Source organism: Dermacentor silvarum, chromosome 1 (genome assembly GCF_013339745.2).
Source record: "Dermacentor silvarum isolate Dsil-2018 chromosome 1, BIME_Dsil_1.4, whole genome shotgun sequence".
In the NCBI taxonomy this organism is placed as follows: domain Eukaryota; kingdom Metazoa; phylum Arthropoda; class Arachnida; order Ixodida; family Ixodidae; genus Dermacentor; species Dermacentor silvarum.
In genome coordinates this window covers 286,282,253-286,570,610 of record NC_051154.1, presented here as the reverse complement: position 1 = coordinate 286,570,610, position 288,358 = coordinate 286,282,253, and the positions used below count along the sequence as shown (strand labels likewise).

The 288,358-nt window shown below is 46.2% G+C and overlaps 3 protein-coding genes, 1 non-coding gene and 1 pseudogene across 6 annotated transcripts; 3 read left to right on the top strand and 2 right to left on the bottom strand.

Annotated features, from left to right (window-relative positions):
* The first annotated feature begins 757 nt into the window (after positions 1-757).
* LOC119441361 (uncharacterized) lies at positions 758-22,355 on the top strand (annotated as a pseudogene).
* Positions 22,356-51,819: 29,464 nt separating this feature from the next.
* On the bottom strand, positions 51,820-53,064 carry LOC125942839 (uncharacterized protein DDB_G0271670-like; the record flags this gene model as incomplete). The annotated part of the gene is given in 4 exon segments (XM_049661084.1): positions 51,820-52,098; positions 52,100-52,490; positions 52,522-52,562; positions 53,041-53,064. Coding segments are annotated over 4 exon segments (735 nt in total), but the record flags the coding sequence as incomplete, so codon positions are not given.
* A 7,600-nt stretch (positions 53,065-60,664) lies between these two features.
* LOC119452812 (uncharacterized) lies at positions 60,665-61,192 on the bottom strand. Its single transcript, XM_037714766.2, has 3 exons — positions 61,007-61,192; positions 60,850-60,931; positions 60,665-60,785 (listed from the first exon to the last, which is right to left on the bottom strand). Exons 1-3 carry the CDS (start codon positions 61,190-61,192, stop codon positions 60,718-60,720), a joined length of 336 nt encoding a protein of 111 aa, XP_037570694.1. The 3' UTR covers positions 60,665-60,717.
* Positions 61,193-81,615: 20,423 nt separating this feature from the next.
* On the top strand, positions 81,616-81,755 carry LOC119437954 (U4 spliceosomal RNA). Its single transcript, XR_007465379.1, has one exon. It is a non-coding gene; the product is annotated as a U4 spliceosomal RNA (small nuclear RNA).
* Positions 81,756-94,744: 12,989 nt separating this feature from the next.
* On the top strand, positions 94,745-230,518 carry LOC119437191 (uncharacterized). 3 transcript variants are annotated; one of them, XM_037704249.2, is made up of 17 exons: positions 94,745-94,850; positions 100,015-100,191; positions 104,842-105,054; positions 107,419-109,312; positions 111,519-111,748; positions 127,874-127,963; positions 133,273-133,450; positions 135,399-135,593; positions 159,002-159,184; positions 167,299-167,442; positions 172,860-172,989; positions 179,323-179,390; positions 186,920-187,165; positions 191,488-191,619; positions 204,501-204,609; positions 210,365-210,903; positions 214,944-230,518. In XM_037704249.2, the coding sequence occupies exons 2-17, from the start codon at positions 100,067-100,069 to the stop codon at positions 215,409-215,411; spliced, it is 4,944 nt and encodes a 1,647-aa protein (XP_037560177.1). In that variant the 5' UTR covers positions 94,745-94,850; positions 100,015-100,066; the 3' UTR covers positions 215,412-230,518. The 3 variants fall into 3 exon arrangements, with proteins under 3 accessions (XP_037560177.1, XP_049516309.1, XP_049516310.1); XM_049660352.1 differs by lacking the exon at positions 94,745-94,850 and adding an exon at positions 98,612-98,756; XM_049660353.1 differs by lacking the exon at positions 94,745-94,850 and having other exon boundaries at positions 100,171-100,191; positions 104,842-104,941.
* Positions 230,519-288,358: the final 57,840 nt, after the last annotated feature.

Below are 288,358 nucleotides of genomic sequence, written 5' to 3'. Positions count from 1 at the left end.
CACAGAAATCACGAAGAGCTGGCTGGATTATCGACGCTAGTTGAGCAGAAGCATGCAGCAGAAAGAAGTAAGCAAGTTGCGACAGCGCTTTCAAGTACGGTCAACATGTGCATAAACACGGACGGTAGACAGCAACACACTACCGTAGAGATAACAGCATGAAGCTACGGATGGCACTCAGAAACGCACTGTCACCATAATAGCGCGAAAGTACGAACGGCACACAGCCCCCCTCCCAACAGTGCCACATAAATCACGAAGCTGTGTAGCGCTTTTCAACTGACTAGATTGTCACGGCAGTTAGGCAGCAGCAGCAAGAAGTCAATCATGACAGAGCTTTACGGTACCGTGGACACGCGAATAAACAGCTTGATTTGACTGCCGCAATTGAAGCACTCCCTTGCAGTAGTGGTTTAGCCGAGGCACCGATAGGTACTAGCAGACACTATCCGCACTGGTTTCGGATAGCCACATCGTCTGCTACAGCGAGCACGGCTTACTCCCACTGCTGCAGCCATGGTTTCGTAGCAAAAGAAAGATGCATAACAGCTGTATTAATACCGTTGTCCCTTCCTTCGCTTCTTCGGGTGTAAACTTTTTTATGTTTATTTCAATAAATGTTTTTAACAACAACAAGCGTAGTACGATGCGAGACCACCCACTCACTAGCAGACGGCGCGGCTGGCGCAAAGCGGACAAGTAGGCGCGCCAAGGTTCTGCTCGTTTATCCTGCGTTTTGCTGCTGTACCGCTTTGAAATGTTCAGGTGCATGGCATTTTTCAGCCAATTCTGCCATCCTTTACTCATTCCTGAGGACCACACTCTGGAAACTGTCAAGAGTGCGTTTTTGCTGAAGTTCCCGGAAGCGAAAACAACGGAGAGTGTTCTCTTCCAGGCACGGTGGAAGAATATTTAGGTGTTGACACTGCGCGCGAGCGAGCGTCCAGATTATGTTCGGCCGCGCGCGGGCGCACCGAGTAGCTCCGCGGTGAGCAGATAGATGGCGCCGCGGCCAGCGGTCCCACTCACGATCGGCTTCACTCGTGAGAGTGAAGCCGACGGGAGCGGACGTGTCGAGTCAAGGTGCCATTTCAGCGCAGCAGGAGCAGCGTGCCAAAGAGATAAGTTTTGTTATTTTATATTTCACTTTTTGGTTTTTTTAGGAGGGTTAGCTTAGCCAAGCAAGCTTTATAAATTATTTTAAGGCTTTCTCACTTTCTTGGTCTTCTCGCTTAGATAAAAGTAGGTAAAGAATTTTTTTTTCCCACATCTACGCCTTGTTAGTACGAGATGTGGGTGGTACTAGGGGGAACCCATGCGTGCGTTGTTCTGAGTGCGAGCGTTCCTACGCGCTGGAAGAAACGCGGTTTAAGTCAGCACGCGAAGCGAATGGTGCAGATTTTATCTGTAGGATGTGTGTGCTAGGGTCGCGGCTAGACCGCCTAGAGCAAGACAAAGATAAGTTAGCTAAGCGGGTTGGAAAGCTAGAAAAGGAACTTGAAATTGAGCAGAAGCAGAGGAAGGAGGCAGAAGAAAAGCTAGCTAACGCAGAAATCCAGCTGAGCGCCACCATTCTGCAAAGCAATGATGAACGCATCGAGGCGAGCACCGCGAACGGAGCTGGCTCCGATGCGAGTGCAGAGACAGCCGAACCCGCCACGCCGGGAAGCAGTGGCGGAAACGTCAGTGATAATCACGAAGGGGATACCACTGACGCGGCCGGGGAAGAAAACAAAGCCAAGGGCAAGGATAAGAAAGGAGGGGAGGGCATTGTGACTTTGGGGGCAGCTTTCGGCGGTGAGGGGGAAGGAAAGCGTCGAGTTGTCTTTGTTAGGGATTCCAACATGCGTAAAGTAGAACCGGCGATAGCAGAGAGGGTAGGGGCAGACGAACGAGTCCAGGTTAGCGCGCTTCCCGGAAAGCCGATTAGAGAGGTGATAGCGAAGGCCAAGGAACGCATGTGGGACACAATGGAGGAGAGACACCTAGTGGTGATAATGGGCGGAGTGATTGACGTACTGAACGGACGAGGAGCAGGAATCACAAAGCAAATAGCCAAAGGGGTCACCGACCTGCGGAATGTTTCAAAAGAAGTACAAATCACGGTGTGCACGGTGCCAGAGGTTGAAAGGCAGGGTTATAAAATTGAAAGGGCAGTTCTTGCAGTAAACAGGGAAATTTGGACTCTAGCTAAAGCAATGAATTTTACGGTCATTGACATCAACCGAGAAGTGCACCGAGCAGGCCGCGAAGGCGCTTTTGTGAGTGACGGGATACATTTTAGTGAAAGTGTAGCAATACCGGTCGGAAGTTGATTCGCGGCACGAGCTGTAGCTTTTTTAGGCGGGCCCCAGGCAATCAGGAAGCAGGATTGAGTATTGAACATAGCGAAACACCAGTAAAGGGCAGAATTAGGCGACCAGGAGTCAGGAAAAGACGCAGAAAGGATAAGAATAGAGAAGGTAAAATTTGCTACATTAACATGCAGGGTGGTCGTAAGCAGGAAAAATGGCTGGAAATTCAAACGCAACTGAATGATGAAGCGATTAGCGTGTACGCCTTGACCGAAACGCATCTACGAGATTTGGAGCAGCCGCCTGTTATTGACAACTTTGTATGGGAAGGGTGCAACAGAATGACCGGGTCAAGGAAAGGCGGAGGCGTAGGCGTACTAATTAGGCGAGGTCTGAAGTGGCGAAGGGTAAACGAGACATGTAAAGAGCATTTATGGATTAGTGGTACATGGCAAGGTAAAAAGACGTGGCTGGGAGTAGCTTACCTATGGACAGGTAGTGATAGCAGGGAAAAAAATAAGGAATTGGTCGATTGCATTAAAGCGATATTAATGAGTTCAGTAACTCGGGCCAGGTGATATTAGTGGGAGATATGAACGCGCACATGGACGATTTAGACGGATATACTGATTACAACGGCTCTCTAGTGCTGAATTTGTGTGATGAACAGAACCTTATAGTAGTTAACAGGGAGAATAAGTGTCATGGACAGGTAACGTGGCAATGCAGAAACAGGCAGTCATGTATCGACTACGCCTTAGTCTCAGAAATGGTCTACGAACAACTGGAACAAATGATAATAGACGAAAATGGAAAAAATAGCCTGGGAAGCGATCATAGACGTTTAATATTAACGTTTGGGAGAGATACCAGCGCAGAACATGAACCAATAGCCTCAGAGTTTTTAAAAATGAATGACGAGCAAATAACAGAGATCGCAAACAACATAGAGAAGAAAATTGAGGCTTTTCCTACAGCAGTCTGGGAATATAAGGAACTGGTGGAGGTTATGCAGCATGAAATAAGGCGGACACGGCAATACAATTGTTGGATTGGAAAGAGGAAACCACGTAAGTGGTGGAACAAGGAAATTAAACAAGCTATAGAAGAGCGTAAAGAGGCATCTAGGGTTCATCGAGAAGCCAAAAAGTTGGGATTACAAGAAGAAGAGGTGCTCCTTAGATGGAATACATACAGAGAAAAGAAAAGGGTTGCGAGTGAGCTCGTGCAAGAGAAAATTAAATGCGCAAGTGAATGTTGGGTGCATAACATTCACAAAAGAGACAAAGGCGCCCCAAAAAGATTCTGGAACCATATAAAAGCACTCGGAGCTCCAACTAGAAACTCGCAAACGGCTATAAGGGATGAAGACGGTAACATCTATGAAGGCGATGATGCGCTGCGGTACATCACAGACGTTATCAGGCATAACTTCGGTACAAGAAAAAGTGTAGTTCAGACAACAGATCCAGCAACAACAGAGAGGCTTGAGAGATCAAAATTCAGCATAGAAAGCTTCTATTGGAAAAAGGCAGCAGAAAATGTCCCTAACAACACGGCAGCAGGACCCGATGAAATCCCAATACAGCTAATCAAAAACCTCGGTCCAAAAAGCAAGGCACTGCTGACTAATGCCATAGAGCAAGTGATTAGAACAAAGAATATTCCCGTTGGATGGCGTGAAAGCAAGATGAATCTCATCTACAAAGGCAAAGGAGATAAGGATAAGACGAGCTCGTACAGGCCAGTTACAGTAACGTCGGTGATATATAGAATGGCAATGCAAGCCATAAAATTAGAACTGTCAAAGTGGGTGGAGGAAAACGTTGTATTGGGGGAACTACAGAATGGGTTCAGGCCAGGCAGACGTTTAGAAGACAATATGTTTGTACTAACTCAGTGCATAGAGATTTCAGTAGCTCAGAAAAGACCTTTATGGGTAGCATTTCTAGATATTAAAGGAGCTTATGACAACGTAGACAGGGAATTGTTGTGGGATATTCTTCAATACGAAGGCATAGATGACGATTTCGTGGAGCTGCTGAGGGAGATATATCGAGACAACCAAGTACAAGTGGCATGGGAAGGCCGAAAAGGAAATGAAATGGTGGGAATTCACCAAGGATTGAAGCAAGGATGCCCGCTGTCACCATTGTTGTTCACGCTTTACGTCAAGGGCATAGAAAGACGACTGGAAAACAGCGAATTAGGTTTTGATTTATCCTACATGCGTAATGGACAAATGGTGCAACAGAAGGTCCCTGGATTGATGTACGCAGACGACATTGTGCTACTAGCGGACAATAAAAAAGATTTACAGATACTTGCGAATATATGTGGGAACGCAGCGACAAATCTAGGCCTTAAGTTTAGCACAGAGAAATCAGGGATTATGATCTTTAATGAACACACGAGTAACTTCGTGGTGTCAATTCAACAGCAAGTAATACCCATAGTGAAGCAATATAAGTACCTCGGCGTACACATAAACGAAGGAAAGAATTACTCAAGCAACCACCAAGATAATCTGAAAATAAAGGGGAAGCGGAATGCAGCATTAATGAAACACAGAGCACTGTGGGGCCACAATAAGTATGAGGTGGTGCGTGGAATCTGGAAAGGAGTAATGGTGCCAGCGCTAACATTCGCAAATGCCATTATATGCTTAAAATCGGATATATTGGCGGGTTTAGAAGTTAACCAAAGATCAGTAGGCCGGTTGGCTTTGGGAGCACACGATAATACGACAAATGAGGCAGTGCATGGAGACATGGGTTGGGCCTCTTTTGAAGTCAGAGAAGCACAAAGCAAAATTAGTTTTGAAGAAAGGCTCAGGAACATGGATGAAAATAAATGGGCGGCTAAAGTGCACAAGTATCTCTACATGAAAAGCGTGGACACAAAATGGAGGAAGAGGTCAAGGAAGTTGGCAACCAAGTACAGGATAATCGAAACTGTAAATAGACAACCAGGGGTCATCAGAAAGAAAGTGAGAGAAATAGAGACCGTGAATTGGATGCAAAGAATGGAAACGAAAAGGACAATGGAGATTTACAAGAATGAGAAGAAAGAAATTAGAAGGGAAAATCTGTACGATAACACAAAGGGCAGTGCCTTGCTATTTGAGGCTCGAGCCGGTTGCCTAAGGACGAAAACATATCGGAACAAATATTCGGAACTAGATGAGACATGTGTATGCTGCAGTAAAGATCCAGAGACCACTCAGCACATCCTAATGGAATGCGACGGGATCCACCCAGCGAGAACCGTAGGTAACGTGCAACTCCCAGAAGCGCTTGGGTTTAAAGTGGAAGGAAACATAAACAGATCAGCCGTAGAGATCAGCAAGAGACGATTAGAGTACTGGTGGAAAAAAAGCAGGGAAAAGATGGATACGACCTGATGTCTTAAAATCATAGGCAGCGGTACAAGCTAAATTTTTGAAAAAGGTATACAAAAATGCGAGATAAAGAACATGTGTAGTATACCTGATTAAATCAAGCAGGCTAGGTGACTATTTGTCGCCACCCCGTTTCAAAGGGGATGCCAATAAATCATCATCATCATCATCATCCAGCTTAGCGGCGCCGGCGGCTTGGCATTCCTCTGCCTCCGCTAAATTTTCGTTCATAGTGGCGCCAGTAAAACTCAAAGCGCGAAGGAAATTCGTTATTTCAGATTAAGGTGATAAATGTACCAGGCTGAATGCTTTGCTAACATGAATGTATATTGTGCAGGGTGTGAATGACGTGAACACGGATCGATCGGGCAGCACTCAACGCTCACTCACATTCCGCTCGCGCGCACATTTTGTTGCGGCCGATCTAGTCATGCATACAAGCATAAAAAAATTAAAGCGTAAGCCCGCGTGCTACCCCTCGATCAGAAGAAAATAGTGACTGCACCGGAAAATTCAAACTCAGAAAACCGTTCAAGCATCGTCACGCAAATTCAGTGTGGGCGCGATATAATTTAAGAAATGAAACGGCGCAAGCTTGCGATATGCAACGCACTAGAGCAAAGTGGGTGTTCATGGCTAGAACCTATGATGAGAAAGCACATAGCTATGTAAAGAAATCTTTCAAAAGATAATTTATCAAGCGGGACGAGGACAGGCGTTTTATCTTGGATTACAATATCACTAATACAGGTTACTTGTGAAAATCTTTTTTACTTCAATTCCACTTAACATAGACTGTGTATATTCTTCATTTGGCTTTCGTCGTTTGGGGAGCGAGTGACTCTTGCAGGATCTAACAGGTGACTTTGTTTTTTCTTAAATTGCATATGATAATGTGCAAATGTGAGCGTATTTGACAATGCATGCTACAGCCTGTCCACAAATACACTTATACCCAGCACACAATAATCTCATAGACTTTTTATTTTTTATTTTGCAAAGACAGAATAATAAAAAAATTGTGCATGAAGCAGTTCGATAATTTTAATAGAGGATAGCCTTCCCAGAAGCTTACGCTCTCATACACTCCCACAATGCAAAAATGTTGAATAAAAACATGCAAGCGTGTAATATACACCGCACGCGCATTGTAATAAACAATCAGTAAACAGGATGGCACAAATTTGAAAATCAGGCACACATCTGCACAGAAAACAGTATTATACAGGGTGCACAAAGATTTAAAAACATGTAAATATCACGTAGCTTAACAGAACCAAGGTAATGTTGTTTTCCGTCCCTTGGAGATTTGGCGCAGCCGACAGGATGTGGATAGAAGTACGAGTTGGTACTACTACAGCGGGACAACCATACGTCACGTCATACCAAGCCGAAGATGAAGAACAAGTCGAAGTCCAAGAGACAGCGACGTCACTGAACCTGCTCCAGTTCATCGCAAGTAAGGCTAAAGTCACCGAAGCAGATCTCGTCAGCTGAGGTACGTGGAAGATTAATATCAATATGTCCGACTATGAAAAGCACTTCAGACAGTTATCAAGTAGCAAGCCCTTTCAAAATGATAATAGCCAGGACATTGCTATGCTTATGGAGCGGATGTTGAAAGTGCAGGCGTCTCAAATTGAGTAACATGGACAATTGCTTGCTATGCTAACAGAGACTCTGCGCGCTAACAATGGTCCCAAAGCTGAATTAGTGAAGCCGGACATGTTCGATGGGACGACGGCGTCGGCAACCACTTGGTTGAAGTTCTTTGAATATGCTTGTGAAAAGAACTGCTGGTTGACGTCACAGGATAAAGTGCAAAATATGAGACTATTTCTTGTACACAATGCCAAGAAATGGTATGAGCTCCGCATAACAGACCATCCGGACGACGCCTGGGATCAGTGGAGAGCAAGTTTTATCTCGGCTTTTGATCAGAACCCGGTCGACCGATGGGACAAAGCTATATTTTTCAAACAACGCTCAAGTTCACTAATTGACTATTTCTACGAGAAGAGACGGCTGTTGCTGTTAGCAGATCCTACTTTGCCTGAGTCATCTATTGTACCGTTAGTCATCCACGGTATGACAAAGGAATGCCAAAGGCAAGTGCAAATAAGGTCGCCTAAGACAGTTGAAGACCTACTGGGGTGTCTTAAGGACGTTTACCATGAAGCCCCTGGGCCCGTTGCGCAGCACAATTGGATCCATCCAGCCAGGGTTCATCCCGATAATACAGCGACAGCAATGACAGCATCTACCAGAAGCGCAGCTTCTGACTATTTCCCTAGCAACCGAGACGTCAAGGAGACAAAAAACGAATAAACGTGGGTGCACAGCCCCACCCGTGTAACCAAAACGAGGCTGTCTACTTGATTCGATCAAACGTTTTACAAACGGCACTGCTTATTAACGGAAAAGAAGTGAGTGCCCTAGTCGACACAGGAGCTTCAGTAAGTCTGATTAATCAAACCATGGTAAAAGCAGATGACACGCGACAAGGTAAAGTGGTAACGGTTAAGAGCTACGATGGATCATCTCGAACACTGCACACTTGGACAAGAGTCAGTATACATTTGGCTGGGGAGGACTTCACAGTAGAAGCGCTGGTTATGCGTGATGTCGAATTGTTTATACTGTCAAGACCCGACATGAAGAAGCTACGAATGAACATTTCTTGGAAAGATGAAGTGACTTTAGACTCCCTGGTTTCAAATGTCCAGACACCGCCACAGATGAGGACTGCCAAATGCGCTAATGACATATGGACAATTTTTCCCGAACTTATATGCCTTGATACATATCCACCTGCAGCTTCTGTACCCGAAGTGCCTTTTGAACTCCGCGACACGACTATTGTACGGAAGAGAGCCTACAGGATTTCTCATGAAAAGAAAGTATGGCTGAAACAAGAACTGCAACAAATGCTGAACGCTGGAATAATAAGGCCCTCAACGTCCCCTTTTGCGTCTCCTATAACTATTGTTCCCAAAGAAGATGGTTCACTGCGACTTTGTACTGATTATCGGCAAATCAACACCCAAACAGAACTGTATCCATTCCCTATGCCTTTGATTGACGACATCATTAATGATACTGGAGGATGCCAATGGTTCTCACGAATCGATTTGTGCAAAGGCTACTGGCAGGTACCTCTCCAGGAAAAATCAAAGAAGTACACGGCATTTATAACACCATTTGATATATATGAATACAACCGTCTGCCATTTGGTTGGAAGAACTCGGGTGCTTGGTTTCAGCGCATGATGAACGGGGTACTTAAAGATTTCATCGGAGATTTCTGCAATGTTTATGTCGATGACATCATTATTTACTCCCGTACCGAGGAAGAGCACTGTTCCCACGTCTCTCAAATACTAGAAGCGTTGAGCAAATCACAACTAAAAATAAACAAGAAGGAAAGTGAATTCTTTCAGAGAAAGGTGGTGTTCCTTGGCAGAGTCCTGGACGGCTTCACGAAGACGACAAAGGAACAGTCCGTCCAATGAATCAAGGAAATGCGTAAGCCCTACGATGTTCACTCCCTGCGTGTATTCTTGGCAATGATTGGCAGGACATTTTCGGGCGTTCATTAAAGACTTTGCGGCGATATCCAGGTGTCTTACAAGGCTCACTCAAAAGGAAGTTCCCTTTGTGTGGAGCGACGAGTGCGACCGTGCATATGAAGAACTGGTGCGCGCAATATCTTCAGATCCAATCTTGATATTACCTGATTTCGCCAAACCCTTCGAACTCTGCACTGACGCGTCCAATTATGGCACAGGAGCAGTGTTATACCAACGAGATTCCAGCCAAGACAGAAGCCACCAGTTAAAGGTCATTGGCTATTACTCCTACACCTTTTCAAAAGCGGAAGTAAATTACACCACCACGGAAAAGGAGGCCCTAGCAGTAGTGCTAGCGTTACGATACTTCAGGAGTTATTTGGAGGGCCGTCGGTTCAAGCTTTTCACGGACAATCAGGCTTTGACATACCTTCTGAGCCTTACACAACCGAAGGGAAGAGTGGCAAGATGGATTAGCGAAATTCAGCAGTTCACGTTTGATGTTAGCCACAGACCTGGTGAAAAGCTACCTGACGCGGCCGCGTTATCAAGGTTGCACATACCACCAATAAACAACGACCAAGGGGCACACGTCGCAAGTGTATGAGAAGATACTGAAGAACTAAAATTAATCGACGGAAAGTTTGTTGTACCTCAAAGCTGCATATCCAAAATATTGCGGCTCTATCATGACAGTCCACACTCAGGGGGGCATGATGGCTTTTGGCGGACTTACTGGAAGATTCAGAAACGTTTTACGTGGAAGAACATGAAAGCCGATGTAGAGAATTATGTCAAGACCTGTCATCAATGTCAGACTATCAAAGCCAAGTTCCGCCCAAAAGGAAACCAAATGGTCATTCCTTTGTATTCAGATGTCCCCTTCGAAGTCGTCCATCTCGATTTCGCTGAAATCAAAAAGAAAGGGGAGGGTGTGCGCCGGACTCAGTCTTTTATAGTGGCTGTTGACCAGTGCACATGTATGGCGGCGGCCAAGCCCGGAAAAGAAGATGCAAACAGTGTGATTGCACTGATGGAAAGAGAGGCATTTAGACACACCAAGGTGATTGTGTCTGATAATGGACCTGCATTCCGCAGCGAGAGGCTCCGTCGGTGGGCAGCAGAAAAGGGTATCACTTTGAGATTTTCAACACCATATCACCCGGAAGGAAATGCTCTAGCAGAACGACTCATACGTGACTTGAAGACCTTCATTTCTATATACGCAGAATTTCGTGGAGGATGGAAGTGTGCTCTTGAGGCAGCAGTTAGGCATCACAATCAATCCCACACAGCTGGACTTGGCTGTAGCCCTCAGTTTGCTGCCTTTCAGAAGACAACGTGGTTACCAGCAGATCACGAACTTGGCATAGTAGGGAAGATCCATATTCCAGAACGCAAGAAGACGTCAGAAGAATACCATATGTATAAACGTACCATGAAGAAATATTATGACTGACTCGCGCCACGCAACGCATATGCCCAACGTACAACCTGGAGACATGGTGCTAGTACGAAAAGGTCTTGATCGTTCGAAGACTGCTTTCACGGGCCCTTATGTCGTCCTCAAAACGGTAAAGCAGCAAGGTATACTCAAGTCTGTGCACTTTGAAGGACCAGCAGGCAAGACAGAAGTTACAACTGTAGGTAACCTAGTGCCTTACCATCCGCAGAAGGATGGCAATAAGAGACCCGGAGAATGTAACGTCCTGGTCAAAAGAAGAAGAGAAAGTGAAGAGAGAGAAGAAGAGGATCGAATGAAATCAGTAAACAGTTGATCAGTCTCGGATCCTTTATTTTACAATACTGAGCTTATTTTTTACATTCGGTCTAATTACATGATTAGTCTTAATTCATTAATCAACTTCTCAAATATTATAATTATATTAAAAGTTTCAATCAGAAAATTGGAGAGCAACATGAAAGACTCCCGATACAGCTTTCTATTACTCAATACACGCTACGTAGAAGTATTTTTCCGAGCGTGAAAGAAGCCCACGAATACACGCAAAGTGCCTCGAGGCAATTTTGAGTCTATTCGCGGGTTTCTTTCACGCTCGGAAAACACTTTTATGTATCACGTCTTGAGCACCAGAAAGCTGTATCGGGAACTTTCATGTTGCTGTGCAATTCTCTCGTTCACACTTTTTTATCTAAATATTGCATTAGTAAAGTTGATTAATCAGTTATGAAAATAATTATCTAATAAGGCGGAATGCAAAAAATAATCGGAGTATCTCCAAGAGACGACAGACAACATTGCCTTGCTTCTGTCCAGCTATGTGACATTTTCATATTTTTAAATCTTGGTGCATGATAGTTAAGACACCCAGTATATATCTTATACAAGCAGCAAAATTTGCACAGACTGTTGTGGCACACAGCAGTTTTTGTGGCACACAGGAGGTTCTCTCTTCGAGGTTTATTTGACCGTGTGAGGTTCCTTGGACAGTTCGGAGATAAGGTGGGAACTGTATTTGCAGACAGAACAGGACTCTTTGGCGCGTCAAGTAGCACCATTTTATCGAGCTCCGCGTAAATGCCGTCGATATCATATCCTCTGAAAAATGCTTGGTGTAGAAATGGTCAGTAGGCATTAGAGTTCGGTCTGCCCTCAGATTTACATGGTGCCACTGCTCTAGACGACCGCTGTCGGACGGCGCTTTGAATAGAGGCACACGCTCCGCACAGGTTCGGTATCCAGAATTGCAGTTCGTGACGAAGCACTTTCTACCCATTTCAAACTCTCAGAAGGCCGCTTCAACCTTGGTTGAGGGCCCGTGGTGACAATACACAAGCACAAGATGATGAAAGGCGCGTGAACAAAAAGTTTGCCTTCAAAACAGCACGGCCGCACATGCAAACACAAAGCGCACAAAGACAGCGAAGCACGCGCCTTCCCGCCGAGGCTGGGACCGCATACCGCAGCGCCCTCTACGACGGCGCCGAACCAGCTGCAACCAAGCCGAACATAATCTGGACGCGAGCGAGCTGCGCTTTCGCGCGCGTTGGGGGGAGAGTGTCAGCACCTCTCCTTATTCTTACACCGTGCTTCCAGGTGAGTTATATCCTCCTTTTCACTTAGTAGTGAGGTCGCAAAGTTGTGTCGTGTTTTTTTAATAATAATATACAAGAATTTCCACGTATTTTTGATGAGTTAGCAGAACAATTCCAACTCTATCCCGTCCCATTTCGAGGTACCGCCTCCATGAGTGATGTGCGAAAGTTTTTAATTGTGTCAGTACTACAGCCATGGCAGGGCTGACGGCGCTCATTACTGTTCAGCTTCGGTAATCAAAGTGACAGCACATCCGTATAGCGATTGCAACTTGATTAACCTCTTCAATGACGCTACGATCGTAGCGATCGAAACGTTGGTGCGTATAGGGACACTAAATGAAAACATTATTACACCCGTGTTAGTGAATTACTCCTCTATAATAACCAAAAAGGTAAAAAAAAGCCGGTCTTCGAGCGCGAAGACGCCTTGGTTGGCCACAAAGGCGCAAAAGCGAAATACGGGTGGAGACGCCGCTTTGAACTTCCCGCACCAGCTTGCCGCGAGGTTCGGGCCTAGTTAAGTTTTCATTGGTAAAACTGACCTATATTGTATTCTAAACAAACCCCAATACTGAACTTAGGATGCTTCAAGAGGTTGTACTGTGCTGCACCTGCAACAATGGAAATTTAAAAAATACCTTGAAATTCGTGACGTCACTGATTGCTTCGACTTTGGTTAAATGGCGCCAAATTTTAAAACTAAAGGTTAGACCTTTTTCTCTTTTAATATTAACATATCACTGCATAATAAGCAAATGTTCAATTATTCATAGATTCCTTGTCAATCTAAACCGATCAGTATTTTTCTTTAGTGTTCTTTTAACACGGGTTCGCACTGACGATCAAATATTTGCATTTCACCAGCTGTTCCAGCCCAGTGGCTATGGCGTACTATTGCTCCGCTCGATGCCGCAGCAACCGCGTTTTGATGGATGCAAGCTTCCAAAATGCTCAAGTACTCAGGTGCCCGTCCAAGAACCCCAGATGGTCAAAATTAATCCGAAGTCCCCCCCCACTGATGCATGCCTAATAATCAGACCATGGTTTTAGCATATGTGTACCCCAGAATTTAAATGTAATGTAAAAATTTTGCATTCCCGCTTTTGGCGCAATTTTTGTCTGACTTGTACATGCACTTTTTTGGTCACGTGCAGGTGTATGACACCGACGTCGGGGAATACCTGGACTGGGACAATGACACAACTTTAACTGCAGGCTCAAAGTTGAAAGCTGTTCAGCTGGGGCCCCCAGAGCCACCACAACAACATGTGACAGCTGTACAAGTGTAGGTGTTTAAATGTAAAAGGATTCAGCTGCAATTAGTGCATGTATATATATGTGTGTGTGTGTGTGTGTGTGTGTGTGTGTGTGATACAATGCTTCATACTACTAATACTAAAGTTTTGTTCGTTCCTTTTTTATCCTATATGGGCGGCTGCAATGTGGTTCTCGCAGTTATTATCAAATTTTGTCACATGCTACAGAAAATTGCAGCCTCTAGTTCATTACTTGCGAATTTAGCTCTTATACAGCATATGGAATGTAACGGTGCCATAGTGGCTGTTCATTTTACTGAGGTCTCCTAGAGACATGGCTTGTTATTGCATATCACAAATCACTGACATCTTACATTTGCAAATACGATGTTGAGTAATGAGGACATGGGGAAGGAGATCGCTGTGTGCTTTCAGCCTATAATACCCCAGTCGTAATATGGACAAATTTATTGACACATTAAATGAGTGTACTTTGTTGCTGCAAGTGCCAATTTGGCAGCACGCTACTAGGCAGTGAAGCAGGGTGTCATTTAGAATTGACGGCAGTGTCGATTGGTAAATCAGCAGGGACATTATATAATTGTTATTTTATGAAATATTCACAAAAAAATATTACTATGATCAAGCATCATAAGCAAAGAGAAGACGACACTGCATCCAACACCTTAGTGACACTGTGCAATTGAAAGTGCTGAGAGTGCTGAAGCTTAATTCAATGGTTTAAGGACCAGACAGCTTTCACTAGCAGAGGAAAAATGGTTGTGTTCATATGGAGGCTCATAACATTTGAAATCATAAAAAATGTGGATTCAGACGTGATGTAAATGTCGTGCTGAGTATTATTCAGTATATTTTTAAAGCACTGCTGTCAATGGTTACACACTTTGATGCAGCAGTGTGTTTAAATTTAACTGCCTCACTTACTAGCAATTGCGTTCTACGGTGTCATTGAACCTTTTTGTCTGACAGCCTGTGAATTACAGCAACAGTGAAATCCACTCATCCAACATGACACTAAATTTGCCCATATGTCAGGGGTGTAATTTCAAAAAAGTAGCATATATTTATATGCTACCATGTAGCTTTATATGCTACTTACTATGCCTTGTTTGTTCCTATTCTGGAGGTATGCAGCTTCTCCATAGTCATAACATTGGTGGTGCCTCCTAATGTCAGTTCGCAGGAGGGAGGTTGGCACGCTTACTGTGCGTGAGGTGGCTCTGTGCTCCAGACTTTCTACTTATGCTTAAAACATTCAGCCTTTGGTGGCATGGTCCTGATCAACAAGTCATTTGACTGTCATGCTATCTACCAAAGTGACTTTGCACACGGACACAAAGCCAAGACAAAAATATGCGTGGCTCGATTATTTTGACCTTGTTGTGTGTAAGGATATTACTACCCTGTAAGGCTTCAAGGAGAAATAAGACAGGTGTAAGCTTTGTCAGAAGATCAAGGATAAGCTTGAATGGAAGGAAAACAAAGGCAATGAAATATTGCAGTTATTCGTAACTCAGAATTGCTTTGACCTTAGTTATTTTTTTGAAATCACTGTCAACCAGTCAGGTTGCTCACACAATTCACCTAAACATTTCCAGGTGTGAAGTTCCACAACTAGTGGAAGGATTGGCGCCCACACTGGACCCCAAGAATTACGTCTTCCCCGCCGCACCAAAGGATATATTGTATAACCTTTCAAAGGCTAAGACAAAGGTTGAGGTCACATCCACTCTCCGTCGCCGCATTGTTGAGTGGCTCAGCTTTGATCTGTTCCGCTACACAATGTGAGTATATGTACAACTAAACTCACTGTGGGCTGTGTAGCCTAGTGTTTTAAAGTGCACTTCTCACTTCACAGAAATGCATCCCGGCATTGTTGTGTTGCAAAACTATCACATTTCTTATCTATATGAACATCAGAAAATAATTATTTATTCATATTCATGATGTTGGCCACTGCACTAAAAAATAAGTTTTCCAGTAAAATACTTAGTTAAGAAACAGAAAGTAGTCATACTACCGTAATAAGGGAATAGCAACAAATGTTCGAATGTCCGACATTGAACTAGACAGTCCAGCTTCAAAGCATCCACAGATCAGTGGCACTGGAAGATTTCTCACATACTGTATATGCTTGACTAAGGGCTTCACTCAAGTAAAACCACCATCCCCAGTTCAGCAGCACAAATTGTAAAGGTAAACGTTTAGAAAAATAATTAAAAATGCCAACCAGATGACTGAAGAGAGTGTAGCTGCTGCTTGTGCGCATACTCTTGCATTCTGAGCTCATGGTATGCACTGTCTCCAGACCATGGTTGTGAAAAGCATTGACATCAGAGGACGATAGCACTGACGGCTGAACGCACGAGTGTGCTGCCAAACCGAACCTGAGCAGTGGTGGCAGTGACAGCAGCGAAGACTAGATGGGTAACATCAGCTTGGTGGGCACGTGAACAAATTGATGCATTATGAATACATTAGCAATCGCACCTTTTGCACAATGAAATCAGGAGTATCACATGTGGCTGGAACAATTTTACCGAAATAGCTCACCCCTTAATAAGGGCATCAGTTCATCAAGATTGGGAAAAGAAAAGGCAGCTCTTTCATTTTATGTACGGTACTGTGCTTACCATGATGACACATTCTTATTTCTTCTCACTTTGTGCCTTCTGGCTATTTGTGTAGGTATCCAGGAAAGCTCTATGAAGAAGCTGCACGGCAGCTTGTTTTGCACCATACCATTTTGAGAGACTCACTGGGGTCTGGTTATGTAAGTGCAAAATTTACTGTGTTCATTTTCACTCCTTAAGTTATGCTTTTTATGAAGAAATACTGTGCTGGCATGTAGATTGGCATGTTGAAAGGAAAGTTACCATTGTAACAATGTTGTAACAGTTTGACACAAATATTTAGAAGTGTTGTTGCTTAGAGCCCCGAGATGATGTTGAACCTGAAAATGCATGTGTATTGCTTAGTGGTGATCTCAATGCTTTGACTAGTTAACAGAAGCACATTTGCTCTGTTCTGTTTTGAGAGCCAACATTTCATCACTTCTGTATTATTACCTAATTTGCTATGTTAAACATTATGTATGGGTTGTTCCACAAGAGTTGACACGTGTATAGTTTTTTGTTTTATACTTTTATTTATAACTAATGCATGATTAAAAAATCCATTTTATTTCCCACGAATGCAAATATATTTTTCGTAATAGGTTACATAGCGTTCTTCCAGCACAGCTGGGAATTTAGAAGAAATGCTGTGGCACGAGAATGAGGCTTCCACTGCTCGTAGTTCAGTTTTTATTTCTCATAAAATATTAGCATCTATGGGAAGTAAAATTCAGTTGCATCTCGCTGAACCTTCTGTGCATTACATATGAGATTACAAAAATGAACAATAGGAAATATACAATGCATAGTACCTCTCATGGAATCTCCTGTATTTAAGAACAACGCTAAGTGTTGTAGTGCCTGAAAAAAACGTTTAAGTTTATGGCATTACAGGTTCAATACTGATGTACTGTCTATGGGTTTGCTTACTGAAAGGTTTTGGTAGTCTTATTGAGTGTAGAGGACTATTACGCTGTCTAGCTGACCACCAGAATGTTTATAAATCATGCTTAAATCATGAGCTGTGTGTGTGGCATTCTGGAACCTTCCATTGGTTGTGGTATGCTTGAGCTTTCACTGGTACAAGTTGGTAAATGCTACTTAAAATTATCATGGTTGCTGGTGTGTGCACATGATTACGATGCACTCCTGCAGTAGTTCTAATGACAATATCTGAAAAAAAATTGTCTGCGTTGGCCTACCTTACAGTGCCTGGAGCAGAATTTAATTTTCCAAGGATAATTGCACTAGTATCATGAAATGTGCCCTCAGAATAAGTCTGTCACGATGTGCTCAACTCAAGAATTTATACTAAGTTTCACTGATATAGCATATGGCTGTACTACAAATGTTGGCTGTGGAAAAAAAAAGTAAGCCTTATCTAAGAAGCTCGGGTGCTGCACAGCATTAGAATGACAGCCAGTAGGATGAATGTTAAAAAAATTTCAAGGATGGTCCAATTTTCATTAAGTATTGCTTTAGAGCAAGTTCTTCAGGATTACTGGAAAGACAATTATATATCTGAACGTTTACTAGGGTATAATTACGACTGTTCAGTCAGTCATTGACCTGAAGAGGCAGCTACGCTTGGTCATGGCAGGTCACAATTTCTCTGTGAAAATACTGCACCAGGGACCGACATGTTTCAGAAAAACAGAAATTAAGGGAATAAACAGTTAACAAAATGCTTGCCCTTGTGTGCTTCCTGTCATGTCCTACCTTTCGAGCTGTTTTCTGAAGTGTGTTATCTCACTTCCTAGTGCAACTTCAAATCCCCATCAAGAGGAGTCTGTGTTCAGCTTGAATTGGGTGAAATTGCTCTGGAACATTTGACAGTGTCCAAGTTACAAGTATTTTGCACATCCTCTTTACAACTGTTTCAATGGCCAATACGCATGATTCGTGGCACCATGCCTTGAAATTCAAGTGCAAATTCGAGAGAAAGAAGTTCCTGAATGATGGAGAGGTGGCAAAAATGCGGCAACGATACGGCAAACACAGTTGTTCAGCATCACCTTCAGCAGCTTCATCGAAGCGACTGTGCAGTGAAGTGAGTATATTCGATTTTACAGCACCGGTTGTATTAATTTAATGAACACAGACAACACTGTAGGTTTAATGTTTTCATATCTAACCAACTTGTCGGAGTTGCCTTGTAGTTTTCTCGATGCTCCCATCGAGGCATCACTACTTCATCAACCTGAAGTGTATGTCTTCCAAGCAAGTTTTTTTATCTTAAGTATTCCTTCTATCTTTCCTAGACATCTAACGTGCTTGCTCAGCTCTCATGCTGTGATAACTGATATTCGCACCTTGCTTCTTCAGTTCATGCACATGGTTGCTTCATCACTGCAAATTTTTCCGGCTTCTGAATGCACTGAAAACATTACGTTCTGCCCTTCTCTACTGTTACATGCAAAGTCTCTTCCACCTCCACTCAGACTGGCGAGCTGTTAAACAAAAACAGAACTCAAGAGTTTCACACCTAACAAATGCACCTGATGGATGACAAAGGAAGCTTCAATGGAAGTCAACGTTATCAAAAGAATGCCAGACCACATACTCCTTTCACTCTGGCTAAGTGTTCAAATATGAAAGTCAACTGTTTCCCCTTTGCATATTTCCATTTCTACTTTTTCATGTTTCCATTACTAGTATGAATTGCAGGACAGTATGTGTACGCACTATGTGTATGAAGCCTGCCTTCCTCCTCTTCATGTCACAAGCGAGAACAATCGGGGTCCGAGGAGATGCATTTTTGTTCATAACAACCATATCAAGTCAAACCATCCGTAAGGATAATTACATATGTTTTATTGACCACAATGTTGAAATCGACCTGTACTAAATCTGAATTCGCCCGATTCTAATAGTATGTACTGTGTGATGCCTACATTTGAAAGCATGTTCCACATGTGCCACAATGGCTGCGAGTGGCCCTGGCACTCCCAGGGCTACGTTCAGTACACCTGCATAATTTCCAAAGAAAGTAGATGGGGACAGCTGCTGCCATAGCTTGAATGTAGTACCTCAGCACTACTTTCATCCCTGCTACCTGAAGTATAACAGTAATAAAGGAGTATATCAATTGCTTGGTTGCTGTCTGCTTCCACACTATGTAATTTGCAATGAAAACAGATGAGAATGCTGCACTGTAAGTGTAAACCAGAAGGGGAAATGCATAATTGCTTTGTGAAGTTACATGCAAAAGTGAGTGTCACGAGCATAATCTATAACGTCGCAATTAGTAAGTGCTTTATTTGTTGCAGGAACTCCTAAAAAACATGACGCAGATGGAGGATCAACGAAGTGTAGAGGGCCACATCCGATCAATGAAAAATGAAATGCAAAATGCCACACCCAACATTGAAAAATTACACGATTCCATGGAACGCACATTTTCTGCACGCCGGCAGTGGATTAGAGATGCACATCCGTCCATGCATGACATACTGGAACAGTACCCAGCACTTGAGAAACCAGAACTCGTAAGTTTTCGGTGCTCACTGTGTCTTACAGTGTTATTATATTCTCCTGCATCTCTTTCAGATTTTCCGTGAGTTTGAACTTATTGGTGGCAAGTCACCGTTGGCGACTATCACTGAGGCAGCACTATGTCATATTGACAGTCTTGCAGTTGGCAAAAAACAAAGTGGAACCACCCACACTGGAAATACTTCAAATGTCGCAGAGCTTGAATGAGGCTGACAAGAAATGTAAGAGCACAACCCCTTTTTCAGAATTGAACTCATATATCACAGTGTTATGTAACTTATTTTTATTGCAGTGCTGACCACACTCGCCTTCCTCATGATTCTGCCTCGCACTATGAAAGAAAAATCATCAGCATTTGTCAAGGCCACAGTAAGTGAGCTTGTGAGACGTCAAAATGCATTGGTGTTTTTCCACAGTGCTTTAGTTCTTTAATACAACAGCAATACTGGGCCCCTTTAATTTGGAGTGTTTTTGCAGGCCACTGTCTTTTGGAAGGCAGCCACAAACGTTGGGTTTATGTGAAACTGTTTAGGAATTTTCTTCCCCTTCGTGGATGTGTTCAAGGTGATTAAATCACGTGATTACAGCTACATGCTCTTGTAATTGCATAGATAGCTCGAGCTATTCACTTCAAGTTACATTCCTGTTTGGCTTGTTCTTAATGCAATTTGCTTGATGACAATTGCATTGTCAACGGATTCGTTTTTGCAGCTCAAAACAGGAGTTAAGCCGCTAATGTTAAAGTAAGAGCTCGGGGTGACAAGACCATACCAAAATCATAATACTGCATGCACAGTCTTTACATACATTGACTGGCAGCCTGTGTGTAGTCAGAAATGGAAAATCGAAGAGGCATACTGTTCTTACAGGATGTGAAGTTTCACCACATCAGAAGCAAGCTTGCAATATGCCAGGCTGCATGAAATAAAGTTGGTTTGCACAAATCGGTTAAAAGCAAACATTGCACCGGCTTGTTCAAAATTTCTTCAGTTCCTTCATATTGCAATAAAAATCACTGAAGTATTAAAGGTATTATCAGCTATTTGTAGAACTGGTTCTTGTGGCTATTGGGCAATGTTGTCACCTATTTACCAGTTTGCGGAGCCATGTCAAGGACCTCCTCAACTATCCTTATAATATGGTGCGAGCCCTGATTGTTCCTACATCATTGTTGACACACGCACAGCTTTTACGTCCACACTAACACCATCTGCTTTGTGTGTAGCCAGCAGAGTCGCCTCCTCCAAGTCTGCCAGTCTAGTGTTCTTACTAAGTCATGTAGAGGTCAGGAATAGATGCTGTATTTCAGCTTAACCAAACCAGTAGTTTGTGCTAAGCAAATAAGTTTTACACAGCGGCAATAAAACGCACGGGCAAGAGAGAACAAGGGATGAGCGATAAATACCAACAGCGCATTTGCAATCGCATATATATATACTTTTTGCAGTGGGCTGAAAAAGAGAAAAAGAAGGGAAGGCGTCATCGTCAAACAACTCTTGCTGCGCATGCGTCAAGAACACTTTTATGTTTTTGGCGCATTCACAGCAAGAGTTGTTTGCCGATGATTCACCTTCCCTTTCTTCTTTTTCTCTCTTTCAGTCCACTGAAAATAGTATATATATTTGCGCTGGCTTCAATAAAGATGTGTTGGCAGTTAGCGCTCGTCCAGTGTTCTCATTCATCTGTTTTTTGGCGCTGTGTAAAAATTATAGATCCGTACGAACTAGCTCGCACCCAAACCCTTCCGAGCTAAGCAAATGTTTTTTTTATTGTACCTACAGTAAATCAATATATTCACGCGTTGTTCCCAATATAAAGAAAAAGGGCTCAAATAGGTTTGTCTTGACAAGAGCCTGCTGAACAGGTAGTCTCCAAACTATAACTTAGAAGCTGGAATGTTCAATAAAGCGATACCTACACTTCATTTTAAATGTCTCACAATGCCAAATGTTATGAACACTTAACTATTTTAAAGGCAATTGAAGCTTGCTTGGGGTTTTACTCTCTGGTCATGTGCTGTGTCCTGAAGTTGATATCAAAGCAAGGAACTGCTAGTAAGCATAATTGAGCTGGTATATATGTAGGTGTAAAAGCCTTTAGTAATATTTACTACGGTATCTGAAATGTAAGATAACTTACAGTGAGATGTTAGTAATATTATCAAATATGTAAATAGTTACCCTAATTTTCAAAGCTGTGCAACAGAAGGCGAATGAGAAGACGACATTGTTTTCATATTCAGCTTGTAGATGTTAATATTTGAATAAACGGCACCCAGCCAAATTTTCTTTCAACAGATGTTACCTGTGAAGATTATCTGGGAGAGCTATTTACAGTGCACTGCAATTACATATTAAATTTTTTTTACAGGCACCGTAGTTCAGCTCACATCCTTGCGCCATCTGGGAAACTTCAACGTTAACGGCAGAATGCGTGGTGATGGCGGAAAATCAGATTTTGAAGATGGCAGACCCAGTACAAGCCATCCCCTCTGCTTCTGCCTCCACTGGGTGGTCAACATGTGCTACCAGCCCGAAGCCAAGGGCTTCTTTTCAATCCTTGAGAACTTGCTAGGGCTGAGCAGCACAAAGCTGTCACCAACAGCCATCTGTGTGCTGTCGGCCATCAAAAATGAGCAATCATAATCATAAGAAGGCTATGAAAAAAGGCTAAGACAAGCACCATGAAATAACAAACTATTAACACGTTCACTGCGGCATGCTTTTTTTAGGGATGGTTTTAGGTGCGGAGTGACCCACCGGTGGGACACGCAGCTATGCCTCTTTCTTTTGGCTCCAACGAGATGGCGCTGCCACCTTTACAGCGGGCGTTTATTTGAAAGATGCAAAGCTGTTTTCCACCTTTATTGCATGAATATATGCTGAAATACAAAGTGCTTGCCATCGGGAAACACATGTAGTCAGTTTCTGTGATAGAAACATTTATTAGGTAGATAAAAGTTAAAATTTAGTAGGAATATTAACTATGTTTAGAAGTTAATATCATACTCGTATTGTAGTTGAAGGTAGCTATCATGGCAACTTACTTATGCTTAGAATTAAAGCACGACAAACACATGAATGGCTTGCCAGGGCATTCTCCACAGTGCGCTCATTGTTAGAGTACGCATGTGTTTGCTGGGTTCCGTATACCAAAGAGCTGGCCGATACGCTTGAAAAAACACTGAATAGGGCAGTGCGATTCGTTTTAGGTAATTAGGATCGTCAAATTAGTACGAGAGAAATCGAAAGTAAACTTAAATGGGAAGACTTGACAGACTGCAGATGAAACCTCAGGTTGAAATTTTTTAATATTTACCATTCCAAAACAGGAATTGATAAGAAGTACACTCGGCCACAAAATATTGCGGGGGGCGCGAGCGCGTGGTCCTCCTCTCCTTCTAGCGGTGCACCCCTGGTGTCGAGACCGACGCTTGCGCGCATGGGCGTGCTTCCGTGACTGCAAGCGTGCATGTTTCCGCGCTTGTATCTTGCGCGCCGGCGATATCCGAGTGTAGCCGCGAGGTGCGCTGTGGCAACTTCGACAGCCCGCGCAGGTGCGGCCGCTTTTTGTCAAAACACGACAGGGATCACCATTTTTTTTTGTCGCCTGTCATTTAAAGGCATACATATGGGCGAGAAGCCAGCACAGTCTTTTCTAGCCCGTATACTAGGTTCATTACTCTGCCCCGCTGTTCTGCGCGAGAACGTCCCATTCTTAAAAAAAAAAAGAACGAAGATTGGCCACGTAAAGGCGCATCGTAGAAAAAAAGAAATGACTTGTTGCGTTTGCGACCGGGCGAGATATATCTGTGCATCGTGTTCCGACAAAAAGTGGCCGCAGCGGTGCGGGCTGTCGAACTCACCACAGAGCCAATCGCAAAAGGTGCACCTCGCGGCTACACTCGGATATTGCCGGCGCGCAAGAAACAAGCGCGGAAACATGCACGCTTGCAGTCACGGAAGGATGCGCATGCGCGCAAGCGTCGGTCTCGACACCAGGGGTGCGCCACCAGAATGAGAGAAGGAGCGCTTCGCCACGCGCTCGCGCCCCCCACAATATTTTGTGGCCGACTGTACATCCTGGCGCCATCTTATACATCCAAAAGAAGGGGCCACAGTCGCTAAGTAAATGAATTTTCCTTTAAAGGTTACGTCTTGCACTATTAATTTTTTGTTAGATCTATACGAGAGTGGAATGTTCTTCCGCCTATGATTGTATCCATTGTCTCTAATGATGATTGTTACCGTGCTTTGTGTAATTTGTTTCTTTGTTACAGGTCTCAAATATGATGCTTCTTTTTATGTATCCCTCTACTGCAATGCCTGCAAAGGCAAAGCAGGTATCAAATAAAATAAATAAAGAAAGTGGTCACTTTTTCGTTCTCAACCTAGCGTCGTTTGGGCTGCTGCTGGTTCTGATGGCCCCATAGCAGCCTGTGCAGCGCCGTTGAGTGTTGCGTGCTGACCCACCATTTTCTTTTTAGAGTGTTGCCGCGCTTCCTCCCAGGACTTTCTTCGATCTTGTCTTGACGAGGGCCACACAGTTAACGGCCAGTCCTTCTCGGAATTTAATATTTGGCGTAGTCTTTCTTTCAGGCATGCCACGAATGTTCCACGCATTTACGATGGCACTTCCGACAAGCTACTTAACCGCTACCTTCATGTACCATTTAAATCCTTTTCTAAGGCAGCTGTAGTAAGACGCCATTTCGTTGCTACAGACCACGCCTTTTTTTGCTGCGTTGTAATCGAGAACGACCTAAGGTTTCGTGATTGGTGTTGCTTCATGTTCGGCGACAGATGTCAGCATCAGAACGGGCCTCTTGTCCATCCACTTCAGTAGATTCACTCCATCTTTAGACTAAAGTTCTGTCACACTGCCTTTGGCTTCGGTGACTTCTTATGGCAGCCCTTTCCTTGTTGAGCGAACTGCGCCGCAAATGAAACTGTCTTCTTTTAGATGGCGAAGAGCGAGCGGCAAGCTCGTGTAGAAGTTGTTTACGTACAGCGTGCGCCCGACTCCCTTAAAATTTTGCATGAGTTTCAAACATACATCTTCAGCGTGTCCGACGACAACTTGTCAATGAGACTTTTCGGCATAAACGTCAATATTTAGTTAGTAACCGTCATTTGTACATGCCCGGAAGCACTTGACTCATCAGCGGGGGATCGCGAAGTTGCCGGCGCATTCTTCCCGCCAAAACTAAATTCGTTGGTTTCATCTGTGCTGCGCTTTCTTTTGCGTCCATAAAAAGCACGAAGTTCCAGTACACACGCTGAAAAGTTTTGGAGTAGCAGGAAAAACGCACAAACATAGCTGAACAGCACGTATTTCTAAAAACTGCGCAAAGTGTTCGCGCAACACAATCGAGGAATGTGCCGCCACTCAGCTCCTTAGAAACAATCGCGCCACGTCACGTCCAATACAATAGACAATATATATTCGTTGCAATTTCAAACTTCACACGGCAGCACAAGATGGAGAGCTCTCGCATGTGGTTCACCGGTAAGTCATAGCCTTTTACATCAGACAAGTATTCTTCTGGGTGCGTGCATCATCATGCAACAAACATCATACCTCTGCGTTCAAGTGTCATAAAGTTATCACAGCCGTAAGCAGATAAATGCATGTAAGTGGGCAGCCGCATAGGTGCAGCACAGGCCGTGACCCACGACGCAGTGAATGTGTTAAGTTACAAACTGTCTGCGCTGCAAATTAAGGTCAGTTTGTTCGTGCTTTGCCCAGTTTCTCAGAAAGAATGTGCTAGTTTTCAAGTTTGTGCTGTTATGAGCTACTTTATAAAACTGTATTGTATCCTTTCCTTGCTTTTTAGAAGCACAGGAAGTGAATTCGTTAGTCATTGCTTTTCTGTGCTTACACAACTAAGCCTTTTTACATCATTATTGCAAGTAACGTTCAAGACTACATAAAGTGTAGTAAGTAAGGTACCTTTGATGAGCATTTGTGATGAATAAGATGTTATTCCTGCACTTGTGCAATATTTTTCATATTGCTAATCCCTTTTGGCACCCCTTCCATTCTAAACCTTTACACTGTGACCTGTCTGTTGAATAAGTGGCGTCAAAGAAGATGTCAGGGAAACGCTTCAGAGCAATTTATATTGAACTCCCCAAGACTAGTGCATATTTCATACTTTGTTAGCTGTATATCATTAAACGACTTTATGTGCAATCTAAATTGCATTCATTTTTGCAGACTGAAGCCTGTTCAAATACGCAAAATATTAATGATTGTATAGCTCTTCATTGTTGCTACATAAAGCACATTCTCCAAGCCCTAGCAACAGTGAAACTTTGTGCTTCATGGCAGTAGTGCACCCAGGATGTCTGCCTGAAAGGGGGGTTACATTTTCGTGTGGGGGGGGGGAGCAAGCATTTTGCATAATATGCAATTTCCTTGCTTTAGCCAGAGGAATCCAACAGCAAATGAAATGCCTAATAATTATAATAATAATGACACCAAGGACGATGTTTATGTCTTCAGTGTTTTACTCAAAGTAATCGAAGAGTGGATGAATAAATACAAGACAATGATGAGTGTTTTTGTTAATCATTCGACCTCAGGCGACCTCCTGAATGTTAATGACAATGTGAACAGAGCACTGAAAGTACACGTTGGACTGGTGGCTGGGGCAGGACGCGTGGGGGGGGGGGGTTAACTCAGCCTCAGGAAGGGGTTACTTAACAACACCCCCCCCCCCCCGTCAGTGCGCCACTGCTTCATAGAGGATGCATGTGCGAGTATTGGGGCCGTCAGTGTTAGCACCACCTTGTGCACTGGGTTTTTGTACATTATAACCCTGCCGTTCCCTCAAGCACGTACATCCCGTGAATTTCAGTTTTGCTGCTGATATCTGCACAATGAGGGAGGATGACGAAAAGAAATTTTCAAAAGCAATTGTTAGGATAGATAAACAGCATGTGAAGGGCTAGAGGATGCACTGTAAGAGCAGACCCAGCTTGTCCCATTTACCGTATTTGTGCAGTGATAACAAAGGTTGAGTGAAAAGCCACAAAAAAGTAACAAATTATGTTTTAATCATTGCTTAAATAATTTCAGGAGGCAGTTATTGGTCACTGATTAATCACACTGTTCAAAGAAGTAGCTATAATTGTAGCTATACTTTTTTTCTGTAATATGTACAAGTCGGCGCATGATATTCTATGTGACACCATGACAAGTGTCCCATTGTTAGGTCAGTGTCTTATTAAATAAGTACACTATTATTGAGTGGATGGAGGTTTTTTTTGAAAAGAAAGATGGCTTTCAGACGTCCTGATAAACATCGCTGTAGATGAAGTGCCTAGCGTGACCATTAAGTCACAATTCATTCTACAATCACGAACAATGCAACCGGTGTTACATTTCGTGATCATCTATTGTCAGGAAAGTAGCACACATGCAATTATAACAATTTGTACTTAAAACAATCTGAAAAACAAGGAACTGCATGGTCTTTAGTTGGTTAAATGTATGGGCTTGCTGTGTAGACAGAAGGCATGTGAAAGCACATGCATTCTGTCTAGAACATGATGGCTCGTATTATTGGGAGCACTTGAGAATCTGTCTAGCACTGACACCAACATTTACAACTATGATCTATTGAAAAATCTTGTATGTATGTGCTATACATGGCTTGTATATATGAGATTATTGGATATGTGCCCTCGTATACCACGAATACGCTGCCATGTGAGGGCCTTGTATTTCTTGCATGTACTGCCGTACGCTACTGTTGGGCTTTGTGTGCTGCACAACTAATATAGGCTTGACATCTCATGTACCAGCTGCACCATGAGGTCCTGTTGTGATGGGTCTGTATTAACTTTGCCTATGTGGAACTCTTTATTAAGGAGATACATAGTAACCAGTTAAGTATATCTGCTCAATAAAGAGCACATATACATTCCAGAAGGCCTTGTAGAAATGTTTCTCTGCATTTGACTAGGCTAGGCACATACCTCGTCATGCCCTCTAAAACTTAATTCCTTTAGAGATGCAATGTACCTGTGGTAATGTGTGCCTGCATTTAAAGGTACGAGCCATTATTCACTGAAAACACTTTATTTACAAATCTATATACACACGTTGAATAGCTGGTACACACTTTATTTACACAACTACATGCAGTAAAACCTCAATAATTCAAACCTTCCGCTGTGGCCCCGGATACTTGTTGTCTACTATGCCCTGTTTCAAGACACGGTGCATCTAATGTCACCATTACGAGAAATAATGCAGGACAGCACTATATTCCTGCTTGTCTGCCAAAATCACGATTGCTGAGCTCAAGCGCACACTCAAAAGCTTTCATAATGACATACGTGTAACTTGCACATATCGGTGCATAGCAAAACAGCATAAAGCAATTGTAACCATTTGAAGGCAGATTTTTTTCACTAATTGCGCCCTTCAAGAGTATTTTTATACATGTTCATGAATTCTTCAGAGAGATCCATTTGGAAAAAAAATTTAGCGTAATTTTTTCAGAGCAACCATAAATTGGGAAAATTCTTTTATCGTTTTTACAGCATAATTCGTCAATAGTGTAATCAAACTGCGTAGGTGAACGCACTCAGGATAACTAGTTCATACGCTCGTCAGAAAACGAAGAGTGAGAAACCACCGCTAATCCTTCATCTTATTGGCACCAATAAGCAATGATTTTGCGAGTCTTCATAAAAACAAAGAAGGTAATGCAGGCACGGCAGCATAATTTTTTTGTACCAGTGCCCAGCTGGGAAAGGATGTAATCGAACAGCTGTGAGCATTAAATCAGCAGGTATCATGCGGTCACCCTTTCTGAAAATGGAAACCAGTTATCCATCAGTTGTGCGAGTGCAAGAAGCAGGAACTGCCTGTGGGACGAAACTGGAACTACCCACCACGCGCCCAGATGTGCCAGCGGTAGCAGACGCACCGGCGAGGAAAAAAAAAGACAAACTGTCGACGCAAAAAAAAGAAAAAATCCCTGTATTCCTGCACAGTGCCAGCACATGCAGGACAAAAAACGTTACAGCATAAGCACATTTTTAAATATGCAGCCGGCATCGTAAATGTATGACCTCGAACATTGTGGATTTGTTCCCGGAGAAGTATATTCACATCTTTGACCACGAAAGGGTTGAAGCGTGATGTGCATGGACACCTTGCAAAGTAGCGAACATGTGTCATTAATGCTGTCATCATTTGCTGCAACAGTACGTATGGAGTGCCGTCACTGCATGAAGGGGGAAATAAACTTTTATGCCACCCAGTTGAGGGGTGCAGTGATTATGCGATTAAAGTGGTAGTTGTTCTACTGGAAAACAGTATCCTTGGAGCCACGAACTACGGGACGCGACAAACCAGGATCGCTGATTACTTTCAGTAATCAAAAATTCGTCATTTAAAAGTGGCATGTTGTTGCAAAGAAAAGTAACAAAAAGTTGTAATGAAATTTTTTGCCTGGATCGTGTTATTGTGTTTGGATAACTCTGAGATTTTCCATGGCGCCTACGAATTCAAATTAACGAGGTTTGCTGCATGTACACATGTTTACAATTACACGCTTACTTAATGTCTCTCAGCATATCTCTAGGCATCCATTCATTTTTGAGCACCACAATTTCTTCTCCTCCTCAGGGGCACCACACCTCGAAAGATATAACTCAAATGCATCTACAAAATAATCATTTCAGTGTAATACATGTATTCTTACAAACATCACACAAACAAAGCTGAAAGAATGTGAATAATACTTACTATCCACAGCTACCAATTTATGGGGGCTCAATGCCGGCTTCTCAACGGCATTGCCGTCCTTCAGGAAGCACCAACAGAGTCCCTGTGACACCAGTTTTGCTGATTCTTTGCAGAACAGGCAGTCACGGCCATTGAGCTGGAGCAGGTCCCACCTCTCCTTGTCAATGTATACATTTCCTAGGTGTACCTGTAATAAAAGACGGCACACACACAGCGAGACTGCTTACGTGTGGGAATGCGTAAGGACCTTTAGTCAACCAGATGGCTGCAAAGTGGCATGTGCAATATGCCACATTCACTAGGGATACCTTTAGTCAGTCAGAACTGAAGAGGTGCTGTGTCATTGGGAAGCGTGCTTATTTACACCCAAGGTTTTATTTCCCCCTAGTCCACCAAATTTTCTTATAAAAGCAATTAATTTTTTTGTTTAGAGGCACATACGTCAGAAATGTGCCATCAATCCAAGCATTCTGACATGTTTTAATTGTTTGTGCAATCGGCCAGTGGTTTTACGTCATTAAGTGCTGGTAGCAAAAAAAGAAGCAAGCCTAACTGTGCAATAAATGCAACCGGAAAGATCAGGGATGTCCAATGGCATTAGTGTAGGGGCTGCATACAAAATTATAAGGCTTATCTCTTTTTGAAAGTAACTTTTAAAGAGACGATACAAGCAACACATAAGCAGTTTCAATGAGCCCAACCCTTTCAGCTTTGTGGAGTGCAGAAATTGGTACAAGTTGTGCCAGCGAACAAGAAGAGTTCTCCTAGTATCCGCTGTTACGATCGGCCAGCGGGGGGCAGCAAGTTTCAAGCCACTTCTAATTGCCTGCGACAAATCGCCTCTTAAAACTAAAAATACATCCCCCGGGAACGATTAGCGGCTACACCATGGTGAGACAGGGTTCTACGAATACATGGTGGTGAACACTAAGATGCTCACAGTATTGACAACTTGAAGGTCGGCATAAGAACGTGACGACAGAGGTTTTCCCACAACTTCGACAAAAGACGCCGGGACTGGGAGAAGCTTTACATTATGGCAAGCTTGGGCCATTGACCTCTTTCTGGTCGTCAGTGAAACACGCGCCCTGGTATGCTTGCTTCCCCCTTTCCAGGAGCAGCTTCGGGGCAGCGCATGGGCTTTGTGTCGGCCTTCTCCTCCTCAGAGGAGGTGTGCTGTGCCGATACGAACCACATGACTGGTTAATTGGAATATTACCGTTTTCCCTAGCGAGTGGCCTAGGGAAGACGGAAGGTATTTAAGAGACACCCTGAGTGTGTGGGGAGTGCTCTCACACACATGTAGATGGTGCTCTCCGAGAACGATGTAGTCTGCTGTGACATGTAACTCACGTAAGGAGAATGATGTACTGCGCTCCGTACTCTGGCCAGTATGAGTATGCCCTTATCTTGTACTTAAGTTTGCTTATTCCTATGTAAATGAACCCACCTGTTCCGTTTCAGCTACATCTCGACCTCGTAATCTTCACGAAAGTAGCAACCCTCGTCAACTCAGCTCGGAACGTGGCATGGGCACGGTAAGCCTCCATGTGACGTCCTGGTAGCGTAGGCTAGAGTGCGACTGTCTGTGTATTGCCATACTCCAAAACCACGATTCCCAACTACTACACTGCCTCTGATCCCCCTCTGAGCAATTAGTGATAGTCAACATACAGCTTGTATCTCTACAACTATTGGCTTGTGGTATGAGGCTATCATTGCATAAACCATAAATTCAGAAGTACATATTCACATGCTTTTTGAAAAGCCAGAGGAATAGACTACACTGCCTAAAAGTGACATAAATGGTAAGAATGTTCCGGCGCAAAGCATGTTGAGTTTTTCAACACTGACAAGTAACTGAGAAAGTTGGTGCATGTTTATGTTGAACTTTTGAGTGCGACACAACAAGGGACAGAAGGGAGACCACAGGGCACGAAAGCTATCAATGCAATGTTTATATTGATGGAAAGATTAAAAAAAACTTTTACACTGCTTGTCCACTCGTACTGGACAGAAGTTATTTCAGAAACAGGACACTACTTGCAATACAAATGTACAAAAATAAGCAGTACTTGTATAAAAAATACAATAAAAAAGCACAGAGTGATTGCTATTCCACGACATTTATCGAGCATTCCTCTTTGTCATGCAATCATAATGAGCGCTCCCTGACACATGTTCTCCCATTCTTTTATGTGATGTTTGTCACTGTTTTTGTTGGTCATTCGGTTACCGTAGATGAACAAAACAATCTAAATCTGATGGGCAGCACCAGTCGTGTCAATGCAGTGGGATAAGCATACTTGTCCCTTGAGTGAATTATGGTGCTCTCCTGGATGCATCTTGTGGCACTGGCCGGCCAGTCTGCCCCATGTACATTTGACCAAATATACAGATGATCAAAGGAATAGACTACACTACCCCTTACGGACACAAGACAAATTCCCTCTCTGTGTCAATTCTGTCATCAAAGGTTACGTGAACTGACCGGCAAACTCTTAAGGATACTACAAATTGCACCTAACCAACACAGCTGGTTCTCAGAAAACGCGCAAATATGGTGATAGGTATCTGTTGGCATACTGTAGCAATAGTAGGTGCAAGCTAGTTTAGACATTGTGCAATACTTCAGCTGTCACACGGCTACAATGCTTAAGACACCACAGCAGTAAGTGTAAGTGCACAACAAAAACAAGCAGGCACATCAATCATAAATTTGACTTCAGCAGTCACAACATATGCTGTTTTATGTAGCTAAAGTACTAGCTAATATGTAGAAAGTATATGCACAAGTATACTTAGCAAAGATACTTGCTCTAGACACCGATATTTTTGTCAAAAATATTTTTACAATTAGATAGAGCACTTTCAATTCATCCACCCAGTAATAGAAGTCTTACCGATAGCATTATAATTTGGACTTGCTGGTTAACATTTTCTACCTGAACAGCATCAAGCAGAATGAATAAAAGACTGCCCACTGTGCTGACGAAATACACAGGATGATACAGAACACATGGAAAGGGACCCAAAGTATTAGAAATAATTCTTGCAAGCTACAGAATTAAGCCTTGTTGGTTGAGTATCACTATTAAAATTACACTAGTGCCAATCAGAATTTTCTGTGTGGTGCTGTTGAAATGAAATGCATTTGATGAGCAACATCGCAATAACCAGCAAATGCCATAAGAGCTAGCAGACATTTTAGCACTATGTGCGAAGTAGTGAGCTTCTTTAATGACACAGTATCAATACATTGAACTATCTACCAGCTAACTATGTGGTCTATGCTGTATTGACTTCAAGTGAAAAACAATGTAACTGGACAGACTCGTAAACCGCTACAATGCCTACTTGCAGCATCGGAATAGCTTGCCTGAAATGTATATATATATATATATATATATATATATATATATAAAATGCAAGCTTACTAGAAAACACTTCACTACTGTAGTAGCTGCAGCACAGTGAATACTGGCCTTCATGTATCATTTCAAGAAGTTCCAAGCTTGTCAAAGGTGCATTTGCCAATGGCATTTATTTTGGGAACAAGAAAAATAATTGTGAATATGTGAAACAATGCTAAGCACGCCATGTGCTTAGACCTGTGACATATTTGGCCCACTACACTTTGAATTCTTACATGCGCAGATACTGCACAAGCGTGTAGCATAAACAGATAAAAATCGGAAATAAAAGGTACAGCATAAGAAACAGTTTCAAAACAACGAAACCAAAATAAAAAGTAATAAATACACTGTGTACTTAGCACTAAAATGTTAATCGCAGCCAACAGATTGTTGAAAGAAAAAATACTCATCACAACATGTTGGATCTAGTTTTCTTATAGAACATGATAATGTGTGCAAAACAGCTATGAACACAAATAAGCAGCAAGTTGCATAAATATTTAGTCGATTTAGTAACCTGTGTTGAGTAATATGTCGACTAACTTATCTACAAATGATACTGAGATCCTACTATTTGGAATACGTACACTTCATACATACCTGACTCGACCATCCAGATTACATGTTGCACCATGGCAGCCATAGCCAAGGAGTCCCCTCCGTTATGTGGTCACAGCCTCGCCCCTACAAAATAAGTTCTGTGTTAACTTATAGCAGTAGGCCATTAAAGCTGTCACATGGTGAACACCCCATGCGAGGAGCACTTAAAAATAGTCACGAAAACAATGTTTGCACTAGTGCAGGGTGGCAACAGAGCACATGATAATAGGGCCCCTTCATCTGAGTAATATTTTCAAAACACGCAGCAGCAGCACATCACAAACAAATGTTTTTTTGCATAACAAATCATTTCTTTTTTCTTTCATAAGCTACTTTCCCGTCATGTTTAGTTATGTCATTTAGTTATGTTTATGTTTAGAAGTTATGTCAACAGACCTTGTCTTAAAAAAGTATGCCGTGATTTTCTTCTCATAAACTACTCGCACACCGAAAACCTCGTAAGCAGAGATTGTTTACGACGTCGAAGCATTTATAAGCGAGGAAACGGGATTGCAGTAAGAATCGGTGAAGAAGCACATGGGTCGCTATTATGCAACTTCAGCAGAAAAGGAGCCTCATAAACTACTCGCACACCGAAAACCTCGTAAGCAGAGATTGTTTACGACGTCGAAGCATTTATAAGCGAGGAAACGGGATTGCAGTAAGAATCGGTGAAGAAGCACATGGGTCGCTATTATGCAACTTCAGCAGAAAAGGGGGAGCTCACGCACAGGCACACATGATGATCACGATTATCCAGATTTTCAATTTCGCATTGAGGCAATAAATTGCATAACTAAATTCTGCCAACCAGAGCTCAGCAAGCATCAGCACAGGTATTATTACTGTTGTCGTGGGAGTTCCATTTCCTACATTCACGCACTTCGTACACACACGAGGAGCACGCACAAGGCGCGTGTAGTTAGCAAGCACAGTTACTAATACCCGTGCCACACGGGCAAAGTAAAGTGCACTTTGAGCGAGTGCACTTCAGCGCGCTGAGTGTCACTTTGTCGGCGCGCTGCTACACGAGAAAGAAAAGTGTTCTTTCAAATTGATGGCCATGGCCATCGGGAGTCAGACAGGAAAGCATATATTTGTTAATTAAAAATGTGTGCACGAAAACAGTTTATTATTGTTAGAAACAACATTTACAATCCACCTTTACAAGCGCCGGCAACAACGGCAACTTGACCAGCCACAGTGAAAACGGCTCGATCCGCCAAACAACTGCGCAGTCATTACCCAGCGTGGTCGTGAACATCCCGATAGCGAGAGTAGTTTCTTGCTGTTCTTGTTTTTCTTTTGCGGTGTGGCACATTTTATTATCTTGTAACGTTAGCAATTTAAAACAATGTTATTAAAAATTACTCCTCACTCTTCTTTCAATAATACTTTATTTTTCCTCATTGGTAACGAGGCTACACACTTCGCCGCCGCGAAGTGTGTTCGCCGAACACACTCACCGGCGAGTGCACTCTGCAGTGAGTGTCACTAAGCGTTCCCGTGTAGCAGCCTGCGAATGACACTAGCCGCGAAGTGCACTCGCTCAAAGTGCACTTTACTTTGCCCGTGTGGCACGGGTATTACCTTTCCAATGGTACGATGCGGTCGAAAAGCGCTCTCCAAGTTGCCGGTGCTGCGTCGACGATGTTACTCCCAGCCAGCGCCTCGTCTATTTTTCTAAAAATAAAGGAGCCGCTGTCCCAGCATACATGCCGCTGCGTAGTGGACCCCCCCCCGAGCTCAGGCACGCTAATAATTCAGATGCTTTCTTTTGTTGAATTCCAATGGTAGATCCAGATCAAGTATTTCTGCTCTGTGTGGAGCAAGTATATTCCAATGGCAGAATGGGAGCGTGAGTTGTGTGTTCCAATGGCAGATTAGGACCAGCCGCTGATTCCGGATCGCTCTGTGGATCAAAAATATCTGCTCCGCCGAAATTGGCAGATTTCACCGGAAGTCCACGTGACGTATTTCCTTCACCCGCCTCTGCTTCCTGTCATGGTCGCCGGTTTCCGGTCGCGGGCAGTAGACATGGAAAACATGGACCGCATGGATGCTGCGACGCGCCGTGCGCTTTTGTTCATGCTACTAGATAGTGACAGCTCCGACTCGGACACAAGTTCCAAGTCCAGTGATGATTCTACCGACACCGACAGTGAATGCGACGCTGCTGTGTGTCAACGGGCGTTTGATGTGATGTTTCGCCTGCCTGCAAAGAGGCCTAAAGTGATTGGGTTCGTCGAGGATGTCGTTCGGCGATACTCGGACGACGAGGTACCGTACAGCCCAAGGTGGTACAAGCGCACCAACACGTGCGATGCTCGCGCGAAATACCAGAAGGAAAACAAACCCAGAGAATGCTGGGACGATGCACATGAATGGATGGATGCATCTCCTTTGAAGCGGTGTGGTGGGCTGCGCCACCAAGTTGTTGTTCTCCTCTCTATTTTACCTCTAGTTCAGCACCCTCTCAATTCATTTCCGTGTACTAAGTGCCCCCGCGGGAGCGCATGCATTCCATTCGCAGATTTGGTGCGAGCTGGTGGGAGCGATCCGAGTCGGAGCGACGCGCTCCGTTCGTGATCTGGCCGAGCGCTCGCGATCTGCCATTGGAATTCAACATTTGTAACGTGCACGCCCCCCCCCCTTCCCCCGCGTATTTCTATTTGCGCCCCCGTACAGCGCTCGACCGCTGGCGCCGCGCTGCGCCGCTCGCGCGTACCATGTTTCTAGCCGCCGCCGTTGGAACGGAGGAGGCGTTGACGGAGAACACGCTGGGTTGGGGGTGACTAGCCTGCTGTTAGGGGATCGGTGGTATTCCTAAATAAACGCATCACTGTTTTGATGATCCAAATATAATCTCACTATCAGGGAGGGAGCAGTCTACCTGACTGGAGCAGTATTTTTTTTATTTGGGGTGTTGCTACGCTGCGCTCCGCAACACCCCAACGACCGCCGCTTCGCATCGGCGCCCGGCGCCACGGCGGAAGCCGGGGTTCAAACAACCGCGCTGGCAAACAGAGAGGAAAAGAAAAGGAAAAGCGTGATATTAAGAAAAAAAAATCGAGCGAGAGCGGGATTCGAACCCGCGTACACATGATCCTGAAGCGAGTGCCGTAACCACTCCGCCAACCACTCCGCCATACAATGGCTGCCCAATGGCTGCCCAAGTGTTGACACACTTGCAAGGCCGGCAAGCATGCGAACCATATAATTGCGTTCGAGCACCCTCGGCGAAAGCAACCACCTAGAAGCGCTGTACGGAGGCGCAAATAGAAATACGCCCCCCCCCCCCAACTATCCACAACCACAAACCAAGGCAAAGCACTGCACGGCACGAACATCGTTGGTCCACATTTGCCTGGCGCGCCACGCATAAGGCGAGTTTGCAGCAAGACACAAGCTATCTTCTCGCACTATTATGCAAGCCAACTACGTGACATTTCATTACAGCAAACACAAAAACACACGATCAAACTCATCGTAGTAGCACAGGTGGTGGTGGTGAAAACTTTATTGAGTCGTTTGAGCCTTATGCGGTTACACCTTAGGAATGGGTTGGCTCTTGGCTGCGTGCAGTGGCTGGGAGCTGGTGCTTCTCAGCGACGACTAAAGCCCAGTCCGTTAGCTGTTTTTGCACAGCCGGATCAGAGCTGGACACCGCAGCCTCCCATCGCTCAAGGTCAGTGAGTTGCCAATCGGCAGGTGGTTGGAGCTCAGAGCATAAATATAGAATGTGGTGGAAATCCGCTTTAGGCGCACCGCAGAGTGTGCACTCAGGCGAGAAAAGTCCCGGGTGTATTAGTGCTAGATGGGCGGGGGAGAGGAAAATGCGGGATTGTAGCTGGCGCCACGTCACCTGCTGCAGTTTGGCGAGAGATTTGTGAGGTGGGGGGTAACGGAGTCTTTCCTCTCTGTAATGAAGGGAAATTTCATGATATGAGACCATGCGCTCGTGAGCGTCTCCCCAGTTGGTGGCCTGCCCTGCTCGGCTGACGAATCCTCGAGCTAGAGAATGGGCGGCCTCGTTTCCGGGGTGACCCGCGTGAGCAGGGACCCATAAAATTTGGATCGGCCTCATAAGGGGGGGGGGGATCCGAGCTAGAAGTCGTGAAGCCGCGCCCGATATGCGTCCGCGGGTGAAGTTGCGGACCGCGGTCTTGGAATCACTAAAGATGTGAGTGGCAGAGGTGGAGGAGATAGCCAGGGCAATGGCTGCCTCCTCGGCCTCCATAGAGGAGGTGGCGAAGACCGAGCCAATGACCTGCGGGATCAGGGAGTTGGAGACGACGCTTATGGCGAAGGCTGGGGATGAGGAGTAAGAGGCGGCGTCGACATAGACGGTATCTGTTCGCGTGCCGTAATGCTTGTGAAGAGCCTCCGCACAGGCCGCTCTGCGAGCCGTGTGGTGCTCCGGGTGCATGTTTTTGGGGGAGGGGATGTACCGTGAGTAGACGGTGGATGTGGGGTGGGAGAGTGTTCTGCGAGAGGCAGTATCCAGGGGCGTTGAGGCCAATGCGGGTCAAAATGCGTCGGCCAGCAGCGGTGGAAGAGAGCCGCTCGAGTTGGGCCGAGCGGTGAGCTTCATTAAGTTCTGCGAGGGTGTTGTGGACCCCCATGTGGAGGAGCCTTTCGTTTGATGTGTATCGGGGTAGGTTGAGGGCCGCTTTGTAAGCCTGTCGAATGAGGGCGTTGTGATGTGGGCGTGTGTCCACTGCGCTGGAAGTGTGCCATTACGCCAGCATTGGTTGAAAAGGTCCTTAATTGCTTTGATTGATAGGTCATCTAGGTTACGGAGCATTTTGTTTGTAATTCGGTCAGCTCCCGGAGCCGATGTTGTTCGAAGACGGTGCATTGCCGCTCGGACCTCGGATGTGGAGATTTCCTCATCCAAGGCCGGGTTAGGAGCACCGGTGTAGGAGGGTAGGGGGATGGGCGTGCTGGTGGTAAGGTATTGGTCTTTGAGAGCCTGAAGGAGGGCGTCGTCCTCCAAAGGTAGCTGGTGTAGTATGCGGGTAACGTTCTTGCGTTGAGTGGCCTTTGTGTGACCTGGATCTAAGAGAAAACGCAGGAAGGACCAGGTGTCTTTGAGACCAAGATTGCCGCTCATGCGGTCACACACCTGCCCCCATTGCTGGTGAGCAAGATTGCTGGCATGGGCCTCAATCTCAGCAACGAGGCGGGCTATGCGCCGTTTCAGGGATCGGTTGTGTTTTTTAGCTAGCCAGCGCTTTTGAAGGCTGGCATGGGCTTCCCACATGTGAAGGAGTCGGCTATCCGCTGCCGCTACTTCTTCCGGCTTGGGAATGGAGGATGTTGCTTGTTCTACATGTTGCGTTAGCGAGGTTGCCCAAGCGTCGAGATCCGCGATTGTGTCCGGGGCCGTCTGCCGGAGTCGGCGAAACTTATCCCAGTCGACCACGCGGACTGCACGTCGCTTGGGCGGTGCGAGAGAGATACTGAACTCGGTGCAGAGGATGTAGTGATCGCTTCCGAGGGAATGCATGGTGTTGGTCCAGCGACCATCTCTGATGTGTTTCGAGAGTGTGAGGTCGGGGCTGGTGTTGTGTTGGACGCTAGATCCAATGCGGGTCGGGAAGGAAATGACATTGAGGAGTGAGAAGCCTTCATTTTGGACAAAAGTCCAAACGGCTGTGCCTTTACGACAGTTTTTGCGGTAGCCCCAACTGATGTGGTTTGCGTTGAAGTCACCCACAACAAGAAGGGGACTGCCTGAACTGAGGACAAGGGCTTTGCGCATAGCCTCAATGAGGGGGGCTGGAGGGCTTTTAGGTGGGCTGTAGAGGTTGAGAATGTAGAGGCTGGTGGTCTTGCGTGTGCGGGGGAGGAGTTCGAGTAGGATACCGTCAATGTCGGCTACCTCTAGGGGGTGCTCAATGGCGGTAAAATTACGGTGGATTAAGGTTGCTATTCTAGTTTGGGGTTGGTTGGAGGGTTCATATACGGTGTAATTCCCGAGTTTGACAGAGACCAGAGTTTCCTGTAAGGCGATGATCGTTGGGATTTCTCCGGGGGGAAGGTTTTGAAGGTGGAGTTGCAGGTTGTCCCGTTTAGCACGGAAACCCCTGCAATTCCACTGCCACACTCTAATGCTGTGATGTTTCGCAGCCATGTTGAGCGATTACGGAGGGATCGGAGGGCGTGGGGCGCTGAATGCGACCTCTGGAGAAAAGCTCTTTACCTGGGTTTGTAATTGAGAGTATGAAGCTTCTTGTGCGCATTGGCGCTTTTCAATGGCTTCGAAGCAGGTGGATATATTAGTCATCCAGCTAGCTGTGTCTGAGCGGAGAGAGTGCAGAGCACGTTCGAGCGTCTGTAGTGACGTCGTTATGAGTGCGAGCTGCTCGGCAACCGGCTGAGGCGCCAGTTCATCCTCAGTATTGGATTTCCTTTTGGCAGGAGGACTGCGTGTGGGTGACGTGGCGCGCGAGGGTGAGGCGGATGAGGATCCAGGAACGTCGGGACGTGTCCGGGGCTGCACCACTGGCGGCAACATTACCGGGGAGTGATCTCGCCTTAAATGGGCCGGTAATTGCTGTTTTAGTTCGGAAATTTCGCGGCTTTGGTGAGTTAACTGTGCTCTGAGCTCCGCGTTTTGTTTCTCGAGCGAAGAAAGTTGCGGATGCCCGCTCACCTGTTTCTCGATGTTCTGGTCTTTTTGCCCTGGGAGTGGCGGGAACGACACCGAACGGCTTCGATGGCGGCCTTGTCGGGAGCTTGTTCTCGAAAGGCTTCTGGACCTTGAAGGGGATCGGTGGTGACTTCTTGAGTTTCTGGAACTCTCGGGTGGAGACACAGGGGGTGGACTCGCTGGTGGTGTTGTCCGGGTGGTGGATTTGGCAGTGTTGTTGCTTGAGTTGCCGGAGCGGTCGAAGCGGACCTTGCAGCGCCTGGTCCCCGTGAAGTGCGCTCCACCGCAAAGTATGCACTTGGGTGTGCAGTCCGGCGTTGGCTTTACTGGATGGGCTATGCCGCAGCGTGGACAAAGACCGGTGCGCTCTTTTGGGCAGACGTCGGCACGATGTCCTGGCTTGCGACAGTTGAAGCAAGCCTCAACTTTAGCCATGAATGGGTGGCAGGAGTAGACGGCGCCGTAGAAGTTCAGCTGCCGTGGGACTTCAGTGGTGTTGATGAAAGTCACCAAGATGAACTTGGTGCGACCAAGCTGGCGTGCGTCGGCGATGGTGAAGGTGCGGCTTGGTTTAAGAGCCACTAGGTCTTCGAATATCTCCTCTTGAGACTGGTTGTACACGGCGTTGTACAGGATTCCCTTGATTGCGTTGTTCGGGGCAGCGACATATGCCTTCATCGGGTACTGTTGGTCGTTGAGTTGTAGGCCTTGGAGCTGAACGTATCCTTCATTCGGGGTTCGGAGGGCGTACTCACAGTGAGAGAGTTGTTGTGTGGGTTAACCGGAGCTTGTCTTGGCTCCTCGCTTGATTGTAGTCAATCTCTGCTCCAGCGCAGAGGATCGGGAGGAGAGCACCTCCGTTGATGGGTCGAAGATCGAGGCCCCCGCGCGGTCGGAAAACAATCTTGAAGTCCGTGGCCGGTAGCCGGGGTAGAGGAGGGTGTTTCTTCAACTTCGGCGAAGCAGACTTGCCTTGCGGCAGGCTTGCCTGGACCTGCCGGGGATCCGGATAGCGCTGACGTGTCACTCGCCGGCGCTTGCTTCAGCGCGGGGTAGATCTTGTTGCGGGCCCGAATGGCTCGGGACCAGCGTGGGTCATCCTCAAATTCTTGGGGCGAAAGCTCTTCTCCCTCGACGTGGTACGGCATCTTGCGACGCGTACCCGCAGGTGAGACGGGGCGATGAGCAGCCGGCGGCGTTCGTTAGGCCCGGCGGCCCGAGCCAGCCCGGCGTCGGAGGAAAATCGACGAAAAATAGGAAAATCTGGACGGAAATGATCCAAACACGGAGCAGACCGGTGCCGGGCACCTTCACAGACCGATTCTGGTAGAATTCAGGCCACTCGCAGTCGATTATCCGCCACGAAGAGTGAAAAATAACGGAGCCTATGTGGAGCGCTTCCGTACCCTCCGGAGGCAAGCGGCGTCTCTCTAGTAGCACAGCGCAGCTCGCACAACCATAGAGAAAAAAAAAAAAAAAAAGCCTGGGCTTGTCTATAGTGAAATAGGCTTGTCGCATGCTGGTATGGCGAGTACTCTCGGCGCGAAATCGTAGATGCTGCTTATGGCAGTGCGGCTGAACAAAAATAACCACGTAAGGTGCGTTGAATAAATTGTTTTTATGTATAAATAACATGTCAAATATAGGCGCGTAATTATTATTTTGTAAAAAATATTCTGTTTAATTGATGATAACTTTTTGTTTTTCGCACTTGCGTCCTCTGGCGTTTGGTGAGAGCACTAGTTTGTTACGTGGTCGTGACGTACTTCCTGAGGCCAGATTTCGCGGAGTGTCCTCTCTTAACATTTTTTTCTTTCTCTATGGCACAACCAACAAACACGTTGTAGATGGAGGAATGACAACGGCGCCACCTGCACACTTGTTAGGCTGTGTTGGCCTCCGTGATACATGAACTATTAACTAGCCGTGTTGCAAGACAAAAAGAACCATCAAACCGTCTATATCGTACGTTATAGTTTAGCGTAGAAACAAATACTGTAATGTATTTTCGAGGTTCTTAGCGTTTTTACTTTCTGCCTAAAAGCTGCCGTCACGTCCTCGAGCTCAGCGGCGCAACGCCGTAGCCACGGGGCTATGTTAAAACACTGTAATTAAACCGTTCAAAATTGCGCATCTTTATATTAAAAGGTCCGTGTGCTTGCCTGTACTTGTCATACCACCTAATATGTTTAGGTTTGTCATTACCAGCAAATGTTTAACTTGGCAGAAAACTGATTTGCACTTCGGCACACATGAGAGGACGCATTTCGTGCCTATATAAGATCGTACGCAAGTTCACGTACCAGGTCTAAAAAATAGAAAAAAAAAGTGAATGGTGTCGTTATATGCGAACGTGTGCGTTTATTCTGTCAGTGCTCTACGAATTTGAATGCCCTGCATCTGTTCTTGATTATGTACGTGTGTAAAATGTCTATATATGCTTGTTAATGTGACCATGTGCATTATATAAGCCGAACAGTGTGACTATACGTTGTTGATTTCCCAAGTGAATGCGTATATGTACAGTTTGTTAAATACGCCTCTAAGTGTAATCTGTCCAATGTGTGACCTCTATATTAATGAAAAGTTAATTAATAAATAGAATGTTTTATAAATAAAAGTAATTGTTATTATAAATACTTTAAACATGTGTCGCGTGTGGGAAAAGTGTATATTGTTTGTACATAATTTTTTTTAATGTTTTATTGATCGTAGCCTCCGGGATCATTGCTCAGTGCGTGCGAATCTCGAAGCCTTGTATTGGCGCCCCTAGTAGCTTCATTCCTAAAGTCCCTATTAAGAAAAGTACCGCCATCTACTCTTTCCACCGCCGCCTCCTCTCCTAAAGCGCTTGCTTTTTTCTTTACTTTTTGCTTGCGAAAGCCAAGTCGACGGCGGCGCACCTAGAAAGTCCACGTTAAAGCTTTCAGGCCGGGCGCGCGCCGCCGCCGGCGACTGCGGCTGCGCAGAGGACTTTCAACATGGCTCTGAGGCGGAAAAAAAGAAAATATAAAGAAGTGAAAAGCGCGCGCTATCATCGTCCAATCGGAGATACAGGAGAGAGAGAAGCGGCGTTTATCAAAGGATGGCGGTACTTTTCTTATATAGGGACTTTACTTCAATCCTAGTTATTAAGCCTATAATCGTATTGCTGGCTTCCATGCTGGCTTCGCTTGCCTGGAGTCGGCCATGTTGGTTTTGGAGAGGGAGGAAAGTTCCTCCATTTAAAGACGAACATAGGGGACATCGCCGTTCCTCTCCTTGAAAGTAGCAAGGGTCACTTTCTTTTTTTTTTTTTTTCTTTTTTTTTTTTTTTTTTTTTTTTTTTTTAGAGTGTGTCAGCAATACTCGCGATAGTATTCAACGTCGCGCGACCGGAGGTGCGGCAACGAAGCCTTGGCGTGACCCAACTTCTCGCGCTTTTGCAAAGCCAGGCGAACCCACCACCGCTGTTTCCGAGGTGTCCGCGTCTTCCGTTTATTCATTGTCCATTTCTAGAAAACAAGTAGGTGGAAGTATAAAAGCCATTTCTTCTTCAACTTCCACGGCAGACAATAGTTAGGCAGATTCCTCGTTGGCGCTCCATAATTCTCCTCGCACGTGTACGGTATGTTGCAGAAGTCGCGGGTGCTTTTCTCGTCGCGACGATAGATTGGGAGCGTAGGTCTCACGTAGGACGCGCAGGCTTTGGCGAGCCCCAACACAAGGGCCAGGCCGGGTTTTAGCTGTGGTGTTCCCGTTGCCCCTTTGGTGTCCTGGAGGCGCCGACAATACGAAATGATGAAATGTTATTACAACTTGTAAATAAAAGCTATTAAAGAAATATTATCCCGCCTAGGCACCAACCTGTGACTCAGCGCTACCGCGCCCGTGTGGGGAGAATTACGGAACGCCAACGAGGAATTTACCGAAGGTCGCAGATGACACGCGAAGTTGCGTAAAATGATCACTTTTGATCACGGTACGTGGGTCAAAGAATGAACATACCGCTCGAAATAATGCGATAATGAGCGCCACCACGCCGACAAACGTACGCAGACGAGATGGATCTGGACGAAAACGGCAGCGGCGGCTGCGGTGGTAGCAAAACAAATGTGAACAACTTGGACAGGCGCGGCAAAAATTTTCCTGCCGCTTTGGCCTTTCCGCCCGCTTGCCGCTTCCCAAGTGTGAACGTAGGCTTAGTCTGCGCGAGAAACGTCTCTTGTTTGCAATTGCGCCCCTACGGAAGGCTGGTAATTACTGTTGTGTTGTTGAATCCCAAACCAACAATTACGGAAGGCTGGTATAGTTGCTGTTTTGTTGTGGAATCCCAAACCAGCAATGTACACACGAAGGGGTTGATGACAGCAGTGAAATTCCTCCGACTCGCAACAGAATGCACGAAACAGACAGCCGACAAGCATGAATTACTGCTGTGCGCAGTACAGCGTAAGTAAACTGTTGTTGCAGGCGCTGACAGTTCTCGTCGGAGTTCACGCGTCCTGAGAAATTGATTATGTGCACTATGCACTGAACAAGACCGGAGTTCATTCCTGCATCACTAGTATAAGTTGAGATTCTGTGAGGTACAAGGCCGCTTCCTGTTTGCACCGGCGTAAGTGAAGCAGAAATGAACGTTGCACGTACGCACTACATGCGTACACGTGCCATATCTATGCTGTGCGGTGAAATATTCTGTACAATTATGAATCTGTTGACGTAAAGGCAAATGACGGCTGCACGTTCGCACGCAGCGGAAGACACAGCGGCCCATGCACTTGCCGCAGGAAATGCAACCCTCTCGTGTGAGGGAGCAGGGCGACGAAAGCTTCGAAAAAAAAAAAAAGCCTTACGCGTTTTTGCACGTACTTAAGTTTTCTAGCGCAAAGACGCAGCGAACTAGCTATTGCTATGGGAGTAGTTATAGCCTGGTCACACGTGCATTTTCACGCGTATAGCCGTCCTTGACTTGTGAAACGCACTTCGCCCCGACGAGGACGACGCCATCTACGCTTAACGGGAATTAACACTTAATGATGGATGTCTTCTCCGATCGCACGGGTCGTCTCAAAGATGCATTTTTGAAGACTGGTCCATTCAGTGGCGCGATGAGAGACCGTTGCTCCAAACGCCCACTGTACCTGTCGTACTTACTGTAATTACTGAGCTTAGTTTACTTTTTACTTAATTTCTTCACAAGCAAACGCACACGCGAGGGGGGGGGGGGGTCCCATGTCTTTGATATACATGTATAGAGTCTGCTTAAACTACCGATATTTATTATCGATCACGTGACGTAGAGGAAATTAAGCAGAAGCTTGCCCCCCCCCCCCCCGAAAAAAATTTCTGGCTACGCCCCTGCACGCCGGACACACTGCGCATGAGCAATGCTTCTCGTTGCCGCCGCTGAACCGCGCTGTGAGCTCAGAAGGCCTAGAGTTCCCGTGTTCACCCTCAAAAAGATTGCGACTGTACACGCTCGAGGCGCCCATCGCCGCAAGCCTTGCGTCTTGCACACTCACCGGCTAAATACGTAAATTGCAATACGTGTCGTAAAGTAATTAACTAAGAAGTTCATTATTCAATTTTCGTTAGTTGAGTATGTGTTTCGATTTTTTGTGCTACTAATGTCCACTTCGTCGAATAACCCAGCTCAACGATAAGAATTAAGCTACCTGCCACAGGCGATCTTTAAAAATTCCGTAAAACTCAAAAATGAGCACCCTGTATATTAACATACTCTTATACAGATGGTTCTATTATCGCGGGATACAGCTGTGTAGATCGACAAGTCACTTCTCTTCATCACCGAGCACGCGAGTGAATATTCAACTACGGCTTGTTGATTTACTCGCTCACGTTTTTTTAGTAGCTGCCAAGTTAAAATGAGCGTACAATTGATTACACGACGGAATATGACAGTGTCACACAGCACTCGTGTTTGTTCATTCTGTGTTAGGTCGTTGTTCCATTGATGAAAAAAGCCGGCGAAGCAGTGCCCCCGGGCCCGACCAGGTTACTTACAAACTCTTAGCTAACCTCGAAGATCAGGCCCTATAGACGCTTCTAGACCACTTCAATGATTTTTGGACATCACGCAAGCTATCGCAAGTATTAAAAACAGTTGAAGTACGCTTTATCCCCAAACCGGGTAAGTCCCCGCTCATTGACAACCTGCTGCCGATATCCCTCGCATCATGCATAGGCATGGTCATACTCAAACGCCTCCAACAACACCTGGATGAAACCCAGCAAATTCCAGACACCATGTTTGGCTTTATACGACATCTTGGGACCCAGGGCGTGCTAATTCAATTGAAGAAGGAGATCGTCGTCCCTGCCACACGCCACACACCACGGGCCATTCTCGCGCTAGACCTTATGGGGGCATTTGACAACGTGGCACACAAGGCAATCCTTCGGAATCTCAACAATACAGACTGCGCGAGAGAACATGCAATTACGTCATTGATTTTCTATCTCACCGCACAGCCATACTCAAGATCGGGCATATAGCATCTGACCCCATCACATTCGGAAACAGAGACACTCCCCAAGGCCCAGTTCTATCACCGCTTCTCTTTAACATCGCGCTCCTACGCCATGCACAATACACAGATGATGTGACCCTTTAGGGTTGGGTACGGACTCGCTCGGGGGCCTGCAAGACACCCTGCAATTGGCAGCGGACACGGTAAACAAATGTACAAAGGGGAGCATATACTTGTCTGCTCACCTGAGAAGTCAGAACTTCTTGTGGTCATCTTGTGGCGTTGCACCAAGGATGAAGATAGCATACAGGTCATCCTAGAGAGACAGGTTATAAAGCCCTGCAAAACCCTCAGAATCTTGGGACTCCTGATACAAGTTGATGCAAAATGCGACCAGATGTTCTATCGCCTCTCCAGGATGACGCAGCAGGTCTCACATATGGTTCAAAGATGCACTCTCACCTGTTGACTGGAAATGAACCTCCTTCCTGTAGCAAATGTGGCAAGACGCTGACTGTGATCCATGTTTTAATATAGTGCAAGGAATTAGAGCCTCGAAGAAAGAAATACTTCCCCTTAGCACACAAACAACACGTTCCTCTACAACCAGCAATACTTCTGGGCACAGGACCGTTCTTTGATCTCAGGTTAGTTTTAAAGTTTCTTGACGATGCCGGTACATTACGAGTCATCAGCCCACTACATTTGTAGCACATCCTCTCTTCAGAGGCTGCTGCTGCGACAGCATTATTGTAGAGCACGTGCCTCTCAGCCCTTGCGTTCAAGGGCCATTTTGAGGCACCGGTGCTACTATCACGTACACGTTTTATGACATTATCACTTCAGAACAAACCATCCATGGTCATTGCTCACATCTCTGGTCATTGTCATCATTTGAATAGTTATATGTTTTACGCATGTTACAGCAACTGATTTTAGGCCTATTTACAGCCATTTAAAATGCACCATGCACAATACATTCTTTTATTTCAAAAATAATTGATTGGAAACCCATCACCATGTGTATGGCGCTCTTTGGCCATATATGGCCCTTGCGCCAAAAAACCCCATACATCATCATCACCAGCTTTTCCCCGCATACTTGATTGTCACCTTCTAAAGAGGGGAAGCACCGATGAACTTAGCCTATATTTCAACCGACCAAAAGAGAAATATTCAAAATACCATGTTGTACACAGTGAGAACTCTGAAAAACCAGCCAGATCCATTTTTCAATTCATAGTTGCCAGATTCTTTGACTGAAGCTTAATGGTCAGGTTACAAAGTGATCAAAATGGCTAGCGGAGACCTTCTTGAGGACCCTCAGAAACGTCGGTACGAGAAACTCGGCAGTCTTGTGACGTTTGGCAACATACCAATTTCTGTATCACCACACCGATGAATGAATAGCTCACGCGGAGTCGTATCAGAAGCAGACCTAGAATTATCGGAAGCTGAACTCCTGGAAGGGTGGGAAGATCAAAATCTCATCAACGTAAAACGTATCATCATCAGACGGGACAACAAAGAAATCCCCACCAAACATCTTGTCCTTACATTTGGATCTAGCGTTCTGCCTGCAACCATCAAAACAGGTCATCGAAACTGTCCGACCATATGTCCCTATGGTCGGCCATGCGAGCCATGCGAGCCATGCCTGCGAGCCTGCGAGCCATGCCAAAGATTCGGCCATGGCTCGCAGAGCTGTCGTGGTCAAATAACTTGTGCAAGGTGTGGAGTCCAGGGCCACTCCTCCGACAACTGTGTAAGCGTGAACCGTGCACAGTCATTCGCAGCTGCGGCAGGGCTAGATGAGAAGACGCGTTCTCTCCTCCCTATGCGCACATTTTAACCCGAATATTCAGCGCGTGGGAAGATAATGTCCATCAAGCTGCCATCCTTTTCGGCTCAGCGTTACGGGCTTTTTCTCGCACCGGTGAAATCTAAAGTCTGCATGGAACAGGTTTAATAAGGTAAGAGGACGACACATATTCACTCCCTTTGGTAAACACACAGTGCGACAGCTTGGAAGACTAAGCAAACTTCCTAGGCGCACATTTTGAACATGTATCCAGCTCCTCGCACTATTCCGAAACATTTAAATGATACAAAGCCAGAATAGAAGGACGGAAGCTGGAACAAAAAAGCAAGAAATACGAGGCATATAACGAGCCATTAAGATTAGCTGAGCTACAGGCATCACTAAACTGCTGCAATAACCGTGTAATATATGAAATGTTGAAGCACCTTCCCCATGAAACACATAAAACCCTCCTTTCCCTCTACAACGCTGTATGGTTTTCCGGCGAGATCCCGTTTGCCTGGAAAGAGGCCATCATAATTCCTATCCTGAAACAGGGCAAGGATCCATCGTCTGTTTCAAGTTACCGGCCTATAGCACTAACAAGCTGTCTATGCAAAGTCTTCGAAAAAATTATAAACCGCTGCCTGCTACATTTCCTAGAATCAAACAAACTGCTTGACCCATACCAGTGCGGTTTCCGCGAGTGTCGATCCACCACTGACCATTTGATGCGTATTGAGGCGCAGATATGTGAAGCTTTTGTTCACAAACAGTTCTTTCTGTCTGTATTCCTAGACATGGAAAAGGCCTACGACACCACATGGTGGTTTGGAACACTGAGAGACCTCTCGCACTTTGGTATACATGGTAATATGTTAAATGTGATTGAACGTTATTTGCTGAATTACACATTCCGTGTTCGAGATGGCAATGTTTTATCACGACCTTTTGTGCAGGAAACCGGAGTGCCACAGGGTGGGGTGCTCAATTGCACTCTCTTTATTATAAAAATGAATTCCTTGTGTCTATGCATCCCATGCAACATGTTTTATTCAACGTACGTCGATGATGTACAGATTGGATTTAAATCGTGCAATCTGTGGGCGGTAGGTTCAACTTGGTCTGAACAAGGTGGCTGAATGGGCAGACGAGAATGGGTTCTGTCTAAATCCACTAAAGAGCACCTGCGTCCTTTGTTCTAGAAAGAGAGTACTGTACCCCGCCCGCAACATTGACCTACAGGGACGGCGTCTACCTGTAAAAACGGAACATAAATTCTTGGGCATAATTCTTGACACAAAGGTAACATACCACACGTAAAACATCAAAAAACAAGTGCATGAAAATAATGAATATTTTTTTAATGTGTTGTGACGCACTACATGGGGTAGTGACAAAAAGTGTCTGTTAAATTTGTACAAAAGCCTCATACGAACACGCCTAAACTATACGGGGCCATAATTTATCAGTCAGCCACCCCAACCGCGTATAAGATGCTGGACCCCGTCCCCCATCTAGGTATTCACTTGTCTACAAGGTGCCTTTAGGACAAGCCCTGTAGAAAGCCTTTACGTGAAATCCAATGAGTGGCCACGCCACTTGCTGTGGACCCGCACAGTTTTCATGTATTTCCTTAGAGCGAACGCAAACATTGAACATCCCTCATATTCCACCGTAAACGATTTGTCCAGCGCCCACCTCTTCAATAACCGGCCTGCAGTAAGAGAGCCCTTCTCGTTGCGTGTGATAAGTCTGGCTGAGGAAATGGGTGTCCCGCTCATTGAACATCGTCTGACACCCACTATACAGGTCTCACCGTGGCTACAGTGGCAGCATGTAGACTGTGATTTGTCTTTTTTACATGTTACGAAGCACGCCCCGGTTACACACATTCGAATGCACTTCCTTGAACTGCAGCATAAATACTCCTGTCCAGAATTTTACACCGATGCATCAAGTCTCATGCTGGCGTCTCTTATGCAGCGGTTGGCCCATAATTTTCGGATGCCGACGCCCTGCACCCCAAACGAGCATTTTCACAGCAGAGGTTTATGCAATACTGTCGGCTCTTAAACACATCAAAGAATTGAAAATACCAAAAGCAATCATATACACAGACTCACTGAGCGTAGTAAAAGCTTTAAAATCTCTTAAAGGCACAAACATCCTGTGATATATAGTATCGCTTTATTCACTTGTATGTAATATTTATGCGTCCGGGCAGCATGTTGAGGTGTGCTGGGTGCCAGGACACCGAGACATCGAGGAAAATGTACTGGCAAACCAGCTTGCCACATCCATCGAGGCAAAAGCTGGCAACACATCTATGCTAGTCCCCGTTCCCGATATGAAGCCATATCTACGCAAGAGACTTCGAGTCCACTGGCAACAATTGTTGGAAGCCCAGACGTATAACAAACTTCATTTAATTGAGCCTCGCTTAGGGAACTGGCCATCGACCACAAAATCTAGAAGAAATGATGTCCTATTCTGAGCCTAACTTATTACGGCACGCACCGTTACCTGTTGTCTGGAGGCGAACCCCCGATCTGTACTAGATGTGGGGAGGCACTTACTGCGCTTCACATCCTATAGTACAGTGTTCACTAATAGAACGTGAAAGAAAAAAAGCACTTTGCTCAAGCCTATAGAGAGAATATACCCCTTTACCCAGATATGTTTTTACATGATGACCCTGTATTTCAGCATGGTTCAGTTTTAGCCTTTTTAAAGTTCTTCGCCCTTGAGATTCGTAGCGGCATCCTCTTCTACAGGAGGCTGGTATTCATTGCGCCCCTATCACGTCATTCTCATGACCTTATTAATTTTGTCTTTAACGCCTCTACTACTACTACTACTACTACTACTACTACTACTACTACTACTACTACTACTACTACTACTACTCAGTAGCGCACCCAGGATCTCTGCCAGGGGAGGGGGGGGGGGGGGTTGACCGTTTGCCAATACCATCCAAACAGCCCTAATTTCGATTTCTTCATGCGAAATTGTCAAAAAAAGCGCTTTTTGTGTGCAGACGATTGCGCGTCTTACATCTTAGTTGCAGTACTTAAATGCGTAAGAAAAGGGGTTAAACAAAAGGGGGGTTAAGTCGGCCTCAGGGGCCGACATCCCCCCCCCCCCGCGTCGGTGCGCCACTGCTGCTGCTGCTGCTGCTGCTGCTGCTGCTGCTGCTGCTGCTGCTGCTGCTGCCTGCTGCTGCTGCTGCTGCTGCTGCTGCTGCTGCTGCTGCTGCTGCTGCTGCTGCTGCTGCTGCTGCTGCTGCTGCTGCTGCTGCTGCTGCTGCTGCTGCTGCTGCTGCTGCTGCTGCTGCTGCGCTGCTGCTGCTGCTGCTGCTGCTGCTGCTGCTGCTGCTGCTGCTGCGCTGCTGCTGCTGCTGCTGCTGCTGCTGCTGCTGCTGCTGCTGCTGCTGCTGCTGCTGCTGCTGCTGCTGCGGCTGCTGCTGCTGCTGCTGCTGCTGCTGCTGCTGCTGCTGCTGCTGCTGCTGCTGCTGCTGCTGCTGCTGCTGCTGCTGCTGCTGCTGCTGCTGCTGCTGCTGCTGCTGCTGCTGCTGCTGCTGCTGCTGCTGCTGCTGCTGCTGCTGCTGCTGCTGCTGCTGCTGCTGCTGCTGCTGCTGCTGCTGCTGCTGCTGCTGCTGCTGCTGCTGCTGCTGCTGCTGCTGCTGCTTGCTGCTGCTGCTGCTGCTGCTGCTGCTGCTGCTGCTGCTGCTGCTGCTGCTGCTGCTGCTGCTGCTGCTGCTGCTGCTGCTGCTGCTGCTGCTGCTGCTGCTGCTGCTGCTGCTGCTGCTGCTGCTGCTGCTGCTGCTGCTGCTGCTGCTGCTGCTGCTGCTGCTGCTGCTGCTGCTGCTGCTGCTGCTGCTGCTGCTGCTGCTGCTGCTGCTGCTGCTGCTGCTGCTGCTGCTGCTGCTGCTGCTGCTGCTGCTGCTGCTGCTGCTGCTGCTGCTGCTGCTGCTGCTGCTGCTGCTGCTGCTGCTGCTGCTGCTGCTGCTGCTGCTGCTGCTGCTGCTGCTGCTGCTGCTGCTGCTGCTGCTGCTGCTGCTGCTGCTGCTGCTGCTGCTGCTGCTGCTGCTGCTGCTGCTGCTGCTGCTGCTGCTGCTGCTGCTGCTGCTGCTGCTATGTGGTCAAGTATTGAGTTATCTGTAACTCAGTCTGAGACATCCTCTTCTCACTCCATGTCGTCTACAATGCCATGGACTCCCTCGAAGGCCCTAATGTTTGACATTGTTGTCCCTGCGGGGAATGATCCCGAGACTGTTGTCGACGCGACAGCCCTAAATATTTTGTCTTTCCGAGGTCTATTGCGTGCAGCACATGGGAGGCGTCAACTTCCAAGTTACCATTAAGAGCATGGCTTCCATGACTCTAATTATCGATATTGGCTACCTTGTCATCAGTGGAGAGCGTTGTCCCTTCCCCGTCGGCCCGCAGGTCACCAATTTAACCTGCCTCTTCTTGCCGTCCTTCACTCCGAATGTCACCATACGGCAAGGTTCTGTCTGTCAATGCTGGTCTTATGAGCGGATGTGGTGTGCTCACGGGCAATCGCTTCGTTCTGATGGAGATGAGTACCACAACCCCTGTCCCCAATTACCTGCGTGGCTGTTGTGGCATGCATGGCCACGAAAGCGAAGGATATGACCATTCTTGTCGACGTTGCGGGGATGGTCACCCTACTGCCGTGTGCCCTGGGCGGTGCTCATACGGCTCGTACTCGGACGCTGCTGCTGGAGCCTTTCCCCCCTTACCGCCGGCGTCAGCTGTGGTCGCGACTGCACTCGATGCCGTAACCAACGAAATTGCCTTGACACCTCGTCTTCCAGTGTCGGCGAATGAGAAAAAAATTTGGAGGACGCTCGTGAATTCCATCGCCATCAGCGTGGCACATTTGATTTTGTCTCGCAGACGCGGCAGCTTTTGCGCAGGTGCATTATTAAGGCGAAAGCCTTACCTGTCTCGTTTTGAGGTGACCTTGGAAAACTGGAGCCAAAAATCGGTAATAAAAATGTACAGAAATTCGATAGCTCAATAAGATCATTACAAACCCCATAACATTATATATCAGTCGATAGGTAATTACATAAGGAATATAAATAACGATAAATGATCAAGATAGTCATTACAATATGTGAATGAGCATGACAAAGTGGGAAACTTGGTCAAACGCCCCCAAATTGGCAAAGAATTGAGAATTAATGATGGTAATGGGTGCAAGTATGGTAAAGATATTAACAATACTGATAGTAGAATGCAATAATGACAGTAATGAGCATGACTCAGCAAAAATTACAATGACTCAGTGAAAAAAGATTGCCGCTCAAAAATCACTGGAATGGGCTCGGATGTGGGAACTAAGTGAAGGGAACACTAAAGGGAAGGTGGTAGACTAGTCATGAGCATGACTCGTCAATTAGTGAAACAAGGTGTTATGGTGTGGGGGAGTGACTTGCAAAAAATATGACATGAGGTACCAAGTGCGAGTGACTCAGCAAAAAAAGTGCCGAGTCACGGTTCGAGTTTGGTGAATCCGCCTTTTTCATTTTCCTGTGCTGCCCTCTGCCGCGCGCCGCTGGAAACGTTTTGGTAGGGGGCTGGGGCTTTCGCCGGTTGATTTGTGAACCTACGCCCGTGTTAAGTGCGCATCGGTTGTGCGTTTCGTGGATTGCGAATAATTATTAATGGCTTCTGGGGGGGGGGGGGGGGGGGCAGCATGTCTTTTGTGGCAGCTATGAGCAGGCCTGAGTGCGCTGTTTTGTTTACAGTGCGGCCGATAAAAGGCACGCTGAGTTCCCTCTACCGTAGCGGCTGCTTTGGAGTTTGTTGGCGCTGACTCCTGCAGTTGCACCTCGCTTTTTTTGTAATTCTTTTTACACATTCTTTAGACATTTCGCATAAATAAGCTGTTTTCGAGTGCGCAGCCTTCCGCGTCGGATTTAGCAAAGCGATGCACTTGTTTACATCGGCATCTACAGCCACAGATCGTTGTTAGCCTCAAAAAATAGGGGAAAGGTGCATATATGAAAATGCGCTGATATGAAAGAATGTCGAAACGTAGAATAAAACACACATATCTGCTCATATGAGCCCCGTTGTTCCATCGTGAGACGAGCCAGTATGAGCGGCTGAGCCACTTAAACAATAGCGGCTGTGATCCAGTTACAAATATTGGGCTGTTAATTTATTACTGATTCTCGCTTTTCTTTAACTTCGCGATAGTTAGTTTGCGCGTGTGATAAAACATCATTAGAGCAAACTGTGCTCGCATAAGCGCTCATTTAAAGGCCGTGTTGTTCTCCTGCAATAACGCGGATGCCATCGCTGACACCGTTGGTATATAACTGAGCGAGGCGGCTGTTTATGCTGCTGTACCGAATGTACCGTCTCTTGTGTCGGGTTTGACGCAGAGATAAAGAGTACGTCTCAGGAATTAAGAAATGTGTCAGCGTGCCAACACGTAAAAACCCACCCATCTACGTTGCGAATACGACCGGCAGCCTACGGGAACGGTGACGTACAGATGTTGGCACAGGCGTTGGGCACAGCGTTGTGTCCCCGCTTGCAGCTTATTGTGTACGCGGCGATCGACGCGAAGAGTAGTTTATTTCAAATCGCTAAAGCTAGAACTGGACTATAAAAGCACTTTCCTTCATCCCAACTTGCTTACTTTTCAGAACAGGTCCGCCGGTAGCGGGTGCGCGAACTCGACGGCGCCAGGCCTAACCTCCGCTGAACAGGATCAACATTGGCTCAAACTTATGTGCACGAATTGAGAGGGTCCAATCTTGTGCATTTCAACTTCGTAGGCATGTATTGACTCATTTTGAGCACGATTATTTATATATACCAACGAAGGCGTTGCGGCTATCGCGTTATCGGTTCGACGGCCGATCGCGCGGGGTTCGGTCGAATGATGGTCGGCACGCTGATTTTATCGGTGCCGTTGACAAGAAAGCCAGTCGCAGTACAACTCGCGCTCGTCGGTTACGTCTTGTAGGCCTGTAATGATAAAATGGTCCCCGCGACACAGTGCTGCATGGTCGGCCAATCGTAAGCGTCCACGTCTTGTCGGTATCGTATCGACCCAGTGTTACCGCGTCTTTAACGAGTACGTGAAGTCGGGCACACGCTGCCACTACCAGCAAGCGAGGACCGACGCTGCAAGATGTCTTCGTCAGCAACGTGTTTTTAAGTGTGGTCGAAGTGTAACGCAGGGGTTTATCGATAAAGTTGTTATTACAGCCATCAATGCAAGGTGGCAACTACGTGGTTCCCTGTGCAGTCTGGACGAAGCCCTCGCTGCTTTCTGTTAAAAGCGGAGTTGCAGTCTTACGCTACGCACGTTTTCGGTACCGCACCGACGTCGAGCTACCAGTGAAGTTTCAACGAGGTACACAGCACGAGTTTGCACTTGCAGTAGCGCGCGTGCGAGCGCATTTTTTTTTTTTTCGGGGGACGTTTTCCCGAGACGGGGCCGCACGGCCGCGCGCGCGACCCTTCCAAAACGTTTCGCGACTAATCCGCCAGGGCAGGGCGCATGCGCCGTAGCGCCGTGAAAAAGGCGGATTATAGGAAGGGTGACTTGCAAAAAAAAATCAATGACTTGAGAAATGTACTGAAGTGTGGTTTCAGAATGATGACTCAGTAAAAGAAAAGTACCGAGTCACGGTCCGAGTTTGGTGAATACAGGATGACTTGCAGAAATGACTTTGCAAAATGTAAAATGTGTAAAAAACGTGAATAAAGGAAATCTCAAAAGAAATTTCACAAAGCGCAAGAAGTGCTCGTCGTACCATTGAGTTAGCGGCGCTTCAGCTTTTGCCTTCAAGTGCACATGGAGGAAGAAAAATATAGGAGGGAGCATTACGTCACGCAGCCAGCCTTGGCAAGCGAACGCTTCGTGTAGCCAGCAGTGGTGGCCCAACACGTGACCTCTTGCGTCGAGATCACGGAGAATCGAGAGATCGTGATTTGCCAAAACGTTTGGTTACCAGTAGTTTTTATTCGGTGTGCGCTCGGCCGGCAGCTGCTCATATGGAGGAAGGAAAAATATTTTTCCTTGTTCTTTTCTCCCGTGGTTTTGTGTATTTCAAGAGTTTCAAATGGTTTAGAATGGGTATTGAAAAAAAATCAACTGGGAATACTAAAACCTACCGGCCGCGCGCTGTCACTATATCCTCCGTGCTCACCACGTCTTGGGCCACCACAGTCGGCGTAAATCGCGTTGCGGTAGGCCCCTCCTCTCTTTTTTCCTTTCTCCATGCCATGCGGGCTGTAGGCTGCGGTTGAAGTTCCCTGTGGCACCACCTCTTGGATGCGACGCTAACTGCGTCAGAGGAGCGGTTGAGTAAAGCCAAGGTAAAGCCCACTCTATGCACTGCCTTCTTCTCTAGGGCAATGTACCCAGGGACCACCATCGCCCATAATGCCAGTATCTCGCTACCCCATTCCCTTTTCTTTTTTTATGCAGCCATTCACTTCCACAGCCTCGGGCACTGACCCATTTCTCCACTAGACCCGCGGACGTCTTCAATTGACGCGATGTCGCTTACTTGAATTGAAGCCATTAACGTTCAGTGCGTGAAGTAAAATTTATTTTTATGCATACCACCCCTTCTTACATGCTGCTCTTCGCAAGCTTAACGGTCGTTCTGCTCCAGGCCTAGACGGGGTCACTAACAAAACCCTTCGCAATCTCGATGACGAGTCCGTGTCCCATGTAACTGACTACATCAACGATTGCTGGCACAATGGCGCCATCTCAGCTGCCTGGAAGACTGCCAACGTTATCCTAATACCAAAGCCTGGCAATTAAACCATCTAGCCTCAACAACCTAAGGCCCATCTCCCTCACTTCATGCGTAGGCAAAGTCATGGAACACGCCTTATTAGCACGCATCAACACACACCTCGAAGACAACTCTATATCTATCCTCACACCATCATTGTATTTCGCCCTCACCTTTCTACTCAAGACGTTATGTTGCAGCTCAAACATCAAGTAGTAAACGACCGTTCCGGTAACACGAAAGCCATCCTCGGACTCGACCTCACTCAAGCCTTTGACAGCATTTCCCATGAAGCTATCCTTGACCAGGTCTCCCACCTCCACCAGGAAGAGCGATCCTACAATTACATCCGTGGCTTCCTCTGCAATCGCACGGCCACCCTCTCGGCCGGGGATTTACGATCAGACCAGCTTCCCCTTGGCAGCAAAGGCACCCCGCAAGGTTCAGTTATCTCTCCCATGCTTTTTAACTTAGTCATGATTGGCCTTGCCCAGCAACTACAACGAGTCGACAATATCAGCCATACCATCTACGCCGATGACATCACCATCTGGGCGTACCGAGGCAGTGATGGTCAAGTGGAGTCAGCCCTCCAAACGGTGATTGACGCGGTTGAAGCCTATCTCCAAAGAACCGGACTGCGCTGTTAGCCGGCTAAATCGGAGCTTCTTCTCTACAAGCCCATTCAGCGGGGACGTCCTCCCAAACACCAATCTGATCACCGACCCTGAGACTCTATCACCCTACGCCTTCAAGATGGCAGTCCTATACCACACGTCCCTAGAATCCGGGTCTTCAGTCTCACCATCTCTATCAATGGCTCCAATGCCTTGGCTCTCAACATGATCTGCGCCCAATCTCAAAACACCCTACGCCTTCTTAAACGCATCTCCAACCGACGAAGGGGACTCAAAGAAGAAAGCCTTCTCCGCCTCGTGCAGTCCTGTGTCATATGCCACATTACCTACGTTGCTGCGTACCTCAACTGGTACCGGGCTGAGCAAAACAAGCTCGATACCCTCATACGTGGGGACTACAAGCAAGCACTTGGCCTCCCACGTTACACCAGTATTGAACTCTTCAACCAACAAGGAGTTCACAACATCCTTGCCGAACTCATTGAAGCACAACAACGCTCTCAGCTTGAACGGCTCACCCTTACTGAAACGGGACGCTTTATTCTATCCACGCTTGGCTTCACTTACCATCAGCAACAGGGCCCCAAACGATCGATCCCGACTGACATCTGTACCTGGATCCACACAGACCCTATCCCTAGAAATATGCACCCTGAATATAACAGGGCCCGGTGCCAAGCTCGGGCCGAAGCTATCATATAACAGCCCTTGCTCATGTACCTGGCGTCACATTTGTTGACGTAGCCCAATATTCCCATGGCACACGATTTGTGGCCGTCGCCCCACGCGATGGAGTCCTACACCACGCCTTCAGCGTCACTACCCCCACTGCCGAAACGGCCGAAGAAGTGGCCATCGCCCTGGCCACTCTAGATCCCACCTGTCACATCATCGTGTGTGACTCTCGCTCGGCCGTCACTAACTTCAGCAAAGGCCGTATTTCTCCTCAAGCTCTTCGTATCCTCCGCCAGGCACCACACTCTAAAGACAGCATGATCTCCCTGACATGGATCCCGGCCCATGCGGGCCCTGTCCACCCACACCTCCCCAACCTCAACGAGGTCACCCACTCCATTGCGCGAGGCCTAGTCAACCACGCCGGAGACACTGGAGACGAGTTGGACATCAGGGACAATCTGACTACTTATAACGATCTCGTTAAGGCATTGTCACAGCTGTCCCCGATTCGTCGTCGGCGCGAAGTCGATCGACGGGGTAGACAAGCCGGTTGGTCGTTCCGTACTCGAGCGAACATAGTGAAAAGAGTCAGAGTCGGGAGTAAAAAAAAAAAACTAGATATTTATCGGCTGATAAATACACACAAATTAATACAATAACATAAAAAGAAAACACAAGACAGACTAACACACCTGAACTTAATATACACAATGATGAAGACAAATAAATACGAGCAATTAACAGTAGATATAAAAATGAAACCGTGCGAGGATCAAATACACAAGAATGCACTAAACAGTATTTCACTAAAGCAAAGTTCAAAAGAAGTCAAAGTTCAAAAGAAAACAAATGGTGTCATACGCATGGCCGGGCAGCAGCAGCAAGTCCATAAACCGTGAAGTCGGTGCAAAAAGCTTTCCATAAGAATGCTGGCGGTCCGATCTTGTCGAGGTGGATGCGAATTGCTGGGCTGGGTTTTCCCGGGAGTCTAGATCTGACGACTTCCCTCAAGCAGGTTGAGCTAACTTGAGGCGAACTACCGTGAGCTTCGTTGCAGACGCTGGTTTGACGTCTCGTACGTCAACAAGTTCCTCGGAGTTCCGACGTGGCCAGGCGGCCCAGGCGATACTGGACGGCACTAGCCCCCCGACGGCTTCTCAGCAGCGCATGGGTTCAGCTTCTAGACTAATCAGCAGAGCCCAAAACCTTCGCTTAAATAGCCTCTTCTTTCCCTAGTTCCCTATGTAGGGAAACTGCCGGTATGTAGAGTTCTCCTAATTAATTCACGGCTCCTCCCAAAAGTCTTGGCCGCGCCCCTTTCACCATGGACGAAGAACGGCAGATTCTCCTCTCTCCCAAGGTCAAGGGCCAAGGTTGAGCCCGGCACTACCACGCGGACGTACACGCACACTTCGGGGTCCGTAATCCGCGTGTCACGTCTCGAATCGAGATGCCGCCCCGTGAGGCCACGACGCTTTTGACGCCCGTAATTCGGCGTGTCGCTAATCGAAATTATACGCCGCATAGTGAAGACCCCACGTTTTTGACGCCCGTAATTCGGCATATCGTTAATTAGCGTCAAAACCACTCGAAAACTCTGGAAAATATGTCGCTCCGTGAGAGTCGCTAATGGAAATTATACACCGCATAGTGAGTGCACCTCGTTTTTGGCGGCCGTTAATTGGCGTCAAAAACCACTCGAACTCTCGAAAATATGCCGCTCCGTGACAGGCATTTTACCTTAGTCGCCGAACCTTCGCCCCACCTCACGCCAAGTTCGGCCGGGCGCAGGCTACCAACCTGCGTCTGCTGCAAACAAATACGTACCCTTCACCCGCACGGCTCCAACTTATATTCCCTGAAGTTTACAGTACCCCCAACTGCCAGTGCTGTGGCACTCACCCGGCTACGCTTCCGCATATGCTGTGGGAGTGCCCAGCACAGTACACACAAATTAACACCACGACCCTCTCGTCGAGGTTGCGTGAGGCTCTGCGGAGCTCCACCTTCGGCGACCAAATCTGGGTGACCCAGCACGCCCGTGCGGCGGCGGCGAGGCAAGCCCTCGACGTCCCCTCATGGGAGGCTTAGGCCCGGCCATCATAAAGTGCTGATTCCACAATAAAAGTTTATTCCTGCTTTTACACGAAGTGGGCGGCAATACGCGCTCTACGTTTCATCTTCTTCATCTTCCTCTCCACTGGTATCTCGAGGTTGGCTTGAAATATCCATCGGTGCTGCGGCAGAAGAGAAGGGAAATACGTTGTAGACACGGTGCAACACCAACAGGGTTTTACTCACCGCTTAGGATGTTGTCGACTCGCAGGTCAATTTCCTCGGAATTTGTGGGCTCCTCGTTCTCTTCTGCTTGAGTCTTGCAATCCTGGAAAGTAGAGGCAAAGTGTTCAACCCAACACACGCCCCAGGCAGCTGACATTACTACCGTCAAATGACCCACCGGCAGTTTTTCGACCTGCGGAAGTGGAGCAGCGGATCTTTCTTCAGACTGCTTATTACGAATCGCGCTCATTAGGTTCAACTCCTCGACCTTGAGCTTGTTGAGCTGTTCCTGCAATTTTTTCATCGTTTTCAGGATTAATTGCTCCTCTTCTAATAAATACTGCGTCATCTTCAACTCCGCCATGATTGTTTTGTTTCTGTCTCGTTTGCTTCTCTTGGTTGCTGCAGTAGCGCCACCAACGCACCAACAAATACTTTGAAATAAGCAGAGCTGTAAGACGGCATAAGCTCTTCCATAATTTTTATTCATTTTGAAATTCTTTAATTTCTAATGCTGATGAAAAACTATACAGTGATATTTGAACGTCACACGATCATGGCCGGTGTTGGGTGATCGGAAAGTACCGCAACCGCTGGAGAGCGCGCAGGCAACACTGCGCTGTGGTTGCCAGATTTGGTCCAACGCGTCTCTACGAGTGCGGCAGCCGCTCAGTTACACTCTAGCTCAGCTATGTAGCTTCGCTTTCAGCAGTTTATATTATCGCAAATCGACAGCTTTCATCGTCCTTTACATAAAAGATGAGATGGTGCATCTTCTATGCGTACGAAGGAGTACAGATAAGTACGATCGGAAGATTTTTACAAGTGCCAAATTGCATGCAGCGCGACCAGCGAACTGGCGCTCGAGCGGCCGTTCTTTCGTTTGTTCACCTTCCCGATAAGTTTTGTGCTCTTTGGGAAGCTATCCAAGGAGGCAACATTACTCGTGCTTTGAGCATTTTATACGTCGCAGACCTACGTGAATCTCGGCCGGGTTTGTTTACATTGACTGTTTTATCCTCGTAGCTAACTCGTAGCTATTCGACGCGTTGCGGAAACGGGAGCAGCTCTTTCTCGGGTTTTCTAGGCTTGCTACAGTGAAAAACAGTATGTTGGTTGTCGGCGTGGGCCCTGTAATATCCACAAACAAAACCGTGTTTCGCTCGACTAGATACGATACTGTGCGCCACCCGTTCTAAATGCAAAACGAACCCGATGCTCGTGTGTCAGTCACACAGGATTTTTTTTTAGCTGACTAGGTGTCAAGCGCTGCCACGCATCGTTTAGAAGCAAGGATGTAATTGCTTTCGAACGTGGCTACTGATTCACTCGCGCTCGAAACGATTGATACAGATCGACTTCGACGAAGTTAAACGCTCCCTGAGTGCAGCACAAGGAAAGATATGCTAAAACAGATTTATCCAGGTCACATTCCCGTTGTTTGAAGCAGGAATAAACAACACACACGAAAATGTATATTTTAATATTTGATACTGACAGGTCGACAGATCTTTATTGCAGTGGTTTTCTCACGACATTATGTTATTTTTGACACAGTCACCCGCATTCCGACTCATCGCGCCACATTTTGCTCGGTTCTGCCTTCTGCGCATTTCTGAGCATTTCGACGCTCGCTTTGTTTGCGCAAAGCGAATCGCAGCCTTTAAAGCAAACGCGTGAAGAAGCTTCGATCTCGATGACATTATATGGCATTTAGGCAGTTCGATGATACCGCAAAGGTTCTCAACTTTGCGATATCATCAAATTCACGTTGTGGGAGTGAATTTGTCGCGCTTTATTCGGTGCAGCCAGATGTCACGGCACTTGCTGTCACTCTTTCCGCGAAAAGAGTTTTCCCGAACTCCCGGTGGTTGCTGCACGCGAAAGCGCAGTACCCGGGCATTTCGTTTCGTTTTAAGTCTAGGAAAGTTCCATATGTCCTAAATTACACAAAATGCAAATTCCGGCTCGTCGATGGCTCATACGAGCGGCCTCAACATGGCCTCGAAGCTGTCTTGGCTCGTCTCCTTAGCTGTCTACGTAGACAGTCTCCGATGCTGGCCAGAATTGCAACACACCCACAGTCGCGGGCCGAGCTGCCCCGAGGTAGAATATTCTAGTACACTCTTGCTATTCTCGACCAGAGGTTCTATTCTCGACACGCATGGCGGCTGCACGGCCGCCATTATCCGCCATCTTTGCTGTCCAGAGGCCACGTGTTTCGAAATTTGTGCCGGGAAACGGAAGTTTTGCAAGATGCAATTTTGCGTTTTCGTCATAATCACGAAACGTGACGTGCTTCTGCAATATTTATCGACTCAGTAGCGCACCCAGGATCTCAGCCAGGGGGGGGGGGGGGGGGGGTAAGCAAGCACTTAGCATAACATGCAATTTCCTTGCTTTAGCCAGAGGAATCGAACAGCAAATAAAATGCCTAATAGCTATAATAATATAATGACACCAGGGATGATGACGATGTTGATTTCTTCAGCGTTTTACTCAATGTACTTTAAGAGTGAATGAATAAATACAAGATAGTGACAGTGTTTTTGTTAATCAGGAAAATTCGACCTCAAGCCACCTCCTGAATTGCAATGACAATGTGAATAGAGCACTGAAGGTATACGTTGGAGTGGTGGGGCTGGACGGATAAGGGGGGGTGGGGTTAACTTGGCCTTAAGGGGGCGGTTACAACAGCCCCCGCCCCCCGTCGGTGCGCCACTGTTTCGACTAATACTTTTTTGTGGCTCTTGGCACCTATATTGCGACTTTAGCGCTTTAAACAGAAAGTGGACGGTAGCGTGCAGAAGCCCGTGCAATCATCTGCAATTTCGCGAATATGTGGTGGCGTTCCAACATAGCCATGGGCATGTCAGCTTGTTGACTGGCTGAAGGCATAGGCGGAAAGTTTTAATTTTTCCGGGTTGGGGGGGGGGGGGGGGGGCTGACCAGCTTTGCGAACCCCACCCATGTATGCATATATCTATATCATCATCAGCCTATATATATATATATATATATATATATATATATATATATATATATGTCCACTGCAGGACCAAGGCCTCTCCCTGCGATCTCCAATCACCCCTGTCTTGCGCTAGCTGATTCCAATTTGCGCCTGCAAATTGGAATCGGAGTAGGAGACAGTTCAGTTTTACAGCCCGAGCCCCCTTGCACTGCCAAGGGACTGGCGTCTCTTGGTTGAGCCATGCTACAAGCGGATTCAGTTACACGCGTTAGGCAGATACATGTGTTTTGTGTGTATTAAGTCGCACAAGTACACATCTATAAAAAGCAATGTAACACCTTGTAACAGTTTTAATACAAAAGATACAATCAAGAAGTATTTTCCTGACGAAAGGTCAGTTTTCGAGAGGATAAGACATAACATATATATAAAGATTAAACGATATATAACAATTTCTGAAGACAACTTATGACTAGAATTATTAGCATAAGTATAATGTGATTCCATAACGCAATAGTTTCATTACTTGTCAAAGCATGCCTTATGCCACTGGTTTCGTTAATTTTCCGGAGGCAGAATAAATGATTATAGAGTAAAAATGATCAGGTGCCAAAAGCGGGAAAGGACTCGATAGCAAATATAGGAACAGCGTGGATTGTTTAATTGAGCGGCAAATGCAGCATATGACGAATAAAAATTAATAAGGAAAATGAACAGATAGACTAGGGAGTTTTACAAATAGCACAACCAAGCGTCTTTTCTTACCCAAATGCCCTCACTCTGCTTGCGCTGTTATGTGCCCCATTTTCGTTCCTTTGTATAACTTTTTGCGTTGTTTTCTAAGCCAGGTGGTTTGCTTTGACTTGTAAGTTGGTGCCTTTCTCTCTCCTATTAAATACATCAGTTCATTGTCTGACGCGGTGATTTCACCATCATTGAAAAAGGGTTCGTTCGGGCACTTGATCTGGAAATGAAGTCGTCGGCAATCTTATTCAAATTGATTTTGTGGGGGAGTTCTTTGTGGGCGTGCAAAAGTGCCAGATGGTTCAAACGGCCTTGTCCAGTCGTCGACCTCAAGTACATTTTCAGTCGCCGAAGGCAAGAAAAGGACCTCTCGGATGTGGTCGAAGAGACCGGTATGGCCATTTCCGGGAAAAGATTTCGCAAGTGTTCGCCTTACGCGGCCCGCGTGCCGTATCCATTTGTTGGTAATCATTAGGGAGTGCAATGATCAATGGCGAGCAGGGATTGCTGCTAACTTCATGCACGCTGTCTTCCTTCTTAGGCTGTTTTTCCGCGCCCCAAGTGTTGCAGATCGCATAGTCTAAGTTAAGGTAATTGGAGATCGCTGACAGCGGCTGTCCTGTAGTGGACATTAAAATATGCAGATGATGATGTTGAATCTAATTTTTGGAGTCGCGGTGAATCGCATGGCTGTACGAACCGTTCGCCCCCGCTGCCGGCGTTCTTCATAATGTCAGCGTTGTCATAACGACGGCTCGTGGTCATCCAGCGAGATATTTATAGGTTTTCATGGTGCGTGCATTGCACGATGTTTGTTATTTTAATTAGTAAGTAAATGTTACTACAATTCATAGAGCCGATATAAACAACGTACAGACTCGTGTGAGGGCCGCATATTTTAGCCGCAATTTTGACGAGCCTTACATGGGACCGGGCCACTTTATCTAATTTTTCCAACTACGAGTATGAAATCCGCCGTAAACCTCCGCGATCGCCGCCTCTCACCATCTATAGTCGTGTACAACTTTAGAGGGCGCGCACTCTAGACTGACGTCATGAGCCGGACGGCCGGTGACCACGCCGACGGAGGACATGGCAACCCGCGCTTCGAGCTGGGCCGAACATAGGTCGGCAGTGTGGGAGAATACTCACTCACACTCACTCACCATAATTTTTTTCCAGACCCCGCACTCACTCACGTTCACACTCACCTCCACTCACACTCAAAGCACTCACTCGCACTCATCTCCACTCACACTCACTGGCACTCACTCGCACTCGCACTCACCTGCACTCACACTCACTGGCACTCACTCGCACTCACCTGCACTCACACTCACTGGCACTCACACTCACTGGCACTCACTCGCACTCGCACTCACCTGCACTCACACTCACTGGCACTCACTCGCACTCGCACTCACCTGCACTCACACTCACTGGCACTCACTCGCACTCGCACTCACGTGCACTCACACTCACTGGCACTCACTCGCACTCACCTGCACTCACATTCACTGGCTTTCACTCGCACTCACCTGCACTCACACTCACTGGCACTCACTCGCACTCACCTGCACTCACATTCACTGGCACTCACTCGCACTCGCACTCACCTGCACTCACACTCACTGGCACTCACTCGCACTCACCTGCACTCACACTCACTGGCACTCACTCGCACTCGCACTCACCTGCACTCACACTCACTGGCACTCACTCGCACTCGCACTCACCTGCACTCACACTCACTGGCACTCACTCGCACTCGCACTCACCTGCACTCACATTCACTGGCTTTCACTCGCACTCACCTGCACTCACACTCACTGGCACTGACTCGCACTCGCACTCACCTGCACTCACATTCACTGGCACTCACTCGCACTCGCACTCACCTGCACTCACACTCACTGGCACTCACTCGCACTCACCTGCACTCACACTCACTGGCACTCACTCGCACTCGCACTCACCTGCACTCACACTCACTGGCACTCACTCGCACTCGCACTCACCTGCACTCACACTCACTGGCACTCACTCGCACTCGCACTCACCTGCACTCACATTCACTGGCACTCACTCGCACTCGCACTCACCTGCACTCACACTCACTGGCACTCACTCGCACTCGCACTCACGTGCACTCACACTCACTGGCACTCACTCGCACTCACCTGCACTCACATTCACTGGCTTTCACTCGCACTCACCTGCACTCACACTCACTGGCACTCACTCGCACTCGCACTCACCTGCACTCACATTCACTGGCACTCACTCGCACTCGCACTCACCTGCACTCACACTCACTGGCACTCACTCGCACTCACCTGCACTCACACTCACTGGCACTCACTCGCACTCGCACTCACCTGCACTCACACTCACTGGCACTCACTCGCACTCGCACTCACCTGCACTCACACTCACTGGCACTCACTCGCACTCGCACTCACCTGCACTCACATTCACTGGCTTTCACTCGCACTCACCTGCACTCACACTCACTGGCACTGACTCGCACTCGCACTCACCTGCACTCACATTCACTGGCACTCACTCGCACTCGCACTCACCTGCACTCACACTCACTGGCACTCACTCGCACTCGCACTCACCTGCACTCACACTCACTGGCACTCACTCGCACTCGCACTCACCTGCACTCACACTCACTGGCACTCACTCGCACTCGCACTCACCTGCACTCACACTCACTGGCACTCACTCGCACTCGCACTCACCTGCACTCACACTCACTGGCACTCACTCGCACTCGCACTCACCTGCACTCACATTCACTGGCACTCACTCGCACTCGCACTCACCTGCACTCACACTCACTGGCACTCACTCGCACTCGCACTCACCTGCACTCACACTCACTGGCACTCACTCGCACTCGCACTCACCTGCACTCACACTCACTGGCACTCACTCGCACTCACCTGCACTCACACTCACTGGCACTCACTCGCACTCACCTGCACTCACACTCACTGGCACTCACTCGCACTCGCACTCACCTGCACTCACACTCACTGGCACTCACTCGCACTCGCACTCACCTGCACTCACACTCACTGGCACTCACTCGCACTCGCACTCACCTGCACTCACATTCACTGGCACTCACTCGCACTCGCACTCACCTGCACTCACACTCACTGGCACTCACTCGCACTCGCACTCACCTGCACTCACACTCACTGGCACTCACTCGCACTCGCACTCACCTGCACTCACACTCACTGGCACTCACTCGCACTCGCACTCACCTGCACTCACATTCACTGGCACTCACTCGCACTCGCACTCACCTGCACTCACACTCACTGGCACTCACTCGCACTCGCACTCACCTGCACTCACACTCACTGGCACTCACTCGCACTCGCACTCACCTGCACTCACACTCACTGGCACTCACTCGCACTCACCTGCACTCACACTCACTGGCACTCACTCGCACTCGCACTCACCTGCACTCACACTCACTGGCACTCACTCGCACTCGCACTCACCTGCACTCACACTCACTGGCACTCACTCGCACTCGCACTCACCTGCACTCACATTCACTGGCACTCACTCGCACTCGCACTCACCTGCACTCACACTCACTGGCACTCACTCGCACTCGCACTCACCTGCACTCACATTCACTGGCTTTCACTCGCACTCACCTGCACTCACACTCACTGGCACTCACTCGCACTCGCACTCACGCCTTTGAAATGAGTGCGAGTGAGTGTGAGTGAGTGCACTTATCAGTGAGTGCGCTGACCTATGGGGCCGAGTCGCGTCAGCGGGACTATTTCTTTAGTCGCGGAGGCAATCGGCTGCTACGCTTCATTGATCAAGGTGGTGCGCCTCTCCTTTTTTATATAATATAGTGGCGACGCGCGAAAGTATGCTGCGCGGGAAAATTCGCAGTGGAGCGCAGTCGGAATCAGCGCTGAACGCGATGGCTTCTCGGATGGATTTAATATATATATATATATATATATATATATATATTTGCTTTCAAGTTGGGGGTACGGCTCTTACACGAATTTATACGGGAAGAATCTTCCTTCGTGTAATTGTCTTATGCTTCGCTATCACTAATATTGCTTCACCTTTCCGGCGAAACTGCAGCCTCTCTTTTTTTTTTTTTGAGTCTTAGTAAAAGCTCTGCTGCGCATGACTGCTATTGATTCTGATTTCGAGTGATTCCGAGTTGGCCTCACTTCGGTTACGAAGTTATAAATTATATATATTTATAAGCTCTGCATGTACGTTGCGATGTTTCCATCCCCAATAAATGTTGTACATTATTATAAGTTTTTTTTTCCATGAGTCGCTAGCATTATCTACTGGAAAGAGAAGCAATGCTGAGACACATATAATTCACGTGAATTTCATACATCGTTGATAAAGACTCTGCCGAAGGTGTCACTGAAGTCTGCAGGTCTTTTTCGGTGTCAAAAAAGCGCGCAAAGCAATTTGTAGCGAGTTTAACATACAACAACGGATTCATTCGATAGACATAGGCTATCCATATCACTAGAAATATTTCTTAGTATGCTAGCTCCTTCTCTTTAAAAATATAATTAACTTTGTCCTGTGTACACATTGAAATATAATGTGTGTGCATGGTGTTCACACTGGAAATTAATTAATAATAGCATGTCTAAGTGAAAAAATACGGATGAGGTAGCCGCCGTTGGTCCTTCTAATGCGCTTGTGTTCCTGTTGTCAGCTCAGAAATAAAGCGAAATTATGAATAAAAGCCGTGCACGTCCGCGTCAACAATAACGATAACAACAATAAGCTCTTAGCCACAATAACATGTTAAGGGAAAAGGTAGAGGAAACTATAAAGAAACCTTAAACGATTTGGGTAACAGGAATCTGGTAATGACATTTTAGGAGCCGGGGGGAGGGGGACTTCCCCCCCCCCCGGCGATGCCGAAGTCCCCCCCCCCCCCTCCGTTGTCGGCGCCTATGGTATGGTATGGTAAACTTTATGCAGGTCCTGAAGATCAACCCTTAGGATGACGCAGACGGCTCCCACGTTGGGAGAGTAAGGTTTAACCTTACCGCCGTGTCGCGGGCCTTCTGGACGGCCTGTACTTGATCTAAAAGCACTCCACTGTGAAGCACTCGCTGCCACCAGTCTCTTTCCTTGTCGCAGTCTGTGAAAGCCACAGGACATTGCCAAACCATATGATCCAGAGTAATGATGCCATTACACTTCTCGAAATTGATCGGTACCTCTCTTTCTGGATATAGCTTGTCTGTAACAATCTAAGGATAAGTTCTTGTCTGTAACAATATCAGAGTCACCGCTTGAGCTCTATTGAGCTTAACGTGTGGCACTGGAATTAATTCCCTTCTGTTCACGTAGTAATGTTTCCTGACTTCATTATATGTAAGTAATCGGTCCCTGTTCTCATCCTGCATATTATTGGGGTCCTGGTCGCGTAGTGCACGGATAGTAAGTCCTCTGCGTTAGCCATCTCGTTCAAATTCCTCCGAGATGGATCGACAGACCCCATGTGTGCAGGAAACCAGCGGATTTCGATCCCTTGGCTGTCGATCTCACTGATCAGCTGGGCAGCCCTTTTGGTTACAAAGCCTTTGGTAAATTGTCTAATAGCCATCTTAGACTCACTGTAAATTCGCGTCCACTTATTATTCCTTAAAGCCAATGCTATCGCTACTTGTTCCGCGACTGTCGCTTCTTTAGTTATGATTGTAATAGCATCCCGAGTGAGTCCATCTGCATCTACTACTACTGCCGTAAAGGCTTTCTTTCCTCTGACCCATGCAGCATCTACAAAAGCCGCATGTTCTCTGTCCTGTTCTATCTCCTGCAGGAGAGCTTTGGCCCTTGCCTTTCTTCTTTCCAGGTTGTGCACCGGGTGCATATTTCTGGGAAAAGGAGTCGTCTTGATGATCTCTCTTATGCTATCTTTTAGTTCTACTGTGTCTTCAGAATAATTTTCGGATTCGCTTGGGTACCACCTTACCTTTTCGAGTATTGCTCTACCTGACCTTGTTTCGGAAAGCCTCTCTCTGGGCAATTTGCTGAGCTTCAATTATTTCGGCGATTGTGTTGTGGAGCCCTAGTTTCATTAATTTATCATCCGATGTGCTAACCGACAATCCCACTGTTGTTTTGACAAGCCTTTTAATTAATCTGTTCAACTTCTTTAGCTCTGTCTGTGTCCATCTAAGCATCCCTGCTACATATGAGAAGGGACTTGCACAAGGCGAAAGTGTGGACCAGTCTCATGGCACTCTCCTCTCCCAACCATCTGTGGCTTTTAGTGATTCTCCTTTGCAGTCTTATTACCTCTTCAGTCTTGCTTGTGATGTGTTGTATTGTTGTTCCGTTTGCCCCGTTTGCCTCCAGGAATAACCCTAAGACTCTAATGGATTCTACTTGCTTAATAGTTTTGTGTGTCTTCGTGGTTAGTACTATAACCTGGGTACTTCCTCGGGAACATATCCCCTCGGTTTTCTACCCCTTTTCCTGTAACTGAGTACTAGGAGTTCAGACTTCTCAGCAGAGCATTTCAGTCCCATGTCTTCTAAAATGGACTCCACCTCATAAATGCTCTCCTGAAGTCTGCTTTCCGCCTGTCCCATACTTCCTTCAGCGTTCCATGTTGTCACATCGTCTGCATAAATGGTAAAGTTAATGCCCTCTATCCCTTTTAGTCCCTTTGCCACTTTTTACATCGCCAGGTTGAAAAGCATAGGTCACAATACCGACCCTTGTGGCGTCGCTTTGTCACCGAGATCCTATGGCTGCAGGAATATCCCCCGAAGAGTGTCACAGGAAGGGCCGTTTCGTAAACGTCAATTTGACGTTGCGTGACGTTGTGCTTGGCCTCCATTGGAGAGATTTTCCGCCATAATTTGGGGTGCGACGAGCCGCGCGAATTATGGTAATGAGCGACCATATGCAATGGCGGTCGAGAGGCATGCGTATCGCCGCATTTTCCCTGTCATTTGGGGCCATGAAAATCGTTTGTTCATAACGCCTGCTCATAGCATTTGCATCGCTATCGGGTGGTGTTGGTATTTGTGTTTTGAACCATCATTTTTATAAAAACACGTTAATTTGAAATAACATAGGTTGAAACTAGCAAACTTTCTGCGACATTTTGCACTTTTCATTATTGCGTTTGTATTGTAATCAATTTTAATGGCTTTTCGCGTCATCAAAGGCTATGACAACGGCGTCTTGTTAATTTATAAAAAGATATGTACACAAGGCGGCGCCTTGAAGTTTCCTCTCGCGGTGCGAGTAAGCAGCGAAATGCACAAGAGATGGCAGTGCCGGCGCTTGCGTCGCGCAAGTGGTTACCTGTGGCACGCGCAACGCTATCGATGTAGGGGCTTTATATCGATGATATTCGGCCGCTTCACAGCCAGACGAGTCGGGCTGAGTCATTTGCGTTTCACGAGATAGCGATAACGCGGCCTAGAGCGTGCGCTGATCATCACTGGCAGGTCACGTATGTTTTCTCAAGGTAGAAAGCAAGCGCGTCGCTCAATCCGTTTCCTGACGACACGCATCCTAGCTAATGAAGCAGACGACAGCTTGTGCGCATGCAGACGACGGAAGCAAGAAACGATTTGGATGGAATAACCGTACGCTTTGAGCTAGCTGCTTTATTTTTTTACTGGGGAGGAAAACTGTTTTGCTTTATAAAGAACGCCAGGTTCAATGCCTACATTACAGTTTCTTAGGCGAAACGTCAAATTTGCGTCACGTTGCGAAAGCAAATTGGGGCTATCGGCGCCATTTTGTAAGCGCCACGCCTACGTCACGCCTCGAAGAAAATGACGGAATGTCCAGAATAGCGGCTCTGGAAAATGAATTACGCCCCCGGGTGACCTAGAATACTGGGGAGTGTCCAAAGCGCTGCGCGAATGCATGGGAGGAGCGAGGACCTTTTCTTTTGAACTCCCGCGCCGCGGCACTGCTATACCGGACCCGTTAGGGTGCCTCGATGCCCAAAGCGGCGCTGGCATCGAGGCGCCCTAGGACCCGTGGTACACAAAGTACAAAATATGTTAATAGTCACGGCTAGGTGGCGTATTCCACCACCCGATTTAAAGGGTTCAGTCTCATCCATCCATTCATCCATGGTGGCACTGCCATCTCTTGTGCACTTCGCTACAGTGGCTAGAATGGGTAAGTGTGTTGAACGCGCCGGCTGGCGCGTGCCCCTTTGGGAGGAAACCGCCAGGTGGCGCGGGCATACGCTTACTCGTAGCTCAGAAAAGTAGCTCAGAAAAGACCTTTATCGATAGCTTTTCTTGATATGAAAGGAGCTTATGACAACGTGGACAGGGAATTGTTATGGGATATTCTTCAGCGTGAAGGCATAGATGACGATTTCGTGGAGCTATTGAGGAAGATATGTAGAGACAACCAAGTACAAGTGGTATGGGAAGGTCGAAAAGGTAATGAAATGGTGGGAATTCACCAAGGATTGAAGCAAGGATGCCCTCTGTCACCATTGTTGTTAACGCTTTACGGTAAGGGTATAGAAAGATGACTGGAAAAGAGCGAATTAGGTTTTGATTTATCCTACATTCGTAATGGAAAAATGATGCAACAGAAGATCCCTGAACTGATGTACGCAGATGACATTGTGCTACTACCGGACAATAAAAACGATTTACAGATACTTGCGAATATCTGTGGGAATGCAGTGACAAATCTAGGCCTTAAGTTTAGCACAGAGAAATCAGGAATTATGATCTTTAATGAAGAGACGAGTAACTTCGTGGTGTCAATTCAACAGCAAGTAATACCAATAGTGAAGCAATATAAGTACCTCGGCGTGCTCATAAACGAAGGAAAGAATTACTCAAGCAACCACCAAGATAATCTGAAAATAAAGGGGAAGCGGAATGCAGCAATAATGAAACACAGAGCACTGTGGGGCCAGTATAAGGTGGTGCGTGGAATCTGGAAAGGAGTAATGGTGCCAGCGATAACGTTCGCAAATGCCATTCTATACTTGAAATCGGTTATGTTGTCGGGTTTGGAAGGTAACCTAAGATCTGTAGGCCGGTTGGCTTTGGGAGCCCACGGTAATACCACAAATGAGGCAGTGCAGGGTGACATGGGTTGGGCCTCTTTTGAAGTCAGGGAAGCACAGAGCAAAATCAGTTTTGAAGAAAGGCTCAGGAACATGAATGAAAATAAATAGGCGGCTAAAGTGCACAAGTATCTCTATATGAAAAGCGTGGACACAGAATGGAGGAAGAGGTCACGGAAGTTGGCAACCAAGTACAGGATAATCGAAACTGTAAATAGACAACCAGGAGTCATCAGAAAGAAAGTGAGAGAAATAGAGACCATGAATTGGATGCAAAGAATGGAAACAAAAAGGACAATGGAGATTTACAAGAATAAGAAGAAAGAAATTAGAAGGGAAAATCTGTACGATAACACAAAAGGGCAGTGCCTTGTTATTTGAGGCTCGAGCCGGTTGCCTAAGGACCAAAACATACTGGAGCAAATATTCGGAACTAGATGAGGCATGTGTATGCTGCAGTAAAGATCCAGAGACCACTCAGCACATTTTAATGGAATGCGACGGGATCCACCCAGCGAGAACCGTAGGTAACGTGCAACTCCCAGAAGCGCTTGGGTTTAAAGTGGAAGGAAACATCAACAGATCAGTCGTAGAGATAAGCAAGAGACGATTAGAGTACTGGTGGGAAAATTAAAGCAGGGAAAAGATGGATACGACCTGATCTGTCAAAACCATAGGTAGCGGTACAAGGTCATTTCTGAAAAAGAAAAAAAAAGAATAATGAGAGGTATACAAAAATGCTAGATAAAGCACATGTATAGTATATCTGATTAAATCAAGCAGGCTAGGTGACTATTTGTCGCCGCCCCGTTTCAAAGGGGATGCCAATAAACCATCAACCATCATCATCGACGTAGGGAGCCTATACATGCAAGCGCTGCCTACATGCAAGCTCCGTTTTAGGGTGGCGACAACACCAAAATTTTGACCGCTATTTACCGCCAAATTTGGTGAGTATTTCAAATTGCATTTCAATTTTATTTGAAATTTCAGCCATTTTCCAATTCAAATTTCAGCCAATTGCGGCCATTTTGATTCCAAATCTCGCTAGAAGTCGCGGCGCATTCCTGCTTTTTTTTTTTGCCACGCTCTGATGTACCCATGTTAGCACGCGATCTATTAAATTCCTTTAATTTAGTTTTGCATCAATGCGCACACGGAACCTGCAGACATCTTTGATATACTAGCTACCTTTTCCTTTTATTTTAACTCATGAAACTTGTTTTGTTTTTTATAGCATATAAAGCAACAAGTTATGAGACGCAGTGGTGTGTTCGTGGTAGTATTATCTCACACCAAGAATGTGAACTGCATTAAGCATTTTCGTTGCCTTCCACTTCTAAACACTATAAATTTTCGGTGTTTTTCGAAGTGGGCTGTAATAAAAACTGTGCTTACAAGCCTGTTTAACTAAAACGTGGACGTGCCATGTACTGTTCTCAGACACGCTATGTGTATATGGCTGCAGAGGCCAAAGGTTATAAAAGGAAGTTAATTAGTTTCACGTCACTAAGGGTTGCGGGAGACGTGGTCTGTCATGCTGGTCTTGCACCATTTTGATTCCCACATCCTATATTTGGCGGAATATTTTATCCGCCAATTTAACTGGCGACAGCCAGTACCCTTACAACGGTTGTCACCACCCTAAAACAGCGCTTGCATGTATAGCTCCCTACTTACACGTCGGCCGCGACGGCGGCTGGCAGCCGCAGTGCAAGGGCGCTGCGTGGAAGGCGATCGTCCGCGGGCGCAGCCGAATATGCAATAACAAAAAAAGAAAGCTTCGTAATATATATTCTCGCTCGTGCATGGCGGCAAATGGCGATAGAGTGGCTATGGTAGCCATTTCGTAATTGAAAGGCGCCAAGGTAACAATCTGATTGAGCGCGCGTCGATGGAAGAATGTAGCTTGCTTTAGATGATTTACTCCGGCTGACACCTTATCGAACGCAAAGCAAGAAAATTCCCAGTGGTAACTCGGAAGCGAACATATTATTTTATATTATCTGGCGCCGACTGTGCAGCTAGACGCTTACATCATGTTCTTCTTCAGGTGCTGCAAATGATGGCAGTTCTCGATGCTGCCGCGATGTCAACGTGCCTGGCGCTAAATGGTGTCGCGTCTACGGAGCAAGTTTGTCCTGCTGGTCTGGCTTTTTCAAGCGAGGCTTCTCCGCTGGACTTGACGGCGCTACCGGCGCTCGAACGCTTCATCGACTGGCAACCCTGGGATCCTCTGCACATGCGTGACCTTCATAAGCAGCTTTCTTACCCACCCACTGCGGGATATGGCGCCGACATGGCAGCTAGATGATTACATCATGTTCTTCTTTTAGGTTTGTTACTCTTACCTTTCTGTCAATGGTAAACCGTTTAGGAAGTCGGCGCCAGATCCCAACTTGGCCGTGTGCATGTTTTTACGCCTGCTATACGATGTGACCACGATCCTGTTCAGGATACAAACTTTTTTTTTTCGGGATTGCTTTTGCTGGCGGGAGACGTAGAACTAAACCCGGGGCCTTTGTCCCCGGAACAGGAAAAGCAGATGTTCGATATTATTATGAAAATACCAACAATACAGTAGCAGCAGTCCGTGATAATGGAAGAACTACGTTCCATTCGGCTTCAACAAAAGACGCTCGAAGATAAGCTAAAAAACTTACCGACGAAGTCAAGCTCGTTGAAGATAATGTGTCATTGGTGCTCCCGCTAACGCATGAGGTAGAACTATTATCGAAAACTACCGAAAAACTTGCTGCCGTGTGCACGTCACTACAGTCATCACACGATGACTTGGAGAACCAGTCACGTAGAAACAACTTAATTTTCTACGGCATCCTCGACAATGTAAACGAATCATGGGAACAGTCTGAGAGAAACATTATCTTATTTTGTTCTGAGGAGTTAAGTATATCTGTTGATGCTGCAACCATTGAAAGAGCCCATAGACTAGGCAGATATGCGCCCGACAAGAAGAGGCCCCTGATGTTGATATTCTTGTCTTTTTAGGATAAGAACCGAATCCTTTCAAATGCCGCAAAACTAAAGGATACAGACTGGGCAATTAGCGAGGACTATTCGCCCAATGTTCGGGAACAAAGAAAAAGGCTTATACAGTTTGCTAAAGAGCGCGGAGGAAAACTGAAACTGCGCTTTAATAAACTACAATTGGATAAAAAACTTTCATGTACAACACTGAAACAGACTGTATCACATGTGTAGACGATTAGCCATCACCATGCCCTTCAGCTAACCCACAAACTGTTACTAAAAGTGGCCTTGTTTGCGTTGTCATTAATTGTCGCAGTTTAAAAAACAAAACTGATCAGTTCCTCTCCCTCTTAGAAATGACAAATGCACATGTGGTAATTGGAACAGAGTCATGGCTGGACAGCAACATGACCGATAGTGAAATATTTCCTTCATCCTATACCACATACCGGAAGGATCGCAATGCGCGTGGTGGTGGTGTATTCATCCTTGTTCATAGCAGTTTGAAAAGCGTGTCTCTTAACATAGACGGCGATTCCTGTGAAGCTGTCTGGTGTAGGGTACTGCTGGGCGATGGTACGTCACTAGCAGTTGGTTCTTTTTATAGGCCTCCCGGTTCCACCAGTCCAGTATCATTTTTTCAACTTAGCAACACATTATTAACTTTACACGCAACATACATTATCCTTGCCGGAGACTTTAATATGCCTAGCGTGGAATGGTCGTCTTACCAACCAACTGCGTTCCGTGAAATGATCAATGCGCATTCATTATTCCAGTTTGTTGAAACCCCTACGAGACTGGGCGCTACCAGCGCTAATGTGCTAGACTAATTTTTTTTTGCAATAACCCCAACTTAGTGACCTCTGTAATAACACTGCCAGGCATAAGCGACCATGATGTGGTTCTAGCAAAATTATCATATAAAGTTATGAAGCGGTAGCACACGCAACCCCGTAAAGTCTATTTTTACGAAAAAGGGGATTATGCGTCGTTATCATCGGAACTTGATGCGTTTTTTTCCTGAGTTTCTTTCACACGGACCGTCTATAAATGTTGATTCCTTCTGGAACCTGTTTAAAACTAAAATCTTATCTCTGACACACACGTTCATCCCGTCCCGCTTCATTTCACCTAAGCGTCGTGACGATAAGCGTTGGATGAATAGGCAGCTCCGAGTGATGGTCAACCGACGGAAAAACCTCCTTCGTAGATACTGTGATTCGCCGGCACTAAATCTGTACTCGGAGATGAAAAAACAAACCAAAAACCTATTCATGGAAATACGCAAAGCAAAAATGGCTTACTTAAGCACACTTGGGCCGAGATTAAAGACAAACCCGAAGGAAGTCTGGAAATATGTTAAAAGCAACAGAAACACCGGTGTCACTTTACCTGAGATACTAGATGGAGTTGATTATGGCAAGGATTCAAGGGGAAAAGCGAACTGTTTCAATCTCTATTTCCAATCAGTGTATTCCAGTCAAAAAACAAGACACGCTCCCTTCCAAACTTCAAGCAACCTGACAAGAATGGATGATACAGAAATTTCTGAACGGGGAATTATGCTGTTATTACAGAAAGTTAAACTTACATCTGCTCCGGGGCCCGACAACATTTCAAATTACATTTTGAAAATTTGTGCTGCTTCTGTGGCCCCGTATCTAGTTGTGCTGTTTCAGAAATCTTTAGAGAGGGGTGAACTTCCTCATGACTGGAAAAGTGCCAATGTTGTTCCCGTACATAAGAGTGGTGATAGAGGTAAAACATGCAACTATAGGCCTATATCTTTGACGAGCGTGTCGTGCAAAATACTAGGACATGTCATCTATACTCAGTTAATCAGCCATCTACAAAACAATAATTTTTTCTGTCCAACACAACATGGATTTAGGTCAGGTTTCTCATGTGAAACACAGCTTGTAGAATTTACCCATGATATTTCCGCTTCCTTAAACTCTGCCGGTCAGGTAGATTGTATATATTTCTAGATTTTCGGAAAGCTTTCGATTTAGTTGCTCACGACCTATTTCTGCAGAAGCTTTCACTTTTGAATATTCCTACTACACTCCTAACCTGGATTGAAGCGTACCTCATGGAAAGAAAACAGTGCGTAGTTTGTGACGGTATTAGTTCAGTAAGTGTGGGTGTGACCTCTGGTGTTCCGCAAGGGTCGGTTCTAGGCCCTCTTCTTTTTTTGATATTTATAAACGATCTTAGTGACTACATTTCAAGTACCGTTCGACTTTACGCTGACGACTGCTGTGTCTACCGCACCATATCCTCTGAAACAGATGCAGTTCAAATCAAATCAAATCAGTTTATTTTCATCTCAAGGATGAGGGCAGGCTCGGGATAAAAGTGACATTAGTCACTTGAGGGGAACCCGAGCCTCCCTGATACATGGAAAGCATTGAGGACAGACGAACAAAAATTCATTCATAGCAAGAAAGGGTTAATATTTTACAACTTGTAATACACATAGATTCATCACGAACTGAAAATATAGATACATAGATTCCTTTACGGTTAAATTACACAGTACAATACATTAAGACAAATTACAATATACGCTGAAAGTTTTATTAGTGATAAATAATAATGCGTTGATTTCATGATAAAAGTGCTTCCCTCATGGGAAGCACTACAGCACTACACTACATTACACTACAGCATGACCTCAACTCCGTGTACTCTTGGTGCCAAAAATGGAATATGGCACTGAATCTCTCGAAATGTAATCTGATCCGGTTTACGAAAAAGAAACAATTCCTTCAAGCAGACTACTTCCTTGGGAGCACAGAAATATCTGCTGTCTCAACTTATAAGTACTTAGGAGTCTTTTTTTCCACTGATTTATCTTGGAATACACACTTCAACTATATCGCCGCGAAAGCCAGCCGCACATTAAACTTCCTCCGACGTAACTTTAAGGATGCTCCCGTTAAACTAAAAGAAACTTTATATATTTCAAGTGTTCGTCCTATACTCGAGTACGCTTGCGCCGCCTGGGACCCGCATGCGAAGCTCAACGTTGAAGAACTGGAGCGCGTCCAAAAACGGGCTGCCCGATTCGTATCTGGCGACTATAATTTTCAAAAGAGGTCTTCTGGTTTACGCGAAGGGTTGGGATGGCCGTTACTTGAAAACAGGCGAAAACACATCAGACTCTCTTTCTTTTATAATGTTCTAAACAATAACAGTGGTATTCAAAAAGAGAAATACATAAGGGAGCCCAGCTACATTTCCGCCCGCACTGACCACCCACTAACGGCACACGAATACAGTTGCCGAATAAACGCATTCAAATACAGCTTTTTTCCACGAACCGTGCATGACTGGAACGGTCTACCTGCGCAAATTGCTACTGCCCCTCCAACATACTGTCTAACGGCTTTACAGAACCACGTGTTAATATGAGTGCAATATTGCTTGTCCTTGTATGTTTTATCCCTTTTGTTGATTATTCCCAACGATGTTAGCCGAGATCGCTATATTTAGATGTTCTTCTTTTGTGTGTGCGTGACATGCTTGATCATCTTTGCATATTAGTTTTTGTTCTTGCTTTTTACTGAATATTAGTACTGTATAGTAGTATTTACTGTATATTAGTTTTTGTTTTTGCTTTTTACTGAAATAGTGCATAGGTATTTAGATGCTTTATATGCTGCATCATTTGCCTAACTTATAGTATATGTTTTGTTATTTATTTCTGATGTTCCCCCCTACAATAATGCCCTAGAGGGCGCTGTCGGTATTGTATATAAATAAATAAATATGGACACTTCAATTTTTTTTATTTGGGGTGTTGCTACGCTGCGCTCCCCAACATCTCAACGACTGCCGTTTCGCGTCGGCGCCCGGCACCGCGGCCACCGGGGCACAAACAGATCCGAGGCGCCGCCGTGGTTCACGTTCTCCCGTGCGGCGGCGCCACAGTCCGAGGGCCCAGCTGCCCTGTAAAAATGCAATACGCACCCCGAGTATAGTGTACTCACGGCCGCTCGATGAAACGCATGAGGTGCGGCCTGCCACGTCGCGCGGCGAAGTATGGGCGGAGCTGTGAAGCGAAAGTTGACATTTGTCGCCGCTTTTTTAGGGCTGGCGCTACTGCTGCGGGACTACTCTCCCTCCGGGAAGGCACCGCGGGAGAGATTTCGCGTCTTGCTTGCAAGCCTTTTGTGCGCACAAGTGGTAGCATAAATGTGTCGACGTTCTTGTCGGGTTGCATGTGGCACTATCTCGCGCAACAGTTGCGTGCCGCTGTGTGTTACTAACGCAAGAAAAGAAGCATTAATCCGGTACCCTGAGTTTCCGAGCGACGTAGAACGCCGTAAAGCATGGCTGAAAAACATTTCGCGACAGGGACAAGTGGCAAAGGAAGCATTTGGGAACCGAGGGACACGTTTTTAATTGGTGTGTTCGCTTCACTTCACCGGCGGTCACACCGAGGAACTGCGTAAGGTATTTCTAAGCAAATTGTTACAGCCGCTACAGGCGAAGTGGACTGGGGACCTGAATGCAACTGCGGAGTGGTTAAAACTCGCCTACAAGCCTCCGTCACGGAAGGTAGTACGATTTTAAAGCTGTTGAACGATGCACTTTTGCGTGGCTTCACATCGTGTAAATAAAGAGAGAGAGAGAGAGAGAGAAAGGTAAAAGAAAGACGGGGAGGTTATCCAGAGATTATCTCCGGTTGCCTACCCTGTACCGGGGGAGTAAATCGTGTAAATAAAGAAAATAGCAATTGCCACAGCCTCCCTCGATCTTTTTTTCTTTTCTCCACTGCAATTGCTCTGTTCACGCTGAACAACTTTTTTTCACTGCATCGTCTTTACATAAATATGCTACACGTCGGCAATGTGGCTGAATGTACAATCCGCACGTTATAAACTGCCATCTTCCCCATTTTTCTAGAAAGGTACGCGAAACTAACGAAATCTATCAGAACATAGTTATATATAGCTTTGCGCAGAGGCGGTGTCGCACGCAATGAAGTGATAACTGAGGGGCGACTATTGCTAGTTGAACATAGTTATAGAAACCTATGTCATTATGCAGGCATTTGTAAGAAGTTTTTTTTTTTTAACCAGCAAACAAGCACGTTAAGCGAGGCTAGTAAATAAGCACACTCAACAAAAGCGCCCACTGTATCAGCATTACTGCCTCTCGATAAAGAACTCGCCAGTTCTCTTGAACGATGGTCATAAGGCTCGAAACCAGCGGCAGAAGTGTGCCGTCCTGGCCTATGTGAGCCTATTAGCGGCCCAATACCGACTCATATTTATATCCTTGCAGGCAGTGTTGATACTTTATTTTATATTTTGGAAACAAAAAGCACAACTCTTGCGTCAATAAAATGTAAACGCGAAGCGCGGCCGCTGCGCGTAGTATGGGGACGCCGCCAAAGAAACGCCCCCACCCGCGCACCTGTCCCGGAGCAGTGGCGCCGCTGCGGTGACGCGGACAACAATGCGCCTCACACCGGTTTCGGGCGACGTGGCAGGCCGCACCTCGTGCGTTTCATCAAGCGACCGTGCTAGAACTCACCCTGGGAGTGTTAGGCAGCGCCACCACTCACAAGACATGGCGGCTTCTTTTGGATGTGCCAGGATTCCAAAAGAAGCCGCCGCCGGTGGTTGTTTTCTCTCTCCAAGACGACGGCGCCTTCGAGGCTAATCTTATGATCAAAAAGCTCGCAGTGTTCTGCCACAGCACTGCATTCTCTGTTTAGGTGCAGGCGAAGGTCATTCGTATGTTGACGAATTCTTTCAGGGAAGTTTTTAGTCTGGCCCAACGCCCTGCGCTTTTTCGACAGGGCATCGGTCTTTTGGACGAGGGAGGAGGCTTCCGACCGTAGAGAGAGCCTTGTGAGCGACGCCAACTGATGCTCCTCGCGGCAACTCCTGCCCCCGGACGTAAGTTATCATCGAGACACGGCGCCGTTGCTGGGGTGGGTCGACAGCCGACGCCTTCCTTTCATTATCGTTCCGTCGCTTTGTATAACCGTCCTTCCTAAGGTCTAAGATTAGTGCAGTGTGTTCTTTTTATTGCGATAGCAATTATAAGCGGATAACTGCAAGCGGATTTCTGCCGTCGCCGTGAGGGTCCCTATAAAGTCCAAGGGCGATAAAATCGTCGCCGCGCGCCGTAGGCTGTATGTGCGAGTGAAAGCATGCGACGGTGAGCCGGCAATCGCGGCTCGCGCACGCAAGGGCGCGAAGCGGGAAGGAAGCGCGCAGTCTTCCATTCGTGCCCAACACTCCGGAGCGAGGGTAGGGAGGCGGAGGGGTTGCGCTTTACTGCGGCCGCGCACTCCCGCCGGACCGGAAAGCTCAGTGGGGGTGGGGGGAGGCGTGTTCTGCTCCGCGAACGCCGGCCCACACGGCTGCATCTTGAAAGCCATCTGCGGCGGGGGCAGAGTCCATCCTCCCTGTGTTTTCGCGGCTTAGTTCGCGTTGATGCGAGACGCAGCACGAAGGTCAATTCACCCGCTGCTGCTGCTGCTGCGCTGACTCACTCCAGCGTTTTGACAGCGCGTTTCCGCGGTCATCGAGTGAGACGTGTTCATGTTTGCTTGTGCGTGCGTGGCAGCATGCTTGTTAATTTAGTTAGTATGCCTACGTTTACAAGTTTATAGAGCTGATAACACTACTATCCATACTTCGTATAGCTGTCCACTAATTTGCTATCGCATTCGATTATTCGCCTTTCGGGCGATACTTCGCCTTTTTGAAATTAAAATAAATTTTGATTGGAGTTTGCTTTTTAATTAAGTTGTTTCCAACCACCAGATATCTGCCGAATGTTCAACTTTGATTTTATCCGGTGGCCTACGCGCGCTTAGTGCGTTGAGTGCCCTCAGCAGGTTTGCTTGGCTGACAAAAGCTACATAAATTTATTTGCACCATGCATTGGTCAGTTTTTATAGTTCCCGAATCGGAGGCCAAATCCACAAAGGTTTTTGTTCGTAACTGCTGTTTGCCATTGGCCAGCCGCATTCGCTTATGATATGTCGAACATCAATATCGGCTGGAATTTGTTATTTCGAACAATTTTAGCATATAAGCTTTTTATAATTAAGGGCTCAGGGCCAGTAATAATAGAGTTCTTACGTTGGAACTATTCGTAAGAACAGGAGCCAGCCAATCGTCATAAAAACTTTCAGGAAGCTTAAGCTTCGATTTTAAGAGTGGCACGCGATAGCGTTATCCGGCCCTGTTGAAGCCGACACCGACACCGTATTTTCTGCGACAAGGGGTCCTAATAAAGCAATGGTGGGCCTATCCCGGCGGCAGTGCAGGGAAGATCAATGGCTCATACCTCCGTAAGGCAAGGGTTACAAGCAGTGACTCATAAATGGTTCATAACCCAGTAAGCAAGGAAGAAGGGGTTTATGTTTGAGTTTCCCCGTAACAGAATTATGTTTTTTTCGTGTATTCAAATTATTTTTTTGTATATTCAAATTACAATCCGACGCAGTCATGTCTGTAGGCTGTGTGTAAGTGGGACTGAGCGAATTTTCTGACGCATTTTAGTTTGATAAATTCAATTAGTTCAGTAACGCCTGTGCGCCACGCGGAGGGTCGGCCTGCGTGGTTGTGGTTGGGGATGACTTTTTTTTTGGTGGACACCGCCGGCGGCGGCGGATGCCGACACCCGATTTTCTGCGACACGGGGCTCTAAACGCTGTCGCGTTAAATATGGAACTATTATTAGCAAAAAGCGGCCAGTCAACGACGAACTGCCCTCACGAACGATACCCTTTGTGAATTGGGCCCTGCAGGACTGGAGCTCGTGTTCCGCCCAGCACTGTATAGGGACCGTAATCACTGTTTGTCGGGATTCCTTGGGTCTGAAGCCTTTGTCCCTCGCGGGGTCATTTCAAGCGCGCTATATACATGTATATATGACAGAAGGGCGGGACTGATGCAGAGCGCCGCTTGGCCTGTGGCGATAAACAATGATGCGCGCTCCCTATAGCTTTTTTCCACCATTGTACTTTCGCTAGTAATGTACTCTATGCGCGTAGAGCGCGCCGGCCGACGGACGCGCCCTGGTGGCGGCCTTGCCAAGTTTGCTCGAGAAGACGGCAGCCGTCCACCATATATACCGGGTGTTCAAAATTAAGTTTTTCAGAATTTTTAAAAATCGCCTGTCGCAGGTAGCCTAATTCTTATTGTTCAAGTGGGTTATTCGAAGAGGCGGACATTAGTAGCATGAGAAATCGAAACACATATTCAAATAATTAAGAAAAATTCACTAATTAACTTCTTAGTTAATTGCTTTACGACACAGATTGTCATTTACGAATTGTAGCCGGTGAGTTTGCAAAACGAGATCCACTTGAAATGAATTTCCAGAGTGACACCAGTTTCGAGATATCATTTCCCAAAGTGTGGGACGAAATACATGGGCGTTCCAGTTACGTTTGTGTTTCAATGTATAAACCAGCATTTTGGTAAAAAAAGTAAGTGGAACAACAGTGCATTTTTATGGCGAGTTTGATGGCGCGTATCTCCAAACTGGTGTCACTCTGGAAATTAATTCCAAGTGGATACGCCTGACGAGCTCACCGGCTACAATTCGTAAATGACAATCTATGTCGTAAAGTAATTAACTAAGAAGGTAATTGGTCATTTTTCGTTTATTAGTTGAATATGTGTTTCGATTTCTCGCGCTACTAATGTCCGCCTCATCGAATAACCCAGCTCAGCGATAAGAATTGCACTACCTGCCACGGGGAATAAGGATTATAAACAGGGATAAGGTGCCTCAGAAATGCTGGCCAACGTTTCGATAGGAGGACCTATCCACAGGCGATTTCTAAAAATTCCATCAGCGGTCAGCGAAGCCGGCAGCGCCGAAAGCCATCGCCACCAGGGCTTCTGCCAAGGTGAGAAAGGCACCAAATGAACCGCAACCCGAGGCCGATGTGAACGTCCCGTCCACCAGCAAGGGATCGACGTTCACGGAAGGCGCCAGGGGTGAGCCGCAAGGCATGATCACCGAGCTCCTCCCCGAGCGACGCTACCTCGGCCGCTGCCAAGGCTGCCAAGCGTCGGCACCGCTCGCGTAGTCACTCCCCCGGCAGCAGCAGCCACCATGCCAAGAGGGGAAAGAGCCGCGGCAGATCCAAGCGCTCGTGCCGCAGCGGCCGCGGTGGCCACAAGCGCAACGCTAGCCGCCGAGGAGAATCCACCACCGCCTCGGAGAAAAGGGGGGAAAGCGCGACCGCCAAGACTGGCGGGAAACGGCGCCACCACGCCCGTAGTAGTCGTTCGTCGTCGAGCAGTATAGAGGCAGGCGAGTCAAGTGGAAGACGACGACAAGCATTTGCTGTTCGAGAAATGTCTTCTTTCGGTGTTCCAAATTTAAGGTGTGATCCACAACCACAATTTTTATGCGCCAAAAAGTGTTCAAAACGTTCCTCCAGCTGGCTCAGCCTTTGCAAAATGTTTTCAAAAGTGGAACTGCCCACTGCAGATACGGACTTTTGAGTAATTCCACACACTTAGCTTCGCCTTGGCTGCCCAATGAAGATAAAGAAATTACTAGGCGCAGTGCCTGGGGCATTGAAGAAATCGTGGTTTGCGTGTCTGGGAAACAATTCAAAATCAATTTTGCTTTCAAGGATCTTTGCATGTGGTTCAATTATTGCCTGCACAAAAGGTTTCCAATTATGTTTTTTTTTAATTCTCTAATCGGTCAAACGTTAAGAAAATAGGCGACATTAGTATAATGAAGCACGCACAGGAAGACGGATCAAATCGAGGTAGGCTTCAAGCAGCTCCTCGTCGGCGTCTCGGCCGGCCAAGTGGCTGACAGCTGGCAACGCTGTCAAGAGGGACAGCGGATGTAAAATGAATTCAGAGCAGGCCACGGTCTCAGACGTGGAACCGCAAGTACGTAAAGTATACCTGGGTCAAGGTCATGCAAAATTTGAGCCCGTATTCACAAAGAGATCTTAACGCTAGAATTATAGTGAACTAGAATATAGCTAGAATCAACGAATATATCCATGGTGCGCTGGATGCCGCATGCAGCTGGCGCTGCACCCAAACGTCCCGAGATAGGACGTTTGGGTGCAGATAGGACGGTAGGACATATACATATCATATGCACTCCCGAGTGGAGTGCATATGCTATGTATTGAGCGCTTCAATAAATATTTTGTTTATTACTTACGCATCTTTCCGATAACTTCACTGTTCGGCGGCAGGCTGCGACGCCAGTGGTTTCGTGCCGTTACGCGATGTTCCTTTCCTTTCATTCTTGACGTGGCATTGTTTGAAATTGGAAAGTCGTTCGCGGCACGCAGTTTATTCTGGTGTTTGGGCGGGGCTCCAGTGTTCGTCACGCAAAGTGCCTCGAATACACGCAAAGTGCCTCGAGCGGCCAGTCACGCGGCAATTTTGCGTGTATTCGAGGGCTTCTTTCACGCTCGGAAAAACACTTTTGTGCAGCACGTATTGAGCAACAGAAAGCTGTATCGGCAGTTATTCATGTTGCTCTACAATTTTCTCATTGACATTTTTCATCTAACTATAATGTTTCAGAAGTTGGTTAATTAAGACCAGTTATGTAATTAGGCGTAATGCAAGAAAATAATAATCTGAGTTTCTCCAAGCGATGGCAAACAACATTAGAGAGTTTTAGATAAGTGGGGCGCAAGCGTTGGGGCCCCCTAGTGCTAGGGGATACAGTACTGCGCATGCGCAGAGGAGGCTGCGCATGCGCAGTACATGGCCCCTAGCGCTAGCGGGCCCGAACGCTTGCGTCCCCCTAATCTAAAACTCTCTATTACCTTGGTACTGTCCAGCTACGTGGCATTTGCGTATTTTTAAATCTTGCATAATAGTTGGGACACCCTATCTATGGGGCGTATAGCGCTGCTAAGCCTGAGGGCGTGGGATCAAATCCCGGCCGCACTTCGATGTGGACGAAATGAAAAAAAAGGAAAAAAAGACAGGTGGTCGCGAAATTAATCCGCAGTCCCCAACTATACGGTGTGCCTCATAATCACATTGTGTTTTTGGCACGTAAAACCGTAGAATTTAATTTTAACGAATATAAGACGCACAGGAAAGTGTCTGTGCTTGCGCGAGTGCTTGAGGAAGTTGTGGACAGGAAGTTTGAATGCTTTCACGCGTGCTATAGCTGTCACTGAGTGAACAACCGTAAGCACTCGCGGTCACAACGCTGACGTGTATTAGAAGTGCTGGCAATGGCGAACGCGCGTGCATGTCCCAAAGCGAACCCGCCGGGCTGCCCCGAGTCTTCCCCATTTCGGTTCAGATTTCAGATCGCGTGACCTGTAACACTCGATGGTTCAGTAAAGAGGACGCTTTTAGAGGAAAATGAGTTTCAGGGGTTCGTTGAGTCTATATGAGCCCATTCACTTCAGATACGACGTCGCCATATATAGCGATTGCGTCAAACGTCGTCCGCCACCGCCATCACCTTTGCGATTCGAACACGTGGCTCTGTGGCAGCATGACACGCTAACCACTCCGCTGTAGTGTATTATGTTGAGATGCATGGTCATTTTGTACGGAGTTTTGAGCGCTACACAGACTTTTCCGCAGCAGCAACGTCGCACTATCAGAATCTGCTAACGATTTCGCAGCCGTATTCCTCGTCTACCATATCAAGCATGCAGTTGAAATTCATGCAAACATTGCCGCAGATGTGGTATTCCATAAACTTAGCGGTGCCTACACGCGCACCATGCAATAAAAAAATGAGTAATAATAATAATAATAATAATAATAATAATAATAATAATAAATAGAGTCAGATTCTCCTTTCTTAATTATTGAGATCAGTTCGCTTAAATATTTCTTTAGAAACCTCAGCTTGGTGAGCGAGTTGTTCGAGAAGCTTCCTTCAAATTCTTTTCCCCGAGTGTTCAGTCACGGCACGGTTGACGCGTGAACATAAGGGCCCGAAATTCTTAGTTTATCGGATAAATCCGAATCATCGTTCTTTATATATATATATATATATATATATATATATATATATATATATTTACTTCGTTCTGCTTCCAGGTGTCGTCCTCTAAGAAAACCTAGTGCATATTGTTGCCAGTGCAGTGAAGTAGCCGCCGGTAATTTTTTTTTCGTTACTGAGATTTAATTAGGTAATTGTAGTTTATTATCTAACTCGAGACGTACTGTCTTATAATTATCTAAGTGTCAATGACAAAATTGTAGAGCAACATGAAAACTCCTGATACAGCTTTCTGTTGCTCAAAACGTGCAACATAAAAGTGCTTTTCCGAGCGTGAAAGAAGCCAGCAAATACACGCTAAGTGCCTCGAGCAGAGCAGCCAGTCGCGCGGCAATTTTGCGTGTATTCGCGGGCTTGTTTCTCGCTCGGAAAAACACTTTTATGTTTCACGTTTTGAGCAACAGAAAGCTGTACTACGTCTGCTTGAAGCCCATTCTTCGAATAATTACCGTTCGAAAGTCGCTGATTATTTGTTACACGAAATACCCAGCCTTAAGCCGCCATGAATGGATGCGAAAAAGGAATATAGACAAGACCATGCTACTGTTGAACATTTCTGATTATTATAAGGTTCACTACAACTGGGTTTTACTGGTGGCTAGCTCATCGAGGAATATACCACGAGGGTTGCGTTGGGATAAAGTACACCTGAAGATGATGTGTAATAAATTCCTTGGTGAACATTTTCATTTCGTGTGGTTGTATTTATTGTCGAGCCTCTTGATAAACGGTATTCGAAATGGTCCCACCAGAAAAGTGGCTAAGAAATAAAGCGACGGTGGCTGCCTGACATACTTGAAAGCTGCAAAAATAGCTTTCGGTTTATCATTTTCGCTTTATGCGACACAGATTGATCGTGGTTGTTCGACGCAGGAGGAACGTGACGATAAATTTATCTCAGTGGACCATTCATACTTGTCCGCGCCTTCAATCAAGCCTAAAGTTGGCAGATTATTTTACTGAGATACGCATCGTCGATGCCTCGAATCTCGACAGCTGGCCAAGCTGACGAGGTTCTGCATGGCTGGCAAGAGCGCAAAGACCATAAAAAAAGAAAGCAGAGGAAGCCGTGGCATCAGAGATCGGGTTCTGCATCAAGCTTAAATTTCAAATTGGGCTTCGCTTATTATACTCTTTGGAGACCGAGAAATGTGTGCTGTGAGAAATCTTGCCGCGTGCCTCCGCACAACACTACGAAATAAATTTCACTGTCCAGGCGCTTTGCTGATGAACGTTTACGTGCGGAAAAAAAAAGGTGACGACGCGCGCGTTAGTCTTCGTAAATGTAATAATTACCGCTTTTTTTCTCAGTCTAATATTTGTTTCCGCAAGTTCGTGTTATTTCTTGTAGGGTAATGCTGTATTGTTGTATTGCTGTATCGGGTAGAGCATTTTTTTTTCTTGGCGATGATGCAGGCGACTTTGAGTTCAACGAACATGCGTCGTATAGATGGCGCTACAAATTCAAACTTTGTAGTGTTACTGTATATGTCTCGAAATGTAGCATATGCGGTAACTTCGAATCTCGGCAAAGCGTAAAAAAAATATAGCTCTAGGTTAAGTTGCACCGGATACGCCTCTTTTCACGACAAATAAACCGAAAGCGACAAGGAACACTGAATACATGCGAACAGCACGAACACTTACAAAGTTCTGCCCACCAATCCATGGAGTCACGTACAGAAGATAGTACAAGAACACGCACTAACATGTACAAACACGCATAAACACGCACAGTTCCAGATATTAAGAAAGGTACTTGAAGTTGTCCGTGAAAAAACACACAGTATAGACAGTAACGCATGATTAGACTGTTCCCTGATGCGGTGTTAGAAAATGTATATTCAAAAAGATAACTTGTGTGCAGTCTGCTTACACACTATATGAATATCTTTCAACAAACCTGTGTTCTGTTGTTGTTGTGGTTTTTATTTTCCTGAGAATCGAAAAGTAACATTGTATTGACCCTTTTCGCGGAGCAGTTTGTTTTAGAGAGACGAGATGGCGCTCACGGCGGCGTGCCATACGTCTCCTCACCGACCGCGCACGAATACGAAACCATTCCCGCTTCTGACCTTGCTTCTGTGCGATCAGCTGTCGGAAATGCAACCGAGTTTTCGCTAACACACTGTGCTCCAATCATGCTAGATTGAATCATGCGGATTGAAGACGTGTGCAGTAGTTGGCTGCAAAAATAGTGACTGGCATCTTAAGGAATGGAATGAATCTATGTGGCCAAGTTCGCGGACCGCTGCTGCAAGTGTCCGAGCGTGTTACCGGCACTTCGAGATGTACGGCTTTCCTCGAGGATACAGAAATTTGCCCATATCGCTAACCTTCAAAGAAAGGGCTTCATCCCCAGAACGTCGGCAAGGGTGAGTACCACTCGTTAAACAATGACAAATGGAGTAGCGCGCTTCCTGTCATAGTAAGTTTCGCGCACGTTATCTATACACATCTGTCCCAAATGGCAGGAAAACTTACGCCCACTCTATCGCCGACGTATCAAGAATAAGTGAATGGGCGCACACTTGAATATATGCGCACTGTATACGCACAATAAATGACGGACTACACCAATGAAGCTGAATGTTTCGCGACGGTCCACAAGAGTAAGCAAGTTACTATAGCTGTAATATATATATTTGCTACAAGGTATTACAATGTACAAAACAGCTATACGTTTCAAGCCTTGTGCGCAGCAAGAACAAATCTATCGGAACTGAGCACACCCGCGAGCGATTAGGCAGAAAATAATCATATAGTAGCCGCCCCGAGGAACTTCACTGAGTCAGAAACTGACAAGCCACTGCTTCAAAATACGTGCCGAATAAAGAAGAAAGAGCAAAACACACTAATCCTGACTGTATTCATGAGCGGAATGTTTGGATAGCTTGGAATACATATTTAGCCCCGCTTTTAGAACAAGCACCATATACGCTGCTTGCGCCGTTTGAACATAGCTTAATCAGCTCTGAAAGCGCTTTTGCATGTTCTCTGAAGCTGTGATCAAAGCTTCGGGTCGTCCACCAAGTCGCACTCTAGGATATCTCCGAAAACAGAGGTTTTCTAAGCCGCGCCGGCGTCATACACTTGCATTGTAAACAAGGAGGCAACGGAGGCAGTTGAGGCAAGCAATGGACGCGTCACCACGTGATCAAACATGGCAGCGCCCACGGGAGCGCCGCGAAAAGGGTCAATATATGCTGACGCGGCCATGTTCTGCGTGTCCAATGCATGCGTCGAACGAGACATTTCTGTGCGGTAGAGAGCCCCAGAAACTTAAACCGTGTTAATAATCCTCTTAAACCTGCTTAATAATAATAATAATAATAATAATAATAATAATAATAATAATAATAATAATAATAAAGCACAGCATACGTATTTGTGCGACATTGCAGAATCGCAGCCCAATTTTCAGCGAATTAAGTTGCTGCTTTCGAGCAGTTGCAGTAATAATTCTGTCTGTAATTAAACCACATATATTGAAGCTACGCCCGCATATGACTCATTTGTACATGCACTCAATTTCTTGCAAACTTAAACTCGGTGTCATGTCACGTCGTCGTTCTCTCAGAACACGTAGAACATGCATATAACGCTGGTATGATGGCGTAATTATCCCACATACATAAAACTTTGCACGCACATACAGCATAGCGTGCCCCTCCCTTTTCCATCAAATATATTGTGCAGTCGATGCAACTCTCATTATTCCGAGGACAGAGCTCAAAGAGTCTACGCACTTGTTATAACACTCCAAGAAGGGAGAAACAGTCATTGTCTGCAAATCCATTATCTAACCCAGGGACATTAAACATTAAACTTTCGCGCAACCCATTACGCATATAATATGCCCCCCATGGTAACATAACATGCCCTCCCTAACCCGTTTCCATGTATGTAAACTCGGTATCACATACAGTTATCCTAGGATATGATGGGAAACATAATGCATATGTAGCGCTCTCGTGCACTTGCATAAACAATTTACTGCAAATGTCGTAATACACCCACAATCGTTAAGCTTTGGACGCACAACGGCCATACCGTTCCCACTATTTTCATTAAATCGGAACTACACGTGGTAATTATAGTTACCCGACTGCAATCTGAATTCTCCGGAGTTCGTAAAACACACTTATAACGTTCTGTAGCGTTTTATAGGTAATTTTCTGGAAAGGCTATAGTCAGCCTAGACAGTTTCGACTTCGATTGTACATCACCCACCATATATATATATATATATATATATATATATATATTCCCTCAATTATTAAATGCTCGTTTTCATACCTCTTTAGGGCGTAATATACGAAGCGCGCCATTCGTCCCCATGCAAATTGAATCTCGGTGACACGTTTAGTTCTCTCAGGAAACCGGGCAGACAAATTGCGCGCTTCGTATTATGCCCTAAAGAGGTACTATAAAACGAGCATTTAATAATTATCTGCAAAAGCCAATAATTAACCTATCCGCTTCAGACTTTCGATGCACATCACCCATAACGTAGCCTCTAATTTGATTCTCTCAGGGTATTGGGGAAATTTTGTAAGCGTTTCATATAATTAAGAGGCAGAAAACGAAAACTTGTAAATTTTCGCTTAGCCCGTAATTATAACCCACACCCTTAAGCTTCATACCCTCTAAATATAAACTCGCTACTTGACCTTATGCAGGCACGCACTGCTTTGCAATTTTTGCTTCTTTTTATCATTGTCTACTTTTCCTCGCTGATTTAGTTCTGTTCTAATCTTTCATTTTTAATTTTTGTCTGGATGCGGACGGCGCATGCATTCATTAGATGTATGCACGACACCCGAACGTGTGCGAACATTTATACAGACAAGGACGTGTGACCAGTCCATCGTGTATACGTCTTGCGGTTGCTGCGAGACACTTCAGCACCTGATATTGGAGTGTCTCGCTTTCAGTGCACAGCGCATGTCACTATAGTGAGGGACTATCATCTCCTTGCATGGCCTGCGGTGTACCACCCTAGACGAATGTTTGTACCCCAGTGGTTGTGCATCTGGACGCGATTAAGCTCATCGCGCTCTCCTTACTTTTCTGGAATTAACTAACTTAAGTTCACGTTTGTAACTTAGAGACTGTTTCTTCAATTTAACGTTTTTTAGTAGTGTGACCTGCAGTGCACCTGCTGTGACCGGCCCTACTGTGTGTGACCTGTACTGTGTGTTCTACTTTATTCTTTGAGATTTGTCATCTCGCTCTTTCTTTCCTCTTTCCTCCCCTTCTTCCTATCTTCCATTTCTATGTTTCTGTCTCCTCCTTTCTGAAGAGTACACAGGCGTTGTGCCCTTTCCGGTGGCAGTTGCCAGCCATTGCTCCTCGCTTACCCTTTCCCGTGTGTTTTCAAATCAAACAACAACAACAACAACAACAACAACAACAACAACAACAACAACAACAACAACAACAACAACAACAACAACAACAACAACAACAACAACAAGAACAACAACAACAACAACAACAACAACAACAACAACAATAATAATAATAATAATAATAATAATAATAATAATAATAATAATAATAATAATAATAATTACAGAACCACGATATCGGTTCTTTATGCAGAGCTGTTAACTTGTAAACTTCGGGCTTCTATTTTTTTCCGAACTTTCAAATATTTGAAACTTATTTAAAAAAAATTCAGACCATAAATTGAAATTCCGCTTGCAACAGTCACTAGAATTTAACTTTCTCTCTCAAATGCAACAAATTTGATTAAGATCGGTCCAGGGGTTATCTCAGAAAAGCGTTTTTGCGTTTTACATGTATTTGAATAGGCCGCGTCGGAGTTGGGCCCGAGCTAAAGCTTCAGCGATCCAGAACCTGCTAGCTCACCAACAAGCCAGCTCGAAGTACTCGACCTCTCCCGGCCTTGTTCAACTTTCTCGCATATTGCCTTGTCTTTTTCTCGTATGATCAGCAGCAGGCAAAACCGAAAATTGCGCGCTAGGTATTATTTACCCTCGTTGCTGGAAGATGGCGCTAAGGTAGAAACGCGTCTCTCCCTCACTTGTTTCTAGCGGCAGCTTTCCCTCGCGAAGTGTGGTATGGTGTGGTCTGGAAGGCTGGCTGGCCTCACAATGGGTGCATTTGTTGGATGCTAAGTCTTCGACGAGCCGCACATCATCAACGGCCGGAAAGGTGACGTACCGCTACTTTAGCTGTTCGCCTATGGACAGGGCCGGATATACGGAAAAGCGCGGAGACGCCTGCGCGAGTAGAGACGCCGCTCAAAATGCCGCGCCGTTTTTGTGTCGTGTTTGCTGCTGCGCTGTCAAGCTTTTGACGGCTCCGAGACAAACCGTCATACCCGAAGCAGAGCGCTCTCTTTCGTTCACTCGTTTGAATGCGAAGTCAAAGCTCGTGTTAGACAAGCGTTTGGCAAGCGAGGTCTCGAGAGTGTGCGAGCGTTTGTGTGAACAAGCGCGCCCGCTTGCGTGGAAGCGAAAGCGGCGTGTTCGTTCCGTTGCGTGCGTGTCCGAGGTGTTGGGTAGGCTTCGCTGCAGTGCTTTGGCGGATGCCTCGCCCCTCTCGCGCCTGGCCAGGGAGGAAATATCCTCCGCATCCTTTTTCGCAGCTATTTCCAAACAAGGCCATGACGCTGAGAGTGCCGGATTTGGAAGTGCGGTGCCGCTTCGTCCTCTCTCTGTGAAGAAAAAAAAAAAAAAATCTAAAGGCAAGGCGCGCGAACGCAGCTGTTTCGTCGGGTTTGTTGTGTCGCACCCTCGGTGTGCGCGTTTTGTGCAGTTTTAAGACGCCATACGAAAAGTCGCGACACAAACTTCTTTGTCGACTCTTCATGCAGAGATCTTTGCTCAGTGAGAGAAGAAAATAATGGCTTCTATTGAGCCGCACGGTTGGCCGTATAATTCGGGTGTCATTATATATTTTCGCTGAAATGCGAGGAATTTGAGTTGCATATATCGCTTTCGGTTCCGTTGCAATCGTGCGATGATAAAACTGTTTTGACTTTGCTTGACAAACTGCTTGTACGTACATACCTCCGCGAACTTGCAGCCTCGAACGGCTTCAAGGTTGCGGTATGTGCTAGCTGTCCGAATTCCGTTTGTGTACGTTGCCTTTGCAGCAATAAAAATAAAATCGGAAAGACCATGCTTGTTTAGAGCTGTTGTAGTTACTGTAGATATATTGATATTGTTATGAAATCCCCAAAAGCGCCAAGAATTGGTTTGTAATTCACTTTTCAGCAGCGAGCTGTGTAGTACATATATTGGTCAACTGACTACATGTTGCCTGCACGAAATGTAACATTGGTTTACTGTACGGCACTCCTAATTTTGCTTTTATAAGCTGCTGGCAGGTTTGGATAGTATAACCCGCCCATCTCGGAAGGTTCCTACGTTTTGGCCCTAGGTTGGGATTGCATGGTCAGATTCTTCTCCAGCTGTGTCTGTGTGTTTTGTGCCCTCACTTATGAAGCTGTAGTATTGATGGAACTGCAAGATTAAAAGCTTAATCTGTATACCGTATATTTTTATGTTTAGCATTATGATGTGAAATATTGTGTGCCAAGCTACACAAGGAGTCCCTATGTTATTTTTTTTATGCTTGTACACGCATCAAAAAGAAATACAGACACTGTCAAGTATGCTACATAGCATATTTGACATTGTCTGCATGTGAGATGTGAAGCTTAACAATTTCTTTAGGTGTCTTTTGTGTGTGTGTGTGTGTGTGTGTGCGCGCGCATGTGCTGAGCCATATCAGTATTTAACTCTGATTTCACTTTGTCATGCAGTAGCAGCTTCTTCGGTTTTTATACTTTATTTTGATAAAGTAACATCAATGTTTTAACACTGTTAGATGTACTAGAATATAAAACACGAGTGGTGTTTTAAACCTGACCATGCAAACATTTAAAACATATGGTCATACTTGTGGAATTGTATATGTTTCCAGAAAAAGTAAATGTAATAAAGAGAAAAAAAAAACATTACATATGCAAGGAAGCAAATGAACATATGTACATGAACAAAGAATCGTTTTTTCATGTATATGTTCAGCAACTCAATGTTATTACTCTGTTACTGAGATGTTACTGTGGCATGTTGTGAACATAACAGTATTGGAACGAATCTTGGATGATGTAAATATTCCTAGTGTTAGCGGCATTTTTTAATTCTGGGACGCAGTGAGTTTTATATAGCAGATTTTAATGCAAAAGGATTATGACAACATAATATAAAATATCCGAAAAAGAACTCAAAAGACTTGCAGGCAGGCCAATTAAAAAAAAAATTATTTCTTACCTGGCAAAAGTATCTTGAAAGTAGCTGTGAATGTTGTCTGTTGCAGCTTGATGTGAAGAGAGTAGATGTGAGGTGTGCCAAATGGTTATTGAATAATTATAAGGGCTATAGTGGTAATGTTGATAAGGAAAAAAAAATCCTAGAAAGCATGCGTAAATCTCTGTTAAATGAACTCATTGTGAGATTTTGAACAAGCAGTATGTGTAAATGCTGCAAGTGGAATTATTTGTAAATTTTTTTTTGGTGCTTGTTGATATTATGGATACCCTGCTGCCCTGCCAGATAAGAAACAATTTAAGGAATGGTCTGCATGCAAGTCTTCAGATTTTAATTTTTTTCTGGAATTTTATATTATGATGTCTTAATGCGAGGTGCTGTGGCCTCCCTTGTTCATGCTTCTAAACCAAGAGCAGTCAGTCTCGCATGTTTATAGGCTCAGCCAATCACATTTTCTTTACAATTTCTCCTAGCCCTGTAAGCCAGCAATGTGGCACATTCTATGTTGAAATGCAGTGTTTCCACCCATGCAGACCATTGTTAAAAATGGAAGAGAGTGAGCAGTTACCCCAGTCACCAGTGGTAAACACTACAGGCTTTCTTAATTTTTCTTGGTTTATAAAAAAAGTAAAAGGGAACATGTGGTGGTGTTGAGGCACATGCCAATGACTGACGTGCTCTAGGTGTAAGCCCTAGGAATTGCATCCTTTTATTTTTTGCAGAAGTAGCAAGAAAACTAATTAATTGGCTGGGCTGAAGTGTTATTTTATAATTTACTCCTGTAAAATGCATCACGTTTTACCAGTCTTCTTTGTGATATCACGCTTCTGGACAATGCACCATGTGTTTGCTACTTGATTGAACTCTGGAATGTTGGCTGTTGTGAAAAACTGCAGATTTGCAGTGTTTGCTGTGGGTGTAAATAAGTGCCTCTTGAAGCATTTGAATAGTTTGCTTTTACTCCAACTATTTCACCATCTCACTTGTCTTTACTTGCAAGGCAGCACTTATGTGCTAGTGCTGTAAACCTGGTCATGATTATAGGCTGTCCCTTTTGATTCTGAACTGTTTTCTTTACACTGAATAAGAGCATTTAATAATTTAGTATGAGCCATTGCAAGTTGCTAGAATAGTACCTAAACAAAAAGCATGCTCTCTCTGGATGATGTGGCATCAAACAGACTGGCATTAGTTTATATCACTGAGGGAATATTCCTCCCAGTAGGGATAATATGCAAAAATCACATCACAGTGGTAACCACCACACCTCCAACAAAACATGTAATCCTCGTAATGCTAAAGTGCCCGTGTACTGTGCATTGGGTGCACGTCAAAGAACCACAGGTGGGTACAATTAAGCCGGAGTCCCCCACTATGGCATGCCTCATAATCGTATCATGGTTTTGGCTCGTAAAACCCTAGAATTTAATCCTCCTTGTATTTGTTACAGTAAAGATGACAACATCTCTGATGGTTTCCCAGTGATAGTTTTCCAATGCGTTTGAAACGTCCTCACCCAAGCACAAAATTAGCAGCTTTTTTTTCTTTTCTTTTTTGGTTTCTCTTTGCAGGGTTTCTGAAGCAGGGCTGCTTGAAGCAAATGGCACGCATGTGACAGAGTGGTACCTAGGAATGTACACAATGTCTCAAGCTGCACCAGCGCTGATCATAAGATAGAATGTATCAAAGCACAATTTTCACCCGGTAACCAACATATTATGAAGCAGCTGGTCAGGTGCCTGTGGTCCATTTAGCCAGGCCTATTTATTTTCAGGCAAAGGTACATTTTCATTTCATCAACTTCATAACTTACGGTTGTAGAGGCTTTACACCTTAAGCGGGGGGAGGGGGGGGTATTCTGTAAGTGTTCACCTAGTGGACATGTCTATTTTGCCTGCTGCTGAAGTTCTGATTGGCTGGGCTGTGGTAAGTATGAAAAGAAGGCAGGCGCCCCCAGCCAATCGGCACTTTAGCAGCAGGAAACGAAATGGACACACTAGGTGGACACTTGCAGAATACCCCCCCCCCTCCACTGGTCAGTTGCACGACCTATTAATTATACATCTGCAGATAAGGCAAAACCTGTCAGTGCTTCTGTAAATTCATTTCAGGTTTGTTCTCCAAAGAAAGTGTGAGGACACTTTGCATGCCCTCAACACACACTACGTATGAGATCATAGGTGGTGGCAAGCAGAGTGGCAAGATGGGCTTGTTGGTTCATCATGAAGGCTGTATTTCAGCACTTAGTAAGGACGAGGACAAAGAAGGAGACGTATGAACACACATGCGCTAGAAACACACATGCGCATGTGTGTTCGTACGTCTCCTTCTTTGTCCTCGTCCTTACTAAGCACTGAAATAGAGCCTTCGTGGTGGCAAGGGTGCCTCTGTAGAGGGAGTCAAGCAAACATTATAGCAGTGCTCTGTCCTCCCTAGACTCTTATTCAGCTTTGCTCTGTACTGGCACCAGCTAAATGCAAAGCTTCCAGAACTCCCAAGAAGGTAGTTTATTGAACTCACACCAACACATTCTATAATTTTTTGTTTACAGTTATAACATGCCTATCTTGGTAAAAGACTGTCATACATAATCTGATTTTAGTAGTCACCATACTGCGACATTCACCATGATACATGAGTGTCATAAGTTTGTAACGAGTGCATAAGTGTCAATACTCTAAAGTCTGCCTTTGAAAGCAAAGAAAAAGCTGTCTGTGCTCATTGCCATTGTTCTTACTGGACCTTAAAAAAACTAGAAACTATTGTATAAATATATGTTTCTTGAGGTCAAAGCATGGTTGGAGCCCCTCCTATGGTAAAGACCAGCATGTTCACATAATACATTTTTTTTCCTGCAGTCCCATGAAAAATGGGAGCACTTCAATTTACCTAGCTTTTGTTTTAGTTATTTGTTCTATGAAACGTGGGACACCATGAGGCAAATTTGAGTGTCTAGTGAGCTAAACAGAGTCATTGGCCACCTCCTGTGCACATGCATACTTGCAGGATGATTTTTTTCTGTACTTTTCTTTGTACAGGAGGGCTATGGTCAAACGTTGCAGTGGGTGAGGTGCCCGCTGCGATGTTCGCATGGCGGGGGGAAGCCCAGCCTGGAGTCCCTTGCACCCGAGCCCGGGCTTCCTGCTCAAGTGCGGCAAGGAGCACGAGAAACTCAAGCTCCGCATCCGTTCGCAGCTGCAGAGCCACATGCTGAGGTAACTACCATCATTCTTTTGAACCAAGGAAAGTGCAGGGGAATTTTTGTTTCTTACTGAAATAGGATGAAAAGTTTAGTTTTGGATTGATGATAAAAAGAAGAGTGCCATGTCACCAAGCAGAGCCAAACCTGCTACCTTGGCACCCAGCATGCAATGCACTATCACTTTATCTACCAGTCTACTCATGAGTATAAATGGATGCACGGATGCATAGTCTCTCAGAACATTTGCCCTTGCCTGATTCTGCCTGCCTCCTGGAACACGGTTCTTAGTACGTTACTGACTGAAGTACCTTTTCACTCTACATCTGTACTCTGGTTAGCTCTTATTCCTAAGTGAGACTTGTGAGCATGATTTGTGTGTAAAGCACAAAAACTGTAATCAGTGGCAGCTGAAGAATGCAGCGGGAGGAATAATGTATACATGTACAATGTGCAAGCCAATTTGCCTTAATGTTTCACCCTCTTTTCATATGCTTTTAGTCCATATTATGACGTTAGCCTTGGCAAGCTGTTGTGGCAGTGTGAATAAGCTTCTCCCCCTAGTGTGAGGGAGATTGTTCTGGAGTAGCAAAATACCCTATTACGAGGGGCTTCTCAGTCCGCAGGGTAGCATTAGTCCAGTGGCCATTAGCTTGGCCAGGTTTATCAGTGGAGATGGCCCGGGCAAAGATGAGGCTATGCAGAACAAATACAAGATGTTTATTTACATTCTTACGTAAAGAGCGGTCAGCATGAAGAAGCTGCTCAAGAGCGAAAGGTGAAGACTGCTTCGCTGGCTTTCATACCCTCCGAGGAACATTCTTTCCCAGGAGGGGGAAGAAATGTCAGCCAAAGCACGGACGCTCAGTACTCTGTCATGTCTGGGCTTGCAGGAGCCTCGTCGCCATGCTGGCACCTTCTTGTGTCGAACATCGCTTGCTCACTCACATGCAGCTCGTGTCTGAGAGAAAGGGAGAAGGTTTTGCGCTGTGGCACTAACACTAACAGATGCCTACATGTGCGCGCACGCTCATTTGTGTTTGCTGCTGGAAACATGGGGCTTTCAGCATTTTGAAGCAACTGAAATGTCTTTGTTGACCAAGCAATAGTTTGAAGCACTTGAATCATTTTTGGCTGCGTAACATACTTTCATTTCACAGGCAGGCGCTAACAACCTCTAGCTGTGGAAGGATGAAATAGGTCTTCAGAGGTGCATATTGATAACAGAGTGCACCTTGCAGTTGGTTTCTTTGATGTTGGGCACAAAGTGTGAGGGGGGAAGTGTGTGTGCAAGGTGTGCTTTGTAGGCTAGGTCGAGAATCTCTCATAATCCATTTGTAACATTCTTTGTATTGCTGAATGTGCTTGTGCTGCGAGCCGCCGTCTTTGTCTCCCTGCACTTGCTCATCTTGAAAGTTTGCATGTGTGGTGCATGACCAAGGTATATTTGTTCTTCCTTGATCACTGAAGTGCCTTCTCTTCATGCCTGTATAATCCATTAAAGCGCTATCTTTTGGAGCATGGAGTGACAGAAAGCAGGTGCTGCACACGTTTGTCAGCGCAACCTTCCTTGCATTCTGGTCTGGCACTGACATTGTATAGTTAAACCTCGATATAACAAACTTCTGTATAACAAACTTTGATATAACAAAACCCTTGACATAACGAAGTTTTGAAATTTTAATAACTTCATATCCATGGAACACCATGTGTATTTAACTATATTATAACAAAGTCCGTTCATTTGTGATTTCATTGTAATTGAATTTTCAGCTCTCGCAATGGAAGACTGAGGCAATAAATTGGAACTACTGCAGGTGCCAGTGGTCAAATGGTTGGATTACATGCGGCTGTTTGCAAATGCACCTTTAAAATCGCATGCTGCGCAACAGAGTGGCCATTGAAGCGGAGCAGTGTCTTCGCAGCTGTTCATAGCCTCAAAAAGGCGCCACCAGATCTCGGCGAGTGCGATGTCGAGCAGAGGCACTAGGAAGCACATGTATTGCGCATGGAGGAAGGAATATTATGCATTCTACGTAGTATAGCATAGTTCTGCATTCCGTGTGTGTGCACCTGATTTTGTGTGTTTGGCGTTGTCAATGCTCCCTGCCTAGTGTAGCAATTGACAAGCATGAGTAGGAGTAGAGGAGGTAGTACTAAATGCAGCACCCTCTTGCTTAAGGACAAGGCTAGTATCTTGCAAGCAATCTTTATCGTGGAGAAAAAGGATGTCTCCACTCGTGTCGGAATACCACAGAGCTCGTTCTTTATGATCTTGGAAGTCAAAAGAAGCAATGCTCGACTCGCTGAAGGAAAGGACAAATTCGCAGCAAAAGAAATTGAAAGATTGAAGCTAACAGACTACATTTACTACACATGAGTGTGTTTTCAATGAGTGCTATGGCTCCTGTGACAAGTTTTGGATATAAGTATCCGACGGTGTTTAGGAGCTGCTCGCACTTACCTGGCCGCGGCCACTACTACCTACTCCATAAAACCATGTGGTTGGTCTGTGATAAAATCGACTTGTAGGACTTCTGTTGAACCAATGCATAATAGCGACCTACCTACTCCATAAAACCAAGTAGTTGTTCTGTGTTGAAACTGGCTTATAGGGCTTCTGTTGGACCAGTGCATAATGACGACTGAAATTTGCGATGCCGTATGGCTCCATTTTTCGAACATGATGCGTGCGCGATGTCACAAAACAGAAAATATGGCAGTTGTGAACAAAGTTGCCATAATTCAGGTTGTCGCCAGGCTTACATGCGATTTTAAAAAGCAAAGCTTTTTTTCAGCGTACAATGGGTTTTCATGCTGCGTTGATCAGACTGTGTGGAGAGCAGTTCGGTGAGCATAGCATTCAGTGTTGTACCACTCTGGCCAACGTCTGAGGTTCTATTGGTGAGCCGTAGTGGCAGAATGGATGTGAAAGCTTCGCACACAGATCACCACTGTGCCATGGGCCTGCATTTTATTGTTTCGGATTTCTGTGAGCCATATGGCTGCTGTGAAGAGATGACTTTGTTGGATATGCAACAAACCATAGAAGTGGTCTCCAGCTCTGAAGTTCAACAAAATTGTTCATTTATTTTGTTATGGAAACTCGTGTTTTTCGGACTGCCCGATTATTAGGACATGTTTTATGGCCCCTTCCGTGTTAAAAAGAATCTGTCAGTGAATCTGTACTTTGCATGAAAGGTCGAATGACAATGTAGTGAAATTTATATATAATAAAGTGCCAATTTCACTGACTTCGGTATAATGAGGCGTTATAATATTGTTCTTATGCCATGGCTCTCTTGTAATTGTCATTTCATTACCGTAAGGACTCCTCAAGAGTATCAAACTTATCGAGTCATAATACACAGGAAATGAGACTGCTTTTCACATAGTTGCAATGACAGATAATTGCAGTTGACAATAGCACTTGGTGGGGCAGGTCATTCTGTTATGAAACTGCACTACTATGCCATGCAATTTAACAGTGTACGGAGGAAAAAATTTCCTCTCCTTTTCTTCTTTTTTTATTTTTAGGCAGCTGTCGACTCCATAATTATGGTACAGAGCCTCAATTCCTCTATAGCGCTGTGAATAATTACAGCATCTTTTATGCTACCCGATTAAAATGCGCATCAAGCACAGTGTGGCTTCGGATGGGAAAAAGAAGACTCATCACGTTACCGAAAGTGGAATTAGCTGTCGCAGCATATCAAAAGCAACTTAACAGCCAGCCAGGTAGCTCAGTGCGGTGGATAAAGGCCATAGAATGAATGTGTCACTGAAAGCTGTCAAATTGGCTCTTCGCTTGGAAGCACAGTGGTACACACTCTCACCTCTTGTCCTGTCATGTGCGGAATGGACTCTGCTTTTGGCAACATAGCTATAGTGTGCGAGTATGCGTCAGTGGTATCCGGTACCACAAGACTGCCATAACTCTTTTATCTCCATCATAAAGTGTTTTATCATATCCGAAGTCACACTGCACTTTTGAACAGGTCAAAGGTAACACAATTATTTCTTGCACTCTGGGGGAACTCAGGCTCCCTAGCATTATTACTGGGTTGATGACTATCTAATAAAGCAATAAAAACAAAACAAATTTTCCGTTAGTACTCCATTGAGTATGGCCATGCAGACACATGTATTTTTGAAGAGGGAAACAGCATGCCAAGATGAGGACTGACTTGCAACAGGGCAACATATAAAATGAGCCCCCCCCCCCCCCCCCAAACATGCACACACACCTATCGTCAATGATAAAAGATATAAACATGAATATTAAAAAATGCAGGAAAGGTGACTCGTCAAATTGAAGAAAAAGAAATTTTTTTAGGGGGGGGGTGATGTACATTAATGTTATAGTAGTGACGTGTATGTGCTGCAGTGCAGCATGGCTTGTGCAAGATATGGTATAGCTGTAGAGGTGCTCATGACGGAAGGTTGTACAAGCAACGCTATGGCAAAAGTCAAGTCTTGACAAGCTCCATGATGAATCGCAAAGCACCTCGGATGGCTTAAATTACTCGGGAGCAGCAACAACTTTGGTGCCCGTGCTCATCTCTTGATTGCACTTCGACCATGGGAGCACTTTTTCATTGTTTCAAATGCTGCATTGATGGTGTGCTGCATGTCTAGAGTTCACTATGGGCACTTCCTTGTGCAGTCTGTTTGAAGACGGACTCTTCTCGGATGTGACCATCGAGTCATCACCAGGTGACTCCTCCGAGGGGCTGGTGCTGAAAGCGCACAAGGCAGTTCTTCTGGTGAGGGTACCTGCCTTTTGGAAGCTTCTTGTCGAGAAGTGTGCAGTCTCCGGCAAAGGCACAAATGAGTTCATTGTGCCTCTTGACAAGGACTTGTTGCGGGACTTCCTCAGGTGAGGCATTGACCAAGTGATAGAAAAAATGTTGCATGTTCTTCCCTCAGTATTATCTTCCACTTAAATGAAATTACTGCATTGTTATATGTATAAACAGTTGTGTTGCACATAGTGGTCACTGTATCAGTGAAATGTTGTTGTCCTGTATCAGATACAAAACTTTGAAATTGGTGGACATCGCAGAGACACCCTTAAAGGGTGCCTGAACCACCCCTCGGGCTTCGTGAAAAAACAGTCCGCAGATAATATACGCTGCTGTGAACAGCTCGGCCAAATTTTGCTGTCGTGCATGGCGCGTGGAGCTCGCAAGCAGAGTGAAAAGTCACCTTTCTCGCAAGGGCTCTCTGTTCAACAGAAGCCTACTCTTCACTCTTTTCTGGATGCTTCAATTCATAATACTACAGATTCCCGTACGAGGCTGCTATTTTCCGATAGCTGACATCAATGACACCACCGTGTTGGTTTCGCCCATGGGGGTTTCGTTTTGGCGCACGAAGCCCGCCTTTTCCGTTGATCGGCATGGACACTGCTTCTAGCCTTCATGATCGTGGCGCTCCCAGTTTTCATAATCGTCGATATCATCCACTGCGCGAGCTCGTACTTCCGAGTTTTGCAAAATTTGCAGCTTCGTCTCAAGAGACGCAGCTTTGCGCTTTGTCGGCGCACCTCCCGCTGCTTCCGCGGTGCATTTCCGCGCTCGCTGAGAGAGGGAGATTGTAAAGGGAGCATAGGCCGCGCAGGCGCCGCTTGCTTATCGCTTTCTCCCTCTTGCAAAATCAGTTTCGTCTCAAGGGGCGCACCTGCCGCTGCTTCCGTTGAGAGAGAGCGCGGCAGGGAGCGCAGGCGCCCCTCGCCAGAGGAGGCGTTGCCTTCGCTTATCGCCTTTCTTCCACGCTCTCCTCGCGCGACCGCCGGTGACACAGGGGCGAAGCAGCTGTCGCCATCTTGTGCACGCTGCACCAACTTGCGATGCTCTCCGTGGCTTTCGCAATCGGCGCGCTGGCGGGATGCGCTGCGCGGTAATTGCGGCAGATACGAACTCGCGTAGGCAAGCTTTTCGCTTCATCTCGGTTAAGGGCAACGTATAAACCCAATTTTCACGATTATTCTGCATGAAAAACACCGCCCAGAAACAAAATTTCAATCGTTATATCCGATATGCGGTGAATAACTTATCGTTATGTTTTTTTTTCTCATAGCCCTAATGCATAAGTTGATACTCTTAGCTCGACTCATCGTTATACCCGCCGAGGTGGCTCAGTAAGCTAAGGCGTAGCGCTGCTGAGCACGAGGTCGCGGGATCGAATCCCGGCCCCGGCGGCCGCATTTCGATGGAGGTGAAATGCAAAAACACCCGTCTGCTTGCGTTGTAGTACACGTTAAAGAAACCCAGGTGGTCAAAATTAATCCGGAGCCCTCCGCTACGGCGTGCCTCATATTCAGAACTGGTTTTGGCACGTAAATCCCCAGAAAGAAGAAAAACTCATCGTTATAACCGATATATCGTTATATGTGGTATCGTTATACGTGGACTCCACTGTTATATGTGGACTGCACTGTTTCCACTTCCACACTGATTTCTAGTGCCCACGTAATGGGGCTGGGCTAGCTGAATTAAACTTGGGCCTGTATTGATTTCGTCTTCAGGATTATATTCTCCATAACTACTTATAAAGTAGATTACGTAGCTAGCTGATGAGTTGTCTACAGGAATGTAAGAAAGCTCATCATAGCAGATGTCTAGTGTCAATTTAATGAATTAAATTTTTTCAAGTTCTTTGCTTCTCTTTCAATTGGCTGGTCAGCAAGTTGTCCATGTTACCTGCTGCAAGTTAGGAGGTAACTCTTGGTGTTGCGTAACATTCCCTAAAAGCTGTAAGAAAACGCTGTGGCTTAAGGTATGTCGGATGTATCCGAATCGTAGAAGCTAAAGGTACGCCGGAAAAATGTCGGACACTTTCTCACGCCTGTGGGGCTCGTGCTGAGTCAATCAGCCAGGCTTTTCGTATGCTGCTTTCCGTGACTTTTCAAAAGCATTTTTTAATGGTCCTCTTTGAGTTAAATAAATGTCTTTCTGCAAAAACACGGGCAAGAATTGGTAGGTGGGAGCCGCGTAGCAAGTGAAACGGAAGCAAAGCTACGTCCGACGTATCTTTAGCTTCTGGGATTTGGGTACCTCCGGCATGCCTTTAGACACTTTCATAAGAAAATGGGGTAGGTGTGAGATGTAATTATTGCAAACACTGACTCCTGATGTGGTGATTATTATCAAAGAGAGAGAGAAAGGGGAATATAGTGCCTTGTTTCGTGCTGAACCTAGTGCATATTCATATTTATTGTCCCGTTTGGTGTTCCACGCAGGAGTGTCTACTCCGATGACGACATTAGAAAAAAAGAACATGACATCCTTCGAGCCCTGTGCACTCGGGATGGCTCTCCGTCCACTGACGATGAAGGTGGTGACGAAGACTTTCAGGACATGACTGGCGAGACAAATACTGACGAAGGAACTCAAGGAACAGCCGAGAACAGTGCACCTAGTGGGCCAGGCAGAGACATTGATGGCGCACTTAGTGGTTCATTGGGTCAAATGGGTGCTGAGGACTCATTGGAGAACTTCCGTGCATGCTTTGTAAATGACAGTGATGCCAGCTGCACGGATAACCATGCTCCAACAACTAGCAATTTGGAAGAGCCCTTGGACAGCCTATGTGACAACAGCCAAGTGTATGACGAAAGTCAGGCTTGCGATGATGTGTCTGAGAACCGAGACGAGTGTTCTGTCAGCATGAGCAGCAGCATGGTGCGGAGTGGTACATTTGACCTGCAGAGCCAGATGCCACTCGAAGTGGCCATTGAAAAATGGAATGGGGATGAGACTGCAGCTCTGATTGGTACTCGGGAGTGTGAGGAGCAGCGGGCGAATGCAGAACCAAAAGCTGTGGATGACCATAAGACAGGTGCAAAAGTGTGTGTAGAGCAAGATGGAAAGTCTCTGGCTCCGATGCCGGCATTTTTCTTGCATGAGAAATCGCCTGCTCCTATGCCAGTATCGTACCAATGCCTTCCCAGGACACCCAAGGTTGCCGGGCAGTTGGGGGAAAGGGAGGGTTCAGCCGGTGCCTTTGGAATGAATGATTCAGGCTTTCTCTCCCAGAACACATCAGTTACTGAGGCGGTGGCTTATGACAGCCTCAATGACACAAGGAAAGCACCCTTGCAGAGTGCCACAGAACACGGTGAAAGTAGGGCCAACCAAGGACGCCATTCATCTGGCGCACTGTTCCCCTTCTACATTGACATGAATAAGGCAAGAGCAGAAGAAAAGCAATCTCAACAACAGAGAGAGCCCTCAAACCAGGGTTCCTCATTATATATGTACATAGACGCCAATGGAGACACTAGTGCTAGCCAGGTGCAAAAGAGGTCACCATCAAGCAAGTCCAAGGCAGATGGCGATTCATCAAAGCGGCCACAGTCCTGTTACATGTATGTTGACTTCAACACAGTTCACCATGAAGAATCTCAACCTGATGAGAGGTCATCCTCGCGCACGATGCCACGAACCTTGTCTCTTTCCATGTTCATTGACATCAATGATGACCACAGTGAGAGTGTAGTCTGTGCCCAAAAGGCATACAGTAACTACCAGGGAAACCCAGCAAAAGATGGCGAGAATTCTGTGGAGGGGCAGCGAAGCATTGTTGAGCACCGCATGTGGGAACACTTCGAGCGCGAGGAGATACTGGTCGTGTCGGAGGAGATCCCTGCAGCTCCACAGCCCACTAGGCCTTGCCCCGCTGTCAGCGGCAACGTGTCTTCTCCGAGGCGGGCTGCAACTGACTATATGATGGTCGAGCCTTCTGATGTCTGCTTGCTCCCAATGAGCCCGATTCTCCGGCGCAAGGCAAAGCCAGAGCCTGTAAAGCCAGCACCTAGGACTTTGCCTGTAAAGTCGTCTATACGGCCCCAAGATGTTGATGCCATGACCTTTCGCAGGCCTGAGCCATGTGGCGGGGAGGACAGCGATTCCCTAGAGCATGAGAGTGACAGGGAAGCTGATGTGCCAAAAAAGAATTCACTGCCAAAAGAGGAGGAGCTCGCAGCAGCAGCAATGGTCAAAGGAAGTGACAGTAGATCAGACCCATCAACGTCGCTTGCTAAAAAACCAGAACCTGATGTTCCTGTGGTCAAGGCTCAAACAAGTGCAGTCCAAGAATCTCCTGCTATCACTTCCAGGGAATCGATAAGCAGGGTGAGTACTAACTTTGAGTATTCTAGAGAATGCCAGTGTTTATGATTTGCATTGAACGCTATAGTTTTAGGTAGCAAATTGAGTAATTAACCTTTCTTGTGGTCCTTGAGGGGGCTTCACTACCTGTCACAGGGTCTCATTGTGAAAAAAGTTTGCTTTAGCCATTGTTCTCGAGAAGCTTTCGGACTCGGGCCATGTTCCTTTAATTTTTCCAAAATTCAGCTTTGCATTACACTATGTACTATCAGCATAAACTGAAATGCGAACAGAAATTAATTAATCTTTACGCCTGTTACATATAATTACATGGAGCTGCTACATGTAATTGCTCTGCAGCCGATTTCCTAAGCCTGGAGTTGTTTGAAGTGTACGTTTTGGAGTAGGAATTACGCCACTGTTATGACTGCAGGTGAACCTGTAAATGGAACAATGTACTGGAGTAGTCTCAGAATTGTTCCCATTTGAATTGGTCCTAATATAGTACACCCTTGACCAAAAGTGTGCTGTATGCAGCTTTGGGCAAAAAATATTTTGCAACGTTGACTGACAACCTGAAGCTGAGAAATGTACTGCAAAAGATAGAGACAATGCTGTGGAGAGGCAGCGAAGCATTGTTGAGCACTGCATGTGGGAACACTGAGTGTGAGGAGATACTGGTCATGTTGGAGGATAACCCCGAGACTCCACAGCCCACTACACTCGGTTTCATACTTAGCAGGCAACACTATGAAGGCTGGAGAGACTCCTCTCACTGTTCACGTCCACAACCAAAAAATAGTGCGTCACATATGAAAGAAATATAGGTATGCACCATGTAAGTCAGTAAAATAAGTCTTGTACTATTATGTCGCGAAATGTGGCTTACTTATCACATGAAAGGTGTAGGAGATCTGAGGCTATTTACCACCAAACGAGTGAAGTAACATGCTTCTGCAACCAGTGGCCAAAGTGCATTATTTGCACTCGCGACCAAAACATAGTACATCGCCTACTAGAAGCAGAAGTATGCACAAGTAATATAATTTGACATAACCTTAGGTCCACAAGTTGTAGTTATAATATATGAAGTAGTTATATTTCGTAGAAAATGTTGCAGATCAAGAACAACTGCACTGTGAAATGTGCCAAGTGAGACTTCTATGGCTGCACTACTTGCATATCCTCCACAGTGTTGCCTGCTAAGTACAAAACAGAGTATAGGCCCTGCTCTGCTGTCGAGAGCAGTCTTTAGTTTCAGGCTACATGCCAGGGCATAAAGGAAATGATTTTTTTTTCCTTCTTGCAGAATCGCTGGTTCGCCCAGTTTTGCAATAACGTGTAAAATTTCCGCATGTTGGCTGAAGTTTATTATGACACCTGGTTCATTATGACACCTGGTCAGTCATAAAAGACAGGACTAAATTTTAAAGGGATGCACTATATGTCAGTTCAGACAGATAAATTAGTCTCTGAAAAATCAATTTTTGGTAATCTCACGGTAATAGGTTGCTTATTGGAAGTGAAAACGAAGGTGAAAGGTGAAAATTTTTTTCAATATTGCATCAAATCTCCAGTGCTAGTACATCGGTGTGGCATCACAGATTTCAAGGTATTTTTCATATTTAGGCCGTGGCACCTTAGTAAAAGTTCAAGCTGAACTGTGAAGTCCAGTCTTTGGCTCTCTTATAATTCATTGTAGTCCACTTTTACTGACGAGAAATTAACTAGTCCTGTCGCCATCAAAATCCTTGACGTTGCGGTGAGCTGGTGTGGAAACGTCAAGGTAGCTTTGCCACCTGTCTTTGGTTTTTGCATCTTTTCTGGCATACCAAGCCTCTCCTTGTGGTAAGAGTGACTTTTTTTTATTGTAGATGGGGTAATTCGCTAATACAGCTTAAATATTTTTCTCTTTAGTGTCCCTTTAAAATGGCATAACACATTTTGAGTGATGTGGGGCACCACATCTGTAGTGTTGATTGTTAGAATGCTCGTATGCAGTGCCATGGCATTGCCTTGGATGGGTCGAGTAATGACAGCTGTGTAGATTTCTGAGTGATTGCACTTGATCTTTCAGTACTGCTAATAAACACCATTGAATTTGTTCATTTTTGGCGGTTTTACTACTGGTGGGACTGCCTGTGGGGCACTTCCCACCCAGTGGGCAGAAATTGGATCATAAATTTAAAAACAATACATATATTTCTGTGCACACTTTTCATACTTCCAGCCCCCCTTTTCGCCTGGAGATGGTGACGATGATTCAGAGACTGTCTACTCGGAGGTGTCTGAAGTGAGTTGCCTGTCGAGCATCGACAAGAGAATGCAGGAGTCAGGCTGCAGCCCAGAGAGGCTGGGTGCTTGCTCCAAGCTGGGAGATGACCTACTCAGGATGTTTATTGGCCAGGTGGAGACAGATGTCACAATTCGTGTGGAAGGCAAGGACATCGGTGCACACAGGTACAACACACATAAGTAATAAGAGGGGGAAAGTGGAATAGAGTGGCTTGCTAAGTGACGTAAGCAATCGAAGAGGCCACAAGTCATTGAATCCAAAGAAAGCGGGGAGTAATTGAAGGACACTATATGTAGGGGGACCTGACTTACCATAGTTCCATGAATGTAACATGACTGCAAATGTAATGCTTGAAAGGTAAACCTTTGACGACTCGAAAATGAAACGTTACAATTTTAATGTGAACTAGTGGTGCATAATGCAATCAAGCTTAAGAAATTCTGAAAGGAATGTGGGCTTGGAACATTTTAGCTTAACATGATCTGCTGCAGCAATGTGCAGCTGTGCAGGTGTCCACGTTCTGGAGCAGTATTCATGGTCGATGGCTTTTGAGGATACGATCATGTTTGTGAGATTTCATGTGACTCGGCACTGGATGTGTTGGTGTTTACGAGCAATTTGTCCAGTGCTAAATGACGCAGAAACTCTCCAAAGGGATCATAGCACACCAAAAGGGGGTCAACTGAGAAAACAGCTGCTGGTTTGCAAGTTCAATAAAAACAATTTATTCACCAAGCATTAAACTTGTCTAGGAGGCACTGGAACAACATTGTATCAACAGCAAAGCACTTCTTTAAATGTTTATTGATTAGCCATTTTGTTAATTAATCATATTTTAAAGCAACATACTGACATTTTTCTTGTTTTTCATTCAGCAGCGTGTGTACAGCAGTAAGCCAGTTTCAAGCTTTGTTTTTTTCTTTAATATATTTTTGGAAGGATTTTGTTGTTGAAAGACAGTTAAAAGTACAGTCAAACCTCGATATTGCGATCATGGATATAACAAATTATGGGATATTTGGTTAGTCATGCTTTGTTTCAATGGAGCATTCTCCTGCTATAACAAAATGGAAAATGCGAGATCTGAAAGTCTCGGTTATAGCGAACGAAATATTTGTTTGCACATTCCTCAAAATATTGTTACAGTGTGTCAAAGGTAGTGGAGCGGCAGCATCAGCAGCAACAACATTAGAAGAGCAGCGAGGAAGAGAAGGACGACGTGTAGTATCGGCGCCCTACGGCTCTCTGCAATAAACGCCTTCTACACACCCCGTAACGGAGTGGTGGAGGTGCGGGGTGTCTAAGCATCCAACGACGGAATCACTACCCCCTGAACCTCGTCGCAGCCGTCGACTGGCGGGACTTCCACCATCCTCAACAGCAGGCATGTCCCGAGAAACTGAAGCTCAGAGACCGACGGGCTCTTCGCAACTGTACAAGGAGCCACCCAGCTTTGCCGGGTGGCGGTGAGGATGTGGACGAGTGGTTGAAGCAGTACCGACGGGTGAGCAAACATAACGGCTGGGACTCCGCCTCTCAGCTGTCAAATGTTGTGTTCTCGCTCACGAACACTGCTCTCATGTGGTACGACAACCACGAGAACACGCTTACGACCTGGGATACATTTGTCCAAGAACTGAAAAGGTGCTTTGGGGACTCCGCAGCGAGGAAGAAGCGAGCTGAACATACTCTGTCCCAAAGGGCCCAACTCTCTGGCGAGACATGTACTATGTACATAGAAGAGGTCCTCAAGCTATGTAGACTCGTGGATTCAAGCATGTCTGATGAAGATAAAGTGGGTCATCTTCTCAAGGGCATAGCTGAAGATGTATATCAGTTCTTGATTGCTAAAGAAAACCTGACATCTGTGGCCGACATCATCCAACATTGTCGCACGTTTGAAGCATTGAAGATGCGTCGCGTGGCACCGAAATTTGGCCGTTTGGCTAATGTGCCGACATTGGCCTGCGTTGACGCGAGCACACCATCCGATCTGTCGTCTACAATACGACAGATAGTTCGGGAAGAGCTCCTCCGGTGCCACGAAATCGGCCGTTATGGTAGCGGCGACTCACGAGGCAACGAACCCGGACTGCCAGCTACGTCGTCGCAACCCTCTAATAATGCGGCGAACGTGGACGATTATAGAGCTGTACTTCCATCTGCACCCACCAACCGGCCACACTTCAACAACGAGCAGCAGCACCGCACTTCTTATCCGGCGCAGCGGTACCGTACCACTTATTCAGTGTACAGAGAATACGACGATCATGACCGATACCCAATGCTCGGTGGCAGCAATGAAGGCTTTGAGCAGCACCGTGAATTTCGGCCTCCTCACGTGTGCTATAGTTGCGGGGTCCCTGGCCACATCGCCAGGTTTTGCGACCGCCGCCGACCTTTCCGAGAACCTTCACGAGCGACGTACCAGTCAAATTATCAACCCTTTTCCGCGTCATGGCCTCCACGCCCGCCAACCAATCGTGGAATTCGTCAAGGTAGCTTCCGGAACCCATCACCAGCCTCCGATCGCAGCTTAACGCCACCGCCTGCTCCACGTACTCGGCGGTCTCCATCGCCGCGGCGTCGCCGGCTATTCCCACCACCGGAAAACTAGGCAGTGTGGCCGATGGGGGTGAGGTCGCTGGATACCATTCGCTGCCAACCGACGTTCCTCTGCCAGTTTTCATGCTGAAAAACAAAGTGCACATGCTTGTTGACGATATACCTACAATGGCTCTTGTGGATACTGGGGCAACAATTTACGTGATGAGCTTAAATTTTAAAGCCCTACTGGGACAAAAAGTGATGTTTTCGTGGAACAATATTTCCACGTTTCGTAGTGTTAGTGGTGACACGTTGTGCCCGATTGGTGTTTGTACTGCGGATGTGTGTTTGTGTGGCAAAGTATTTACCACTGAATTCGCCGTTATTCCTCGATCCACGCATGATGTTATTTTAGGCATCGATTTCTTGCAGGAGTGTGGTGCAACCGTTGACTGTCGAAGTGGGGAGCTTTCGGTACAACGCGAGATTATAACAGGACTCATGGAGAACTCGCCACGTGAAGAAGGTGCCTTTTGTGTTTCGGAGAACATCGTGATTCCCCCACTATGCGCTATATGCGTTCCGGTCATTTGCTCTGGTGCCAACTCCGCCACATTTGATGTCGCGACGGAGCCGCTTCATTCGGCCTGTGTAAAGAAGGTTTTGGTTCCGCATTGTTTAGTATCGGTAGTTGAAGGTCACTCTGGATTATGGGCAATGAACTATGCGGCCCAGCCCATACTTCTCCCTTCTGGCATGAAGCTCGCTCTCTTCAAAGAAGAGACACCGGCGTTACTGGCTGTACTCGGAGCTGCAGACGAGTCCCTCCATCTCTGCCCATCGGACTCGAAACTACTTCAGATGGTGAGCAAGTCGCTCAGCACGAGTGAGCGCTACACGTTACTAGATGTTCTATCCAAGCACTCGCAAGTGTTTGACTTTTCGCAGACTGACACGACGTCCCAAATTCCGACATCTCGAGTACGCCATCGTATAAATACCGGATCAGCGCACCCTAATGACAGAAGCCGTACAGAGTATCCCCGACTGAGCGCAAGATAATTGGCGAGCAAGTTCAGGAAATGTTGCACAGAGGGATAATTCAGAAGTCCGTGAGTCCCTGGGCTGCACCTGTCATCCTCGTTAAAAAAAAGATGGCAGTTGGCGATTCTGTGTTGATTATCGGCGGCTAAACAATGTTACCAAGAAAGATTACTACCCAATTCCACGTATAGATGATGCCTTAGACTGCCTTCATTCGGCTTCTTACTTTTCTTCTGTAGACTTGAGATCCGGCTACAGGCAAATCCCGATGCATGCCGAGGATAAGGAAAAAACGGCGTTCCTAACACCCGATGGACTTTTTGAATTCAATGTCATGCCGTTCGGCTTGTGCAACGCACCCGCCACCTTCGAACGATTCATGGATACTATTCTGCGAGGTCTAAAGTGGGAGATATGCATGTGCTACCTCGACGATGTTATTATTTTTGGACGCACATTTCACGAGCACAACACGCGTCTTGGTATTGCACTCAGCTGCATACAGAAGGCTTGTCTTGTGCTCAACTCTAAAAAGTGTCATTTTGGTGAGCGCCAAGCCTTGGTGTTGGGACATCTTGTGGACAAAAGACGGCGTCAGGCCTGACCCTGCGAAGACAGAGGCTGTTGAAGCATTTGAACCACCTCAGTCTGTCAAACAACTTCGCAGCTTTTTAGGACTCTGCTCCTATTTTCGGCGGTTCATTCCTCGATTTGCTGACGTCGCTTATCCCTTGACCAGCCTCCTGCACAAGAACGCCGCTTTCGAGTGGACGCCTGATTGTTCTGCTTCCTTTCGACAGCTGAAGTTTCTGCTGACGTCGCGACCGATCCTCCGACACTTCAATCCTTCTGCGCCAACAGAAGTCCACACAGATGCGAGTGGTGTAGGTCTTGGTGCTGTTCTGATTCAGCGCGTGGATGACAAAGAGCACATCATCGCCTACGCAAGTTGGTCATTAAGCAAACCCGAGTGTAACTACACGGTGACTGAGCAGGAATGTCTTGCTGTCATTTTTGCGGTGCAGCGATTTCGGTCGTACCTGTATGGGCGTCACTTTACGATCGTCACAGACCATCATTCTTTTTGCTGGCTCGTGAATCTTCGCGATCCATCTGGACGCCTTGCACGATGGGCCCTGCGTCTGCAAGAGTACAGCTTCACTGTATCCTACAAGAGCGGCCGACGACATGCTGATGCCGATTGCCTTTCCCGGATGCCTCTTAGTACAATGGAATGCGACGCCGACAGTTTCGACCACCTCATCGCATCCGTACACCGTGATTTCCTTGATGCCACAACCTTTGCAAGAGAGCAACGTGATGACCCGAGTTTAGAACCACTTTTCTCTGCAGCGAAAGAGTCGACATCATGTAGTTTTTGTGTTCGGGATGGACTGCTGTATAAGAAGAATTTTTCCGCAATAGGTGCACGGTTTCTTCTGGTGGTGCCAGAAGCCCTCCGCTCTTCTGTTTTGCGCGTCGTGCACGATGATCCAACTTCAGGTCATTTAGGCTCCACGCGGACACTCCATCGAGCCAAAGAAAGGTTTTACTGGCCTCAAATGCGCAAGACCACGGAGACATACGTAGCCACTTGCGCCGAGTGTCAAAGTCACAAGAGACCTACTGCAGCTCCAGCCGGTTTCTTACAGCCTGTGGTGCCACCCAGTTCCCCCTTTGAGGAAGTAGGCATCGATCTCATAGGACCGTTCCCACGTTTTTCCACAGGCAACCGCTGGATCATAGTATGTGCCGACTACCTGACTCGGTTCTGTGAGACGGCAGCACTACCCTCTGCAACTGCAGGCGAGGTTTCCCAGTTTATGCTGCATTGCATTATACTTCGGCATGGTCCCCCTCGAGTGATCATTAGCGACCGTGGCCGTGAGCTCACAGCTGATGTTGTTGAAGAACTTCTACGTTTGTGCGCCTCCAACCTGCGACACTCAACGCCTTACCACCCGCAAACTAATGGGCTGACAGAACGCACGAACAGAACACTTGTGAACATGATTTCCATGTACGTAAGCTCGGACCACAAGAACTGGGACGAAGTATTGCCGTTCATCACATACGCATACAACACCGCGCAACATGAGACCACTGGATACAGTCCGTTTTTCCTGCTCTACGCTCGTCCGCCGAGGTACACTTTGGACACTATCTTCCCTTTTGGCAGTCACGACGACGCTTGTATCGCGGAAACTCTCTGCCGAGCAGAGGAGGCTCGGCGCATAGCTCGATTACGTACTCTAGCTTCGCAAAAGCAGTCCAAATCCCGATACGATAGTCGACATCGGCAAGTCGCTTACGAACCGGGTGACCTAGTGTGGCTATGGACTCCCGTGCGTAAACGTGGTCTATGTCAAAAACTGCTCACTGACTATGGTGGATCGTTTATTGTGCTTGAGCGTCTCAGCGAGGTGAATTATAGAATTGCGCGCCTCACTTCCAGTGGGAGACGGTCATCCAGGACCGACATCACGCACGTAGCCCACCTGAAGCCCTTTATTCAACGAAAGCCCCACTGACTACTCGCCCGGTGGGCTTCGTCTGCGAGAGGAGCCATGTTACAGTGCGTCAAAGGTAGTGGAGCGGCAGCATCAGCAGCAACAACATTAGGAGAGCAGCGAGGAAGAGAAGGACGACGTGTAGTATCGGCACCCACTTGCCCTACGGCTCTCTGCAATAAACGCCTTCTACACACCCCGTAACAATATATATTCTGGTTGCAAAAAAGGTCAACTGCAGTCGCCCATTGATTTTTCAGATGCCCGATTTTTTGGACCTGCACCATAACTGCAGCACTGCCACGTACCTACCCCTAGTACCAATGTAAAAGACGATAATCGAAATTTCGGATGCAGCACGATGTTTCAGGCAGGAGCTGCATGTGTGATGTTTTAAGCATGGCGGCCATGAACAATGTTGCTATTTTGTTGACTTGCACAAAACTGCAACTTTGGTTGCCGACTCACGATGAAGCGGTGCTGGTTAGGCCTAGTGGTCCAAGCAGTGCGGCTGGCGGCATTGCTGGTGACAAGCTGTCGTTGGAAGCTTGCCGCCAATATGTTCACACCTGTAGACCTTATCAGCAATCGAGTGTGAGATCAGATGCACGGGCTAGACTGACGACCGTAGTAGTGGAGTACGAATCTACGTGCGGTACCCTCAGAGACCGAAAGTCTTCTGGCAGCATGCCTGTTTTTATAGACAGTTGTTTAGCATACGCAATACCATTGTGTATGCCATAAAATAGCAGGTCGTCACTCCACATGCCAGAACGCTAAACGACCCATAGTGTATAGCGTACGCACGCTATTTCTCAGATTTAGCGTTGCTGTCTTTACATGGTTTACGTAATTTACGTAAAACATAGTGGCAGTCCCCACTGCCCACTTCGAATGGAATTTGGTGTTGCTTTTGTAGAATTCACTTTTTTTGTAGCAAATGACTGCGTAAACGACTGTTGCTTAATCTCGGGCCCCTTCGATGACAGTGTATTATGGATAACATTGTGGAGTTTTCGAGATCGCTTCTCGTTTCAATTGAGACGAAGCCTAACGAGGGAAACCTGCGAGATGTTAGCTCCACCTATCGGCCCAGTTGGGAGATAGGTGCGACGGCATATGGGCCTCTGAGATCGGAAGATCTCGCAGGCCAACTAAAACTGTAATAAACCTGCGCTGCTTAGCGTACGCTGTAACAGTGTATAAGGTACGCTATAGTTGCGTACGCTAAACTATAACTGTCTTATGTTGGCACTTGTAGACCGCGTCAGCGATTGAGCGTGAAATCATGCATGCAAGCTCTAAACTGGCGGCCGTAGTGTGGTGTATGGAAGCGCAGTATTCTCTGTGTCCGAAAAGTGTCAGTGGTGTGCACATTTTGGCCAGCGGCTTGTCTTGGTTGTACCGCAGTCAGCAAGCCAACAAGCCGATCCCACGCGATAACACAGATCGCACAATTGCACATTGACGGCCGTGCAGAGTGTCTGTATGTAATTTATTGATCCCGTGTCTCCCATCAGCATGGCAGGATGTCGATGGGTCACCAAAATCCACAGGAGGCACTTTGCTGGCTCATATAAGGCAGCCCACTTGCGTTTCTGCCACATAAACCTGGTTGAGACTTTTGTTTTTCACTGATACCTTTTTGTATGCTTATAATGAATATCGCACACGAGAAAGTTATTTTTGTGGCTTATGTGACTTTGTTATAACAAGGTTCGACGGTATTGTTTTACTGCTTTGCAGTGAGTGTGGTCCGTCTTCAAGAGAAAGTGGTTATTATACACATAGTACATGCATCTGTATGCATGCGGCCGCCAAAATCACTCCTTACTGCCTCACTGCTGGTGTACTTCTCGTATCTTCCATTCACTGCACATCCAAGCCATCTTGTTCGTCTCTCTTGAATTGGAGCTGCTACATCCGGGACCTTCCCCATTCATTTTTGTATGTGGTCATTGGTTGTCATTCCAAACTCTCATAGTTTGTAGAAGAAAAAAAATGCCGGCTGTCCCGTGTATAGGATAAGGCGCAAGCATGAAACCTGTGTCACCATGAACCGCTGCATGCACAAAATCGATGTTATTGCAACACTCTTAACCCCTGTCACTACATACTTTTGAATGGCAATCATAGGGATGTGTTTATTTAGGGCTATGATTTCCTCATCTGACTGATGGTACATGGCTAAAAGGGGAGAGGAATATTGTCACGACCTCGCAGGAGACGTGGAAGCAGGCGTACAGCACGTATACAAGTACTTTATATGAGCAGCAAACGCAACGTCGTTGTCGTCTCTGTTTTTCTACCCGTGCGCTACTTCAGCGTCGTTTCCATGGCCGGGCACATACCCGCGGCGACGATATAGCATGTGGCATTTGCCCCTCCTTTGAAAGAAGCATCGTCCCGATGCGCCAAGCGCCCAAGAAAGTGCAGTGATGGTGCAAAAGTGAGGTCATGATGCAAAATATGGCTTCATACGAAGCACGTGCACAACTTCATAATTCACGTCACTGATGCGGCGTAGAACTGTGTACGGCCCGAAGTATCTTCGCAGGAGCTTCTCAGATAGCCCCCGCCGACGAATAGGAGTCCAAACCCATACCTGGTCGCCGATGTTGTACGTGACGAGTCTGTGTCGAAGATTGTAGTGTCTGGCATCGTAGTTCTGTTGCACTTGGATGCGCAAGCGTGCAAGCTGCCTTGCTTCCTCGGCGCGTTGCGTAAACTCCTCGGCACCAGTCTCGTGATCACCACACTCGTGTGGCAGCATCGCGTCCAACAGTGTTGTTACTTCCCGGCCATAGACGAGGCTGAAAGGTGTCACGCGTGCTGTCTCCTGGCGAGCCGTGTTGTACGCAAATGTAACATATGGTAAAATCTCGTCCCAGTTCTTGTGGTCGACGTCGATGTACATACTCATCATGTCTGCCAGAGTCTTATTCAAACGTTCTGTCAGCCCATTGGTTTGGGGGTGATGAGCGGTTGTCTTGCGGTGAGTTGTACCACTTAATCGCAACACGGTATCCAGAAGCACGGCCGTGAAAGCAGAACCTCTGTCGGTAATGACCACTGCGGGGGCGCCATGCCTTAGGACGACGGCTTCGATGAAAAATCGTGGTGCTTCGGCTGCTGTTCCCCGCTGGAGAGCACCTGTTTCGGCGTATCGGGTAAGATAATCAGTGATGACGATTATCCATCTATTGCCGGCGGAAGACACTGGAAATGGACCTAAAAGGTCCATGCCAACTTGTGCGAACGGCGCTTGTGGTATCTGAACAGAATGCAGCAGTCCAGCAGGCTTGACGGGTGGGGTTTTGCGGCGCTGGCAATCCAGGCATGTCTGAACATAACGTTTCACGACCGGCGCAAGTCTTGGCCAGTAATACTTTAGCCTAATTCTGGATAATGTGCAGGAGTAGCCCAAGTGACCAGCGGTCGGCGCGTTCTGACAGGCGTGTAGGACTTCGTTCCGTAGAGATGCGGGAACGACAAGTAGGTAGCTGCTGCCACTGGGTGAAAAGTTCTTTTTCTATAGAACGTCGTGACGCAAGCAAAATGAAGGCAGCGCTCTGGCGAATAACCTCGGCACGCAGCTTGTTTTTCCCTCTAAGTAATCAATAAGAGGAACCAGTTCTGCGTCCTCGCGTTGCAGGCGTGAAACGGCGACAGCGTCTACCATGCCTAGAAAAGCTGTGTCGTCATCGTCGTGCAATGCAGTCTCAACAGGTGACCGAGACAGGCAGTCGGCGTCGGCGTGCCGCTTCCCCGATTTGTAGACAACAGTGAAGTCGAACTGCAGCTCCAGCGTGCTAGCCGACCAGCTGGATCTTTTAAATTAGTCAGCCAGCAAAGTGCATGGTGATCACTGACGACGGTGAAACAGCGACCGTATAGATATGGGCGAAATTTGAGGATGGCCCAGACTACCGCGAGGCACTCTTTTTCTGTAGTGGAGTAGTTAGTCTCCGTTCTGGATAGGGTCCTGCTGGCGTACGCAAGCACTCTTTCGGTGCCGTCCTGCCGCTGAAGAAGCACTGCGCCAAGGCCGACATTGCTAGCATCGGTATGAAGAATCGTCGGGGCGTCTTCGTCAAAGTGTGCGAGCACAGGAGGCGTCTGCAGCCGCTGCCGTAGCTGGTCAAATGCCCGTTGCTGCTCTTCGCCCCACACGAAGGGGACATCTTCGCGGGTGAGATGTGTTAATGGACACGCGATGCGCGAAAAGTCCGCAATAAACCGCCGGTAGTAGGCGCAGAGGCCCAGAAAACGTTGCACGGCCTTTTTATCAGATGGCGTCGGGAAATTAGCGACGGCAGCGATTTTATCAGGGTCAGGTCGAACACCTTCATGACTAACCACGTGACCGAGGAATTGAAGTTCCTCAAAACCAAAATGTCACTTTTCCGGTTTCAAAGTTAGGCCTGCTGAGCGTATTGCCTCAAAGACCGTCTTCAATCTCCGTAAGTGTTCGTCGAACGTGGCGGAGAAAACAATCACGTCGTCGAGGTACACTAGGCAGGTTTGTCATTTGAGGCCTGAGAGTACTGTGTCCATGAATCGTTGAAACATTGCTGGCGCAGAACACAAACCGAAGGGAAGCACCTGAAATTCATAAAGTCCATCGGGTGTCACAAAAGCGATCTTTTCACGGTCTCTCTCATCAACTTCGATTTGCCAGTAGCCGCTTTTCAAGTCCATCGACGAAAAGTAACGTGGGTTTCGTAGCCGGTCCAGTGAATCATCGATACGCGGTAGCGGATAAACGTCTTTCTTTGTGATCTGGTTGAGTTTTCGATAGTCGACGCAGAAGCGCAGACTACCGTCCTTCTTTTTCACCAATACGACAGGCGATGCCCACGGACTCTTAGATGGCCGAATAACTCCGTCCTCAAGCATCATCTTCACTTGTTTTTGGATTGCCTCCCGCTCTTTTGGTGCTACACGATAAGGATTCTGCCGGATGGGTCTTGCGTCGTCTTCGGTGATAATACGGTGCTTGGTGAGCGGCGTCTGGCTAACTCTTGACGTTGATGCGAAGCAGCTGTTAAACTCATTGATGAGCTCAAGAAGGCTGTTGCGTTCGATGGGCGATAAAGTTCGACTGACATCAACCACAGGTGCAGGCATAGGCGCGGTGGACGCCGCGTGCTGCACTGAGAGGCAGTCTTGTATTGGGGCAATTTCGTCGAAGTAAGCAACAGCAGTGCCTTTAACAATCTGTTGACGTTCCCTGCTAAAATTCGTCAGCAGGAGTTCAGCATGTCCGTCGAGTACTATAATTACGGCCCTGGCGACGGAAACGCCCTGACTCAGTACTAGTGCGTTGATGTGTTCAGCGACGCCAGGCCCGGTGTGCAAGTTATCGCATATGACAGGCACGAGGGAACAACTTCGCGGCGGAAGCGTGACGTCATCGTCGGCGATACGTAAACGCGGTCGCTGGTCATCCGCGGGGTCGACGTCTTCGGAGCTCGTAGCAAATGTCACCATGAGGTCGCGGACATAAATAACTGCACCGTACTCCCTCAAGAAATGCATTCCCAAAATAAGTTCTTTACAGCACTCAAAGAGAATGACGAGGGTGGCAACGAAGGCTGAACCGGCGATTATGATTCTGGCTGTGCATTTTCCAATCGGCGTCATCAACTGGCCCCCGGCAGTTCTGATGTTGGGCCCGGTCCAGGGCGTCTTCACTTTTCTTAGTCTGTCAGCTAGCTTTAGACTCATTATCGAAAAATGCGAACCAGTGTCAACGAGAGCGGCCACTTGGTGGCCGTCAATGCTAACGACAAGATCGGCGCTGACGGCGTCTGTTACATGTGGTGTGGTTGGAATCGTCGGAGTCGTAGAGTCGTCGATCGTCGGTGATGGGGGTTCTTGGGAAGCTGGACGGTTTGCAACCTCACCCCCGGAGGTCGCTGCCTCTAGTTTCCCCGGCGCGGGCTAGGAGACCTGCCCCTAGAGGCGTCAGAAAAATTGCGACGGGTTGGTTGGGTGTAACGAGCCGGTGATGGGGAACGCGATTGAGGCGTCGTTGAACCTTCCGGTCGAAAGTTGGAAGGATTGTCGTCACATGTACGTGGAGCGTCAAACCGAGGGTAACTATAGTTGGTGGGAAATCTGGGAAACCCAGCTGCGCGGTAGTGGCAAGCTCGATAAACATGTCCTGCTTCACCGCAATGAAAGCATAGCGGCCGGCGATCAGCGGTGCGCCACAAATCGGTTTTTCGTAGCGGATAGCCGGCAGGGAATTCTCCATAAGACCGCGGCGCAGCGATCGGCTGTCGGCGATACGGCATTGCTGGCGGCGGCTGTGACTGTCGAAGATAGGGCATCGGGGATGGCGGCGGTGGCTGCGTCGGATTGGTCGACAGTGTCAGCAGCATCGAAGTGGCGGGAGGTGGACGACAAAGAGCTTCCGCGTATGTGCATCGTCGCGGCGCCGCTTGCCAGTCGGGCGAAGAAAAGGCCTGTCGAACTTCCTCCCGGACGACATCAGCGACAGAAGCCACCGCTGGTGCCATGGGAGCAATTCCGAACTGCCGGATCTCCTCTCGCACAATCTCTCGGATAACTTCACGCAGAGATGTGTCGCTGCCCTCAGGTAGCAGTGAAGCATTTGTTGGCGAGTTCGCGCGATCGTATTGGCAGTACCGCTGCTCTAGTGCCCGTTCGATAGCGGTAGCCTCCTTGGTAAATTCGGCCACTGTCGTCGGTGGATTCCTCACGAGTCCGGCAAACAGCTGCTCCTTCACTCCCCGCAAGAGATAGCGCAACTTCTTTTCTTCGGCCATCTCAGGATCTGCTATGTGGAAAAGGCGGGCCATATCTTCTGCAAACATGGCAACGCTCTCATTTGGCTTCTGAACACGAGATTCGAGAAGGCGCTGCGCATTGTCTTTTCTGTCGCTGCTAGTGAATGTGTCTAGAAGCTGGGTGCGGAAGGCATCCCATGTGGTCAGGCTCCTCTCCCGGTTCACAAACCATGTCCGTGCACTGTCTCGAAGAGCAAGATAGACATAAGACAGCTTTTGCCAGGAGCTCCATTCTTTATGACTGGCGACACGCTCGAACTGGTCCAGCCAATCTTAGACATCTTCAATGGCGTCACCATGGAAACTTTCTGGGACCATAGGATGCTGTAACGTCACCTGCGATGAAGTTGCAGTGGCCATGGTGGTAGTACTTAGACGCGATCCGGCAGGATCCTGCAAGGGGTTGAACTCGGGCGTCAGGCCTAGCAGGCGGCGACTGTACCGGTGAACCGGAGTTTCGACGAGCGAAGGCGATTCCGCGTTCGATGGATGGCTCCGCGAAGGGGTGCTAAGCATGAGGCAATCCTACCCAGCACCTCCACCAGTGTCACGACCTCGCAGTCACGACCTCACGACCACGACAATATACAACTTTGGTGGAGTTGGATTCAATATGCAAGGTTGCTCACTTGCCGTATTTACACGATTGTAGGTCAACCCTTTTTTTCAAATTTGGCAATCCAGTGTTGGGGGGTCGACTTAGAATCGAAACCGAACCGTGTACCGCTAGTAATGGCAAGAAAAATGAGAAATCGGGGGCGCTACGGCGTGGTTACAACTTTGCACCTACGTTTTTATGGTTACGGTAGAAGCGTAGCGTAATAATTTACTGTATTGCATACATTTTGATTGCGCGCACCACGAGTGCACGGCTCTTGTGGGAGCATCGATCATGGAAGAGCCGCCGTTTATGGGGTATTGGTAGCTGGCGGAAGAGCCGCCGTTTCGGGGGTATTGGTAGCTGGCGGAAGAGCCACCATTAGGGGGGTATTGGTAGTTGGCGGAAGAGCCGTCGTTTGGTGGGGTATTAGTAGTTGGTGGAAGAGCTTTTCTTTGAGATACGATTGTTTTCGACGGCCGCGCGCATCTGTCACTTCTGCTGTTGTGCTGAATCGTCGCGCCTGTCATGAGTGCCAAGAACTTTCGGTGCTCGTTCTCAGCAGCGTTCAAACGGGCTGCTATCCTCCTTGTTGAGGAAACTAACAACTGCGCAGCGGGACGCAAGTCTGGAGTCAGTGAACGTGTGGTGCGGCAGTGGCGGCTTCAGCGCGAGAAAATTTGGCCTCTCTGGCTAATGTGTGCGGGTGGGTCCTCTCTGCGTGGGGGGCTGTACCACGCGATGTCGTGGTGCGGTCGTTCGCGAAGTGTGGACTCACTTTTGATGACGACGTGCTGTGGGACCGCAGCAGCTATGACGGCAGCAGTACCAGTAAGGTCAACTCTAGTGACGATGAGTAGTCTTAGCAACCCCATCAATAAATTTCCCTTGTGTGAAATGCACTCGCGTGAGTTTTCTCCCCCCCCCCCCACAATTTTTTTTTGATACATGCAATTTTGGGGGGGGGGGGTCGACCTACATTCGAGTCGACTTACAATCGTGTAAATACGGTAAGAATTGTATAGAAGGCTGTTACAAGACAGACTGTACAGTACTTATTATGGAACTGCTATGCACACACAAGAAACGAGGACACAAGACAAAGGCAACACACAAATGTAAACACTCAAAAGGTAACACGCAGCGCTTGTGCATTACCTTTGCCTTGTGTCCTCATTTCTTGTGTGTGCACGCAGTTCCATAATGAATAGCTACCAACTCGCCCAACTTTCAGTACTTGTGCAATTTTAGTTCAGGTACACTTTGCTGCACTGTGGTTGTGTGTCTTAGTAGCGAAAATTTATACAGTATATTTTTCAGGCTTGTGTATTGTGTAAAAGGAGATTTAAACAGCACCGTGCTTGTGCCTGGAAATGCCGGCTGCCGCAGGCACATTTGATTGGGGTGAAATGCAAAAACGCCCATGTGCACATCGATTAAGGTGCACGCTAAAGAATTCCAGATGGTCCAAATTAATCCAGAGTCCCGCGCTATGGTGTCAGTGCCGGATTAAGGTGGGGGCTATAGGGGCTGCAGCCCCGGGCCCCCGACTTGCAGGGGCCCCGCTCGACCATTTGAAAAAAAAAAAAAACAGTTGCTGAGCGCCCTTCTGCCCATATTATCATCGAAAACCGACAGCCGGGGCAACGTCTTCACAGCCGTCGCGTTCATTTCGGCGAAAGCCCCAAGCTCGGCTCCGGTCTTTTCGGTACAGGAGGTTTTGGCGAAACGTAACTCTGAGCATGGCACCAAAACACCGTATGGTATACCTTTACCACAAAAAAAAAATTATAAATTGTGTAAGCAACAAATAAAACTTCAGATTACAATGTCTAACAGTAGCAACAAGCAGAATAATAACTTGCAGATGCGACAGAATTGCCAGAAGAACATGTAAGTCAGATAATAACCGTTAAATTATACTAGAAATCACGCCAAGGAAAGTAGTTTCTCGAACCAATAAAGATGTATATTTTATCATTGCTCAGTGAATGTAACATGTGGGCTTCGAAAAATTCAGCTTCTTAAACCAATCGTTGTCATCATGATCATCGTCGTCGTCATTAGGGCCTCAAGGATGCAGTTAGCCCCGGGCCCCGAAATTTCTTAATACGGCACTGTATGGCATGCCTCATAACCAGATTGTGGTTTTTGCATGTAAAACCCCAGAATTTGATTTTTTCAGTGCTGTTGGGCATGTGTTTTTTCTCTTATGTGTAGCTTATGTGGGGCACAGGAGAAATACTTATTACAGAAATGGATAGGTTGACTTTAGAAAGAACCATTACATTATAACCAAAAGCACAGCATTCAGATCAGTCGTCCTTGCTTACGCATACCCAGAAGACAATGTTCAGAATACCCAGAAGACAATTCCTTTCAATGTCAGTTTTCTAGTCAAAAACAAAACTACTATAGTTCCCTTAATGTGGGCCCGCACCATTTTTCACTTAGTGCAGGATGCAGAGTAAAGTGTTCAGCAGCTTGCATAACTTTTCAAAACATGAAAACCATGAAAAAGTGGAATCCTTGTGCTTTTGAAGCATTTGGAGAGTAAACAAGGAGTACCTTCGGTGCTCGAGTCGAACTTGTGAAAAGGGGTTCCAAGAAGCTTGCAGTATCTCTGGTATCTGTGTTCGGATATGAGTATGGTTTCAGAGCTGAAACTTCAAGGAATTGATGGAAGGGCACCACCAGGAGTGGAGCATGTAGCCTAATTTGACTCTTAAAATTAATAAGACTGTGTTTCATTGTTTGCATTTTTTTCGACAGGTTTATCCTGGCATCACGTTCTGACTACTTCTCGCTCATCTTCAGGAAGGAATTTGCAGCTGAGGAGAGTGAGACAATCAGCATGGACGGGTAGGGCAGGCCTGTATTATGCTTCTTTTGAATTTCGTTTTCTCTGCCTTTACATTGATAAACAGTTGCACTTAATAAACAGGTTGGATATACATAGTTTGCACGCACGTCACTTCCGCACCGGTCCGCGAGCCTGTCCGCCCTCTTTTGGCACCTGCGCGCCTGCAGAAGCGTGCTGGAGCAGGCTGCGTGTGCTGACACTTTGTTGATCCGAAGTTCCTTCTCGCGTCGTGATCATGCCAATCTGCGCGATTTTTGGTACAAGAAGTACCACTGCCATGAAGCCGAGCTACGCAGAACCGGGCGTAGGTCTGCACCAAAAGTAATAACATGGCACTGCGAATGCAAAAGAATGCTGTCGGAGAAACGTCGGTGCCTGTGGCTTTCCTGGATAAATCGGAAGGACCTGAACAACGTGCATGTCGTCACTTTGTTTCAAGCGAGTATATAACACGCCAAAACACTGCACATCACGCATGATCGTAAAAGGGTGGCAGCCCCCATACTGGTTGGTGACTGCCTGCTCGCACGCGCATGGTCGCTTTTACCGCTCCGTGTACTTGTGTTGTAGTGCACGTTAAAGAACTCCAGGAGGTCCAAATTATCCCGGAACCCTCCACTGCCGCGTGTTTCATAATTAGATCGTGATTTTAGCACGCAAAACCCCAATTTTGTTTTTTTTAACGGCCTGCAAACTGCTTCGCACCGTCATTTCTTGGCATGTGTGCTTCGCTTAGCGATATGCTAAGCAATATTTGAATGTCTGCATGCTTTCAATATAATGGGCTACTTCTATTTAACGTAACAAAATTCACATGCACGGACATGCACCGAACTGTAAACCAAAACTCGCAGAAAGAAGCGAACACACGTTTTGAAGCTTGGGGAAAAAGTGCGTATAGGTCACGGAGGAAGATTATTTAGGAGTAGAAACTCCCGTCAGCACGGGCGCTCGCGTGCAACCAGATGTCACAGTAGTATGCGCTGACGGGGGCGCATGCAGTGGTGGCACCTTGCGGAGCGTCATGCAAGCAGCACAGAAAAAAAAAAGCAGAAGCCCGGCGGGTTGCTCGGGAGTGTTCTCCTTCGGTGGTTCCCGTGTCTCCCGCTCAAAGCAGGTGCCAAGCAGACGACACGGGCGTTCGGCGTTCGCTTCAGCGTGCACACCTTTACGTTGTTTTTGTGGGCCTTTAACTTGTGAGGCACGCGGCCGAACGGGAGCAACGCGTGCGGCCGCGAACGGGAGCAAGCCACGTGACCGGTTGCCTTGGCTACCAAGACGGCGATAATTTCTTTCTTGGCCGCCAGGTGCCGCCAGCATGATAGTGGCTCCGCGGGCTTGTGACATTTTCTGGCCGCCGCAACTGGCGGAGTTTCCACTCCTAAAGGTTTCTTGCTCCGTGGTATAGGTGAACCTCTGTGGCAAGAAAGCTGTCCCTGAATGGAGCAGCACAAAAAATACTGAGATTGTTTTCTCTGCCGCACGTCAAGGAACATATGCTTTCATTGACTCACCTCGCCGAGGACGATGTTAAGACCCGACGACAGGCGCTTCGCTGCAACCTACCTCACCCAACCGCTCGTGAAGTAATTGTGCGCCTTCAGCGATTTGTAAGCCTTTATTTCGTTCAGCGTCATGTAGCTCGTGGACGGGACAAGATAAATAAGAATATCCACGTACGTCGTGGCAGGGAGCACCTCGGGGTCTGAACTGGTGTCCACGCCAATGTGCAGCTAGTATGGGTCCACGCCGTCGCACATTCCGACCTTTTCTTTGTAGCGAGCCCGCGTCGGCCCTACAAGCTCGTCCATGTAGGAAGGGCAAAAATCAGGGCTCCTGACTTTTGCCATTGCAAAGCTTTCACGACAGCAAATATGCAGCGCTGACACGTAGAAGCGAACGCCGAACACAAGCGCAGTGGACCAGCGGCTAGTAGCGAGGTGCCTAGCGATGGCGGACGGCCGGGGCAGGCGGCGGATATGACGTTACATGCAAACTATGTATACTTTACATGCTGTTAATTATTGCTGCCTTCCAATTTCGTGATTCTGCTTGGACAATTATTAGTGAACCTTCATCACAAGCTCGGTGTAAAAAACTGATTATTCTAGCAGTAAATGCTTCAGAGTTTGTTTTTGGAAAACTTGGTCACTTTGACTTTGCTGTACTATAAGTAATTATTTTGCAGTATTTTTCATTTGGACCAAACTCGGGCAGCACAATTGTTATTGGCCACAGCTGGCATGCTTTAAAGGGAAGAAAAATGCAAAAATGATTGCCGAAATTTTGCACTGTACAGTGTACTTTTACAGTGTACAGTGTAGGTGGCATAATTTATACTGGCCCCTTTAGCCCTGGTTTGGATGTTGTCTGGGCATCAGTTTTTTTCCCTGTAAATGTGCAAGTAATGCTAATTTATATTCTATAGTATGCATTGCCTATGTGTGCATTACTGTGTCAGCTGTACTGTATGTTCTCTTGTGAGGGCGGCACTTGTGTAAAGGCCTCACCTTTAAATCTGGGTCTAAGTATTTAGGGAAAGAAATATAGTTTGAAAATTATCTGTGCTTGAGCCATGTCTCTCTCCTAAGTGCGCACCTTGCAGGGGTGGATGCTCTGTGCCAATTACTCTAGCTTGGTCCAAAGCAGGAATTTAAGAACTGGTTTTGGTTAAAAAAAAAAAAAAAACTGGCCGTTAAATTTAGTGGGATGCGTGCCTTAAGTAGAAACCACGTGGCCTTAGCTGTGTGGTTGCTAATGCTTAGCAGGCAAATCTAAGTCCAACTTAATCCGTCTTGGTGGCCCCTTCTGTAGAAAGTTCCTATGTTTTTATGGTGCATATTCCAACTCTGCTCCCCTGGAGGAGCAGATGTAAACAGTCTTGTGTTTTTCAGTTCATCATCATCAGCCTATTTATGTGCATTGCTGGACGAAGGTTTTTGCAGCAATGTACACTCTCGTCCAATATAAAAGGGAACACTTCATTTATGTTCGAACCGCAATTCCTGCAAATGTGCAAGTCAGAACCTCCCTACTGCTATTTGTTATGTTGTTCTCCCGCTGAAGAATCCTGCTCATGGAACTTTTCCTTATTTCGAGCACACACAAAGAAAATTACTGGCTTTGAACACAAATCCGGTATTTCTTTTCTTATTGGACGACTCTGTACAATTACCCCTCACCCGCCGTGGCTGCTCAGTGGCTATGGTGTTGGGCTGCTGAGCACGAGGTGGCGGGATCGAATCCTGGCCATGGCGGCTGCATTTCGATGGGGGCGAAATGCGAAAACACCCGTGTACTTAGATTTAGGTGCACGTTAAAGAACCCCAGGTGGTCCAAATTTCCGGAATACCCCACCATGGTTTTGGCATGTAAAACCCCATATTTTAGTTCTTTTCAATTACCCCTCTAATGTGCCAGCTGACACCTACTTATACCTGCAAATTTCCTAATTTCATCACACTGCCTAGTTTTCTGCCATTCCTGACGACACTTCCCTTCTCTTGGCACCCATTTTGTAACTCTAGTAGACCATTGTTTATCTGCCCTATTACACATCCTGCCCAACTCCATTTTCCCTCTTAATGTCAACTAGAATGTCAACTACCCAGCGACTGCTCTCTAATCCACACTGCTGTCTGCCTGTCTTTTCTTGTTGCACCTATCATTTTTTGTTTTAGTCTTTGCACGGTCCTTAAGTTCTTTTCAAGCTTCTTTGTTAACCTCCATGTTTCTGTCTCATATGTTATCGTTAGAATGCAATGTTTTATGCTTTTCTTTTCAAGGATAGCAGTAAGCTTCTGGTCATGTTTTGATAATGCCTGCTGTATGCACTCCAACCCATTTTTATCCTTCTGTAAATTTCCTACGCATGATCATGGTTCCCTGTGACTAATTAGCCTAGGCAAGCCTACTCTTGCACAGATTCTAGAGGCTGACTGCCAATCACAAATTCTCGTTCTCTTGCCACGCTATTGACGTTACCCGAGTCTTCTGCATAATAATCTTCTGACCTACTCTTATACTTTGTCAGCTGAGGTCCTCTGTTCAGTTACATTATGCTAAAATCATTAGTATTCAGATTTCATGGGAAGGGAAGGAATCTCTGAATTATCAGAATGCTAGATTAAGAATGCATCAAGAAAACAAACAAATGGTTAATGCATCATCATGCTTTTACTTAGTGAAGAAATTCGTTACCCTCGTTTACATACTCAGCAGAATCTGTGCACAAACAGCAATTTTCAATAATGATAGGGCTTGCTGGGCCTCCTGGCATTCTTTGCAGGTCGCGGGATCGAATCGCGGCCACGGCGGCCGCATTTCGATGGGGGCGAAATGCAGAAAACGCCCGCGTGCTTAGATTTAGGTGCACGTTAAAGAACCCCAGGTGGTCCAAATTTATCCAGAGTCCCCCACTACGGCGTGCCTCATAATGAGATGGTGGTTTTGGCTCATAAAACCCCACAATTTTTTGGCATTCTTTGCAATGTAGTAGCAGCAGTGGTCAGACATGCGTTTTAATTCATACAGACGTGATCTTCACTATCGTGAGCATATCCAAATTATTCTGACAACAGTGAGTGCACTTTTTTTTCTAAAAAAAATTGACTTAGATATGATATGCACTTTGGATTCAAGTACGAAACTAGCATTGCATAGTGGCAAGCCATCGTCAGGGCCATGAAAAATTTCTGTAATCCAATTGAATCTGCACTTTGCTGTTGGGGGCTGTTGTCAAAATGTGCTGTGTTATTATGTTTGCCATCTTATCTCTGATTTGTTCAAAGACTGGCTATATTTTTTCTGATTGGCTCAAAACAGCAGCATGGCCGAATTCCACAACGTAGCAGAATTTGACAATGTCTGGCCGAACAGTGCCTCAGCTGTTCTACCAGACAGCGCCTCAACTTCAAATGCCATAGAGGGCACTGAAGATCAGATAATCTGAGGCTGTTGTTTGTGATAAGGAGGTGCCTGACAGCAACGATGAGTGAGGGCCTGTCCACTGTAGCTCAGATGCAACAAATATTTTCTTACAAGTCCGAACAGAATGCCATTACTCTCTCTCTCACCATGAAAGATTGGTGACAGAAGTGTCAAGGGCATTTCATTTATCATTTCTTGAAGTATGAAAATTAAGGCGTGGGTCACGAGCGAGGACATGGACATTTTTTTTTCTGGCCGTAATAATCGGGTGCACATTACAATCATTAAAATCTTGCCCTATAACTTTATTAGTTGTAGTGCTGCCAATAGTTGGAGTTTTCGATCCAGCACTGTACCTTATTGCCTTTGAATGCTGCAGGTTCACGCACGGTGCAGTAGTGTTTGCTCTTCACCACCTGTATGGCGGCACAGCTAGCCCTCCACGAGAGGTGCACGTCTCGGAGCTGGCACTACTGGCTGAAGTGCTTGGCGTTGACAGCTTGCGACGGGTGGTGCTGTCTCATGTGCGCACCTACTACTGCCACTTCTTCCACAAGGTGGGCCTCGCACTATATTTGTATGCAGGGCTGTGCCTGCTGTGCGCTCCTGAAGTATTGACCTCAGGAGCACACGTGTCTGGCTAGAATTTTCCTGCACACAATAAGAAAACCACCTCATTTTAAAACTTCCTGTACAGTAAGAACTAGGGTTGTACAAATATTCAAAATTTTGAATACTGCTCACTGATTTATATTCAATTCGAGAATTCACTGTTCGAAGTTGTCGAGTATTTGTTTCTCTTGAATGTTTAAGCGATAGCATTTATTGAAATCTGGAGGGAAAGAGAACGATACATGTGAGGGCAGTTCCGAATGATCCTGCTGTAGGATAGCTACAGTTGCTGCGAAGGGGCACCATTTCCTGAGCGAATACACAGGGAAGATGACTTCTTCTCAATAATTTCCAGTCATTTAATAAGAATAGGTCATAATGAGGCAGCCTGTATACGAATTTGTTCAGATTTATTATTTGGCCAGGCTCACAAAGTTTGCCTCCCTTAAAACAATGTGTGATGGTGTAGTATCGCACTTCTCTCCTTCAGCAAACACAACACTGTGTATTTGCATCTAGTAACATGCTGTTCCCTTGTTTCATTACTATCATTGCCATGGTGCCCCAGGTAATTGAAAGCAGTTATTTACAATTTACGGGGGAGCTCCTCAGTTATCCAGGTGTCTAATTGTGAATGGTATGAGATGCATGTGTCAATTTATATAACCCTGACTTTTTTTTTTCAACAAATGGACTCAATGCAAACTTCATATTCTACGTTGCTTCAGGAATGAAAAAGATATTCATTATTCGATTAGATAATCAGTGGCCGCTTTTCTTGAATATTTGTATTCATTTGACTAGGAAATTCCATTATTCGAACACCCCTAGTAAAAGTTCATTAATTTATGTCTTGCTACACTGGCAAAGACATTGAGTTATAGGGTTCTCAAACAATCAAATATAAAAACAATCTACCAGGGAGGTGTTTGATACAAAGTTCAGATCAAAATGTATGAAAACAAAAACCTCTCTCTCTCTGCTCGACTGACTCAAGCATGCAGCCATTCAGGCGGACAAATTATCGAATGGCACACTGTAATGTGTATGAAGTTTTGGTTGGCCTTTTATATTGCATCTATGGAGTGGGTGGTGGTGCTGCGAAGCTGTCCGAATAATCAGTTGGCAACTGTATATGTGTGTGCATTCTTTTTTTCTTTTCTCTCGTATTGTTTCTTTCATCCTTCATCACTTTTACACCTGAAGTAGCATGCCAAGCCTGTCACCAGGCTAACTGATCCAGTTATAAATTTTCTCTATCATGTGCATGCACATTTTGTGATGTTTGGTTGATACATATGGTTCCTTGCGATTTATTCTTGGAATACGCAAGTTTGTCGACAATGGTTCAGCTACATGGTGCGAATAATGTGGTGGTGAGTGTTCAGTATTCTGTTGTATGAGGCTAGCGGTCTGGGCTGACGCAGTGCCAGTTTTCTTAGCTGTTTAGCTCAGAAGGCTGGAAATGCAAAACATCTTTATGTTCACCACAGTAGATTCGCTTTGAGGTTTGCTTGCCACTGCATTCTCAGATTGTAACTGATTACAGTCAAGTTTTACTGGGCATTACCTCATTAGGGCACTGAATGTTCTTGGCATGGTGAGCACCATTTGCAAATGTAGCCTGTGGCACTGTTGAGCTTGTTTTGTATGTGTACTCAAGGATTAAGTGTGTACAGCATACTTGACCCATGCATTTTAGGAAGTATTGCAGCAAGACAAGAGCACTGCTCCCATTTTGTACTGCCACACTTCAGTTGAAGGTTGCATGAACACACAAGGGAAACATTGTGGTGGCCATGTGACAGTGAGCATGTACAGCTGTACTACTATACATACAGATCAATTGTTGGCGTTTAATTCTTACTTTTCGTTTTTCACTTCCTGTTGCAGCCTTGCAGTCAGTGCATAGCGGGTGTGGCCGAATGCCTGCAGATGGCACCGTGCTGCAGTGGGCTACGGGAGTTGCAGACACGCGCTGTACAGTGGGTAGGGCGCCACTATGTTCGTGTCTGGCCTCATCGGGCCTTTGCTACTGTTCCCGAACACTGGCAGCAGCAGTGCTATGCCGCCACACTACAGGCACTGGTAGGTTGTTCAAAGTGGGGCAGTGAAGTGAGCTAGTAATACTGCGGCTGTATTCTGCAACAGTCGCTTTGGAACCAGTTCACTCAGGCTGTTACGTCACTCAGAGGAAGCGTGAAACATCTCAGCACGTGGGAGACCAATCATCAAGCTGCGATCTGCCGAGAGTTAGCGTCATAATTTTTGTTTATACTTTGGGAACGATATAGTAATTGAAGGATGTTGCTAGTTCGATAAAAAAGATTTGTTTGTATAAAATACTGGCACGTTTAATTTCCAGTAACAGCTGTGAGCTTGCTCTGCGGACAGCTGCTGGTGGTTTAATTTTATGTTGCGTTATTTAATTTTTTTGTTGCTAGGTGGTGTGCCATACATTTTAAGCAAATGAAGCAGTTCTCTTTGGGGAATGTAGGTTGCGGCTCTAATATGGTTCTGCCTCGCTGGGGTTGTGCTTTTTAGGGTAGACAATTGCGATGTGAGTTCCGTCCACACATCCCACCACTTTGGGAATCTTGCCACGGTCAAGAAAGCATTCCTTGACTGCATCTTTCTCCTGCACTGTGGAGGGAAATCTCACCCACACTTTTTTTTCCCTTCAACTGTAATGGCCCTTGGGACTTCTGTAAAAATGCGACTGACTGACAGTTGCGACAACCCAATCGCTTCTTCATTCCAGATGTACTGCTGAAAACCTCCCCTGGCAAAAAAAAAAATCCAGCGCGCAAAGCACTTTGATCGCAGTGTCAACACCACTAAATCTTTGTGGTCTGAGAGATTCTTCTAGCTCGTCGCAAAGCCATCGCACTGTGTCTTTGGAGAGTCTAAAATGCCTTTGGAACTCTTCCTTGCTCATGTGGAACTTATCACGCCATTGCCTCTCGTCGCGCCATTGCCATTGTCTTTCACCAAATGCTCGCCAGCAACACAACCAAAGGAGCCACCATTGGCGTCTCTGTCTCATCACGTTGGCCAGCACGAGACTGGCTGGTGGCCACAGTTGTCTTGGCAACCCTCGAGATCATGCTCGCAACCACGCGTGACCCTCGAGCGGACATATTCTCCATGGTTCCGCTCGTAGCAGACATCGGGTTCGCTTTGCAGATGATTAACAACCTGTGAGACAACAAAATTTGTAGTCGCACTCGCTAGAGATGATGACAGCCAAACGCCGGCCAATGGCGCTTGTGAGAGTGTACCGGTTTCAATGCGAACTGTTGTAGAATACGGCCCGTGCCTTACATTGTGCTAAATGAATGCATCAAATGTAAAAGTGCTTGTGTACTGTTATTGAGGTGCATGGTGATGGTAGTTAAAGGTTGCAATGTCAAACTGTTACACACAGTCAAATCAAATTCTGGGATTATAGCCCAAAGCAACACACAACCTATGAGCTAGGCACCATGTGGTTAGGGAGTCTGGTATAATTTTGACCACCTGGGGTTCTTCATTGTGTACCTAAATGTAAGTACACAAGTATTTTTTTTGTGTGCACCCGTCAGAGGGCAGTCACGGTGGCTGGGAATTAGGGTGCCTCGATGTCCGCCTCCGCTACAGGGTGGAGACACCGCTTTTTGTGGGCACCATCTTGGTTCGAATGTTCCCGTTCGCTGGCACTGCCCGGCATGTAGCGATTGAGGGCTTTTGGTAAAATGCGCAGAAATTGGGCTCAGTGAATCCCTTTTGATGGTAGGGCTTGCACATATATTGTTAGTAACAAATAGGTGAGGCTTTATTTAACGTTAAATTTAAGCTGTGCTGTTCGGTAGTTCCAAATGCAAAGCTATTCATGTCTGTTGGTTTTTGTTTGCGTAGCACCAGTACTTACGGTGTTGCGTTAGTGTGGAGTTAATCTAGCCAATCTAACCAATGGCAGAGTACTGCCTAAGCTGCTGTGGACGTCTTTTCATCACTTTCACAGCACTCGTTGCAAAAAAAAAATGCTCACGACCAGATTAAGAGACGACTGACTACACGGCACGCTAACTGAAATTTCAAAGATTAATGAGCACCACATGTTATCAGTCGGCTTTCTCTTCATTTGAGTGCATTTCCCCCCCTATGCAAACATAAACCAACTCGCCAAAATTACTGCTTCAACTTAGCTTCAATTGATTCTTCTATGCACTGAACCGCTGTTACTATTCTCTATCTTTGCCTCCTACTTCGGTTTTCATCCTTTGCATAAATTATCCTGTAAACACTCGTCGATTCTTCTCCGCAGTGATTACAGTAAAACCTCGGTGATACGAATCTCGCGGGGTCGCGTGAAATATTCGTATCACCCGAAATTTGTATCATCAAAACATACACAATATAAAAAAAAATGAATTTATTTTTACCAGAAAAGGATTTCTAATAGTGGAATCCCATTGATACCTTCCTCGCTGCTGCGTTTTCCCGGCTGCTACGTCGCGTTTTCGCGGTCCCAACCTAAATCCCATTGACTTCCATGTATAGTCGAATCTCGATAATTCGAACTCGCAGGGGCCCAAAAATTTGTTCGAATTAAAAGGACTTATTTTTGAAATATTCGTCACGACGTACGAACAGTGCGATTCGTGAAATATCGCGGCGCGCAAGCACATATCGAACGAGAGCCACGAAACTGCCCGCGCTCGCTTCGCGATAACGGCAGAAAACGAAACTTCAGGGAGCGGGCGGCGCATGCATGGCGAGAGAGCGAGGTTGTGAATCGGGGACCATCGCAGGTGAGGGAGGAGGGCGGCAGGGGAGCGGATTTGGCCTCGGCAACTCTGTCGCTTCGGTGGCTCCCCTCGCCCTTCCTCTCAACACCCTTGTAGCCCCCTCACCTTCCGACTGTCTCCGTGCGCGTCCGCTGCTCCCGCCGGCCCGGCGCCGCTTAGCCCGCTCCCTGAAGTTTCGGTTTCTGCCGTTAAAGCGTTGGCCGAACTGGGCCTCCGCCGTTGCTTCCCTCTGCGCTGCAGCCGCAGCGTTGGCTGAGACGTTGGCACGTACACGCGTGTTCCAGCGCCACGCAGAAACGGCGACCTTGGCGTGATGCCGCGGTTTATTTTCTTTCTTTTTTTTTAACTCCGCGCGGCGTTGAGGGTCTCGCCTAAGTTTTTGCTCTCTGGCGGTGTCGGAGCAATGCCGGTCGGAGGCGCCGCCACGTGATTTGGCGCGCTGCTGTGCACGGTGCGCGGTTTAAGTTGCAACAAGCGACCGGCACGTTGCAGATACGACGAACCTGCGCGGGTGCCGTTACTGCCGTATCTTGAAAGCGATCTGGGACGTGCGCATAGTGCGCCCGCGCGGACCTTAGCGTCAAAATGATCTGCGATGTTAACAAAGTGCGCCTAGTGCCAGTAGCTTCGTATGCCTTCGACGTTTAGTTCGTGTTAAAGCGAGAGACAGCGCAAAGGTCAATTTGCTCGCTGCTCGCTGCTGCTGCTGCTGCTGCGTTTCCGTTGCTTCAACTTTCGGGCGAAACTGCGGCTTTTTTTCTCTTTTTCTTTCGCGGTCCCTTGAAAAACGTATCAACGGGACGTTTTCTTCTGGTCCAAATCGTCAACGATCGCCTTCTGAAAGGCGTATAAGTGCGCGCACGTGATCTTGGGAATGTTTTCGCACGCCACTGAACGCCTGAGCAAGTCGAGTGCAGGGAGCGTTTTTGCCGTCGGGGCTGCGCCGCGGTCATGGTTGCAGCATTGGTGCTCGTCTAATTTCTCGCTAAGCATCGGCTAGGCTGTGATGTGTTCCGGTCCGCTCGACGTGGGGACCAATGAGAGATTGCGCAGCCGCGTTACGTAGTCGGTTGCTTGGCGACTATGGATCCCGCCCAGATCCCGCTGTGCCGGCTTGTCTGTGCCGGTGGCCCCGCTGGCTCGGCCGCCGCCACTGTTGTTCACGCGTTCGTATGATCCGTAGCGGCGCGGCAACACGTTCGGAACAGCCGATTTTTTTCGTATTGTGAGCAATGTATTTCGGCCGGGGAATGTTACGAATTCATATCACACCGAAATTCGTACCAGCCGGGTTCGTATCACCGGGGTTTTACTGTATTTTCTGAGTGATTCTGTTCCACACACAACCAAGAGCACCATCCACCTACACATGCATAAAAAGTTGCAGACCTTAGATTTCATTTTTGTAATTATCTATGCAACATGTCTAAGCAGTACTAGATAGATAGCATCACCAAAAAATACAGCTGAAGCACATCGTTTTAGGTCTAATTCTGCTAATTTTCTGTTTATGAAGCTCTAAACCAGATATTGGTATTTTTGGCAGAAAGTGAAAGTGTCAATATACGTTGAAGAGCATATATAATGTATGGTATTATTGAACCATTCGGGTTGTACTAAACTGGTCTCGGTTTGAGAAAACTGAGTTCGCATAGATTAAAATAAAACAAATGAGTTACGAAGTGAGAACAAGTGGAACTGTACAACCATGGTGTGATATACACAAATACATAATTACAAGCGAACACATTGCTAATCGCAAACAAAAACTGCCATATCTCAATTTTCTGATTTGCAGCAGCTCATCAGCTACACCAGAAAAAACACGGTGCTTCTCACTTGAGGTTCGTGCCTGCAACAGTCTTGCTTGCCATACGACTGGCCCAGTTCGTCTGGTGTGTTCAACCAGCGCGTATAAATGCGAAGTCAAACGGAAACAAAGCAGCTTAGCAGCTTGTCAATTATGTCTGGATGCCTGACGCAAGAAATTTGTCTCACACTGACATGTTTACTTATGGCTACTTTGAGAGTCTTCTTTGACTGCTTTAGACGACTGAGATCTTCCTTCTTACAAATGTGCTTGAAGACACTTTCGTATTGAAAGGCAAGGTTAAGAACTTCCCGGCTTGCATATATATTACCACCTTTAACGTACTACTTTAACTGAGTAAGTCCGTTCTCCTTCCTTGGTTGTTCAGCCAGCAACATTGCAGTGCAGTCTTCACAATGTTGTACAGCAGAAACTATTGGCTTCAGTAAGAATCCAGGCAAGTGTGCTAGGATGTCTTCCTCTATTGAGGAAACTGGCTCCAGGTTGACTTTTTCATCGATGCCATCTTCACTGCCTTCTGGCTCGCCTATGCTTTTCACTTGCTGTATTTCTCCGGACAAGAGGTCTACCAGATACGCACTATCCTCAATGTTGTAGCCAGACGTCTTTGGCACCTTCAAGAACTGGCTCATTGAAACTATCTTCAGTGCATTTTTTAAGTCATACGAGCTCGGAACTGGTGCCCTCATCCTAATGACTGAGAAAAGATTCCCTAAACAGTCCTGTGCAAGCCTGCCAGTGAGTAGAAACTTGTAGCCACATTCGTCTAGTAGAAAAACATGGAGCTTCATAATAATGTCCGTAGACATGACCCCTGGTTGGCACGGCTTCCAAACTTTCCAAACACCTATGCCCAATCCCCTAAACACTTCGGATGCAAGGTCCAAAGCAGAGATTGCCTCCTTGTATTTCAGCATATCCGTGAAGCTCAATGCAACCACTGGATGCTGGGCCGTCAGCATATACAGTATAGACCACTTATAACGTAACCGCTTATAGTGCAAGACCGGTTATAATACGGTCTTTTCAGACTCCCGTTAATTTTCCCATAGTACTCTATGTATACGTGTATCGCTTATAGTGCAGTTGCGGGACACGAAATACAGGTTACAGTGCGGCTGCCTGGAAGTTTGGCAGTCAACCTAGATGGCAAACGCTCCCCTCAAGCCACAAATACCGTAGTTACTCGAATCTAACGCACACTTCTTTTCCGATAAAACGGGCCCAAAAATTGCGTGCACATTAGAATTGAGTACGACACTAAATCTGCATTACCATATAGCCGTCGGCATTTCAAAATGGCCGCCTCGCACGCGCGTCGAGCCTAGCTACTCTCGAGCCTAGCTACCATAATTTCCTCCATGTGCTGCAGTACACGTGCTTAGGCAGTAGTCTACCATCTGTCTTCACGTTCTCTGCGTCTGCTCTATCAGCATGTAGTACCGAGTTCATCATGATGCCGCATTTAAAACGAAAGTGATCATGTGTGCGGAGACGGACGGAAATCGGGCCGGCCCGCATCACGGGCGTTCGGAGAATCCGAAACTTGCGTTCAGGACTGGTGCAAACAGGAGAGGATTTTCGCCAGCAAAGCAATGCGGAACGGTTTCAGTGGACTAAAGCAGAACGTAATCTGCGACGATCCACTTGGGCGATCCGATCGCCTTGGCCCTATCTTGAAAGCAATCTGTGATGGGGAAAGTTCGTCGCACGCCGTGCTTTCGCCGCTTATAGCCGCGTTGAAGTGAGAGGCATGATAGCACGAAGGTTAATTCGCTCGCCGCGCTTCGTCACTCGAGCGTTTTGACAGTTCGTTTCCACGGTCAACAAGCGAGATGTGTTCATGTTTGCTTTTGTGCACGTCACACCGTGCTTGTTAATTTATTTAGCAAGCGAATGCAGAATCTAGAGCACGGTAACTGCAACGGCAGAAATGCACCTGGAGTGTCCATTATCGCAATAAAATAGTTGTTTTGGTTATAGTGCAGTACCGCTTATAGTGCGGATATTCGAGACTCCGGCGACTTACGTTATAAGCGGTCTACACTGTACCACGTGAAAACAAGTTCAAAAAACCAGGCGGTTGTTTCTGCCTCAGCTGGAAGCTTTTTTTTTTCTATCAAGTACCTAATGGCTGCCTGGGAGGGGACTCTCTGAACAACTGAACAACTATGCCCACTTTCATTTTCATGAAGTGCCCATGCGACACATGAGCTGCACTTAGGTTTGGGGCCACTTGTAGTTGCTCTTCGTTCTGTAAGCGAATTAATTCTCGGACATGGACAATTGCAACTTGGGCACATGGCAAATTATGTTTCGAAAAAGTCTCATCATCCAACTGTATGACGTCTTTCTGTGCAAGGTGCCCTCTTATATTCTTAAGCATGTGAGCAGCGTCCGGCAAGAAATACAACTCCTTTTCATTGTCGCATGGGTGTGGAACACTGCACACTGTCACTGAGCTGCGCGAGTCTGACAAGTTCAAAGTTCGCCACATGGCGCGATTGGACGAGCCCATGTCACATGTGATGCGACGCACACGAAGTGAAATTTCAGCACAGAGCTTGATGAGGTGAAAGACAGTCCTTTAAGGTATTACCAGGTACATAAGCCCCTGTAAAGTGATATGCAATGACCTGTTTCCAGCGGCTGTTGATATCACCAACCATGAAGACAAGCTCATGGTTTGCCAGTTGGTTGCTCTCGGGAGGTGTTCCAAGAAAAGAGTCGCTGCCACGGTCAAGCTATACTTTGCTTGGGATTTCCATTTCATCTAAAAACAAGACGCAGTCCTTTTCTATCTTGCTCATCGTGGCAACTTTTGTCTTCATAACGTCGAATATTTCCGACAGTACACCGGGCTGTGAGGGCAGAGGCTGAAGTTTTCTGCACAGTGTTCTTTTTGACGGCAGAGAAATCTTTTGTTCCAGCAGAAGATTGTAACCTGTTGACCCACAAGTAAATTTCAGCTGCAGGGCTTTAACTGTTTGGGCACTCCAATTACAGCCTTTACGGTTGTCTTTCTGGAGGGCAACTTTTTGGTCCTGGTTTAAGAACTTGAAGTTTGATGTCAGAGCTGCCATGCGCCACCCAAGACTCTTCGTTTTCTTTGTTTCCAGTTTCATTTTTTTTGTGTCATTGAATCTTTTTTGTGGTGATGCGTGCCTCTTCTGCAAGTCCTGCAAAGTTTTAAGCACTTCGCTTGGCAAAAGCGAAAGTGGATCAACTGGCTCCTCCTTCGAGTCGGAGCTGCTTGTAGCTTCCGGTTCCATGAAATCACTAGCGTTCATTTCAATTTTGTTCACGTCCGAGTCACTAGCAGTCACCATGATTGTCTGCTGTGGATGGAGAGCGTTCACTGCATCAGCTGTGTGAACTGCAGGAACTGTCCTCTTAATGAGAAGTTTCCAGAGTTTTTGTGGAGCTGCAAGACAAAAAAAGTCTTTTAATCTGTACAGTTGTACTCAAAAAATGGGCCACATAAAAATGAAATAGAGCACCTTTTTTTTCATTAGCTGGCAGGCCTAGCAAACACAAAAAGAGTCCATGAGAGCACATTCATATTGCCCTGGTTTTTCACACCTTATAACATCTACCGACTAATCAAACTATCGTGACGAACCTGGGTCAGTATAACAGCACAGTATTATACCAAGCACATGAAGCATGCAAGAAGCTATATGCAACACTGAAGATTGTCCTCCCCGCGAAATAAGAGCATCTTCGAGGGAGAGTAAGGCGTATTTTCTGCTGAACACTGGAAACTTGAAATTACTCCTTTCGCTTCGCAACACGCATGGACGTTGGTAGAGAGACGTGTGTGGTGCAGTTAAACCTCCTCCTTTGACAGGGGGTTAGTGGGTTAAGGACTTTTCTTTGGCATCTCGAAATGAATTTGGAATCGACTGCATACATTTCGTCTCTTCACAGACACTAAAACTACACAGCTGTCTCTAATTCATTTATGTTGCCAATTTTTGAATATTAGAACAATATTTTGTTGTTTCTTTCCAAGGTACTGTCAGCTGTTATACAAAACCCTTGCAGGAACGAGAACAAACAATGCAGTTCAAGATGAAAAAGAAAGAGTGGTAAAAGTAATGAGCACTGCAGTAAAAAATAAATAATATATCAACAATGTCACACTAGTTCCAACAGTTCCAATAAATGAAGAGAATGGCTACAAACAACAAGAGAACAAAATCATGCACAAGGTGGGTTGGAAAAGAAAAAAAAAAGGGCGTTTTACTGCAAAACAGCAACAATCGGTAAAAGGGCAAACCATCACATTCACCACATGTGTGGATCGGCCCGAAGGCTCGATCCACACATCCGTATCTTGTGTAAACGCACATGCCAATGCGATTTAATTAAATACTGCTGCGAACAAGATTGGGTCTACTAATACTCTTCACAATATTTGTTCGACAGCTACGGCATAGACACTTATTATGAAATCAGAAATAACAGTTACATCTAAAATTGAAAAGTGTAGGCACAACTGTGAACTTCAACAACTGGCGCCCATCCAGACGATTTGCTTCTAACTGGCTGTCCTCAAATGGAGCTGAAATCGATGGTGGCATGAAACAGCATTTTAACACTACAGTGAGAACATCGAACAGTTATGGCAACTTCTTGTTCCTCTGCAGCCGTTCTTGTTGATTTTTTAGAGAGTAAGTGCATCGTTGTGACGCTGTCTAATAATAGCGCCCATGAAAACAGCAGATTCACACAATGATTATGATATGCAGCTATAGCGAGACAAGTATTTAATTTGTGTATAAATGTTCAACAGCATTCGCATGGCATCATCTGCGATAACTATAGTTCTTTCATTGTCCTTTGTGTTCAAATCAGCTGCGCTGATGTGCAGCAGAGGTGACATCTTGGCCCTTGGCGCTGCCAAACCACGTGGAAACTTAAGGGGGGACGCAGGTTCTAGAATGGTAAAAAAACGCCGAAAAATTGATTTTTGGAAAAACGCATTTTAGGAATGTTTAGGCCTTCAAGCAGCTGCCCTCAAATTATTAACCCTGATTTCGATCGGTAAATAGGAAAAAATCGGCTTTCGAAACGCCACGGGAGACGCGAAACGACCTGCGGCAGGCAAAATTTGTTCAAACTTCCCCCGCGCGCCGCGGGCGCAGCCGCCAACCGACCGCTGCCATTTTGGGCTTGTTTTGTAGCTGTTTTCTTTGTGAGCATTTTGCGCCAGCTCAAAATGGCGCCGCTCAAGCTGAACGACCGCTCTCGCCGTTTTCCGAAGGGTGGTTCCGGGCCTGATTGGGCGGAGCGCGCGTGCGCAAGGCGAGCCCCCCGTCTCGCGCCTCCCGTTGGCTGGCGCGCCCACCGAGGCGGCCGTTTTGCTTTTTTTGTTTGTTTTGCGTGCGCCGCCGTATCTTCGTTGCTCCCGGTTTCTCGCGGTCGTCTGCTACACTTGTGTTCACGCGGCTCTTGCACCGTCTTTTCGTCTTGCGCTCGTCTGAAGATAACGCGTTAATCTTACGGAAAGAAACGAAAGTATCCATCGAATGCACGGCTGAAGATCGCGCACGAAGGCGCGCTACCCAAACGGCCGGAACCACGGCGTCCTAAGCGGCGCATCTAACATGGCCGTTCATTCTACTGGGCAAATGCCTCCTATAGAAGATGCCTGCCGCGTGAGCCGAGAAGCTGGTTCCTGCCCCTCTCCTCTTTGCTCTCCTCCACCGGGGTCGGCTGCGAACGCTAGCTGCGGCGGCCGCTCCAAACCTGAACCATATGACCCTGCCTCCGAGATTGCAGCGGCGTCTGTATCAATCCTGGAGGCAGGACCCGCGGTCTCTCGTCAAGCCATTGGTCGAACGCGTGCCAGCCTCGTAATCGTCACTTCCTCCGCAACAGGAAGTAGGGTCGGCATCAAGCGCCGTCTCTCCGCGACCACCCTGAACTACGGGAACCTCCGCTCCAATGGGAAAACGAGCGACGCGGCAGGCATCTAGTAAAGGAGGCATTGACTGGGCATAGCTACGGCCCATCTGATGTCATCGGATCGTCAGCCAGTGCATCCAGCGGCACCCAAGACTGTGTTGATATGGCATACTATTCAGCGCAAGACTGCGTTGATACGGCGTACTATTCAGCGCGGTGCGCGAACGGTTGGCACAAGCGGAACGGCCGGAACCACCTGTTGCGTCCGAAGCGGCACATAAACATCGCCGTTGATTCTACTGGGCATCGCTGCGGCCCATCTGATGTCATCGGATCGTCAGCCAGCGCATCCAGCGGCATCCAAGACCGCGTTGAGTGGGCGAGTCAGCTGAGCGCGCGAGAAGTGCGGCGATATTGAAGGAGTCTCTGGCATCATAGTGCGCAACGGACCGGAAATTCAAGCTGCTAGTCGCAAAAGCTTCAGAAGTCGCAAAATGAGCATCTAGACAGTAGTGATACCAAGGTTAGGCTTTCAAAACGGCACAAGCCAGCAAAGAACCCTGCATATACAGCCCTGGCATGCTGTAGAGCGAAGTGTTGTTGAATGACAATAATCAATTTTGGTCATTCAATAAATATTCCATAAATGCGTTATTTTGACTTGAACATTGTGTAAGTTTATTTGTCTATGGAAAGGCTACTTTATTCTACAATTTTTGTATTCATTTAGCTTGCAGGCCACTGGAACGGGCACATGAAGTGGTAAATGTAGTTTCTCATGCTGGTTTAGGGGCAGTACATGCTTTTCCCAGTTTTCTGGCAGGGTACAGTCATGTATTTAGTATAGTTATTCTCGTGAAGAATAGAGCTACAAAATGGTGTCATTAATATTGCTGTAGCTGGATTCTAGAAAAAGTTGCAGCTGTCTAAACTTCAAATGCGTTTTTCTCAGTTCGATGTTTTTACACACCGCAATCAGCCTTACGGGGCTTTTTTCTATGATGTTGTGGAGTGACAATAACAAGTTTGGTATCAGTGTATTCGTAATGAAATGATCTAGGGGGTGATGCTATTTATGTTACTCTAGCATCATTTCATAAATTACAATCAAAAGTAACAATGAGTGAAAATAAGAAAAATATATTCACAGTCAATGTTGGTCTCCTTTCTTACCTTTATAATGCTTTCAAACAAATAAAAATAGCATCACCCCCTAGAGCAAGTCTTTGGCATTAAAGTCATGCTCTTACTTTTTGTCTTTGACAAGGATAAATTGCCAAAAAGCCCCGTAAGAAGTACTCATGAAATTTATTTTCAGATTTTAATACTTTCTGAACTCGAGTAGCTATCAAAAAACTAATTATAGATTAGAAATCGGTGTGAAAAATTGATCTAAACAGTGAAGTTTAGTTAAGATAGAACCAAAACTAAAGAAAAAGTTTTTAGAACCCACGTCCCCCCTTAAAACAGTTGCTGCTGTCATGGCAAACTAGTGAAAATGCCTCGTCACAGGCTATGACACGTCAACAACTCACCTCGCATATCTTGGTGCTGTCTGTCGGATGCCAACGGTCACGTTTCACTTGCCCCTCCCATTTTTTCTTCGCTTGCTGTTACGAGGGAAGTGAAACATTCGTTGGCCTTTTGCATATGAAGCAGCACACAGTGGCCTGTCATAGCTTTCGTTGACAACTCAGGTACTCTTTGAAATCAAACACCAACACATTTACAGCAATGTCCCGCGCTAGCCACTGCATTTCTGACAACACAACGCCAGACACCTTTGAACCAACATGGCGCATGGCGCCCCGCGAAAATGCGGCGGCACGGCCTAGGTCAAAAGGTGTCTCCATCCTGAAAGCGGCGGTGCTGGCATCGAGGAACCCTACTGGGAATTGAACCAGCAATCTCTTGCTCAGTACCAGAATGCCATAGCCAATGAGCCACCACATTGGGTTGTTGCAAGCAGGGCCTGAGGTACTTCAACACCAATTATATAAGGTGCAGTTTTGTGCCAAGGTTATGGCACATATTGTATGCAACCATGCTTTGTTTATTCATTCGTTATGGGGAGTGTTTTCATTGACTCGCCAAAAGCCATCATATGTATACATAGTGAGTGACAACTTAATACATCAAGAGTGACTTCCAGTTTGTGGTGTTTATCAAAGCTGGTTAGTTGTGGAACTAGTCAGCAATGTGAAGGAGAGGCTGCATCTTCATGCACAAAATACTGGTGGAAGTATAAGGGGTGGATGGCCCGCTTGCATGGCTTAGTCATTAGAGCATTGTGTGTGATAAACAGAGGCTTCAGCTTTGTTCCCTCTGGTGCATTCAGATCATTCAGACCAAACTTTTCCAAAAGGCAAATCCCGTTGCATCCTGTTACATTTTCGCTAATGTGATCCAAAGCTGCACCAACAGGGGTTTTCTGCTACTTTCAAAAATGCAACTAATCTCTATAGGACGAGTCGCTTTTCTATCAAGCGACAGCATTCTTTCATCATCTACTTCCCCCAGCAAGAAGTAGAAACTGCAAAGAAGGTGTTGGTAAATGCTGAGCTCCTCATCAACCACGGTGTAAGGACGAAGAGTTTCAGTGACCTTGAAAGCTTTCCGATAGCAAGAAAAGGTTCTCTGGTGCTCTGTACAAAATGTCACTTAAGAAGAGCGCCAACTAATTGAAAAAAAAAATTGATTGTTTTATTTGCTTCATCACGGTACAGTGTTAGTAATTATTCACAATTGAATAAAAGCAGTCATCGTCACACACATAAAGGGCAGAGGACAAGTCCTCTGCTTCATGACAGGTTATCAAGCTGAAAATTTTCCTAGTCACTTCATGTATATTATGAGCATACACATTTACATTGTGAATTGTTGGTCGTTGATACGATCCTCATGGGAACCGGAAAATAAAGCGTATCATCTAAAAATCGTATTATCCGTACATAATCGTATATAAGAAAAAGAAATGGTATTGTCAAGTACACAGGAGAGACAGTATTTACAGGCTGCTGCTACCAGAGAATGGCTGTCCCGTCTTCCTCTTCGCATAGCACAGCGGTCCTTTAATGGCAGGCTCATACGCAATGCCTCGTAACATCACTCCCGGCAGACTGAGCGCTGTCACAGCGCCTTCTAAAGTCAGTCAGCACTACTGGTGTAGTGGGGTTTTAGCTGCAACACATGGACAACATCAGCAGCAGACATAAAAGATAAAGACGGGCGATGTTGGGGTGCAGTGATGAGGTAGTCAACGTCGTTGAGCTTGTGGAGGACTTTGTAGGGTCTTGTGTAGCGAAGGAGGAGCTTCTCGCACAGGCCTTGGTGTCGAGACGGCGTCCAGAGTAGGACCAGAGATTGAGGAGGGTACTTCGCGGTGCTGGTTATCATAGTGCTCTTTTTGGGAGGCCTGCGACGCACATAGCCTAGTGTGAGCAACCTGGTGAGCCATTCTGGCTCGAGAGACATCCTGAGCATATGCGGTTGGTACGGATGGATCAGCAGGAAGGAGCATCTTGAAGGGCAATGCAGGGTTGCGGCCGTACAGGAGAAAGAACGGCGAATAGCCGGCAGTGTCATGTCGGGACGAGTTGTAGGCAAAAGTAACGTAGGGTAGGGTGGTGTCCCAATTGCGGTGATCAGTAGAGACGTACATGGACAGCATATCCGTGAGAGTTCAGTTGAGCCACTCGGTAAGACCGTTGGTCTGTGGATGGTAGGCTGTGATAAGGCGATGTTCAGTAGAGCAGCTATGCAGAATTTCGTCAATGACCTTTGCAAGGAAACAGCGGCCACGATCTGTAAGAAGCTGGCACAGAGCTCCGTGTCGAAGAATGACGTCATTGGGCAAAAAGTCTGCAACGTCGGTAGTGCAGCTACTGGGCATGGCATGCGTGATGGCATATCTGGTGGCGTAGTCGGTTGCGACGGCAATCCATTTGTTGCCAGATACGGACGTAGTGAAAGGTCCGAGCAAGTCAAGGCCAATGCAGAAGAAGGGCTCTGGTGGAATGTCGACAGGTTGAAGCAGGCCAGCCTGAGGAAGAGCAGGACATTTGTGGTGCTGACAGCGCTCGTAGGCAGCAACGTATCGGCGCACTGAACGATACAAGCCAGGCCAAAAGAACCGCTGTCGCACGCGGTTGTCGCGTGCAACAACCGCGTGCGACAGCGGATCCGCACCTACTAAGGTCGCACGTGAACCTTAGTAGGTGTGGATGGGTCAAAGTGAGCCAATATAGGTGATGACGTGAGGAAGTTGGTCAGCGCCGAGAATGCAGTCGCTTGGTCGGGGCCCCACGAGAAGGGCACATCCTTCTTGAGAAGGTCGGTTAGGGGTCGGGCTATGATGGCAAAATTGCGTATAAAACGGCAGAAGTATGAGCATAATCCAACGAAACTCTGAACAGCTTTAGTAGACGAGGGCACAGGGAAGTTCTTGACAGCACTAATCTTGGCAGGGTCAGGTGTGACACCTGTAGCACTTACAAGATGACCAAGCACAGTGATTTGTTGTCTGCCAAAATTACACTTTTTGGAGTTTAGCTGGAGTCCTGCTCGATGAAAGACAGCTAGAATGGTCGCCAAATGAGTAAGGTAACTTTTAAACGTTCGGGAAACACAATGATGTCGTCTAGGTAGCAGAGGCAGATAGACTATTTGTAGCCACGAAGGAGAGAGTCCATCATGCGTTCGAACATGGTGGGGGCATTGCACAGTCCAAAGGGCATAACTTTGAACTGATAGAGGCCGTCCGGTGTGATAAAGGCAGTTGATTCTCGATCCAAGTCGTCAACAGAAATCTGCCAGTAACCCGAGCGCAGGTCTATGGATGAGAAGTACTTTGCACCATGAAGACAGTTCAGGGCGTCATCGATCTGTGGCAGCGGATATAGAGTAAAAGCTTGTTAATTCGGATTTCTAGGGACCTGAAAAAATGTCCGAATTATCGAATGGTCAAAATATACACAATAAATGCATGAGTTTTTTCAACATACCTTTACTGCACAAAGTAATCACGGATGCTTGTCTGTTTTCGAGTAGAAATCCGCGCGGACACAATTTTTCTGAGCCCTTCAAGGTGCTCAGCAGCTCGCATGCTGTCTGCAGTGCCAAAACAAAATTCAAGGACGACGAGGGACTCCGCGGCTTCCTGCACAGTGCAAGGGGGCCTGTGTGGCTCATGGTGTGGCTGCTCCTCTTGATGCTCCTCCTTATTCTCGGATTCGTCACCATGTATGACCTCCTTGACGATTTGCTCATCAGTCGGAGAGCCGGGAGTGGTAACGCCATCATCAATGGCGATATAATTATCGAGTGTCACTGCATCAGGCAGAACACTTCTGAAATCCTGCCCGTCGTCGGCACCGTCGTTTGGCGACAATTTGGCTGCAGCAGCATCGCTGCTAGTCGGGCACAACAAAGCCACTGTGCCTGAAACAGTGAGCGATGACGTGCGCAGGCGTATTCTGCCACACATGCACAAAAATGCTAACTGCGCTCAGGAGACTCGCGTCGTATTGTTTGTCGACTTCATGGCACAGGAGCATACGTTCTAACACGTGCCGACGGTACTTGGTTTTCACATATTGGATTATGCCCTGGTCCATGGGTTGAAGCGCCGATGTCGTATTCGGCGGCAAAAAAAACAACTTCAATGTTGTTCAGTCTGATGGCACTGTTATGGGCACTGTAGTTGTCCAGCACGATTAGCACTTTGCGGTTCTTGGCAGAGAACTGTCGATCCAACTTTTGGATCCAAGTTGCAAAAATTTCACCCATCATCCACGCTTTTTGGTTGGCACGGTAATCCACGGGAAGAGTGTTAATGTCCTTAAAGCAGCGTGGCTTTTGCGCTTTTCCGATGACGAGAAGCGGCAAGCGCTCTGTGCCCATCATGTTGGCGGCTAAAAGTACGGTCACTCGTTGCTTACTTCTTTTGCCGCCGACACAAGGATCCCCTTTCATAGTCAAGGTTTTGTCTGGCAAAGCTTTGAAAAACAGTGCTGGCTCATCAGCGTTAAATAGGTTATTCGGATCGTAGGCAGCAAGGTGCTCCAGCAGCTGAGCACTCTTCCAGTTGTTGACCGCGTCTTCGTTCACGGCACCTCTTTCACCGCAAACGGTCTTGAAGACGAGGCCATGTCTTTCTCTAAAGCGTGCACACCATCCTTCTGATGCTTTGAAGGAATCGATGTCCATCATCGCTGCAAACTTTTCAGCTTGTGCCATAATCAGCGGTCCGCTCAACGGCAGGTTCGCATTACTCACACTTACCACCCACTGAAGAAGGGCTTCTTCCAACTTTGGATGAGCTGCTGTTTGTAGCCGCTTTCTCGATGCGCCGAACTTCTCACCTTCAAACGCCTGAAGAATTTGCTCTTCATTTTTAACATATGTACTAAGAGTACTTCTTTTAACATCGTACTTCACCATCACTTCTTGTCGAGAGAGCCCGTTTTTCAGGGCACGCAAAATTTCTACTTTGGTGGCCAATTCCTTGGCCTCGTACTTGGGCCGCTTTGCCGGCGTTGCCATCGGCGGAGAGCGCGGTCACACGAGCGCTCAGCAGGAAAGCACCAGCAACGATCAAGCTGAAGGAGCCGTACTGAATCGTTCCTCGATAAAACGGCGTTCAACGATGCAGCACACCAACGTGAGCAAAGCAACAAAATGGCACTGACAAAACCAACACGCTAAACGGAAGAAAAAAAAACAGAGAAGGCGTTCATCCAGCCTTAAGTCAAGCCAAGTCGATAATTGATGTCCATGGCGATGCTGCTTTTCAGCTTCACTGATGTTCCCAATACTTCTGTTTTTCGTTTTCGAGCCTGGCTACCGGCCCGAAAGTCACTGAATTATCCGATTTGCGGTCAAATCCGTCCGAAATAACGAGCGCCCAGTCTCGTAGAGTGATGCGTATATTTAAGGGAACCAGATCACGCATCCGAATTAACCGATTTTCCGAATTAACGAGAGTCGAATTAACGAGCTTTTACTGTATGTCTTTGCGCGTTATTTCGTTTAAGGCACGATAGTCGACGTAAAATCTCCTGCTGCCATCCTTCTTTTTGACCAAGACGATAGGTGACGCCCACGGACTTGAGGAAGCCTCTATGACGCCTTTGGAGAGCATCTTGTCGACTTATCGTTGTGTGACCTGGCGTTCGGAATAGGACACATGATATGGTCGCCCTCTGATAGGAAAGCATCTCCGGTACGTATTCGATGACTTACGAGAGACGTTTGACCGAGAGGGCAGTCATCGAAGTTGAAGATATCCCTATAGGTTGTTAGGTTCCATGGCTTGACAAGTCGGAAGATCAGGGTCAATCATTGTGGTAATTTGGTCGGGGAGTGGACTTGCCGGGCCGGTTGCGAGAAAGGACGACGAACAAGTGTCGGCGTCTAGTGCCGCGAAGTCGCAATCATCAAGCGCAGACACATTGGCCACTGAGATGCCTTGTGGGAGAGCTTGGGTCAAGTTGCTGAAGTTGAGAAGCGGGAGCTGGACGTGGTTGTCGACAACAGTCACGAGGGTGTGTGGTACAGCAACATTTCTGGTCAACAGCACTTCAACTAGTGGAGACTAGTGGAGACACTATGTAGTCGCCGTCTGGAACAGGTGATGCCGTCGTCAAGTTAACACACGTGGTGGCTTGCGGTGACAACTGAACATAATCGACAGAGCATAAGCAGTGTGATGGTAAAGCTGGAACATCAGCAAGTTGAGGAAGCTTAATTTGAAGCACACCGGTTGCACAGTCAATCAGAGCGGCATGGGCTGACAAGCAATAGAGTCCGAGAATGATCTCGTTGGGGCATTGCTCGAGAACAGTAAACAAAACAGATATATGGTGGCCAGCGATGATGATGCGAGCTCTACACATTCCAATGACTGTGGGACTTCTTCCATCAGTGATGCGAATAATACCAGTAGCGGCGGGGGTAAGTACTTTCTTGAGGCAGCAACGAAGGTGATTACTCATCACGGATATTTGTGCCGCAGTATCGACGAATGCAGGAACAGTTGAGCTGTCAACGTCGACCAAGTTTCGTCGTGTCGGCAATACGAGAACATTTGAGGTGGAAGTCGAAGATGCAGCATCACTTCTAAGAGCTGCATCTCTTAGTTTTCCTGTTGAAGGTTGAGCAGTGACGTCAGACATCGTCGTAGAGGCGAAGGAGACGACGGACGACGCACTGGCGGCTAACAGGACTGGTGACCTCGGGGCGACGGGGAACGGCTGAGCGACGTAGGGGTGGCATCGGCTTTGTACGGCTCGAAAGGCTGAGAGTGGCAGTAGCTATCACTGTTGTATGGCTGGTATGGCTGAGCGGGCTGAAAACGGCGGTACTTGTCGGTGCGGCTAGCAGTGTCATCCCGGGTTAACGGCGACACTGTCATGAGTAAGACGCCGGCGGCGCCATAAAAGAAGACAAAGACGATGTGAGCGGAGCGTTCTGAACGGCGCGAGCGCGCGAGGCGCGTGACCCGAGGCGTGATCGAAGGAGAAACGGCGTTGTCTGAGCATTATCGACGTGGCTCCGGGCCAGGAAGGTCGCATCGCCAGCACCGCTCTGGCGACGGGAGACTTGGGGGTCTGGCCGAGTCCGTGACGTTGGCCGTCCATGGTGTGGCCGTCGACCTCGGCAAGTTCGAGTGAGGCTCCTGGACCGGCTGCAGCCTCTCACGGCAGGACCGGGCACCCCAGAAAGGACCCCTCTTCCAAGGCAGACCGGCACGCTCGATGATCCCCGGAACGCCACGTCGGCACTCGGGAAAGGAGCGAGACGGAAGCAGCGGCCGAGGACGTCGCTAGGCCTAACCCGTCACCTCTCCCGGCCACGTCAGCAACAGCGACCGGGTCAAACAGGCTCCGAAGATGAGCGGGTGAACGTACCGACTGCAAGGCAGCCACGACTACGCGACAGTCGGCGAAAAGCAACGACTTCAAGAAAGGCCCAACGAGATTCTCGCCGGGAGAATACGAGCGACGAGGGCGAACTGAGTAAGGACGATACATTCTCGCAGTAGGCCAGAGTTGCCAGACGTTCGCGTGGGAAACGCCCAGAATTAGTGTAGGCGTAGTTAAGGACATGTTTAGTGGATATTTTAGTGTGTTCATTAGGTTGTACATTTGTTGGCATTTATTTATTCATTGTCTTTTAGTTCAGTGTGTAGCTTGATTTTCGGTTTGAGGCTTTTTGATTTTGAGTTCGCGTGTAAATAAAATCTGTTTGCTGTGTCGCCATGCGTCTTCCCTCTCCATCTCTCATAACACCCGCACGCCTCCGAGATCAGTGACACACAAACCACATCACAGACACCCAACGGTTGTTGCAATGGCGCGCGGCATGACCGATACGGCGACAGTGGAAGCAAATTGGCTGATCATCTGCCGTCCGCCATTGTCACCTCCTCTTACTTGGGAGCAGGAGGGTTGCGCACAGGCGTTACCCTCGATGGAGAAGAGACACGACTGGCAACACAGCAAACAAGGATTTAGTATGTACAAGGATGGTGAAAGCACAAGGCACACAAAACTAAAACAATTCACCACAAATGTTCACTCGAACTTAAACACCAAACTCGGAATAAATACAAACTACCAAAAAAATAATCTATCTCGGTTTTGGAGCCTAGCTCCGCCTTAAAGTCTCTAGGTCAGTCCTAGCCCGGACTCTTCAAAGTCTGGCCACCCTGAATTCGGCCTAACTGCGTCGCATTAGAGAAGTGCGGGTTCTTACGGACCGTCGGTTTGAAGTTCTTGTTGAGTCCACGTCGGGCTCGTCCGAAGCGTTGCGGGTGCCGTAAGTGCCGATGCCTCACGGTTCCATTGACCTGACCGAGTACGTGGCTGGTGCCCCGGTAGCCGCCGCTGACGTGTCACTTGCCGGGTTAGGCTGTGCAAAGCGTTCTTCGCCTTATGTCGATCTGCATGGCGGCCCGGTGTCCCGGTGATTATCGGTTGATCGGGCTCGGCCGAGGAAGACGGATTCTGGCGAAGAGGACCGGAACCACCGTGAACATCAGCAGCTGGTCCCAGGAGCTTTGCCCGGACGTCTCCGAGGTCTACAGCTACGCCTGGGCCTTGCCAGCGTCGCGAGCTTTGTGGCCGGGTTCTTCGCACTCCCGTCGTCAGAGCATAGCTGACGAAGTGACCTTCCAGCCCCAGAGCCACATCGATAATGCTGTTTCGCCTCGCTTCTGCCTCGACCACACCTCGGTTCGCGTGCCTCGAGCGCTTGCTCCATTCGGAACGCTCCGCGATCTTCGTCTTCTTTTCTCGCCACCGGCGACCTCTTACATATGACAGCCATTCAGCTGGATTACGAGAGCGCGGATAAAACCCTTTTTCCTGAGGCGGTGATCTCGGGCGAGGTGGTGACCTAGGGCGAAAGTCAGTTGTCCGAGACTGAGCAACGGTGCAGACGGCGAAACCCAAGTTGCTCAGTTCCTCCCACACAATGGACTGGACCAGGGAAACGGCCGGCACATGAAAATCGCCGTGGCCATAGTTGGGGAGAGCAGGAGCAATTGCTTTGATTTCTCGACAGACGATTCGTGTAATTTCTGATTGCGATGCCGACTGCAGATGAGAGGCCTGTCCGTGTTTGCATGATGACGTCGGTGTGGTGTTCGGTAGCTGAGCGATTGACCTCGCAATACGCCGACTTTTGGCCTGCTCAAAACGGCGGCATTCTTCAATAATTGCGTCAATGTTTGCACAATTTCGGCACAGTAATAGGTTGAACGCATCGTCTGCGATTCCCTTCAGTACGTGACCAACCTTGTCCGACTCCATCATGTCCATGTCCACTTTACGGCAAAGAGCCAAGACGTCCTGAATGTAGGATATGTATGGTTCAGTGGATCTCTGAGTGCGGATAGATATCTCTTTCGTTGCGGCTGCCTTTCGACCCATGGACTTCCAAAACAAGGCACTAAGTTTTGCTTTGAAAGTGTCCCAACTTCCAATCTCTGCCTCATCGTTATCGAACCACACCTTTGCCGTTCCTTTGAGGTAAAACAGCACGTTCGCCAGCATCATCGTTGGGTCCCAATGATTGATCTCACTGATGGGTTCATAATTGGCAATCCATCTTCGACGTCAACTTCAGCCGTACTGCAGAATGTTCCTGGGTCTTTAGGATGCGTAACGACGATCGTTGTTGTGGGGGCCGGCGCAGGCGTCGTACTGGCCGGCGCAGGTGGCGGGGTCGTGGTCTCATCTGTCATCATGATGACCCCGACTCGACGACCACTGCGGAGCTCCGTTGCACAACGCTTCTTCTGGTACCCCGCACTTCCACCAAATTGTCATGGGGATTCACAAGTACACGGGAGAGACAATATTTACGGGCTGCTGCTACTAGAGAATGCCTGACAGCATCTCACATGGCACAGCGGTCCTTTAATGGCAGGCTCATACACAATGCCTCGTAACAGTATATATATATATATATATATATACACGTTTGGTATATAAGTTTTTTTTCTTATATATATAAGAAAAAAAATGTATTGTGCAGAATCGTATCGAGATTCCACTGTAGTGTTATCTACGGTATTTTTTTTTGAAAGCAAGCTAGTCATTATTTGCATATCTTGTAATTTTAAATAAAATAAGTTTCACACTCTTTGTTATGCTATACAGAAGTGCAATCTTACAGACGTTAGGTAGCTAGAGTACAGCACTCATTTGCACTTGGTGGCATATCAAACGAAACAGTGTGCAAGTTTTCAAATTTCTTATTTTGGGGCACTAATGTGGCTATACAATTATGACTAACACCTATGTTTGGGCACAGCTATTTTTTCTTCAAGAAAGGCTTCCTTCTTCTGTCAGCTGTCTTGCTTCTCTCAAAGGCAATTTTTTCACTCTGATATATGCCTTTAGATGGTCCAAAATCTTTTTTTACTGCTCCGAAACACATTAAAGGCTGCTATGAAAAGCTGCTCCAAAACAGCATTGGCCAACCACATCACATCATTCTTTTTTTTTTCTATTCAATGTCGGGAAACGTATCTTAATTTGCCCCAAGATAAACCTCTTGATGGATGACTCAAAATTTCACTTATACACTAAAATTGACTGAGACTTCCTTCTGAAAGTGCTGTGTTACATTGTACACACAGGATTAAATTTGGTCAAAATTACATGCTTCTGCAATCCTGTGTGGAGACAAGGTGAAGATCTTTGCACACATTAGGTTGGTTAATAAACTCTTGTTTGGCTGCTGCAAGGTTAGCAGCTGAATTTAACGCAAGTGGGAATAGCAGTGAGAATTTCGAGATCTTGCTGTGTATTCACTGATTCAGACTTCATTTTTAATGGTTATGCAAGCACTTCCAATTTTAACTTTGCAGTAATAGTTGTGCCAAGCAAGCAGGAGCAATTAGCTGTGGTAAAACATTGTCATCTTATTGTCATCACATTGTCATCTGTGGCGAACATTGCCACCACTGGGTTTTGTGTCTGGTTTTGTGTCAGGAACTACATGTAGCATGTTAATCATCTGATCGAGAGACACATTCGCACATGTGCAGTTGTGCACGAACACACAACTGCACATTATGGTAGGCTTCTATTGCAATTACACAGCCATTATTGTTTGAGTGATTCGACATTTTATGATAACCCTCTTGTTCAGGTACTCTAGGTGGGAAACCATTTTCCATATGTGCCAGAATTATTACATAAACTTGTTAAATTATGTCTGGAATGACTGAAAGGTGGCCAAGTTGGTGCGGATTCAGTCCTGTCTAATTTCTTCCTGTTCTGTCTGTCCTAATTTCGTGTTCAATATCTTTGTCTATCTTTTGTCTGGGTTACGTCGTGCTACCCAGGCATAGCTGGTATACTACCAACCCAGTATGTGCTGCCCAGTATGAGTATTAATGACATACTGTGAACACTGTATGTCAGCTGATGTTTTTCCTCTTTGTGCAGACGGCGGAGACAGCTGTTGACATGGCCCTGAATTGTGAGCGGCTGTCTGTGACCTTGCCACGGGTGCGGTGGGCCGAGTCGGCATTGTCCCTGGCCAACCGCCTGTTGCATGACTGTGTTGGCCTCATGTCGCGGGAGTTTGACCAAGTGCTTCAGAGCAAGGGCTTTCTTGATCTTGGAAAGGTGAATGCAATTTGATCTTTTGTCTTTGTTGGGCTATGTCACCTTGAGTCATTATGTCTGCATTCATTGTGCACTTGTTTCTTTTAATGTCATTGAAATTATGCATCTCACTGATCCGTACAAGTTGTTGCAATAGTGTACATTTTTGGACATTTGTGATGTTAAATTTAGGAAGCTGCCTAAGCAGTTGACTAAGAAGCTGCTGCAATTTAAATCTCTACACATTTTTCATGTGCTTCAGCAAATATTCAAATTATTAAAAAGGTTTGATTGAATACACGGTTCGGCATTTGCTTTAGCCTGAATTCCAGTTCAGTCGACTTTCATTAGTTCGAACCTGACAGGACTGACGAAATTGATAGAATAAAAAGGCGGGTCGGAATTAAACAAGATGCAGAAAAAAACGCCAGAACACATTGCCAATTCATTTGGAACCATTTGCCCAATCCTGACATGCCCCAAATCAATTGCACCCCCACTCCTATGTGTCCAAAGTAGAAAACTACCATAGAAATGACAATAAAGCTACTAAACAAAGTACAGTGTAGACTGCTTATAACATAAGTCGGCGGAGTTGCGAATATCTGCACTATAAACAAAACAACGATTTTCAAGCCCTGCACGTATGCAAAACATGTAGACCAAGCAGTTGCGCGTATCCGAGAATTGAAGCGTGCCACTGGGAGTTTTGCATCCATTGAAATTTACGAACGTTGAAAGGGTAATGTTCAAGTACCCACGATCTTCGCATGAAGCAGACAAAGTAATCATTTTAAAAAATGTCGCAGTTTCGCCCGAAAGGCGAAGCATCAATTGCGATAGCAAATTAGGAGAGCTATAAGGAGTAGGGATAGTAGTTTTATCGGCTGCATAAGCTTGACACATTTGCTTACTAACGGAATTAACAAGCGTGATGTCAACGCACACAAGCAAACATGAATAGAATCGATGACCGCAGACAACCACTGTCAAAACGCGGGCGTGGGGAAGCGTGGCCGCTGCAGCGAGCGAAGGTTCGTGCGGTCTATCACTTCAACGGAAACTGAGCGGCGTAAGCACAGGGCATACAAAGGTCAGAGCCTTGTGGAGATCGCTTTCAACATACGGTGCGCGCGACAACACCGACAGCCGGCACACGCGCAAAGTACAAGAACACATTTGTTGGCAGAGTGGAAGTAGCCCCCCCCTCCTCCCTCCCTCCCTCCCTCCCGCGCAGCCTTCCCGCTTTGCTCCTTTCGTCGCCAGTTACCCTTGCGTCTGGTTGCAAGATAGTCATTTGGTGCCGCAGCTCGTCGCCTACCCTCCCTCCCTCCCATACCCGCACGGCCTTTCGCGTGATGGAAGTCGCGTTTGCCCTACACTGCGTTCGCTCTCCATGAAGGCGCGTGTCCCCCGCAAGCTTTCACTCGCGCATAAAGCGTGCGGCGACGATTTTATCGCCCTTGGACTCATGCTCCATGTCTCATGCTCCTCCTCCGCATTGCCCTTGTTGATCTCCTGTCCCAGCGGTGGGCGCACCTCGTTGAGAAGCGTGCTCGCTACCGCCCTTGTTAGCGAGATTTTCCTCATGAAGCCGCATTATAACCGCTATTTCGTCTCGTGCGGCTGCACTGTAAGCGGTATGCGTATACATGAAGTTCTATGGGAGGGTAAACGGGAGTCAGAAAAGGCCGCGTTGTAGCCAGTCCTGCACTATAAGCAGTTACGTTATAAGTGGTCTATACTGTAAAAATCTAGCGTGCACCCAATTTTTTAGCGAGAAAGATTGTCAAGGGTCTATTGTACAATGGCGGCTGGTTTGCTAAAGTCAGCTTCGCCGCAATACATGCGTGTTATACATGCATGAATGCCGCGAAGGCGGTTTCGCTTTAGTGTCCGATGGCACCGCACAGGCATTTTTGGTCCAATTTTCTTGAAAAAAAGAAGGTATGGGTTAGAATCGGGTAAACACCGTAATCAGACTGGTATGGGTTGTGCTTGCCAATACACGGACACAGGAAGGCACACGGAAAACAAACGGCAGCGTTTGTGTGCCTTCCTGTGTTTGTGTATTGGCACGTCCAACCCATACCAGTGTGCAATTCCAACTCGCCCAAGAAACAGCAACCATAATCAGACATTGCAAGCTATGGTTATTGCTTGAAAATCTTCCCAAGGGGCAGGCCCAAAATAGGCATTTTCGACGGCAGATGACGCGTGTTCAACACATTCACTGTCCCCTAAGCTCTGCCGAGACAGACGCAATTGTGTATCAATTCTGAGACAAAAATTGTGTATGGATGGTGCAATGACAGCACTTGACATTGCCTTTTATCATAAACCAGTCAGCAAGAATCTAAAAGGGGGGCTGAATGTAATTTGTTCATCCGTCCTGAATCTGTGGCTGATACCCTGTGGTTTTGGTAGTCAAGTCACAGTGCCATTGTCACGGCACACACACAAAAATGTGGTAAATGAAGACGAGCTTAGGGCATTCACACACTTTTGACAGTTTTGTTTTGCATGCCATACACTGCACATGCTAGTGCTTTCAAAATGTATGAACTGTTAAATGGGGCCACATAACTGGTGCTTTTTTTTTACCATGACCAGTCAGGAAGCAGCATGGCTTGTGCATGATTGGCCACCAGTGATTTGGAATTGCAGTAAAAGCTTATCACTTTGACCCTCGTTGACCTAGAAAATCATATAATTGGGACGCACTTGACAATTCTTTGCAGTTTGTCCCGAGAATTGTATGTGTTACAGTATTCTATGGCATCAGTTACTCATTAATTCAGAAGTGTTTGTCCAGTTGCTAGTTAAATTTGGTCGAGCCACAGAGTATAGGCTCCTGCAATTATTAACCAAAAGCCTAGTTAAGTTTAAAATGTGCTGTGCCTACTCTTTGTTCCCTGGTACTCCAGTTAAACCTGCTTATAGCGAACCTACATATAACGAATTCCTGGATATAACGAAGTTTTTCTATTCCCTGCCATTACTCCATAGAAGCACATGTATTTGAGACCTCTACGTAACGAAGTGGCAGCAGGAGACCCCCTCGATAGAACGAATTTCCCCCTCCGACAACCTAGAAATTTCGCCCCAAATATTGTCATTTTTGCGCGAGCGGCAACCGGAAGCACCTTGTCCACTGCGACGGAATGCGAAGCGAGCGCGCGTGTGCGTGCCTGTGTGTGTGTGTGTGTGTGTGTGTGTGTGTGTGTGTGTGTGTGTGTGTGTGTGTGTGTGTGTGTGTGTGCGAGGCGGGCCTGCATCCCTCGACCCGGCGATCTTGCTGCCGCGGGCGTGACCTTTCCCCCTCCCCCCCTCCCTTCATTCAAACCTGATCTTGCCGCTTGCTGCAGCTGGCCTAGCCCGCCAAGCCGGCACTCTCTCCTTTTCCAGTTGATGCTGCCGACGCGCTGGTACACGCTGTGACACATCACACTCGATGAGTGCGGACACGCGCTGTCAAACGCTGGCAGCGTGTGGAGGTGCCGCTGGAGAAGCGAGCGAAGTGACCTTTGTGCGTTTGTCTATCGCTTCAACGCAAACTGAGCGCCGAGAACACACAGCACGCACAAAGCTACGAGCTGCCGATGCACCTACACTGCTAGACTGCCCCAATGCAGATCGCTTTCAAGATACGGCCCATGCGACCGCGCGCCGCCGCGCAGTACGCAGTTGATGCCAGAGTACAGTACAATGCTGCCCCGCTATCCCTCCCCCATCACTCGCTCGCTGGTGCCTCAAGTGCAACGGAAGAGGGCGCGCTTCCTCCCTGCTTTTCTTGCGCGCGTGAGATTAGACGCGGTCGTCGGCTCCCCTCGCACGTTTTCACTCGCGCATATAGCATACGGCGCGCGACGACTGCGTTATCGCCCATGGAGTTTATACGGGATATCTATAAGCCAAAACCAATTTTAGGGCCACAACGCGTCATAGACATCATCTGTATGTAGCAAATACAGATCTCAAGGGCCATACTTTTTCTGGCGGAAACCGAAAATATGTCATAGTTGTCGCCTCCGGCACTTTGGGCGGCCAATGCCATCATCAAGCCACCAAGCCAAGCGACATGAAAAGTCAAAATGGCCGCTTGGGACGGCGCGGAGTGGCAGTTGTTCACAACGTATGATGCGGGAACGGTCCCACAGTTGCGACGCAACAGCGGGGTTACCAATGCATTGGGTTCTATGGGAGCGCTCCGGTGCCGGGATCGGCCGAAAACGAACATCCGGGAAAACGCAGCCCCGCGGAACGTAACAGCGGGGCTCTACTGTAACACTATATGACGCTACAACGCCATCGTGATGCTCGCTCTTCGTTTCCGATGCCTCGCGCTTGTGCGAAACGACACCCGTCCATGCATCCGCTACCTGGTGTGACATTCCAAGGATGAGTGCTTCGACGAAAACGGAAAATGGGTGCACGTTACAATTGAGGGCGCATTAGAATCGAGTAAATACGGCAAGCATTTCTTTTTCAAATTTTCGTGCCGAACCTGCATATAACGAAATCCTCTTTATAACGAAGTTTTTCGGGAATTTGTCAATTTTGTTATATCCATGTTTAACTATAAATAAATAATGCAAAAAGTTTAATTACTTGGGAAAACACTGAGATGATGCTTCCATTGATCAGCAGTGAACTACAGTCGACTCCCGTTAATACGAAGTTTACGGGCACCGCGAAAAACTTCGAATTAAACGAACTTCCAATTAACCACAAGGAGCAAAAATGGACATTTTTATTTGAAAAATGACTACAAAAAAATCGGTTTAAGCCGTCTGCTTCTGCTTGCGGCATCTTGCTACGGAGAGTAAGTTCTGCAGGCTGTAGACGTGGCCGAGTGCTTCGTTGGCATTGCTCTCTGCAGCAAAAAACCGCTGCGTGAGGGCAAGGCCCGCTGCTACATCAGCTGCAGGTTGTGGCTCACTTGAAATGTCGTCGTCCTCATCACTTTCGTTAGCAGCCTCGTTGGACTGAATAATTTCAATTATTTCAGTGTCCGTCAGCGCACCGCACGTTTCAACACTGCTATCAATGACGACGTACTCTTCGAAAGGGACGTCACCGAGAGCTGTTTCAAGAGTATTGTCATCAAGCTCGCTTGTGTCTGCTTCCCCCGCTGGAGAAGACGAACCAACTCCCGCCACACTTGCACTGAAACCACACGCCCTAAAGCAGTTTGCAGTTGTTTCCTCTTTAACGCGGGCCCACGCTCGCGCTAGCATTTGGATAGCACTGAGGAGGCTCACCTCGTACTGCGTGGAGCTGTCCATGCACAAGAGCATCCACTCGAGAAGGTGCTTTCGGTACAGCACCTTCACATTTTCGATGATCCCCTGATGCATAGGTTGCAACACCTATGTTGTGTTGGCTGGCAAGTAGGCGACGCGGATGGCACTCAAGGCCGGCACATTCATGTGGGCACTGCACTGATCTACAAGAAGCAATACCTTGCAGTTAGACGATGCGAACTTGTGATCTAGTTTATGTAGCCAATCTTTAAATAGGTCTGACGTCATCCACACCTTTCTATTGGATGCGTAATCGACAGGCAGTGTTTTGACGCCCTTAAAACATCTAGGCTTAGTGGCCTTGCCGAGCACCAGCAGGCGACATCGCTCCATGCCAGTCATGTTCGCTCGCGGCAATTAAAACGAACACTCTTTTTGCTGCGTTTCCCCCCAGCACAGTCATCATCCTTGAAGGTCAATGTTTTCTCGGGTAACATCTTGTAAAAAAGTGCCATCTTATATTCGCTCAAGTATTCGCGAAGCTTTTGTTCTCTCCACGTCGCACATGTTTCCTGGTCGACGGATGCCTTTTCGCCACTCACGCTTTTGAACACCAGGTCGTGACATTGCTTGAAGCGTGTCAACCATCCATCCGAAGAGGCAAAGTTTTCAATTCCTAACATCGCTGCAAGCGATAAGGCTTTCGCTGCAACGATATCGCCACTGAGCGGAGGGTGATTGCTCCGTGCCTCCCTAATCCAAATGAGCAACACTTGCTCTAACTCCGGGTGGGCGCCAGTGCGCATTCTCTTGCGAGACATCTTAAACTGTTCTTTTTCAACTGCTTCGAGTATCGAGTGCTTGTTCTTCATGAAGTTTGAAAGAGTGTTAGGCTTGATGCCGTACCTTCGTGCGATGTCCTTCTTGACGATGCCTCCTTCCTCAACTTCTTTCATAATTTTTACTTTCATCGCCAAGTCAAGCGTCCGATAAGGTCTGCGGGTTGCCATTGTCGCGACTGTAGGTGAAATGCGGCACGCCGCATGTGGAACCTCTGTGCAATGAGGCCTGACGCACCACAACGACAACTGCTACAACACTCGAGGAAACAAACGGAGAGCGCAGAGAGGCCTAGTACGTCACCGCCACAGAAAGACGGCGTGGCGCGGCTAACCTTGCCACCTCATCATCTTCGGCGCTGTCGTCAGCTGCGATGCCAAAGATGCCAGTACCTAACATTGACACTTCATGAGCTGTGGCGCTGTAGTCAGCTGCGATGGCAACGATGCTCGTGCGGCCCGGCACGCAAAGCTGATTTTCACTTTAAAAATAGGAAATTTCTCTAACATTACAATCACGTCGAGACATTCGATTGAGAAATAGCTTCTAATTAACCAGTATTTTGGACTTCTAACTTCTAATTACTGAGCATTTTTTTTTGTTGGTTTGCATGCAAAACTGACGGGACCCTTACTTCACTTCTAATTAACCGAAATTTCGAATTAAGCGACTTTGAATTATCGGGAGTCAACGGTACCAATACAGCAGTCGTACACATGCTACCAAGGGGGCAATGCAGACATGAGGATGAAACTTCATAGCACGAGTGAGTGCACAAAGCCTGGGGAGTGAGTGCAAGGACGCACGCTTGCATACAGTGAATTAAGTTGATGGTGAGGCAGTACAGGCACTTGAATCCAGCATGGTGCACAAGTCCATGCATACAGTCTTCAAGGTTGCTGTGTATATAAAGAGTGGTCTGAATGACAGCAAGTCAGTGTACAGATCAGTGAATATATGTGCACACATGCACAGAGTAGGAAAGGGCAAATGAGTAGCGCAAAATTAGCTGGTGCATGTACTATGCAATTTCTATGGGAGGGGGCACATCCTTCCTCACCGTATGGATGGAGCAATTAGTGTTTTTGTGTGAGTATGCCGAAATTGGTGATAAAGTAAAACCTCTTCCATTCAAGTTTTGCGAGACCAGAAAAAAAAATGAAATCATCCAAATGTTTCATTATTGACTGGAATATAAAGGAATGTTTGATTTATTACCCGTAGCTTGCAGTACCATTATGAGGTAGCATGCGCTCGCGTGTTACCATACATGTTTCATGGAACTGAGTCTGTAAAGTCTGACTGAAAAATTAGAGAAAAATTGCCTTATAATCATATGGAAGGGCACGGAACCTTGGTTAAGGCAGAAAGCTTGGTTAGTTGGTTTGAGTAGTTTGACAAATTTACAGCGCGCAAAGAGTGTAAGCACACAACATGAAGACAGGACCCATCCTGTCACCTTCGTGTTGTGCGATTCCATTTTTCCAGTTCTTTAAATATGTCCAACCACGGAACTTCGATGTGCCATGCCACATGGTTTTCTTTTGTCTTGTGCTGGTGCCTATTCATTAGCATTAAGTTCTGGTTGTGGTCCTGCATCAACACAAGATCCCATCTCCTTGATTCCGGTGCCTTTGCACACTACTTTGCTGCACTTTTTTCATTTTTCTGGATAAACATTTCGGTGACATAACTATCTCCGTTGTTCCTAAAGTTCCTAAAGGTGCAGCAACATATGTATTCGATGACAGGAAATTTTTATGCCGGTGATGACAGCTTGTGACTAGTTTAGTTTTTGTTTTCATTCTTGAATCTGATGCACACGTCAAATTTTGCTAAATTAAAAAAAAAACCTGGATGCTAGAATCAAGTAAGTACACTACATTTTACGGAGATAGCAGCTGTGCTAGTGTAGTACAAAGTGATGATCAAGTTGCATTTGCATGGTTGCTCAGCATCTACAATAAATGCTTTGAAGATGTCAATTTATTGCAGGGCAACCTTTGTGGGCATGGTCACAATGACTTGAAATCTTCCTTCTCTACTCAGGGCCAGAGCTGGAACATCACTGCTCTTGAGGACGCGTTGCTGGCAGCAGTAGAAGGACTGACCCCTGATGCAGCCTGTCTGTCGTGTATTGTCCTCGCGCGGCTGCTGCCTGAAGATGACAGCCAACAAGCGCAGTGGACGCAGGTCAGTGTCTTGTTTATTCCCTTTGTTGTGGCCGGATTCACTTAGTTTACAAGCAGCAGTAACAAACTTATGGCCCGTGCATGAGTGTTGGAGAAAATGACAGCTTGCCTTGTTGTTTTTAAATTTTTTTTATAAACAGAGGAGCAGTTGTCACCATTTGCTAGCGATGGCGTCACCTTTTTGTATGGTTAATATAGGATTAAAAAAAGTAATGAAAGGTATAAATTTTTAAAAATTATTATCGTATTTACTCGGATGTAGTGCACATTATTTTCCCATAAAACGGGTCCAAAAATTGCGTGCGTGTTGGAATCGAGTACCACCCTAACTCGGCTTTACCATATCGCCATAGGCATTTCAAAATGGCCACCTCGTACGCACTTCGAGCCTAGCTGCCATAGTCTCCTTGTGTGGTTAGGCATTAGTCTACAGTCTGTCTTCCCATTTTCTGCATTTTCTCTATCAGCATGAAGTGCCGAGTTCATCATGATGCCGCATTTAAAAGGAAAGCGATTATGTGTGCGGAAATGGACGGCATTCACTCCACATCACGGGTGTTCATATACCCGAAACTTACGATTGCATTGGTCCTATCTTGAAAGCGATCTGCGACGGGGACAGAGTCCGCATATAGTTTTCAACCGCTTATAGTTCGGGTTGAAGCGAGAGGCAGCACGAAGGCCCAGCGTTTGATAGCGAGTTTCCGCTGTCATCGAGTGAGATGTGTTCATGTTTGCTTGTGCGTGCATGACACCATGCTTGTTAATTTAGTTAGTAAGCAAATGTTTACAAGCTTATACGGCTGATAAAACTCCTATCCTTACTTCGTATAACTGTCTACTAATTTGCTATCACAGTCGATGCTTCGCCTTTTGGGTGAAACTTCAATATTTTTTTTCTAAATTCATCGCAACTTTGTTGCACTGGGAGTAAATCTTCGTTTTTCCAAATGAAAGAAAGTTGTATTTCTGTATGAAAGCATGGGGTACGCGGTACTGTAAAAGACTTTTTTTTGGTCACAATAAACAGGTGCGCAATAAAATCGAGTAAATAAGGTAAATAAAGTAGAACATGTAATACACTAAGAGTAAAAGTCTCTCTCAAAAAGTTCTCGTTGAAACAATGTCCGCAGATGTATGGGGTACAAGTTTCAAATGCACGAATGAGACAGTTACACATGATGCAGTAGAGCCAATATTCGTTAATATTCACTTGTTCATATGCACATCATGTGAAGATTTATAAAGAGTATATTGAATAGCGAAGTGTGCCTATGGGCTTTGTCGTAAGACTTTGCCTTAGAAGCATGGTCAATTCATTCTGTGCTAAATAACAGTTGAAAAGAAAAGCTAGAAATCCTTCTGGTAAGCAATATTTTATTATAATGGCCGAGAACACCCTTGCTGGGTCTATTGTCTGCTCACTATGGCAACAGTAGAGACTGAAGAAAGGTAGGGTTTAGCTTACAATAGTGTGCTGTGAATGAGTCGGTGAATGAACACATACTAATTTCTGAGTGCAGTATGATTTTTAATTTTAAATTTTATTTTGCCTTTTCACATCACCAGCTTGTTATTCTCTCAGAAAGTGGGTAGGCATGTTAATGGGGCCCTGAACCACCCCAGGCCTTGGTGAAAAAAACAGTCAGCGGATAGCATATGCTGCTGTGACCATCTCAGTCAAGTTTTGTAGTCGTGCGCAGTGCGTGGATTTCGCAAGCAAAACGCAGTCACATTTCTCTCAGGCGCACTTTTCAACAGAACAGAAGCCTGCTCCTCACTCTTTTCTGGACACTTTATTTCGTAATATAGCAGATTCCCATATGCGGCTGCTAGTGGCCAGTAGCTGACATCAATCAAGAAGGGTGTTTGGATCAGTGCACTTCTTCCTACTGTTACTGTGTATAATTTGTTGCCTCAGTTTAATAAACAGGCTGAAGTAAGCGAAAATCAGCTTTCGAATTTCGATAATAATTACTTACTTTTGGAAGAAGCCGACTATCGTCTGCTCATGCTCGGCCGTGGCTGCCCGTGCAGGATTCCAACTTTGGCCACCCTGCTTATCAGTGTCATAGCCGTCGGGTCGCGCTAATTTCAACTAGTTTTCAACACTCAACTAGCCTCGAACCACGTGGCACTTAACGTCAGACCATACACACGCTTGCCAGCGCGCACTCACTCCTGGCCGCTCCTGGTTAGATGCCTTGGCAGACTTCACTTCATATTGAGCTGTTGATAGCACTTCAAAATGCGCAAATTGGATGTTGCTACTATCCGTTCGTGAAGCAGGTGCAGGACAAAGCCGTTCCCCCTCATGTAGCACGGCGAGACTGGAGCATATGAGTGCAAGTGTGCACTCTAGCCCCTGTCGTGCACAAAGCAAACGCTGCAGTTGCGTGTAGCTGCGGTCTGCTACGTAGCGTAAATATCGTAGCCGCCGCGAAGTGCCACGACGAATCCACTGGCTGAGCACACTGCTGTTCGCTGAGGACAACCACATTTGGTCAGTTAGGCTCATCGTAGGCACCAAAATCGGTAATAGTGGCATCTACGTGAACATCAAAAATCAAATTTGAACTGCGAGCCACAGTGACATTCATTAGGCGGAGCATTGTGGGCACACCCCACTCCACTGTAGCCTTCGAAGTGCATATCATTGAGGAAGGAGTGGAAGCACTGCGAACGGTATGTTTCATTGTCATTAACTCCACTTCTGCTGAATGCATTGAACGTTTTGCGGCAAAGTATTTCTGAAATAGTCTAATTTAACTTCAAATGCATTTCTCGACTTCAATAAAAAGTCGTTTAGGGCCCCTTTAAAGAGCTTGCCTAAAAGGCACGCAAAGTGTTTTGTTATGATTACATTCATAATATTTGCATTCCATGTGAACATAATTGGTCTGTTATGCAAATGAGCAATAAGGGGAACTGAGGGGCTCAATTTTTTTTAGTTGCAACCACATGGAGCCAACAGACAAGCCAAGGAAGGCATTGGGGAAATGTACTGTTCTTGAAATGGGGTAGAAATAACGAAAATGGAAATGAAAGCAGGTGAAACAACTTGCCACAGGTGGGAGCTAAACCCACATCTTGTGCACATTGTGTGTGCAATGCTCTACAATTGAGCTACAGCAGTGGCTGTCCCCTCCGTCTACTTTCTTGGGCATTTGTAGATGTGTTTAGATCTAACCCTGCAAATGTTAGCCAGTGCCACTCATGGCTATGGCACTGGATGTGGACTCAAACCTAGGGTTACATCTAGTATGCTCCCATGCCACATTATTGGTTTTAACAAATAAATCTGGCGACTGGGTGTCTGCGCCAAAACAAAAAAAGAATGTGAAATCCTCGAAAAAAAAAAAAAGAGCCACCGCAACCGCCTGCATGTCACACCCGCCGCATCACCAGCCTTGCGCGCCTCCCTCCCATCACCCTTCCACCCTTGCGAAATAGGAGTCGACAGCACCAATGAGTGCTGCCGAGTGCACCCGTCGGCGCTGTAGACTATTGTTTCGGAGGGGTGGAAGGGAGATGGGAGAGAGGCACACAGCATACAAAGCAAGCAGGTGGGAGCGCTGGCTCACATTTTTTTTCATGCGATTAGCATTCTTTGCCTACTTTTCAGGCATTTTGAGCCTATCTACATTCTACTATCTATCTAGCCTCCTAACGCCGACACAGTGACCCAAGTTGTCTACCAGCTTGGGCCTCTAGGCTTGGGCTCATGGTCGTGATTTCATCATGGTCATTTTATCGTCATCATTCCAGCTTCATCAGCTGACTCTTGTTATGTCGTCATCATCACGCCTTTTACGCCGACCCAGTGAACCAAGTTGTCCAATAGTTTCGGCCACTAGGTACGTGCTCGTGGTTGTGATTCCACCGTGGTCGTTGTATTGTCATCATTGAAACTTCATCATCCAACTCTCGTCATGCTGTCGTCATCAGGCTATCGTCATACATTCGTCATGCATTCGGTGTCATATCATTGTCGTGAAGCAGTCATGGTGATTTCATTGTCATTTGGCTTTTGTCAAGCAGTCGCCATTGCACCTTTCATGCCGACCCAGCGAACCAAGTTGTCCTATAGCTTGGGTCACTAGGTGTGTGCTTGTGGTTGTGATGCTATCGTGGTCGCTGCATCGTTGTCATTGCAACTTTATCACCCGATTCTAGTCATGCTGTTTTCGTCAGACCATCATTGTGATGCTGTTGTCGTCGTTTCATCATCTTCACTCCAGCTTCGAAATCCGTTTCTTGTATTGCTGTCGCCATACAGCAGTCATCACACATTCATTGTAATGCCGTCGTCGTGATGCCGTTGTGGTCGTTCCAACATCATATTCAAGTTCGTCATTTGACTCTTGTCATGCCATCGTCGTCATGCCATCATCAATACACAGTCTACGTCATACCATTGTCGTCACGCCATCATCGTCATAGGCTTGTCATCATCCCATTGTCCTTGTGCCATTGTCGTCATACCGGCTTCATCGTTCAATCGACATCATTCCTTCTTTGTCATCCTATCATCGTCACTGTGTCATTCTCCTTTAGTCAATGTCATGCCTTCATGCTCAGGGCTTACCTTGGCAAGCGAGTGCCATAGAAACATGGGCCGAAACATGAAAACAGTGTATGCGCATATACCCAAAGCAATGCAAGTCTTAGAATGACCACTACAGATTCTAAATAAATGTCTTCATCAATACTTTGTGTCTCTACATTTCTTGAACGATAATCACATTACTGTCGGTAGGCATTGTGATATGGGTTCTGCTGGAATTCCTTTTTTTTTCCAGGATTTCACGTTCCTTTTGCTTTAAATGCAGATGCCCATTAGCCAGATTTAATTGTCTTAACCAATAATGTGGCATGGGAACATTATAGGGAGCAGTTTATTTTACCACAGAACACAAACAAAAGTTCATGTTGCTGTGACTGCTCATTGTTACATCCGGGTATTGTTAAATCCGGTAATGTTCTAAGTGGTTTCCATTGATGTTTTCAAGTGCCCATCAAGCACAAATGGAAAGTGCCCGGTGCAGATTCTAACATGTTGCCAGGCTTCAAATGGCACAGTGATACATTTTTCTTGGTGATTCTACATGACATGCATCGCCCTGACAGAGGTTGCAGAAGGGCTCACGTGGCATGCGAAGACTTCACTAAATCAAAGCTTGCAGTACAAAGGTTTAATGTTTGTTTTAATATTTAATGTTCTTAGTTTTAATATTTAATGGTTGAATGTTTCATTTGAACTGCAGTACAAAGAATAATAACGTTTATTGCATTCTGTGGAATAATTCTATAAAAGGGAATAATAATTTAGTTAAAGCTTGCTTAAAGTTGGTTAAGTCAAGGTCAAGATGTATTTTCGTGGGTAGTGCTGGACTGTTCGGCTCTTTCTGACTACAGAACTTCACCGACTTGCTGCGCAAGATTCAGCGGCAGTGTGAACGGTTCCTGATCCACAATGCCAATCGTGTGGTTCACTGCCAGAGCTGGTCGTCCCTTTCCCCACAACTTCAAAAGAAGATCAGGGATGGTAAGTCTCTATTTCCCGTTAGAGGAGGGATGGTGTAAAATAAGCAATGTGAGTGTGTGTGGGCTGTAGTGCATAACAGTGGTTTTACTGCTGCTGTCATAGATCTTATCACAATGAGTGGCAGGGCATTCGGTTCCCTTATTGTTGTATTAGTAAAATATTTTTCTCAAGAATGAGCTAGCACATTGCAACAAAAAAGAAAAAAAAATCTTACTTACATGCATTTAAGGGCCCTTAAGCCATTCAGAGGTTGAAACGCGACCCTCGCTCGTTTCGCTCTTTCCTTCGCTACGTTTCGTTCGTCAACTGGTCTCTCCTCCTCACCGAGTGCTCCTCCAGATGTCACGTGACATACGTCATTCCCAACGCGCTTTTCAAAGCACTGTCCACTTTTGGTTGCCGCTACGCCGCGCATCTCGGCTACCTGCTGTTGCTGCCGTGCCGACCCGTGCTCCTGCAAAGCGTGCTGCTTTGGACCCTGTGTTGTGTGCACATCTAGAAAGGCTTGCCAATATAATGGAGCTGTACGGTGACACGCCGTGCCGAAGCACCTCCACCGACGAGGAAGAGCAGGGAGCGCGTGTACCTGCTAGCAAACTAACCGGAAGTCATAGGTTCTTATTCGGCCAATCGACAGTGTCTGCTCCTGGTGTCATCACCAGCGCTAGGACAAGCGCTAAGGATACCGGATAGGCCTAGAGAGGAGCACAGGATTGATTTTAATTTTTTGGCGTGCCCGCGGCGTGTAGCGCTGCTGCATTTGGCATCGTTGATCTAGACGGCATGCTGAACTCGCTGAGTGTGTTTACTTGAAATGTTTAAAAAGTATTGGAGGTGGTTTAGGCACCCTTTGAAGGAGAAACAATAAATTACTCCTGGAATACCGGGAACATCAGTTTTACCACTAGCAGAGTCTTGGTAATACCGGTGTCACATGTACACTTATTGCGATCGGGGCAGATCCGGATTAAGGTCGATCTTGATCCGTGTGCTGCTACATGGTCACTGTGGGGTCGTGATCACTATCCGTAAGCCGTGATCATGTCTCTTAATCGCAATCACAAGCTAATGTGTGCACCCTATGGCACAGTACTCTGAAAATGCTAAACCAAAACGTGAAGGCAGCTCAATAAAAACTGTTTTAAAACTTTTTTTTTATCAGCGATAGTAAGCTGTAAAATTGAATTATTTTCTAAATTTAACCACATGTTGCAAATCTGCATTTGTAGCCAAGGCATTATGCAGTTCTGAGAGTTGCAGACGATCAGCAGACAATAACTTGATCCAGATCATTAAACCCTATAGCAGTGACCATTGTTGATTAGAATACGATCCAGATTGGCCCTGATCGTGATCAGAAGTGCACGTGTGACACCAGTATAAGGCACAAAAGATGACTAAACGTTGCTGGCAATGCCAGTCTACACATTTGCTTGGTGAGGTGTTTGTAAAGTGTGAAGTTTTTTCATTGCCCCCCTTTTTTGTGCAAGTGAATTTACCTCTAGTTGTGGCCTGCATACCAACATGCCTTTTTTGATAAGCCACTGCCTGCTGAGTGCATGCACGCACATAATCTTCAACTCGGCCTCCTGAAAAGACCGACAATGCGATGTGGTGATGGCTGGCTCTCTTAAAGGTTTTTTTTGGCTCGGATAGCTTGAATGTGAGTTTCAAATGAATTTGTCAAAACTTGCCGCATTTAGTAATAAATCAAAATTGCTTTGTGATTAGGCCTAGTTTCGAAGTAACACTCGGGAAGCCAAGAAATTGCCCTACCACCAGAAATGCAGCTAGTTCCTTCACTTACAATTGTGACATCTGAGATGAGGTACATGTTGATTTCATCCTAAAAGCCAAATAAATGACTGCTTGGCAGTCATCGGTATACATTGACTGTATAATGAATGCATGGTGGTGGGGCAACAAAGTTCAAATAATCAAGAAGTAACTGCATACAATGTGCAAACTTATGTAAAAACAATTTTTCATCACAGATGCACGAATCGTCCACATTGTATCTGGCCAGAGGCTCTATTCCCCATTTTTTCAGCACTGCATAATTCCCTAAAGCTGCTTTCACAGCAGCGATGGCTGCGCCGCCATGAAACCAAACTTTGAGGTGAAATTCGCACTGCTGGGAAAGCCACACCTCGTGTTGAAATTTGCCTCTAACCAGCACCTATGTTATAATGTTAGAATAAAAAAAAATTTCATGCGTGTTATGTGCACAGATATAAAGTAAATTTTAAAACGTGGATAATCGACAGCTACTTTTTTCATGAGCCGCATTGCATAGCTCATAGCCCATATAATGATGGAAAGACGAATTTCGTTTAGTCGCCCACTGATTTCTGCACCTGTTTGATTATTCAGATACACTATTAAAACATATTATTCGTTACGGGTGTACGGCTGCTGTGAATAAATTTGCCTCAATGTGGCATTAAAACCTAACTTTGGTGGCCGACATCTGGTGAAACAGTGCTTGTTAGGCCTAACAGCCAAGGCAGACGTAGCAGTGGATGCTAGACTGTTGCTGGAAGTTTTTTTACTCATCGATGATCGGGTCCCAGATCTTGCATATGGGCTAGACTGAGGATTGCAAAAGTGGCGAGCGTGCCTTCCAAGTTTGTGCACTTGCAAAACAAAATGGCTTGAGCTCACGTGTGGACGGAAAGCATCAAGCTGAATTTGCGCAACCCAGCATAAACTGCCAGCATCGCTCAGTTGCACTTCACAGCATCACAATGATGCACGATGGGCGAACACAAAATGCTAGGGTGACCTCAATCTCCATAAAAGTTTAAGTAGACTGAAGCACAACAGTGAGCAAGAGCCTGTAAACAAATTTTCTGTGCTGCTGAAGTTGCAAGAAATGTTGAACTTAATTTTTGCATGAAAACATCTGAATACCGGCACTTTGAAAATTAACTAGCTCAAGAGATGAACCTATTTTCTTTTTTGCAAGTAAATAACCGACTTTTTCTAAATTTATCAATATCTCGCTCTTTAGTTTTATGCAAATCCCACTCCTATTTGAACTATTCGCTTCGACATTGCTTCAAACCAAGAAATTGATATTCGCACAAGCCTACTTTTTTTAGCGTTGCCTCTTCCTAGCCATACAGCCAACAAAAGGAATGAAGTGCCTTGTAATGGAGATGGCATGTCCATATTCATAATTTTTTCTGTTTCACATTTTTCTTTGCCTGTGACATGGTCGCCACACAGATTTTCTTTTTCTTTTTTTTGTTGAACATCTCCTACGTGCCTTGTTTTGTGCACTGTCACATACAGGGTGTTTCAGCGCACACTTTCAAAATTTATGTAAGGTTGCCTGTGGCAGATAGTCCAATTCTAGTTAATGAGCTGGTCTACTCGAAGAGGCGGACATTACTTGCGCAGAAAATTGAAATGCATAATCGACTAATCACCAAAAATTCACTAATTGAGGTTTTTAACTAATTACGTGATGGCCCATATTGCAATTTACAAATTGTAGCCATGGAGTTGGCAAGGCGGATCCACTTGCAAATAATTCTCAGGATGACACCAGTTTCGAGATATTAATTCCCAAATTTGGCGGAGAAATACATTAGCATTCCAGTTAATTTTGTGCTTCAATGCATAAAGCGATGTTTTGTTAAGAAACCAACTGGAACGCCCGTGCATTTCTCCTCAAAGTTCGGGAATTAATATCTCGAAACTGGTGTCATCCCGAAAATTCGTTCTAAGTGATCGCCTTGTGAGCTCCACGGCTACAATTTGTAAATTGCAATATAGGCCATCAGATAATTAGTTAAAAACCTAATTAGTGAATTTTCGCTAATTATTTGATTATGCATTTCAATTTCTTGTCCAAATAAGTTTCTTGGCCTCTTCGAGTAGACCAGCTCTACTGGAATTGGGCTATCTGCCACAGGCAACCTTTAAGAATTTTTGAAAGTGTTCGCTGAAACAACCTGTATGTACCTTGCCTTGGGCACAGTTTATGCAAAGCTTGACCCTTTTAAAGTTGATCTATTGCTAAAACTGCTTGCTAGAATGTTAGCTGACAAACTTGCATAAGCTACACTTTGCCATGCCCATCATGGTGGCTTAGGGGCTATGGCATTGCGCTGCGAAGCACGAAGTCACGCAATCAAATCCCGGCCACGACATCTGCATATCAATGGGTGTGAAATGTTAAAAACCCCAGTGTACCGTGCATTGTGTGCACGTTGAAGAACCCCAGGTGGTCAAAATTAAACCGGAGACCCCACTATGTGGGGTCAGATCATGGTTTGGTTTATAACCAGATTGCAGCATGTAATCAGATTGATAATTAGATTGTAATTTTGGCACGTAAAACCAAAGAGTTTAATTAATTAGTTACACTTTGCTGTAGCTACAGTAACTACTTCCCATGGTTGTAGCTACTTTCTTTTAATCAATGCAAACATTCCAATAGCAGCTTCTATATTCTCTGAGTATTCAAGTCAGTGCGAGCATATCCTACCTTTTCTTTTGTGCTTAAAAACAGGGTGACCAGTTCAGTTTTGTTTATTGCAAGTGAATTTGGGCCTGTAGCTTTTGCACGTCGACTTGTGAGCTCTTCATTTGCCCGTCGTGGCATGTCTGGCTCCTTGGTGTTCAAGCTCATTTCAATTAAAAAGTGGCAATTTCGTGTACAGTGCAGGCTGTTTTTTAAGTTGTAACGCACGTTGTCAGTTACGAATATCCGCACTATAAGTGGTACCGCTCTATAACCAAAATAAATTTTCAAAGCCCGTACACATGCAAGACATGCAGACAAGCAGCCACACGTATCTGACAATTGAAGCATGTGACTAGGATGTTTGCATCCTTTTAAATTTGCAAACGTTGAAAGGTTAACACCTGAGGACCAGCCTATCCAGATGTTCTTCATATAAAACAGTGACAACAATGCAGAAAACAAAAGACTGGAAAGTATTTACTTTCCACACACAAACTGAAAAGCCAAAGGGCGACGATGCACATGTGTCTGGTGCGGAAAATCCTGCAGTGTGCGCGCTGCTGACAAGTGGCCGAAGCAGAGGCTTCTCCATTGCCTAGGCATCCTCCGCACGTCTGCAGCGGAGCACCTTATAACCATGTGGCTTACACAGTATGCTGCTGCTGTGGCAGGTGCGGTTTTCTTTTTTTTTTTTCGGCTCCCTGTTCATTTGCTCTGCGTGTCCTCTGCCTCCGCATTGCCCTCGTCATTCTTCCCTCCACTGCTGGCACTTTCCATTGTAAGCACACTTGTTGCCTTGCATGTCTGCAGGATTCGCTGGCTACCACATTATGACTGGTATTTCGACTCGTGAGGCCACACTACAACATAAGCGGTATGCATATAGATTGAGTTCTATGGGAGCGTAAATGAGAGGCAGAAAAGACTGTTATATTCTGTCCTGCACAATAAGCAGTTATGTTATAAGCGATCTGAGCTGTACATTGTCATGTACACCAACCATTTCACGTCAAGAAATTTTAAGATGACCTGGGCTGAAGATTTATATAGGCCCGCAACTCTCGTTAGAAGCTAGGAAAACAGATATCACCATGAAGTAATAAACGCATAGTGTCTTAATTAGTGAAAGTGACTATCCTTTTACAATTTTTTTCTTACATGTTCTTTATTTAGAAAAACAGTATGAAAACAATAAGTTCATTTTTAGCTTGAACACTGTTCAGAAAATGCTTTGGATGAAATACTGTTGTGCTTGTTTTAAACTAATTTTGGATCAGCCCTGCCATTTATTGAGCTTGTCTTAAAAACACTGTATGCTTCTTGGCTTAAATTCACCTGGTTACCCTGTTTGAAATTGACTGATCCCTCACCTGGTCACTTGTATTTCACTCAGTGTCACGTCATTCTTTAACTTGTTTTTGTTTAATAATTCTTTGGTAAACCTTGCAAACGATGAGATTGAAGTGTGGCCAGTTTTTGAAGGTCTGCGCACATTCTTACAGCATGCATATTCAAGGGGCAAGGAGGCAGGGACTTCTCAGTGATTTTTGAAAGTTGATGAGGGGTTTCCCATGGCCAGTAAGTTTTGTATTGCCAATTTACTGTGGGTGGCTTGTTAATGACCTTTAGATGTATCCTGAGCTTGCAGCCTGTATAAAAGCAAAAAATAGAGCTCTGCACTGTGAATTTAGTTTAATAGTCAAATTTGCAACTCGCATCAGTCCTGAGTCTGAGTCTTAGTTATCAAGTAAATATTTTTCTGAGTTCAAGGCTGGTGTGTGGGTCCCTAAACTATGTTTCATAATTTCTTGTGCACAAACTTAAGCATGTTATCTTCTTCGTTGTTTCCCTTGCAGCTGCAGTCATTGTGTTTGAGTTTGAGAAGCCCATTGCTCCACCACCAAGGCTGTCCAGCTTACGACGAGTGAGTCATTATGGCTTGTTGCTTCTTTTTTTGCGAGGATTTTGCTTGCCAATTATGGTTATTACTAAGAAATGGCCATTAGTTTCGATGTTTAGCAAACCTGGCCTGACAGTTCTTCACGAATATTCCTTGTTCAAGGAGTACTGACACAAAAATTTGGTGTTCTTCTGTTTTTTGCTTTTTTAATTAACTGTGGACTCCATAATTACCATATGAAGATTCAATTCCTTGAAAGCACCAAAAATAATTATCACCATTTGGTCGACCAGTTCGCATTGTGTGCCAAGTGCAGCATGGAGCTGAATGCGAAGCAGGAGATAATTCACGTCGCTGAAACTGGAGGTGGTGGTCATGTGTCATAACAAAAAACTGAAGCGTGCGCCATTTGACACAGTGCAGTAGTGGAAGGTAATACAATACCCGTGTCACCAAAAGCTGCTGAATTGGCCCTTCCAGTTGTGCACTTCTCTTGGAAACGCCAGGAAGACCCTTTCTCCCCTCTTGTCTCGTCGAGTTATAAATGAATTCAGCTCTGCGTGGTCATACTGTATTTGTACACTTCAGTGATGTCTGGCAACATGAGACCAGCACATCAAGTTTCACTGACTTTAATAGTCTCCCGTTTCACGACCGAGGCTGCACTGCACTTGGCGCATGTTTTATACCAGTCACATTAAAAGGCAACATGATTATTTGCTGCTCTCGCAAGGAATATAGGCTTAATAGCATACTAATTGGGTTGACAGCTATTCAATAAAGAAAGAAAAACGAGACAAAAATGTCAGTCTGTGTCAGTTTCAGTTTGTCAGTCTTGTCTGTTGTGTCAGTTTGAAGGTTTTGGCAGCAACAAGTTTATTTGCTGAAACATTACCACGCTTCAGCAATAACACACTTAACAACATTTGCTCAGTGCTATAGTGCTTCCTGCAGAATGTATGGATGTTCCTTTATTTGTCATTGAATTCTGACTCATTGTGAGGGACTAGCAGGGAACTGCAAAGTATCACTTTAAAGTGATGAAGTGGGTCTAGGTGCAGTGCCCATTCGTTCACGCTGCAAAGTGGACAGACCATGCAACTTGCTTAACCCATTTGCAATGATTCCAGTCCTGCACCAAGCTCTGTGAAATGTGATTTGCTGCGTGAACCTGATAAAATTGAGCAAAATTGTGCAAAGTTCCATCAAAACGGGTCTCAGTTTCATGGTATCATCTACCACTGTCAGTTGCACCAAGGCAAGACGTGCGCTGCCTGACCAGCATTAGTGCTGGTCATTTTTGTTAATCCTCCACTTGGCTGCTGAAATTCCTTCCAGAAAGCTTTTGTGCATCAAAAAAGTAGCATCCTGCATATTCACAGAACCCAAAATTGGCTTGGGTTCTTCTGATGGAAAGCAAATACAGTAAAAGCTCGATGATACGAATCTCACGGGGTCACGAAAAATATTCGTATTAGCCGAAATTCGTATCATCGAAACACAATTAAAACTACTGTCGAATCTCGATAATTCGAACTCGAAGGGGCCCGAAAATTTGTTAGAATTAAAAGGACGTATTTTTGAAGTATTCGTGCACCATAGCACGATGCACGAACGGTGCGAGTCGTGAAATATCGCGGCGCGCAAGCGCATAGCAAGCGCGGGCCACGAAACTGCCCACGCCAGCTAACGGTCGCTTCCCGATAACGACAGAAAACGAAGCTTCAGGGAGCGAGCGGGCGGCGCCGGCACACGGGTACGCGCAGAGACCGTCGAAGGTGAGGGAGGAGGGCGGCATGGAAGCGGATTTGGCCGCGTTAACTCCGCCGCTTCGGTGGCTCCCCTTGCCCTCCCTCTCAACTCTGTCGTAGCTCTCTCACCTTCGACTCCGTGTGCACATCTCCGTGCGCGCCCGCCGCCGTGCTGGCACCAGCTTATTTTAGCCGCCCCCTGAAGTTTCGTTTTCTGCCGTTATCGGGAAGCGAGCGTTTGCGGGCGTGGCAGTTTCGTTGGCCCGACTGTGCCTCCGCCGCTGCTTCCCTCTGCGCTGCTGCCGCAGCGTGCAAGGTCAACATGTGACTAGAAAATAGAGGAGAAGGGTTCACTGCCATTTTATCCGCGTGGCTGAGACGTCGGCACTAGTGTTTGCTAGAACACTCTAGTCGGCACGTACACGCTTGTTCCGGCGCGATGCAGAAACGGCGACCTTGCAATTTGAGAGAGGGTGAAATTTCCGTCGCGGGTTCTTTATTTTTTTTCTCCGTTCCTTCGCGCACGGCATTGAGGGGTCTCTCCTGAGTTTTTGCTCTATGGCGGTGTCGGAGCAATGCCGGTTGGAGGCGCCGCCGCGTGATTTGGCGCGCTGATAAGAGCATTGTCGGTGCGTGGTATGTTCGAAATAAGTGTGTTCGAATTGACGTTGAACGAAAGCACGTGAAATAAGTGTGTTCGAATTGATGTTGAACGAAAGCACGTTTTTCATGATAGTCTCGCTGTGCAACAATTGTGCTCATTGTTGACGTTGCGAGGCCTAGCTCCTTAGCCAACTCCGTCCGCATCCTCTTGGGATCCTCATCGACCTTTCGAAGAATGTCTAATTTCTCTTTAAAGGAGAGTGCTTTCCACTTGGGAGACGTAGCTCGCTGCGACTAGGCAAAATGGCGCAAACACGAAGAACGCGGCCCGAAGCGCAGCAGCCACTCCATCTGACGGCTCGCAGAAAAGGAGGAAAAGTACAAAAACGCCAAAAGCGCCACCGCTTCAAACTCTTCGCGCCCAGTCGCGGAGTGCGCGCTGTCCGGCGCCGCGCCTCCGCACCAAAAGAGGACGCGAGAAAGCTCGTGACTACGCGCTGTTCTCTTTCGCGGCCGTCGGTGGGGCGGCGTTTATTCGTATCAACCAACGTAGGCTGAAAATCGATTCGTAAGAACCGTTCTCTAGCACGTTTCAAAGTAATGGGGCTCGGCCGGGACCACAGAAAAATTCGTATCATCCGGAAATTCGTATTAGTCGTGATCGTATCGAGCTTTTACTGTGGTTCATGCAAATTTTTTTTTTTTGGTTTGTATTATTTCTAAAGCTCCCGTGTAAATTGTGGCACCTTTTGAACTAGGTTCAGGAAGTGCAAATGAACCGAATGGACCTAGACCCATCACCTTCCAGTAGCTTGGCTTGTGAGAAGTCAAATGCACTCAGCCCGGTTTAGCTGTAGCTTTCTCAAGCCCAGATAGTTCCATGAGAAGCCAGTATCCAAGAGCCATAAGCTTAGTCTGCTCCAGCGGCAACCAAGCAGTGATATGTGCAGCATGCCGATGTTGAGTCAGGTATGTGCCGTCTGCACTTGGTATATGCAATTTCATCCATTGTTTGGGTTGAATTTGAGGAACAGGCTATATACCTGGAAGAGCCCACCTGCTACAGGAGCAATGGTCACTTGCTATTCTCGAGGGAAACAGAAAAGCAAAATTTTCGGGGGCTCTGCATTATGGCCAGGATGGCCGTGTGGTCTTAGGTGGTGTTCAAATCCAGCCCCCAACAACCGCTTCCTCGGAGTAACAGAAACAAATCTCGAAGGCTATGCTCTTGCGGGCGGCATGTGGCGGAAGTAATTGCAAGAATTGGAATTGCATCATGGGGTCTGCCAGGCTTTGGACATCACCTGTTCTAACATTCAAGTACCAATGTGTTCAATGGCTCAGCAACAGATGTATGGGCTCCCAAGCACGTTTGCTACAGTTGCCTCTCTTGTGCCAAATTTTTAAATCAAACCTTTAAGCTTGCTGTAAAATGTTTTATATAACTTATTTAAATTCAACTTTTTTTTATTTGATTCAGCATCCAATTTTAGTAATTTAAGTGTAGCAATGGCCCTTCTTGCTGTCTCTTCCTTGCGAGTGCTGCTCACGAACCAAAGAAATGGAATCGCTTACCCTAGTGCCCAGTGTAGGGCACAATCCATGACCCTAAGATTAAGAGGCTTATGCTCTACCGACTTAGCTTACCTGTGACTAACCTAGGCCATGGTGTGGTGCACATCTTATGCACATCGTATTTTTTCATGTATAACCCGCTTCCACGTGCAACTTTCACTCCCATTTATAACACCCCTGAAAGAAAATAAAAAAGGTGCATGTATAACCCACGTAAATTATGCACACAGCAATGCTCAAATGTTTGAACAGTCTCCATTCGCAGATGCACGACTGGTCCATTCTGTGTCTTCGGCCAGCAGTTCCGTTTACCACTTCTTCACCAACGCTGATAATCTTGAGCTTCTGCTGCATTGTAAAGGACTGCCATTGAGCTCAGCCGAGTTCTGGTTCTCCAGCACCACGTGCACTATATTGGCTAACTACTAACCAGTGCTGCCAACCTCTGAAGCACGTTTTCCCCGACTTGGATTGAAAATTCCCTAGATTTTCTTCGCTTTTTGCAACTCGCAGTTGTTCAGTTTGTCAATGTTTTTTGTAATGATAATTTTTTTGTTCGTGTTATAGAAATAGACTGCTAATTTTATAGTTTAATTTTATTTCTAAGTTCTTTGTAAAATATTTAAATAATAAAGTCATTGCTCTCAAGCTGAATAGTATCCATGACGCCAAAGCATAACCTCGTCGTGTAAGCAAATGTAGTTGAGTAAAAGAAAACGAGTCGAAGGGCAGTGTGAATGTCACGAGACCAGAATACGCTAGCAGAAACTACAGAAAGCAGATAAATTGTGACGCACTAGTGCAGCTTCTCTAGCCTTGGCTACAGAAGCTGCATGTGTGCGATGTTCTGCACAAGAAGGGGCAAGTTGTTTTAATGCCATCGCTACTCATCACAACTGACCATGTCAACAGCACAGCTTGTTTGTGTCAGCTTAGAACTACATAAAAAAACATTTTTCAAAGAATGACTTCATTCTGTGTCCAGCGTCTGCAACTACCTTCGGTTCCAGTCACATGTGTCACCTGTCCAAGAACAACAATCTCCTGCTTGAAGCCATATTCACAGAAGATGGAGAACATTTGTACTTTGCTCTACGTGCAACACAAGTTTCCACAACAACAGAGTGCCAGGATTGACAGTGAACTTTATTTGAAATATAAGGAAGATGCACGCCAGACCTCTCTTACCGAACGTAACTGTGTCAAAAAAGTGCGCCACTTCGTTGCACCAGTGTAAAGATATGCAAAAAGTTTTTCTTGCATTCTGTGTACTGGCCACCACACTTAAGTGCTTACATAACATTTGCAGCAAGGCACGCAGATGTGCCACCAATTTTTTCCTTTTCTCTATTCCCAAACCTGAGACCTCTGGGATTCCGTTCAAGGCTGGTCTGCCTATATGAGCTGTTCCCAGTAAATTTTAGTACACATAAGCATAGTCGGCTGCTCAGTGTCACGACTGCCTTGTCATGCTCGGCGCTAGGTAGATGTGCCCGCTTATGTTGAGATTTGCCTGTGCTGCTTTGTTTGGCATTGCAGCATGCGTTTGTTTCGCTGGTTACAGATATTTTATTCAAGGTGCACACAATTCGACAACACTGCTAGAGGCACAAATGGCAAAACCATAGTAGTGTTTCGTTAATGAGCCCTAGACATCCACACCCTGTTGCTTATTTGGTGAGATGTGTTAACAGCGCTGCAGTACAATGATAAATATGCGAAGGTAATTTAAAATCTCTAGATATGGGGAAACTTACTTTGAGTTGGCAAGCACTGTTACTAACACAACCAAAATGCAAAATGGCAAACTGAAAAGATGAGAATGAGTTACCATAAAAGATGGGGGAGAAGGGAGCTTCACAGTGATGCCAACTGTAGGGAACTTTTTTCTAGATCTGGGGATTTTAGGCATTGTTTAGAGAAATAGGGAAGTTTGTCTGACTCTAGGGAAAATTTGTGCTATGAAGAAGTCTGCAGCAACTCCACGACTGATATGCAGAACTGCTACTGTGAAGGCACTTTTTGATTTCAGCAACCGCAAGTTAACTTCATATTAGCATGTGAAGTATCGCATATGATTGTACTGCAGTGCGGTGAACACATTGCGCCAAATAAACGATAGGGTGGGGTTGCCCTGGGCTGGTTAATTAAGCACTGATATTGCGCTTTTGCCGTTGTGCTGTGGATTCTCTGCACTTAGAAGGAAATTTTGATCTACAACCAGCGAAACAAACGTATGCCACAACACTGAACAAAGCAGCAAGGCAAATCTCGGCATAAGCAGACAGATACATTACACAATACGGCGGTCATGGCGCTTAGCAGCTGACTGCACGCGTATACTAAAATTTACTGGGAATTGCCCATTGGCAGAACAACCTTGACAGAGTCTCAGTGCCGACGTGTTTGGGTAAGTTTTGGCATAAAAGAAAGGAAAAGAAATTGGCCACATATCTGCATGCTTTACTGCAAATGACATGTAAGCGCCTATGCGTGGTGGTACTACGCCAGAAGTACACTGCATACAAGCAAAATTTATTCCACATCTTGTACATTGGTGCCATGAAGTGGCACTCTGCTTTGACACTGTTGCATTCTGTACAGGACGTCGGGCATCCACCTTTCATACAATTCCAAAAAGGTTCCATGTAAATCTTGTTTTGCATGTAGAGAAAAGTATAAAATTGCTGACATCTTTTTCTGTGAATGTGGCTTCAAGCAAGGCTGTGTGCTTAGCCTAACAACTTGCACTGCGACACCATTTCAGCTTGATTACAGTAATTTTTATTTAAATATTTCAAATAGAGCTTAGAAATAAATTTAAACATAAAATTTGCAATCTATTTGAATGGGAGGCGCTGTCTAGCCTGGCCCTGGAAGATCATCTACAACTGATCCAACGAGCTGAGCGGATGGCCCATGCAAGTGGGTCCTTGGAATAGGGGCACCACCCTGCTGGACAAACTCCGTTTTTAACCTCCTATCCCCTCTGGGGGACTGGGGTAGGAGCCTGTCCGGTTTCTGACTATAATAGTTTTACTACTGCTTCTACATAACACAAGAATTTATCTTTACAGAAACCATATTGACAACTGAAAACTGGCTTTGGAGGTTGGCAGCACTGGAGCTTCAACACACGGGGGCGAAGTTTTCTAGGAGATAACTGAACTTTAATTGGTAGTGAACTTCGCTTTGAGGTGGGGCTTTGTGGCAGTGCAGTGCGCACTGCCACGAGGTCGCACCTGAAGGTGAAATTCACCTATGACCCACACCCTGATTTTACTGTTAAAGCTATTGAAGTGTTGGTATGGATTATATGCACGAAAAATAGTTTGTGCTTGCTAAGGTAGCGCCATATACATTGAACATTATGTGGCCGATTTGCCACCATCACATTCATAGTGTCATATGACGGTGGTTGCTGATTCATTGTTCTGGTGAAGTGTCACGGCTGTTGCCCTGGTTGCCTTGACCTTGTCAGGAAATACTGACATATAAGTGATATCCTTCTCATTGCACTAGATAATGAATGCTTGCTGCTGCATATAGTGACAAGTGCTTTGCACATCTTGTTCCTTCTGTATGATTTCCATTGCCTTGCTCACATGACTTGCGGGCCAAAAGCCTCGGCGCAAGTCTGCAGGAGGTACAGGGACTACAGGTACTGGTGGTGATGCCTCAAAGGATAGTGCATCACCTTCACCTGCTCGGAGGCCACGATCACTTGCCCGGGGTGTCTCTTCTTCCTCACCCAAGACATCGGGCAGTGACTCATCCGAGTTGCATGGGCCAACCCCACTTTCAGCAGCGGCAGCTTCTCGACCCATTGCTCTTACCAGGAGGTCAACTGCTGGCAGCACAGGTGGTCAGGTATGAGTATTCAATGCATTGTTGGATGACAGAATGAAAAGGCATTCATATAATAATGTTGTCATTTGTGACTCTATGCTAGAACGCACTTTTTTTTTTAATGTTGAGCTCCTAGTAACAAGAGACATTTATTCAAACTTTGGGTACTCTACATTATTCTTCTTGGGGCTGCATAAAGAACATGAAAACAGAGAAAGAGTGCAGACAGACCAGCACCAGAGAGCGTGCTAATAGCTTATAAAGAAATTATAGTGCTCATCTTCTATGCACTGTAAAGCTTTCTGATACTAGCCTTGCCTTTTGGAAGTTAAGATTCTCGGGGAAAAGCAGAGACCAAATTGTGAGGGAATTAATTCAAGCATTTTGCATACGAATGAAAGAGTCTGACTGTGCTGGTAATACTTCTATCATACTGCATTCTTCAGAAATGCTATTTTTTGGAAGGTAGCTGTCGTGACAAAACCATGATCACATTACTGTGGTGTATATTGCACGTTTGCAGATTTCTTTGCTATGTGCCTGGTTAGCAGTGGCATTTGTCTGTCTGCACTGTTTCTGTGTTCATGTTCTTTACGTTGTGCCAAGCAGAATCAAGTATAGCAAACCTACGCACCTACTTGATCAAAAATGAGTTCTTCAGGATCTTTAGGTATATCTATGACAATATTAATGTGGAGAGAACTTTCCAATCTAAGATCGCTCAACTTTGAAACCTATTTAGCGGTTGAACTTGCTTTAGATGAGTTGTAGTAAAAGCTAGGCAATCTGTATTTATTTTAAATAGTTTGTACTGATACATGAGCTGACTGGGATGCTGCAGCACCAATGACTTGGTGTTTGCTGTGGTGATCAGGTCTGTTGGTGACGTGGTGAGGGACACTTGTTAATTGCAGTGCATGTGAAGTTAAGGCACCATGTGATTGGTGTTAGGCTAATATATAAAACTGTATCACTGTTGGCATTCATTTTTATTCCAAGAACATTAGGGTACCCATGGACCTTCAAGGGGTTGGGTATGCAAACAAGTTTCTCACTGTGTTCATTCTCGTGGCTTAGTGGACAATCAAACCAGTTTTATGAGGGCTTGCAGTGTAGTGTGCAATTTGCTATCTCGGAGGTAAATAATATGAAAGATAAATGAAGGTGCTTGAAATAGCGATGCTGTCCTTTGCTGTACTCATGTACGACCTAGCAGGAACTCTGAAGTGTGGCCTCCTTGTGTGGATTTTTAGTTCTGATATACTTACATATAAGCACAACGCAGCTATGAGATAATGCCATAAGGTCCCGCATCAATGGTATTAGACTTTAAAGCCTTATTTAGTCTGCTATGACTGTTTTTGTGCTATCAGGACTGCATGAAACAGGCACAGAAAAAAAATAATTGGAACAATAATTACTTAGAAATGCGATGTGGCAGCCTCAGTCCTAAGCTTCCAAGAATGAATCTTACAAATGTCTCACGCAGGGGCAACTGTGGAAAAGGGAATGTGTTCTGTTTTGCTTTCTTTTTCTTCCCATTCAGGCTTCATTTTAGCCTCAGCACATCCTTGTATTGATCTTTACTGTGTGTTGTGCATTGCATGCAGGGAATGAAATTACTGGAAGGTAAAGGCTTATAAGGAGGCACTGAGTCAGGCTAAATTGGTACAATCCCAGCGGAAAAAGATTAGCACAAGTGACTGGCAGCCGGAGCAGCAAAATCACGACGCACTTTCTGACGGCCACCCCTGCTTTGGAAATTGGAATGTGCTGCTCCGGCCACCAGTCACTTGTGCTAATATTTTTCCGCTGGGACTGTACAATACACTTTCGGAATGTTTTCAGCACTTGGTGATGTGGTACATAATATTCTGTTATGCCCTCAGTGTTCCCAGCATTCTACAGTGCTTTTCAAGTTTGAATTGAATTCATGTTTTCTTTACATTTAGAAATTTGATATTTACACACCTTTACATTTTAAAATTCTGCACACTGCACTGGTCTTGGATAATGATTACCTTCAGCTTTGTTTGCTGTAATCTTTGTAACTAATGTGTAGTGAAATAGTTTTCTAATTAACCATGTGTGAAACATGTACACCCGTGAGCAAAAGTATACCGACCACAGGGTCGCCAAAAAAACTGAATTTCTTCGTAATTAACAAGCAGAAACTGGAATTGACGAGTGCACTGAAAAGTTCACAATGCCAAGTTTGGACTGCAATCCTCCATTTCAAGTTGCGTTCTAAGGCAGAGGAAAAAATCAGCTTTATCGCGCAACCCCTGGTCCGTACACTTTTGCTCCTGGGTGTACACTTGGCCACAAAATATTGCGAGGCACGCGAGCGCGTGCCGAAACGGCCCTCTGCACCTTCTGGCGGCGCACCCCTGGTGTCGAGACCGACACTTGCAGGCATGCGTGTCCTTGCAGTCACAGAGGGACGTATGCTTGCAAGCGTTGGTCTCGACAACAGGGGTGCGCCGCCAGAAGGCATGGAGAACCGTTTCACCACGCGCTCGCGTGCCGGCACCCGCAATATTTTGTGACCAAGTGTACATGTACCCAAGTAACACAGATGCAGAAATGCTAATGTTTTTCTACAGGAATTTTATTTTAAATCTTAACTTTAATGATCTCTAGGCACACATATAGCTGCCAACAGAAGGTTTTGGAACATGCAAATGATGAAAAACCTAATTTTCCCTGATGGTCAGGTAGGCAGGTAGGAACTGAGGTGCGCACTTTACACTTTTAAGCATAACTTGTGGAGTGCACCTCTCAATTCACCGCAGTGGTTCAGTGGCTATGGCGCTGTGCTGCTGAGCACAAGGATGTGGGTTCGTTTTCTGACTGCAGCGACCACATTCCGATGAAGATGGAATGCAAAAACGCTTGCGTACCATGCTTTGGTTTACATTTCAAAACCCCAGGTGATTAAAAAGAAAAATGTGGAGCATTCCACTACAGTTTTCTTCGCAAGCCACTGTGCAATTTCGGGATGTTAAACCCCCCAATTTAGTACGCCTTTCATCTTTCCAGTCATGCACTTAAAATGTGGTGAATGTTTTTGTGGGTTTCTTGACCTAGAAGCTTCCTTGTGCAGACTTAACATTGGCTCACTCTTTGCTTTTTGTGCAAGTGGTAATGCTCATTAAACCTTTGGTTTTCAGAAGAATTGTCATAGGAATTTGAAGATGGTTCAATATTGAGACAGGTCTTGGAATATTGGTGTAGTGTAGTTGAATGTTTGGCGGCATAAGGAAAGAAGAGCAATATCGCAATTTAGCAGTGGAGTACAGTAGAACCTCGTTCATACGTTTTGAAAAAAAAAAGAATGCCAGAAAAGAACGTACTAAGCGGGAAACTGTGCAATTCAATGTCACAAAAAAAATTTGGCAGGCTCAACTGTAGTTGACATCTATGCATTACGCAAATCACTGCAGCACGAGACACCAATGCATGCTGAACTGGTGGGGCGTGAGCAATCTCAGAGGCCTGAGATGCGTGTTGTCATTCTTGCTGCTTCAGCAAGGTTACGTTCTGTGAATTCGGCCTGGGTCAGCAGCTTCTTCGGCCGGGGGCATTCTGGCGGAATGTTTTGACGTGCCCACTCGGCGAGAATCGTTGTGGCACGAGATGCACTTTGTCATTTTCCTATTGCGTAGTGTTTAAGGACAGTGACGAGAAACAGAAATTAGCAGCACCAGACTACAATGCTGCTGAAGCAAAACATGACGCTCACTTCATGCCACCTGCTACAGGGAATGGCGGGGCATTTGGGTTATCACCCATTAAAAGTGTGCAGTAGTCTTCCAACGGCACTATTCCACATGCACTGTGAAATAAATAAATGAAGATTCTTATCGCAATAAGGTTGGCGGCGATAGTTGTGAATGCAACGTGTGACGACCAGCATGATTTGCTAGTACCAGAAAGGAAACTAGGTGCTGTCAGCATTTTAAAGTGACATGGGCAGGTGAGTATATAGGGAAACTGCTGCGGTTGGCACCTACTGCTCTTGATCGTGTGTGCCGAATGGCTTTTCTTGTTCACAGGGAAACTAGCAGCCAGGAAACATTTCATACGATCGCACTTTGGTGATGTACTGAACATTGGCGCCGAAAAATAATGTTTTCTGGAAACGTATACCAGTAAAAAAGAAATGTAACTGTATTGGATCATTTTCTGTGTTCTCGATCGGGAACATTGGTGCCGGGAAATGACGACAGTAAGCTGCGACTGTCGCAGTTGTTAAAAATTCCAAGTAAAGCTCATTTGCATATGCACCAATGCTGATATTGCTTCACTCTTCATGTTTATCATCATTCTTTCCATGCTAGGGGGTGTCCAGCCAATCAGATGGCAAGCGCACTACAGTGTCACCAGTTGACTCAAAAGCTGCTGTTACGGGTGCCATGTCTGAAAGCCTAGAGAGCTACCGGGAGTCTTCATCTGACTCTGGAAAGGAACAGGCAAGTATCATCCAGAACTCTCTGCTCTTCCAGTCAAAAAAGAAATCTCAGTTTGGCTTCATTAACTTGCATGTTCTTCCATGCTATAGAGGCATCTCAAAGCATAAACCATGGTGGTAGAATAGAAGAGGTGGCCAAATGAGCACCACAAGCATGCCTCCACACCTCTATAGTTTCTTCAGAAGTCGCAAGGTGGTGATGTGCTGTAAAAGGTCGGTGATTATACCAATTTCTCTTGTGCTAAGAGTTCATGTTCTTAATAGTAAAACCCCATTAATATGTTTTTCAAGAGACTGCAGGGAAAAAACATAACACCTGGGAAAACTTAACAGTGAGGCTGCGAATTGCCACTGCAACGTTAGAAACAGCTCTGAATGGCTACCAGTGCAGTTATTATATGTCACAGTACAAGTCCCGAGACTGGGACGACGCGTGTATGTGTGTATAATTAAGGAACACGTTGTACGGTGTTCCGTGACAGTGGCCCCTTTCCATTCTTAATGTGCCTCATTCCAATATTTTGTGTAGGCTTCACTGCAAAGCACGGCTCTATTTCGGCAATACTGACTAAAGAACCGGCGATTCTATCGTGCATATAAGACCCTTGTTGGCCCCAAAAGAAATGTAGCCTTGCGCTTGGCGGACTTGGCCCATTGTGCCTAGTTCTCAGTAGGCTTTAACCGATTTGCATTTTTTCAAGTACTTTGCCAACTGCTCTGTGCATGTTTTCTGTAGGTAGATCTACTGAGCTAGCTTTTTTTGGAACAAAAATAATTTATTTTAGATGCACTTGATAATAAGCAACTTGCCTTTAGGTTATACATTGACTATGCAAAGGCATTTTGTCACCTAAATCGTGCTTTGTTAAAGAAATGAGAGTTGCATGGCTTCCATGGAAAAGTTCTTGAACTTTAAAATCCTACTTAGATTGTAGTAGTACTATGTACAATTAAATGGCCACATAGCAGAGGTACAACAAATTTAATCTGGTGTTCCACAGGGGAGTATCTTGAGTTTTTTTTTATTGAACGTTTACTTGAATGATATTGTGAATATAAGAAATTAAAAATTGTCATATACGCGGATGGCACCACAATATTGTTTGCCACTAGCGGACCGTCAGAGTTTACGGTTGAGGCGAACAATGCATTAACATAGCTGCACCAATGGACCTATAGTAACGCCCTGAAAATAGAGCGAAAATGAAGGCTTTTATTTTCCACCAGAAAAACAAGAAGGTAACAATTGATAAGGATGTATTGTTAAACATGTGGATAGAAATCATGTGCAGTTTTAAAATTCTTTGCATACTTTTTACAGAACCGATGACGTGGAATGATCATGTTAGGTAATTACTTGGCGCCAAAAGTAGCCACTGTCGCAGGGTTAACCTACATCAGGTGTTCTCAAGCATGTTGGTCCCAGGGAACCCTGCTAAGCTTCATCAAGTGCCAAGGAACCCCCACCCCCCAAGTAAAGATGTTAGATGTACCGTGCAACATGTTTGGGGCCAACGGTGGTGGTGGACAGGCTATTTTGTTGGCAACGTGCAATGCACGTGATGCAGACTGGGTACAATCGTCATGAGCCAAGACAAGACAGCATCGCAACCAAGGAATGATGAGAAAAAAAGAAGTGTTCAGTGCATATTGCATGGGGAAACTTATAACCTGTCATCACAAGGTTAGAATTAGTGCCGACTCTACTTTGTGTACTGTAAAACCTCGTTACTTCGGATTTGATGGGACCGAAAAAAAAATGTCCGAATTTGAATTAACCGAATGTCGAATTATTGCGGGTATAAAGAAAATAACAAACAAATGCCTACTACGTCAACCCGCTTTTATTTACTGAATGAATCAGCAAATCCTTTTTCTATCTTGCACAAAGGCATTGTGGAAACTGCAATTTTCGTCATCTCGTATCTAATTAACGCTCGCAGCGGCAAAGGCCTTGCGACTTCCATTGCAGCGCAGCCGCCATGCGCATCTTCATCTGAGGCATGCTTTTCACTACCGTGTGCACATACATTATTTTTAAATGCGTAAGCATTTCTATTCTTTCCCAACAACAAAACTGTCCGTGCGTCAGTCTGTCCCTCCGTACGCCAGTCCCATGCTTAAGACGATCCTTTCAAGATAGAGCCCGCCACAGTGAGCAACTTTACCTTCGTGCCGCCTGGCTCTTCAACACAAACGAAACAGCAAAAACACAGCGCGCGGAGTTATCAGCAGTCGGCTCTGTCTGTTCGCTTGGCAGATCACTTTGAAAATAGGGTCCGCGCGGCTGTGCCAGAGTACGCCGGAGTCATTTGATCACGGTTCATAATGGTTCGGCATGGATGGACAAGGAGCTAAAGAGCGATAACACGATAACATCTTATGATGATCGGAACGTCATCAGCGTTCATAGCGCCGCCACCTGCAGTACTTGCGTTATCAATGCACCTTGCTCCTCTGTTTTAACCAGTCTGTATCGTCGCAGCGCTGTCGTTTGTACTGGCCGGATGAAGTGTCATAACATTGATAGCGGCACCCGGCTGAGCAAGTGGCACAATGCTTACGCATACTTAGACAACTCCCAGAGGAGTTTCTGCTTGAAATTTTTTAGCCATTGAGCTAGTTGCCAACAAATTGTCCATTCATTGTGATGTAGACGGTGCACTTCATCCTCGACAGCTTTGCTCTCAGTCAAAGCAAAACTACTGTTTGCCACAACCGCTGCGGACGAAATCGCAGCCGCTATTCACGGTGATCTTGCAGTTATGAAGGCAGGCGCACGCACCAAGGCAAAAAATGAAACTACCATTTGCTGCAACAACTGCGGTCAAAGCCGTGGTTTCTATCGCCGTGTTCATAGATGGCGACTACGCATTTTTGAAGGCACGCGGCCAATGCGTGCACCGAGTCAAAACGAAACTACTGTTTGCCGCAACCGCTGCAGGCGAAACCGTGGTGGGTATTGACACGATCATGGATGGCGACTGCGCAGTTATGAAGGCACGTGGCCAGTCGCCAACGTGGTGTTATGTGCGGTGATAAATGCAAGAATAAAGGCTTTAAATGCACAATTAGGTATGAAGTGTTCCGGCGTTGCTGTCATGTGCGATTTCCGCTGATGACTATGGTGATGCAGATTTGGCAAGCGCGGAACCAGGGAATATTTATCCGTGGCTCGTGGAAGGCCTAGGAGGGGCCTGTAAAACCCACTGTGAGAATCTATGACCTACATTAACGAAGGCATTGTGCCTACTAAAGCTAAACTCGTACACAACACGCTATTCTATTCATACGTAAACTATTGTACTACCTAGTATGAGGAAGTACAAGTTAACTAAGCTACAGCCTAATTAAGCTTTATGTACTGCAGAAAAAGATAACAGCACTCGGAAGCATTGACAATGTTCTCTATAGCTGTCCATCAGCTCTACATTTTGTCAAGTACAATATGATGAGGGTGCCTAATATCTATTCAAATCACTTAGTTTCATCCTATAAGAACGAAATAAAAATGAAGGCAATGTTTTTGACTAATTTAGCTGATATCCAGAGAACATCAGCTGTATACAAAACGGGCAAAACTGATGAATGGCATATTCCGTTTTGTAAAACAAACTATTGATTGCTGCAAACTATATAATGAACACTCCAGGAGGTGTTACATTTTTGTGCTACAAATCAGATATGTCTATGAATGACTAGCAGGAAAAAAAGCTTGCGTTCCTTTTTTTAGGGATAGGCGAATATTCGGTATTGTCGAATATTCAATTGAATAATTCTATATTTGTTATTCACTTTGGTTCGAATTCAGGTATTCAATATTTTCGAATTATTGGGCGCTCCCGAATAAGCAGCCAAAAGCCACGGACAGACAGTACACATTTCGGAGGCTATGCTTCACGTCATGACTGCCATACATCAACCATAAATCCCAAATGGTGTGTGGCGACACCACGGACCCGAGCACATGAGGGTTGGCCCCTCCCGTGTTTAACCGTACGTGGCTTAGCCGTGTCCGGGGAAAAGGGGATCCTGGGAGTTGAGCCGAGCCGAGTGTTTAGACCTTCATGGCCCCTCGGCGGAGGCAACACACCTCTTTGGCCTCCGCTTCACGTAGACGGCACCCCCGGACTGACCTACCCGGGGGAAATCGGTAGTTGCCTTTTTCTGCACCTCTCTCCGATCTTCGTCTTTCTCTCCCACTTTCAATCTTTCCTGTCCTCTCCTTACTTCTTTTTACTTCCGATCTTCCAGGCAGCGAGGGTTAACCTTGTGTAGTTATCCAACCTTGGGTATATTACATTAGGTTATAGCGGCGATGCATGGCTGGTGTCTGCAGGTATCTTTCCAACCTAGTAGCATCCCCTTATTGGGCTCGGTGGTGGGTGGCCACCATCGCCGCCGAACTATTCAAAGCTTACATGGCAAACGCTTTCCCCCCCTCAAAGATCGCCCCCTAAAAAGGGGGTGCACTGAAGCACCTTTCCAGTTCTTTTTGAAAGAAAACCAGGAAACCTACCCAAAGTACCACGTCCTTCAGAGTGAAGGCAACAGAAGCGTAAGAAAACTGTCACCATTTCTAGTGTCTAAATGCCTAGTAAACACAATTGGTCCTAACTACAAAGCATCAAAGATGGCTAGCGGAGACCTTCTCCTAGAACTGATCAAGAAAGAACAAGTCGAGAAATCACTGAACTCACCAGTATCGGTGAGATGAATGTGACTGTCTCTTCACATCGCTCACTGAACACAAGCAGGAGAGTAATATCAGAAGATTTCCTGAACCTTAGCGACGAAGAGCTCCTTGCAGGATTTCAAGATCAAAACGTAATTAAAGTACAAAGAATAACACTCCAACGGAACGACCAACAAATCCCCACAAAACATGTGATACTCACATTTGGAACTACCGTATTTACTCGAATCTAGGCTGACTCCGATTCTAAGCCGACCCCCCAAAAGTTCGAAGTCCGAAAAAAAAAAAACTTACCTCGAATGTAGGCCGAACGAAAAAGCGAGGACAGCATTCGCAAAATAAAACAGCATTTATTAAATTTGAACATGCCGAGCTCATTCTATGTCACCATCGCTGCTAGCCTCGTCGCTATCTTCCTTACTGCTGACATCTTCAAACAGCGCGCTATATTCAGTACCATCCAGCGCATTAGAGATGCTGCATTTTTGGAAGGAGTGCACGTTGCGGCGCACGCAAAAACTATCTCCCATGGCCCCCTCCAACGACAGACCGATGCCGAAGTTCCGCCCGGCTTGAACGTTTGACGATGCCTCTACGGCTAGCACAACTACCGTATTTACTCGATTCTCACGCTCACCTCTATTGTAACGCGCACCCGTTTTCTGTGAGGAAAAAAAAAAGTCCTTTACAGTACCGCGCACCTCATGCTTTCAAACAGAAATACAACTTTCTGTCATTTGGAAAAATAGATTTCCTCCCGATGCACTGAAGTTGCGATGAATAAAAAAAATCGCAGTTTCGCCTAAAAAGCGATGCATCGAATGCGATAGCAAATTAGTAGACCGCTATTAACAAGCACGGTGTCACGCGCGCACAAGCAAACATGAACACATCTCGCTCGTTGACCGCGGAAACGAACTGTCAGAACGCTGGAGACGGAGCGCACCTTCCTGCTAGCATGCGTCTCGCTTCAACGCGGCGAAAACACGGCGCGCGGCGGACTTTACTCGTCGCAGATTGCATTCAAGATACGGCCAAGGCGATCGTATCGCCGGAGTGGATCGTCGCAGATTACGTACTGCTTCGGTCCACTGAAACCGTACCGCATTGCTTTGCTGGCGAAAATCCTTTCCTTCTGTTTGCGCCAGTCCCGCTCCCAAGTTTCGGATTCTCCGAACGCCCGTGATGCAGCCCGATTTCCGTCCGTCTCCGCACAGATGATCACTTTCCTTTTAAATGCGGCATCATGATGAACTCGGTACTTCATGCTGATAGATAGAGCAGACGCTGAGAACGTGAAGACAGACGGTAGACCAATGCCTATGCACGTGTACTGCAGTACACGGAGGAAGCTTCCGCGTGCTACGGTAGCTAGGCTCGACGCGCGTGCGAGGCGGCCATTCTGAAATGCCAACGCAGATTTAGGGTCGTGTTGAAAGTGCGCGTTAGATTCGAGTAAATACAGTATTCGTTTAGAAAGCGGCACAATAGTGGCATCGCCCATTTGGTGTCATTACGATAACGCCACACCGCGCGCCGATTCTGCACCATACCGATACAACCGATACGACGCAGGTCAAAATGGCGACGTCGCTCGTGTACTTCAGCTGGCTACTGGCGCGGCTAGTAGCGGCTGCGATACTGACTTTTCTAGATGGCGCCAACTATGCACCGTATTTATCAGTTTCAGTTAAAAACTGGCGCGTTTTTTAAAATCCTCGAATCTAAGCCGACCCTAGAGTTTCGTATGTGATTATTTGAAAAAAAATATTGGCCTAGATTCGAATAAATACGGTAGTAGTGTGCCTAGTTCACTCGAGGCAGGATACTTGAAAATCAACGTGCGACCATACATACCGAATCCGAGGCAGTGCTTCAAGTGCCAGAGGTTCGGGCATGCCTCACAATCATGCAGAGGCAAAGAAACATGCACCAAGTGTAGTGCCAACGACCATCCTTCCGACAATTGCAATGCTCCATCACTTTGTGTCAATTGCAAGGGAGCCCACCCAGCTTACTCACGAAGCTGCCCTTGCTGGAAAAAGGAGAGAAATCATCGCAATCACTGTAAAAGAAAAAATCTCATTCTATGAAGCGAAGAAAAGGCTAGGGCACTTACCTCAACTTAGCTATGCCAGTGTGGCGCGGCAGGGGGCAGCACCACACCGGTTTCAGGAGTCTAAAGGGTCCGCGCGCGGTACTCCTGCAGAGGCTCTATCCTCCCCCTTGGTGGTAGCAGCCAGTGCTGCTTCATCGTCATCGAATGCGGGCCGGCAGACCGCTGTGTTGCAGGGCCCAAAGTTGAACAGAACCCCAAGGCCCGAGACGCGCGTTTCGGCGCCTGGCTCACGATTATCCAGCACCTCGGAGAAGGCGATGGAGGTCGACCCGAAAACCCCGGCGCGATCGACGCGAAAAGATCCGCGCTCCCTGGAGCGCACCAAGGACAACCTTATTGTAACCGCGCCGAAAAACGGACAGGTAACCTGAATGGCTACCGCCCTTGATTATAGTGATCTTTTAACTACTTGTCACCTATCACTTTTTAGCTCACAGACACATAAATAAACAGTTTTATTCGTTTTACAATGTCTTTCATCATCCATTGGAATTGTAGAGGCCTTATCCATAATCTAGGTGACATCAAAGACATCATAAATAAGCTATCGCCAGTTGCATTCTGCCTTCAAGAAATGAACTTAGGCCCCAAAAATACGCTTTTTCTGAAAGGTTTTACAGTCGTACGTAAGGACGGCAAACACTCCAGCCGTCTGTCAGGAGGAGTTGCCATAATCGTGCAAGGCGGCACTCCTACCCAAAATGTCCAAATAAATATATCTTTCGAGGCTGTAGCGGTCACCGTTCTGTCTCACAAGACCATCACCATTTGTTCACTGTACCATTCACCCCATACCCATTTTACTATTAAGGATCTAGAAAATTTAACAGACCAGTTGCCGGAGCCTTTTGTTTTAGTAGGAGATTTGAATGCTCATGGTACTCTTTGGGGCACTGACAAAACTGACCCAAGAGGCCAGCTCATTGAAGATTTTATTTTGTCAAATTATATCTGCCTTTTAAACTCGGGTGCATCAACATATTTTTCACCGACTTCACGTACATTTAGTTGTTTAGATTGCTCACCGTCTCTTTTTAGCAATCTTAAATGGGTAGCCCTCAACACGTCTTATGGTAGTGATCACCTGCCTGCAATCGTAAAACTCTTACCATCACCACCAACCTTAGGCATTAAGCCACGTCGGTGGAAACTGCAGCTCGCTGACTGGCCAGTTTTTATGGAGCATGCAAAACTGGAAATAATCTTCTCACCAGAACTGAGCGTTCACGAACTCAATAAAAAGTTTGTTGAGGTTATAATCTCAGCCGCAGAAACAGCGATACCTCAGTCATCCGGTATTTTGCACAAAAAACTAAATCTGTGGTGGACAGATGAGTGTACCGAAGCTAAAAAACAATAAGGCCTGGGGAATCTTACGAAGATATCCAACCTATAACAACCTCCTAGGCTTTAAACAGGCCAAAGCCAAAACAAGATTTGTTCGGCGTCAGGCGGAGAAATCGTCATGGCAAAAATATGTATCTTCAATTAATAGTTTGGTCACATCTAAACAAATGTGGAACCGGGTTAGAAAATTTAAAGGAGACCACATCATACACAATACCATTACTTACAAGTCCAGGCACACAAACAACACTAGAAGACCAGGCCAACTTATTAGGCGAACACTTTTACAACATCTCAAGCTCAGCAAATTAGTCTAACACATTTTTAAAATAAAAAGAGTCGGCTGAGAAACAGACTTCCCACTACCAGTGCTTCAATGGAACTATATAATGACACTCTTACAATGCAGGAATTAAAGAGTTCTTTCGACCGGTAAAAAAACAGCAACAGGTCTTGACCGGGTCCACTACACAATGCTGGCGCACCTGTCTCAAGCATCGGTGGAGGCACTCCTTCAATTTTTCAACAAGATATGGCAATCTGGGGTAATGCCTACAGACTGGAAAAAACTCAGTAGTAGTGCCTTTTCTAAAATCTGGTAGACCTGCATCATCCCCAAGCAGTTACAGACCCATTGCACTAACAAGTTGTCTAGCCAAATCATATGAGAGCATTATAAATGCAAGACTCGCATTCATCCTTGAATCAAGACCCCTAGTAGATGCGCACCAGTGCAGATACAAAAAGGGCTCCTGTCATGGCTGCCATACATCAACCATAAATCTCGAAGTCTATACGTATTGCATTAAAGAGCCGGAAATGTGCGATGCAAAAGAGCAGAAACGGTGATAGCGTACAACTGAAACAAAGCGGCGGAGTCCGCATCGCCATAGTCATCAGCGGAAATAGTCCGTGAATGACAGCAACGGCAGAACGCTTCATGCCTGTTTGTGCCTTTATTGCGTTTACCACTGCGTATAACAACGCGTTGGCCGCGGGATTTCATAGTCGCCATTCATGATCACGTCGATAGCTGCCATGGTTTCTTCCGCAGCGGTTGTGGCAAAAGGTAGTTTCGTTTTGTGCACGCGGTAGTGTAATGCGTGTCGCAAATGATGGCGCATGCCGCAGCCGTGCTGCGAAGGAAGTCTCGAGGCCTCGATCGCCGCTGCGAGAGCCAATTAGTCACGAGATGACGAGAATTGCAGCTTCCGCACTGCTTTTGTGCAAAAAAGCAAATGGATTTGCTCATCCATTACACTAATAAAATCATGCTGACGTAGTAAGCATTTGCTTATTGTTTTCTGGATACCCTGATAATTCGGCATTCGGTTAATTCGGATATTTTTTTTTTGGCCCCGTGAAATTCGAATTAACTAGGTTTTACTTTAATATGTAATATATACTATTTGAACTATTCGATTCGAAATTATTTGACCAAATCACTATTCGCTTCGAATTCACTTCGAACCTCAAATTCACTATTCGCCCATCCCTATAAATTATGAATAGTCGTGAGCGATCTCCATGCAACTGACACAGGTCGCCGATCGTGAGCAACAGGCATCTATTTTACTGGAAGTGTGAAATTTCCTACTGGTTGTGTGTAAGGGTAAAAAATAGTTGTCTTACACGTCATTGTGTGTAGTATTGAGTTACTGACATTTTTACTTTATGCAAGAGCGTAAGTAAATTGCTAGGTTGCGTGGTCAGCACTTGTTTAATTATGGTCGAGCTCCCTAAAGAGCAGAAAAAAATTTTGTTAAAAAAATCTGAACAAAACAATTTTATTGGTGACATGTTACTTATGAATACATGTAGAATATGCTAAAAAGTGAATAACTGTTCAAGGTTACAATGCATAATAAAAACAAATAAAGTGGAAAACATGACATTGCGATTGAGTACAAAAATTAAATCAGCACGAATGTTCCTACACCTATTGTTACGAAGTGCTAGTTTGCGCCAGTTCTGACAGCTTCCAAAGTTTTTTAGTTTTGCCTTGCACTTTAAGATTTTTTTTCTTTTGCATACTGGTGCATTCTCATTGACATGTACTAGTGCAGCAGGTTAGCCAAGATTTCCTTGTCATCTTCGAAGGATAATGGGTACACTTAACACAGCAATGGTAAAGTAGAATTTTTATTGCTGGTTATCCCGAATAAACAAGAGCTCTGAAGATAGAAGTCATTGATTTTATGCACTGAATTTTGTAGATAATCCCACTATTATTTCTTGCAAGTTGGAAGCTTTTTGGCACAAGAACCAGCTGTGGATGGATGCCGCCGGGCTCACTTACAATCAGCATTGTAGAATATTGCAAGCGACGTGCCTTATATTACGAGATCCTTGGATGCACTCTAAAAGATTCAAGCAGGTTTCAAACAGCCACTTCAAACACAAACAACATAAATAATTACAATAAATATAAAAATAAAATAATAATGCGGTTAACATGTTAACAGTAAATTTCTCAGTAAAAACTAATGATTGTTTCCGCAAATATGCTAAAAAACATTTGTTATCATTACCATCAAGTATGTACTTGATCGTGAACATATAAATATTCATTTGTTTCAACAGTCGGCCCTTGCACAGTTTAGTCCTTAGAAGTCATCTGCATCCAGAAAAATGAAAATAAGTAAATAAGTAGGCTTGTGGGAATACAATTTTTGGGTTCCAAGTGAAGTCGAACCTAATAGCAATTAGTGTCAAATAATTTCAAAGCTAATAGTTATAGTTGTGGGATTTGCATGAAGTCGTCCCAAATGCCGACAAAGCTAATGAAGTTGGTTTCTTGTTAAAAAAGAAACAGGTTCATCTCGGGTCAGATTCAGATAATTTCATGCAAAAATGCAAGTTCAACATTTCTTAGAACTCCAGCTGTACAGAAATTTATTTTTACTGGCTCTTGCTCACTGTTGTGCTTCTGTCTACTTAAAATTTTGTGGTGCTTGAGAAGTCGGGAGCGTTTTGCGTTCACCTGTTGTGTGTCGTCGTGATGCTATGAGATCTTGACTGCGCGATGCCGTGTTGTGCAAATTCAGCGTCATACTTTCCATCTACACGTAAGCTTCACCCGTTATGTTCTGCAAAGTGCACAGATGAAAAATTTTCTTTAACAGTAAGATCGGGGTGTGGATTACATGAGAATTTTCACTTCAGGTGTGTCTTAACAGCAGCGTGAATTTTGCCTCGAGGTGTGGTTTCATGAAAGTGCAGCCCGCGCTGCTATGAAACCACCTTTATGGCAAAGTTATCCGCCATGATTGTCACCAAAGGGGCAGGGAGCAAAGCAGCTGGCTTAAGATATGACGTACATGATTCGTGCATCCTCTTTTTTCCACGATTCTGGAGTTTTATTTTTGTGGATTCTGCGCGTGGGATTTTTTTTTTCTTTCCTGGGTGTTGTAATTGGGGATGCGGCTTATAACCGGAAAAATACATATGTTCACTTCACATACTTCGAAAATTTTAAATACTGAAGTTCGAGCCAAATTGAGCATCAAATAGCATAATATCTTATAGAATATTCGAAAATATGGAATTTTCATACAAACCTATAAATAAGCAGTAAACAAGTAGAAATAGGAAGTAAACAATGCATATGCAGTCACGCTGCATGTGCAAATCTCAGTCTGTTTTCTGTGTAAAGCGACAAAAGCTATTCAGCAGCATCGAACACCTCTCTAACGTATTACACAATGACGTGAACGTATTTCTTAAACGGCCGAGACGTAAAAATACAGTTTGACTGCTCGTGACATCCGCGACTACATACTTTCACATATGGCAGAGCAGCGGAATGTGCCCAGACTACCCCTGCTGCCACCTTGCGGAAAGTGGTGGCAACTCGAGAACAGTTACGAAATGCTTGGAGCATTGGCAAAGCGGCGCCATTTGGCCGCCTCTCCTGTTGTACCACCGTGGCATACATTTTATATTTTATGTCAGTAGCATGCATGCCAGATCTGCTGCAGCACCTCAGTGGCTGAGGTGTTCTGCTGCTGTGCATGATGTTGCTGGTTTGATATCTGCTGCAGCTATGTTCCAATGGAAACAGTATGTGATGAAGTTCATGTGCTGTGATTTCAGTGTGCAATAATTAATGAAACTCAGTCAAAATTAGCCTCGAGCATGCTACTACAGTGTCACTCATAGATTAGGTACATAACTATTATGCATGCCACAACAGAAAGAAGTTCATTGTCTGCAACGCAATCATTCTATGTGATAGCATCATGGGTCTTTGTTTTTCCCCTGACATTATAATTGCATGGCTGTCTACGTTATACACAACACATTTGCCCAAGTTTTCATTAGTGGGAATACTACGCCTTTGTGCTGCGGGCAGACCCCAGCCCAGGCCACCTGGTCGCAGCCAGCCTTGCACTCTAGTTCTGCTTTTTCCTCAAATGTGATGCTGCTGTTTGGTACACTGTTCTGAATAGGCAGGAGCTCACACAAGGCTTTTACTGCATGTTCTAATAACAGTTTGCTGTAGTTACTTCTTGTTGGTATAGTTGATGAAGCATAGCTATTATAAAAAGAGCACAAACTAACACGCGTGTGCAGAGAAGTATAGACAGGATGAGTGCTCTTCTTGTGTATACTCTGTTTGTATGCGAATTTGCGACCGTCTTCTAATAGTCATGTGGTTGTTTTATCATTGTTGAAAGCTCATATTCATTTGTTGCAATTTTGTTTCACATCAAAACAGGTGCGGTCGGCCCCAAGAATAGAGAAGAAGATGGCAATAGGTGCTCGAAATGCCAGAGCTCGAATCACCAGAGGTGCTCGCTCTTCTCCCAATGTGCCGAGAGACCTCGGTGAGAAAAGGCATGCTCATAGGTGTGGTTCTGGACTGGATGTTTTGGTGAAGGCTTTAGGTATCATCCTTAAAAACACTTCAGTAGAGGTGGACAGGTCATTTTTGCAGCAGTAAGTTACTTGCAGGAGTGCACATCAGGAATGGTGTGATGATCACTGATTAACTAAAAAAGTTTACTTAACTATGTATTCCTTGCATGGAATTTTCTTAAAGGGATATGGACACAAAAGTTGGCGGGTGGTTTTTTGCGTCAGAACAAAAGTTGAACTGTTGAAAATGACGAATACAACAAGCTGCTTTGAAAAAAAGAACGAGAAACATCTTTTTTTTTGCAATTTTCTGTTGCACCTTGCCTCCAAGCGGCCGCCTGCAGAAGCTGAAATTTGACTTCATAACACCCACCCGCGCGGTCAAGGTCGGCCACAGCCGTCGCAGTGTTTCCGGGTGTGTTGGTCTCTTGCAACGTTTGTTTAACCCCTTTCGGCGATCTTCGCACGTGGTCCGTCCGAAACATTATCCCCGTCGGCGCTCCACGCAGGTGGTGTGTCTTGCATGCACCTTCCCGCGGTTGTCGCACGATATTGACGTGTTTGTCGCGGCAGAAGGAAATGCCCTGACATTGCTGTTATAACAGCATCGTCGGTCATGACACGCCGTCGCACACGTTTCCCAGAGACGAGAAGGTGCATAAACTTTGGATACCTGCCTGTCAGCCATCACGCACAACCTGGAGACCTCTAAAAATGATTTCATTTGCACGGACTACTTCGTCGAGGATAATTATGTGACCGGCCCGGCTGTGCTGAAAAGCCTTGGCATACCGCTCAAAAGGCTTAAATGCTTAAAGCCTGATGCTGTGCCATCGGTATTCTCACGAAAACACAAGGCAGAAATGATCAGCGGCGCGTTGGAAAAGAGGAGGTGAAAAGATGTCGGCACTGTTTTCGTTCACTTGCAGCCTTCTTTAGCAGTGTGAGGGCGAGGCTGGGGCGAGATGCCCAAGGCTGGACACGAAGACAGTAATGTCTTTAAAAATGTTGTCAATGCATAGTAGAACAATACAAGGCTAGGGAGCGCGACTCACGAGATCAGACACACATGCACAGCTCTGCTTGTCCACTGGCTAAAAGCAGAAAAAACTGGGCAGAACGCCAGACAGGTGCTGCCATCTGTCAGTCGGCTGGTGAATTGGTCGTGAGAGTCTCGGAGGTACTGATACCTCACAGCAGATGCTCACGCCGACGGCATAAACTACAATTCAGTCATCCACGCAGTGCTGAAGTACCCCGCAGCTGCCTTGCCTGCGTGCGCGCTTGAAAAAGCAAGTTTACAGAGGAAATGACAAATAATTCTTGCCCAAGTGTCTGGTGCAGAGCGAAATCTTCGCGCTACGGTTCACGATAACCTGACCGGCACTTCCACGGCCGCCTGCTCTTCTTCGTCGCTTGACGCGGAAGGCTCGTAACCGTAAGCGGTAATATTTCTTGCTGAGTTGGAATGATCCTCGTCTTCAGATGTGTACTCATCGCTGGTAGAGGCACCAGAACTCGAATCCATGCTCGCAATGGCGGTGTCGGCGTGCTTCGGATGACCGCGGCTGGTCAGCTGGCTATCCGACGAGGGTGTTGTGACGTCACGCCTTCCAACTCCCGCGGGTCGGGCGGCGAGGCACTCGCTCACGAAAACGCCAAAAATAAAGCCATCGGCTCAAAAATAAGCTAAGTGACTACTTCTTTTCGGTGTATTCGCACACTGAGGATTCATTTTCAGCATTTTCGTAAAATTTTCAGATTTCGTGTCCGTATTCCTTTAACAATGAATTTGTTGCATGGAATTGCTGGGCACTGCAACATCATGCAACATATACAATAACTGCACTGCACTGCCTTGTGATTTTTCAGACTTGAAGGGTACCACAAAAATGTCTGCAGAATTGGGCAATCTGGAAAAAAAATGAAACCAAAGGCTGCAAAATATGGAGAAAAAAGAATTGTCACTGCATGTTTGCATACTTATATACTAGCTCTCTGTAGTGCATTTTCAAGCAGCTGCACTCTCATGTTGTCCATGACAAGCCAACAATACAGTTTTAGTCAGCAGTAATCACTGGCTTGTTGTTTATCAATAACTACTTGGGCCACTTTCTAGGTTTGCGCGGAAGTTTTTAATACTACTATCTGACATATGCCAGGCCATTTGCTTTTTCATGGCCACCATAAGGGCCTCATTCTTTGAAAACATGCTCGAGAGTGCTTCAATCCAGGTGCACAAGCACATGATGACATTGTTTCAATATTTCATGGGCTGTTCAGACCGCAGAAATTAATACTTAAAGGGACCCTCACCAGGTTTGAGCATTGCAAACAGACAAGCACGGTGCATAATCATGTGCTGATGATGGTGTCTGCAAAGTATCATACAGCCCCATGGCATGAAAGCAGTTGAAATTTACGCAAGCCTGTGAGCCCGTACTTCCTTCGTCTCAAGGGAGCCCTGCCTCCTGCTGGAGAATCAAGGTTGCACACATAAACGCCTCTACGTCAGACACCCTCTGTGTAAATCAACTAACTATAGCATGTGACTTTCGTCAGTAATTCAATGCAGAATGTGCTTAACCCTTTAACCGCCAATTTAACATCCGAAAAACGTACCAAAATCGCCAATTTTTTTTAAGTAGTCATAATTTTTTCCATGCAATTCTGATTCTGAAGATATATGTTACATCATTGATTTCTGTTTAGAATTAGCACACCGAGCAGCAAAGTACACTACTGCATAATGGTTCGTCTCCATGACGATTAGGTCAACGATGCTCTAGTAAAAAAATACATGAAACCAGCCGAGAATGTTATTCTCGTCAGTGGGCTGCCGCAAGATTCCGGGTGCTGAAGAGTAGGGAAACCACGGAGGCGCAGGTGGCAGGTTATCGGTGTTTACGTGCTGCCACACACGTGTACTGCTCAGTGCATCACCGTCGTCATCATCATCGCCGTCGCTCTCGTCGTCATCTGAAGCAATATCCAGGGTAAAGACAATGTCCGAGTCACTGTTGGACACCAATTCCATGTTGTCACTCACGCTGCTTTCTGTACTGCTCCAAGAAGCACCTCTTTTTCTTGGAGCATCGCCGCCACTGGCATTCTTCTTGCGAAGCACCATTATGAGACGACTGTTGCCAGGCTTAAAATACGCGCGAAAGGCACGAAATGAGTTTTTTTATAGGCAACTACCGCCATCTAGGGTTGAAAATTGCAAGCAAAGCAATTGACGACCGCGATACGTCTTTGGCGGCGGAAGGAGTGGAAAATCTGGCCGGACGAGTGTGACTCGTCATTGACGATATTGGTACAAACTCGTGTGACGAGTACAGCTCGGAGTTGGCGGCTTAAAGGGACACTAAAGGCAAATACTAAGTCGACGTGGACTGTTTAAATACGTTTCCAGAAACCTCAAAACGCTTGTTTCGTGCAAAGAAAAGACTTAGTTTATGAAAAAATTTGATCTGAAAGGTCCAAATACCTTTATTGCAATTCAAATCAACCGCCACGCCAACTGAGGAGTGGTGACGTTGCATACGCCATTTTCTGCCGTTGGTGAGTGTAACGGCGCCCGACAGATGGCGGTATGGTGCGCCGCTGCAGCTGATTTTTGTAAAGTGGCGTAGACTGTTCGGGCATTCCGCGACGTCGCATGGAAGTGGAATTCTCTGTTACTTGCAGTTAGTGTGAGGTTCGCGAGCCAGAAAAACAAGCGCAACACTACACGATAACAGAAAAACTGAAACGCGAAAGTGCGGGCGGCGCAGAGTCGAGCGATCGCGAAACCTTTTGACCGCCCGCGTTGTTGTCAACGGTGTAATGTCAGTTAGTTCTTTTTTGTAAAAGTGTAATAGAACTGGTGAAGCAGTATTTTCTTTCTTCTTATAATACAGTACAATGATGTTTTATAACGAGTGGTTCAGTACTAGTGACAGAATTTAAATGAGGAGTGCCTTCGTCATCGGGCGAGTACTTGAATGTCCCGGGGGAGTCGCTAATCATGTCCTACATTTACCTTAATTTCTCTATTACTAAGGCTCTGCTCGCTATAATATTGACGCTTTAGAGATACTCGTGCACTAATGCATTACTTTAGCTTGACTTAGTATTTGCCTTTAGTGTCCCTTTAAGGGTTAATCATCACTGGAAGTGTGCTGTGCCGAGGAAAAGGAAGAGAAGGAGACAGAAAAAGGCAGGGTTGTAACGTAAATATGGAGTGGTCTGTCACGAATTTAGGCGCTCTAGAAACAGACAAGAGACAAGATTCCAACACTTTAAAGGACCATTTATAACGCACAAATGAACAAGCGAGAAAAGGGATAAATACAACCAATAACTCTATAGACACCCAGCTATAGCGCCCCAGTTCAATTCTCAATAGTCTAAAGTAGGAGCAAACGGTCTGACCACCCTAGCGTCTCTGGCTGCGTTGCTGCATGAAGGGAACTTTGTTACTTTATGTTGTCAACTCTTGTTGGTTCAAAGTCCGGGCTTGGTCGCGTCTCTTCCGGGTTCGCTACTCCCGACGATCCTGTAGATGTCATCGCCTTGGTAGCCGTCTGTCCCAGTCACCGTCGATGACGTGGCAGTGAGATCCGGCCGGCGGGTTAGGTCTAGCGACGGGTTCCATTGCTGCTTCCATCCGGTGATGGAATTTTGCTTACGGATGCTAGTCGAGGTAAAGAGAGAGCATTTTTGTTGACAGTGAAACTCTCCTTCTGGCAGCATGGCAGTGTGACATTTCAGTTTCTTCTATCTCCTGTAATATTGAACCCAATTGAAAAATTATTGCACTAAAGCACTCTCTAAACTGTGCTTTACAACTTCCAGCGTTAACCAAAATTTCTATAGGGCCTGATGAGGAGCCCTTTAAAGTTAACTTTATGTAACTGGCTTCATCAGGCATTTAATGCTTTGGACAACTTATCAAATAATAATTGCGGCCTCGAGTGATACTTGAATGTGTGACTGATTTAATTATTGAATTATGCACGCTAAATAAAACAAATATTGTGAATTGGTCAAAATAACTTTTAACAATGTGCCATTGATTTCATCAGTCAATGAATTGCCACTTGTTAAAAAAAGTTTGATTCGCTTTACATGAAACACCCTGCACCTTGTATTCTGTTATTCTGAGACAGGTAGTTTATGCTCATGAAAGCTAGTCTATGTGTTGACCTGCGAGGCTTCAGACCTCATTGCTAAACTTGTCTACAGGGTTATGATGATCTCTTGGTACACACAGAATTAGCTTTCTATGAATGAAGTGTGCCTTATAGTTGAGGCATGACATATCATTAAACAGCGGTAGTGCGTGTGTAAGTCAGGCCTTGTTTATCTTTCATAAAGAGGAATTGTTGTGCCTAAACAACTAGCTTTCACAAGTGCTTACAGGTGTCCGCAGTTGATGAGTTGGTGCTGTCTTCCTTCTTATCTGCCACTGTGCGACCTTTCAGTTCATACTTGGCGGTTGTGTTGTCCTTCTCGTTCCAGTACTTGTGTTTGTGTTGGCTTGCCTGCCTTTTTGTACCATGAATCCCTGCAAACTTGCTCAGCTTTCTGTCGTTCTGCGATAAAATTTTGTTTAGCCGTAAGAGGTGGTGTTGGAAGAGGAAACGTGTTGCAATTATATATCCTGTTTCACGTACTTCTCTGAAGTCCTGCACATGACTGTGTTTCACTTTTTCTGTTCACTTTCTTCTCTCATGGCAGGTGCAAGGCCGAAGTCGGTGGCAACGTGGGCTGCCCCTCTAGCTCAGAGCGCCCCAAATAATGGTGGTATTGCAGGTGAAAGAGGCAGCGATGTTGGTTCAAGCTCGCCTATTCCCTTGACAGTGTGGGCCAACCCGCAGTCACGGCCACCAACGCAGTACTTCCAGAGCCTGAGGCAGGTCCAGTCCAAAGTCGACTCGGGTCGACCTGTTCATCGCTGTTCAGGACAGGTTGTGCGCGTGCCTCCATTCACCATCAAGAGTGACATGCCACCTGCCACTGCTGCCATAGATGGTGGCACTGCAGCAGCAGAAGTGGTGAGACCATCTGACCAGCAGCACAGCGTTCAACGGGGAAGTACCCTGGGCATTGCCAGCAACAATAACAATCTTGTAGGCAATGGTGGTGCAGATGGAGAGGAGGAAGAAGACGCGTGTGACAACTCATCAGCAGCAACAGGTGAACCCTCGCCTGATGCCTCACCAGACTTCGTGGCTGAGATTGATGCAGAGTCCAACCTTGTCAGCCACTGCCTTCAGGTTTGTGTACATTAGTGTTAGGACTGGAAACATAAGTACTTGTTTCTGGGCTAGATGGTTTTCAGTAGCTTGTGAGAATATAAATTTTTGGCTCGTAGCGAAGTCGAAGTTAGTGCGAAGTTAGCCATTAGTGTTAATATTGAAGTGAACAGTTGTGGGATTTGCATAGAACCTTGTTAATGTTGCCAGATGTTGACAAATCTAAAAAAAGTATGTTCTGTAGCTGCAAAGAAGGAAACAGATTCATCTCTGGAATCAGTTTATTTTCAAAGTGCATTTATTCAGATATTTTCATGCAGAAATCCAAGTTTGATATTTTTTTTATCACTTTTGTGGTTCAGTTTAATTGAAATTTTGTGATGATCAAGATTTTGGGAACATTTCATGTCCGTTCATTGGGCGTGATCGCGATGTTGCGAATGCACAAATTTAGCTTGGTGCTTTCCGTCTTAAGGGGGAAGCTGGGTCTTCAAAAAAAAAAAATAAAAAATAATTCTTTGAGATATGGTGCTGACAACTTGTACATATACCGTATTTGCTCGAATCTAGGCTGACTCCAATTCTAAGCTGACCCCCCAAAAGTTCGAAGCCAGAAAAAAAAACTTGCCTCGAATGTAGGCCGAACGAAAAAGCGAAGACAGCATTTGCAAAAATGAAACAGCGTTTATTAAATATGAACATGCCGAGCTCATTCTATGTCACCATTGCTGCTAGCCTCGTCGCTATCTTCCTTACTGTGGACATCTTCAAACAGTGCACTATATTCAGTACCATCAAGTGCACTAGAGATGCTGCACTTTTTGAAGGAGCGCACGATCAATGTCCTGGGTAAATGCCATCCTTGTTTGCGGCGCATGCAAAAAGCATCTCCCGTGGCTCCGTCCAATGACAGACATTTTTCTTATCGATGCCGAAGTTTCGCCTGGCTTGAACGTTTGATGATGCCTCTACGGCTAGCACAACTGCCGTATTTACTCGATTCTCACGCGCCCTCGATTGTAACGCGCACCCGTTTCTCGTGAGGAAAAAAGAAAGTCCTTTACAGTACCGCGCACCTCATGCTTTCAAACAGAAATACAACTTTCTGTCATTGGAAAAACAGATTTCCTCCCGATGCACTGAAGTTGCGATGAATAAAAAAAGTCGCACTTTCGCCTGAAAGGCGATGCATCGAATGCGCTAGCAAATTAATAGACCGCTTTATGAAGTAAGGATAGCAGTTTTATCGGCTGTATAAACTTGCAAACATTCGGTTACTAAATAAATTAACAAGCACTGTGTCATGCGCACACAAGCGAACATGAACACATCTCACTCGTTGACCGCGGAAAGGAACTGTCAAAACGCTGGAGACGAAGCGCGGCGAGCGAATTGACCTTCATGCTATCATGCCTCTCGCTTCAATGTGACCTATATAAGCAGCGAAAACACGGCCCGCGGCGGACATTCCCTGTCGCAGTTTGCTTTCAAGATAGGGCCAAGGCGATCGTATTGCCGAAGTGAATCGGTCCACTGAAATCGTTCCTCATTGCTTTTCTGGCGAAAATCCTCTCCTCCTGTTTGCACCAGTCCCGCTCGCAAGTTTTGGCTTCTCCGAATGCCCGTGATGCGGTCCGATTTTCGTCCGTCTCCGCACACATGATCACCTTCCTTTTAAATGCGGCATCATGATGAACTCGGTACTTCATGCTGATAGAGCAGACGCACAGAACGTGAAGACAAAATGGTAGACTATTGCCTAAGCACGTGTACTGCAGCTCACGGAGGGAGCTACGGCATGCTATGGTAGCTAGGCTAGAGTAGCTAGGCTCAACGCGCGTGCAAGGCGGCCATATTAAAATGCCGACGACTATGTGGTAACGCAGATTTATGGTCGTGTTAAAAGTGCACGTTAAATTCGAGTAAATACGGTATTCGTTAGAAAGCTGCACTATAGTGGCATCGCCTGTTTGGTGCCATTAAGATAACGCCACGCCACGCGCCGATGCTACACCATTCCGATACGACACAGGTTAAAATGGCAACGTCCCTCGTGTACTTCAGTTGGCTACCGACGCGGTTAGTAGTGGCTGCGATACTGACTTTTCTAGATGTCGCTAACTATGCACCATATTTATCAGTTTCATTTAAAAACTGGCACGTTTTATAAAATCCTCGAATCTAAGCCGACCCTAGAGTTTCGTATATGATTATTTGAAAAAAACTATCGGCCTAGATTTGAATAAATACGGTATCTAGTGTTACGTGCTTATTTTGAAAATGCACTCCATTTTTGGTTATCACCACTGGTTCTAATTTTATGCACACTTCCTTTAAATAATGTTTTTGGAAAGATTTGCAAAATATGAGTTCCTTAAATTTCGCTAAACAGGGTACCAGTGGCTTCTGTATGATTCAAGGAATGAAATAAGACCAACCTTATTGCTCTGCCTTATGTAGAACAAGAGTTGCGAGACTTCGAAGTTAGTCACCAAAAAAAACACTTTCAAATTTCAAATTGAATGCCTTGCAACTCGTGTTCTTGGCAAGGCAGAGCAATAAGGTTAATTTAATTGCATTCTTTGAATCGTACAGGAGCCATTGATACCCTATTTAGCGAAATCTAAGGTGCGGATATTTTTCAAATCTTTGCGGAAAATAATTAAAAGAAGCGTGCATAAAACTTGAGTCAATGGAAATAAACAGAAATGGACCTTATATTAGAAATGAGCACAAAACATTACATATATGTGTAAGTTTTCAGCATTATATCTCGAAGAATGAATATTTAATAATTTTTGGTCTAGGACCCACATCCCCCCTGTAGTGCGATGCGAGCTTAACCCGTTTCATTTAGTAAGTGCAAAGACGAACTGGGAGGCACACTTTCTGCTTCTGTAACCCTCAATCTAGCTTGCGCACGTGATCTCGGTCACGATCACCGATGAGTGGCAAACCTCCCGCTACGGTTTGCTGCAGACTGCCACGCCTTTGGCTGTCAGGCCTAACCAGCACTGCTTTCCCAGATGTTGGCGACCAAAGTTATGGCTTAGTGCTAAGTTGATGCAAATCTATTCACAGTGACTGTACTGCTCTCAAAAGGCTGAAAAACCCTCTCGCTAGCAAAAGTGAAGGTATGCAGGACAACCTGAAGGGCGGTCTCATGGCTGCCACATTAAACATCATGTGCGCGGATCATGTCTGTAAAATTGAGCCAGACGCCTTACGACACCCGAAACTACTGTCGTCGTTATACATTGGTTCAACAGAGACTGTGGTGGTGTTGCGGAATTGATGTTCGAATAATCAAGCAGATGCAAAAACCAGTTGGCAACCATAAGCAAATTGGTCTTTGGCTTGTCTTGGCTGTGAGTCATCTGGTGTGAGTTGCTCACCAGAACCGAAAGTGTAAATTATACATGTCCTTAAATTTATATTTGTTTGTTTCATATACTTCGAAAACTTTTAATTATAAAATTCGAGCTGAAGTGAATATCGAATACCTTAATATTCGACTGAATATTCACACTAGCCTACTGCATTGCAGTAGACAAAGGTCACATGGTAATTTTTGTCTAAGGAAACTGTACTATAGGGCACAGTTGCATTTCATAGATTCATTTCTTGTTCTTTTTTATCTTTCCCATTGTAGAGTAGCTGACTAGATTATACTTGGGCCCACCTTTTTGGCTTTTGCTGTAGATACTCTCTCTCCACACCTTTGGCCACATCTTACAACTGAAATGTACACCTCACAACAGCACTGACTCAGCATCACTACTTGCTTACTGTTTAGAATTTCAATTACTACATCTTTATATGCTGAAAGAAGCAATACAAACCTTATAACAATTTGTGCTGACCAGAGATATTATGCACATCATTTAAAAATACATAAACAGTCATGTAAAAATAGTCTGAAAAACACCAGTGAGCTCTTGCAAATAAAAGTTGCCAAAAATGTAGAATAATTAGATTCCACAATGTAAAATTTTAAATCTGTTGTGACATTGCTACAGATTAGAACAGAAAATACTAAACTTAAGTTACGGCGACTGCAGGAGGCAGAGCTGCTGGAACGTGAGCTCTCGCGGAAGCTTCGCAAGCAGAAACGGGGCACGGATCCAGATGTCGTCCCCTACACAAGGCCACCTGCGCTACGAGGTGGCGCTACAGCGTCTGCTTCCGGAGCAGCCTCTGGGAACCTTCCACACCGACGCCGTGCTGCTTCCACTTCTGAGACAAGAGTGAAGTCTAGCGGCGGTCCATTGACTGCACACTCAAGAGCTGCATCGCTGCATGGCCCACTGCCTCCGTCTGCGAGGAGCCCGTCGTCTGCTTCGGCAGCAAGATCTACGCACATGACTAGGTCTCATGGCACAGGGGGTGCCACAATGGTTGTAAGGATTCCTGGAGTCTCTGCTCCTGCAATGCACCTTCATGGCAGAGCAGTCTCTGGGTCAGATTCAAGGCCACCACAGAGAGTGTCTGGCATCGCTGTGTCCACAAAGCCAAGCATTCGCCGGTGATGACACTGAAAAGTTGCGTTTTAACAAAAAATTTGTTCACATAGTATCCTTGGCTCAAATGATGTGTGCCAGGACTGTATTCACCATCTTCAAGCAACTACAGTGCAGCCGCAAGCTTGAAAAAATTACGTGAAGGCTATTTTGATGCAAAGTTAGCCAGAAGTATCTTACAGCGTGTTCACTCAACTGCAAATGCTTTCTTTGCATGAGAATGTTGCACTGCTGAGGTCGTGGTTGAGGGTTTGATCCTGGCCGCGGCGGCCGTATTTTGATGAGGACAAAATACGAAAATGCTCGTGTACTTAGGTTTAGGTGCACATTACAGAATCCCAGGTGGTCAAAATTAATCCGGAGTCTCTCGCTGGCCTGCCTTATAATCAGATTGTGGTTTTTGCATGAAAGAACCCAGAATATAATTTAATTTTACATCGGAGCTCTGAGGAGGTTTAATTTCTCATGGCATGACCTTGCAGACTATAATTGAGAGGTACACTGAGGTAGCCACACAAAGAAGTACCGTAAAAATCCGTGTATAATACGAAGTTTTTTCTAAATTTTACCATGTAAAATTTCTGCCTCGTATTATATGCGGATCCCAAAGTTTTCAGCGTAAAATTTGCAGTTTCGGGTTCGTTTTTTCTCACTGCTATCATGATCAAGACTTAGCGGAGTATGCGTCATCTTGCGGTGGCGTCGGTAGGCTGCTGCTGCTTTCAACAGGCGCCATTTTGACCACGCTAAGAATCGGCACGTTCGCTAGTCTATCCCGCACGATGTCGGGACCGCGAAAGTAGTAACCAGCTGCCTTTAAAAGGAAAGTTATTTTAGCTGCTGAGGCCATATAAATTGCGCCGCAGGGCGGTACTTCGACGTCACCGGGGGTAAAGCCCCTATATATAACAAGTAGCGCCATTCTTAGATCTTGCCACCACCGCGCTCACCCCGGCATTTCCTTCTCGCCGCCTCCAGTCGCCCCAGCCTCCTCCGCTCCCCCATTGGCCAATCCGTGTCACGTGGAAGCACGCGTGGCGCTTTTCTATATCCCCTTCAGTCACGGCGTACACATTTGTGTACGCGACTTATTTTCGCAATTTCTCTGCAGTGGTGTCAAGGAATAGATCGCGAACATTAAGCTTATAGTAACTTGAAAATTCCGCTTACCTAACGCACCTCCATTTTATTTCTGAGTGCAATGTGTCATTATAGACGACCGCTTTGGTGAAGGCACTACCGTGTTTGACGGGCTGTTCGACGTGAAGCGGTTTGGTAGCAGCTGTGAAATAACTTTTCCTTTCTAGTAATGCTTGCAGCGAATAATTAAATTGTGTATGTAATTCGAGCGGTTTACTAAATTTATTTTATGAAGAAACGTAGTATGACTGACTGATCACTAAGCAGATATTCGATAACTCTATAATTATAATGAGTCATCATAATATGCACAAGGAGTCCTTCCACTACCTAGATTTGCTTTCAATGGAGCATGCAGTACCTTGGCATAAATATTTGTAAATTTCATACATTTATCGAAAGTCTATTATAATTCGTGACAAGGGGATATTTTTTCTTTCCAGCACGCTCTGACCGCCATTCTCGGGCCTGTGCGACGAAAGTGATGTACGCACAAACTGGTCAAACGGGTTAGGGACAAGAACTTCGTTGTGATGGCATGCTGCTGCGCATTAAGTTACCGCAGGCGACAAGGCCAGGGCAAAAGGCTTTTTTGTTTACCATCCGGCGAGCGCAAATGCTTGCTGCACACTTGGTATTTGCGCCGTCTCGCATCGTTGCGTTGCTACTTCCAAAGAGGCATCATTAAGGCCAGTTACTGACTGACGAAGCAAAATCGCGCCTTAAAAACTGCTCTGCAGGGCGCGATTGAAGTTTTCCACGGATTTCCTCTGGTAGCGCAGATTTCCTCTGCTCTGCCATGGCAGGCCCGATGTAGGCGGCGCCACTGTCGCGCCTCGATCGCGCGGGCCGTGCCGAGCGCGACAGCGGAACGGAGGAGGAGGGAAGTGGTTGGCGCTACTTTTTATATATAGGGGCTTTAACCGGGGGCAGCGTTCACAGCTGGGATGACATCCCAGTTGCAAAGTTGCAACGGCGGCAGATAAGCGCATTTGGCCTTAGCAACGCCGTCGCTTCGGTGGCAGTGGCTCCCCTCGCCATCCCTCTCAACTCCCTCGTAGCTCCCCCCACCTTCGACTGGCTCCGCGCGCGTCCGCTGCCGCTCCCGTCGACGTGGCGCCAACGTAGCCCTTTCCCTGAAGTTTCGTTTTCTGCTGTTGTCGGGAAGTTGGCCGAGACGTCGGCTCGTACAAGCGTGTTCCGGCGCGACGGTGAAACGGCGACCTTGCTATTTGAGAGTAAAATTGCCGCCGCGCTTTTTTTTCGTTTTCTTTTTCTCCGTGTGGCGTTGAGGGGTCTATCCTAAGCTTTTGCTCTATGACGGTGGCGGAGTAATGTCGGTCGGAGGCGCCGCCGCGTGATTTGGAGCGCTGCTGAGGGCATTGTCGGTGCGCCGTATGTTTGAATTAACCGTCGCAAATGCTTTTGCGTTCGAATTACCGGGCGTTTTCGCCCATAGCAATACACATAACTTTGACGGGACCACAGCGTCAGTTCGAATTAAGCATGTTCGAGTTAACGAGATTAGATTATCAATGCTTTCTGTGGGTTTTCCTCGCTCGCATTATATGCGGGTGAAAACTTTTTTTTTCGTTATTGCTATCCCCAAATAACACCTCATATTATATGCAGGTCCATATTATACGTGGGTTTTTACTGTAGGTATTGTGCCCTTTAGTTCCAGAATGCTTGTGGCAGCTTATGTTTTAACTTTTCAAACTGATAGTATCCTTAGTTGCCAAGGCAGAACAGAGCAGTCTCACTGTATGCTAGACTAGTGCAACAACAGCACTAACACGTTGCTCTCTGCTTTTTAGTCATGAACTTCCCTGCTGTATTATAGCAAAGCATGCCAAATATTTCATTTTTTCATGTGCTCTTGTCATGAAAAAAAAGGTCATCCACTTGAGAGCAGCACGAAGCTACAAAAAAAAATCCTTCGCAGTTGTCTTGGTCAGGGGATTGAACCCAGGACCATCGCCTTTCTGGGGCAGTCGCTCTACTATCCAAGCTAACCAGTGGCTAGCAGATCAAAGAGCTAGGCCAAATTAATCGACAACTCGGAGCAAAGGTACATTGAAACAACTTTATGCTGCTGTCAGGTGGATGACAATTTTTCCCTTTCATAAATAGTCCTCCATCTTTGAAGATTTCCACACAACTAATTTGCCATGCTCTTGTCACGTAATGGAACAATAGTTGCAAGCATTCTAAATCTAGATGTCGATAATCTTGCGAGTTTTTGGGGAACTGTTTAATTTCAAATTTGCTTTCGAACATGTTTGCTCATTGGTCATCCTAGCATGTATGAGAGAGCAACGTGTATAAGATGTTATTTCCTTGGCAGTTGTATCCAAAACTGCTAAGGTAGTAAGTTATAACTAAATAAATTTGCAGTTTCACTCAAAAAATGAAGCATTAACAGTTATAGCAAGGTATTAGAATATTACATGAACTAAAGCTGACAGTTTCATGGGCAGTATAAATTGCAGTAAACAATGTCTTACTAACTAAACGTGTGCTGTCAAAGAAACTACGAGAGGGCATGTCACACAGCCACGCTTCACAAGTGACCGTTCCATGCTGTTGCTGCCTTTACCATTTCACTGTGCCATGCCTCCGAAACTCAACAGATCATGTGACCTCCAACACTTAGTGCACGGGAACGGAGCGCGCTTCAAGGCACCAGTTTTCTCACCTTAACTGCTTGCTCTCACAGAATCGGCCTGGCACATGTCTTTCTCTTTCCTAGCCTTCCATTACTTCAGTTGCCCTCTGGAGCGTTGTGCTAGGTTCGCTCTGTTTAAGGTTCAAGGACAATGTAAGTTGAGACAGCCTTCGGGTGATGGGAAATGGAGTGGGTGCAATCAGTGTTGTTGTTTTTTCCCTTTTTTTTCACCACCTGAAACAGGCTGCTCGTGAACTGAACAGCACGCATATCTGTAGGAGTGTGCACCTGAATATGCGTGTGCGTGCACGCGTGCTGGAGTGTCCTTGTAATTGCTATCACACTAATATTTCTATACATGTGTGAGACTGCTCTAGTGCTATTGAGGTCGCCATTAAGTTACTAAATTGGAGTAGGAGGTGGTATCAGGGTACCATTGTTTCTAGAATGTCTGTAAAAGAACTGCAGCTTTTAGTGTAGTCCTTTCACTCAGTGATTGCACTCATTTAAAAAAAAATTTCTTGTACTGTGAAATTTACAGCAACGCAAAGAGAAGCTTGTATATGTGCATAGTTGTATGTTTGTTAATCAACTGCGAGCAGTTGTCAGCTTACATTTAAATGTCTGGATAACTTCAGGTTAATGCACGTGTAACATGGATCTGAATGGCATGAGAATGTGCCGTAATCTTGACTTAAAAGACAAATGTCCACAAACAAACCAGTGCGTTATTGAAACCAGTATTTACCAAGCTGTGCAATTTCTGTTGAAAAGAGTTGTAATTCCGAGTGTAATGATAAGGTGTTAAATAGAAACTATTGCCTCTGATGTGGTTAAACATAGTGTGTTGGGGGCACATTGCTGCACAGTCACTCACTGTGCTAACAGTAGATAACGGTCACAGGTGGATAATGTGCTCGTCTTATCGCTACTCCAATGTACAGGCGAAGTCATAATTATGTAGTGTCAGAGGCAAGGAAATGCAGCTGTGCTAAGGTGCGGCTTACTCTCTTTACATGTGTGTTACTAATGCGGCTGTGTGGGAGATGTGTGTACAGCATTTGTGCAGGCTTTTTTTCTTTTTTTCTCTTTTGTGAAGCCTAAGTAGCGTCCATGTAAAACAAATTAGGCTGCTTCCAGACACTAGCACCAGGGGCACTCAGGTCACCTTACGCAACTTGCACCAGTTTTGACATAAGATTTGACATCATAGTAGATGTTTATTTCCACTAATTACATGCACAACTCAAAAATTGTGCTCATAGTGTAAGCCGATACTCTGTATCAAGGTCTTTGCAGAAATGTTTTATCGAAACAAAAGACTGCACAAAGAGAAGGCACTATGCCCTGCTCACCTTTTCCATACTGGCTGTTCATTTTTTATATTTCTGAATGCTGCTGTGGAAACAGCTCTCCTTGGGACACTCACAGCATGCCAGGCTGTGTTGGGCTGGGGCTATCCCTTGCCCAATGTCCAACACATGAGGCACCACAGCAGGCATCCATGCCATTTGCTTTTAGTTCTTTCCCTTTGTGTGTTTGGAGATTTCTACACCTCCTGATATTGTGGGTTCCCGTTCAAGAGAGTATATATTGTTCATGTTTAGCTGAGTTTTGGTATTTACATAATGTGTTATACTTTTTCTACATCACTGATGAAACAATGCTCATGTTGGTCCAAACAGTCATACCTGATATGTATTTATGATATCATATGTTGTTTTTGCTAGATCTGTTTGGTACATTTTGTATGGGCTGTTTCCTTTGCAGCTCTTTGTATGTCTGTGTGTGTTCTTTTAATGACCTGCTTGAGACCAAAGATTTTTGCACCATCTTTAAAATGCTGTTAACCAGTGGGAGTTGTTCCTTTGGCTGTAGTTTTTCATGACTGATGCCGCGCAAAAAGCATCAAAATGAAGGCCTTCACAAGCGTGCATTGGTGGTCTGACACACCACCGACCATTTCTTTTTTATATAAGTACTACAATACAGTGCTGTCCACGTATGATACTACTTGTAGCAATTATCACTCATAACACTGGGAACATATTGTCTGTTAGTACATCTTATAGTGAAGGTTTGCAAATTCAGGCACCAGGCGTAGCAATGCGTAATTTGATACTTTCTTATGATATTACAAGTGGACTGCATTGTGTTTCAGCTGCTTCCCAAATGCCATTCGTCTTCTCTTGTTTTTTTTCTTCATGAGTGCAGTTAATCAGACGGCACCTTGCTTTCCACCACTAAGGATTGCACATTTGTCATAGGACCATGTATGTACATGTATTGGATTTATCTTTTACAGTCTCAAAAGTGCTTGCCTTCAGATGCAATTTTCAGCACATTTCCTGCTCCCATACGTCCACAGAAAAAAATAGTTGGCCAAAACAAGCTGCAAACAAAAATGTAATATATCCCGACTGCCTATAGTTGCACTACCCGGAATTGACGGCTGTATTGTGGCAACTGCATGGCTAAGCAAATAGGGCACATATTAGTACCTTTCAGCTTTAATGCAATGACGTTATGGGGCTTACTACCTCCAATCTGTGTAACAAGCTATTTCATAGATATTTTGAAAATGCCACCACAGTGTGCAGGGGTTGACCAGAACAGATGGTTGTCATGCGTGCTGCTGGGCAATTTGGTAATTCAGGGTTTCTGAAAATAGCTCGAGATTTATTACACTTGGTAGAAGAGATCACAGAACTTAGCCTTTCATATTGAAAGCGAGTGGAATTAATGCATTTGGGCATGTGTCCCCCCCCCCCCCCCCACAGGTGCAATAATGTATGAGGGCTACGTAGTGGAAATAAGCAGTGACAACATTCACTTCAAATCTGCAAATCCTAATGACATTTTAATTTTTTTGGGTCCGTGTATAGAGATCCCAGCACTTCTGTTAACTGCTGCCATGGTCCTTGTTTAGTTTTGTCCATAGGTGTGCACCTGCCCTCGTCAGGTTTCAGAATGCAGCCACTATAGAAAAGGCTGGAAATGTGCTTAGACATGCAGCTAGCTATTGAAGCATGCATTGTGCAGGCCTGCATGCAACATAAGCAGTGAGTGTCCCGATTTCTGGCCTGTGCACTCAGGGCCATGAAGTGATTTCAAGAGAACACTTCCTTTTCTTGAAATCCGCATTTCAATGACTTGTGCGAGCAGCTACACATTGTGCATGTATGCATGTTACAGGGTTTAATTGTGTTCAGGCCCAAGGAGACTGCGCAATATTTTATTTAAAGATACTTTCTAGTGCCATTCACATTTGACATTTTAGTTTATATAGTCGAACCTGGATATATCAAACCCGCATATAACGAATTATTGCGTATATGGAACAGCTGCAAAATCTCCTTTAAAATTTCTCTAGAATTTTTATTTTACATATAAAATTACCTATATATCGAACTTTTTTGTGATCCCCTTCAGATTCGATATATCTGGGTTCGACTGTATTTGTCTCCCTTGCTTGGAGCAGTCATAGAATACATATTGCTTGAATGATGCTACAAACATTATAGCTGTAGGAGTTGTTCAGACTTAAACTTAGAGTAGAGTCGTAGTGGGTTTCATTTTATAGTAGTTGAATTTCGTAACCAAGCTTATGGTTATGGCTATATATGCATGATATAATTCAGTTGGTATGCTTTTACGATATGCTTTCTATAGCATGTTTATATCGATCATACTTTTTTATTTATTTTTATTATAGTAAGACTTTACAGGTAGTGCTTGTGTATTGGGGTTTTGCCTTTGTGTCATGACAGTTTATCTTTTTTCCCCGAAGAAGCTGTGCCTATGTTTACATGTACGATTATGTCTGAGGTGGAATGCACACTAGTCTTGTACAGCAAAAATCCAGGTGCCATAACAAAATGTACTGGCAGGAAAAGGAATGCAGCAAGGAGAGAGGTAATTGCCACAAATTTTTATGTAACAGCATAAAGTTTTGCCAGTTTTCATGCTGCTATGTGCACATTGCAAGTCACAGTTTGCCTGCGTGATGAAAGTAATGATGTACAATTTATTTGGGAATATAAAACATGCACAGAGTGTAGACTGCATTTTGCAACCCTTTCTGTACGTTGAAGAAACACGTACGCAGTTGCTATATCACATTGTTGTGCCAGGCGAGGATATTAGACCTAAAATCTTACCTGAACAGTAATTTGCATTCCCCTGTGGCTTTCTGAAATTCCCACCCAACCTTTGTTGTTGTAGGCTGATATAGGAGTACAAACCAGCAGCTTGCCAATTTCTTAATAACTAGCATAACTTGTCGCTGGGTGAATCACCACACTTTCTCGATGAAAATCAGTCTCCAGCATCCTAGGAATCCTAGGAAAACCTCTGGCTATTCAAAACTCTGCCTGTACGGAATTTTTTAGAGAAAAAAAAATTCTTGCAGGAAGGAATTCATGATGGCGTACCTTTTCATACCCAAAACATCTGAAAGCTTTGTTAAAACAGGTCATGCAGCCCATTTGAGTCTGCTTAGATTGTGTGTGTGATGCAAGTTGTCATCTGTTACCATGTAAGCTGGGTCTGTCAGCTCCAAAACACGTTTGTAGGTGCCTTTTATTAATTTTTTTATTAGCTTATGTGTTAATGTTTGCTGCACTCAGCCATTTATCCTCACTGTGAATGGCATGGCCTAAGAGGCAATTCAAGTTTACATTGCTTGATTGTGTGATGGCTAGTCAATCTGTGCTATCTACTTGACTTCTAAAAACAAGCAAAAAAAAAAACACAGGTGCTTGAGTTTATCATAGGTGTGTAACAAATACTCCTACCATCTCACTAGCTATGCAATGTGTACGCCATTTTTCTTATTGCTGTTCTGGCTGCTTGCTTGAATCTGGGCCCCAGGTGTTGTTTGCCACTGATAAATGTGCCTCTGAGCTGAATAATTATATGGAAATGACCTAGCAGGTAAAAAAGAAAAACAAAGTAAGTGAGCAGTCGGAAACTGCAACCATCTTCATTGCACATGGAAAAAAATTATCAATGGTTGTAACTACAAAAGACTACTCCAGTCGAAATATTTTCTTGACTTTGCAAACATGTTACCTTTCTGAGCATTTCTGTCAGAATGAGCTGGAACATATTTTACAGTGCTTTCAAGGACATTGTTCTGCTGGTTTCTCTCGCGGCCTTGTATGACAGTGGCACTAGTGGCTTTCAGGTCCTGCAAAGCTAAGTAGAGTGGGTTATGTATAACTTGACCCTCTTTCAAAGCAGAACTGTATTCCATGCACAGTGCAGAGTGTCCCTGTGTGTCTCATTTAATTTACTGTGTCTAACGCAGACTGCCTCCTGAGCATTTGTGAATAGCGAACTACCTTGGTCCTACATTTTAACTTAAAAAGTGAAGGGGGAAAGAAGTGTAATATTTAGGGAAGATGTATGATTGGAATAATGTGATCTGAATTGGGTAGGTTCAGAAGCTTGCCCCCTTCCTTTGTGAATGCATGAAACGGGAAAGGTATGGACTATGAACCTTTCAATCGGCAAGGCTCTGCTGCGTTTTTTGGATGCTCTAGCTGTGTCCTCATTTACATTGTCAAAGTGCTTACCCTGTATGGTTCCAGAGAGTTAATAGTAATTGGAGGCTGATAAGCTTAACGTTTCTATGACTTTTGTATTTATTCTTGCATAAACCTAGTCCTTTGGATGCCTTAAACACCCTTCTTTAAGCATTGCAAGAAATACTGGTCCACAGTATTATGCAATTATAGCCTTCATTCCAATATTATTAATAAAATGGGCCAGTTTTCATTTGCAGACAGCACTTTTGCACCATGCTAGACCATGCTAGGGTGTATATTGATTTGTTGATTTGCCTTCTTCCTTTCCAGTTGGCACCACAATGCCTACTGATTTACATATGCCCTAGTGCTAGAGCAGATAGTCAGTGTTATATTTTAGAAGTGCTACACTAGGGTGAGACAGAGCAGCCTGCATGGCACATCTCTAAAGTTCCTGAGCTGCTTTGCAATTGTTTGGATTCCATTAGAGGTCAGTGGTATCCTTTGTAATTGACTCAAGATAACCGCTTCGAACAGGCGTGTAAGCTTACAAGGTTGCAATTTTAACCAAAAAGTGCTAAAAAACATCTGCCAGTAAAAACCTGTCGAATCTGTGAAAACCTAAAAGAATTTGATGCTTTGTCTTTAAGTAACTTTCTCCAAATGGTTGTGGTGCGCTGATGTCATTTGGGCCACCACATGTTTATTTGCAGAAAAAAAAATTCTTGCATTCTTTCTGAAGCGTGAAGTGGTGTAGGATAATAAGTGAATGGGCATAGAAGGAACAGAGTACCAAGAAACATTAAAAAATCTTGCAGAAGCATCGCTCCTCCCAACTTTTTACCCATGTTCACTTCTACGTAATACTATAAAGTGCATATGTCAGCATGAAGTTTTGTCAAATCAATGAAAGGGCAATTTTAAAACGGGAAAAGTGCCCACATTGCTGGACTTCTTATTTGTATCGAAATTTTCCACTTTTATGTTTTTCACCAAACGTGGTTGCATTTTATGAAGGTATCGCACTTGACAGATTTTCTGTGTCAGTCAGGAGAGTGGCAGGGGCATCTATAATGCTGCATTTATCATCTGGCCAACTTGGGTATAGCTAAAATTCTGTTCAAAAATTTGTTCAGTCACGGGTTCATGTGTTTCGTGTATCACAGAAATCATGCACGTCATTGTGTTCTCTAGACAGGTTCACAGTAAGATGGAGACTCACCCGCCATGGTAGCTTAATGGCTGTGGTGTTGAGCGGCTGAGCTTGAAGTCGTAGGTTCAAGTCTGGCCACAACAGCCACATTCCGATTGGGGCAGAATGCAGAAAAGTTTGTGCATGTTAAAGAACGCCCAGGTGGCCACTACAGCATGCCTCATAATCAGATCATGATTTTGGCACATAAAACCCTAGAATTTAATTAATTAACGTAATTAAGATGAATACTTTAATTGGCAAACAAGGTCAAACAAGGGATGTCATGGACTGTTGCCACATTTCGGCATGGGTACTTGTTTTTGTCAGAGCAACAACTGTAGAGCTGAGCTGTTCCCCTTCATTGAAATTGTTGCTGCAGTCCAAGACATCCCTTGTTCAGCCACTGCTGTTCTCTTCTAGGAGCGAGTGCATAGAATGAGCAGGCACCCAGGGACCCAGGGAACACGAGCTGTTGTTGAAGATGCTTCTCACTTGGCTCTAAGGTGCAGTTGCCGATGTTTTGTCATTTGCAGTAAAGCCTAAAACCTTGTATGATACAGTTAGTATATATTAAAGAGTGGTATACTGTGCTAAGTGAGGAACCTGTACATGTGCAGATGCATTTATTGTGGCATTGTAATTAGTCGAACTTAGCTATAATGAAGTCGCATCTGACACGAATGTACACTCTTGTCCAGTATGAAGAGGAATGCCTTAGCTGTCCGCAACTCCTGCAAATGTGCAAGTCAGAATCTCACTCACTGCTATTTTGTACATTGTTCTTCTGTTGAATAGCCCTGCTTATGGATCTTTCCTTCATTACAAGCATACAAATCCGGTGTTCCCTTTCATATTGGATGACCCTATACAGTCTTTATGTCTGATATTTGTTATAAGCATACAATTGTTAGCGCCTATATTGGCGAGAAACTTTTTATTTACTTTATTATATCGGCATTCTTTATATTGGGGTTAGACATTATAATGAATGCATACTGCAGGCTGCAGCAACCAGAGTTTACTTCTTACCAGTAATCACTTCATGGCATTTGTCTTTTTGGCATACCAAAAGCATTGCTTTCGTGGCAGTGAAAAACAAAACTGCCACGAGAATTCTTTTTTTTTTTTTCAAGAAGAAACACCACGGAACTTGCTACATGGACATGAATCAGTACTGGCATTATGTGCACAAAGGGTACCGATAGGTGGAAATATTAGTAACGGGCACTTCGTTCTTTAGAGTGAGAATCGGTGCACCTTAACAAAGTACAGATAACTATTCCCAGCAGGTAACTAAATCTTAATTATACTTAACACATTGCGGTGATCTACCTTTATCCATCTCATTGAAGTATGTGATTACTGTAATGAGTTCTCTGGTTTTCACCTGTGGGAAAGTTTGCATTCCTGTTTTAATGTGCTGTTATGCCACTGTGCAAGTTGTAGGAAGCCTTCCTGGGAGCTACTTGAAAGTGTTTTAAATTTTGCTGTGATTCTGTGTAAAGCGATAGAACAACAGCTATGGCTGCATTAAATTTTGTGGGGTATTTCTAGCTGTCCTAAAATGTTTATGGTACTTGGGAGTTTTTCAGGCTCTATCTATGTTCTGTGCTGTCAGTGAAAGGGACATTCTGTTAGGTCATGCCAATGTGCTTGCTTTGCTAACAGCACTTGGGATCTGTTCATTGAATTACACCTTTCTATGAGAGTAATGTGACATGCACAGTAGCAGCATGGTCACATAACTGGCTAGTATTTTTTGCAAATTCAATACACTGCACTTAGTATGCATACACACACCACATGTGTGTACACTTGGTTCACTGACTTTGCTTTTGTTCTGGTTTTGTATTTGTGTGTGCCAGGAGAGGATGCCTTTTTGTTCATGAAGGCAAGGCTTTTTGTTCCTGATGCTTGATGTTCCTGTTTTTTAGGGCAACTCCAAGGTTCTTTAGAAACATCTCAAGTAAATAACTGTGTGCTTTATTCCAATTTCATCCCTTGAGTGTGCCAAGTTGTTTAAAAGATTGTGTTATATAACTTTAACATCCTGGAAAACATGAAACCCAGAGGTAGGTCAGAGGTAGCTCTGAGGTAGCTCTGAGGTAGGAAACTGGGTCGTGGTTTATGTGTGCCATTGTACCTGTTTTGCTTGGACGTCTTCGCATGCAATTGGACTCATGTCACACACGTCAGTGAGGAAACCAGCCTGGTGGGGAGAGCTAGTGCACTGTTGTTTCCGTGGAAAGCTGATGTCTGTGTTGAGTGGGGGTGCCATCCAACCTCTCTTGGCGATCTTACATTGGCATCACTTCTTAAAAGTTGAAAGTTGTTGGGCCCAATAAAGTTGAAATGAGTCCTTCATGTCAACTTACTGATGCTGATAAAGCTTAAGCGTGCCATGCTGCTGCAAGAGAATGGATGAGAGCATATTGAAGGCATCACACAGAACTCCCATGTCATTAAAGCTTGCCTGAAGGTTGCGTCAAGTGACAGCTTGAGGTTGATACGGTATGGACTAGGTATGAAGAGGTGGTTGAAGGGGTGTGATTCCTGTGGAGACAAAAATGGTACAGTGGTCTGGAAAAAGACTAGCACTAGTGAACGATGACTGGAGCAGCAGAATTCCCGCAGGATGCTGCTGCTCATGTCTGTGCAGAGTGTGTGTGCGGCCTTTCCCATTATGCAGCATGTGGGAGGCCAACAGAGCTGTTCATGAGGCATGTGTTTTTTAAAATGCTGCCCCCTAGCATTGGCATGCTCTACATGACTGCCCATGAGCTTACTTGGTCTTAGCAGGATAAAATACTCGTGTCAGTTACCCCCCTCCCTGCCAGGACTGAAAAGTGAAACTGGTCTGGCAATCTCATTGTCAGCATGTTTGCCAACTGCTGTACGAAGCCGTGGAATTTTATCACACTGGTCATCAGTCACATGTGCTAATCATTTTCCCGGATCACTGTGCAAGGGTCGTTCGTCTAAGGTATTTGCTTAAGGTGTGGCATCTGAAAGCAAGTTGCTTGGTGCAATTCTTGGCTCGCTGTTGTCTTGAGTCTGTCGCTTTTTCGCATTTCGATGGGGGCGAAATGCGAGAACACCTGTGTACTTAGATTTAGGTGCACGTTAAAGAACCCCAGGTGGTCCAAATTTCCGGAGTCCCCCGCTACGGCGTGCCTCATAATCAGAACTGGTTTTGGCACATAAAACCCCATAATTTAATTTTTTTTGAGTGTGTCGCTTTCTTTGTAACACTTACAAAGGATGAAAATGAGTGATTTGTTTGAAAAGAACACTTTTTAGTGTGACTGCACCGGTTCATTTAATAGAAGCAAATAGAGGGGGAATGTTCTGTAGTAAACAAACGCAATGTGAGACTAAAATTTGCTTGAAAAAGAAATGTCAGGCGGCTGTACTGTTTGACTTAAAGGAACAGGACACAGAGCAGAACATGCAGTAAATGTTTCCCCGACATGTCTTGAACATTGAGAATCTCAGAGGCCCCTTTATTAAGGGCAGTGGGCACTATTTCTTGTGATATTGTTAATCTGAAGTGTCTAGTTACTTAATTAGAATTTTCTTTACGAGTATGTGTGACACACAGAAGTCATTTTTCTTAAGGCCACGCTACACTCATGTACACCCGTGAGCAAAAGTATATGGACCAGGGGTTGTGCGATAAAGCCGATTTTTTCCTCTGCCTGTGAACGCAACTTGAAATTGAGGACTGCAGTCCAAACTTGGCATTACGAACTTTTCAGTGTACCAATTAATTCCAGTTTATGCTTACTAATTGCGAAGTTGAGTTTTTTCGGCGACCCTGTGGTCCGTATACTTTTGCTCACGGGTGTACGTTTGGGTAAATTTGGGTAAAAAGAAACTTTGTTGTGAAACTACATAAATTGATGCTCCAGTTGAAAAACAAAATAGATATTATGCCATTACAGGTGTAGGCCGATTCCTTGAGTTTTAGCAGCAGAAAAAGAATGCTGGTGGACCATTTGCTTTGTCTACATAAGGTTTTGTCTGCCTGAGTGTTGTGAAGTTATGCACTGAATGTGATTGTGAAGTACTGCAGTTACTGCCACGTGTGCTGCTTGACAGATTTGCTTTCTGCCATTTCTAGTTTAAGGGAGCTTTTGTAATACATACAGCTTAATGGGTTGCATGACAGGGTATTAAGATGCTTCAGAAGTCAAACAGGCCAATCTCCGTCAGGGGCAGGAATTCAAATGCCTGCAATTGTTGTCACTTTGTTCTGGTGGTGTGTATTGCCTTATTGGGCGTGGTGTGTTAAGCAAAGTGTGCATACGAGTCTTGTGCAATATGTCTCTCCCACGTCTTAATTGCCCAACAGAATGGGAGAGTGTCCTTGCAGCTCCATCACGATCCGAGTTTGTTGCGACTTTTGTAGTTTCTAGTCTTTTTCTTTCTTTTTATCTGGAGGTGCGAATGCTCGTTCGCAGCTCATCGCATGATTACGTTAGCATTTTATATATTGCCAGCAGAAGTGGTGCATGTCACTTTGAGTGTGCCTAGTTGTGTTTATTTGCATTTTCAATAAAATATGTGAATGCGCACTGAAGTTGCCAGTCTTGATATGGTTTTTACCGTTGTGGAAGATGGTTTTCAAAGAAACACGAAGCATATGTTTCGATACATCTCATGCAAACGGCCACTGTAAGATTTGGGCCCCAGTTAGAGGCAATGACCCATTGCAATACAACCTGTTGCATTAGGAAAGGTTGCAGTTTGTCATTGTGTAGCAGCAGCAGTGATGGCTAGCGTATTAAGCAAACCGTGACCCTCGCACATTAGTTGCAGGTAGCATCCACTGCAACTTGCAAACAATCTGCTCTGGAAAATCATGGCTGTTGCTTCACTTTATTTTTTTATTTCTTGCCAATGGCACCACTAAACTTCCTTCTCATCAGCACTGGTTTATTGGTCTTGTGCAGTGTAGCTACTGCTAATAGTGATACAATGATGCACTTTGTCAACATCCTGGTGGCACAGTTGGTTTGAGTGTTGGAATTTTGTAAGTGAAGGACTTAGGTATGATTTTGGCTGAAACACTCTCTTTCTGATATTAACAAGTGTAGTGGGATTACAGTGTGATTGAGGTGGCATCTGTAACCAAAAATTCCACTCCACCTCATGCCCCCTGTATAACACAGGAACTACATGGTTTTGTATACCAGCAGCTAATGGCACATTAAAAACACTAAACTATTCTCGATGTTATGGCCACATGGTGCTTTCATTGTTTGGTACTAATTTCTCAAAGCAAGTTTGAATATGAGAGAGTACACAGTAAAGAGGTGTGAAACTATTTTAACCACACAAACATTCCTGCATATTGCCTGCCACTGTGAATGCGGCCGCTGTAGCCAGGAATTTAGTCTGTGCGGAACACACTGTACATAGTCACTGAGATACTGTGGTGGGTTTTATAGTCATTTGATATAGTGTGACATAAGATGTCATAAAACTGGTTGCCCTTTCTCTGCGCACCAATTTTCCAGGATGCCTCGCTGCCAGATTGATCACACCGCTGCTTTGCTCTCGTATGAGGCAAAGTGGTTGATAGACAGTGAGCTTGCTGCACAAAGCAGTCTTCAACAGTGCTTGCTTGCTCGTGTCGCATTGTCAGAACTGTTGCCTCCCATTAGCCACCACCATCACACCCAGGAATACGTATAGCTGTCTAGCAGGCGGCTTTCAGCTTATTTAAAGGGACACTAAAGAACATTAAGTTGAGCTAGATTGAAAGATTAGACTTTGTAATAGCAAATTCGCCATTCATAGTGAGAACAGAGCTTTTCTAAGCGAGAAATGGACGGAAAATGTTGAAATCAGAGGGGCGCCACCTATTTTGGACTATATAGTACCTCTCGTGCGCTGTCAGCACTGGCCCATTCACAGAGAGCGGCAGGGGGAGAGGCCATGTGGGGATTACGTCAACTTGTTCATTTTGATGCAGGTGATTCAAATTGAGGGGTCGCAATGAGACCTTCAGTGGCAATTTTGTTATGCACCAATGCCATATAATGTCATGCAGAAAACGATGATAGACGTCGTGATGAATGATATATCAATCTAATGGCTTAATTTTTTTTCTAGTGTCCCTTTAAGCTAGGTCTAGTAGCTTAATAGAACCAGTTGAACTGTAGCCTTAAATGCTTACAAGCCATCTGTTGCCAAATGCTGTTTTACATTTACAATGCATTTACAAATACTGTTGCTCATGCTTGCGACTCCTAGATGTCTTGGCAAGCTGTATTTTGGGTGTGGTGTAGGCTTTGACTGTTCAGGCTTGCGACTGTCTAAGTACCACAGTTATGATTCTGGCAGGTTATATTCATACCTTGCAACTGTAGCGAAGCGTTGGAACCCTGAAGTGGGTCGTCCGCTCCAGCGCCTTGAAGTGGGTCTCCTCCAGTACCTTCTAGTGGGTCGTTTTCTTCGGCTCTAGAGCGCCGCTCGTGCTGAGAGTCTGTGCTGCGCTTTTTGGACTGTCGCCCTTGCGCTGCTTCAAGTGCTGTCCAATAAACATCCTTATAAATTGGTGGAAGGTGCTGTACCCTAAAAACCTCTCCGAAACCCCTTCGATGCCCCTGGAGCTTCAATCCCGTGCACTACCATTTGTCATGCCGCAAGACGCCTCCCAGCAAACGCCTCCTCCCGCACCACCTGCATGTCCCGGTGTCCCTCGTCAACGCGACCCACCTATCTTCACTGGCGCGGATGGCACCGACGTGGAGGAATGGCTCGCTATCTACGAGTGCGTGAGTGTACCCAACAAATGGGATGAGGTCGGAAAATTGAGCAACTTGGTCTTTTACCTGGCGGAAGTAGCAAGTCTGTGGTACAACAACCACGAATCCGATTTCCCGAACTGGTCCGCTTTCAAGACTGCCATTATCGACGTGTTTGGCCGCCCTGCTGTTCGTAAGCAGAACAGCGTTTGCACGAACGAACTCAGCAGGCCGGGGAATCTTTCACAAGTTACATATAGGACATTCTGGACTTGTGCAAGAAAACCAACGCGACCATGCCCGAGTCGGATAAGATCAAAGATGTCATGAAAAACATTGACGATGACGCCTTCACCATGCTCCTCGCCAAAAATCCTCGCACGGTGGCAGAGATAATATCGCTGTGCCAGAGTTATGAGGAGCTCCGCCGGCAGCGGTCGTTGACCCGTCGGCCGCCAGCACGGGACGCAGATCTCGCTGGCTTGTCAACCGTTTCTGACCACACCACCTTGCTGGTAGAAATGAAGGCATTTGTTCGCAAAGAAATCGCACGCCAGCTCTCTCTGCTGCCCTTTGCTCACCCGCAGCATGTGGAACAGCCATCAACCACACTCCCGCCTCCCCTCCACCGTGTGATTGAACAGGAAATCGCCGAGGTCATGCCCGAATATCCCCAGTGCCCTCCGGCACCGGCGCCACTTAGCTACGCTCAAGTTGTCGCCAGGCCGGCCCAAGCGATCTCTGCGGCTGCCCCGTTTAGTTACGCCGAAGCCGTCGCTGGACCTCAGGCGTTCGAAGCGGTTGTGCCGCCTACGTACGCCGATGTCACTAGGCTCCATCTGCAGCCCCCCATGCAGGCATATCAGCAGCCAGTACGTCCCTCGCGTCCTGAGCCATGGGTGGGAACCTCTCCGGCAAACCGTTGGCGCACTTCCGACAACCGTCCCATATGCTTTGCGTGCGGTTACGCCGGCCACGTTGCACATTTTTGCAATCGCGTGCAGCAGCCTCGAGTCGCATCACCTGTCATGAGCCAGTCCAGCCGCCCTCATTACGAACCACTGCCACCTGTGTCACCGACGTTACGCCCAGCTCCATCTACCCACCGTTCACCGTCTCCACGACATCGCTCATTGTCGCCGATGCGGCCACGTCAGGTCGCACGAGATCGGCAAAACTAGTCGTCGCAGTCCACGAGGCAAGGGCTGCGACGCTATCGAACTGTGAAAGCCCTCAGCAGAGACCATCGAACATAATAGACGGGTTTGTAGACGGTGTTCGCGCCTCTGCCCTTATAGACACTGGAGCCGCCATATCCGTTATGGACGCCAAACTTAGCCGTGTCCTACGAAAAGTGACGACGCAACTTTCGGGGCTATCCCTTCATACGGCTAGCGCCCAAAGTATTCACGCAACAGCAGTATGCACAGCTCGCGTCATTATTCGGGACGTCATGTATGCCGTCGAATTCATCATCATTTCTGCATGCTTGCACGACATCATCCTGGGATGGGATTTTCTCTCCCGCCACAACGCCGTCATTCATTGCACACCCGCCAAAATAGAACTCGCCATTCTCAGAGATGATGCCGGCAGACAGACCATCACTTTCGAACAAGGTACTCGTCACAGACGATACCCAAGTGCCTCCGAATGCGTCAGCGGCTGTGTCAGTGTGCTGCGACGGTCTCTGCGACACCATTGCACTCCTTTCGCCATCTGACCACGTTCGCACTAAGAAAGGATTGTTGGTGCCCTTTGCGACAGTGCAAATCACTCACGGTGACAGTGCTATTTTTGTTAACAATCCATCCCCATATACTGTCTTGGCAGAGTGGAACCCCTCGAAGACGCACAAGTTGTGGACGCGCCCGATGACACGCACTGGCCCAGCTCCTCTACGCTTAGTGCTGTTTCGAAGTCTGATTTGTCGCCCGAAGATGTATTTGGCTCCTTCATCGATGAAAACCTTACGCCGGTCCAGCATTCACAGCTTCTGTGCCTGTTGGAAGAATTTCACCCATCTTTCGATGTCGCGCAGACTTCCCTGGGCCGCACGTCCACTGTCATGCATGGCATCGACACTGGCTCCCTACCGCCACTGCGGCAACGTCCATATCACGTATCTCCTGCCGAGCGTCGTGTAATTAATGAGCAAGTCGACGACATGCTTCGACGGGATGTTATTCGACCATCAAACAGTCCCTGGGCGTCTCCGGTCGTTCTTGTTGCAAAGGGCGGTTCCGTACGGTTCTGTTTGGACTACCGATGGCTTAACAAGATAACCTACAAGGATGTCTATCTGCTGCCACGAATAGACGACGCGATTGACAGCCTCCAAGAAGCTGAATTCTTTTCATCGCTCGATTTGCGCTCAGGGTACTGGCAAGTCCCTATCGCTGAGGACGCTCGACCGAAGACAGCCTTCGTCACGCCTGACGGCTTGTACGAATTCAACATCATGCCGTTCGGACTGTGTAATGCGCCTGCCACCTTCGAGCGCATGATGGATACTGTCTTGCGCAACCTGAAATGGCACACGTGCTTGTGCTACCTCGACGACGTCGTCTTTTTCGCTCCGGACTTCTCCACGCATCTTCAATGCCTCCAGCATGTTTTGACGCGTTTGAGCAATGCCGGCCTACAGTTGAACCTAAAGTGCTGATTTGCAGCACGGCAGCTGACAATACTGGGCTACGTCGTGTCCAAGGATGGAATTCTCCCAGATCCTGCCAAGCTTCGGGCCGTAGCCGAGTTCCCCAGACCTATGTCCGTCAAAGAACTGCGCAGTTTTGTAGGACTGTTCCTACTTTCGACGTTTCATCCGAAACTTCACCACTATTATATCGCCACTGACGAAGCTCCTTGGCAGTAAGGGGCCCCTCAACTCGTGGTTGTGAGTGTGCGAGGACGCGTTCACAAAGCTCCATCGTTTGTTGACGTCTCCGCCCATACTACGCCACTACGACCCTACGGCCCCTACAGAGGTACACACGGACGCCAGTGGTGTTGGCCTTAGCGCTGTCCTTGTGCAGCGCAAGCCAAGGTTCCTTGAATATGTCGTGGCGTATGCAAGTCGTACGCTTACTAAAGCCGAGGCCAACTACACCGTCTCCGAAAAAGACTGCCTGGCGATCATCTGGGCCCTTACGAAGTTTCGCCCTTATTTGTATGGTCGCCCGTTCGATGTCATTACTGACCACCATGTACTATGCTGGCTGTCATCGTTAAAGGATCCCTTAGGCCGTCTCGCCCGTTGGGCACTTCGTCTGCAGGACTACGACATCCGCGTGCTCTACCGCAATGGACGCCAACATGCCGACGCCCTCTCGCGCTCCCCCTTACCCGACGACAACGCCCGCTGCTCAGGAACTCAGCTGGCCATTTCTTCCATCGATCTTCACACCATCGCTACAGAACAGCGCAAAGACCAATGGATTGTCTCGCTGATAGACTTGCTCACTGATTCGTTGGCAACACCACCCACTCACGCATTGCGTTGTCAAGCCCACCATTTCGCCATTCGTGACGAGCTACTTCACCGACGCAATTACAGCGGCCGATGGCCGCCAGTGGTTACTGGTAGTACCCCGCAGTCTCCGTTCTAAAATATGTGAATCATTCCACTCTGATCCACAGTGTGCACACTCTGGGGTATACAAAACTTACCACCGAATTCGACAATGGTACTTTTGGCTGGGAATGTACCGGTACGTGGCAGAAATTTGTTCGCTCCTGCCTCAATTGTCAGCGCCGGAAATCTTTGCCGAACCTCTCACCACTAGGTCTACAACCTTTACCTTGTCTTGACCAGCCGTTTGGGCGCGTTGGCATCGATTTATACGGACTTCTTCCTCTGACGTCGGCTGGTAACCGCTGGGCCATCGTCGCTGTTGACCATCTCACGCGATACGCCGAAACTGCCGCCCTTCCAGCGGCTACAGCACGAGATGTTGCCTCCTTTCTGCTCCACCGATTCATACTGCGTCACGGTCCACCCCAGGAGCTACTCAGCGATCGAGGCCGTGTCTTTTTGTCGGAAGTCGTCGAAGCCATTCTCGAAGAGTGTCACGTCGTTCACCACAAAACTACTGCTTACCACCCACAGACAAACGGTCTCACAGAGCGATTTAACCGCACGCTCGGCGACATGCTCTCAATGTACATCACCGCCGACCACACAAATTTGGATGCCATTCTGCCCTTCGTCACCTACGCCTACAATACCGCCCCTCAGAGTACCGTATTTTCCGTTCTATAAGTCGCACCTTTGTATAAGACGCACACCCCTCAAAACGGCAGTTTTTCCGGAGAAAAAAAAACGCATATAAGTCGCACCGGTATACAAGACGCCTGTTCTTTCGGTAAGCGATTTAAAAAAAGGTACAGTGATGTTTTGCTGTGTGAACGCAGGTCAAGCGCAAGCGTATATATCGGTGCCATATATTCCACTCCAGGTGCATTTCTGCCGTCGTGGTTACCGCGATGTTCTGTGTAAAGTCCAATGGCGATAGCATCGTCCCCGCGCACTGTATGCTGTATGTGCAAGTGAAAGCGTGCGATGGTGAGCTGAATCGGGCACAAGGGAGGAAAAGCAGGAAGGCTGCCCGAGAAGGAGGAGGTGCCTCCTGTATCCTCGTAGCAACAGCGTAGCTTGCGCAGCGGCGCGTGCCATATCTTGACAGCGATCTGCAGATGTGACGACTTCGGGGTCGATCGACTCGCGGTCGGCCTACTGCCGCATGCATTGCTGCTCCATCCTTCTCGCACGGCGCTCAGGAACTAGATCACAAGAACCTGGCACCTCGATAGCGCGCACAGAACCCGTAGCAATTAAGTCAACCAGCACCTTTTGTTTGGCCATAACATCGGATCCGATTTTGACGGCAGTTTTTCCGAGAAAAAAAAACGTACATAGGTCGCACCGTTCTATAAGATGAACCGACGAAAAATTAAGAAAGAAATCACGTCTTATACACCGGAAAATACGGTACTACTGGCTTCTCACCGTTCTTATTGTACGGCCACCACCCGTCACACACGATCGACACGATCCTTCCATACAAGCCAGACACGTCCGAGTATACGCCTATATCTGCCACAGCCAGACATGCTCAAGAGTGTTGCGACCTTGCCCGGACCTTTACTACAAATGAACAAGAGTGGCAGAAGAGCATTTGCAGTGACACCACCACTTCTGCGCCCACGTTTTTCCCTGGGGCACTCGTCTGGCTCTCAGTCCCTACCACCGCAACTTGACTCTCTTCGAAACTAATGCCCAAATACGAAAGCCCCTACCGTGTCGACACGTCCAACGCACGTCCCCAGTAAATTACCTCATCGAACCCGTTGAACCATCTTCAGACATGCGCCGTCGAGGGCGCGACATCGTCAATGTGGAGCGCCTCAAGATATACCATGACCCACTCATGGTGACAACCTGTTAAGTCGCCGGGTGGCTCCCTTTTCACACCCGGGGTAATTGTAGCGAAGCGTTGGAACCCTGAAGTGGGTCGTCCGCTTCAGCGCCTTGAAGTGGGTCTCCTTCTCTAGAACCTTCTAGTGGGTCGTTGTCTTCGGCTCTAGAGCGCCGCTCGTGCTGAGAGTTCGTGCTGCGCTTTTTGGACTGTGCCCTTGCGCTACTTCAAGTGCCGTCCAATGAACATCCTTATACAACATGTAAATTCAATGTTGCTCTTTACAGAGTTTTTTCAGTAAATATTCTAGGAATTTTTTTAATTGGTGCAGTAGAGATGTTATCTTTCTACAACATTGTGTTTATGCTGGAAGACACTATATATCATTGTAACCTCCATTAAACACCTAAATTATTAACATTTGAGGTAATTACCTGGGGCACATATAGAAATTGCAAAATTAAAGCCAATCACTCGACAATAAGGCATATCCATTTGGGTGGAATCTCAACACTAGCACTGGCAATGAAATATCTTCCCTACAGACTATAAAATTATGCGGAAAAAATTTGGAACAGCTAATGTATGGTATGGAAGATTATGGAATAAGTTACTCCAAGCTGGTGCAAATCTCAGGATTCAGGTTGATAATTAACCTTAGTCAATTAATGAACTTATTGGGGAATATTGGGCAATTTGTGATCTCTGCCAGTGTGAATAATGTGATGCTGAAGAATTAACCTATATCTCTACTCCACTGTTTCCAGCTGCAGAAGGCACATTCTAGTGGGGGTGGAATGCAAAAATTTGGAGCCCCCCCAATACAGAATTTGTCATCTCTCGTATTTTGGTTTGTAATGTTGAACCCCATAAACAAATCTACACTGTTATTTGGAATTACTAAAAAGTTGCAGCTCAAAAACCCGTTGTAGTTCAGCCTGTACATGCCTGAAATGCACATTACTGAAGTCCACTTATCACGTTCAGCAATTACCCGCTGTGGTTGCTCAGTGGCTATGATGTTGGGCTGCTGAGCACGAAGTCGCGGGATCGAATCCCGGCCACGGTGGTCGCTTTTCGATGGTAGCGAAATGCGAAAACACCCGCGTACTTAAATCTAGGTGCACGTTAAAGAACCTCAGGTGGTCCAAATTTCCGGAGTCCCCCACTACGGCGTGCTTCATAATCAGATCGTGGTTTTGGCACGTAAAACCCCATAATTTTTAACATTCAGGAAAGCACTGCTTGAGAGCGATACCTCTACATTATTGTACCTTTAATAACGGAGCAAAGAACACTGTTTTGTGACACTAATAGAGATCAGTATTATCTGCATGCTGGCAGGAGCAGTGAATTTTACCATTAGTTGTATCTGGCTGGTGTAGAACAGTAAATGTATGGTTGCTTTTTCTTACTTCTGTGTGGCATGGGAGCAGTGGGCTGTGTATGTGTTCTATATTTATTGGCAGATTGACCCAGGTATACCAATCGATGCTTCGCCTTGGTATATGTTCTATATTTACTGGCACAGTGACCCAGGCATACCAATTGATGCTTCGCCTTGGTATACCAAGGCGAAGAATCAATTGCGATAGCAAATTAGTAGAGAGCTATACGGAGTAGGGATAGTAGTTTTATTGGCTGCATAAACTTGACACATTCGCTTACTAACTGAATGAACAAGCTTGGTGTCAACGCGCACAAGCAAACTTGAATAGACTCGATGACTGCAGACAACCACTGTCAAAACGAGGACCTGGAGAAGCGCGGCCGCCGCAGCGAGCGAGGGTTCGTGCGGTCTATCGCTTCAACGGAAACTGAGTGGCTTAAGCACAGCGCATACAAAGGTCAGGGCCGTGTGGTGATCAATTTCAAGATACGGTGCGCGGGACAACACCAACAGCCGGCACAGGCGCAAAGTACAAGAACGCATTTGTTAGCAGAGTAGAAGCCGCCGCTCCCCCCTCCCTCCGGCGCAGCCTTCCCGCTTTGCTCCTTTCGCGTGGTATAGTAAACTAGAATATAAAACATTCTAGTACACTTTAGCATGGGAGATTGTGTCGCCAGTTACCCTTGCACCCGGTTGCAAGATATGCATTTAGTGCCGCAGCACAGTCACCCCCTCCCTACTTCCCATACCCCCACGGCCTTTCGTGAGACGGAAGTCGCGTTTGCTCTCCGCTGTGCATTCGCTTTCCGCTTTCACTCGCACATACAGTGCGCGGCGATGATTTTATTGGCCTTGGACTCATGCTCCACGTCTCATGCTCCTCCTCCGCATCGCCCTTGTTGATCTCCTCTCTCATCGGTGGGCGTACCTCGTTGAGAAGCGTTCTCACTACAGCCCTTGTCGGCGAGATTTACCCGCGGAAGCCGCATTATAACCGGTATTTCGTCTCACGCAGGTGCGACTTTTCACAACAAATCCGTGCAGGGGTGGGGCCTCGCCTCGATGACTTGGCCTCCATGACGTATCACCATTTTCTTCTTTTTTTTTCTCTGTTTTGTGGCGTGGTCGGTGTGCGGCGCCTCTATTCGGATAAGCTTAGGGCGCCTCGATGCCAGCGCCGCTTTACAGGGTGGGGACAGCCTTTGAACCGCGCCGCGCCACCGCTCTGGCTTTTCGGCGCCATGTTGGTTCTTTCGCGCTAGCTGTCGAGCTTAACGGACGCGCGCTCCATTTGCTTTCTTTGTATCGTTGTGGTGCGAGAGCTCGTGTTTTATGTAGTCCCTTGTGATGTTCGTGCTTGTTAACGAAACATGACGGGCTGCTTTGCCGCTGTGTGCACTGGATCGACCGCAAAAGAGCCACGGGTATGTTGTTACCCCTGCGACGTTGAACTAGGAAGAAAAGGGCACCGCAAGTAAAACGTGACAACTGGGTACCGACGGACACAACGAAGATATGCGAGTGAGGATCATGATTTTGTTAATAATATCCCTTGTAATCCTTTTCATTTTCACAGAGAAGTTACTTGTATATGTTGGTGTGCCTTTTCTAGTGATCATAAGGCTGCAGTATGGTGTGATCGCCGTGTTTGACTTGTTGCAAAAGCATAGGTTTATTCTAGACGTTTGTGAATTGACCTTTTTTTTGTAGCTAGAAGTATTGGGGCACTTGTAAACTCGTTTCCTAGATACGCGATCGATGACATACCTACCTGGTAGATTTTTTTCTCAGCAAAAATTAAACAAGCACAAAGCATCACTCGGACGAAAGAGAGTGATGAGAGAAGCGACTTTATTCTCGACTTAGAGGAAGTTTCTTCTCTTGGGGAAGATGTGCTCGCCCACATGGCAGGCTTTTTTGTGAAAGCTAATTATCCGCACTGTGGAACACTGCTCTGTGTGCATGTACATGCTAGCGGCTGAAGAACCTGGACAGGAACACCACCTTGCTAACTAAATTAATATATCCAAGGCGGTATATTTTAATTTATGCAAGCAGACAAATTCTGGACTTTGTTTTTTAATGTGAGGGTGTTCTCAAGTCTTTTGCTGAAGCTCAAGATCTGAGCTGTCTGAGAAACACCATTAAAAGCACTGTAGGAAATTATTGGAAAGAACGTAACCTTGCCAGAAAACCCATGTTATTAGCATAAAGATGTGATTGGAAAACTTCTTGAGCGATTTGTGTCCACACATCTCCGCATCTATCTGCGATCGCTTAACACTCCTGAAAAGGCAGCTGAGTGTTATGGTAGCAAGACTGTAGCAGGTACGAGCGCGCAGTAGGACAACCACATTTTAACCAGATAACCTCGCTGAGAGCTTATAAAGTGAATTAGTGCTTACTTTTGTGAATAAATTGTGTTTGAGTGTTGAAAACTATTCTCAATGCATTTTTATTCTTTAGCAAGCACCTGAACTGCTGCAGGCCTACTCACGCGACGTCTCCTAATTTTTCTCCCGGTTTCATAAACATGACGGGAAAACCCTAAGAAGCAAGATTATTATTAAAAGAGCTTCAAACTTGACATTTCATCAAGTGTACAATTCCAGTAATTTTTGTGGGTCATTTACCAGTGAAATGAGTAAATAAAAAGGGAGTAATCTCGCAAACAAATTGCTTCGTTAAGGTTGCAATACACGCGAAAAGTGTCAGACAACCTCTTTTGAAACGAGCACTCTATGCAAGCAAACTGTTTATCAGATGGTAAAGCAGAAAATCTGCATTTAAATTGTGTTGGTATTGCCCTTAGCACGCCCGCCGCCCTTTCTTTCTGCCCAATGGTTAATCTGTAGCCGCCACACGCCCAGCGCCTCCGTATTGGAAAGAACCAAGATGGCACCGAAAAGTGTGGGTGTCCCCACCCTGAAAGCAGCGCTGGGCATCGAGGCACCCTAGATCAGCTCATTCCACGTGTGCGAGAAGTTCGCGTGTGTATCATATTCGCGGCGTGTGTCGTTTTGTTTCGCTTGTGAAAGCGCGGAATGCAATGATGAGCATGCCTCCTGACCGACAAAAGGTGATCGAAAAGTACCTCCAAGGGTTACATCATCATGAAGACAGCTACTGCCATGGCTACCTGAAGTCAGACGATGAGCTTAAGCTTTTTGAGAGGTCTTTGGCTGCCCTCAACGAGAGGTATGCTGTGCGGACATCAAGAGACATGAACAAGCCGTCTAAATGTAAGGCTGTATCGACTGCTTCTTAATGTTTCGCTCTGCGAGTAGATTTATCATTGAAAGACGCAGTAGTAATTTTAACCGGGGATTCAACTCGGCAGAACGACTTGTTTTCAGTTGCGGTTAGTGCGCAACACTAGACAATTGATTTATCTTGATTTGCCTTTTTGAAGATCGGGTTATGATTGTTCTGGTTACTGGTTCAGAGTTCCCCTGGCACCGATTTAATTCGGTTTAAGTGCAGTATTGTTCTGGTCACCGCAACATGACCTGATCCTTATAAATTCTGATAAACGTAAAAATAACTTATTTTTCGGTTTCAGTCATAATTAGAACTGCGCATGCAAGGTAATTGACTTTAAAAAATGAGAAAGTCTGCCCCTGTGCTCTTTACATAAATGCTTCAGAGCTGCGCTTGGGCGTTTGTTTTGTAAGCATCTGCGCATGTTTTTTGTTGTTTTTTTAAGGCTGGCGGATGAGCAAATCTGTATCCTCGAGAAAAGCCGTACATCTCGAAGTGCCGGTAACACATTCGGACAGTTGCAGCAGCGGTCCGCGAACTTGGCCACACAGATTCATTCTATTCCTTAACATGCCAGTCACTATTTTTGCAGCCATCGACTGCGCACGTCTTCAATCCACACGATTCAATCTAGCATAATTTGAGCACATAGTGCTAGCGAAAACTCAGTTGCATTTCCGACAGCTGATCGCATAGAAGCAAGGTAGAAGCGGTAATGATTTCGTATTCGTGCGCGGTCACTGAGGAGCCTCGTATGGCGTGCCGCCGTGAGCGCCATGTCGTTTTTCTAAAACAATCTGCTCCGCGAAAAGGGTCAATACTATAGCGTGACGTATGGTGACGTGTTTCCTGTTGCCAGTTTTTGCCGAGTGTCCCCTCTTGTTGAATTTCTTTCCCTATGATATGCCTTTCATTTGGAGTGCTGAACAAGAAGCCGCTTTCATCGAGCTCCGACACCGCCTGGCTTCACCACCCGTTCTTGGACACTTTGACAAACAGGCCGAGACTGAAATTCATACAAACGCCAGCAACATTGGCCTGGGTGCGATACTCATACAACGGCAGGAGGGCGTTGAGTTATTGCTTTCGCAAGTCGCACTCTCGCGCCCAGAGACCAAGTACACCACTACAGAGAAAGAGTGCCTTGCAGTCGTTTGGGCTCTTGCAATTGAAGTTTAGGCCTTACCTTTACGGCCGCCCCTTCAAGGTCGTGACAAATCACCACTCGTTGTGCTGGCTGGCACACTTAAAGGATCCTTCTGGATGATTGGCACAGTGGAGCCTACACCTGCAGGAATACGTGACCATCGCATACAAGTCCGGGCGCACACACGAAGACGCCGACACGTCGCGCGAGCCTGTTGAATCTCCTGGTCACGACCGGCTTTATAACTTACAAAGTCAGTCGTGCTCCTCATAAAGACATTCAGGACAACAGCGCCTTCCTTGGGGCTGTAAGCGTGACAGATTTGTCCCACCAGCAGCACGCAGATGAGGAATTACGCCCTATTATGGAACATCCGAAAGGCCGCAATGCCATTCTGCCCCGACAAATAGCTCACACACTGTCATCCTTTTGTTTACGACGGGGCGTACTGTATGAGAAGAACTCTGCTGCCAGGAACAAAACCTACCTTTTGGTCGTTCCAGCAGAGCTTCGGGACGAAATTCTGTTCGTCTGCCACGACGAACCTCCGTCTGGCCACCTAGGCTACACCAGAACCCTTGCTAGAGTGTGCGAATCGTACTACTGGCCGAAACTCGCCACTTGCGTTAAACGGTATGTCCAAGCCTGTCGTGAGTGCCAGCGCCGGAAGTCGCTAGCTGAAGCTTGTGGGATTACTGAAATCCATTGACTCACCTCGAAGACCTTTTGACTTTTGACCAAGTTGGCATGGATCTCTTGAACCTGTTCCCTCGGTCATCTTTGGGAAACAAGTGGATCATCGTCGCCACAGATTATTTAACGCGCTATGCTGAAGCAAAGGCTCTGCCTCGAGGCACTGCTACCGAGGTTGCACAATTTTTTGTAAACAACATCGTACTGCATCATGGCGCCCCATCGTGCATCATTACTGACCGAGGAACTGCATTTACGGCACAGCTCATTGAAGACGTTTTCCTATCAAGTTAACGATGCATCAAAAGACGACTGCCTATCACCCGCAGACAAATGGCCTGACCACAAGATTCAACAAAACGATGACTGGCATGCTCTCTCTCTCTCTCTCTCTATATATATATATATATATGTACGTAGACGTACAGCACAAAACGTGGGATGAAGTACTTCCGCACATAATGCTTGCGTACAATACCGCGACGCAAAAGACCACATGCTTCACGCTGTTCTACCTTGTTTCCGGTCGTGAAATCTAGACCATGCTTGAAGCAATGCTTCCATGCGACAGCTTTGATGATCTTGACCAAGATGTCGAGCTCTTCGTGCAGTGCGCTGAGGAAGCACGCCAACTGGCTCGCACAAACATCAAGAAACAGCACTGCATCAACACACACCACTACAACCTCCGCCATTGACAAGTGGAGTACCAACCAGGAGATTGGGTTCTGGTCTGGAGTCCTATCTGCTGCAAAGTCATATCCGAGAAACTTCTCAGCTGGTACTTCGGACCTTACAAAGTGCTGTGGCGAGTGACGTCAACTACGAGGTTCTTCCTGACGGCAGCCAACCAACACGACATCGAAAGACACTACCCGAGATTGTGCGCATTGTGCGGCTGAAACCATACCGCACTCCATAACCACCATAGTTTGTGGACCATGCCATTCTTTTTGCTTTATTTATTTTTGTTGTAGGCAATCATTGCCTCTGTGTTATTGCCGTGTGTTCTATGACTACGGATCAGCAAGCGTTTGTGTGTGCATGTGTCTTCGCGTGTGTACTTCCACATTCGCCCTGTAGTTTGTGTGCTTTTAGCATCGAGTCGATGCTCTTCCGAGGAGGGAGAATAATGCCACACCTTGCAATAGGTGCCCCGTAATCAGAAAAAGGAAGACGCACACTAGGCCACGCGCCATGCGCCGTCACCTGCTTTGACGGGCGCCAGTGAAGAAGCAGACGAAGATCCTCCGACCACGCGCGGGTGCTTGAGTTTTGCGTTTTGATCAGCTGGTGGTCACAGACTCGGACTCAACGCTTCAGGTCGCCCATTCTGCTAGAACGTGAAAATATCTTGAACATAACATAACAAAGATGTTTCAATAGCTGCACAAGAACCACACACACACACACATGCAGGTGATGCACAAGAACCAGAGATCAAAGCCTCTGAAGAGAACATTTGCACACAATTACGTCATGACGTGGGACAGTCGGCTCCAATAACACCGCCAACCTTTCCATTTCTTACATTTCATCATCATCATCAGCCTATATTTATGTCCACTGCACGACGGAGGCCTCTTCCTGTGATCTCCAATTACCCCTGCCTTGCGCTAGCTGATTCCAACTTGCACCTGCAAATTTCCTAGCTTCATCACCCCGCCTACTTTTCTGCCGTCCTCGACTGCGCTTCCCTTCTCTTGGTATATCCATTCTGTAACTCTAATGGTCCATCGGTTATCCATCCTACGCATTACATGGCCTGCCCAGCTCCATTTTTTCCGCTTAATGTCAACTAGAATATCGGCTATTCCCGTTTGTTCTCTGATCCACACCGCTCTCTTCCTGTCTCTTAACGTTAGGCCTAACACTTTTTGTTCCATCGCTCTTTGTGCGGTCCTTAACTTGTTCTCGAGCTTCTTTGTTAACCTTCAAGTTTCTGCCCCATATGTTAGCACCGGTAGAATGCAATGATTGTACCTTACTTTTCAACTACAGTGGTAAGCTCCCAGTCAGGATTCTGTGAATTTCTTTCTCATGATCAGGGTCCCCTGTGAGTAATTGACCTAGATAAACGTACTCCTTTACAGACTCTAGAGGCTGACTGGCGATCTTGAATTCTTCTTCCCTTGCCAGGCTATTGAACATTATCTTTGTCTTCTGCATATTAATGTTCAACCCCACTCTTGCACATTCTCGGTTAAGGTCCGCCATCATTTGCTCTATTCGTCCCCATTGTTGCTGAATAGGTCAATTTCATCTGCAAGCCGAAGGTTGCCGAGATATTCGCCATTGATCCTCACTCCTAAGCCTTCCCTGTCTAAGAGACTGAATACTTCTAAGCATGCAGTGAATAGCATTGGAGAGATTGTGTCTCCTTGCCTGGACCCCTTTCTTGATAGTTATCTTTCTACTTTTCTTGTGGAGAACCGAGGTTGCTGAGCAATCCTTGTAGATATTAGCCAAGATATTCACGTATGCCTCCTGTACTATTTGATTACTTAATGCCTCTATCACTGCTGGTGTATCTACTGAATCAAATGCTTTTTCATAATCTATGAAAGCTATATAGAGGTTGATTGTACTCCGCAGATTTCTCTATTACCTGGTTGATGACATGGATACGATCCATCGTAGAATATCCCTTCCTGAAGCCAGCCTGTTCTCTTGGTTGGCTGAAGTCAAGTGTTGCCCTAATTCTATTTGAAATTACCTTGGTGAATATTTTATACAATACTGAAAGCAAGCTAATGGGTCTATAATTCTTCAATTCTTTAACGTCTCCCTTCTTATGGATGAGTATAATATAGGCATTCTTCCAGCTTTCTGGTACACTTGAAGTTGTGAGGCATTGCGCATAAAGGGCCGCAAGCATTTCAAGTATGATATCTCCTCCATCCTTGATTATATCGACTGTTATTCCATCTTCTACAGCAGCTTTTCCCCTGGTCATGTCTTGCAAGGCCCTTCTAACTTCATCGCTAGTTATAGAAGGAGCCTCTATACAGTTTTCATCACTACTTCGGATGAAAGTAGCTTGGCCGCTCTGGGAACTCTACAGGTCAGTATAAAATTTTTCCGCTGCTTCTTTTACTATGTCATCGAAATTGCTGATGATATTGTCACGTAGTAGTGACGCTGAGGTAAACAGTCGTAAAACTGTGTATGATGAAACTGATTCTTTATTGGGCGAACCTGTGCCCACAAAAGCAAGCTACACTCGAAGCACAACGAAAGCGGCGAACACAGTCGGCGATCGTCGAAAATCTCATCAGCGGTGAAACGCGTCGGCTTTTATACCTGAGTCATCGAAAGTTCCAGATTAATCCCTGATGCCCGCGGGTCTTCCAGAAAGTTCTAGACAATTCGCGTCGGTCTTACAATCAGATAACATAAGCGTCAATGAAAACAGGCAACGGAAAGAAGCATCGATAATGTTCTAGAAACTTCCGATACACGTGCGTCCTGTGCCGAGCAATAACGTTTAACATTTGTTAGCCAGGGGAAAGCGGCCAGCGGTGAAAGATAAACACGTATACGTGTCAATATCCTCCCCTTAAAAAGCATCGTGCCGATGCTACAAACACGAAAGTGAAAACAAAACCACGCGTACAGAAAGGGGAGAAAATAGCAAAGCAACAAAGGACCTAAGTTCGTCAGCGGGCGTAGAAAGGCTTAAGACGCACCACGTGGATGACTTCAGGTCGTGCGCGGCGCCGTTGTGATTGCAAAATACCGCCTGGCACTACCTCATAGTCCCGTGCGCCAATATGTCAGATGATCTTATATGGTCCAAAGTAGCGACGTAAGCGTTTCTTGCTAAGTCCTCGTCAGCATATCAGAGTCCAGACCCAAACACGGTCTCCGGGCTGGCACTTGACGTAGCGTCGTCGAAGATTGTAGTGTCGGCTGTCGATTCTCTGCTGGTTCTTGATGCGCAGGCGGGCGAGCTGTCGACTTTCTTCGGCACGCTGCAAATAGGTGGCAACGTCGAGATTTTCTTCGTTGGAGACATCCGGTAGCATGGTGTCAAGCGTCGTTGCCAGTTTCCTTCCGTAGACCAGGGTGAACGGCGCCATGTGCGTCGTTTCTTGCATGGCCGTGTTGTATGCGAAGGTCACGTATGGAAGGATGGCATCCCACGTCTTGTGTTCGACGTCGACGTACATTGCCAGCATGACGGCGATGGTCTTATTTAGGCGCTCAGTGAGTCCATTCGTCTGCGGGTGGTAGGCGATGGCTTGTCTGGCTGTAGCGTAGGATGGCTTGAGTTAGTTCAGCCGTGAAGGCCGTACCTCTGTCGGTGATGAGGACTTCTGGGGCACCGTGACGCAGGAGGATGTTCTCAACGAAGAATCGGGCTACCTCGGCAGCACTGCCTTTGGGCAAGGCTTTTGTTTCGGCATAGCGGGTGAGGTAGTCCGTAGCTACGACGATCCATTTATTCCCGGACGTCGACATCGGAAGAGGCCCCAGTAAGTCCATCCCGATCTGCTGGAACGGTCGGCGAGGTGGCTTGATCGGCTGTAGAAGTCCGACTGGCCTTGTCGGCGGTGTTTTGTGTCGCTGACAGTCTCGGCATGTCCTTATGTAATCGGCGACGTCGGCAGAGAGGCGAGGCCAGTAGTATTTTTCTTGTATCCTCGCAAGAGTGCGGGAAAAACCGAGCTGTCCAGCCGTTGCATCGTCATGGAGAGCTTGCAGAACCTCTGGACGCAATGCTGAGGGTACCACGAGGAGGTAGTTGGCTCGGAGAGGCGAGAAGTTCTTTAGGAGAATGTCGTTTTGCAAGAAAAACGACGCCAATCCTCACCTGAACACCTTCGGCACCATGATGGTCTTGCCTTCCAAGTAGTCTACAAGGCTCTTTAGTTCCGGGTCGGCTCGCTGTTGTTCGGCGAATTCGTCGGCACTGATGGATCCCAAGAAAGTGTCGTCGTCCTGGTCGTCTTGTGGTGGCGGTTCGACGGGGGCGCGAGACAAACAATCGGCGTCAGAGTGCTTTCGCGCGGACTTGTAAACGACGGTGATGTCGAATGCTTGAAGTCTCAGGCTCCATCGTGCTAGGCGACCTGAAGGATCCTTCAAGTTAGCTAGCCAACACAAGGCGTGGTGGTCGCTCACAACTTTAAAGGGCCTGCCATAGAGGTAGGGGCGAAACTTTGATGTAGTCCAGATGATGGCGAGGCACTCCTTTTCTGTTGTGGAATAATTTGCTTCCGCCTTCGATAGCGACCGGCTAGCGTAATTTACAACCCTTTGTAGTCCGTCAGTCCCCTGCACAAGCACGGCGCCGAGTCCTACGCTGCTTGCGTCGGTGTAGACTTCGGTATCGGCATTTTCGTCGAAATGCGCAAGTATTGGCGGCGATTGCCAGCGTCGCTTCAGTTCTTCAAATGCTTCGACTTAAGGCGTCTCCCGCTTGAACTCGACGTCAAACTTCGTGAGATACGTCAGTGGCTCAGCGATCCGTGAAAAATTCTTGACGAAGCGCCTGTAATAGGCGCACAGTACAAGAAATTTATGCACTGCCTTCTTGTCAGCGGGTGGAGGAAAGTTGGAGATGGCCGCAGTTTTTCTGAGGGTCGGGGCGTACTCCAGACTTGTTGATGACGTGGCCCAAAAAACAAGAGCTCCTCATAGGCGAAGCGGCACTTTTCTGGCTTTAACGTGAGTCCAGAGGTTTTGATTGCTTGAAGAACTGTTTCAAGGCGCCGCAGGTGTTCTTCGAAGCTTGAGGCAAACATGACGACGTCGTCCAAACAGACGAGGCAAGTCTTCCACTTTAAGCCTGCCAATACTGTACCCATGATGCGTTGGAAAGTCGCAGGTGCCGAGCAAAGACCAAACGGCATGACCTTGAACTCGAACAGTCCGTCTGGTGTTATAAAGGCAGTCGACTTCGATTTGCCAGTAGCCGGTTTTGAGGTCCATCGACGAAAAATACTGTCACGTAGTAGTGACGCTCAAGAAAACAGTCGTAAAACTGTGTACGACGAAACTGGTTGTTTATTGGGCGAACCTGTGCCCACAAAATCAAGGTACACTCAAAGCACAACGATAGCGGCGAACACAGTCGGCGATCGTCGAAAATCTGATCAGCGGCGAAACGCGTCGGTTTTTATACCTGAGTCATCGAAGGTTCTAGATTAATCCCTGATGCCCGCGTGTCTTCCAGAAAGTTCTAGACAATTCGCCTCAGTCATGCAATCAGATAACAGAAGCGTCGGTGAAAACAGGCGATGGAAAGAAGCATCGATAACGTTCTAGAAACTTCCAATACAGGCGCGTCCTGCGCCGAGCGATAACGTTTAACATTTGTTAGCCGGTGGAAAGCGGCCACCGGTGAAAGATAAACATGTATACGTGTCAATACCCTCCCCTTAAAAAGCATCGTCCCGATGCTACAAACAAATGTGAAAGCGTAAACAAAACCACGCATAATAAAGAAAAAAAAAATAAAGTAACAAAGTACGTAAGTTCGTCAGCGGGCGTAGAAAGGCTTAAGACGCACCACATGGATGACTTCGGGTCGTGCGCGGCGCCGCTGTGATTGCGAAATGCCGTCTGGCACGACCTCATAGTCCAGTGCGCCAATACGTCGGATGACCTTATATGGTCCGAAATACGGCGTAAGAGTTTCTCGCTAAGTCCTCGTCGGCGTATCGGAGTCCAGACCCAAACACGGTCTCCGGGCTGGTATTCGACATAGCGTCGTCGAAGATTGTAGTGTCGGCTGTCGGTTCTCTACTGGTTCTTGATGCGCAGGCGGGCGAGCTGTCGACCTTCTTCGGCACGCTGCAAATAGGTGGCAACGTCGAGATTTTCTTCGTCAGCGACGTCCGGTAGCATGGCGTCAAGCGTCGTTGCCGGGTTCCTTCCGTAGACCAGGTTGATCGGCGCCATGTGCGTCGTTTCTTGCACGGCCGTGTTGTATGCGAAGGTCACGTACGGAAGGATGGCATCCCACGTCTTGTGTTCGACGTCGACGTACACTCAAAGCACAACGATAGCGGCGAACACAGTCGGCGATCGTCGAAAATCTGATCAGCGGCGAAACGCGTCGGTTTTTATACCTGAGTCATCGAAGGTTCTAGATTAATCCCTGATGCCCGCGTGTCTTCCAGAAAGTTCTAGACAATTCGCCTCAGTCATGCAATCAGATAACAGAAGCGTCGGTGAAAACAGGCGATGGAAAGAAGCATCGATAACGTTCTAGAAACTTCCGATACAGGCGCGTCCTGCGCCGAGCGATAACGTTTAACATTTGTTAGCTGGTGGAAAGCGGCCACCGGTGAAAGATAAACATGTATACGTGTCAATACTTTGCGTGGTAGAGTCGATCCAAGGCGTCGTCAATCCGTGGAAGGGGGTATACGTCCTTCTTCGTGATCTTGTTGAGGCGACGATAATCGACGCAGAAACGTAGGGTTCCATCCTTCTTCTTCACTAACACCACGGGGGACGCCCACGGACTCTTGGACGGCTGGATGATGTCGTCGCGTAGCATTTCGTTGACTTGTTGCCTTATGGCCTCGCGTTCGCGCGCCGAAACTCGGTACGGGCTCTGACGGAGTGGGCGGACATTTTCGTCGGTTATGATGCGGTACTTGGTGACAGGGGTTTGTCGAACTTTTGACGACGACGAGAAGCAGTCCTTGTATTGCAGGAGCAGAGCTTTTAGTATTTCTTTCTTATGCCTGGGAAGGTTCTGATTGACGTCGAAAGTTGGTTCAAGTATTATAGTCGTCGTTGCAGGTGCACTGGAATCCGTGAAGGCGAAAACACTGCTGGCTTGTACTATTTCATCGATGTAGGCGGCTGCGGTGCCTTTGTTAATGTGCTTGTATTCGGGGCTGAAGTTCGTGAGCATCACCCTTGCTTTCCCTGCACATAGCTCAGCTATGCCTCTAGCGACGCAAATTTCACGGTCGAGCAGTAAGTGATGATCGCCCTCGATGATGCCTTCCATGTCTGCAGGCACTTCGGTACCAACGGAAATCATTACGCTGGAGCGAGGTGGAACGGTGACTTGTTCTTCAAGCACATTCAAGGCATGATAACTTATGCTTGTATCCAGTGCTATCGCGTTGTGTGTTGAAAGCGTTATCGACTTGGTCCTTAAGTCGATGACTGCACCATGTTGATTGAGAAAGGCCATGCCTAGGATGACATCCCTGGAGCAGTGCTGCAGGATTACGAAGCTCGCCGGGTAAGTGCGGTTGTTTACCATGACTCGTGCTGTGCAGATTCCAGTCGGCGTTATTAGGTGGCCTACCGCTGTCCGGATATCGGGTCCTTGCCAGGCTGTTTTCACCTTCTTCAACTTGGCGGCGAACGGGCCACTGAAGACGGAATAGTCAGCTCCAGTGTCGACGAGAGCGATGACGTTATGACCATCAATTAGCACGTCTAAGTCGGTAGACCGTCGTCTGGCGTTGTGGTTAAGTCGTGGCGTCGAATCACAGCTGCGTCGGCTTGTTCCGCTGCTGCTACGTCGCGTCGGCAGGTCTTCTTTCGGTGGCGAAGTGTTGTCGTCAAGGCTCTTGCCAGGCGGCATGCTGATATCTCGTCATGATGATTCGCGAATATTCTTCGATGCCGGCGGAGGTTCTTCGGCATTGCGTCGTACAGCAACCGCACCTCCATCGGTTGCTGCTTTTAGTTTCCCGGATAGGGGCTCACGGACCGGCCCCTGACTGGGCCAGTGTATGGTCGGCGCTGCGGTGACAAGTAGCGTCCTGGTGACGGCGAGCGTGAGGGTCGTCGTGGTTGCCACTGGGCTCTGGCGAGGTAGTCGGCGATGTCACGTGGCCACTCCCCAAGCTGTGGACGTGGCGTGTTGATGGCGAACCCTCGTAGGCCCATCTCGCGGTATGAGCATCGGCGGTAGACATGACCAGCTTCCCTGCAGTGAGAGCAGAGCGGGCGGTGGTCGGGGGCGCGCCAAATGTCCGTCTTTCTCGGGTAGCTGCGCTGGACGACGAACGGGCATGCTGGCGGCGGCGGTGGTGGACGTCGGAACTGCGGCGTTACGGGGCCCTGGCGCGAGCGCGGAGGGGAGCCTTGACGACGGGCGACGGCAGCGTAGGTCAGCGCTTCCGGCTGGGGTTGCGGCGATTGCGGCTGCACATCGGGAACTCCAAATGAGGGTTGAACTTCCTCTTTGACGATGTCGGCGATAGATGCCACTTGAGGCTGCGACTTAGGGAAGAACTTCTGCAGTTCCTCGCGAGTGACCGCTCTGATGGTCTTGCGCAGGTCGTCGCTGCCAAGCATCGATAACGTTCTAGAAACTTCCGATACAGGCGCGTGCTGTGCCGAGCGATAACGTTTAACATTTGTTAGCCGGTGGAAAGCGGCCACCGGTGAAAGATAAACATGTATATGTGTCAGTATTAGCCTGCTTATCTTTCAGTGCATACATTTTGCCTTGTCTTATGCAAAGTTTTCTTCTGATTTCATACTGCGTCCATATTTTACTGCTTCCTCAACCTTTTCCACGTTATAATTTCGGATATCCCTTACTTTCTTCTTATTGATCAGTTTTGACAGTCCAGCTAATTCTATCTGATCTCTTGAGTTGGACACTTTCATGTTTTGTCGTTTCTTTATAAGGTCCTTTATTCTTGGGAGAGCTTACCTGCTGGTTGCCTTAGTGCCATACCTCCCACTTCAATTGCTGCTTCTGATATCAGCCTAGTTACGGTTTCATTCATTCATTGCCTCTGTGTTGTCGTCATCTTCCTGTTCTAAAGCTGCATATTTGTTTGCGAGCACCAGCCAGAATTGGTCTGCTTTTACCCTTACTGCGTCTAGGTTGGCCTGTTTCTACTCGACTAATTTTATTCTTTCCCTCTTCAAATTGAGAGAAAACCTAGACCTGACTAACCTATGGTCACTGCACTTTACCATACCTAACACTTGTACATCCTGCATTATGCTGGGATTGGCAGAGAGTATCAAATCTATTTCATTCTTTGTTTTTCCATTAGGGCTTTTCCAGGTCCACTTCCTGTTGCTGCGCTTCCTGAAGAAGGTATTCATTATTCGGAGCCTATTCCTTTCTGCGTATTCTACTAACATCTCTCCTCTTGCATTCCTAGAATTGATGCCGTAGTTGCCAATTGCTTGCTCACCAACTTACTTTTTCCCCACTTTTACATTGATGTCGCCCATGACTACAGTATACTGAGCTTGCACCTTTCTCATTGCTAATTCAACCTCTTCATAAAACTGTTCTATTTCCTCATCATCGTGACTGGAGGTTGGGGCGTAGGCTTGTACTACCTTCATTCTATACCATCTATGGAATTTTATTACGAGTGCTACCCTCTAATTAATGCTGTAGAATTCATGATTGTTGCCCACTATGTCCTTATGGACTAGATATCCTACTCCGAATTCTCTCTTATCTGGAAGACCTCTGTAGCAGAGGACGTGGCCGTTAGTCAGCACTGTATAAGCCTCACCAGTTCTTCTCACCTCGCTAAGGCCAATAATATCCCAGGCAATACCTGATAATTCTTCAAATAGCCCTGCTAAGCTAGCCTCACTCGAGAGGGTGCGCATGTTGAATGTTGCCAGGTTCAGTTTCCAGTGGCGGCCTGTCCGGACCCAGAGATTCTTGGCACCCTCTGCCGCGTCGCAGATCTGACCGCCGCCTTGGTCAGGTGCTCTGCAGCCGCTGGGGACTGAGGGCCATGGGTTAATTGTAGGAGTCATAAGGGAGGTAGTGCCCTAATACTGCACCAGGGAGTCCAATTCCTGTTCTGGTGAGGGAGTGACTTTGTTGAAGCTTAGTGGGCTTTCCTAATTTGGTTGCACCTGGACTAGTATAGCCCCACTAGGTCTTGGCGATTTTTTTTTATTGCCGGTGTCAGGTGCCACTCCATGTCTGAAAATGTAGAGGACCAGAGGAGGATTCGAACTTACGACCTTCAGATTAAAAGCCGGGTGTTCTACTGCTGCTCCATGCCACCACTTGAAACGCCATACACGAGCCATAAATATTGCATGATGCCATGTTAAGGGAAATTGGTTTCAACACTGCAACAAGATTGAGCCTGATGACTGTATTCCTAAAGTACCTAGCACCTAAAAAAGCAGGCTGCAAACTCTGAAATGAACTAGACTATGAATGGAATCGGACACTTTATATGACACTAAAGAACACAGGGACACTAGCGGACGTACATGGTATTGATAGGTTTGTGTGAGGCTGGCTATGCAGTCATTCTTTACCAAGAATACATAAAGAAGTGCAGCAGAACATGTGTCGCGCCTTTCTCTCTGTCCATCTTTGCGCCGATTTGTGTTAGACACCATGAATCCAATTTAACTAGCCCAACTTGAATTGTGGCTGGTTGAGTTTTAGTGAGCTCAATAAACTACCACGGCACAACATAAAACAGTGTGTGCAAAAAAAGTTTTCCACGCACAGTATAAGTAACTAAACGCCTTTGCTTCAACATGATAACAAAGTAAAATAAAAATTATAGATTATTCTGAGAAACACAAAAATGAGAAAGAGAAGAACAAAGGAATGAATTAAACCGTAAAAAAAATTGACAATGCAAATGTTGGCAACAAACACATCCAAGTGTCATGCTATATTCATGCAAATATATCCAGCACCTTAATTAGAAGATTGCTTTTAACAACAAAAAACAGCATTTTAGATGCATTTTTAGGAGATGCTAAACCACCACGACAGGTGTAGTGGTGGTTGCCAGATGCACCTTTGAGAATGCGTCTAGTACATTCCCCCATGTATTTTCTTCTTATTTTTTTATTTAACAATACTGTAGGCCTTTGCACAGCCCAAACAGGAAGTGGATTGTAAAAATACACATGAGCATGGGAAAAACAGGAAAAAAAGAGAAAAATATCGAAAAGAGAACTGCCATGCAACAACACTGGCATTCAACACAAGACACTTTTTGTTTCTCATGAATCAAGGAATAACAAAAGGTGCTTAAAACAATTGCAATATTAGTTGTATAACATTATTGTAGCTATCGGGGCTGAATCAAATACCACTATCCAGGACATTGCAATATTTACATTTGAATTTATAAGGCAGTCTACAATCACACGTGTACCAGTGACCAAGCATTCAACCAACTCATTATCTTTAAAGGGACACTTAAAGAGAAACTGGAAGTTGAGCTTTAATGGTAGATTGTCCTTTCACAATCAGTCATTACATTCTTACGGCGAACAGATGTGTTGTGTATAGGGGGCGCTGTCAATGATATCATCTGTATATAAGCGATTGCCATCAGAATAAAAGCAACTACATGGTTCCCCATCAATGTATAGTCTTGTCTTATCATTCGGCGCTTTGCGTCACCACAATCTGGCACAGTCGGTGAAGCTAGCGACGAACTGTTTTCCCTTACCTGGCTTCCTGCTGTTCCAAGGGGCGTCACCTATGAGATGGCAGCATATGGACTACGTCATTACCGCCTTTCCTGGAGATTCCTGAAGATGCGACAATTCCATGGGAGCAGTGGCGCGATGATTTCACAAATTTCCTTGAAGTGACGGGGATGGACGCGCAACCGCCACTACGGGAAAAGGCCATCCTGCTGCAATGTCTTCAAGGGACGCCATGTTTTTCGCACATTGGGCCCAGAGCTGGCACGAACGCCAGACACGACAACAGACAAGACGGAGGCAAGTGAAGGGGATAGTTACACCGAGGCGCTGGACCTATTGGAGTGTCATTAACAAGCACCGTCAACGTACTGGTCGAGCGACGTCGATTCACGTTACGTGGGCAACTGCCAAATGAGCCGATATGAGAGTACGTCAGTGCCCTCCGACAGTTAGCGAAGACGTGTGACTTCGGGGATTTCTTGGAGGCGGCTCTACGGGACAAGGTTGTTGACGGAGTACGGAGCATTGAGTTGTGACAGAAATTGCTCGTGAAGGGGTCACAACTTACGCTGGCAGAGGCTGTAGAAATGCTGCAGAAGTACGAGCAGGCAGCGGTGGGTGCTGCGGTCTATGACCAAGGGTCGCCACAAACGGACATAGTGCAGCACGTATCTCAAGGCAGAGGCCCAGACAGTTACTTGGCAATGACGCCGGTGCGCAGGTGTTACCGGTGCGACTCTACACCTAGCTAATTCACGGGAATGTAAAGCATGGAGGAAACATTGCTCCAAGTGCCATAGGATGGGACATTTTCAAGTGGCCTGTGGCAAGTCGGCAGAGCGGGACGTACGGACAGTCCGAAATGACTGCGCTAGCAAAGAAGACGTGCTCACTGTGCTGGCAGTCAGACAAGTGGAACGAAGGACTTTGGTCGTTGACGTCATTGTTGAGAACGAGCCACTTCAGTTGCTGGTGGATACTGGGTTGTCGGTGTCTATTTTGCCAAACCACGTTTATCGAGCCAAGTTCGCCAACAGGTTTCCTTTGACTGCGGCTGCAGCGACGCTGCGGGATTTTTCACAGAAGAAAATTCCAGTCTTGGAATGGTTCACAGCCAGAGTTGTATGTGGAAACAACTCGGCTTGCCTTCGCTTTTACGTTGCTCCCCAAAGCATGGCATTACTATGGACGCGGTGCACCAGCTACAGTTGCACATCATCAGTTCTACACTGGAGTGCCTACAAGTCACGGTCAGCCCCCAGTCGCTTCCTCCTGAATTGTGAGTTTTCCTTTCTTTTTGCTGGTAAGTTGGGACTAGCGAAAAACTGTACATTCTGTGAAGCGGCACACAGATGTAAAACCAGTAGCAGCAAGGGTTTGACTCTTGGCCCTGACGCTGCGAGAGAAAGTAGCAGCTGAACTGGCATGATTATTGGATGCAGGCATTATGAAAAGGGTTAGTGCTGTGGAATGGGTCTCTTATAGTGGTTGTGCAGAAGAAGGAACTATTCGCCTATGCGTCGATTTGCGTGAGCCAAACAAAGCAGTAGTCATTGATGGATTCCCTTTGCCACACACGGAAGAACTGTTGCATGCGCTGAACGGAGCAGCATGGTTCTCGAAACTGGATCTTGCTTCAGCCTACCATCAAGTGGAATTAACCGAAGAGAGTCGCGAAATAATGACGTTTATTATGCATGAAGGCTTATTCAGGTTCCGCAGAGTGTGTTTTGGTCTCGCATCGGCATCAGCCGCGTTTCAGCAAATGATGCAAGAAATCTTGAAGGGCTGCAAGGGCATGTTGTTTTATATCGACGACATCATAGTCTTTGGAAAGACTAAGAACGAGCATAACCGTAACCTTCGTGAGGTATTGTATCAGATCGCTGAGGCGGGGCTGCAGCTAAATCAGAAATGCTTGTTCGCTGTAAAGGAACTCTCCTTTTTGGGTCAACATGTGAGTGCAAATGATCTTGCCCCACTCAAGTCAAAGGTGGATGCTATGATTAAAACACAAACGCCTGCCGATGTAGTCTCATTGCGGTCTTTCCTTGGGCTCGTAGGCTATTACTCCAATTTTCTTCCTAATTATGCAGAGGTGGTGGAGCCACTGCGACAGCTTCTTCGTAAAGGACAGAAGTTCGTGTGGGACTAGAGCACCGAGGAGAGTTTTTGCAGGGTCAAGGAGATGCTGTCGTCATGTGGGGTAGTGGCTATGTTCAACGAGTCTGGCTGTACAAGTGACCACTGACACCTCGGCATATGGACTGGGAGCTGTGCTACAGCAGGTAGTTGACGGAGAAGTACGTACAGTGGCATTCGCTTCGAGGACACTAACTCCACCAGAACGCAAGTAGTCTACCGGGGAGCGAGAGGCGCTGGCATGTTTATGGGCGTGCGAACATTCACACGTTTATCTGTGGGGCCGCAAGTTTGTCTTACGAACTGACCATCATGCTTTGGTGACACTGCTGTCCATAAATGGGGTTGGAAGACGCTCACTGTGTATTGAACGCTGGTGTGCTAGACTTTTGAGATACAACTTCACTGTGCAGTACACAAAGGGGAACACCAATGTCGTTGCGGATGCACTTTCTAGGTTACCTTTGACCTCTGCAGAGGGCGAACCTGTGGAGGAAATAGTTGCTGTGGTTTCCAGCATGATCACAAAGAGTGAGTTGCAAGCAGCAACTGCCGAGGATTCATTGCTAAATGAGGTGGCACAGCATGTTATGTCCAGATGCCTGGAAAAGGGCTGTTTAGCTGGAAAACTAAGGTTGTTTTTTCGTATACAAGAACTGTCGGTTATAGACGGACTACTGTTTCGAGCTGAACGGGTCATTCCCCCAACGGCACTCACTTCCAGGCTGGTCATGATGGCACATGAATCGCATCCAGGCATTGTAAGGACCAAACAACGGTTGAGGGAACAGTACTGGTGGCCCGGAATGGACAGTGATGTTGAATCTCTGGTTAGGAATTGTACTATCTACAAAGCATCAGATAAGTCTGCAAAAACCGTTATGGCCCCGTTGGAGCCAGTACAGTGGCCCGAGAAGCCATGGGAAAAGCTTGGAATCTACATCGTTGGGCCGATGGAGCGAGCCCCTCCGGAGTGCAGGTTTGCAATTACTATAATTGATTACCACAGCAAGTGGCCCGAGGTGGCATTTGTGTCCACAATAACTGCACAGGTAGTAGTGAAAGTACTCTTGGAACTATTTGCGAGAGAAGGGTACCCAAAAAGCATTGTGACTGACAATGGGCTTCAGTTCATGTCGACATGTTTTGAGCAGTTTTTACGAGACCGGGGAATCCAGCACTGCGTTGCAACATTGTACTACCCACAATGCAATGGTCAGATTGAGCGGTTCAACCGTGTTCTCAAGGAATATATTCAGGTTGCGGCATTGGAACAAAGACCACTGAAGGAGGCAATCTGGGACTATGTGGGTGTTTACAGGGGCCACACCACATGCAACTACAGGAGTGTTACCGGCTTACCTGCTGCATGAAAGAAGACCAAGAACAAGATTGGATGTTGTTGGCCTCCCAGAAAGAGAATCTTTAGAGGAGCCGTGTGTCGCCATGGAAAAGTTGAAACAGCGCGTTAAGGAGCAGCAACAATGAACAAAAAAGTACACCGATGAAAAACGAGGTGCCAGAGCGTCTACCATTGAGCCAGGAGATTTCGTAAAAGTAAAACAAGGTGGACCAAAGACGAAACAAGTTTTCTTTGCCGATCCAGGTGGAGAGACGAGTGGGCACGAATTCATTTTTGCTGGCAAATGGTACGAAATGTAACGCATCAAAGTTAACAGTAATTGGTAAAGTAGGGGCAGGACAGGCACAAGCACTAGCTGACGTGGTTACAGCGTGACCGATTGCAGCCTCGGTGTTTTCCGGCGACCTGGATCTTCATCTAGGGAAGATGGCGCCAAAAAACCCCTACTACCGTCATGAATGAATCTGAAATGGGGCCATCAGAAGACACCCAGGGAAGCACTACCCATTCTGACAGTGCACAGCCCACAGTAACGGAGTCTATACTAGAGGTTCCCGATCAGCAGGACATCTCTCGGTCGCAGTTGGCCACAACCACAGCACAACCACGTACCAGGCCAGAACGAACAAGAAGAATGCCAGCGTAATATCAAGACTACCAGCTTGCCTGACTGCAAGAACGTCGTTCGTGTCATGTGCTGTGAAGTGAGTGCACAAAAGTGCATTGACTTTTTTTTTCTTTTTTTATGAGAGGGGAATGTGTTGTGTATAGGGGGCGCTGTCAATGGTATCTGTATATAAGCGACTGCCATCAGAATAAAAGCAGTTACGTGGTTCCCCGTCAATGTATAGTCTTGTCTTACAATCGGCGCTTCGCGTCACCACAAGATGTTCAATAAGCGAGAAAATAGCGAAAAACTGAAGGATAGGTGCTGACGCCCCTTCGAATTTCCCACACTACATGTTCGTGACGTCGGAGATCACAAACGAAGGCCGGTCGCGATTGGTTGAGAGCGATTTATCACTGTTAATAAAACGCAAAATGAAATACACCTTAAATGTACATAAACAGCATTTGCCAACTTTTTAAACCGTTTCAAGCGAGGAAGTACAAGTTTAGCGCAAAATTAAATAAATAAGAAAAAATGGCATGGTGCTACATCCGGTCGTGATAGTTTCGTGGTTTCGTTTTCGTTCCATGCATCATTGTGTGCGCCTGTTCCACTCTACAGTGTTTGGTTGCGTGGCTCGAAAAACGTTGACTTCGCGGGAAACAGCCAGAAAATGCCTAGTGTATGTAGTGTTGAGGGCTGTATAAATGGCCCAAGGCGCTTGCTCAGGGGCAGCGACAGTGCATAGCCTCCTATATTTTTTAATGCCCGCCGAGTGGCAAGCAGAGCAAGGCGCTCCGCCCGTACCTTCTAGTTCATGCGCTCGCCACCACGCCGCGCTGCCGCCCCATACCCAGAGCAGACGACGCGACTACTTTGTTGTGCGCGTGCTTGTGGAGAGAAACTTGCGCTTGTATTAGAGATGGAGCTGTGAAATAAATGCGCAGGTTGCACTCGTGTTTGTTCATGATGTACAGGGGTGATAGGAAGAAACGCAAACAGTGCGGCGTGATGTTTTCATCCTGCTGTGACCCTGGTGGAAATAAAGATGGTAGAATAGTTTTATTCTAGTGGCTTCTAGTTATCATGCAGGCTGCAACCACTCGAAAAGAAATGCGAAATATCAGAGAATGTAGGTGCCGCACTGTTCGCGTTTCTTTCCATCCCCACAGTACATTGAAAGCAAGCAACACGAGACATTGTGAAAACTGGACCTTTCACTTAGGCCCCCAGCTGTGAGATCAAGCTCACAGTTTCAGGGTCTTTCGTGACAGTGGCTTTATTGCGAACACTTTGGTGACGTCTTGTTTGTCTGTCGCTTTCAGAGCGAAATTGGTGAATATTGGGCGAAAGAACTTCGTAAGCAACAATTTGAGCAAATTCTCTTGGTGCCCTGGCTTCGAACACATCAAAGCTTTGTGCTCGCAGAGGATTTCGGTAGCATTGTTCACAGCCTCCTTTAGAGGGTGATGCATACGCCTTCTTCTTGCTAGAAGAACTTAAACGAACTTCTGTAGTGCGTAGAGAACGTCTAGAAGTTGTCCGGACGGGTAAAGAAATCCACCGCGGTCTTGGTGTTTAATGAGAGACTCCGATGGTGTCGAGGCGTTTGGCTTTGTTAAGAGTGTGAAGCACTCCACACATTCGAAGTTTTCTCGTACGGGTCTTGCGAGGTAGCCACCAACCATAGCTAATGCGGCCACATCTGGAGTGGGAAGTAGAGGCTTATCTTGGTTTAGTCGCTCTATGAGCTCTCTACATGCATCTGCAGGGAATTCCTCGCTGGTTTGCTCCCTTGTGTTTTTCTGGTTGCGGCAGCGTTGACAAGCAATCACTCTCTTCTGCTGCCATTATGTTGCTTGTACTCGACACCGATGCAATACCGATCTTGAGGGTTTTCTCAATGCCTGTGAGCACGGCGCGGACGTCCGTTTGGTCATTTGATCCTGCTGATTTCCTGAGCCAGCCAAAGAACGACTCGATTGGGTCCGATGACATTTTACTCGTGAAAACGAAGTGAAAAGACATCTCTTCAAGAAGATATCTAATGCACTCAACGTTCGAATTAATTGTGATCACAAGACCGTCGAAGTCTCTTTGGTTAGAAAGTTCTTTGCCAGGCACTGACTTTTGAGATCGACCAGGTAGTCGACGAAGCTTGTCTCCAGCCAGATTAGTCGTTCATCGCCTGCAGATTCAAACTGCTTGCCGTCAGCATTCTTCTGATGTATGTGCTGGGTACAATTACTCACGTCCATGAGCACGAACCAGTGGTGCACGGTGTCCATAAATTGCACCATCGGGCCGACACCCGCGAAGCTTGCATCGCAGGTGTGGCCCGCCTGCTCTTGCAAGAGCTTCATAGCAGCTGTCACGGGAGGAGAAAAAACTTGCACTGCTCTCTGCACGTTCATTTTTTCCATATTCGTAGGGAATACGTGCTTTCTCGTCAAAAATCGCACTGGCTTTACAAGGCTGCCTTGCTGCATTCTGTAGAGGCTCTTCAAGTGGTTCGCTGATATTTCGCCGCCTTTTCCTATGTCATGGGACAAAAACTGTGATCGCACGTTTTTGGTCAGGTGGCACTGATCGAATGCAAGAAAGAGCTTTTGATTCGGTTTGCCAGGGTGGTCAATGCAATGCTTGAGGCTTCCGTTGCACAGAAGTTGCATAGCCAAGACATTGATCTTGTGGTTGTCTGTGACAATGCGCACGACGAAAAATCCTATTTCTTCGACTTCCTTGAGAACGTGTCTCATGAGCATGTGCAGCTCCCGGCCAGTGCAGTTTCTCGCGAAAAAGTATGCCACGGGTATTTTGAACGAAACTGAAAGGCCGTTAAGGACGAAACACAAGAGTGAGATGGCCAGCACAGGCTCATTTGTTGTGAGCTTCTTTGGTGAAGTTCACACCATAGTCCACTTCGCCGATGAAGGCATCTCTTTATTTGTGATACAGTAGCCGTTGTTTGACGCGCATTTCGTCTACAATTAAAGAGCATGCCCTCACATGCAACGAGGGATGAGAAGCGAGTTCTGCAGACAGCCTTTGCTTCACGAGTTCGGTCATGCCAACTTCTCCACGTGATAAGCCCATTAAGCGCTCGAGGGTACTTCGACAGGGAAGCCGAAGAATACCTGTGCTCCTTACGTGTTCGTATGCACGAGTCGAGAGGTTACGCAAAACCACAGCATGGCGCACTGTCACTTCAGACCACGTTGGTTTCTTCTTTGCGAAATTCTGAACTAGTTCCACTAATATTGAAGCAGCCAGGTCTTTCTCTTTCGCTTTCTCCACGACTTGCAGGAATGCAGACACATAGCATTCTTCCTTGAGCTTTTGCAGTTCCTGTTTGTACTTGTCGACGGTGTTCTTGAGTCACTCAATTCGCGCGTTCAAGTCTCGCTCCTTACGTCTCCACTTTCGTTTGTCCATTGCCGAAACCGAGAATAATGACGACACCTGCACAGCTCTGTCCACCTGCACGGTCGTAGTGATGCAGCGCTCGCTTGCGCCGTTTTCCAGAGGTAGCGGCAGTTCGGTTGCGGAGCAATCCATCAGTGATAACTCTTGAGAGGCGACGTCGACGGATGGCAAGTCATTGAGAGGAAGCGAAGAAGACTCCAGTTGGCTCTCAACTGCTCTTCGTTTCGGCGGTGGTGTGTTCACTGGCGCAGCTGCCTCACGTTTTCTCACAGACGCGTCGCTTCTCTCTCTATTTTTCGGAGGCTGCAGGTACGCAGGATACTCTTCGAAAATGCTGGGAACAGCGTCTTTCTTGAGTTTGTGAATTTTGCAGCCCTCCTAGTCGGAGGAACCGAAGTGCTGGCTGCATACAGTCAAGTAACACGACGTCGTATTCGGTGCCCAGTCGTCCCGAGAAATTACCTTTAGCCATTTCACTCGCAGTTCCGGATCTCTTGGTATCTCGTGGAACGATATGCCCGGCGTCCGTTGTTTGCTCGAAAACTTGCAGCGTGGTACGCAGCAGTACGGCATCTTGTCGGGCGCAGGGCACCCCAACTGACTCCACACTGCAGATAGAAAACCAAATCGGTATGTCGAAAGTAATGCAGCATGAAATATTGTCACGTAGGTGACGGTGAGCTGCCTGGCACACAGGTAGACAAAAAAGTAACACTGCATCGACGATGAACAGAATTTATTGGGCGAACTTGTGCCCCTAAAGCAAGCGAACTCAGCAACAGCGAGAACAGCAAGCGCACCTACAGCGTTCGTCGGACTCTGGCAGCACGAGCGGTGGACCCGTATTTATACCCTCTTGCGTCCAAGATCGAAACGTGTCAAGCGACGCCGCTCACGTCGGCAAGAACGCGAGGCGGAGCTCGCGTTCCTGCCGTATGGGGTGCGTATGGGGTGTGGGGTACGAGCGCCTCTTGCGGAGAAGGCAGGCGTAAATCGAGGAGGAAGGGGGAGGGCAGCGGACGGCCTCCGCCGCTCCACTGCCCGGGCATTAAAAAATATAGGAGGCTATGGACAGTGTTAACCCGATTGTGTCCTTTCATGTGGTGCCGCGTGATAAGCCCCGGCTCCCCGGCGTTCGCAATGGCTCAGTGCTCTGCCGATGATAAAACGGCAATAGAGCCAAAGAAACCGTGTGCTATCTGCATTTCTTGCCCTCGGATTATGTATATAATCCTGCCCTCGGAAAGTATCTTGGCGTGCCCAAGAGGCCAGTCCTTCCTCGAGAAGCTGTTCCCTCAATGCGGCCTTCATCAAACCCCCTACCGGTGCCCCTGCAGCAGCAAACTGGCGGCTTGGTGAGTGCTGAATATCATTAAATAAAGCCACGAAAAAACCATACCGAGTACGCACGGAACTTTCTACGCTTGTTGTGTTGGGAACATCGTCGCCTGGCGGACCGGACGACTCGCCTCGCATCGTCGAAAACGAAGCTCTGCTTTCCGCTGGCGCAGCCGGCGGCTCACCGCCATCGCACGCAGAAACACCTACCGCTTGAGCACAGAGGATCATTTTGCGCTCTGTTTCACTGAATATCGCTGAAATGCAGTCCTGCTTCCCTGGCGAGCTCTTCGTTGCAAGGTTCAGCGGCAGCAATGGTATCCATCGCGGCGAACGCAAACACAGCGGCCATGCAGCCATGATGCAGCTAGCACCTCGGCCGTTTACGCAAGCGGTGACGTATCATGGCGCCCGCTGATTCGCTGAGAACAATGAAATCCGTGACGACACTGCTTCAGCGCCAAATCTGGGGTGAGAGAAATTGAGGAAGATATATTTGGTCTTTGTTTACGAATTTCTCCGCGAATAACTCGTATTTTTGCACCCAACAAAAACTGCATGCATTCCTGAAGGTCCCTCTTTTATTCCAGCTGAACTTCCTGTTTCTATTTAGTGTCCCTTTAAACTACGCCTCAAATACTTTCATGAGCAACCAAAATATGGCTCCAATGTTGCAACAAAGCCATCCAGAGAATCTGATTCTACAATTTCCTTTGGCAACACATTCCCGATTTCGATTGCCCACGGGAAATATGAATACCTGAACGTGTCGCAGTGTGTGGGATACTGCCCAATGCGTTTATTATGACAGGTTCTATTGGAGTGACGATGTGATGGCTGCACATAATCTCACTTATTTATATTATTGTCATTACATAGCATAAAAAGAAACTTCATGACAGCCACACGATGCCGACAAACAAGGGTAGGCAGTGCTGCTTGGTTTTTAAGCGCACTTCAGCTTTCGTGTTGAGAATACTTGGAGTATATAAATTGCAATGCTTTATTTTGGATACTTTTCAACTTCAGTCCTTTCTGGTACGGGTTCCACACTAAGCTACCTTACTCAAGAATTGACCTTACTAAAGTTTTATTAGCTGTTAGTTTCACATAGGGTAGTGGTGCAGTTAATTTTCTTCGCAAGAAACCGAGTGTTCGGAAGGCCTTCGTATATGTGTTATTGATATGGGTATTCCATTTTAACACACTTGCAAAGGTTATACCTAAATATTTTACTGTGTTAGTTTGTATTAAATCGTTACCCATTAATGTATAATTGAACATGAAGAGCACCTTTCTATGAGTTATGGTCATATATTGTGTTTTCTTAAGATTAATTTCCATTCCCCACATGTCACACCAGCGGGCTATATTGCTTAGTGTAGTATTTAGTCTAAGCTGGTCATCAATTCCTTGCACATATGTATAAATTACCAAGTCATCGGCAAATAGCCGCAATTTTACTCCATTTTCTGCACAACCAGCGATGTCATTAACGTATATGAGAAATAATAATGGTCCCAATACGGACCCCTGTGGTACCCCTGAATAAACTTCGAGTTGGCCAGAGTAATAATTATCTATGGCAACATACTGAGTTCGGTTTGACAGATAGGCTCCTATCCATTCTACTATATTGTGTTCAATTCCGAAAGAGTTTATTTTCTTGATTAGCTTACAGTACAAGACACGATCGTAAGCCTTCGAAAAACCAATAAAAACAGCATCAGCTTTGAATTTGGAGTTAATTATTGATGCACAGTCATGTGTTATCTCTAATAATTGCATTATAGTTGACAAGTCACACCACCACCAGTGTGCAGATCCAAATATCTCAGCAGCTGTGTTATGTTACCTTGTGATAACCGTCACATATTTTGCTTGGGATTTGCATGGAATAACCTTTTTGTATTTTGCAGTAAGGGTGTGAGAAACCCAATGCTGTCATCAAATCACGTGAACCATGTGACAAAAGTACACTTGCATGACACCTTGATCACCAGTCAGCATGTCCAAATATCTCGGCAGGTGATTCAGGCCACAGGCAGCCCCCACTACACCATTTCAATACTGCTTACCAACCCTACTTAGCATTCCCACATGATATATCATTGAACATCACCAATGGCTTCTCAAGAGTTCCAGTGCCCACTTGCTCATGTTGCGCATTGCTGTGCAAATACCAACTAGCATTATGGGGTCTGCTCATGCTTACCCACAACTCTGATACTGGACGTTTTAAGCTCGAGAACAAACTGCGCAATTGAGAACAGCCTGACAACATCACTTGCCACAATGGTTTATTTTGTAGTAGAACAGTGTGCAACATGGAAATCTTGCTGTATTAGTAAATAACAAGTTGCTATTTAAACTTAAGAACATTAACTACGAGGGTACTTTAACTATGAGGGTACGAGTGGTACTGTTCAAACATGAACAGTACCATGAACAGGCTTCTTGCCCGTATGACAGGACATATAGGTGAAAAGATTATTCCGCAAAAAGGATGCACCGCAGTGCATGCTGGAAAAGGGACGCTCCCCTGTGTAGTCTTGCAGATGCCGTTTCAGGTGGCCACTCTGGGCAAATGCACTAGGGCGTAGGAACACTAGGCGTGTGGATGCGCAGATGGCGCTTACGGCTGGAACTACTACTGAATGTGCCCGGACACAGGTGGCACTGGTAGCGACGCTCTCCTGTGTGGCTGCGCACATGCTGTTCCAGGTGGTCTTTCCGAGCAGATGTGTGCGGACAGAGGTGGCACTTGAAGGGGCGCTCACCCGAGTGTGTGCGCAAATGAGTTGTCAAGTTCCCCCTATACTTGGTCTTGTAAGGGCACAGCCAGCAGAAATGCAGCTGGCGGTTCACGGACACAAGAGACTCGTACTGCTCCAGGGACCCCAACGGCAAGGAACCTGCAAAGTCACAGAGAGCGATGCAAATGAGGCATTACACAACTGAATCAAAAAGGCTTGCCATATTTGTAGGCCAAATACATAACCTTAGATTACTCAACCCACACATTACTCTCTTGGCAGCACTTATTTCACGTCACAATGAAACCATCAACTGATATTTCAACACACAAAGAATAAGAAATGAAATATCAATGAAAAAATATATCTGATAGAAAATGAAACACATATGGTAGAAGAAAAAAAAAACATTTATAAAGGTTAGAATGGCACCACATTTGCTAGTGGAGGAGAACAGCCACATTTCTGTGGATTAATCAAAATATTGTTTCCCTCTACCTCTACTGTAAACAAGTACTACAATTATTTTTCTTATTACTTCAGCAAAAGCAAAATGAAACGACAAAGTACAGAGGGTAACTTGGCCACCAGTTTGTCTTTCTGTCAGTGAAACTAACTCAAACACACACAAATCAAACAGATTTCTTCAGGCTGAATTTCATGCTACATATTACCTTGCCTAAACTACGTTCTCTGCACAGTGCAAGTTAAACAGGAATAAGAAATACAGGAGAGCCAACTGATCTGATAGCAGTGTTTCCTTTTTGATGAGGCAAAAGGGCAGTTTTGCCACTGGCGCAGATTGCGACACTTCGCGTTACTCTGCACCAGCTGCTAGATTTGGTGCGTTTCTTTCACCACTGTGTGACCAATGACAGTCCTTGCGTTTGCCCCTTGTGTTTGTTTCACCTCCAACTACGGAAGCTTGTGCCGTATGTCATCTGCACCAAATGAGTGTGCACAAATCTTCATCGTCTGCTTTAAACAACACTGCAGATGCTTATCTATAGACATTCGCTCGTCATGATCACTTTGAATAAAATTTCTCGCTCGAAATCCTCACAAAGTATTCACATGAAGCTCTCACTATCTCCACTCCACAGCCTTCTGACGTCATTAGCAGCAACTGCACCATCGGGGAGACCTAGGCTTTTGCTAGATTTTCTGCGTGCACATATCATGCATATATCATGACACAATTATTTGAAAAAAAAAGAGAAGCAAGGAACACTTAAAAAACAAAGTAAATGAGACTACAACTGCATTATAGGCAGAAACTAAACCTGCATCTACATTCAGTTTTGCAGCTATGTTCTTAGGACCTAAACATGGGAGCCGCTCTTGGGAACGTCCTTGCTTCCCTAACAAAACAACCCTTCGATCGTAGGTGACAGGAAGAGGAAATTTTTTATTTCTTTTGCCTTACCCGCACCGTACAAAAGTGTTCGTGGCTTCTCTCATCTACCATCAAACGAGCTTAAGCTAAACCCACTACATGGGTGACGAGAAATCACCTTCGAGTTCGACAAAACATAGAAAAACCAATGTGCACTCCAATGATGACAGAAATATTACAGTGTGCCACGACAACTGCGTTGCATGATGACAGTTTGAGACAAGCCGGAATTCAATGAAAGCAACTGATTTAAGCTTTCACAACATATCCAACAATCAAGTAATGCAAAGCACAATTTTAAAATCAAACAAACATACAGCCCTCTTAGGCTACATAAGAGCTGCTTCTCAAGACGGCTATTTATTCTCAGATTTCAACGGCACATGGTGCACTGTATTTGCATTAGCACCTTGGAGAAGAAAATTAGAGGAAGCACAGCACGACGAAGGCATGCTACATGTGCTGAGTGCAAGTGCGTCTTCTGCATCATTAACACAACAGAGCAAACGCATTAGCAAGTGCCAGAGTCGGATCTCCTGCTCATTTTACTCCATGGTTCTCTGCAAGTACACTGCAGTGTCATTTTCTTTACCCTGACAATTACAGCTCAGTGGCTGCTAAAAAAACATGTTTTTTAATGATTTCTGTAAAATGATGCAGCAGCAAGCGAATTCTCCATTGCACTTGTTACAGACAAGAGTCATATCAACAGTCGTATCACTGTCGCAATGCTTCATGCTTCATGCACAAGCAAGTGAATGCTTTCTGTGAAGAATCTGTCGAGCTGGTTTCCTGGCAAAGACTGAAGCAGACATCTTGGACGTTTCGTGGGAAGCATGGACACATCTGTAACAGCACAAAGATCACTGTCAAAGCCAGCACAAACAGTAACAACAGACAAACATTTCCCCTTTGTATCGACAAACATATTTAGGCTGGGGGAATGATGCTACACTTCACAGTATATGAGGATCTCAATTATCGATTACGAGCAATTATTTGTAATTATTGGGTTTTCACATGCCAAAACCATGATCCGATTTTGAGGCATGCCGTAGTGGGGGACTCCGGAAATTTGGACCACCTGGGGTTCTTTAACGTGCACCTAAATCTAAGTACACGGGTGTTTTCGCATTTCACCCCCATCGAAATGCGGCCGCCGTGACCGGGATTCGATCCCGCGACCTCGTGCTCAGCAGCCCAACACCATAGCCACTGAGCAACCACGGCGGGTGCAATTATTCGTGAGCTCATAACAAGCCTCTACATAAGACTCAAAAAAATTTTTTTTCAATGTAAAAGCAGCATTGTTTTGAACACTGTGGGGAGCACATGCACACATCTCTCGCGTACTCTCGTCGTCAAGTGCGCACGTTGCGGTTGCATGGGGAGCCGGTGTAGACACGAGAGAGAGGCACTTTGCCCTCTCCCGGTTCTCGCTTGCCTTTCGTGACGCGCGTACTCTCGCAAGATAAGGGAAAATATTCGACGGGCGAGGAGGAAATTCTCTTCGCAAAAAGATGGATGGATGAGGCTGAACCCTTTAAGTCGGGCGGTGGCACACGCCACCTAGCCGTGACTATTAACATACTTTGTACTTTGTTCAGGGTGAAATGTCACCCCTGCCTTGATTTTAGCCACCAATCAGATAATCTCCATTTGGTTATTTCTACCCGCTTAAAGTCTGTTTTGCCTCCACTGTACCTAAACCCCAATGCATTAAAAAAATCAGCCCCGTTGTTTTGCACTGTAGGGTTAAGCCCTTTACAGAAAAGTATGAGGTGTTCAGCTGTTTCCTCTTTTTCTCCACATGCACCACACAACGTGTCTATACCTTGGTACTTGACTCGGTACATCTTAGTCCGCAATATTCCCGTCCTGGCTTCAAACAACAAAGAGCTTCCCCTAGAATTATCATAGATATTTTCTTTGGCCATTTCGTGCTTGAATGTTCCCAGTGCTAATTTCGTCTGCATCCCTGTTTTCCATGGACCTCTCTCTGTTTCTTTAACCTTTTTCTTAACCGCTGTTTCCTGGTTTGCACCCCTCCTGCAGTCCAAATATTTGATCGACAATTTTCTGCTCCGCTTCCTCCATTTTGTGTCAACATTCCTCATGTACAAATAACTGAAAGCTCTCCTTGCCCACCGCTTTTATGCCATTTCTCTCAATCGCTCCTCAAATTATATCTTGCTGCTAGCTTCCCTGCCCTCGAATGACGTCCATCCCATGTCACCCTGTACCCCCTGATTTGGTGTATTTCCGCGTGCTCCGAACGCAAGCCTACCTACCCCTCGCTGCTTAACTTCCAACCTTGCTCGAACCTCTGATCTCATGCACAGGACCGCATTACTGAAAGTGAAACTAGGGACCATCACCCCTTTCCAAATCCCTCTCACCACTTCGTAGCTATTGTAATTCTACAGTGCCCTATCTTTCATCACAGCTGCATTCCTGCTACCTATAGTCGTTACATATTTTTCATGTTCTGTTAGGTACTCAGCCCCATTGTTTATCCACACTCCAAGATATTTGTACTTATCCACTACCTCCAGCGTAATCTCCTGTATCCTATGCTCACTGCCCTGATTATCATTAAAAATCATGACTGCCGATTTTTCTTTACTAAACTTCAAACCTAAGCTATCTCCCTCTTTACCACATATGTCCATTAATCCCTGCAAGTCTCGCTTGATGATTGTTAGAGTTTTGTGGCGCAAGGGCCAGGTTTGGCCAAAGAGTGCCATGCCAGTGTTAGTTCGCAGTGAAGTGATGAATTCAGAGAAGTAGATGTGAAGTGGCTGTAAAGGGGCCTAAAAGTCACTTTAAAGTGCGTAAAATCTACATGTAATAAGATAATGGCAATGACTAGTGACGTGTACTATGAACATAAAAAAAGCATTGCTAAAGAATATAATATACAAGATATGTCAGATATAACAATTGTCAAGAAACACTATTACCTAAACAGAGCCCTTGAAACACAAGGGCCTGGAGGCATGTGCTTATACAAACTACTATCGCAACGGCATCCTCTGGAGAGAGGATGCACTATGAATTGATTGGGCTTATAACATGCAGCAATTGAAGTGTGAGGTAAGGCACCAAGGCAACCAGTAGGTAAGCTCTCCCAAGAAACAAAGGACCTAATAAAGAAACGACAAAACATGAAAGTGTGCAACTCAAGAGATCAGATAGAATTCGCTGAACTGTCAAAACTGACCAACAAGAAGAAAGTAAGGGATATTTGAAATTATAATGTGGGAAAGATTGAGGAAGCCATAAAATATGGACGCAGCATTAAATCAGAAGAAGGCTTGTCATAGGACAAGGCAAGATGTATGCACTGAAAGATAAGCATGGTAATATCATCAGAAATTTCGATGACATAGTAAAAGCAGCAGAAAAATTCTATACTGACCTGTACAGTGCCCAAAACAGCCAAGCTACTTTCATTCGAAATAGTGATGAACCGGATACAGAGACTCCTTCTATAACTAGCGTTGAAGTTAGAAGGGCCTTGAAAGACATGACCAGGGGAAAAGCTGCTGTAGAAGATGGCATAACAGTTGATATAATCAAGGATGGAGGAGATATGTTTGAAAAGCTTGCGGCCCTTTATACGCAATGCCTCACAACTTCAAGTGTACCAGAGAGCTGGAAGAACACCAACATTATACTTATCCATAAGAAGGGAGACGTTGAATTGCAGGCCCATTAGCTTGTTATTAGCTTGCATTAGCTTATTATTGTATAAAATATTCACCAAGATAATTTCCAATAGAATCAGGGCAACACTTGACTTCAGCCAACCAAGAAAACAGGCTGGCTTCAGGAAGGGATATTCTACGATGGATCATATCCATGTCATCAATCAGGTAATCGAGAAATCTGCGGAGTATAATCAACCTCTCTATATGGCTTTCATAGATTATGAAAAGGCATTTGATTCAGTGCCGGTGCTAACATACGGGGCAGACACTTGGAGGTTAACATAGAAGCTCGAGAACAAGTTAAGGACTGCACAAAGAGCAATAGAACGAAAAATCTTGGGACTAACGTTAAGAGAGGAAGAGAGCGGTGTGGATCAGAGAACAAACGGGGATAGCCGATATACTAGTTGACATTACGTGGAAGAAATGGAGCTGGGCAGGCCATGTAATGCATGGGATGGATAACCGATGGACCATTAGGGTTTCAGAATGGATACCAAGAGATGGGAAGTGCAGTCGAGGTCGGCAGAAAACCAGATGGGGTGATGAAGTTAGGAAATTTGCAGGCACAAGTTGGAATACGCTAGCGCAAGACAGGGGTAATTGGAGATCGCAGGGAGAGGCCTTCGTCCTGCAGTGGACATAAAATGTAGGCTGATGATGATGAACATGCAGGACCACATGTTTTAAGAAACCGAGGACTGCTTTGGTGTTAAACAGCGGTTCCTCACCAAGAAACATATTGGGATGCAGAGGGACATGATAGTGGTAATCTAAAAGAAAATGTTTTTTGCTATCTGTTTCGGCATCCCGACACTCCAGGAGAATGTGGAGGACGGTTAGCCTCTCACCACATCTACCACAGGTTGGTGGTTCATCCCCAGTCAGCAAAAAACTATGGGTGCCAAATGTGTGTCCTATTCTGAGACGACAGAATAGGACACCAGTTCGCCATGTTCTCATTGCGGAGGGCCAGAAACTTAACTGTGGCTTAATCAAGTGAAGCTTATGATTTGTTTCTGCATCCCACAGGCGTTGCCAATGGCTTCGCAGTTTCTTACGCAAGAAAGGTTTCAAATCTGTTGCAGGGACAGCAGCTGTAGGATTAAAAGCGTGCGATGTTATTGTCCTGGCCATTCGGTCAGCTAGCACATTACCCTCGATGCTTCTATGGCCAGGCACCCAGCATATGACATGCTGGTTAGATACATACACTCTACACAGTACGGAATAGAACTCAATGAGTACAGGATTTTTCTGTTTACAGGGTGACTTCAAAGCTTTTACGGCACTTTGAGAGTCCGTAAATATGATTGATTTTTGAAGGCTTGATTTTTTTTATTTCCTTATATGCTTCACAGCCGACAATAGTGCATAGGTCTCAGCCGTAAAGATACTTATTTCCGGGTGCAGTACACCGGATTCCGAAAAGGATGGTCCAACTGCTGCATAAGACACCCCAGTCACGTGACTTAGAAGCATCTGTATAAAACTCTGTGCATGTGCACTTGGACTAGAGTTCAAGGAAATGCAGTTTGGTATGTGCCTCTGGTTGCATGCTTAGTGACCTCTACGAACTATGAGCTGCCACTGCCATGGCGTTAACAGTTTCGCTGGAGCCATAGGACAGTGTTCAAGCAGCGGAACACCCATTTCCTCACTAAGATTCCTCACTTGCAAAGAGAACGGTTTTCTCGATGCCGGTCGATTTTGGAAGCATGTGGCAGTGGTCATGTCGTTTATGGTTGAATAAGAGGGATGTTCAATGTTCACGTGTACTCTAAGAAAATATGTAAAGCTACTATATGAACGCTGCAGATGAAGTGACCACTGATTCGACTCTACGTAGAGGCTCTGGATCAGACTTGTTCGGCAAGCACCGGCCGCGAGGCAGATGCCCAGAGGATGAACGGGGTCTAGTATTTTTAATGCACTTGGCGTTGTGGAATTATTAATTATAGCTCCATAATCAAGGCGTGAGCGGACAAGACTGTTGTACAAGTTCAGGAGGCATCTTTGGTCATCCCCATGTTGCACACAAAATTTTTAAAAGGTTCGTCGTCTTCAGACATTTTGCCTTCAAATATTTAAGATGGGGGATAAAGGTAAGCTTAGAGTCTAAAATTATTCCCAGGAATTTGTGTTCACTGCTCACGGATAGTTCCTCTTGATGTCATACCTCTTTTGTTTGAGAAAAGTATGCACATACTTTGCGTTCATTTTAATTTAAATCCATTTACATCAGCCCATTTAGACAGTTCGTTTAATCCAAGCTGCACCTGTCGTTCGCAGATAGCAATGTTACATGATTTGAAATCTATCTGTACATCATCAACATACACAGAATAAAACATGCTGCGTGGAATAACTGTATACAGGGAGTTCATTTTTACAATAAAGAGTGTGTAACTAAGCACACCCCCTTGTGGCATGCCAGCCTCCTGGGTGAATGTTCTAGATAAAACATTGCCCACTCTTACGCGAAACGTGCTGTTAGACAAGTAGCTTTCGACTGTGTTTAACATATTTCCATGGACCCCCATCGCGGAAAGATCTCGCAGAATCCCAAAGCGCCATGTCGTGCCGTACGCTTTCTCTAGATCTAAAGACCGAAAGTAAAAATTGTTTATGTATAAACACATCTCTGATGTTTGCCTCGATGTGAACAAGGTGGTCTATTGTTGACCTACCTTCTCGGAAGCCACACTGGAAGGGGTCTAGTATTTTGTCATTTTCTAGGAAACAGATTAGGCGCTGGTTCATCATTTTTTCATACAACTTGCACAGGCAGCTTGTTAGTGCTATTGGCCTGTAGCTTCTAGCTAAAGATGGGTCCTTGCCTTGTTTAAGAATCGGGATGACTATGGCTTCTTTCCACAAGGACGGAGTATACCCAGCCACCCACATGGCATTAAAAAGACAGTAGTGTTAGTGTTTCGGGGTGTAAGTACCTAATCATTTTGTACATGATACGATCGCCACCTGGCGCCGAGTTGTTGCAACAAGCGAGAGATGCTTTAAGTTCGGTTAAGCTGAATGGTCAATTGTAAGCCTCACTCGATGAACCTTTGCGATTAAGGGGCTGCCGCTCTTCACGTTCTTTGAACTTCAGGAAAGATTGTGTGTAGTGCGATTCACTCGATAAATATTAGAAGTGTTTGCCTAGACTATCCGCCTGGTCTTCCAGGCTATCACCTTGGCTACTTATTAAGCGTAGTGGGTGTGACTCCCAACCTATTAATTTATTTATACCCTATTTCAGACTTTCACTTCACCGGTGTACAAATTTATGCTGGAGATGTACTTTTCCCAGCTCTCTCTCTTAGCACGTCTGCGCGTTCTCCTGCCCTGCGATTTTGCTTCGTTAAAATTAATCAGGTTTTCGGCTGTTGGGGAGTTGCGAAGCAATCCCCAGGCTTTGTTTTGCTTTTTAGGTGCTTTTTGGCATTCCTCGTTCCACCGAGGCAGGCGACGCTTATTAGCCAGTCCATTAGTTTGTTGTATGCACCTTTCTGCAGCGTCAGTGATAAAACCTCTTATATACGCCACAGCATCGTCTATGTTAAAAGAGGCAATATCATCCCGGCTTAAAAATGTTATTTCTCGGAAAAGTTCCCAGTTAGCCGAGTCAACCTTCCATCGGGGTACGTGTGGCGAGCATCTATCTTGTTCTGCGCGCGGGAAGCAAACGCCAGCCAATTCCCGCGCCGTGCGCGATCGCACATTGCATTGTTTGCCTTCGGAGTACGTCGAGCTCTAGCAAAAGGTCACTCGTCCGTGTCACTGCACAGGTGCAGGCGCCCTATAGTCTGGGTTTCGTCGCAAGAATAGGAATTGGAAAATATTCTTGCACGGAGCGGGGAGGACAAGGGTGCGCCCGAAAGCGATAGTTATGCGGTAATGAGAGTGTGATGTCTGCGAGCGCGAAGAAAACGGCGCAACGGAATAGTCACCGCCAAGCGAAAAATGTCTTCCTCGAGAGCCAAGTTTGCCCGTTGGCGGAGCTGAAGCGTTCCGTCGTAGTCCGCCGTCAGTCCAAGTGCTTCGTGCCTAGCATAATTGGGAAGTGGTCGCTCCCAAAGGAATTCTTGAGAACGGACCACTCCAGGTATGGCGTTAGTGTACTCGATGCTATACTTAAGTCAATCGATGAGTATGTGTTATGTGTAATGCTGTAATACGTTGGCTCTTTGTTAAGTAATGATGCACCTCAAGAAAACAGAAAATTTTCAATTAGGCAACCTCTCACATTGCAACGAGTCTCCCCACAAAGTGTCATGTGCGTTTAAATCTCAGACAACTATGTACGGCTCCGGAAGTTCATTTATGTAGTTTTGAAATTCGGTTTTATGTAGTTGATAATTGGGAGGGATGTATATAGAGCTGATAGTGACCAGCTTGTCAAACAGGACTCCTCGGACAGCAACTGCCTCTAGGGGTGTACGAAGTTTTAATTCCCGGCAGGCAATACCTCTGCCGACTACAATAGCCACACCACCGGAAGACACAACTGTGTCATCGTGGTCTTTACGAAAAATGGCGTATTGCCTGAGAAAGATGGATTGTCCATATTTAAGGTGTGTCTCTTGAACACACAGCACCTTAGGAATAAACCTGTGTAGGATTTCTTTGACGTCATCAAGGTTGCGTAGGAGTCCTCTGACGTTCCATTGTATCATTTGTGTATTCATGTTGAAAGTGTTTTTTGTGCTGTGTGTTTAAAAGAGACTAACTTAACTTACAGAGCCCTTGTCGGGCCCTGTGATATGGGCTTTTTCTTTTTTGGAGCGATTGCGAGATTCTTGCCGCTCCTTAGGCACTGGCGGCGCCGTCTTGCCAGTTGTGTCCACCGCCTCTTGCGAGGAGCTGGACACACGCTCTTGCAAGCGATTGGTTTGACGGGAAGGCCTCGTCTCGAGGGACGAGACCCTGGAGGCCACCAGCCCGGAGGTCGATGGCCCCTTCTTGTGAGTTGGCAGAGCAGCGCTAGCTGCAGCCGCCGAGGGGGCGGATGGCCTCACTGCTGCCTCACTGTGTGTAGGCCGGACAGCTGCCGGAAGCCGTTGCGACGCTGCCCTTTGACGTGCCACTTTGGCAAAGGTGTTCTTTGGCAGGTATGATACCCGCCTGCATGCCTCTTTGAACGAAATACTTTCTTTGACTTTAAGTGTGACGATTTATTTTTCCTTCTTCCAAGATGGGCAGGACCGGGAATATGCGGCGTGCTCCCCATCACAGTTCACGCAGTGGAGGGTGTTTTGACATGTTTCAGAAACGTGTTCATTGGCATTGCATTTCGCACAAGTCTGACGGCTTCGGCAGTTCTGTGAGCTGTGCCCGAATCGCTGGGACTTGAAACATCGGAGCAGGTAAGGCACGTATGGCCTGACACAGATCTTGACATACCGGCCTCAATGGTCTTGGGGAGCACACTAGACCCAAAGGTAAGAATAACATGTTTTGTCTGATTTTATTTTCAATCGCGCCTCATCTTAATTCGTTTTACGTTAACCACATTTTGTTCTTTGAGTCCTTCCAAATGCTCTTCCTCAGTGAGCTCCATCATGTCATCGTTTGAGATTACACCACGGATGGTGTTCATGGTACGGTGAGGGGTGACCGTAACTGGGATTTGTCCAAAAGAGACTAGTTTAGGCAGCTTTTCACTGTTTTTTTATTGTGGAGCTCCAAGAGGAGGTCACCACTGGCCAACTTAGTTGCTTTGTAGCCTGGGCCTATAGCTTCTGTCATACATTTGGAAACGATGAACGGTGAGATCATCCTCACAGTCTTCTCTGGTCTTTCACTGTGTACTACATGGTAGCGTGGGAAATTCTCTATTTGGTGGCCAAGAAACTTGAAAACATCTTTGGTGTGCCCCCGTTTCTGGGGGCGATAAGGGAGTTTGGGGAAAGCTCTATCCATAGGTGTATCTAAATTTCGGGAGAAACGCCAGCCGCCCACCATGGATCTGAACAAGGGTACGCCGCAGGACGTATAGTAAACAAGTCATGCAGGCGCCAACTGTACGTTGCCGCTATAACCAAATATGTACAGCCAAGGTTGGTTGCACCAAACAAGGTTAACCCTCGCTGCCTGGAAAGTCAGAAGTAAATAGAAGAGAGGAGAAGACAGGAAATATTGAAAGGAAGAGAGAAAGACGCAGATTGGAGAGGGAGAGAGGAAAAGGCAACTACCGATTTCCCCCGGGTGGGTCAGTCCGGGGGTGCCGTCTACGTGAAGCGGAGGCCAAAGAGGTGTGTTGCCTCCGCTGAGGGGCCGTGAAGGTCCAAACACCCGGCTTCGGCTCAACCCCCAGGATCCCCTTTTCCCCGGACACGGCTAAGCCACGCACGGTTAGACGCGGGAGGGCCCAACCCTCGTGTGCTCGGGTACGTGGTGTCGCAACACACCAAACGCCTGCTGACGCAGACGCCCCTGCGGGCTGCAAGTCTTCCTTGCTGTCAACCATAAGTACAATGTCATCCGCGTACATCAGTCCTGGTAATGACTGTTTAATCCATTCTCCTTGCTTGAAAAAGGAAAGTCCGCTCCTCTCTAATCTTTTCTCTAATCCTTGTATATACAGCATGAACAACAAAGGTGACTGATGGCACCACTGCCTAAGCCCCTGCTGTATCTCTATAGGCTCAGCTACCTTTTTTTCCCATTTTATAGGCACCTTGTTACTTTTATAGATAACTTTTAAATGATTACTTACTCCATCTTCCACATCTAGAGTGCCCGGTATGTTCCACAAATTCTTTTGGATTACACTGTCATAGGCTCCCTTGATATCCAGAAATGCGAGCCATAGGAGCCTGTGTTCCTTTTCTGTCATTTCAATACACTGCGTCTGAGAACAGATACCTTCTAAGCTTCTTTGTTTCCGGAACCCAATTTGTAGTTCCCCCAGCATCTCCTCGTCCTCCACCCATGCCTGCAGTAGTTCCCCCAGCATCTCCTCGTCCTCCACCCATGCCTGCAGTCTGTCCTTTATAATCTGCATCACCACCCTGTAAACCACTAACGTCACTGTTATGGGACGGTAGTTGTTTATGTCGGCTTTGTCCCCCTTTCTCTTATATATTATGCTCATCCTGCTCAGTTTCCACCTGTCGGGGGCTTTACCGTCCATTATCATTTTGCTCACTGCCTCTCTTAATGCTTTCTTAGATTTTGGGCCCAATGTCTTTATTAACATAATTGGGATGCCATCAGGACCTGTTGACATGCTACTAGGAACCCTCTTCTCTGCCCTTTCCCACTCGCTTTGTTCAAGTGGAGCTACTGCACTAACTAGTCTATCTTCACCTGATTGAGCACATGCTACCTTTTGTTCTTTAAATTTTTCTATCATTGTTCTTATATATTCCATTGCCTCATCACTTTCTAGCCGAACACCTTTAGATGTAACTTTAGATCTCTGCTGCTCTAGACTAGTCTTATTACTCAAGGAATTGAGATGTTTCCAAAATTTCTTCGCTGCTTTTCTATTTTTTGTTTACTTCGGACAACCATTGGGTCGCCTTCCTTCTAATCTTCTCATTGATCAAATGGGGTGCTTCCCTTCTACAATTTAAGAAGTTATCCCATTTTCTGTCTATATCAGCTTCTGGTTCACCCCTCTGCTTTAAATATCTGTGTTCCCTGTATGCTTCCCGACATTTCTCTATGGCCTTCTTAACCTCCTCATCCCACTAGCTCTTGTGTTTATGTCTTCTGTTCCCTTTAGGCCTGACTCATACCTTAGCAAGCTCTAGCTCAAATAGCCCTGTTAAATTTGTATATGTCCATTCTGTTTTAGTATCCTCTTAAACTACTTCCTCATTTTGTTGGGTTGCTATTTCCAGCTGCTTTTCTGAGTAAAGTATTCCACCTGGTTGTTCACCTTGCCTCCTACCTACTTCCATTTCTCTTCCAAAACTCACCTTAAAACGTTTGTGATCACTACCTAGACTTCTGGAGCCATAATCATCAACAACTTGTAAAAAGGCAAAAAAAGAGCACCACCAGGGGGAAACTGACTCTCCCTGGCGTCCCTACCTCGAACCTGCCGGAACGGATTTACCCGCTGCAACCCATGAGTGACCTTGCCTGCATGACTACCACAGGCAACGAGGCAAGCCTATTTATACCTTATTACAGAGTGAACCTCCCTCTGCAAGTGTGCCTTATTGCCTGCAGCAATAAACGTTGAGTTGACTCACTCGTTGCCTTATTCGCCCGAACCCTACGTAGCTGCAATTTCACATGCTTCGGGTTGGGGAGTACGACGAAACGACTGTGTGTGGCTAGACCCGGAGCTTGCCTTCAGCCCTAGCCTCACAACATCGACTTCTATTTGCCAATAGTCTTCATAAAAATGGCTCATTCTCCAAACACGAATTGTCCAATGCTCCTGCCAGCACTCATTCATTCAGCACATCAAAAGTTCGGCCGGTGAGTACTGGTGAAGGCTCTTCTATAGTCACAGAACAATTTTGATTTCATGATAGCATGATCACAGAGAGCACATGAAAGTGATGCAAATGAGGCATTACACAACTGAAGTAGAGTGCTAGACTTGGTAATCAAAAACACTTGCACTCTTGTGGGCAAAATATGTTATCACCTTGGACTACTCAACCCACATATTACTGTCTTGGCAACACTGCAGTACATGTCTCACACAAGTTCATATCGCTCTATGCATACAAATTCCTGCTGGCAATATGTTGTTTTGAACACCGACTTCTATTTGCTTATAGTCTTGATAAAATGGCTCCTTCTCCAAACACCAATTGTCCCAATGCTCCTGCCAGCACTCATTCATTCAGCACATCAAAAGTTCGATCGGTGAATACTGGTGAATGCTCTTCTACAGTTGCAGAACAATTACGATTTCATCAGTAAAAAACTTCAGGGCAACAACAACTTGCCATGTTGGAATGCCAGAGGCTAGAGCACCAGATACAGCCTATACAAAAGCTTCATGTATTTGTATGAAACAACGATACAATGCTTGTCAAAGTGTGCCATGTGTGCATTACAAGTGGTGCAAACTTCACCCGAATGCATGCACCAACACTGCCGTTCAAACACAGGTGACCATATTCTAGCACACTCTAGCACCTACGCAGTGGTTAGGGTAGCTAATACTGCTACTAGCTACTACTCATGTCCACAGCCACACACATGGTGCTTTTCTGTTTTGTTTTATTATTTATTTTTTGCATGTAAAAGTTTATCTATGAATTGAGAGGGCATCTCTTCAGCAACAAATGCTCTAATCTGAGGATGAGAACTTGAACAAGACTGCTAGCAGCTATATTCAAGCGCATATTCCTTCTGACCGACTACTTCGCTCAAACACAAAATCCTTCTCATCGACTGCATTTTGAAAATGGCAATACTTTTTCTAGAGTATAAGAAATAATAAGTCAGGATTAACTGACCAAGCTATATTATAGAACAAACCACTTCCAATCTGACTCCAACTCATGAGACTGTTTTTCCCTGTGCAAAACCTCTTGTGAAGTTTCAGAAGAACAATTAAGGGATAAAGAAATCTACATGTACTATTAAGCACTGCTTTTCTCATGGAAAATGTAAGTATGCTGTGATGGAAAGGCATGAATGTGTCTTGATGCTCCTCTCATGTCTGGTCTGCCATTATGAACTCTTTGCTAGTTAACTAAGCAAGCCATCAACCCTTAAACTGAACTCGCTTAACAGCACAAAATGAACTTCACGCTGCATGTGCAAAGTGCTTTGATCATTTAAGTGCGGGGCAGAACAAGAAGTAACGAGAAATAAACACTCCTAGCTTCAAGATGATAAAAACTCGAATATTGAAAATTGTCATTTGATGTAAAAATGCCAAAGAAGATTATCCATTCAGATCAGTAGATTTCGAAACACCGTTAATAGCACCATGGGGTACAAGACAAGCTTTAAACTGAACTGAGAAGTCCTGTTTGAAAAAAGTTCATTCCTGTTTGTCACTTCGACTGAACAGCTCGCCAAGCTCCCTGGCCACATTTTTTTTGAGCTTGTTGGTTCTGAAGATATCTCAACACATAATTATGCAGTTAGGAACTATATCCCAAATATTTTTTGTGCAGCATAGACTCTGGCATTCATTTGAATCCATAACACCCTTCAGAAACAATAAGTGGAAGTTAAATGTCACCGACAAAATAGGCTAATCAAAGGAAGCACTTTAGTTAATGTTGACTGTATTTTGGATCTTAACGTTTCGACTAAATTGAGTCCTTGCTCAAAAAATGTATGAAAGTGCATGTACAAAGTAAAATCGCATCTTTCAATAAACAAGTTAAAATTTTTATTACTTTCTTCAAACGAAATATTCTGCATGAGTTATGCTGTTTTTGCATAAGCTGTGCCACTTTCTAGCCCTTTTGAGAAAGCTATCCACCCATTAGAGAAAATTTATTTGCTCACTTGAAGGCTGAAAATAGTTCATATTGTGCTCATGGTACGACCAGCCAAGAAGGTTGTCATCAAGTGAGGAATGGAAATGCGATTAAAAAATATATCCTACATACAGATACTCTACATCAGAACTCCATGTTTCTTTGGAAATTTCAGGTCATGAAGTCATGTTCATATTTAATAAGCTGTCCCTAATAAATTGTGCAGTATATATGCAGAGGCTTCATCAAATCGCAATGTATAACTTCTCTGGACTCGTCTTATGAAGCACCATAACGCAATATTGCTTCAGAGTACACAGGCACTTGTCGTCCTTTGGCCATCTGTCAGAGGATGCGTGTATCTCATATAAGCTGCTACCTGGACGGTGCATAATAAATGCAGTGCATCAGTGCACATTGGCACTTGTTTATTTTTTGCATGTAAAATTTTATCCATCAATTGAGAGGGCATCACAGCACACCCACTCGTAAAACCTGCAGCTACAGACTAGCCAAAAACCACTAGGAGAGAGTAAAGAGCTTCACATAAATACCTACTAGATAAGCCTAATTCTGGTTCTACAACAGTGCTGTACAATAGAGGCAGGAATAAAGCATATGACAATCGCTATGAACTTGTCATAAAGCATAGTATTCATCACAAAACTTTATGCAACAGCAGCATATGACATATGTTCACTAAAATAAACAATACTGGCTTCTCAAACAGTAAAATTACTACTGTACTACAGTAATGACTATTTATGTATACCAGTAATATCCAACAAAAACATAAAGCAGTACAAGTAACCAAATTCAGAATTGGAGCATAACAAACAAAAAATTGTACTACACTTGAAGCCAGATAACACATAGCACATAGAGGGCCAATGTTCAAATGAGCAAAGCACACATATAACACCTGCTACTTGTTGTTTGCGGATTACTTGTAAAATAATCCTGTATGAAGAGACAGCAGCAAAATTTCCACTCGTGGACAACCATGGCTTTAGACTTTCTAAGCCCAGAAAAAGAAAAAAGGAGCATAATTCAAAGGAAACTTACTATGTCAAGTATCCAGCAATAAGATTAGGCAGCCCTAGCAAAAATTATAATACAAAAACTAATAGCCTACTAGGTTATTGACACTAATACAGTCTATTAGGTATATTAGTGTATTAGACTAATAGGCCTATTGGTCTATTAGTGTATTAGTCTAATAGGTCGATTGGTGTGAAAGAAAATGTTGCAATGCACCAGATACAGAACGAAAAACAGGTAAAATTGCCAAAATTGCTAGAAGCATTTATGAGCACAGCATGTATTTTTACAGATTCCTCTTTCGAGATCTTCATCAGGTCCGCAATCTTGATTGAGAGCTTTTCGTTGACTTTGACCAAAGGATGTCCTTTTAAGGAAGTGGCTACAAAAACCTGGGCACAAGAATACACACATATAAAAACAGTTAAATGCAGGGGTGCTAGTTTTACCACTAAACGTTTAAGCTGGCAATATTTGTTTCCAAATTAGAATAATGTGGCTCCGCAACTACCAAACTAATTTTAGGACAGTGATATATGCTAGCTCAATGTTTATCATAATAAAAAGTGGGCAGAACTGTACCAGTTAATGGACGATGAAGGTATGACGGTGTAGGGCCCACCGACGCTTCTAAGTAGGGACGCTAAGGTCAGCGCTCTCGGCCGGCGCCTTGGGGCTGGCTGCAACTGACGAGAAAAATAATGTTGGGCGGTGCGTGCCAGCGGTGCAAGCACGGCACGCGCTAGTCCGTTCTGAAAGCCTGCTGAGCTGGTGCTCTTGTTCTGGCGCGCCGCTGCGACCCCTCGGTTCCCTACAGTGGTGACTCCGGCCTAAGAGATGACCGACCCCAGCAACCTCCAGCCCCCAGGTAACGTTCTGCTTGATGCTACTTCGCGCCCACGGGACGTCGCAGCTCTACAGCTCCGCCTGCCCATGTTCTGGCACCAGAACCTGCAGGTCTGGTTCGCCCAGGTCGAAGCCATCTTCGATTTGCACCACATCACTTCGGAGACTTAGTGGTTTCGCCACTTACTTTGCAACCTGTCTCCTGAGGTGGCTCAAGAAGTGGCAGACATTGCTGCACCTTTGAGTGATGCCCCATACCAGCAACTGAAGCAGAGTATTTTAAAATGCACCACTGCATCTGCGAGCGCACGCCTCCAGCACCTACTTACCTCCGAGGACCTTGGAGATCGCCGCCCTTCCCAGTCGCTCAATAGCATGCGACAGCTCCTGGGCACAAGCAACGTCGACTCGAACAGTGCGTTGTTGAGGTAGCTCTTCCTGCAGCGCTTACCACAGTCCACCTGCCTTGTCTTGGCCGCTACAGAGGACTTGACCCTCGACCGCCTAGCCCAGCTCGCTGATCGAGTCCATGACGCGACTTCTCCTTCAGTCGCCGCCCTCTCTTCAATGCCACAGTCCTCAATCATGACCCACTTAGAGTCCCGGATCGACCAGCTCACCGTTTCCATCAACGCCCTTCGGACGTCCTCCCATGACCCGCGCGGCTCCACCTCATGTCCCAGCCACCATTCCTCTTCCCCGACCAGTCGCCGCTTGTGCAGTCCTCGACGCTCGTCAATCTGCTGGTACCATCGCACTTTCCAGCACCGCGCCCGTCAGTGCAAGTCCCCATGCGAATGGTCGGGAAACGCACCGCGAGATCACTGACGGCGGCATGTGACCTCACCTTAAAACCCGGCCGCCTTTTCATAGTCATGGATCACATTTCCAGCCTGCAGTTCCTTGTAGACACGGGTGCCGACGTCAGTGTACTGCCGTCCTCGAAGCGTGACCACGCTTCTAAGTCACCTGGACCTACACTCCGCACGGCAAACTCTACCTCCATTGCCACGTATGGTCTGCGGTCCCTCACTCTCAACCTTGGCCTGTGGTGCACATTCTGGTGGGTGTTCATCGTGGCCGACGTCCATCAGCCTACCCTCAGTTCCGACTTGCTGACTCATTTCGACCTTGACATCAGCATGCGCCGCCATCGCCTGATTGACAGCAAGACGCGCTTCTCGATCCCTGGCATTCTGTCGGCTGTCGCTCCCACTGGCATCCGCACGCTGATCCTATCATGCCCGTATGCTCGTATCCTTGAAGACTTCCCTGAGGTGATGAGGCCCTGCAATTTAAATCAGCCACCCAAGCACAGCGTCACCCACCACATTGTCATGCGTTGTCCACCCGTCGCAGCCCGTCCACGCCGCCTCTGCGGTGAGCGTCTGGACATTGCTAAACGGGAATTTGAGCACATGCTCCAGCTAGGTATTATTCGCCCTTCGTCCAGCAGTTGGGCCTCCCCGCTTCATCTGGTGCCCAAGAAAGAACCGGGTGACTGGCGTCCGTGTGGTGACTACCGGGTGCTCAACGTTCACACGGTCCATGATAGCTATCCCTTTCCACACATCCAAGATTTCACAGGCCATTTGGAAGGATGCAAAATCTTTAGTAAGGTGGACCTTGTCAAGGCCTATCACCAAATCCCCGTTGAGCCTGCCGATATCCCGAAGACAGCCATTACTACACCTACACCCTTCGGCCTGTTTGAGTACGTGCGCATGCCCTTTGGGTTACGCAACGCAACTCAAACGTTCCGATTCATTGCCAAAGTAACGTGCAGCCTCCCGGCTGTATTTTCATACATCGACGACATCCTCGTCGTGAGTCCCAATCCACAAGATCATGAGCGTGACCTCCAGGAAATCTTTCAATGCCTTCAACAATTTGGCCTGGTTGTGAACCCCCAGAAATGCGTATTTGGGCCTTCCAAGCTCGAGTTTCTAGGCCACCACATTTCGGAGCTGGGAATTCGTCCGTTGCTCTCTCACACCCAGGCCGTGAAAGACTTCCCAGCACCCACTACCCTACGCCAGCTGCGCGAGTTCCTCGGCCTAGTGAATTTCTCCCGACGTGTTATTCCGCACTGCACTGAGCTTCTACACCCACTGGCTGACCTTCTTCGCACGACCAAGGGCTCCTCATCTGCGATTTCCTGGTCTCCTGAAGCTGACGCTGCTTTCAGGGCTGCTAAACAAGCCGTCGCCAATGCGGTACTTCTCATACACCCGAAAACTAACTTGCCAACCCGCATCATGGTAGATGCTTCCAGTTTGGCCATCGGCGCTGTTCTCCAGCAGAAAATCTACTCCACCATCCA

Excerpts from the sequence above, each read along its gene's own strand:
- LOC119452812 (XM_037714766.2), bottom strand. The coding sequence starts at position 61,192 with ATGGCGGAGTTGAAGATGACGCAGTATTTATTAGAAGAGGAGCAATTA. Across the intron at positions 60,932-61,006 it reads CGCAGGTCGAAAAACTGCCG|GATTGCAAGACTCAAGCAGA; the intron begins GTGGGTCATTTG and ends TCTACTTTCCAG. Across the intron at positions 60,786-60,849 it reads AGTCGACAACATCCTAAGCG|CACCGATGGATATTTCAAGC; the intron begins GTGAGTAAAACC and ends CTTCTGCCGCAG.
- LOC119437191 (XM_037704249.2), top strand. The coding sequence starts at position 100,067 with ATGGCGGGGGGAAGCCCAGCCTGGAGTCCCTTGCACCCGAGCCCGGGC. Across the intron at positions 111,749-127,873 it reads AAGGACATCGGTGCACACAG|GTTTATCCTGGCATCACGTT; the intron begins GTACAACACACA and ends TTTTTTCGACAG. Across the intron at positions 187,166-191,487 it reads CTGGCAGCACAGGTGGTCAG|GGGGTGTCCAGCCAATCAGA; the intron begins GTATGAGTATTC and ends TTTCCATGCTAG.